This window comes from Salmo salar, chromosome ssa18 (genome assembly GCF_905237065.1).
Source record: "Salmo salar chromosome ssa18, Ssal_v3.1, whole genome shotgun sequence".
NCBI classification, from domain to species: Eukaryota; Metazoa; Chordata; class Actinopteri; order Salmoniformes; family Salmonidae; genus Salmo; species Salmo salar.
The window spans coordinates 15460063-15710591 of NC_059459.1; the positions used below are offsets into that span (position 1 = coordinate 15460063).

Here is a 250529-nt window from a genome sequence, read left to right on the forward strand (position 1 = left end):
GCGGAGAACGTCATTACAGAGGGCCTGGAACACAGCAGGGCGTTGGTAAGTCCAAATGGCATGACCAGGTATTCGTAGTGGCCGCTGAACGTGTTGAAGGCAGTCTTCCACTCGTCCCCTTCCCGTATCCGCACCAGATGGTAGGCGTTCCGCAGGTCCAACTTGGAGAAAATGATGGCCCCCTGGAGCGGCTCGAAGGCCGAGGCGATGAGTGGTAGCAGGTAGCGGTTCTTCACCATGATGTCAATGAGGCCCCGGTTGATGCACGGCGGGGGAGGCAGAAGGACAGATAACACCCTGTAGCTAGGGAGTCCTCGATGAAGGTCTCCATAGCCTTGGTCTCCGGACCCGACAGAGAGTACAGTCGTCCCCAGGGTGGTGTGGTGCCTGAGAGATGGTCAATCCCGCAGTCATAGGGTCGGTGCGGAGGAAGTGGAGTGGCCCGGGCCTTACTGAAAACCTCCCGGAGGTCCTGGTACTCCACGGGAATGGTGGAGAGGTCCCGGGGTAGACTGTGCTGACTTCAGACAATGGCCGTGGCAGAACAAGCTCCAGCCCATAATGGCACCAGCCGTCCAGTCTATGATGGGATTGTGTCGCTGGAGCCAAGAGAATCCCAATACCACAGGAACCTGAGGAGACTAAATCAGCATAAATTGTATTGCCTAGCTGTGGTTCCCTGACACCCGTAGGTTGATGGGAGTGGTATTGTGAATGACCTGGCATATAGAGCGCCCATCCAGCGCTATAACATCCATGGGAAAGGAGAGGGGCTTTTATTTATTTATTTATTTATTTATTTCACCTTTATTTAACCAAGTAGGCTAGTTGAGAACAAGTTCTCATTTGCAACTGCGACCTGGCCAAGATAAAGCATAGCAATTCGACACATACAACAACACAGAGTTACACATGGAATAAACAAAACATACAGTCAATAATACAGTTGAACAAAAGAAAACAAAATTAGGTAAGTTAAGGCAATAAATAGGCCATGGTGGCGAAGTAATTACAATATAGCAATTAAACACTGGAATGGTAGATGTGCAGAAGATGAATGTGCAAGTAGAGATACTGGGGTGCAAAGGAGCAAGATAAATAAAATAAATGTAGTATGGGGATGAGGTAGGTAGGTAGATGGGCTGTTTACAGATGGGCTATGTACAGGTGCATTGATCTGTGAGCTGCTCTGACAGCTGCTGCTTAAAGCTAGTGAGGGAGATATGAGTCTCCAGCTTCAGAGATTTTTGCAGTTCATTCCAGTCATTGGCAGCAGAAAACTGGAAGGAAAGACGACCAAAGGAGGAATTGGCTTTGGGGGTGACCAGTGAGATATACCTGCTGGAGCGCGTGCTACTATGGTGACCAGTGAGCTGAGATAAGGCGGGGCTTTACCTAGCAGAGACTTGTAGATAACCTGTAGCCAGTGGGTTTGGCGACGAGTATGAAGCGAGGGCCAACCAACGAGAGCGTACAGGTCGCAATGGTGGGTAGTGTATGGGGCTTTGGTGACAAAACGGATGGCACTGTGATAGACTGACTGCATCCAGTTTGTTGAGTAGAGTGTTGGAGGCTATTTTATAGATGACATCACCGAAGTCGAGGATCGGTAGGATGGTCAGTTTTACGAGGGTATGTTTGGCAGCATGAGTGAAGGATGCTTTGTTGCAATATAGGAAGCCGATTCTACATTTAATTTTGGATTGGAGATGCTTAATGTGAGTCTGGAAGGAGAGTTTACAGTCTAACCAGACACCCAGGTATTTGTAGTTGTCCACGTATTCTAAGTCAGATCCGTCCAGAGTAGTGATGCTGGACGGGCGAGCAGGTGCGGGCAGTGATCGATTGAATAGCATGCATTTAGTTTTACTTGCTTTTAAGAGCAGTTGGAGGCCACGGAAGGAGAGTTGTATGGCACTGAAGCTCGTCTGGAGGTTAGTTAACACAGTGTCCAAAGAGGGGCCAGAAGTATACAGAATGGTGTCGTCTGCGTAGAGGTGGATCAGAAAATCACCAGCAGCAAGAGCAACATCATTGATGTATACAGAGAAGAGAGTCGGCCCAAGAATTGAACCCTGTGGCACACCCATAGAGACTGCCAGAGGTCCGGACAACAGGCCCTCCGATTTGACACACTGAACTCTATCAGAGAAGAAGTTGGTAAACCAGGCGAGGCAATCATTTGAGAAACCAAGGCTCTCGAGTCTGCCAATAAGAATGTGGTGATTGACAGAGTCGAAAGCCTTGACCAGGTCAATGAAGACGGCTGCACAGTAATGTCTCTGAAACCAGATTGCATTGCGGAGAAGGTACGGTGGGATTCGAAATGGTCGGTAATCTGTTTGTTAACCTCTCTGGGCTAGGCGGGACGAATTCCTCCCACCTACGCAACAGCCAGTTGAATCCCGTGGCGCGATTTTCAAATACCTTAGAAATACTATTACTTCAATTTCTCAAACATATGACTATTTTACACCATTTTAAAGACAAGACTCTCTAACCACACTGTCCGATTTCAAAAAGGCTTTACAACGAAAGCAAAACATTAGATTATGTCAGCAGAGTACCCAGCCAGAAATAATCAGACATCCATTTTTCAAGCTAGCATATAATGTCACAAAAACCCAAACCACAGCTAAATGCAGCACTAACCTTTGATGATCTTCATCAGATGACAACCCTAGGACATTATGTTATACAATACATGCATGTTTTGTTCAATCAAGTTCATATTTATATCAAAAAACAGCTTTTTACATTAGCATGTGACGTTCAGAACTAGCATACCCCCCGCAAACTTCCGGGGAATTTACTAACAATTTACTAAATTACTCACGATAAACGTTCACAAAAAGCATAACAATTATTTTAAGAATTATAGATACAGAACTCCTCTATGCACTCGATATGTCCGATTTTAAAATAGCTTTTTGGTGAAAGCACATTTTGCAATATTCTAAGTACATAGCCCAGCCATCACGGGCTAGCTATTTAGACACCCAGCAAGTTTAGCCTTCACCAAAATCAGATTTACTATTACAAAAGTTTGATTACCTTTGTTGTCTTCGTCAGAATGCACTCCCAGGACTGCTACTTCAATAACAAATGTTGGTTTGGTCCAAAATAATCCATCGTTATATCCAAATAGCGGCGTTTTGTTCGTGCGTTCCAGACACTATCCGAAATGGTAAATCAGGGTCGCGAGCATGGCGCAATTCGTGACAAAAAAATCTAAATATTCCATTACCGTACTTCGAAGCATGAAGCGGTTTAAAATCCATTTTTATGCCATTTTTCTCGTAAAAAAGCGATAATATTCCGACCGGGAATCTCCTTTTAGGTAAACAGAGGAAAGAAAACAAAGCTTTCGGTCGACGCGGGCACGAGCCTGAGTCTCACAGTACTGTAACCAGCCACTACCCAAACGCGCTACTTTGTTTCAGCCAGAGCCTGCAAAGCCACGATTCAGCTTTTTGCCGCCTTCTGAGAGCCTATGGCAGCCGTAGGAAGTGTCACGTTACAGCTAAGATCCTCACTCTTCAATAAACAGAGACAAGAAGAACGACACCTTGTCAGACAGGCCACTTCCTGCATGAAATCTTCTCAGGTTTTTGCCTGCCATTTGAGTTCTGTTATACTCACAGACACCATTCAAACAGTTTTAGAAACTTTAGGGTGTTTTCTATCCAAAGCCAATAATTATATGCATATTCTAGTTACTGGGCAGGAGTAGTAACCAGATTAAATCGGGTACGTTTTTTATCCAGCCGTGTCAATACTGCCCCCTAGCCCTAACAGGTTAACTTGGCTTTCGAAGACCTTAGAAAGACAGGGTAGGATAGATATAGGTCTGTAGCAGTTTGGGCCTAGAGTGTCACCCCCTTTGAAGAGGGGGATGACCGCGGCAGCTTTCCAATCTTTGGGAATCTCAGACGATATGAAAGAGAGGTTGAACAGGCAAGTAATAGGGGTTGCAACAATTTCGGCAGATCATTTTAGAAAGAGAGGGTCCAGATTGTCTAGCCCGGCCGATTTGTATGGGTCCAGATTTTGCAGCTCTTTCAGAACATCAGCTATCTGGATATTGGTGAAGGAGAAATGGTGGGGGCATTGGCGGGTTGCTGTGGAGGGTGCCGGGCAGTTGACCAGGGTAGGGGTAGCCAGGTGGAAAGCATGGCCAGCCGTAGAGAAATGCTTATTGAAATTCTCAATTATAGTGGATTTATCGGTGGTAACAGTGTTTCCTAGCCTCAGAGCAGTGGGCAGCTGGGAGGAGGTGCTCTTATTCTCCATGGACTTTACAGTGTCCCAGAAGTTTTTTGAGTTAGTACTACAGGATGCAAATTTCTGTTTGAAAAATCTAGCCTTAGCTTTTCTAACTGCCTGTGTATATTTTTTACTAACTTCCCTGAAAAGTTGCATATCACGGGGGCTATTCGATGCTAATGCAGAACGCCACGGGATGTTTTTGTGCTGGTCAAGGGCAGACAGGTCTGGAGTGAACCAAGGACTATATCTATTCCTAGTTCTACATTTTTTGAGTGGGGCATGCTTATTTAAGATGGTGAGGAAAGCACTTTTAAAGAATAGCCAGGCATCATCTACTGACGGATGAGGTCAATGTCATTCCAGGATACCCCGGCCAGGTCAATTAGAAAGGCCTGCTCGCAGAAGTGTTTTAGGGAGCGTTTGACAGTGATGAGGGGTGGTCGTTTGGTCGCAGACCCATTACAGATTCAGGCAATGAGGCAGTGATCGCTGAGATCTGGATTGAAAACAGCAGAGGTGTATTTGGAGGGCGAGTTAGTTAGGATGAGATCTATGAGGGTGCCCGTGTTTACGGATTTGGGGTTATATCTGGTAGGTTAATTGATAAGTTGTGTGAGGTTGAGGGCATCAAGCTTAGATTGTAGGATGGCCGGGGTGTTAAGCATGTCCCAGTTTAGGTCACCTAGCAGCACGAGCTCAGAAGATAGATCGGGGGCAATCAAATCACATATGGTGTCGAGGGCACAGCTGGTTGTGAGAGGGTGGTCTATAGCAAGCGGCAACGTTGAGAGACTTGTTTCTGGAAAGGTTAATTTTTAGAAGTAGGAGCTCAATTTGTTTGGGTACAGACCTGGATAGTAAGACAGAACTCTGCAGGTTATCTTTGCAGTAGATTGCAACACCGCCCCCTTTGGCAGTTCTATCTTGTCGGAAAATGTTATAGTTAGCAATGGAGATTTCAGGGTTTTTGGTGGTTTTCCTAAAACAGGTTTCAGACACGGGTTGGCAGAGTGTGCTAAAGCAGTGAGTAAAACAAACTTAGGGAGTAGGCATCTAATGTTAACATGCATGAAACCAAGGCTTTTACGGTTACAGAAGTCAACAAATGAGAGCACCTGGGGAGTGGGAGTGGAGCTAGGCACTGCAGGACCTGGATTAATCTCCACATCACCAGAGGAACAGAGGAGAAGTAGGATAAGGGTACGGCTAAAGGCTATACGAACTGGCCGTCTAGCACGTTCAGAACAGAGTGTAAAAGGAGCAGGTTTCTGGGCACGATAGCATAGATTCAAGGCATAGTGTACAGACAAAGGTAAGGTAGGATGAGAGTACATTGGAGGTAAACCTAGGCATTGAGTAATGATGAGAGAGATATAGTCTCTAGAGACGTTTAAACCAGGTGATGTCATCGCATATGTATGAGGTGGAACAACATGGTTGGTTAAGGCATATTGAGCAGGGCTAGAGGCTCTACAGTGAAATAAGACAGTAATCACTAACCAGGACAGTAATGGACGAGGCATATTGATATTAGAGAGAGGCATGTGTAGCCAAGGGAACATATGGGTCCAGTGAGTGGTTGGGCTGCCTGGGGCCACGGCGATTCAGACAGTTAACAGGCCGATGCTAACAAGCTAACAGTTCGTAGGCCAGGGCTAAACAAGCTAGCAGTTAGCAGACTGGGGCTGGCAAGTTAGCAGTTATCAGACCGGGTAAGCAAGCAAGCAGTTGGCAGACCTGGGCTAGCAGTTAGCAGACCGGGGCAGGCAAGCTAGCAGTTAACAGACCGGTGCTAGCAAGTTAGCCTTTGGAGGACGTCGCGATCGGGGTAAGTCTGTTTTTGCCTCTTCGTGCGGTGACGTCAATAGACCAGTCGTAGAATTAGTCGGGTTCCAAGTAGCTCTAGGTAGCTAGTAGGCCGCGGTTAGCAGAATGGGCCTTCAGCGGACGTTGCGCCTGAGGGGCCTGTTGGAATCCTCGGGCAGATTATGTCGGTATTCCAGTCATAGAGGATCGGTGGGGTTCCGTGCCCCGTACTGGCAGTAGAAGGTATTGTAGCCCAGGAGTGGGCTTCGGTGGTAGCACAGGAGCCCTGGCCGGGCTAGCTTCAGGCTAATTGGTGCTTGCTCCGGGATGGAAACGCTAGCCAGGAGTAGTCACCCGGGATTGCGGTTAGCTAATTGCGAAGATCCAGATGAAAATGTTCAGAGTTTGTGGTATAATAATAGGTCCGTTATGCTTTGGTTTGAGTCACGTTGTTAGAACTGGCGAGAGCTTTCCGAGCTAAAGGTTAGCTGATGACCGCTAGCAATGGTTTGCTGACTGATAGCTGGTAGGTAGTCAGCTGGCTAGCTTCAGTTGAGGGATTCCAGATCCGAAGTAATTAGAAATACTTTAGAAAAAAAACAGATCCATGCCACATTGGGTGAGGCGGGTTGCAGGAGAGTGTTTAGAAGTTCAGGTTTAGGAAAATATTTTTAAAAGATATGCGAAGAAAAATATGTAAAAAGATATATACAAGGGACACGACAGGGCAAAGACAAAGACGTCTGACTGCTACTCCATCTTGGATTATTAGGGGCTGAGTGGGGATGCTCAGCTTGGACACCAGGGTAGCGTCCAAAAATCTCTCATCAGCCCCAGAGTCAATGAGTACCCGGAGAGATTTTGACTGGTTCCCCCACAGCAGGATGGCATGGAAAGGGCTGCGAGTAAGGGGAGCTGAAAAGCTATCTGTATGGCCCACCAGAGTGTTTTCCCCTTCTTGATGAGCCTGGATTTTTAATGGGCAGGTACAGTTGAAGTGGAAGTTTCCATACACATTAGCCAAATACATTTAAACTCAGTTTTTCACAATTCCAGACATTTACTCCTAGTAACAATTCCCTGTCAGTTAGGATCACCACTTTATTTTAAGAATGTGAAATGTCAGAATAATAGTAGAGAGAATTATTTATTTAAGCTTTTATTTCTTTCATCACATTCCCAGTGGGTCAGATGTTTACATACACTCAATTAGTATTTGGTAGCATTGCCTTTAACTTGGGTCAAACGTTTCAGGTAGCCTTCCGCAAGCTTCCCACAATAAGTTGGGTGAATTTTGGCCCATTCCTCCTGACAGAGCTGGTGTAACTCAGTCAGGTTTCTAGGCCTCCTTGCTCGCACACGCCTTTTCAGTTCTGCCCACAAATTTTCTATAGGATTGAGGTCAGGGCTTTGTGATGGCCACGGCAATACCTTGACTTTGTTGTCCTTAAGCCATTTTGCCACAACTTTGGAAGTATGCTTGGGGTCAGTGTCCATTTGGAAGACCCATTTGCGACCAAGCTTTAACTTCCTGACTGATGTCTTGAGATGTTGCTTCAATATATCCACATAATTTTCCTGTCTCATGATGCCATCTATTTTGTGAAGTGCACCGGTCCCTCCTGCAGCAAAGCACCCCCACAACATGATGCTGCCACCTCCGTGCTTCACGGTTGGGATGGTGTTTTTCGGCTTGCAAGCCTCCCTCTTTTTCATCCAAACATAACGATGATCATTATGGCCAAACAGTTATATTTTTGTTTCATCAGATCAAGGGACATTTCTCCAAAAAGTACGATCTTTGTCCCCATGTTCAGTTGCAAACCATAGTCTGGCTTTTTTATGGTGGTTTTGGAGCAGTGGCTTCTCCCTTGCTGAGCGGCCTTTCAGGTTATGTAAATATAGGACTCATTTTACTGTGGAATTAGATACTTTGTAACTGTTTCCTCCAGCATCTTCACAAGGTCCTTTGCTGTTGTTCTGGGATTGATTTGCACTTTCATAAGTGCTCAGTCGGAGTCAATCTAACCCTACCCAGGTGCATGGACTCCGAAGGAGGCGAGTCGACAGCCCTCAGTGATTCCCGAGAGAACTCGGGTGGTGTCGGGGTCACTCGGACATGTAGACTTCGGGATTCTTCGGAGGCGAGGTGGGAATCGAGGTCGAACGAGGGCGACAGGGCACAAATTCCCTCTCCCTCCTACGTTCTTGAAGCTGCCCATTGATCCAGATGGTCAAGGCTATGAGGGAGTCAAGGTACATGGGCAGCTCCCAGGGTGAGAGCTCATCTTTGATCACCTCCGATAATCCGTGAAGGAACATGTCGAACAATGCTTCTGGGTTCCAGGCAGTCTCAGCTGCCAATGTGCAAAAATCCACCGCGTAGTCTGCCACACTACGGGAGTCTTGGCGTAGCTGGAGCAGCTTACGAGCAGCCTCTCTTACAGACAACAGAGAATCAATCACCTTCCGAACTTCCACCACAAACTCCTCCAGACTGAGGCAGACGGAGGACTGTTGCTCCCACACAGCCGTGGCCCAGGCGAGTGCCCTCCCGGACATCAGTGTTATGATGTACGCTATCCTCGAGCGGCCCGTGGGGAACGAAGAAGGCTGCAGCTCGAAAATGAGGGAGCACTGGAAGATAAAAGCCAGGCAGGTTCCGGAATATCCAGCGTAGTGCTCCGGAGGAGGTAAGAGGGGTTCTCGGGACACTGGGGTAGGCTGCGAGATTATGGATGTGACCCGCTGCCCAGTGGGGAATCCGCAGAATTGCTCCAGCAATGTATCGAACGCCTGGTCATGGTGTTCTGCCAGGGTATGGAGTCCCTCCATAAGACATTGCAGTAACTCCTTGTGTCTTCCAATGGTTGCTCCTTGCAGGGAGACAACATTGTGGAGCTGGTCTGAGTCTGCTGGGTCAGTCATGGCCAGTTCGTACTATCAGAACTCAGGATAGGAGCATTGAGCATTATGTTGTAACAAGGTAGGGGTGGTATACAGAAGATAGCCCTATTTGGTAAAAGACCAAGTCCATATTATGGAAAAAACAGCTCAAATAAGCAAAGATAAATGACAGTCCATCATTACATCATTAAGTTTCTTCAAGTGCAGGGAAACAGAACTTGAGAAAGCAGGGAGACGGGAAAATACGCTGGTAAGACCTGACAAGACAAGACGAACTGGCAACAGACAAACAGAGAACACAGGTATAAATACACTGGGGATAATGAGGAAGATGGGTGACACCTGGAGAAGCACAAAGACAGGTGAAACAGATCAGGGTGTGACACAGCGCTATGATGAAACTGGCTCTCATGGGGACCACCACAGGAAAAGAAGACCCAGAGTTACCTCTGCTGCAGAGGATAAGTTCCATAGAGTTACCAGCCTCAGAAATTGCAGCCCAAATAAATGCTTCACAGAATTCAAGTAACAGACACATCTCAACATCAACTGTTCAGAGGAGACTGTGTGAATCTGGCCTTCATGGTCGAATTGCTGCAAAGAAACCACTACTAAAGGACACCAATAAGAAGAGACCTGCTTAAGCCAAGAAATACGAGCAATGGACATTAGACCGGTGGAAATCTGTCCTTGTTCTGATGAGTCCAAATTTTAGATTTTTGGTTCCAACAGCCGTTTCTTTGTGAGACGCAGAGTTGGTGAACGGATGATCTCCGCATGTGTGGTTCCCACCGTGAAGCATAGAGGAGGAGGTGTGATGGTGTGGGGGTGCTTTGCTGGTGACATTGTCAGTGATTTATTCAGAATTCAAGGCACACTTAACCAGCATGGCTACCATAGCATTCTGCAGCAATACGCCATCCTATCTGGTTTGCACTTAATGGGACTATCATTTGTTTTTCAACAGGACAATGACCTAACACACCTCCAGGCTGTGTAAGGGCTATTTGACCAAGAAGGAGAGTGATGGAGTGCTGCATCAGATGACATGGCCTCCACAATCACGTGCATTCCAGGTGACTACCTCACGAAGCTGGTTGAGAGAATGCCAAGAGTGTGCAAAGCTGTCATCAGGGCAAAGGCTGGCTACTTTGAAGAATCTCAAATATAAAATATATTCCAACACTTTTTTGGTTACTACATGATTCCTTATGTTATTTCATAGTTTTGATGTCTTTCACTATTATTCTACAATGTAGAAAATAGTAAAAATAAAGAAAAACCCTTGAATTAGTAGGTGTGTCCAAACTTTTGACTGGTACTGTATGTAAAGTTATTCATAGATTAATTGACCTATACCTTTTATGAAGGTTATCGGTTATGCAATTGTTCAATCCATGAACACAAATATTATTTTACATGCATCTTAAAATGACCACGTTTTCATGAATTTGATGATACAATGTAAGCTTGAAGCCCATTCAAAAATAGTACGGGACTTGCACCAGGAAGTAGGTGGGACTTTTATAGGGTATCGGCACAGAGAAGCTGCTATATTGCTTACACCAATCCTGTTCTCAAATCTGCTAACACCAAATTGTACGCCAGTAGGCCTCTTGAAAAAAAGCATATAGTACTCAGTAACTGAATTATAAGCTATCTTTAACCCTTGCTATGTAATACTTCTGAAGTAATACTACAGTAGATATTTGGCTTTGGCCTTACACAGGAGGTGTTGGATGTGAAATGACCATGTAGGTAGGGGAATAAACAGTGAAGAGCTGGTTTTACAGAAGTAGAACGGATTAGATGAGTTACATCTGCCCAAGGTCGCAAGGTGCAGGGTACAGTGAGGAAGGAAAGCCAACCCAGACAGGAAGACCACGTCAGTGACTCAACCCACTCAAGTGACGGACCCCTCCCATGGACGGCATGGAAGAACACCAGTAGGCCAGTGACTCAGCCCCTGTAAAAGGGTTAGACGCAGAGAATCCCAGTGGAAAGAGGGGAACCGGCAAGGCAGAGACAGCAAGGGCGGTTCGTTGCTCCAGCCTTTCCGTTCACCTTCACACTCCTGGGCCAGACTATACTTAATCATAGGACCTACTGAAGAGATAAGTCTTCAGTAAAGACTTAAAGGTTGAGACTGAGTCTGCGTCTCTCACATTGGTAGGCAGACCATTCCATAAAAATGGAGCTCTATAGGAGAAAGCCCTACCTCCAGCCGTTTGCTTAGAAATTCTAGGGACAATTAGGAGGCCTGCGTCTTGTGACCGTAGCGTACGTGTAGGTATGTACGGCAGGACCAAATCGGAAAGATAGGTAGGAGCAAGCCCATGTAATGCTTTGTAGGTTAGCAGTAAAACCTTGAAATCAGCCCTTGCCTTAACAGGAAGCCAGTGTAGGGAGGCTAGCACTGGAGTAATATGATCAAATTTTTTGGTTCTAGTCAGGATTCTAGCAGCCGTATTTAGCACTAACTGAAGTTTATTTAGTGCTTTATCCGGGTAGCCGGAAAGTAGAGCATTGCAGTAGTCCAGCCTAGAAGTAACAAAAGCATGGATTAATTTTTCTGCGTCATTTTTGGACAGAAAATTTCTGATTTTTGCAATGTTACGTAGATGGAAAAAAGCTGTCCTTGAAACATTCTTGATATGTTCTTCAAAAGAGAGATCAGGGTCCAGAGTAACGCTGAGGTCCTTCACAGTTTTATTTGAGACGACTGTACAACCATCCAGATTAATTGTCAGATTCAACAGAAGATCTCTTTGTTTCTTGGGACCTAGAACAAGCATCTCTGTTTTGTCCGAGTTTAAAAGTAGAAAGTTTGCAGCCATCCACTTCTTTATGTCTGAAACACAGGCTTCTAGCGAGGGCAATTTTGGGGCTTCACCATGTTTCATTGAAATGTACAGCTGTGTGTCGTCCGCATAGCAGTGAAATTTAACATTATGTTTTCGAATGACATCCCCAAGAGGTAAAATATATAGTGAAAACAATAGTGGTCCTAAAACGGAACCTTGAGGAACACCGAAATTTACAATTGATTTGTCAGAGGACAAACCATTCACAGAGACAAACTGATATCTTTCCAACAGATAAGATCTAAACCAGGCCAGAACTTGTCCATGTAGACCAATTTGGGTTTCCAATCTCTCCAAAAGAATGTGGTGATCGATGGTATCAAAAGCGGCACTAAGATCTAGGAGCACGAGGACAGATGCAGAGCCTCGGTCTGACGTCATTAAAAGGTCATTTACCACCTTCACAAGTGCAGTCTCAGTGCTATGATGGGGTCTAAAACCAGACTGAAGCGTTTCGTATACATTGTTTGTCTTCAGGAAGGCAGTGAGTTGCTGTGCAACAGCTTTTTCAAAAATTTTTGAGAGGAATGGAAGATTCGATATAGGCCGATAGTTTTTTATAATTTCTGGATCAAGATTCGGCTTTTTCAAGAGAGGCTTTATTACTGCCACTTTTAGTGAGCTTGGTACACATCCGGTAGATAGAGAGCCGTTTATTATGTTCAACATAGGAGGGCCAAGCACAGGAAGCAGCTCTTTCAGTAGTTTAGTTGGAATAGGGTCCAGTATGCAGCTTGAGGGTTTGGAGGCCATGATTATTTTCATCATTGCGTCAAGAGATATAGTACTAAAACACTTTAGTATCTCCCTTGATCCTAGGTCCTGGCAGAGTTGTGCAGACTCAGGACAATGGAGCTTTGGAGGAATACCCAGATTTAAAGAGGAGTCTGTAATTTGCTTTCTAATGATCATGATCTTTTCCTCAAAGAAGTTCATAAATTTATTACTGCTGAAGTGAAAGCCATCCTCCATTTGCGAAGGCTGCTTTTTAGTTAGCTTTGCGACAGTATCAAAAAGAAATTTCGGATTGTTCTTATTTTCCTCAATTAAGTTGGAAAAATAGGATGATCGAGCAGCAGTAAGGGCTCTTCGATACTGCACGGTACTGTCTTTCCAAGCTAGTCGGAAGACTTCCTGTTTGGTGTGGCGCCATTTCCGTTCCAATTTTCTGGAAGCTTGCTTCAGAGCTCGTGTATTTTCTGTATACCAGGGAGCTAGTTTCTTATGACAGATGTTTTTAGTTTTTAGGGGTGCAACTGCATCTAGGGTATTGCGCAAGGTTAAATTGAGTTCCTCTGTTAGGTGGTTAACTGATTTTTGTCCTCTGACGTCCTTGGGTAGGCAGAGGCAGTCTGGAAGGGCATCAAGGAATCTTTGGGTTGTCTGAGAATTTATAGCACGACTTTTAATGCTCCTTGGTTGGGGTCTGAGCAGATTATTTGTTGCAATTGCAAACGTAATAAAATGGTGGTCCGATAGTCCAGGATTATGAGGAAAAACATTTAGATCCACAACATTTATTCCATGGGACAAAACTAGGTCCAGAGTATGACTGTGGCAGTGAGTAGGTCCAGAGACATGTTGGACAAAACCCACTGAGTCGATGATGGCTCCGAAAGCCTTTTGGAGTGGGTCTGTGGACTTTTCCATGTGAATGTTAAAGTCACCAAAAATTAGAATATTATCTGCTATGACTACAAGATCCGATAGGAATTCAGGGAACTCATTGAGGAACACTGCATATGGCCCAGGAGGCCTATAAACAGTAGCTATAAAAAGTGAGTGAGTAGGCTGCATAGATTTCATGACTAGAAGCTCAAAAGACGAAAACGTCATTGTTGTTTTTTTTTTTGTAAATTGAAATTTGCTATCGTAAATGTTAGCAACACCTCCGCCTTTGCCGGATGCACGGGGGGTATGGTCACTAATGTAACCAGGGGGTGAGGCCTCATTTAACACAGTAAATTCATCAGGCTTAAGCCATGTTTCAGTCAGGCCAATCACATCAAGATTATTATCAGTGATTAGTTCATTGACTATAACTGCCTTGGAAGTGAGGGATCTCACAGCCCACATTTTTTCAGCCTCCTGAGGGTGAAGAGTTGCTGTCGTACCTTCTTCACCACTGTGTCTGTTTGGTTTGACCATTTCAGCTCCTCTGAGATGTGTACGCGGAGGAACATGAAGTTTTTGACGGTCTCCACGGCGGCCCTGTTGAGTACTGCCTGTTGAGGAACTGCCCAGCCTGGTTCCTCCTGAAGTTCATAATCAGCTCCTTTGTTTTGCTGATGTTGAGGGAGAGGTTGTTTACCTGGCACCACTCCATCAAAGTGTCTACCTCCTCTCTATAGGCTGTCTCGTCGTTGTTGGTAATCAGGCCTACGACTGTCGTGTCGTAAGCAAACTTGATAATGGAGTTGGAACTGTGTGAGGCCACGCAGTCATGGATATACAGGGAGCATAGGAGGGGACTGAGGACGCACCTTTGTGGGGCCCCGTGTTGAGGATCAGTGTGGAGGAGGTAATGTTGCCTACCTTCACCACCTGGGTGACGACCCGTCAGGAAGACAAAGGCATGCACTGCAAGGAAAATACCAGATGTTCTCATAATGAATGAAAATTGCACAGGGAGGTTGTGAATTTGTTCCGACATGTCTGCAACCAAGTCAAATGGTTTCGCCTGAAGGTAGGATTCTGGAATCAGAAGAGAAAAAAGAAAGGCTTCTTGATTCATGTTTCACTTACTGTCTCAGCTTCAGGTCTAAACATGTAGTACTCTCATAGCTAGACTTCTCTTTAATGAAAGTCTCTGAAATGTCAGGTGAGGAGTTCTCTAAAACAAAGAAACCCTCCCCCTCTGTTTGCACAGCCCTGAGCACCACACTGTGCACATAATTGAATCGTTTGTGCTTCAAATATAGTAAACTACAACACTAAGTCAGAAAAAGCAGCCATGTTGAAAATGTTACAAGTCTTTGTTTCATACCACTAACCTTCATCGACAACAACATTCTTCACATACTTTGTCTCCTTTAAGTTCAAAGAGATTCTTCATTTAACAATCCATGACAGCAAGGCCCTCCAGCAGGTGATGAAGAGGGCCCAGTACATCACTGGGACCGTGCTTCTACCCATCCAGGACATCTACTTGAAACGGTGCCCGAGGAAGGCACACAGCATCATCAAGGACCCCATTTTTAACTCGTTATTTTTCTTTGTTATTCACTGTTCCACTTTTTCTATTTTTATCTCATCCTTAACTCGGCATTGTTTGAAAAGGAACCGAAAGTAAGTATTTCACTGTTAGTCTACACTTGTTGTCTACGAAGCATGTGACAATACAATTTTATTTAATACACCCCAGCCATGAGCTGTTCTCTCCTTTACCGTCGGGCAGACTGAATCGGAACATGAGGTCTAATACCAACAGGCTCAGAGACAGTGTCTATCTACAAGCCATCAGACTGCTGAACTGGACTGACCACCTGCTCTGATTCTCTGCACCTAAGCACACACATACACTACCGCTCAAAAGTTTGGGGTCACTTAGAAATGTCCTTGTTTTTGAAAGAAAATAAACGTTTTGGTCCATTAAAATAACATCAAATTAATCAGAAATACAGTGTAGACATTGTTAATGTTGTAAATGACTATTGTAGCTGGAAATGGCAGATTTTTTATGGAATATCTACATAGGCGTACAGAGGCCCATTATCAGCAACCATCACTCCTGTGTTCCAACGGCCCGTTGTGTTAGCTAATCCAAGTTTATGATTTTAAATGGCTAATTGATCATTAGAAAACCCTTTTGCAATTATGTTAGCACAGCTGAAAACTGTTGTTCTAATTAAAGAAGCAATAAAACTGACCTTCTTTAGACTAGTTGAGTATCTGGAGCATCAGCATTTGTGGGTTCGATTACAGGCTCAAAATGACCAGAAACAAAGACCTTTCTTCTGAAACTCGTCAGTCTATTCTATTTCTATTCTTGTGCTATTCCATGCGAGAAATTGCCAAGAAACGGAATATCTTGTACAACGCTGTATACTACTCCCTTCACAGAACAGCGCAAAGTGGGAGGCCCCGGTGCACAACTGAGCAAGAGGTCAAGTACATTAGAGTGTCTAGTTTGAGAAACAGACACCTCACAAGTCCTCAACTGGCAGCTTCACTAAATAGTACCCGCAAAACACCAGTCTCAACGTCAACAGTCAAGAGGCGACTCCGGGATGCTGGCAGAGTTGCAAAGAAAAAGCCATATCTCAGACTGGCCAATAAAAAGAAAAGATTAAGATGGGCAAAAGAACACAGACACTGGACAGAGGAACTCTGCCTAGAAGGCCAGCATCTCAGAGTCGCCTCTTCACTGTTGAGACTGGTGTTTTGCGGGTACTATTTAATGATGCTGCCAGTTGAGGACATGTGAAAGAAAATTTCCTTTAAAAAAAAAAACAAGGACATTTCTAAGTGACCCCAAACTTTTGAACGGTAGTGTACATTCATGTTACACACATCACAACTGCTCCTACCAGACTCATATTGCTCAATTAATACACTGCCCCCATCCCCAATACACGTGTAAATATTAAGACTATAAATTGTGCCTTCCTGTATTATACTTGCTAAAATGTTTATTCTATCCTACTGAGCCATTTACTTTACGTTCGTATTGTTATCTTGTATTATTTATTATTGTTGTTACATTATCGAGAAGAAACCTGTAAGTAAGCACTTCATTGGACAATGTATACCATGCGTATCCAGTACATACGGCTAATACATCTTGAAAAATAATGCTGCTCGAGCCATGTCTTGCATTTGTAAGTCCTCCTATGCAGCTCTTCATTGTGGAATGTTGAGGGGAGGGGGTCTTTTTTTCTTCCCGATGTGACTGGCTCTGATAGGTGAATAGTTAGACGCTGTCAATCTGGATATTGGGACTATACGTTATCTTGTAAGTGGTACCTATTGTAAGGGAAAGAATTCTGAGAATGCGCCAGGCTGCTTTTTGTAGCCTACCTGCTCCATTTGTAATGACACTGATGTCCAATCCACACAACATTGTATCAAGGGTTACACACCTTCAATTTGGAATCAAGGACAATCATCTGTAATGAGTTTAGCATAATGGTCATATGCTGTTATGACAAGAGGTGGAAAAGTGACATGTTCTTTAAAATCTGGGTTATGCAGGCAGAGTGAAGTAGAGACCAAACACAAAGGGGAAGTTTCAAACAAATTTTATGGCATAGTTCTGTCCATAACTTTGCAATCAAGTCTCAACACATTCTATTAACATATTATGCTTGATTTAGCTCTTACTTAATATCAATAAGTTACTTTAAAAACCATGCAAAGATTAAAACAAAAACATACCCTAATGAATAAAATAAAAAAAGTAGAGGAAGCTGTGGAGCACAGGAAGCAGGCCTCCATTTTCTATAACCTTCAGTAGCCATGTGTTCTCACCTAATGCTTGCTACATAGATGGGTTGGTTGTCTAGCAACAAAACTGACGCGTGCCCAACTATGAAGCAAAACAGACGGGGTTGGCTTACATTGTTAACAACATGTAAACTACAGTATATTTAGTCTCCAATGTATATTGAAAACATAAATAAAGTTGTCTCAAAAACATTATAACAGTTAGCCATATTAACATAGACATAACATGTATTATTTCACCTTTATTTAACCAGGTAGGCTAGTTGAGAACAAGTTCTCATTTGCATCTGCAGTAAAAAAAACTCTAAACAAGACATGGTATCAAGAACAAAATAAAACTAACTGAAACAATCCACTTCCGATTCCCCACATGGCAGTTTGTCATTGTTATCTGGCCATCCATAAACACAACACACAGCGTTCTGCCCCATTGAAGCGGGTGCATCGTTTTCGTGGCGTTCTTAGCTAACCAGTCTATGCTTTCTGCCAACAGGGATCCACAATGCCTCCGGACTGCCTCACTTCTGTGGGTTGCCGCCTAAAACGTCTTCTTCTGTGATGAGGTTCAACAGCGCTTGGCATCCAATTAATGTTGCATTACCGCCACTGACTAGACTGGAGTATAACTCCCTCATACCTTGCTTGGAAAAAGGGAGAAAAAAAATCAACAAGTACCCTACCATCTAACCCTACACTCATTAACAATCCACCACCTTACTCCACTATTTAAATCTATCTAGTCCTACCTCAAGCCAACAGACTGAAAGGACAGGACACCCCCACTCAACATACCCTGTAACTCTTCTGACATCCAATCTCATACACCCAAATACTTCTCTGCAGCTGCCACCACAAACTCTATTTTCTGTGACTTACATGGCCAAAAGGATGTGGACACCCCTTCAAATTAGGGGATTTGGCTATTTCAGCCACACCCGTTGCTGACAAGTGTATAAAATTGAGCACACAGCCATGCAATCTCCATAGACAAACATTGGCAGTAGAATGGCCTTACTGAAGAGGTCAGTGGCTTTCAACGTGGCACCGTCTGTAAGGTTCTGGGTGTAGCTGGTGCAGAGGAGTCAGGCACAGGACAGCAGAGATGAGTAACACAATTAACTTTACTCAAAATGTCCAAATACATGAAGTAATACCACGCCCACAAACATCGGACTGAACTTACAATAAAACAATCACTCACAAACCCCATGGGGAAAACAGAGGGTTAAATAATGAACATGTAATTGGGGAATTGAAACCAGGTGTGTAAAACAAAGACAAAACAAATGGAAAATGAAAAGTGGACCGCCGAACGCCGCCTTGAACAAGAAGAGGGACCGACGTCGACGGAATTCGTGACAGTACCCCCCCCCTTGACGCGCGGCTCCAACAGTGCGTCGACACCGACCTCGGGGACGACCCGGAAAACGAGGCGCAGGGCGATCCGGATGGAGACGGTGGAACTCCCGCAACAACGAAGGGTCCAAAACGTCCTCCCCTGGCACCCAGCATCTCTCCTCCGGACCGTACAACTCCCACTCCACGAGGTACTGAAGGCCCCTCGCCCGAGTCCAGTATGGCTCAAACAGTATACGCCGGGGCCCCCTCGATGTACAGAGGGGGCGGAGGAACCTCCCGCACCTCAGACTCCTGGAGTGGACCAGCCACCACCGGCCTGAGGAGAGACACATTGAACGAGGGGTTAATACGGTAATCTGGGGGAAGCTGTAACCTATAGCAAACCTCAATCAGTCTCCTCAGGACTTTGAATGGCCCCACAAACCGCGGACCCAGCTTCCAGCAGGGCAGGCGGAGGGGCAGGTTTCGGGTCGAGAGCCAGACCCGGTCCCTCACTGCGGCGGTGATCGGCGCTCGCCTTCTGACGCCTCACGGCCCGTTGCAGGTGCACATGAGCGGCGTCCCAGGTCTCCTCCGAGCGCTTAAACCCTTCGTCCACCGCAGGAGCCTCAATCTGGCTCTGATGCCAAGGTGCCAGAACCGGCTGATACCCCAGTACACACTGGAAGGGGGAGAGGTTAGTGGAGGAGTGGCGGAGCGAGTTTTGGGCCATCTCTGCCCAGGGGATGAACGCCGCCCACTCCCCCGGCCGGTCCTGGCAATAAGACCGCAGAAACCTACCCACATCCTGGTTTACTCTCTCCACCTGCCCGTTACTCTCGGGGTGAAAGCCTGAGGTAAGGCTGACCGAAACCCCCAGACATTCCATGAGCGCCCTCCAGACCCTTGACGTGAACTGGGGAACTCGATCAGACACTATATCCTCAGGCACCCCATAGTGCCGGAACACGTGTGTAAACAGGGCCTGTAGGGCTGTAGGGAGACCGGGCAAAGGAAGGAGACGGCAGGACTTAGAGAACCGATCCACAACGACCAGGATCGTGGTGTTACACTGTGAGGGAGGAAGATCCGTGAGGAAATCCACCGATAGGTGCAACCACGGCCGTTGTGGAACGGGTAAGGGCTGTAACTTCCTTCTGGGAAGGTGCCTAGGGGCCTTGCAATGGGTGCACACCGAGCAGGAGGAAACATAAACCCTCACATCCTTGGCCAAGGTGGACCACCAGTACTTCCCACTAAGACAGCGCACCGTCAGACCGATGCCAGGATGACCAGAGGAGGGTGACATGTGGGCCCAATAGATCAAACGGTCGTGGACAGCAGACGGAACGTACAAACGCCCAGCTGGACACTGGGGGGGAGCGGGCTCTGTACGTAACGCCCGCTCGATGTCCGCGTCCAGCTCCCACACCACCGGTGCCACCAGGCAAGAGGCCGGAAGTATGGGAGTGTGATCCATGGACCGCTCCTCTGTGTCATACATCCGGGACAGTGCATCTGCCTTAGCGTTCTGGGAACCTGGTCTGTAGGACAGGGTGAAAACAAAATGGGTAAAGAACATGGCCCACCTTGCCTGGCGAGGGTTCAGTCTCCTTGCCGCCCAGATGTACTCCAGATTGCGGTGGTCAGTCCAGATGAGAAAAGGGTGTTTAGCCCCCTCAAGCCAATGTCTCCACACCTTCAGAGCCTTGACAACAGCCAACAGCTCCCGGTCCCGCACATCATAGTTTCGCTCCGCCGGGCTGAGCTTCTTCGAAAAGAATGCACAGGGGCGGAGCTTTGGTGGCGTACCCGAGCCCTGAGAGAGCACGGCGCCTATCCCAGCCTCGGACGCGTCCACCTCCACTATGAACGCCAAAGAGGGATCCGGATGAGCCAGCACGGGAGCCGAGGTAAACAGAGCCTTCAGGTGACCAAAAGCCCTGTCCGCCTCAGCCGACCACTGCAGTCGCACCGGTCCCCCCTTCAGCAGTGAGGTAATGGGAGCCGCTACCTGACCAAAGCCCCGGATAAACCTCCGGTAGTAGTTGGCAAACCCTAGAAACCGCTGCACTTCCTTTACCGTAGTGGGAGTCGACCAATTACGCACGGCTGAAATGCGGTCACTCTCCATCTCCACCCCTGAAGTGGAAATGCGGTACCCTAGGAAGGAGATGGGCTGTTGGAAGAACAAAAATTTCTCAGCCTTGACGTACAGGTCATGCTCCAACAGTCGACCAAGCACCCTGTGCACCAGGGACACATGCTCGGCGCGTGTAGCGGAGTATATCAGAATGTCATCGATATACACCCCTACACCCTGCCCGTGCAGGTCCCAGAAAATCTTGTCTACAAATGCCTGGAAGACTGATGGAGCATTCATCAACCCGTACGGCATGACGAGGTACTCATAGTGCCCTGAGGTGGTACTAAATGCCGTCTTCCACTCGTCCCCCTCCCAGATACACACCAGGTTGTAAGCGCTCCTGAGATCCAATTTTGTGAAGAAATTGTGCATTGACTCTATCGCACTGGCTATGAGAGGCAGCGGGTAGCTGAACCTCACAGTGATTTGGTTGATACCTCGATAGTCAATGCACGGGCGCAGACCTCCATCCTTCTTCTTCACAAAAAAGAAACTTGAGGAGGCAGGTGAAGTAGAAGGCCAAATGTACCCCTGCCCCAGGGATTCGGAGACATATGTTTCCATAGCCGCCGTCTCCTCCTTAGACAGGGGATACACATGACTCCTGGGAAGTGCTGCGTCTACCAGGAGATCTATCGCACAATCCCCCCGTCGATGAGGTGGTAATTGAGTCACCTTCTTCTTACAGAAGGCGAGAGCCAAATCGGCATATTCAGAGGGGACGCGCACAGTGGAGACCTGGTCTGGACTTTCCACCGTAGTAGCACCGATGGGAACCCCTAAACACCTCCCCGAGCACTTTTGTGACCACCCCTTGAGAGCCCTCTGTTGCCACGAAATAGTGGGGTCATGACAGGCCAACCAGGGTAGGCCCAGCACCACAGGAAACGCAGGAGAATCAATAAGGGAAAGACTAATTCTCTCCTTGTGACCCTCCTGTGTAACCATGCCCAGTGGAGCGGTGGCCTCCCTAATTAGCCCTGACCCTAATGGTCAACTATCTAGGGCGTGCACAGGGAAGGGCATATCCACAGGAACAATGGGGATCCCTAAACTATGGGCAAATGCTCTGTCAATAAAATTCCCAGCTGCGCCTGAATCTACAAGCGCCTTATGCTGGGATTGCGGGGAAAACTCAGGAAAATGTGTAAACAAAAACATGTGAGCAACAGGGGGCTCTGAGTGAGCCTGGTGCCGACTCACCTGGGGTGACACGAGAGTGCCCTGCCTGCTGTCTCGACTCCCAGAAGAACCTCCCCAGCACCGACCAGCAGTGTACCCTCTGCGGCCACAGATGGTACAGGGAACGGCCCTTCCTCCGGTCGCCCTAAGCGCAGCACCTCCCAGCTCCATGGGCGTCGGAGCGGTGGTGCTGGGGGATGGAACTGACAGGCCCCGATCCGGACGTCCGCGGGTAGCCGGCACGTTATCCAGCCGGATGGACAGGTCCACCAGCTGGTCAAACGTAAGAGTGGTGTCCCTGCAGGCCAACTCCCGACGGACGTCCTCGCGCAGACTGCACCGGTAGTGATCGATCAGGGCCCTGTTGTTCTATCCCACACTGGCGGCCAGCGCAGGATTTTCAAATCATTAGTCTCATCATGCAGCCTTACAATGTATTACACACCAAAACATTAAGAATATAGGAGTGCCTATTTCATTGTTAACCGCTCAACACAGAATAGCCACGTGCACACTCCCTCAAATCATTTGGAGAAAATATGTATATTTTATTCAGCTTCGTTCAATTGAATTCTTCATACTATAAAATAATGCCATGAAATTCTAAGCAAATCTTGTCTGCTAAATGAACTAGTGTAGCCCACAGCCATTTGGCATAACCACATCAGGACCTAACATAAGGACAACTCAGAGTATGCTATTATTTTCTTCTGAAATAGACATTTTCTTCATATCATGCTTCTTTAGACCTGTCTACAATAAATAATGGATTTATTGTGAAGGTTTTGGCTATGTTACATGGATTTATTAGACTTTTTAAAATGTAGATGTTCCAAGTGGCTTGTGTGGAAGCCAGGAGATGCTAAATGTGTTTATGTTAATTAACAGTCAATTACCGTCAGACCGACTGTTATTTGCTTGACAATCACCGGATCACGAAGTTTCATGACCTGTGGGCGACGTCGCGCGCCGGACAACAAGTCACATCTCTTTTCCCCATTTGTTTGGGGCGAAGCGCCTGCTCCCTCTGACCAGCAGAAACACAAACAATTATCACAAGACCATTTCAGCGGAGATCTTCTGTGTATTATTTACCGTTATTTAACTAGGCAAGTCAGTTAAGAACAAATTCTTATTTTCAATGACGGCCTAGGAACAGTGAGTTAACTGCCTTGTTCAGGGGCAGAACGACAGATTTGTACCTTGTCAGCTCGGGGATTCGAACTTGCAACCTTTCAGTTACTAGCCCAACGCTCTAACCACTCGGCTACCCTGCCACCCCATTATGTGATGCAGGAGGGCAAAAAAGCATCTAACGACGCACTTAGCTGTTCTACGAGTGGTCTGAGGAAGGCTTTTGCAAGTGCAACGTAGCCTAGGTAGCCTAGGCCAACAAAAAATAAATGTGTGTACTGTATGCAGTGGCGATTTTAGCATGTAAATCTTGCTGGGGAAAACTCAACAACAACAAAATGATGCATGCCAGCAAAGCCAGTACACAACATTAAACAATACATTAATTTGACTATAACAGTTACAAACAGTGCTCACAAACTGTTAGGGCCTACATAACGCTGTCCCAACACCTTACCACCGCTACACATGGCTATCAGCAGAGCCTTGTTTGGCAGCAAAACATTTAATTCAACCTCATTTACTGCCTTAAAAAAAAACATAGTTGATATGGCTGACGTGCTTAAACAAAAGTGGTTTCTACTTACAATTGAGATGTACAAACTATGGCATAAGGGGAAGACAAGAGGATAAGAGGCAATCATAATTTCGATTAAGACATTAATGAGTGAGCTAGGACAGAGGTAGATAATATAACTATTTGTTCAGAACTTTTGAAATGTACTACAACGGAATTCAGAACATGGGCCAATCTTACAGTATTCTCCCTGTACACCAAGTCAGCACTGTAGGATAAATAATGGGGGCATATAAGCAGACAATGAAACCTCTTACAATATTCAATGATGACATTTCTCAAAAAGGCTACATGTGCACAACCAAGTCAGAACTGTAGGTTAAATGAGGGGAAAAGGGACCAAATTATTATGGCGAGGCACATGGGCTAATAACACCTTACTACACAACATACACTTAGTAATACTTTCTTAGCTACAGTATACAAACAGTGCATTTGGAAAGTATTCAGACCCATTGACCTTTTCCACATTTTGTTACGTTACAGCCTTATTCTAAAATTGATTAAATTGGAGGAAACCTCATCAATCTACACACAATACCCCATAATGACAGAGCAAAAACAGATTATTTGAAATATTAGCACATTTATTTAAAAAATAAATAAACGGAAATATCACATTTACATAAGTATTCAGACCCTTTACTCTTTACTTTGTAGAAGCACTTTTGGCAGTGATTACAGCCTTGAGTCTTCTTAGGTATGACACTACAAGCTTGGCACACCTGTATTTGGGAAGTTTGTCCCATTCTTCTCTGCAGATCCTCTCAAGCTCTGTCAGGTTGGATGGGGAGCGACGCTGCACAGCTATTTTCAGGTCCCTCCAAAGATGTTCAATTGGGTTCAAGTCCGGGCTCTGGCTGGGCCACTCAAGGACATTCAGATACTTGTCCCGAAGCCACTCCTGCGTTGTCTTGGCTGTGTGCTTAGGGTTGTTGTGCTAATGGAAGATGAATCTTCGCCCCCAGTCTGGGGTCCTGAGTGCTCTGGAGCATGTTTTCATCAAGGAACTTTCTGTACTTTGCTCCGTTCATCTTTCCCTTGATCCTGACTAGTCGCCCAGTCTCTGGCCCTGAATAACATCTCCACAGCATGATGCTGCCACCACCATGCTTCACCGTAGGGATGGTGCCAGGTTTCCTCCAGACGTGATGCTTGGCATTCAGGCCAAAGTGTTCAATCTTGGTTTCATCAGACCAGGGAACCTTGTTTCTCATGGTGTGAGAGTCTTTAGGTGCCTTTTGGCAAACTACAAGCAGGCTGTCATGTGCCTTTTACTGAGGAGTAGCTTCCATCTGGCCCCTTTACCATAAAGGCCTGATTGGTGGAGTGCTGTAGAGATGGTTGTCCTTCTGGAAGGTTCTCCCATCTCCACAGAGGAACTCTGGAGCTCCGTCAGAGTGACCATCGGGTTCTTGGTCACCTCCCTGGCCAAGGCGCTTCTCCCCTGATTGCTCAGTTTGGCCTGGCGGCCAGTTCTAGGAAGAGTCTTGGTAGTTCCAAAATTCTTCCATTTAAGAATGACGGAGGCCACTGTGTTCTTGGGGACCTTCAATGCTGCAGACATTTTTTGGTATCCTTCTCCAGATCTGTGCCTTGACACAATCATGTCTCGGAGCTCTACAGACAATTCCTTCGATCTCATAGCTTGGTTTTTGCTCTGACATGCACTGTCAACTGTGGGACCTTATATAGACAGGTGTGTGCCTTTCCAAATCATGTCAAATCAATTGAATTGACCACAAGTGGACTCCAATCAAGTCATAGAAACATCTCAAGGATGATCAATGGAAACAGGATGCACCTGAGCTCAATTTCGAGTCCCATAGCAAAGGGTCTGAATACTTATGTAAATAAGATAATTTTTATTTTATTTATTTATACATGAGCAAAAAATATTTAAAAACCTGTTTTCGCTTTGTCCATTATGGGGTATTGTGTGTAGATTTCAGAGGGAAAAAAAGATTTTCAAAGTATGATTGACATGATCAGTCCAATCAAAGCTACTGTAGACATAACGTGATTTGACGTCATTTAATCTGTGGCCAATGACCTTGAGTCTTCTTGGATGGGCCCTTCTAATGTAACTCTATGGCAGCCCCCAAGGGGCATGAATTTTCGAGCTCTTCCCGTAGATTTTGCGGTGACGTAGTGTCCCCATGAGATACAGAATACTGGGCCAATCACAGTGCAACTAAAGAACATTACCAACCCCTACGCTACATATTGTCTGCTGGCTGCCCCACCACCACAGAAAGCACTGAGCTAGGCTGAAACACCTGCATTTTGGAGCTGCCTTACTCAAGAAAGCAAAAAAGAGAACATGTTTGTATGCGGCTTTATTAACTCAATTATTATTATTTGTTTACATTGTTTGCAAACTAATATGTGACACGTATTAATGCCAAAATAGGCAACAACAAAAAAAAGACATACAGTTGAAGTCGGAAGTTTACATACACCTTAGCCAAATACATTTAACTCAGTTTTTCACCATTTCTGACATTTAATCCTAGTGAAAATTCCCTGTCTTAGGTCAGTTAGGATCACCACTTTATTTTAAGAATGTGAAATGTCAGAATAATAGTAGAGAGAATGATTTATTTCAGATTTTATTTCTTTCATCACATTTCCAGTGGGTCAGAAGTTTACATACACTCAATTAGTATTTGGTAGCGTTGCCTTTAAATTGTTTAACTTGGGTCAAACGTTTTGGGTAGCCTTCCACAAGCTACCCACAATAAGTTGGGTGAATTTTGGCCCATTCCTCTTGACAGAGCTGGTGTAACTGAGTCAGGTTTCTAGGCCTCCTTGCACACACACCTTTTCAGTTCTGCCCACAAATTTTCTATAGGATTGAGGTCAGGGCTTTGTGATGGCCACTCCAATACCTTGACTTTGTTGTCCTTAAGCCATTTTGCCACAACTTTGTAAGTATGCTTGGGGTCATTGTCCATTTGGAAGACCCATTTGCGACCAAGCATTAACTTCCTGACTGATGTCTTGAGATGTTGCTTCAATATATCCACATAATTTTCCTTCCTCATAATTTCTGTTTCATCAGACTAGAGGACATTTCTCCAAAAAGTACGATCTTTGTCCCCATGTGCAGTTGCAAACCGTAGTCTGGCTTTTTTATGGCTGTTTTGGAGCAGTGGCTTCTTCCTTACTGAGCGGCCTTTCAGGTTATGTAGATATAGGACTCGTTTTACTGTGGATATAGATACTTTTGTACCCGTTTCCTCCAGCATCGTCACAAGGTCCTTTGCTGTTGTTCTGGGATTGATTTGCACTTTCGCACCAAAGTACGTTCATCTCTAGGAGACAGAACGCATCTCCTTCCTGAGCGGTATGACGGCTGCATGGTCCCATGGTGTTTATACTTACGTACTATTGTTTGTACAGATGAACGTGGTACCTTCAGGCATTTGGAAATTGCTCCCAAAGAAGAACCAATATTTTTTCTGAGGTCTTGGCTGATTTCTTTTGATTTTCCCATGATGTCAAGCAAAGAGGCACTGAGTTTGAAGGTAGGCCTTGAAATACATCCACAGGTACACCTCCAATGGCTACCCGGACTATTTGCACTGTGCGCCCCCCCAAACCCTCTTTTTACGCTGCAGCTACTCTCTGTTTATCATATATGCATAGTCACTTTAACTATACATTCATGTACATACTACCTCATTTGGGCTCCCGCACATTGGCTAACCGGGCTATCTGCATGGTGTCCCGCCACCCACCCCCCACTCTTTTACACTACTGCTACTCTCTGTTCATCATATTGCAGTCATGTACATACTAACCCAATCAGCCTGACTAACCGGTGTCTGTATGTAACCTCACTACTATATATAGCCTGTCTTTTTACTGTTGTTTTATTTCTTTACTTACCTATTGTTCACCTAACATCTTTTTTAGAGCCTGTAAGTAAGCATTTCACTGTAAGGTCTACACCTGTTGTATTCGGCGCACGTGACAAATAACCACTGGAATTGTAATACAGTAAATTATAAGTGAAATAATCTGTCTGTAAACAATTGTTGGAAAAATTACTTGTGTCATGCACAAAGTAGACGCCCTAACCGACTTGCCAAAACTATAGTTTGTTAACAAGAAATTTGTGGAGTGGTTGAAAAACGAGTTTTAATGACTCCAACCTAAGTCTATGTAATTTTCCAACTTCAACTGTACTAATGGTATATCTTATGGTAATATTATAGCAATCTTATAGTGATACAACAGCAATAACTATAGTAGACTTTCACATTTTTTGTTCAGTGTACATTAAGAAGTTGACCGATACGAGGACATCATATTTAAAAAATGATCAATTTTAATACTTTTTCACCGAGTTAACAAATCAAAAAGTTAGGCCTTAGCCTCCAAGTTACTCCCTTTGAGTAAAAAAAATAAGCCGTTTTAAACCTAAATCTTGGACTTCTTAAGCAATTTCGACTCATTGTTAAGCTTCGATATAATTCGTTTTAAGACATCCTTCTCCTCCATCTGGTTTCGCATAATTAAAAACGCTGTTGAGAAAAAGAAAAGAGGGGTTTACAGAATGAGTACAGAATGGCCTGCCTACCCCAAATTAATCAACAGTCTTGGCACAAACTAATAGACCTGAGATCAGGTTACACACACACACATTCACACTCTTGTAATAAATAAATAAATAATAAAATAAATTACAAAACCCCCTTTTGGCCATTTACAGTACTAGTAGTTCTGCTGTATTTTGAAGTAAAAGTCGTATCTTTCCTAATTCTACATGTTATTGTACAGTATTTATAGTAAAAAATGACTAAGCAACTTACTGCAAATGTGTCACGTTCTGACCAGTAAAGGGGTTATTTGTTATTATAGTTTGGTCAGGACGTGGCAGGGGGTATTTGTTTTATATGGTTCGGGGTGTGTGTGTATGTAGAGGGGTGTTTGATTTATGATTTCCGGGGTTTTGGTCTATGTTCTATGTTTGTATATTTCTATGTCTGTTCTAGGGTGTTTATTTCTATGTTTAGGTATTTGGGGTTGGGGCCTTCAATTGGAGGCAGCTGTTTATCGTTGCCTCTGATTGAAGGTCCTATAATTAGGAGTATGTTTGTTTTGGGAATTGTGGGAGGTTGTTCTTTGTACTGCTGTGTGAGCCTACAAGACTGTTTGTCGTCCGTTCATTGTTTTTTCGTGTTTTATTTTGTAAATAAACATGAGCATTCACGTACCCGCTGCGCCTTGGTCCATTCACTGCGACGACCATTACAAAATGGCAGACACTTTGGTTGGGCACAGCGGTTTCTTTGCCTCCTGGTCCCAGAATGCATTCAATTTTTTTCCCGTCAACAAAGAGCCGACGATCACCTCTCTGGGAAACAGAGCTGTCATGAGCTCAGAAATGCACTTTGGTGGTTCTTTGCTCAGTCGAGTGATAATGTTCGCATGGAGTTTAACACCTTCTGCCAGTTCCACCATGAAAACATCAGAAAATAACTAATACTAACCAGTTACACATGATTTTGGGCCTTTAGAAGCTGTGGTCAAAATGTGGTCTTTTTACAGTACTGTAGTAGTTATCAACAATGTATTCAAACCTTCCATTGTTATGGACAGAAACTTTGTTTTTTGCATGATATTAGAATATTTTTTTAAATTACATCCGAAATCAATACAGTATTTTAATATTAGGATTTGCTCTGACTTGCAGTTTGTGTGCACCTGTTCTAAAAAACCCTTGCCTTGTTAGCGCAATCATCCCCAGTATGTCTTTAATATGGGTGTGCCGAGTATTCGGACAAAACCATTATTGTTACCGATATTAGGACTTTGCAGAACACATATGAATAGATTATTAACATCATTATCCGTGATTCTAAAAAGTTGCTGAAAACAGAATTTCTCGAGTCGGCTAACAAAACATTGTTTTTGATATTGTCACGTCGTCGCCATTGATGATGGATGTAGTCCTATCCCCCAGCACTAGTGGTAACTATACAACTCTTATCTCTTTCTTTCTGTCTCTCGCTTTGTCACTCTCCCCTTCTATCTTTCTCCCCCCTTTCTAAGTACAGTTTTTAGGTTGGTTGGATCAGTATTTAGTTTAGCTCATCAGCGAATTCTACTTCTCCCTCTCCCAAAGAAACCCCATTTAATGTCAAAGTTTATCATAAATACCTTCAAAAGACACCACTTGTGCCTCCAATCACTGCAATAGTCCTTGTAGTTAAAATCTCGATAAGATTACTTTGCTAAAATATTGACCTAGCCTAATATTTCCGAATGATATCGGTCATTTTTTCATTAAAATCCAGGAAGTCATTTTCGATTAATCCGCGCCGAGGCGCGACTTGGGTCAGAGTCAGAACTTACTTACAAATCTTTGAACCAAGAGGAAGAGTATCAATCAGATGACAAACTGAAGAAAACATAAGCTCTGGTAGGTTGATTGTTGTAACATGTTTTAAAGCAAAACAGAACCCCCCCCTGTAAATAAATGAATTTTAATTATAAAACCATTCTCGTAGTCCTTTCTGCCATGACTCAAGTTGTTTGCTTGATGTACTTCGTTAGCTAGTTTTAGTTGTTAACGAGAAATTGTTTTGTGAATATGTTTAGCATAATCCTATATGGCGCTCTATAAGTTAAAACACTTATAAGACAAATGATCATTGTACTACAATATGCATTAAACATTTACGTTAAATTAAGCAAAACTGTACATGCATACAGTATTTTTCTGCTTGCTGTATTGTTACAATGTTAATACACCTGCTTTTGTATTCAAATTGTCACTAGTTTGCATCCCCGCTTTCCAGCTCCAAGGTTTGAAGTCACCCTATCATTCTGTCTGGGAGGGTTGTGACGGCTATGTCTTGGAGTGCTGCTTTTGGGGGTTGGAGGAAGGGTGTGGATCCACCAGCCATGATGTCTGGGAACACACAGTATGATAAACAGTTAAAAAGATTTAATACAGATTCATTCAACCACCTCCTTACAACTTCTAATCATCCCTCCAACTCTCAATCTACTCATATTCTGATCATCAACCAACAACAATCTATAACACACAGTAAGAACTGTTTTCCTATCTCACCATTGTGAGATTTGGGGATGGGTCTCAAACCACCAGCCATGTCTGGGAACACACAGTATGACAGACAGTTAGAGAAAGTGAATACAGATTCATTCAACTACCTCCTTCCAAGTTCTAATCATTTAACTTACTCTCAATCTCTACTCCTCATATTCTGGTCATCATGCTTAAACCAAACACACACACCGTTAGAAACTATGTTTCCTCTCCTACCATTGTGAGTTTTGGAGATTGGTGTGGATCCACTAGTCATGATGTTTGGGAACACATATAATGACACAGTTAGAGAAAGTGAATACAGATTCACTCAACCACCTCCTTCCAACTTCTAATCATCTTTCCTACTCTCAATCTCTACTCCTCATATTCTGGTCATCATGCTTAAACCAAACACACAGACACCCTTTAAAGTTGTGTGTCTCATTTGCTCCCTCTTTAGGTTTTTCACCTCCTGGAGCAAACCTGGCAACTCTGAAAATATAGAACATAATGTGCTATCATTACATTTGCATGCAATATTTATTCAACTAATAGATTGGTAGACACTATACAACTGCACCTACTCACAGATACACCTACAACTGAACCTAATCACAGTATATATGGGTATATACACAACTAAACCTGGACTTGCATGCAGGGTGAGAATATTCAGTGGGAACATCCACAAACAGGAACGCTTACCTTCAATCACAGAAAGAGATTGTCTGAGTGCTGCATTTTCTCTTTTGAGCTCCCTTATCTTAAAGTTTGCAGTGGTTGCTGCAGTTGCATTTCCTGTTTTGACACTAAGGTGAGGTCCTCCTCACTCTGTCACTTTGAGGTCTGGCCTGGAAGGACAAAGATTATTTGTACAATTTACAAATCTAGACATGAATAGGGACAAAATCTACCAATTGACACTATTTGTGGTTTTTTTTTTGTCTCAATGATTGGAGGTGTTTCAGACATAATTATTAAACACAGAACTATTTTTAAATGTATTTGGTGTGTTGAGGAGAAATCTGATTTCTATGACAAAGTTTTATGCTAATATTAGTGATTACTACATTAAGTAGGTGAGACAGGGTTTAATTCACCTTTAATGCATCAACTTAAATTGCACAACTAATGCTACAAAGTGTTAGAAACTTACTTGAGGTGATACACTGGTCATTATGTCTGCCTGATGTTTTTTTAAAGACTCGGCTCAATTCTTTTTCTGTGATACACTCTGGTAGAGTAACATAGCTACATTCAGGAAATTACAAGTTTTGTGCAAAGATATAATTAGCTAGTCAATTTCACAACTAAGCATACCTAGCCAGTGGCATGCTACCTACACATACTAGTGAACTTAAGTGATATAACTAGCTCCTTAGCTATATAACGTTAGCTACATTAGTTGTTATTGTTATAGCCAATGTCTTGGCTCTATTGATTGTGTATAACTAAGTTTAACGATTGATAACATTAACCACATCTTCTTATACTGTGTCATTAGCTGGGTAACGTTAGCTAGCTAACGTTAGTTAGCTTACCATCCAGAGCCATGACATAGGTGGGATATCTCTTCCCAGTGTGCTGCAAATTAACAATACATTATTTCACATTGTCGCACGTTTTCAACAATTAGCTATTTTGCTTACCCTTATAAAAATGCCTTCAGTCTTGAGTGATAAGGGGACCATATAAAAAATGGATGTGTGATGAAAACTTCCCTTTTCCTAGACAGACCAGGTCAAGCAGGAATATTAAGGTATTATTGTTATATTGCCGTAGCTAGGTGTGAGCTCTAGAAAAACAGATTTATTTTTTAATGGGGCTACAACCATATTACTGCTTGGGGTGTTCAATTTCTTATGCTATGCTGTTACTGGTATGAATACACTAGCTGTAACATTATATCTGCTAGCTAGATACAGTAGCTAGTTTACTTGCTAGCTAGGTGGTACAGTGTCAGTGTTTGTATTCAGTATCTAGTTTCTAGCTAGCTACTTACAAACCTCAATCAACATGCCTCTGATTATTTAGAGCTTAATGAGGATTTAGTCGTGTGTCAGGTACACACACACAGACAGCCAGACAGACAGACAGAGATTCAGTTTCTTAGCCTCAAATTGAAGTCAGTGTCATGTATTCTAGCTAATATTTTCATTAGATAATGTTCTGTGTTGGTTTTCTCTGTACATTTTTTGGGACCCTCTAACACACCCCAATCAACCTGGCTCTGATGATTTAGACCGTGATGATGCCCCTGAGATGGTTCGTGTCAGGTGCACAAACACACATACACAGACATTCAGTTTCTTAGCCTCACCCTTGTGAAGTCAGTGTTCTATCAAATATTTTAGTTAGATAATGTTCTGTCTTGGTTTTCTCCATGTATGGGTGGCAGGTAGCCTAGTGGTTAGAGTGTCGGACCAGTAACCGAAAGGTTACTAGATTGACTCCCCGAGCTGACGGTAAAAGGTAAAAATCTGTCGTTCTGCCCCTGAACAAGCCACTGTTCGTAGGCCGTCATTGTAAATAAGAATTTGTTCTTAACTGACTTGCCTAGTTAAATAAAGGTTAAATAAAAAAAAAATGTTTTCCTAATTTAGGACCCCCTGACACACCCCAATTAACCTGGCTCTGATGATTTAGACTGTGATGATGCCCCTGAGATGGTAAGTGTCAAGTGCACAAACACAAACAACTCTCAGGCCTTAGCAATCTGTTCTACCTTTGCAGATTTATTATACGTTTCCTTCTGGTTTAAACAAATGTCTAAATATACCTTGCATCTAACTCTTTTCAGAACGAATACATGATTTACCCTGGGGCATCAGTAACAAAGGGGCAATGCCTTATGGCAATAATGTCCTTTGTTCTGCATCATCACCTGACTGGAATTGCCCTGATAGACCTACTTGCCTTGCTGAATTTGTTTGTCCCCAACATCTAAATACCTCTTCAAAAAGTTTTGGGGTAATCCAGCCCTGACAGCTGTCTCTCATTTATTTTGTGATGAATGCCAAAATTACTTAGGAAAGCAACCCGAAGACACAAATTGCTCACATTGTGGAACGTCCATCAGAGAAACAAAACTTTTCTTTTTGTCAATACTTTTTGAGGGACCTTCTGCGAGATACACTGGAGAACCATGGAATAGATATTTTGAGGAAAATGGTGAAGGAAGAAGAATATGAAATCGAGGTTGTCATGGATGGAAAGATGTACCAGACATTACTGAAAGAAAATAGGCTATCTGCTGATGAGTTAACATTAACCTGGAACTGTGATGAGTACCCATTTTTAACTCCTCAAATTACTCCGTTTGGCCTCTTCAATTTACCGTAAATGAACTGCCTTACATACATCGGAAAGAAAATGTGATAGTTGCAGGACTTTGGTTTGGCCCAGAAAAACCAAGAATCGATACCCTTTTAAAACCTTTTATTGATGAATGTTGCGATTTAGCCCAAAACCGATTACTTTGGAGAGATAACAGTGGGATTCTGAAGAGGACAAAGGTCTTCTCCTTGATTTGTTCCTCAGATGCAATTGCCAGGCCAATCCTTTGTTACTGTAAGCAATTCAATGGTAAATATGGATGTGACTGGTGCTTGCACCCCGGTAAAGTTGTCCCCAAAGGCAGAGGATATGTAAGATTGATAAGGGATTTATATGTTTAAAGGTAATGATTAAAACCTCTTAGGGCTAGGGGGCAGTATTTTCACGGCCGGATGAAAAACGTACCCAATTTAAACAGGTTACTACTCTGTCGCAGAAACTAGAATATGCATATTATTAGTAGATTTGGATAGAAAACACTCTGAAGTTTCTAAAACTGCTAGAATGGTGTCTGTGAGTATAACAGAACTCATATGGCAGGCAAAAACCTGAGAAAAAGTCAAGCAGGAAGTGGGAAGTCTGGTGCTTGTAGTCCTTTCAAGTGATTGCCTTGACTGTATACAGTGACGTAGGGTTCATTTTGCACTTCCTAAAGCTTCCACTAGATGTCAGCAGTCTTTAGAACGGTGTTTGAAGATTCTATGGTGAATTTGAAGGGAATACCAGCTGTGGTAAACTGGTGTCCCATTATAAGGCATGGGCTCAAGTCACGTTCATATTCACTCCTAAAGAGAACGGATAGGTCCGGTTGGAATTTTATTCAAGGTATATGATAAAAACAACCTAAAGATTGATTCTATACATTGTTTGACATGTTTCTACAAACTGTAGTATAACTTTTTTGACTTTTCGTCTGGACTAAGTAAGCAAGCGCGTAGTGGATTTGGATAGTGAACCTAATGCGCGAACAAAATGGATTATTTGGAAATAAATATGAACTTTATCGAACATTTATTGTGGAGCTGGGATTCCTGGGAGTGCCTTCTGATGAAGATAATCAAAGGTAAGTGAATATTTATAATGTAATTTCTTAGTTTTATTGACTCCAAGATGGCGGGTTTCTGTTTGCTAGTTGTTAGTGTCATCTGGGCTGTACTCAGATTATTGCAAATTGTGCTTTCGCCGTGAACCTTTTTTGAAATCTGACAAAGCGGTTACATTTAGGAGAAGTGTATCTATAATTCTGTGCATAACACTTCTATATTGATCAATGTTTATGAGAATTTACGTACTGTGTGTGCTCATTGTGCTCATTCACCGTAAGGGTTGGAGGGAAAACATTTCTCAACATTACACGCCAATGTAAAATGCTGTTTTTGGATATAAATATGAACTTTATCGAGCAAAACATACATGTATTGTGTAACATAATGTCCTAGGAGTGTCATCTGATGAAGATCGTCAAAGAGTAGTGCCTCATTTAGCTGTGTTTTGGGTTTTTGTGATGCATCTAGTTGCATGGAAAATGGCTGTGTGGTGTTTCTTGTGAAGTTTATGTCCTAACATAATCTAATTTTATGCTTTCGCCGTAAAGCCTTTTTGAAATCGGACAATGTGGTTAGATTAACGAGAAGTTTATCTTTAAAATGGTGTAAAATAGTTGATTGTTTGAGAAAATGGAATTATGAGATTTTAGCTGTTTTAACCTGTCTGGGCTATGGGGCAGTATTTTCACAGCCGGATAAAAAACGTACCCGATTTAAACTGGTTACTACTCTTGCCCAGAAATGAGAATATGCATATAATTAGATTTGGATAGAAAACACTCTAAAGTTTCTAAAACTGTTTGAATGGTGTCTGTGAGTATAACAGAACTCATATGGCAGGCCAAAACCTGAGAAGATTCCATACAGGAAGTGCCCTGTCTGACAATTTGTTCTCCTTCTGTGGCATCTCTATCGAAAATACAGCATCTCTGCTGTAACGTGACATTTTCTAAGGCTTCCATTGGCTCTCAGAAGGCGCCAGAAAGTGGAATGACGTCTCTCCTGTCTCTGGGCGAAAAACAGCAGGAGATTTTGTGAAACGTAACTAATTAGTAGTTTATGTAGCATGTATAATGAATAATTAAAGTACTAAACGTAAGTCCCAGAAGGTTTAGTAGAGACCCATGAGGAAGAGAAATGTATGTGTGTATGTGTGTGCCTAAGAAAATACAGAGAACAATTACACTGTGTTTGACCCGACCTAGCTAGAACTTTGAGACACCTATGATAGGACCTCTCAAGGTTTCTCTAATCTCGGGGGAATGGAACAGACAGCACTGGGTAGTGATTAACAGTGGTGAGAACTCCGGGGAGGGATACAACTCACCTACTGTTCGTGTGTATGTGCGTAGGATACCTACTGTTTGTGTGTATGTATGTGTGTAAGGAAGAAGCGAGTTATAAAATGAATGTCTCTGCATTATGGACTTCAGAACGTTCTCGTGAATAAACTGTACGAACCTTTTGCATAAACTGAGTCTTTGCCTAATTATTATTAACCCAGTGTCTTACAAACCTTGGGGATTAGTCAAAGCTTATTGATTGTTAGTTATTATCATTGGGATTGAAAGTTCTCGTGACAAAGATCCTATCCTTACAGTCAACAACTGCAAATTCAAAGATCACACAATCAATTTAAGGATAATGCATTTCACGCTGCTCGCACTGACATTCCGCAAAATGCTATAAAGGAGTTGTCAACGCTGTTTTTGCTTCCATTGTTCAACATTGTGTTCGGTTTTGTGCCTGACTACATGCATTCTGTTCTCCTCGGCATAACTCGACAACTTCTGTCTCTTTGGTTGGAGACGTGCAACTGTTTGAATCCATGGTACATAGGTCGACAAATTACAGAATTAGACTCGACTGCTAAATCTCAAGCCACCAAAGGAAATCACAAGAATACCGCGATCACTGCATATAAGAACATTTTGGAAAGCATCGGTGTGTTGTGCTTTTCTTCTGTTTTATTCAATCATTGTTCTGTATACATATGAGATGAGTAATGTAGGATATGTAAACATTATTAAAGTGGCGTTATTTAAAGTGACTAGTGATACCTATATCAAGTCCATTTATTAAAGTGGCCAGAGATTTGAGTCTGTATGTTGGCAGCAGCCTCTCTATGTTAGTGATGGCTGTTTAACAGTCTGATGGCCTTGAGATAGAAGCTGTTTTTCAGTCTCTCGGTCCCAGCTTTGACGCACCTGTACTGACCTCGCCTTTTGGATGATAGTGGGGTGAACAGGCAGTCTCTCGGGTGGTTGATGTCCTTGATGATCTTTTTGGCCTTCCTGTGACATCGGGTGCTGTAGGTGTCCTGGAGGGCGGGTAGTTTTCCCCTGGTGATGCGTTGTGCAGACCACACTACCCTCTGGAGAGCCTTGCAGTTGAGGGTGGTGCAGTTGCCGTACAAGGCGGTGATACAGCCCGACAGGATGCTCTCGATTGTGCATCTGTAAAGGTTTGTGAGTGTTTTAGGTGACAAGCTAACTATAGGGTATAAACAAAACAGTACAGTTTCTTATAGGAATGCTAGTGCTTTTTCGTAAGGGATAGTCTGGTACTTAAAAAAAGTGATATTACATTACATGTGTTAACATAATGGGAAGATCCTCACTAGTTTTATTATATTGTTACTGTGTCAGATACTCACACCTGTTACATTAACTACATTGTCTCCTCTCTCCACTTAGCAAGGTTTGATACAGTCTCTGGTCATGACCAACATAGCAAGAAGGAATGCAGTCAGGCTGCATTCTTAAGCAGCCAAGAGAAAAATATGTAAGTAGGCTAGAGGTTTTACACTTTCAAAAAGTGAATATCTATACTACTGAAACCCTCTATAGTAGATAGATGTACAATGTCATGTGATAAAATAATAAAAGCTAGTCTTTATTTGAAACTATAAATGGTTTATTTGTCTTTTTAACGGCATGAAACAAAGCTTGGTGAGGTGTGAAGAAATTGTAGCAACACCATCACTACGAATAACAAACCTTGTCTCTTTGAAAAAGGTACCTTGCGCTACAGTGTGCTACACCTCAATCAAACCTGGTAACCAGAGTTCCAGGGTATGTCAAAGATATACACTCCCCTCTGTATTTATTTGGACAGTGAAGCTAAAACGTTTCATTTGGCTTTATACTCCAGCAATTTTGAGATCAAATGTCTGTTTTAATGTTTAGAAATAAAAGCACTTTATGTATCTAGTCCCACCCATTTGAAGGTGGCATAAGTATTTGGATAAATTCACTTATAGTGTATTCACTTCTACAATCATGTGGATGCTACCATGATTACGGATAATTGTGAATAATTATGAGTAAGAAAGAGGCATACATATCATACCCCTCAAATGTAACCTCTCACCATTACCAAAAACGGGCGCTTCTAATTTTGGGGGGAGGTATGATATTTATGCCTCTTTCTCACTACTCATTATTCACGATTCATTCATGATTTTCCGTAATCATGTTAGCATCCGCATTTGGTATTTTTATTAGGATCCCCATTAGCTGTTGCAAAAGCAGCACATACTCATCCTGGGATCCACACAATACATGAAACATAATACAGAATGACATAATACAGAACATCAATAGACAAGAACAGCTTAAGGACAGAACTACATTAAAAAAAAACATGTAAAAGGCACACGTAGCATTAATGTAGAAGTGTTCAGAAACACATTCTATTCAGACTCCAAAATGACACAATATATGATGTACCATTCATTTCTATACAGCGCAATCCAAAACACAACCAAAACAAATAGCAAATGTCATTGCGTGCAAGGAATATGGGACCAACTACCAACTCTTCACAAAAAATAAAAAAATAAATAGAAATTAAAAAACATTACCAACTCGACTACTTTAATACACTATAAGTGAATTTGCCCAAATACTTACAACACCTTCAACTGAAATATATACATAATATATTTAATTTCTAAACGGTAAAATATATATGCATGAAAATACCCTCAAATAAAATATGACATTCTGTACTGTAGCCTCATAGGAAACATTTGATCTCCAATCCAAAATGCTGGAGCGTAGAGCCAAATTAAAAGTTGTGCATTACTGTACAAATAAATACAGGGGGGAGTGTAGTTGTTCAGCTATGCAACGATGTCATATGGAAAACCTTGCAATGCAAAAGGGCTGTTGTTTTCGTCTTATCCCAGAAATCGGTTTTGATTTAATAGTGCCCTTAGTTGGACTGTGAAAATTAGTTGCTTAACGGGAAATAAATGTAACACTTACCCATCCTCCGTCTTCAGGAGGTGAGGTCACTGTCAGTTGTGCAATATGTGGGGTAAATTGAGACTCAAGCACGCCAGGCATCTGGGAGAGCTGAGGTATTTTGCTTTGTGGCCCAATGATGGAATGAGTGTAATAATTCATCTGATAGGCATCTGTTAACAGACAACAATACGCTAGTTTCACAATGTTAATATGCCAGTTTTATTTTCGACATGCATCTTTTGATTAGAAAGACATTTGGTCCTGTCTTCATGGTATTTAAATACTGCAGTCAACTGCGTCAACATAAAGCTACCAAAACCCTACTCAATATAATAAAATAACATTGTCACATGCGCCGAATACAACAGTAGACCTTACCGTGAAATGCTTTACTTACGAGCCCTTAAGCAACAATGCAGTTTTTAAAAAGTAATTAAAGTGTGCTAAATAAACTAAAAATAGCAACACAATAAAATAACTATGAGGCTATATACAAGGAATATAACACAGTAATCAAGTGAGAAAAGAAAAAATCATTATTTTTGATTAGCAAGAATCGTGAACAACATATCAGTTCAATCACGCTTTCCTTACAATGTTTAAATGTGATCATGAAAATTCAGATTTTGATTGAATAGGCCAGGCAGTCTGCAAAACACTACACCTGATAGCCACGGCCTTTAATGTTTTACTTTTATAACCTTAATAAATAAGCATTTATAAATGATTTATAAGTACCCCAACTATTTCTAAACATGTATAAGCATTCTAGACCTTACCCTTCATAGGTATTTAAAACAAAACATGTAGAAATATTATAGAAAAGGTTATTATAAAGTGTTACCAGGATATACATAAATATTACTGCACAAAAAGGGAATTGTTTTTCAAATACATTTTAATAAAATGAAAGTTACATAGGAATGAGTTCAGTTACAAAAAGCTACTGAATGATCAAGTGTACCACCCTCCAATAGTGTTTGCTTTCTGGGATGTTTTTCCATATGCCTCATTTAAAATTGATCAAATCCAGTTATTAACCATAAACTCAATATTTATTTATTTATTTAACAAGGCAAGTCAGTAAAGAACAAGTTCTTATTTACGATGACAGCCTACCCCGGCCAAACCCTAACAACACTGGGCAAATTGCGCACCGCCCTATGGGACTCCCAATCACGGCCGGTTGTGATACAGCCTGGAATCGAACCAGGGTCTGTAGTGACGCCTCTAGCACTGAGATGCAGTGCCTTAGACCACTGCATCACTCGGGAGCCCTCAAGTGACTATAAAGTAGGCCTACTGTAAACATAAGAAAAATTATCATTCTCAGGCACAGAGCCACCTGTGCTAACTCAACATTCCAGGGTTAGCATGGTGGTAGGCCATTTTAAGTAAACATGCATTGTTCATTCTTCAACCATCTTAAGGGTTCACTTCACACATACCTACTCTGTTGATATTTCTTATGAGAACCAAACATTCTATGACCATGAACTCAGATTGTGTAATCATTTATTTACTACATGGGCAAAAGTATGTGGACACCCTTTCAATTTAGTGGTCAGGTATTTCAGCCACACCTGTCACTGATAGATGTATAAAATCGAGCACACGGCCATGCAATCTCCATAGAGAAACATTGGCAGTAGAATGGCTTTACTGAAAAGCCTTTCCAACAAGTCAGTTCGTCAAATTTCTGCCCTGCTAGAGCTGCCCCCGTCAACTGTAACGGATGTTATTGTGAAGTGGAAACATTGAAGATCAACAACGGCTCAGCCGTGAAGTGGTAGGCCACAAAAGCTCAGAACGGGACCGCTGAGCGTTGAAGCTTGTAAAAATCATCTGTCCTCAGTTGCAACACTCACTACCGTGTTTTAAACTGCAACTAGAAGCAACGTCAGCACAATAACGGTTCGTCGGGAGCTTCATGAAATGGGTTTCCATGGCCAAGCAGCCGCACACACACTAAGATCACCATGCACAATGCCAAGCATCAGCAGGACTGGTGTAAAGCTCACCACCATTAGACTCCAGAAAAAGGTGGAAACGCATTCTCGGGCTCCAGAGTGGCGCAGTGGTCTAAGGCACTGCATCGCAGTGCTAGCTGTGTCACTAGAGATCCTGGTTTGAGTCCAGGCTCTGTCGCAGCTGGCCGCGACCCAGGTTAGGGGAGGGTTTGGTCGGCAGGGATGTTCCTGTACCACTGCGCACTAGCGACTCCTGTGGCGGGCCGGGCGCAATGCACGCTGACACGGTCGCCAGGTATAGTGTTTCCTCCGACACATTGGTGCATCTGGCTTCCGGGTTAAGCGGGCGTGGTGTCAAGAATTAGTGTGGGTTGCGTTTTGGAGGACGCACGGCTCTCGACCTTCACCTCTCAAGTCCGTACGGGAGTTGCAGCGATGGGACAAGACTAACTACCAATTGGATACCACAAAATTAGGGAGAAAAAGGGCTAAACATTTTTTTTCTTTTTTTACAAAATCGCGCTTCTCCATCTGGCAGTCCAACAGACGAATCTTGGTTTGGCAGATGCCAGGAGAACGCTACCTGCCCCAATAGATAGTGACAACTGTAAAGTTTGGTGGAGGAGGAATAATGGTCTGGGACTGTTTTTCATATTTCGGGTTAGGCCCCTTATTTCCAGTGAAGGAAAATCTTAACACTACAGCACACGACATTCTAGACTATTCTGTGCATCCAACTTTATGGCAACAGATAGGGGAAGGCCCTTTCCTGTTTCAGCATGACAATGCCCCCATGTACAAAGCGAAGTCCACACAGAAATGGTTTGTAGAGATTGGTGTGGAAGAACTTCACTGGCCTGAACAGAGCCCTGACATCAACCCCATCGAACACCTTGGGATGAATTGGAACACCGACTGCGAGCCAGGCCAAATCACCCAACATCAGTGCCCAACTTTACTAATGCTCTTGTGGCTGAATGGAAGCAAGTCCCCACAGCAATGTTACAACATCTAGTGGAAATCCTTCCCAGAGAGGGGAGGCTGTTGTAGCAGCAAAAAGGGGGCAATTCCACATTAATGCCCATGATTTAAGAATGAGATGTTCGCCGAGCAGGAGTTCACATACTTTCGGCCATGAAGTAAGACTACGGCTATGAAATAAGATTACTTCAACAACCTACAAATAATATATATATTTTTAATAACAGCCTAAACCTTTAAGAAAGTTGCATTTATTTAAACTGAAATCAATTACATCTAGTCCATAAAAATCCACCACGTATTAACATACACAGTATGTTGTAAAGCGAAGGCTTTCACAGGGTGTTCGGCCTGTGAAAATGTTTTATAAAACGCGGCATCAGAGGCATACGGTTTTCTGAACACTGGAGATTAAGTAAATATCCTTGTCCGTTTCAGGTGTGAGGGCTAGCACGTTGTCCTTCACTGGTGACATGGGCTCTCCTTTCTTACAGGGGTTGATCTTCGGATTTTCTCTGCAACACAGAAAAACACAATCAACGTAGTTCCGATGAAAAGTAGGTCACAAGAAAGAGATGGTTATCATATAATTGGTAAAGCTGTAATCTAGCTTGTAAAAGCTGTGATCAACACTGAAAAATATAAATGCAACAATTTCAAAGAGTTTACTGAGTTAGTTCATATGAGTTAGTTCAAGTAAATATGTCAATTGAAATAAATTCATTTGGCCCTAATCTATGGATTTCACAACTGGGAATACAGATATCCATCAGTTGTTCAAAGATAACTGAAAAAAAAACATTTTGTTTTTTAAAGTAGGGGCGTAGACCAGAAGATTTGACAGTATCTGGTGACCACCATTTGCCTCATGCATCGTGACATCTTCGCAGAGTTGATCAGGCTGTTGATTGTGGCCTGTGGAATGTAGTCCCACTCGTACACGTCGATCCAAAGAATCCCAAACATGCTCAATGGGTGACATGTCTGGTGAGAATGCAGGCCGTGGAAGAACCGAGACATTGTCAGCTTCCAGGACTTGTGTACAGATCCTTGTGACATGGGGCCGTGCATTATCATGCTGAAACATGAGATGGTGGCTGATGAATGGCACAACAACAGGCTTCAGGATCTCGTCACGGTATGTCTGTATATGCAAATTGCCATCGATAAAATGCAATTGTGTTCGCAGCTTATGCCTGCCCATACCCTCACGACCACAGGGCACTCGGTTGACATCAGCGAACCGCTCGCCCACACGACGCCATATACGTGGTCTGCGGTTGTGAGGCCGGTTGGACATACTGACAAATTCTCAAAAAACGACAGAGGTGGCTTATAGTAGAGAAATTAACATTAAATTCTCTGTCAACAGCTCTGGTGGACATTCCTGCAGTCAGCATGCCAATTACACACACCCCCCCGCCAAAACGTGAGACATCTGTGACAATTCTGCACATTTTAGAGTGGCTTTTTATTGTCCCCAGCACAAGGTGCACCTGTGCAAAGATCATGCTGTTTTTTTTTAGCTTCTTGATATGCCACACCTGAGGTGGATGGATTATTTTGGTAAAGGAGAAATGCTCACTAACAGGGATGTAAACAAATGTGTGCACAAAATTTGAGAGAAATAAGATTTTTGTGCATATAGACAATTTCTGGAATCTTTTTTTCAGCTCATGAAACCAACACGTTACACATTGCATTTATAATTGTTGTTCAGTGTAGCAATCATTCACTCAAGTGAAGACTAGTGGAATCCGAAACAAAACATATTCAGTACTCTATATAGCCAACAGAAATGAGCAGTTTTGCCACACAACACAATGCCAAAGATGTCTCAAGTTGAGGGAGCGTGCAATTGGCATGCTGACTGCAGGAATGTCCACCAGAACGGTTGCCAGAGAATTAAACGTGAATTTCTCTTCCATAAGACACCTCTGTCGTTTTAGAGAATTTGTCAGTATGTCCAACCGGCCTCACAACCGCAGACCACGTGTATCGCTTAATGTGGGTGAGCAGTTTGCTGATGTCAACATTGTGAACAGAGTGCCCCATGGTGGCAGTGGGGTTATGGTGTGGGCAGGCATAAGCTACGGACAACTAACACCATTGCATTTTATCGATGGCAATTTCAATGCACAGAAATACCGTGATGAGATCCTGAGGCCCATTTTTTTAAGGGTTGTCACATGCGCCGAATACAACAGGTGTAGACCTTACAGTGAAATGCTTACTTACAAGCCCTTAACAATGATTTTAAAAAAAGGAAAAAAAGTTTTTAAAAAACCCAGAAGAAACAAATAATTAAATAGCAGCAGTAAAATAACAACAGCGAGGCTATATACAGGGGGTAGTAGTACAGAATCAATGTGCTGGGCACTGGTTAATCAAGGTAATATGTACCCGTAGGTAGAGTTATTAAAGTGATTATGCATCGATAATAAACAGAGTAGCAGCAGTGTAAAATTGGGCTCTTTGATTAGCTGTTCAGGAGTCTTAAGGCTTGGGGGTAGAAATTGTTAAGAAGCCTTTTGGGCCTACACCTGGTGCTCCGGTACCGCTTGCCGTGTGGTAGCAGAGAGAACAGTCTATGACTAGGGTGGCTGGAGTCTGACCATTTTTCTGCTATAGAGGTCATGGATGGCAGGAAGCTTGATGCCAGTGATGTACTGGGAGCTGTAGAACCTTTTGAAGATCTGAGGACCCATGCCAAATCTTTTCAGTCTCCTGAGGGGGAATAGGCTTTGTCGTGCCCTCTTCACAACTGTCTCAGTAAAATCTTTGATATTGTTGCATGTTGAGTTTATATTTTTGTTCAGTATAGAAATTTGAGACAAGTTTGTGACAGGTCCTTTGAATATAAATTGGTTGTGTTCAAAAAAGGGGGAAATATGCAAGTATGGGAACTACTGTTGAAGGTTGGTATTAGGCATCACATATAATCTTATACAAAAGCAAAGACAATTGAAAGGTGTAATCCAGCTACAGGGTTGAGGACTACGCAGGTTATGATTACCCTCACTTACTTCTTAAAACCAAAGTTTTTCCAGAGGCCACTGATGGTGGCCTGGAGGCCAGGGTTGTTCTCATTGTTGGTGGTGAGTTTCTGTCCAGGACCTGCAGGCTTTTTACGGAGGCCGCTGGCCCTGGCAGGGGCAGAGGGTCGGATCTTTGTCCCTTTCCCTTGGTCACCGGGTTTCATCCGCGGGAGACCTGCAACCTGGTGAGAGAGATGGGAAGGAAAATTCTTCACTGTGGGGATATATAGCATGTTCATCCCAAAAGTGTTCTAGCTGCCAAATCTCTGTTGAACCAACATGATACAAAATGGTCCCACATAAAGTAAGCTACCTTCGGTCTCATTGTGCTGGATTTCTTTACATCTGCTGTTGGAGAGGAACTGGGGCTTTTGACAGAGTCTGAATCCTTACTGGAGTAAATTTTCTTAGAAAACAGAACAGGCAGTAAATTAATAAAGCCACTGCCTCCACTCATTCAAACCACAACATAAAAAAAGCCATGCATATGCACCCTCAACTAGCTTGCAATGATGCACATGCAAATGTTATGAAGCCTACGCATGACTAATTAGCAGAGGAAACGGTGACGTACAGGCCTGGTGGCATCCTCCAGCCGAGTGGGTGGGGACACTTCCACTACATTGCAGGAAGTGTGGTTATGCTGAGAGAAGTAGGCACTGTCCTGAGACGGTGGAGAGTTTGGTGGTGAATCCTTGTCTTCTTTGCCCAGAATTGGGGATGGGGCTCCGGGGGTCTTCCGAGTCCTCTGGCCTTCCTGGCTCCAGGAGAAGCTTTCCTTCTTGCGCTGGAACTGCTGCAGTGCCGAGAGGCCGGATGTGGGTGTCGGGGTCCTGGATCTCTCTGAGGAGCTGCCTGACCAGCGGAATACCCCTAACCCTTGACTGGCAGACAGAGGGGAGGGGGGTGGGCTATGAGGGTCAACAGAGTCATTTTCCTCTGTCTCAGCATATCCTCCGATACAATAGTCCTCCCTGGGGTCCTCTGTGACCTCATCCTGAGACACCTCCCCTTTGACAAAAGACTCCGGATTCTGGCTGGCCACCTCACTGGAGCTGCTGCCACTACAGAAGAACCTATAGGGGAATACATCAACCATTTAGTCAGTATCACAAAACATTCAAAATAAAACAAAAACTGGTCAAATGTGGGCCAAACAATGCGATCAAGAAAACAATTGGAAGAACCAGTGGTTTTAGGTAGGTCATTTTTAGTAATGTAAAAGACAAGACGAGTTTGAAAGATTTCTTATATAATTAAATAGCTGTTGCAATGACTTAAAGTGTGTATTATAAGACCATACCTGCTTTGCATTCCCTGCCCGTCTCCACCTCCTTCCTGGTTTCTCCTCTGTAGCAGGGTGGCGAAGCGGTTGTGTGGTCTGGGATGGGTAGCGGCAGCAGTGGCACTGGGCCGGGGGCATGTGGAGATGTGATGGCTCTCTGTGGGTCCAGGGTCCTCCTCCCCTCTGGACCGCTTCTGACCGGAGGGAGAGTACTGCTGCAGCACATCCTGGTCTGAAACACCAGAGTCTTTGGGAGATAAAGGAAATCAGAAGTTTGTGTCGGGTCTATAATAAAAATATTCATCAACACCACTTGGAAAGAATGTTGCGGTTTACATTAATCAAATACATTGATAAACTTTTGTATAATGACCAAGAAGATTTTTCCTGTTCTATTTGAACATTACATTTTGAAGGTCCACCCAATGTTATATAAGTATAAGCTTTACCATAGAATGACTGATAAAACTTCACAAGATGAACTGGGATGTTATGGCAATAAAATGTGTTTCCCCTGAATAATCCCAAATCCTCTCACACCTATTTAAACAGAACTGGATTAATCAAATAATCTTCCTTCCTACGGTGACAGAAAGAACACCTCTCAAACATGACAGTGCAACAACGAGATAGCAGACTAATCTCACCTTCTCTGGGTCTCTTAACCTGTGTGTTCTTGTGAGGAAGCCTCAGCCCCTGCACACTGATGACCCTCTCCTTCCCCCTAGTTGAGGGAGGCCTCTGTGGAGAGCCCACAGGCTGGGAGGCAGAGAGGGTGCCTGGTATGTAACCTCTGCTCCAGATGCTAGGGTGTGTGGAGGCCCGAGTCACCTGGCTGTCATTCCAGCCACGACTGCGTGGTTTCACTGGCTAAGAAACACAAAGGGAGGAAGGATTTAGATACGTTAGTGTAAATTACGTGCACTTTAGCCAACTCCTCTATGGTTGTCATGCCATACATGTACAGCATACAGATCTGGGGTAAGGCTAGATTAAGCACTCTAGCGACAAACACATTTGTAAGTTAAATATTAATACAATTGTACTGATTGACTACAAATAGCTAAGTACCCCATGTATACAACACTAAGGACACAAGCAAAACAACAACCTAGCAGTACAACTTGTGATGATGAATGAGTAGTGTTTGTATAGAAATGACTTATATTAATCATTCTACCTAGTGCCAGTACCTTGACATTTGTAGCATCTGGGTTGAAGTCATCAATCCTCTCCATGGTGTTTATATCCAGGTTACCCAGGGCCACCTGTAAACCTTTGCAATCTCCTAAATTACTGGATTAAACATTAAGGACAACATATTGTACTGGTAGTAAATGGGAAAGCACTAGTGTCTTATTTTCCATTTTGCTACTAATCAACATGTATAGAGCAGGAGTTAGGCCTGCCACTGAGTGAAAGGATACCGGCCAGCGTAGCTGAGGGTGGCAGGGTCCATGTGCTCTGGATAGGGGTTGAGAGGCACCACCTTCCTCTTGATGGGATCAAACACCAGCTGGTAGAGGAAGGTGTTATTGGCCTTAACAAAGCCGTCAACGTACTCGTCTGGCACAACCACATTCATCTTCAGGTACTGGCCCATCTTCCTTATCACCTGAAAGTACATAAACAAGTTAGAGGGGCCATTTTCATTATAGTTTAATTTCTACCTATGTGCTAGTTCTACTACCAATTCCCATTCAAACTTACCTTAATGATGTCAGGGTTGTTTGCCATCCTCAGCAGTTTACAGGCTTTGCCCAAGCCAATCCCATAGAGTGAGGACAGATAGTCACAGCCAGAGAGAATACACATGTGGCGGAACTTCTCTTCCGTGAAGACGTCACCCAGAGAGCGGCACCGCCCCAGGTGGTTCTGGTCAATCTCTAGACCGTTCCCCTGTTTGTCCATCTTTAGGATCACCTGAGAGAGATGACCAGCAGAACCCATTATGGTCATTACCATAATCTAAGTTTCCATTAAAGTAACTGTCCAGTTAAAATCTCACATTTAAAAGTTCATATTCTGTTAACCCATACCCAAATAATGTTGACTCACTCATCCTATACGCGCATGTTGCCAAATAATAAATTGAAAAGAGAAAAAAAACACCTCAAAATGATATCTCAAACAGACATTTTAAAAATGGTTGCCATCTCCTGCGGATGAGATGGCCAACCAGAGATCTACTCGCATGAATGTTATTAATGACCACACCATTCTAACACAGAAAAGCTGCTTTGTAACATACTTAATTACAATTTTTTTGGAAGGAAACTTATTTCACTCATTTTAATTAATTATTGGCCATATATTACATAGAAATCTGGAAAAACCAGACAGTTACTTTAAAGCCAGATGATGATTGTGACAAATGCATTACAGAAATTCCACAGAGAGCAGCATCTTAAAGGACCTAATTCTGTACTTTTTTGCAGCCAAACGCCAATAAGTCAGAGTCTTCAGTGATGATAGCCTGTGCAATGCCAGCCTTGTTAAGGAAGGCCAGCTGGGCATCAGCTTCATACGGGGCCACCACACAGTCCACTCCTCTGGTCCTTGCAGCCTAGAGAGAACATTATTTCAGCTGAATAAACAATTTTAAGCAACCAATTTACAATCAAACATTAAGCAGTGCATCACAAAACAGATGACGAGTTTAACCGGTTAAGACAGATTAAACCACTGCACAAAACCAGCAAATAGACGCACTTCATTCAAGATATGCATCATAGGTTTCAGTTAAAAATACTGATCACTAGAAAGCATTTTTTAATCTTAACAGTTTTAGCAGTATTGGAAACATTTACCTTGATGACATCATGGGCCATGGAAGGGGTGACGGTAACACAGCGAGTAAAGCAGTCTCTGGCCTCTGAAATCTTTCCCTCGCGTAGGAGCTGCTTACCTTTCTGCAGATTTGCCTGACGACGCCTGGAAGACAGACGTCAGGTCTTACTTTTTTGGGTAAAAATATTTACTCCGTTCTATTCAAGAAACTACCTAGTCAAGTACATGGAAAGATTTTCTTTCATTAAAAGGAGACACATTACAGCAAATACCATCTAGGCCTAACATTAACTCACTCATCACCATCTTAGCTTTAAAGAAAATTAAAAGGTCCACACACACACTTACTCTCTGCGAGCTTTGTCCACCTCCTGTTTTGAAGGCAGATTGCAGCCATCAAACACCAAGATGGGCTTCACACCAAAAGACAACAGCATGTCCACAAACTTCATGCAGTATGTCACATACCTATGTGAAAGAAAATGCATAGGGTTAAATAGTTATATTAATAGGGTTAGGTAGTTAATGCATACTGAGATAGCTATAAAACAGCTTACTGGTCAGTTGGCTCCCCTTTGGCAAGTTTCTCTGCACAAGAAAATGCCCCTTTATGAAGCCAGCAATATGTGTCTACGGCCACCGTCTGTCCCTTGTACTTCCTCACGCTGATGGGCTCCGAGGCATCTTTGAGGAACTGCAACAGCCCCTGGATCCCCATTTTTTAATCTGAAGATGCCACTAACATTCAGGACAGTTGCTTGCTATATTCATGGACAGGGAGACCATTTGACAAAACATTATAATTAAACTAGACTTATTAAAATAAAATAATACTTTACCTAGTTAACGTTAACTTGTTAGGGAGCATTCATGTAACTTTGCAAAGTGTTAACGACTAGACTAGCTAGTTAATCGTAATCTGCATATACCTGCTCATTTACCTGGACATAGCAGAGTAAATGATTATGAATTCTAGCTAGAAACCGATCGTAACTAACGTTAATTCATTCTAACGTTCGTGGATCTTCAAAACCCTTTCGCCACTCACCAGTGACTGTCAGTGATGACAAACACATGTAGCAAGTTGGCTAAAGTTAGCTAGCCACCTAGCACGGCCACTAACGTTAGTTAGCTAACCAACTACCTAACCAATATAGCTATAAATACATTGTTGGTGCTGTAAAAAACAAACGCAAGTTGTAGCTAGCTAACGTTAGTTAGCAGTTCGAACAATGGGAATGAAGTGGGCTAGCGAAATTTTCTAGGAAACTCTGGCTAGCGCATAGCTAAATTAATACATTTGAATATGTTATTTTGAAATAAATACAAGAATATAAGACACCATTAGCAAGCTACCAAGATATTTACCCGCGAATTGAAAGAGTTAACAATGACAAATAGTAAGAACTGAACGGTACCGGGACACCTTATTATCTCACAGGAGTTCGGTTTTAGCGGCAAAAGTAGGAGTTCACAACGAGCTGATACTATTGGTCAGTCTATTCTGACCAACCATATGTGGGGGAGGGTCTTTGGTCGACAAAAGGAGAAGGGAGTAACCGGATCTCTTTTTTTGGTGTCATGCTGCGTATTGATTTTGGGAGTCCAGCGTCACCTTTCCCCCCCACTAGATGGCGAGCTTGTCTGCTGCCGTGTTAGGATTTTTTGACGTGTCGTCTTTCCCAGCCTCCATTGCACTTCCTGCTTCGGTAGCTGCCTGTGTGTTTGAGCAAACGATACCTCAACAACAAGATGGAATAGTTGGGAAAATATTGTGAAATCCAGTCAATGACAACGTTGTATTTACTTGTGGCAATCTATTCAATTAAACCCTTTATTTAAATGTCAGTTATTAGGACTTGAAGGTTGTTGGCAAAACATCAACAATGCATCTCTCTCCCACCAACGGAGATTTTACTTTCGTCTCATCAACTGAAGCCGAGGGTAATGTTAGCAGGCCGTGAATACTGTCATGTGTTTCATTATTTTTAGTTACCTACCGTATTTGTCAACACGTCATTCTGCTAACTTGACATTCATTCATTGGGTAACTAGCTTGAGTAAAGTGTTGTCGTTTTTGTCAAGTTACCGTGGTTCGGAGAGATTTGACAACTTTCTGCTGCTACTGTACGGCTAGGCTAACGTTAGCAAGCTAGGTAACGTTAACTATATAACTGAAGGAAATCCACCTAACAAATATTATTCTATTGAAGATACGTTTAATACAAAACTCTATAATCTGTTTGGAATAGTTTAGTGTGTTTCCCATTGAGTAAATAGTTTTAAGTTCCAATGCAGCCGTTTATCTTAATATCAAATCATTTCTGGGTAACAAGTACCTTACTGTGATTGTTTTCAATTAAAATGGTCAAAAAGAGACGAATAACTTCCTAGTAAAGACAAATTGCTAGGGCTGTCTGCGAGTGGTCTGAGTAGGGAGGTGAAAACCAAGGGGGCCAGGCACAGTTTTGACTGCTCCTAGAGTTTTTCTTCGGTACTGCAGTTTAAATCTGCAATATGTAACTTTCTAGGGCACCGACCAAATTCACATAGAAATGTACATTATAGATCTGTTCTCATTGAAAGCAAGTCGAAGAAGCAGTGTCTGTTTTATGTGCGCTATGTCTATGCATCCTGTTCTTTAGTTTATTTTTTGCGTCTTTTACTTTAGATTTTGTACACCAGCTGAAAATACAATATTTTTGGTTATTGAAAATATATTTCACAGCAGTTTAGATAAAACATGCAGTGTAGAGAATCATTGTACTATCACATTAACTGAAATTAGGCAAACTATTAGAATTTTAGCAACCAGGAAATGGAGGTGTGGTTTTCACATATTGCCCAGGAAGAAAATTTCCATAGAGGTCTGTGGTGGATGAATCAGAATTAGTTGGGTAACATAGATAATTAAGATGTTTTATTAGTATAATATGCTTATGTGAGATACTTGTCATTAGAAAGTGTCCTTTGGTCTCTGGTGTCTTTCAGTTGCACGTTTCCCTTAGCTGGGGCTCAGTCACTTGGGGCCCAGATGGGAGAGGTCAGACTTGTTTTTTACATGTCTCTGTTGCTATGCAGAATATCAGCAAGAGAGGAGGACTGAATGAAACATTGTCTTCATATGTGAATGTCTTTACCTATTCTTAAACCATGTGAAGGGATGGTGTGATTAATGGGGAACCAATTATTTGTCTCCACAATGTCTGTGCGCAAGTCACTCCCCTCAGTGAGCTTGTCCAGGAGTGGGAACAAGAGGTGTCTTACTGAGGATGGGCCTCTGAGATAAAACTGACAGAGGAGATTTATGATGTATTTTGATAAGAATGTCTAAAAAGCATTCCAGAGGACATGAGCTAATGGTTTTGTTCTATACCGTACCAGGGAGGGATGGTTCTAGGGAGACCAGACACCGGTCTATATAATGAACACTGTTGAGATAGCAGTTGCTGTCTGCTGTGTTTTATATATCTTTTCATACAAAACTTAACCTTTGTGAACTGTTCGTAAGATTTGTGGTTCGTCAATGTACGTTGAAGGGGTGGATTCATGGGTATGAAAAGCTCTTTGTATTGTTGTATAGTGACCTTCCTGGTTCATTCGAGAGAGTGCACTATTGAAGGTCAAAGTACTTTTGCAAAAGTATCTTAATTATTAAATATGTAGTTTAACTCAGACTGGTGTGTTTGTAACTCTCCTCATTTGGTAATGCAGAAATTAGCCACCACAGGTCACATAGAGAAGTCATATATTAAAATTCCTAATAAGATACTTTAGTCATCACCATTGTGCATAAAACACACATTGACTTATTCAAATAATTGTTGCTGAGGCTGATTTAAAAAAATAAAATAAAATAAAACTCAGCATCTGAAGATAACATTTTTTATGTATATTCATCCAATGTCTGCCATGTTTTGGATAATGTGATGTCGCTGCTCGCACTGCTCCCTGTGTGAACGGAACCCAAACCGGCTATGCGAGTGCGCTATCGTGCATAAATGTATTTTGTCCCCCCACACCAAACGCGATCACGACACGCAGGTTAAAATATCAAAAACTCTGAACCAATGACAGTAATTTGGGGACAGGTCGAAAAGCATTAAACATGTATGGCAATTTCGCTAGTTAGCTTGCACTTGCTAGCTAATTTGTCCTATTTAGCTAGCTTGCTGTTGCAAGCTAATTTGTCCTGGCATATAAACATTGAGTTATTTTACCTGAAATGCACAAGGTCCTCTACTCCGACAATTAATTCACACATAAAACGGTCAACCGAATCGTTTCTAGTCATCTCTCCTCCTTCCAGGCTTTTTCATCTTTGAATTTATATGGTGATTGGCATCTACACTTTCATAGTGTTACCACGACAACCAGCAAAACAGTTCATCTTTCAATCACCCACATGGGTATAACCAATGAGGAGATGGCATGTGGGTACCTGCTTCTATAAACCAATGAGGAGATGGTAGAGGCAGGACTTGCAGCGCGATCTGCATCAGAAATAGGAATGACTTCTATTTTAGCCCTTGGCAACGCAGACGCTCGGTGGCGTGTGCGAGCAGTGTGGATGCTATAATTGAATAACATATATTCCTACATTTATTTTGCTCGAGCGGTGTGGTCAGCCTATAAGTGCAAGCGCATGTGATGTTGGCCCATATAAAACAGATCCAACCCAGATATAGATGTTCCATGAATCGGCATATACGAACACGAGTAGATTACCTTGAAAACAACGGGCGGATATCATGGACGCAGTCTCCAGTTCTTAGTATACCTCAGTGGGGAAAACTGAAAACGAACCCCCTAAGGTTGATGGCTGCGCCTGCGCTGAAATTTAATTAGCATAATAATAAAAAAATCCACATAATCTCTCCGTTTAAGCTACAGAAATGTTTTTTTTTGCATCAGATACGTCTCATCCTCTTATGTCGCCATAACGCATCTGCTGGTAAAAGGTGTCAGAGCTAGAGCGGTGTTTGTCATACCATGAGAAATCCCCCAAATTTGTCTTCTCACAAAATCGGCTGTAGCGTCCGAACGGTTTGGCCTACAAACTATAATGACCCCTCTATGGAAAGACGAGACGCTCACGAACACAATGTTCTCCGTTTTGCTCTATGACCTCCGCAAGACTCTTCTGAGCCGATCTGCCAATTTCTGTCTGTAGCGTCCAAACTGTTTGGGCTTCACACATATATTACCCCTCTGTACAAAGGTGAGACTCTCACGAACATGTACATGTCGGTTGTTTTGCAAGACTCGTTTGAAGATCCCCGGTACCAGTTGAAAAAACGAATAGAATTATATGTGGACTGTTTAATGCCAAAAATGTGGGGTGAAATACATGTAAAAAATATATTTCCTGATCATTCTTATATCTCTCAGTAATAGGACAGACACATCAGAGCAAACTTCCTTTACATTTTTTGGGGGATTCTCTGTTATTCAATGTATGGGCTAATAACAGTAAGACCAAAACACATTTTTTCATCAAATATTTTTTTTTACATATTTTTGGGATACTTCAAGGCATCTTAAAATTCAAAATCAAATAGCTAAATGATCCTTGGTATGACCTTAAAAAAAATAATCAAATAGCTTAGTAGAACACTCCCCACTCCCCGGCTTAGACGGGGTTTAGACTCTGATGGGTTTTAATGGCAGAGGTTTGGAACTCTTTTCTTATTGGTCTGTTAACTAATTTACTGCCTTGTGATGTCATCAGCCAAGCCTAAATTCTGTCCCACAAAAACAGGCTTATCCACTAAAAGGGCATTATCATCATTTTCACAATTTGTATTATTCCAACCTCATAGTGTGGAAATATATAAAAAAACAGGGATATCACATTTTTGACTGCACTGGGCCTTTAAGTAATTTAGACAGTGTGACAACCACTGGGGGACATGTCTTGCCCTTCTGCATTCCACATACCTTTTGATTAGCTGAGGTGATTTGGTCAAGTGTGAAACACTATCTAGATTAGGAACAATTGATCCTTGATTGTGATAGGTTTTGGAAACCTTGCAGGACCCGTCCTAGCCTTTTGGGGGCCCCCCACCTCGCGGAAAAACATTTAAGTGCCCCCCATCTTGAGGCGGAGAGAACATTTTTAAAGTGAATTTCTTGCAGTACTAGACATTTTGCCTTGGGGCAGAGAGAACATTTAGATATTGTATAACAACTTTCATGCAATTCTACTCATTTAGCTATGGGGCAGAGAGACAAAATGTGCAATAATCATATACATTAAATTCCCTACAGATCTAAGCGGTACTATTGATGCCCCAGATGTTAAATTGAACATGGGCAGTGACAATGCAAAAGACCCATATGCAACCACGTTCCTGAGGAAACGAGGCTATGGCTGGCTCCTGGAAGTAGAAGAGGATGACCCCGAAGACAACAAACCTCTTCTGTGAGTACCTTCTTCAAGAAACCCATTCTTTATCCATTTACATTGATATTAAAATGACACTTGATTTGGCCATCACTACAAATTAAATGTGCTGATATCGCACGATGCTCCTGTACAATCTCATACGCTTATATGATTAGGGAGGAGCTGGACATCGACCTGAAAGACATCTACTACAAGATCCGCTGTGTGCTCATGCCAATGCCCTCCTTGGGCTTCAACCGGCAGGTTGTGAGGGACAACCCTGACTTCTGGGGCCCGCTGGCTATAGTACTCCTTTTCTCCATGATCTCCATCTACGGACAGTTCAGGGTGAGGCGGCAGTTCAAGCTGTGAATTCTTTTGATCTCAGAACATACCTTACATCTGGCCCTTGGCCCCCCAGAGAGGGCTGTTGGTTCAACTAAGTTAGATTACTCTGAAAAAGTAAATGGTGAACTTCGATTGTAGGGTTGAGATTTGAAACAACATTAGATGCACATGCTGCTCACACAAACAGTGCTTGATTCACTGGTTCTCTTCACTTACTGAATTGAATGAAGTGGGAGGCAGCCTACATTGATATATTTAACGATGGAAGAATGTTCAGAAAATAACTTACCACACCAAAATATTTTGTCCTCTAGAGACTTTGATACAATGTCACAATTTTCAGGGTGTGTATTATTTTTGTTGTTGTTGTGTTTTAGTTATTTGTCGCTTTATTTTATTTTCCTAAGGTCGTGTCTTGGATAATTACCATTTGGATATTCGGCTCTTTAACTATCTTTTTGCTGGCTCGTGTTCTTGGTGGTGAGGTAAGATCCACCAAAGTTTACATTTAGCTGAAATAAGTCATATTCCTAGTCTCGATGAGGAATACATTTCTCTTACTTGATACTGTACATTCATCTTTGGATGTACATTTGCTTCCTATTACAACATGAATGATGTGGCGTGCTGTGAAACACTGACTTGCATTGTTCTGTTTCGGATAGGTGTCTTATGGACAAGTTCTTGGAGTGATTGGATATTCTCTACTCCCGCTCATCGTTATAGCCCCATTGCTTTTGGTCATTGGGGGTTTTGATGTTGTTTCTACACTAATAAAGGTGAGCAAAGATAATCAACCTTTATTCTATCAGATTTTTCTCACAAATGAATCTCTGTAATTCACCATTGCACGTGTGATTTAACATACACTAACCTGTTCAAAGCTATTTTTACATCTGTATTTGATTAGATTTTTTTTTAGATAATACAAATGGACTTTTCATTTTTCAGCTTTCTGGAGTATTCTGGGCTGCTTACAGTGCTGCTTCGCTGCTCGTTGGGGATGAATTCAAAACCAAGAAGCCTCTGCTCATATACCCTATTTTCCTTTTGTACATCTACTTCCTGTCACTATATACTGGTGTCTGATTGGACAAATGGCGGCAGTGGAACTTTGGTTGGAGAATGACACAAAGCACCGTGAAAAGACACAAGGATTAATTACACAATGAAAATAAGGAGCATGGATTTTTGAAAGGTCATTTTCTCCCTCTTTAACCCTGTTTACAATCCTAGACTGTGGGGATATAAGGGTGTATGTTACATCAGTGTATTTAAATGTACCCCTTACCTCTGTGCTCAGTAAAAAGTGGTAGCTTATGGTCTAAGCTCAGTGTTCAGATTGAATTGTAATTAGATCGCAGGTTCGCGTTGGAATCATATAAAAGGACTGTAATTATTTAATTAAGGCGTCAAATCTGGTTTTGGTAATCATGGGAGGGTCACAACATACCAGTCATTGATTTTGTTAATGCTTTTATTCCATAGAGGAAGGTGGTGCCAAATACAGTGCAAATTTGTTCAATTTGAACCAAGGGGTTAAGAAAGAAGTCTGCCCCACGGTTTATTGTGTAAGGGAGTGGGCTAAGCATACTGTCATGCATTGTTATGCATTATTTAGTGGTCATTTCAGCCTGGGTAGACAAGTAGATGGGCAGTTTGAGTGAAATAAAACAAAGTCTACTAAAGTTTGGTGCCTTTCATTAGTTGTTTTATACAGTTGTTTAAAAATATTTTATTGAACGGATGTATATTTTCAGACAACTTGCTTGTATCTATTGTATGTATTCAGAACATGTTATACAATTTTGAACAATTACTAGACCTGGAACAATTGAGAGTTATAAAACACTCATTAATTCACATTAAGGCGGCATAAAATATATCAACATAATTGTCTGTATAACTGTTGTACTGTACTAAATATTTTAAACAACATTCTCAAACAGTATGTAATGTGTTATATCATTAATCTGCATGCAAAAACTTAATTTCACACCCAAGCTTTATGTAGGAAATGTTGAATGTACTATAGCAATTAAAGACTATTGTCAGGGGGGTTAATTTAGTAATATGGAATTTACAGTGAAAAATTATGAATTATTAGCTGAAAAAACGCATTGAAACCATTTTTGAGATTCTGTTATGTGCTTACACATTGTATATAATTCGCTTTTAGAACAATATAGCAAATGCTCAGTTGTTGAAATTAGCCAATTTGAACTCAAATTTGACCTAAGTCTTTGTCTCAAAGTACATCTGAAATTGGATATCTGAAAAGTAAATTAAAGTATGCATATGGTTTCTAGGGGTAGAGGATGAACGGAAATTTGCATTGGTTTTACGCTAATGTAGTCTAAGCCAATTTCGGTGTTATTGGGGTGGCTGACTTCAAGGGCTTTATAAATGATAAAAGGTGTCTTGGTGGGGTGGGCCTAAACTCACCGGACCGACTGTTGGTCTGTACAGTGGGGGATGTTTGCTTGCTGTCGGTGCAGTGTGTAAAGCCTGTTGCATGCTTCCCAGTCTAAACAGTTTGCGCATATATACAATGACAGCATTTTGTGACTTTGTTGTTAGGCAGGTTTTTTCCGGCTGTTCACGCACAATTTTTTTTTCTCGAGACGAAGTTCAGTAACCTAAGTTTATGCCCCTTTGTCGGTGATTGACCAACAGTACTACTACTAGTAGGAGTGGGAACTATGGACGGGATTCTTCAATAAATTGTTTGTCATTCAACGAGAGACGAGTAGTTTTAATTTTTTTTAATTCACTTGAGAAATATCTTAGATGTAAAATTGCAGGACTAAACTTCGGCAAAAACGTCAATGTATTACAGATGTCTTGCTTTATCTTGGATTATTTTAAAGAAGTGTATACTGGCTGTGTTGTGGCTACTGCGTTTGAAGGGAGACAAATGGTAATATTGCCCTTTTTCAAGCGAAGGTCTTAAGGGAGTATGCGTTTTGTTTGTTTTGGTGTTAGTACACAACAACAAAAAACCTAGATGGACAAAAACAATAAACTTAACATTTACATACTTGGTCAGACCCACATGTTCCCCCCGTACCCACACCCAATGTTGTTTCCAATACTTGTAAGACTACCCTATATGACTTCAAATTGTGTTGTTTCAGTCTGTAGACAGTTTAAAAAATATATATTTAAATAAAGCATTTGATTCTTCCATTCTCTTAATGTTGGAGTATCATTTGACTAACAGTATTTAAGAAAATAGCTTCTTCAATATAAGTGACTTTTTTATTTTATTGAGGGAAGTCAAAGTTCGGTAACAGTAGGGGTGGGAACTATGGACAGTATTCTTCAATTAAGTGTTTGCTGTCATTTAACGAGAGGAGCAGCTAGGCCCTACTGTCTGCAGTGCACTACATTTTCATGCACATTTCTTCAGTTGAGAAGTACTGCACTTAGATTACTTTATTAGTCACATGCACAGGATCATAGATGTAGTTGCAGGGTACAATGAAATTCTTATGCTGTGAGATTCAACAGTGCAGGTAAAAAAATAGAAGTGAATGAGACAATACAAATAAGAATATATACACATTTACAACTGTAACAATGATAAATGTCCATGGGGGGAGGGGGGATCAGGTAGCTGCCTAGTGGCTACTCAGCAGCCTGATGGTCTGGGGGTAGAAGCTATTGATCAGTCTGACAGTTTTTGCCATGATACTCCTATACTGCCCGCGTCTGAGTGATGGAAGTGGGGACAACAGGCCGTGGTTCAGGTGGCTTTGGTCCTTGATGATCTTCTTGGCCTTCCTGCAACACCTGGTGTTGTCGGTGTCTTGGAGGACAGTCAGTAAGCACCCAATAATGCGTTCACCTGAGTGTACCATAATCCGTCAGTGGAGTTGCCGTACAAGGTTGTGATGCAGCCTGACAGTATGCTCTCGATGGTGCTCCTGTAGAACACTTGAGGGCCCTTGGGGACAGGCCGAATTTCTTCAGCCATCTGCGTCATCTGTGGATCTATCAGGGCGGTAGGCGAATTGGAAAGGGGCTAGTGTGTCAGGGGGGGAGGAGGTGCACTTCAAGTCATTCAGTTCCCTTTCCTGTTCTTGGGCATGATAGTGGACATCTTGAAGCAGGTGGGGAAACAGCCTGAGTTAAAGAGAGATAGAAAATGTCTGAAAACACAACAGCTAGCTGGTCTGCAAAGATCTCAGCAAAAACGTCTAAATTAATTACAGATTTCTTGATTTATCTTAGATTAATTCAGAATATTTTGAGAAAGTGCATGGCTCAAGAGGAACAAACAATAATATTGTCACTTTTTCTCTCATTTTTCAAGCGAAGGTCTTTAGGGGGTATGTGAGCACAGACGTTCGCCTTGCCGAGTTCTGCTTGGAGCAAACTGTACCTACTGTATGTATGGGACACCTTTATAGGGACCACCCGCTGGTGGGGTTTAGGGTTTTACTCATTTTTCAAGCTTAGGTCTTTAGGGAGTATGCAAGCACAGACGTTTGCTTCGCTTTGCCGAGTTCTGCTAGGAGCAAACCAAACCTATCTGTGGAACACCTTTATAGCGACCACCTGCTGGTGGGTTTTAGGGTTTATCTTGCATGGGGATCCATATCCCAACATCAGGCAAGGGCTGTATTAAAAAACAACAAAAGAGTCATCATATAATTAAGCAATAAGGCATGAGGAGGTGTGGTATGTGGTCAATATACCATGGCTAAAGGCTGTTCTTTGGCACCAGCCTTGCTGAGTGCCTGGATGCAGCCCTTAGCCATGGTATAGCAATATAACACAAAACCCAGAGGTGCCTTATTACTATTATAAAACTGGTTACCAACGTAGTTAGAGTAGTAAAAATAAATGTTCCGTCATACCCGTGGTATACGGTCTGATATACCATGTCTGTCAGCCAATCAGCATTCAGGGCTTGAACCACCCAGTTTATAATTACATATAAAACTCATATCACTTAATTTAATCCATGCTCAAAAGAATTCAAAGGGTGAAAGTGCAAGGTGCTATAAAAAATTAAGGCGCATACTGTTGATAGCACTGACGAAGGCATAACGCCCGATGTTCACCAGATGTAGGGCTGTGACGATTATGGAATTTTGGGTAACGATTGTCATGCATGGCTGTGCTGTGACTGGGTCAGACATGGTAGGAGATAGTGATGGAAAAGAAAGAGAAGCAAGTATGGAGTTTAGCGGTACAAATAAAGGGCGGAATAGTTTCCAACACCAGTGGCAGTTCGTAGGTAGAGTGTGCCCGAGGACGAAGGACAAGCTAATTTGCGAGGGGATCATGGAGGTGAGGAGGAGCATAAAGTGATTCTGAAGTTTAGGGAGAAAGGGGGAGTTGGGGCAATGAGTCTGATAAGGTTGAAAGCTGCGATAAAATAGTTGATTTGGGAAATTGTCAATGCTGAAGTGTTAAGAGATGGGAACTTGTTGGTGTTCTGTACGGCTCAGAGGGAAAAAGCTCTCATAGTGAAGCAAATAGGAAAGTGTAAGGTGGTGTCGAGCAGCTGGACTGATCAAGCAGGGAAGCTGTGGATTAAAGGGGTGACAACAGGAGTACCTGTGAGTGTCAGCACTAAAGAGACAAGCGACAACTTGAGAGAAGGTGTTCTAGTGAATGTTCAAAGATTGCAAGCAACAAGGGATGGAGTGAGGGTAGATAGCCTGTCAATTCTCTTTCACTTCAAGGGCAGGGTACTGCCAAGTAAAGTAACCATGGGATATGAGTTATTATGTGAGGGCTTATGTACCCGAAGCCTTTAAGATGTTATAACTGCCAGAGGTTTGGGCATCTGGCAGCAGCCTGTAAAGAGAAAAATAAGTGTGCCATGTGTGGAGGGGTGCATGAGTATGGGAAGTGTGGGGACGGTGTACAACCAAAGTGCTGCAGCTGTGGGGGTGCTCTTGGTGTGGCATATTTTGGGTGTCAGGCAATGAAACAGGTAGTGGAAGTGCAACAAGTGAGAATGGAGAGAAGGGTGTCATATGCTGAGGCATTAAGGGTGGGCTAGGTCCAGGGATATACAGGTTCAAGGGAGAGATGGGTAGAAGCATCTAGATCGGGGACTATGGGGCAGGTGGGTAGAGACATGGTATACATAGACAAGAGAAAGCTGGTTGACATTCATAGCAGGAACTATCAACAGCACTGCTAAAGTGGAGTCTAAAACAGAGAGGATTCAGCTAATAGTGAAAGTGGCTGGGAGACATCTGAGTATGACAGGGTTGACATTCGAAGAGGTTTGAGATTACCTCAATCAGCAAAGGCTGGAGTCATGTATTACTGTATCTTAGTTATGGTGGTAATGCTACAATGGATTGCTCAAAGCCTGTTGGCTAATGGGCAGGAGTTCAAGCAGTTCATTGTGGATATGCCAGCTAAGCCTGATGTGATTTGTGTACAGGAAACATGGCTCAAACCGAGGTTATCGTATATGTAGGTGTATGGGGAGAATGTGCAACCTTCATAAAGCAAGGACCTTCTTACAGGATGCTAGGCAAAGGTATTGAACAGGAATGTGTGGCTGAGAGGAGGGATGCTAGTGGTAGTGAACTACTTTAATCAGATATTGGACTTGGAAGTGCCGAGGGCCAGGATGGAAGTAACATTTACATTTTAGTCATTTAGCAGACACGCTTATCCAGAGCGACTTACAGTAGTGAATGCATACATTTCATACATTTTTTTTCTCCGTACTGGTCCCCAGTGGGAATCAAACCCACAACCTTGGCGTTGCAAACACCATGCTCTACCAACTGAGCCACACAGGACTTGCAAGGTAAGGTAATGTGGTGTGGGGATTTGAATACCCACAACACGCTCTGGGGGAGGGGCGACGGATGGATGGAAATGGCCAAGTTATGGAAAATCGAATAGAAATGAAAGATCTGGTGTGCCTGAATGATGGATTGATGTAGCCTCAGGGAATGAGTCTGCCTTGGACCTCACTCTGGTATCTAGTTTGATGGCAGGAATCTGTGAGTGGGCGGTATGGGAGGAGTCGACAGTAGGGAGTGATGATTACCCCATATTATTCACAGTAGGCCAGTGGGAGGAAGAGGTGTCAGTAGATGAAGTAGGCAGGTGGGACCTGTTTCAGGAGCTGAGTGAGCAGGTGATGGCTCAGGTGAATATGAGAGGGGATGTGGATTGTGTGAATAACTGGGAGAGAACCGCATTAGTGGGAGAAGCTACTGAGGCTATACCTAAGAGTTCAGGGAGGAGGAAAGCAGTCCCATGGTGGATGGAGGAGTGTGTAGCAGGAGTGAGGAGTATCAACAGGGCATTTAGAGTACTGAAAAGTACACATAACTTCCAGCATCAGATTCAGTATAATAGGCTCTGGTGAGGAGAATTATCTGTGAGGCAAAGAAGTCATGTTGACGTTGGTTCTGTGACACCATTGGAAGGGCGAGACCTGTGTGAGAAGTGTGGAGGATGATTAAGAGGATGAGTGGGGTCAGAAGGGAGTGGGATTATCCAGTGTTGACGAGTTGGGAGGATATGGCAGAAACAGATGAGAAGGCAGAGATGATGGCCAAACCATTTGTCCAAGTGCATAGCTCACCTAATCTGTCAGAGGAGGGGGAGAGAGAGAATGAGAGAAGAGCATCCTGGAGTGCTGGATAAGAGGGAGAATGTAAATGGTGTGTTGAATGCACAATTTACCATGGCAGAGATGAAGAGGGCAATAGGTAAGGCTGGGTTAACTTCACCTGGGGGCGTCTCGAGTGGCACAGTGGTCTAAGGCTCTGCTAGCTCTGCCACTAGAGATCCTGGTTCGAGTCTGTCGTAGCTGGCCTTGACCAGGAGACCCATGGGGCGGCGCACATTGTCCGGGCTCAGGAGGGTTTGGCCGGCAGAGATGTTCTTGTCCCATTGCGTTCTAGCGACTCCTGTAGCGGGCTGGGCGCAATGCATGCTGACACGGTCGCCAGGTATACGGTGTTTCCTCTGACACATTAGTGCGGCTGGCTTCCGGGTTAAGCGGGCATTGTGTCAAGAAGCAGTGCGGCTTGGCTGGGTTGTGTTTCGGAGGACGCACGGCTCTCGGCCTTTGCCTCTCCCGAGTCCGTACGGGAGTTGCAGCGATGAGACAAGACTGTAAATACCAATTGGATATCACGAAATTATGGAGTAAACATTTTTTTTTATATTAATAAACTTCACCTGGGAAAGATGAGGTGTGCTATGTCATGTTGGCTGGATAAGGTACTGGTGTTGTACAACCGATTGTGGGAGGAGGGGAAACTACCAGGCAGCTACTGTAGAAGGAGGCAGTAGTTGTACCAATCCGGAAGCCAGGGAAGGACCCAATGAGGCCAACAAGCTATCGGGCAATAGCTTTAACATCCCATGTATGTAAGGCTGGGCGTTCCTCATCGAGGGCCATGTATGTTGCATTGATCCGATCTGTAATAGACTATGGCAGTATAACGTATGGTTCGGCAGACCTGACCTCACTAGAAAGGCTAGATGTCATACAGGGGCGTTTCGGACCTCCCCAGTCTCTGCACTACAGGTGGAGATGGGGGATATGCCATTGCAGATTAGGAGACAGCAGTTGCCAATGAATTATTGGGTCAACCTACAGGGAAATTGGGTGTCTCATCCTGCGAAAGGGATTCTACAGGCATGCTGTGAACATGAGCGAGGACCGATCACAAGCTTTGGGTGAGTGGGTAATACCCAGGCGAGGGAGATGGGACTATATGTAAGGGAGTTTAGCCCCATGGTAGCTATTCCTGTGAATCCATCATGGCTACTCCCGCCTCCGGTAGTTGATCAAGAAGTGTTGGAGAGACTATGGAAAGATAGGGAGGGGGTTGATCCATCTGATTTGTTTAATAGACATCTGGGTATTGTATATCAGGATTTTATGGCCATTTATACACGTTTCAAAAGAGCCAAGGACAGGACGTACTGGGTCAGCATTTGTAGTGCAGGAATGTGGGGTGGCAGACAGGAAACGTATTACAGATCAGCTGGCTGTATATATATACGGTGGAGCTGATGGCTGTACTGTTGGCCTTGCAGTGAGTGGAGGAAGTCAAGCCAGACAGAGTAGTTATTTGCTCTGACTCATGTGCACCTTTAGTTCACGTAGCAGACAAGACCTGCTGTATGAAGTACTACAAGAGGAAGAGACCGAAGAGAGGAGGCTAAGGGTGGGACACTGCTCGTTGAATAAGACTTTAAATGTGATAGGAAAGCATCCAACAGGAAAGTGTGATTATCGGCAGGAAATAGAGACAGTGGAGCATGTACTGATACAGTATGGGTAGTATGAGAGGGAAAGAGAGAGGCTACAGTATGAGGGAGAAGTGGGTATCAGGAAATGAGTTTAAAGACTCCAGTTGTGAGGTTGATCATCCCACTGCTACTGTTCTAGATGACTGTTGGGAATATACAAGTAGATTAGGCAGTGGTTTTGGTTGGACAGTTTGCCAATGAGAGTAGTTTGAGGGAGTTGGAGGTTGGCCCTTGTGTGGTGGTGGTATTCCTCTGTGGTTACTCACAGATCCTGTTGTTGATCTAACCTTGGTAGATAAAAGAAAAGATTGGTCAGAAGTCAGTGATATAAGAAAACGGGTTGACAATTACTTGGTAGAAGTTTTTATGCTTTTTTAATGCTTTTCACAGATGGATCCAAGGACCCAGATAGTGGGCGCACAGGAGGAGACGTTTACGTTCCTGAATTTGATGTGCAGATATCAGTGGAGGCTGCAGAGGGGAGGACGGTTCATAATAATGGCTGGAATGGAGCAAATGGAATGATATTTGTATTTATTATAGTCTTCCTGGGGTCCAGCAAAATTAAGAAAGTTTATACAATTTTAAAATCATTACAATACATTCACAGATTTCACAACACACTGTGTGCCCTCAGGCCCCTACTCCACCACTACCACATATCTACAGTACTAAATCCATGTGTATGTATAGTGCGTATGTTATTGTGTGGGTGTATGCATGTGTCTGTGCCAGTGTTTGTGTTGCTTCACAGTCCCCGCTGTTCCATAAGGCGTTTTTTAATGTGTTTTTTAAAATCACATTTTACTGCTTGTGTCAGTTACTTGATGTGGAATAGAGTTCCATGTAGTCATGTAGTCCATGTGTGCCTCCCATAGCCTGTTCTGCACTTGGGGACTGTGAAGAGACCTCTTGTGGCATGTCTTGTGGGGTATGCATGGGTGTCCGAGCTGTGTGCCAGTAGTTTAGACAGACAGCTCAGTGCATTCAACATGTCAATACCTCTCACAAATACAAGTAGTTAATCTTTCTTCCACTTTGAGCCAGGAGAGATTGACATGCATATTATTAATGTTAGCTCTCTGTGTACATCCAAGGGCCAGCCGTGCTGCCCTGTTCTGAGCCAATTGCAATTTTTTGTGGCACCTGACCACACGACTGAACAGCAGTCAAGGTGCGACAAAACTAGGGCCTGCCTTGTTGATAGTGTTGTTAAGAAGGCAGAGCATCGCTTTATTATAGACAGACTTCTCCCCATTTTAGCTACTACTGCATCAATATGTTTTGACCATGACAGTTTACAATTTAGGGTTACTCCAAACAGTTTAGTAATCTCAACTTGCTCAATTTCCACATTATTTATTACAAGATTTAGTTGAGGTTTAGGGTTTAGTGAGTGTTTTGTTCCAAATACAATGTTTTAGAAATATTCAGGGCTAACTTATTCCTTGCCAACCACTCTGAAACTAACTGGAGCTCTTTGTTGAGTGTTGCAGTCATTTCAGTCGCTGTAGTAGCTGACGTGAATAATGTTGAGTCATCCGCATATATAGACACTCTGGCATTACTCAAAGTCAGTGGCATGTTGTTAGTAAAAATTGAAAACACATGGAAACCATAGCTGTGTTCGAATACCCATACTAACATACTGTATGCTACATACTTAATGAGTATATACTAAATACTATAAGTACATTTTAGTATAATGTAAATGAACGGTATCCTTTCAGTTGAGCGTACTCGAGCTTCGCCTGTCTACCGGAAGTTGATGCTGTTGCTATGCAACCTCTTGCTAGCTTGTTCAATAACAAATTACTAGCTAGATATTTTGCGACTTCGGGTGTGTTCTTAAATTCAATCTGGAGTGCCAGAGTGCGCTCTGGGCGTTTGTAAATTCAGAGCTATCTCAGATTGTCTGTTTGTAAATTCAGAGCGTTTCGCTCTCGGAGCGCACACTGGACCTTCTGGCAGAGGAGTAGGGTTGACCTGCGCATTCTGGCCTCACAACGGCAGTCAAGCACCCACGCTAACTGGCTATCGTTGACTAGCTTGCCAGCTACTTCCAGACACAAAGGAGAGAACACCTCACTGACTATTTTAATCGCCCTAGCAGAGCTGGTTAGGCAGTTTTCATGTTATCCTGAGCGTTGGTGACTGTAACTGTGATGCTGGCAATCATTTTTTTTGCTGATGTTTACTGACACCGGCCATATTCAACAGGTGTTGAGAGTTCGTAAGTGAATTAGTTATTACTCAGACAAGAGTGCTCTGAAATCGGAGTAGATAGCCAGAGCGAATTTACGAAAGCACCCAAATGTCCATTGAGAATGCACAATCACTATACCACTTAGCTAAGAATGACAAGAATAATCAAGTCAATAAACATTGGGTAGTTAGATAGCATATAGTTAATATACTGACAAGTTTGATGTATTATTAGCCAACTAAAGTTAGGTAGCTAGCTAACATACCGCTGTAATGATATGCAATGTGGTTCGTAAGGATAGTGTAGCTAACAAACTTCAGGCAACATAACGTGTAAGGTAAGCCAAAAGTGCTGTAGAATGAGATATAATTGATATTGATGTTCCACTGTGTAGAGGTGAGGCCAAATGTAAGATCAGAGCTGTTTTGATAGATGTGTGGCAGACGAGATTGGACTATGAGCCCTCGGGATGGGGGAGCATCTATTAGAAGTTAGTAGGGCTCTTTTTATTTTACATTTTACATTTTACATTTATTTTTATTTTACATTTTATTTTCTCAGAAGTACTGAGTTAGGAAGGAGGATTTAGAAATGTGGAAATGATGTAAACCGTGATTGACCACACACTCCACCATAGTAGGTGGCAGCATGCACCTTTCACGTTTGTTTGCGAACCGCCATTGTATAGAAGAAGAAGGCCCACAGTACAGTAGGTGGCGGTAATGCACCATAATGTTGGATGCCGATAAACCCCACCGAAGACGAAGAAGGCTGCCTCTATTCTAGTCTGAGCGCAAACATACTGTCTTTCTGTCTGTGGGAGTCACAACAAACACAATTTACAGTGGGGTAATAGTAACATTAATAAACAGATGTCATCCAAAGATATTATCTGTCTGGATTCTGGAGTCAACTCAAGAACATCGCAGTGCCCTTTCTGGTATCGCGTGATGGTCAAGCACTACGCTTGTTCCGTTTACCTGACGTCCATCTGACAGAGAGCGACGCTCGGCTCGTAGCTTTCTTAGTACTGATGGTGAATAGCTACTGCTGTGGTAACGGGCGGAGGAGCAGAAGCCGCAGAAGAGTCAGCAGTAGTAGAGGAGCGGTAGTTTGGAATTCAGCTTTTACACGTATTAATCTTACTCGTATCAACGGAGCTCCCTAAAAACACATAGAAGGGAAGGGGAAATTTAAGAAAGATGGCGGCCGCGGCCTCGCCGGGCTCCTGCTCGTCCACCTCTTCAGACTGGATTGTACTGAGAGACGGTTGCCGTCGTTGCGACGAGGAGGGCCTGCGAAGCCTTTCCTACCACCCGGCCCTTAACGCTATCCTGGCGGTTACTAGCCGGGGGAGTATCAAAGTCATCGACGGCACATCAGGGGCCATTCTCCAAGCCTCGGCCTTGCATGGTAAGTCACGGCCCAGGGGCTAAGTAACTGTTTTAACTAACATTAGGTAGTTAGCTAATGTTTAACGTTAATTATTTTGACAATCACATCAGTTAACCTGGGGTTGGTTAGCTAGCCGTAGTTAGCAAATTAAATAACGTTAGAACATGAATTCTGACGTTTAGCTAAAGTACGGATTCACAGAACAATTTGTTAGATCCGATTCCTAACAATAACTTGCATAACCAAGTAGCTAGCTAGCTAGCTACCTTACTTTCTACCTACATTAGACTAGAGTTACATCAAAGATACTGGCAGTGGCAAACTAGCTCCTAGCTGTGGTTAACTACAGTAGATAGCTACATGTCTTGACAATTGCTGGCAAGACAGTTAAATACATAGTTTGTTAATTAGTTATCTAACTGGCTAACTGAATTTACGCCAGTGTTAACGATGTATTAGGAAAACATCTCATCAGCTAGATGGCTAAGCTAGCGAACCCGCTAACAGTATCTAACATTCAATGTCAACATTCAATCAATCCTTATTAATAAACCTCATATTGTAGTGCGATTTAACTAATTGACGTTATTGCGTTAGCCAAGTAACTTCCGTACTGTATATCCATCACAACATTACGCCATGTTTGGGTAACATGTAGTTAGCTAACTAGCAAACTAGATAATCAGTGGTAGCTAGCGAACTAATTGTGATGACACGAGTAACTAGTAGCTAATAACGTTAGTCAAGTAGCTAAGCTGTCAAGTTCATCGATGATCACCCAGCCGTGAGCATGTGGTGTCGCAGTAAATGTTCTTAACAAGCGTGTTAGCAATAACTCGTTAGTTGCAGAACGTTTATCTAGCTAGCTCTAGTTGGTTATGACGTGTTGTTGCTATTCGTACTAGTACTAGGCAGAACGAGAAAGTATGCAATGGCTCTTGGCAATCTAGCTAGTTAATAGTGTTGTAGCTCACAGTAGCTGTACAATTTTGGAAGGAAATGGTAGAAGATAGTGAACCTAAATACACTCGGATTTAATTTTGACAGTTTATATTTGACGATGCCAAACAATGGAAATTATTGGTGTTTGTTCCACAACGTGACTCGCCATCTGTAGCTAAATTGAATCCAATGAGCAAAAACACCTGGGTGTATTTTGATACCTTTCGTCTATAGTGCCTACTGTAGTATCGTTAACTACAAACTGAATCAATTTGCTGAACTGAAGCTATTCTCCGTTTCATGACATTGTGTTCACTTCAGTGTGTAATGTGCTGTAAAATCACTTCACTCAATGACTTCCCTCTTAGCATATGCACATAGCTATTTATTTATGAATGTATTTTAACATTGCAGTTGGGACATCGCCCAGTTCTGAGTGGATGTGTTTATGTCCTCTTATGTGTTTGGGTATGCAGTGTGCTGTACTGACTGTTTACATTGTGTGGGATGTTAATTAATGTATATGGTGTTGCCAAAGAAAGTTTCCATCCTGGATGGACAGTTACATTTTATTCTATGACTCTTTTACTGGAGGTTAAAAAAGGACACATGCTAGCATGTGGGGCGGCAGGTAGCCTTGTGGTTAGAGCGTTGGGCCAGTAACCAGCAGGTAGCCTAGCGGTTAGTGTTGGGCCAGTAACCAGCAGGTAGCCTGGCAGTTAGAGCGTTGGGGCAGTATCCAGCAGGTAGCCTGGCGGTTAGAGCGTTGGGGCATTAACCAGCAGGTAGCCTGGCGGTTAGAGCGTTGGGCCAGTAACCAGCAGGTAGCCTGGCGGTTAGAGCGTTGGGCCAGTAACCAGCAGGTAGCCTGGCGGTTAGAGCGTTGGGCCAGTAACCAGCAGGTAGCCTGGCGGTTAGAGCGTTGGGCCAGTAACCAGCAGGTAGCCTGGCAGTTAGAGCGTTGGGCCAGCAGGTAGCCTGGCGGTTAGAGCGTTGGGCCAGTAACTGAAAGGTTGTTGGATTGATTCCCAGAGCTGACAAGTTAAAAATCTGTCATTCTGACCCTGAACAAAGCAGTTAACCCACTGTTCCTAGGCGGTCATTGTAAATAAGAATTTGTTATTAACTGACTTACCTAATTAAATATATATATATATATTTTCTTTTTACATTTAACCTTTATTTAACCGGCTGTCGAAGACATGTACCTGAGTCTACTTGTTAGTTGAGCCAAATAGCAGAACAAAGAATAACATATTTGTGACTATTAGGCTGTTGGTGGACTGGTATGTTTTTAATCTTATCGACCAAACAATCGACCAGTCGACTAAATGGGGTCAGCCCTAATTTGCACTGAGGGTAATTGGTATGTGATGATGAATTCCATTATGAAAGTTAATTTAATCTAACTTTAACAGCCAAATTTTCATCTAGGTGGCCTTAGAAGTCATATCGTCATCCAGTATAGTTATTACATTGCATTTAGCCTGTAGCCTATATTTTGGCCTGTTATGCACCACTGGCATGGACAAATCTTCAGACTTGTCCATTGCTATCAGAACTAAAGAGCGGTCTGTTTTTATTTCATCTGATGAATAGACTACACGCTATTGGTCCCAGAGATGACGGACACCAGTAGCATTTATTATCAAAGAAAATGACACAGCAGTGTAGGTGTGACAAATTTGTCTTCTCTAGAAATGAGGCATTATATTATTATTCCTTGCACTGCTATTTGGCTCAACTAACAAGTAGACTCGGGGGACAAGGGAGGCCCTTTTCCTGGTACAAGTCTTTGACAGCCGGTTCTCTTTAGATGCCAACTATGCAGCATCTGTTAACACACTGGGTTGTTGACAGTAAATAATGTGACTGACAACACAGAGCAGTTCAGAGATATGCTACAAGTGAATTTGAGTTGTAGGCAACATGCACTTTTCCAATTTGATAATGTTTGTCCTGTAGACTGCTCCTTGGCAGAGGACAGAATTGGATGACGACCAAAGATATAGCCTATCTAGCAAACTACAAGGCTCAAAGTGCGACCATTTTGCTCACATATGTGCCTAATATTTTTCTGTGCAACCTGGGAACAAGAAAGCACGTAGAAAAAAAATTGCCCACATTATAATTGATGCAACGATTACTTCACTGTACCACAGCCCCTGAGTGCCATGGAGAATACACTGAGCACAGATTCATAACCGCACCATAACTTGCACCATCGCTACAAAGAAAATGGCTTGTTAACTGAAATATTTTTCATTGTGCTCTTAAATTTCTTTGTGCGCTCCTACATTTTTCATCTTAGGCGCACGTGCTCCTTGTAAAATAAAAAAAAGTCAGCGTACAGCCCTGGCTGAAAATGGATGTCTTGACTTTGGGTCATATGGCTTGGGTGCAAGACAAGCTATCGGTTTTGACTAGCAGAAGTTAATTGGTAAACAGGTTAGGAGAACTTACACAGCAGGTTAGGTAAATTAACGGGGCAGGTTAGAATTAGGTGAAGGTTAGGAAAAGTTTTAGGGTTAGCAAATTTTCCCAGATGCGACTTTTTATTTATTTTATTTTTTATTTCACCTTTATTTAACCAGGTGGGCTAGTTGAGAACAAGTTCTCATTTGCAATTGCGACCTGGCCAAGATAAAGCATAACAATTCGACACATACAACAACACACAGTTACACATGGAATAAACAAAACATACAGTCAATAGTACAGTAGAACAAAAGAAAACAAAAAGTCTATATACAGTGAGTGCAAATGAGGTAAGTTAAGGCAATAAATAGGCCATGGTGGCGAAGTAATTACAATATAGCAATTAAACACTGGAATGGTAGATGTGCAGAAGATGCATGTGCAAGTAGAGATACTGGGGTGCAAAGGAGCAAGATAAATAAAATAAATACAGTATGGGGATGAGGTAGGTAGATAGATGGGCTGTTTACAGATGGGCTATGTACAGGTGCAGTGATCTGTGAGCTGCTCTGACAGCTGGTGCTTAAAGCTAGTGAGGGAGATATGAGTCTCCAGCATCAGAGATTTTTGCAGTTCGTTCCAGTCATTGGCAGCAGAGAACTGGAAGGAAAGACGACCAAAGGAGGAATTGGCTTTGGGGGTGACCAGTGAGATATACCTGCTGGAGTGTGTGCTACGAGTGGGTGCTGCTATGGTGACCAGTGAGCTGAGATAAGGCGGGGCTTTACCTAGCAAAGACTTGTAGATAACCTGTAGCCAGTGGGTTTGGCGACGAGTATGAAGCGAGGGCCAACCAACGAGAGCGTACAGGTCGCAATGGTGGGTAGTGTATGGGGCTTTGGTGACAAAACGGATGGCACTGTGATAGACTGACTGCATCCAGTTTGTTGAGTAGTGTTGGAGGCTATTTTATAGATGACATCACCGAAGTCAAGGATCGGTAGGATGGTCAGTTTTACGAGGGTATGTTTGGCAGCATGAGTGAAGGATGCTTTGTTGCGAAATAGGAAGCCGATTCTAGATTTAATTTTGGATTGGAGACGCTTAATGTGAGTCTGGAAGGAGAGTTTACAGTCTAACCAGACACCCAGGTATTTGTAGTTGTCCACGTATTCTAAGTCAGAGCCGTCCAGAGTAGTGATGCTGGACGGGCGAGCAGGTGCGGGCACTGATCGATTGAATAGCATGCATTTAGTTTTACTTGCGTTTAAGAGCAGTTGGAGGCCACGGAAGGAGAGTTGTATGGCATTGAAGCTCGTTTGGAGGTTAGTTAACACAGTGTCCAAAGAGGGGCCAGAAGTATACAGAATGGTGTCGTCTGCGTAGAGGTGGCTCTAACATCAATATTCAACCAAGCCTGCCCTGAGGACAGTCTTGTTTTCTTCTAATGCGATTCTGCGCAAGACAAGTGTGCTCATCTGCCATAATCGACAGATTAATTGTGATGTAGTTGAATTATCCTGCCTAACACGAGCGTTTTACATTACAGCACGGAATGAAGTGGTAATAAAACAGTTAAAGGCTATAGGTGTGTCTGAGGACAATATTTTCGTTGTAACTAACATTAGTTTTAATAATAAATTATCCAATAGGGCAATAAATTCATTTTTGAGGAGACTGTGTAATTGAAATATAAACACAGGTTATGTAAATTGTTTAGGCTTTACATGCATATACAATTTTTTATTACGAAGTGCAACAACACCTCGTAAGCCTCGATTGTTTCTTGATGCTGCATTATGCCAAACAATGACGCATATCCATTTGTTTTCAGTCAGGATGCCCATGAGATTATTGTGACTAACTAGCAACTTGCAGTTTAGCTCGTCAATATTTCAAAGACTAAATTCAAAGATTTAGGCTATTTTAGTATCTGATTTACATGATCGGACAGCAAAAGTCCAGCCAATGCTATGTCTTAGTGGCTAAACAACTCTAACACCCTGATGTTTGTGTTCCTAGCTAAAATTGGAGGCCGTGTTAGGTGTCAGTACTTCCCTGCGGTAGACAAGGTCCTCTTCGTGGACGACTATGCAGTGGGCTGCAGAAAGGACTTGAACGGCATCCTGCTGCTGGACACAGCCCTGCAGGCCCCCGTGGCCAAACCAGAGGACGTGGTCCAGCTAGAGCTACCTGTCACAGAGGTAAGAGAGCTAGCCAGTCAGCCACCGACACATGACACAAAACCCACTTCCACATGGAAGTGTGCTCATAGCACTCGCTAAAGTTGGCTTTTAAACCCATTGACATAGAATCGCTGACATGAATATGTTTACATACAATGGTATTACAGTACAACACACAATGAACAACAATTATTGATGCTCATAAACAGTTAGTGCTACTTTGGCTGATTGTGATCTTACCTTTGTTTTTAATGTATCTATTTTTTACTGTTGTGAGTGCAAGTTAGGACACAGGTATCGATCGTTTGAATATGTCCCACTACTGCTAGCATTGTCTACCTTGCTCTAAAATCACACAAACCTGACGACAGGCCTGCTTAGTAATGTAGAAAAACTGGTCCACTGTGAGAGCGCACATGCTAACTGTGGAGAATCCACCACTCCCGTTAATTTGTCTTAATGAGTGTGACAATTCTTGGCCTGTGCAAGTACCTCAGACTTTCATGTAAATCATGCATCTCGTTAGGAGATTTGCAGACAAATTGGAGTTACGAGTGCGACTCTAAAGTTAGGAATCGATCATTATGTCCCCAAAATAATTAATGAGGGTGTGCATCTTTTTTTCATTGTCTTTATCTCTGGCCTGTCGTATCTGTAGGACCTGGTTACATAACATTTCTAAATGGAACTGTCTGAACACAGCGTTTCCCCCTCTGTTTAGTTTATATAGCCTACAGACAGGTGCAATTGGACCCATTGTGGTAGTCCAACCGTTTCATGAAAAGGCATGCACAGACCACAATTTATACTTTAATTCAAAGCCTTGGTGTTTCTATTGCTGAGTTGCCAATGCATTGTAATTGTAGAATTTATTCATGTAGGCTACTATTAGGGAGGTGAACGGCAGGTGAAAATTTTGTCCCGAAGACAAACATTCATTAACGTTGTGAATTATGTGCATTTGCAACTCTCAACTCTCCCATGTTTCATGAGCTGAAAGAAAAGATTCTAGATATTTCCCATACGCACAAAAAGCTTATTTCTCTCAAATTTTGTGCACAAATTTGTTTACATCCGGTCTCACAAATGCAGACCACATGTAACCACGTCAGCCCGTAAATGGACTGGTGATTTTAAAGTAGGGATATATATATATATGTGTTTCAACCACGAGCTTTAGTGTTGGAATAATAGACATGTCTCGTTTATTTTGGGCTTTTTTGCCAGCTGCTATACTTTGCCATTTACAATAGGCTATTCATTATTCTAGGGGCCTACTTTGTATCATGTTTAACAAAAGCCTGCCCACCAAGTTTAATCTTACAAATCAAAACACAAGGCAAAAGAAAACGCGCGTCAAATGCGGCTAACTACTGGTTAAAAAGGGAATAATTGACTTTAATGCTGTTAACCATATGTCTAAACTCTCATTATACAGTTAATAACACCCTGTTGAAACGGGAGTAAACGGTGAAGTGTTATTGAGACACGTTTCAGTAGCTGTGGGGCTCAAATGGCACTAGCAGCCTTTCATTTAAGGGGGGAAAAATGAACAAGTAGTCCTACCTAACGTAACAATGCTGTAACATAAGTAAGAACCCATATGAATCGTTCTAATTATTTGCCACGGATATGAGTGCAGATTAAAGAAATGATTGCAGTTGATACGGAGCCATGGTTTACTTGAGTTGCGAGGTCATTTCTTAAAGATTCAATTTCGTTTAAACGCTCACACCCATGAATTTGACCAGGCACTGGAAACTGTTTCCCTTTGCCTGATAAACACTGACCGACATTCTTTAATTCTTTATTTATTTAAACAGTTTCTTGTCGTACCAGCCCATCAAAATTCACAGCGAGATGAGCCAGATCGTTGTAACCCTTGACTGTTGCGAACTCGTTGGTTTCAAAGCAAGGCTTACTTTACTTTATGACGTCTGTTTTATATATGCCCCATGTCTAAATCATTACAGGCTGCGCACAGACAGCAAGCCTATGTACTCAGACATATCCCCTCGTCATTCCTCTGAGAGACTGATGATGTTTTAATCATCACACCACAGGCGCTTAGTAGATCTGAGCACACACAGCCTGTTTCCCAGGATTAGTTGCACCTCACAGCCAAGACCATGTTTTGTTCCTCATTGAAATGCTCTGAAGGTGTCCCAATATTGATATTGGCTGCATGCCGGTGCATGTGCCCCGATGTTATAATATTTAGTAAAATCGTTTTATTCTTAGACGCCCTTTTTCCCACCCAGTTGCACAGCTAATTTGCATTTGTTGACCCACCTGCTGAGTGGAGTATTTTTTTCCCCCTCCTTCCCAGTCCTTGCATTCGTAGCTCAGTCTATGAATTTGACAGTGGATACATGGCATGGTCAGACTGGTTGAAATGATAACCTCTGTGGGAATGGCTGTGTGTACTTTGTGCTGCCAGTATTATTGATCTGCCCAGGCTGTTTCTCCTCTCCTGCAGCAGTCTGTTACTGTTGACTCCAACCTGCCTGCCTGCTTTGTCCTCTCTGATCTGCCCATCTCTCCAAGGCTCTATCTAATGAGTATTGACCACATCTCCATGTCAGCTAGCAGTGGATAATGCTGCATTAGAAGTTATTCAGGAAAATCAATCATATTACTAGCAAGCCTAGTGAGTTTTACAGGACAATGAGAACAATGTTTTTTAATGTAACATTTGTGAATGGTTTATGTCATTTGAGATCTGAATGGTGACTCATAGACTCTAATGAGTCAACAACTTCAACGACAATTGGCATACGACCTTGGGTAAAAAGGTCTTGGTTCCATCAGTGAACCCGTTATTGTGTCTCTACCCCTTGTACTATGGTGTGAGTGTGGATCTCTGTGTGTGTTCCCTGCAGGCTCAGCAGATGCTCTCTGCCTGCCTGGAGAAGGTAGATGTGTCCAACACAGAGGGCTACGACATCTTCATCGCTCAACTCAAAGAAGGACTGAAGAATACCTCACACGAGACTGCAGCCAATCACAAAGTGGCCAAGGTGAGTCACACTCAGCGCTCTGGGAGGAGGCGAACCATGTCACAACTTGCCTACTAACCCATATTCATGTTGTGCTATTATGGTGTTTTCTGCTGCTGTTATGTCTTTCCACTGCAGATTGTTCAAATTGTCACAGATAATAGTGTTAGACAAATGCACGAAGCAGGTGTAGCAGTTCGCTTCAGTTGTCTAACATAACACATCTCTGTTTGTACTGTGACACCGCAAGTCGTCAATCACCTGTTAGAGAGCATGCCAGAGGTTGAACAAGTTTGTTCATTGACTGTGCAGCAGTGCAAAATTAGACAAATTTGCTTTTGATTATTCAAAACTTGCCAGCTCTTATTAGTCGGGCTGACAGTCAGTTACTGTTATTCTGCTCGCAGCAGTCAGTGACTTACACGAAAATGCATTAAGTTTAATGTATAGTGTGTGTAGCTCGTTGACACATTCTAATCGATGCTAGGCTAGGGAACTGATAGAGCAGTGTCTGCTGCTGGGCCAGAGCTGTCATCTCCTGTGGCTGAGGTGTTGCTCAGATATAACAGCTCTAACGCCAGGGAATGCCAGTTCTTCAGCAGTGTGTAGCAAAGTCAAAGGAGACTAAAGAGGACGCGGTTTTAATTAAAATGTACTGAGGGATAAAAATGGGAATGCTAATTTGAGGTATTTAGTCTAGGCCTATATACTATTATATTATATTATATTATATAATATATATAATATATATAATATTATATTATATTATATTATATTACATTATATGGTGTCTAGGGCTGTGACGGTCATGACATTTTGGATGACGGTTATTGACCAAATGAGTCACAGCAATTTGGTTACCTTTTTTCCTTTTTCCTTTACTCATTTTGTCCTCGCATCTGCTCCTGACTGCATATGCTGCCATATAAATATAATGAATAGAACGGGCGTCGCCGTTCAAGTCAATGATAGTATAATGGGTGGACTGGCAGCCATTGCGAGTGTAGCTTTTGAAGCAAAGTAGGAAGTAAAATAAGGAAGTTTACCTAGGGCTCTAAATTGACATGTTTCGTTGGTAGCACTGGCGCTCCCAATTAAAAAAAGAATCATACAAAATAAGCGAGGAGCAGCACATGAAATGTAATTGATTGAGATACAGCCTATATTGGGGTCTATATGAATTCTAGCTACTTTTTGTTGTGCCCGAGAAACACATTTGTTACACTGTAACTGCATTCGTTTATTATAAAAGCTAAAATGTTGATACAATTACCTGTCATTGAAATTAGGCATTTGTGGAATATTAGGTTTGTACATTGAGTACAATCACTATTTTGGTGAATTACATTGAATTTAAAAATAAATAAATCATAATGATCAGGATTGTGATGACAACATGCATTCATTGCTATGATCATTGATCTCCTGAAGAAGATATCCCTGTTCCTTTCTTTCTGTGCCCCCAAATGTTTGGATATACTGGTAAAGTTACCAGGTTGTTAGCTAGTTAGCCAAGGAGGTAACGTGACTGAACAAAGTGTAAACAAACGGTTAATGATGCACGAGTAGTTTTAGAATGGCCAATGAGATGGTTTAGGGATGTAAAAAGCGGCAATCTGACATTGGATCAAAATGTTGCGCCGGTGATATCGGTCAGATCTTGAAAAGCAAGCCGTGCACGCTGTAACGGTTGTGCAGCCAGGACCCTAACAAATCTGCACTCGCTTGTTTCTCTAGGGCGCTTAGAAACGACTATCTGGGATATTTAGTTCATAGTCGCACAGTGCTCCCAAAATCAAACTAGTCGCAGAGACATATTTTCTTGCATATGTGACCAACTTGGTCGCACTTTAGTGCACTGAGAGTACCCATCAATATGTTTTGTGATTTGTTGATTCAACTGACATTACAAAAAATCAATCCCATTGCATGATAACATCAGTTATCATTTGAATGAAAATGATGCATTACCCTGAAAATGATTGAATCACAATACCAGGCAGCCATTGAGAGTGTACCCATGAGTTTACCAGTCAAATTGCCAGTGTCAGAGGTTCCTAGCCTTTTTTATTCATTCTATTTTTATGCGACTCAACTGCGCGGGTGCCCGGCCATCCTTCTGTTTGTTCCACACACAAAAAAAGCATTTAAACGTTCATGACGTTTTATTTTCATGATGGTCTTTATCCATAACTGTCAGTGACAAGTTATACGGTAATTGTGCCAGCCCTAATCGTGAGATTTGTAATTTGGTAGCCTTCTGCTTCCCTTGATATCGTGTTGCTCTGTGGATGGATAAAGTGCGGTTTTGGTTCTAGCAAAAACAGTGATTCATCAATCGGCTTATAATTCCCCCACACACTCCCAAACCAGTTCCCTTTATGTTCAGTGCAGGTCTAACAAAGAGGGAAAAACTGTGGTTGTGTGACATTGCATTTGTCTCTTTGATTATGCGTACATGCGCTCTCTTTCAGTGCCGGTGAGATCCTGAGACCTGACTGCAGTCTGCGACAAAGAGCAGAAACTGCAGACCTCATCGGCATATTAATAGCCAGAGCAGGGGGACGAGCACCGCTTCTGTCCCAATGCCCGCTCTCCACTCTGTGTAATTGAACCTGGGCAAAAACAAATCAGAATGTCTATCTTAACATCACCCCCACCTCCCTCGATGCATAGAGTTTGGCCAGAAAGCTATCGGTGTGTAATGTGAAAGCCAAGGCACTGGGAATTCCCCATTTACTCACCCCTTTACTTCCTCCTCCAGAATTTGATGTATCTCTCCTGGTATGTGCTGGGCTGCCAAGGGATGAGGAAGCTGCCTTACCACTGCCTCTGTGGGCCTCCCTGCCAGTGTGCTTCTGCAGCAAACCATCATCCATTACACTGACTCCAATTGGAGTCCAATCTGCTAGTCACTGGCGGATGGTGAGGCTGGTCCAAGTTCAACATTAGCCTTTAAGACTCACCACGTGTGACACACTGAATGTCTAATATATATGTGTCCTGCCGGCCATAAAACGCCCACAAGAAAAGGATATTTGTTCTTATACAATTTTTTATAAATATCTTAGTTTATAAATCCACTTCCTCCTCACCATTGTCCTCTGCCTTACCCTGGTATATTGTTGTGTTCCTGCCATGCAGCACAACACCCGCCCTTTGGCTATGCTCCAGAGATTTTTAAACACACCTCTATGTAGAGAGATTAAGCTCTCACTCATATAGGATCTGGGTGACCTACTAGTTCAGTCTTATTTAACAGGGATGTGTGTGTCTTTGTAAGATAATCTTGTTCTATAACCAGTGAGTTACCCCACACTAGGGTAAATGTTCCATTTCAAGAACAAATAACTTTTCTCCTGGGTAACCCAGTATTTCCCGCCAAAACAGGAAGTGTCGTTCTAAAGCATATAAAACCATCGGACAGAATCGTGCCATTCTAAGGTGTATTATACATAAAATCCAACTTTCTTTTCTTATTGCGTTTATCATTTTTTTTACAAAATATAATGGTAATTCTAAAGCAATAGTCATGGATAATCTTGCAAGGTTTTGTTTTATGATAGTTAAGCAAATCAACACCTGACAAAGTAGAATGTTGGTCAAATACACTTAAGCTAGCATACATCGTATCCAAATATAGCCACGGCATAAAATGCATTTAAATGGCAACATAAACTTTGTGTTGACGCTGAAGAAGACACCCAGTAGGCTACGAGCTGAGAGGGGATCTGCGCAGCCCAGTGGAGGAAGTGAGGAAGATTGCTCATAACTTTAGCGAGTCAGAGGTCAGTGATCACGTGCTACAGGGGTAGGCAACGTGAAGGAAGAGTGGGAAAGGGCTCAAGTTCAAATTGGACTGCAGCACACGTTTGGAACAGTCTGGCAGATATGGTAGATGTGTGTAGCGCAATACTGTTTGCAATAGCATGGTAGGAGAACCCGTTGCTCGCAGCAATTTCTGCTAGAATTTCATCTCGTGCTTGCGTCGTCTTGAGGTAAGACTGCATCGTTCTAGAACGTTTTGCTGCTAAACCCCCCTGTTCTCTTGCTGAAGCCCCCTCTCTACACTTGCATTGCAACACTTGCATGGATCTAGGTCCGGATGAAACTTGTTGTCGATCCCTCTGGTGTAGGCTCCATTTCATTTTGCCCTTGCAGATGTAGCTTTCTTCGTCGGTGGCATTAGTTTTACGCAGCTGAATTAATAAAATTAGGTAGGCCTACCCTACCGTGGGAAGCCAGATTTAGACATTGTATATAACAGTTCCTTTTCACATCATGTTGTTCATATAAATAATATATTATAATTTACCGGTTTATTTATCCCGGGAAACGAGAGTGGGTTTGGTAGGGAACTCTGAAATCTCGGTAACTCGGTTCCCACTATTAAACCCTACCCCAGACATGACTCTGTTTACTCAAGCACATTTTTTTTTAGCGCTGGTTCCATAACTTCCATTGCTGAGAACCATGGCAGAAGAATCCGCTCCACTGGCCATCAGCGCCAACCAGCACTCTGTTACATCAAGATCACTTTGCTGTTGCACTATTTCATTTAGCGCCCACTAATTTTTATTTGTACCAGCAGGGATGGGACGCGGTATTACAAAAATTCCACTAGGCTCGCTGGACACTGCTATCTCCTTTTTCCCCCTAACACTGTCTGTCACTCTCTCTCCAGTGGGCAACAGTGACGTTTCATCTTCCACACCATGTGCTAAAGTTGGTCGCCAGTGCCATCGTGACTGAGCTGAAGAAGATCAACCAGAACGTCGCTGCCTTGTCTGTGGCCTCGTCCATCATGGACAGGCTCTCCTACCTCTTACCAAGTGCACGGCCTGAGCTGGGGGTGGGCCCAGGGCGCTCTGTAGATAGGTGAGCAGGACCTTAAACCATGACATACCTCATAATGCACCAGAGGTGTTAAAATGACTCAAATAACCTCTTCTCGCCAATACCAATCAGATGTATTTCGTTCCTTTTGTTTTGACTGTATTTCTTAATTGAAAAGGTGTTGTTGACAAGTTGACCCTTGCTGTCTGTCTTTCAGGTCATTGATGTACAGTGAGGCAAATAGGAGAGAAACGTTCATGTCGTGGCCCCATGCCGGGTACAGGTGGGCACAGCCTGACCCCATGGCCCAAGCAGGGTTTTACCACCAGGTAGGCAGTGTAAGGACACCTCCTCTCCCATCATCTCTTCCTCTAATGCTTACATAGTGAAGAAAAATGTACATTTGATCCTCCAATTACATGTTTATCATGTTTGCATGCCGTTTGAGACCCAAGTTGCTGCAGGGCACATTATTGCTGATGCAGTATAAAGAGGCATAATATTTCTGTACATAAAGTGTAAAAGATTAGCTGTTTTTTTTTATTGTGTATGGTTGAGCCTCATGATGCTTGGCTTGGAGTTCCTTCCTGTTGTGAAATTACTTTTCTCTCTCTGCAGCCTGCCTCCACCGGTGATGACAGGGCAATGTGTTTCACATGCAGTGTCTGCCTAGTGTGTTGGGAGCCCACAGATGAACCGTGGTGAGTCACTCATTAGTGCTGAGCGATTAACCAACATTTCGTTACTTTTTGGGATTATAAAAGAACTTAGTGACCGGCGTCGGTTCAATTACTTGAATTCATTCATTTCGGGGTTGTTTTTGTTGTCCTAACGAGTCGTTTCTCTGGAGAGAAATCCAATAATTCACAAGAGAAATGAACTGTTGAGCTATGTGAGATGCTGGCGTTGTAGTTTTCATTAAACAAATATTCAGCCTAGTTCAGCGCAGAAAGGTGGTAATTAACTACAGTCATCATAATCCATTGCACCATTTTATTTCAGTCTCGGACACGGGTCAGAGAGGAAGAGGCGAAGCGAGAGGTTACACTCTCAACAAAATCTGTCCAAAATAATCCCAATGCATTTCTATTGGTTTATTTTGGACCTAACCTTGTTGCCTGCCTTTGGGACAACTACTCCCATTCTTAGGGCGGAGGCATGAGCATCTAGTCATTATATACAGATCTCTGGACCGATACTTTTAAAAAGCTCTAAAATCATTGTATTGTCATTGTTTCATACTGCCTTTTTAATGTATTAAAAAAAAATCTCAAACCGTGACTACTTTTAAATCATCTAACTGAAATGGAACCAACCACAAAAACTACTAATCGCTCAGCACTCTCTCTCACACACACACACACACACACACACACACCACAGAACATTCAGATCACACATTCATTTACCTCTAAACAACATAATGACCATGACCTCCGCCTTCTCGTCAGGTCCGAGCACGAGCGACATTCCCCCAACTGTCCGTTTGTGAAGGGTGAGCACACCCAGAACGTGCCCCTGTCCGTCACGCTGGCCACCAGCCCCGCCCAGTTCCCCACCCCCGACGGCTCAGATAAGATCGCCTGCTACGGCTTCGGCAGCTGCCCCCACTTCCTGGCAGCCGCCACGAAGCGAGGCAAAATCTGCATCTGGGACGTGTCCAAGCTCATGAAGGTAAGGCTGCACGGCAATGGTGGGAAACATGATACAGTGATGACAACGTGAAGGTTTGATCTGGCCCTATGTGAACTGGTGAAGCCAATATTTCAAAGTAATGTCATTGGGTAAAGAAGTGGAGTTTTGCTGATGTCTCCCTCCATGCTATGCTTTTGGTGTCTGTGTGGGTGGTTGTCTGGGTGGCATGAGCGTGAGTCCTGGATGTCAGACTTTATTGACATACATAAAACTTATGAAGGCATGAATAAATAATACATGTATCTCTATGTGCCTGTTGTTATTTCTAATGTTTGATTTGACGATTCCTGATTTTTTTTTTTTTGCTTTCCCCTCAGGTGCACTTGAAATTTGAAATCAACCCCTACGACCCGGTGATCCTGCGACAGCTGATTCTGTCTGGGAGCGAGCAGGCCCTGGGGACCCAGGAGTCCAGGAGGCCCACCTTAGCCTGGCTAGAGGACTCCTCAAGCTGCTCAGACATACCAAAACTAGAGGGGGACAGGTACTACTGGACACACTTACTCTATGCACACCTAGTCAATGAAAGTTTAAATGGAGTTGTGTGTTAAGTGTATGTGTAAAAAAAGGAAATCTGTTAGGACCTCTTTTTTTTTCCTTTTTTGTCTCTCTGCCAGTGATGACCAGTTAGAGGACTCTGACAGTGAAGAGCATTCCAGATCAGAGTCAGTGACGGGTATGAAGCCACTCTTCAAATCTTCTTACTCTTTCGGTCCGTAGACTACTTTCTAGGTATCCATAAGATGGCTTATCGCATTTATTTGTGTCTTTCCTGTTCCCAGGCCACCCGTCCCAGAGGGAGAGCATGGAGGTGAGCCTGGGCGTGACAGCGCTCAGCGTCCTGCAGCAGCCAGAGAAGCTCCAGTGGGAGGTGGTGGCCAGCGTGTTGGAGGACACAGTCAAGGACCTGGAGGAGCTGGGTGCCAACCCTTCCCTGGCCCAGGCCAAGGCCGACAAGACCAAGGAGAAGCCCCCGGAGCATCACAACATTCCTTTCCCCTGCCTGCTGGCTGGAGGCCTGCTCAGTTACCTTGCTGCCCCACTCCCCTCCTCCCGCCGCTCCATGGACGGCCCCCTCAGGACTCAGGGCCCCGAGCCTCCCCATGTCGTGCCTGACCAGGGCCCCATGGAGATAGAGACCTGTAACCTCCCTCCCTTGGAGCTGGGCTCGCCCAACTCGGCCGCGCCCTCCGTGCGCAGGACTATGCCCGTGCTCTTGCTCTACAGCTTCAAGGAGTCGGAGGAGAAGTCGTCGGGCAAGGTGTTTGCCCAGATGAACAATCTGATGAGCAAGGGGCTGCACGAGGAGGGCTTCTCCGTTCCGCAGATCATCGAGATGGAGTTCGACACCCACGAGCAGCTGCTGCTCCAGGACCCGCCCATCACCTACATCCAGCAGTTTGCAGACGCTGCCGCCAACTTAGCCACCCTGGACGGGGACAAGTGGAGCTCGCTTGCGCCGCGGCCGGGAGCCCTGGTGCAGTGTCTGCGGCTGCCCAAGCAGCTGGAGGAGGAGAACCTCTACGTGGACTCCATCACGCCCTGCTCAGACGGCGTGCACCTGCTGGTGGGGCTACAGCCCTGCTCTGTGGAGTCTCTCAGTGCCATCAACCAGGTGGAGGTCCTCAACAACCTCAACCGCCTCCACTCAGCCCTCTGCAGCCGCCGCAAGGGAGAGCTCCAGCCTCTGCCCACACTGGCCAATGGACACGAAGCCCCCCCTCCGACTCGCCCCCTCAGACCCCACTCATCCTGCCCCCCCCTGACCAGCAGCAGCAACAGCCATCCAGGGCCCTGGGAGGCTGTGGGGGTGGAGGCTACCTGGCCCTCTTCAAGCTCAACTACTCCACCCGCATTGTCACTCTGGAGGAGGAGCCTGTCAAGGTGCAGCACATCAGAGACCCCCGGGACGCCGTCACCTCCCTCATCCTGCTTCCGCCAGACGTGCTGGACGGGAGGGAGGACGACAGCGAGGAGGCCCCGGAGGAGAAACCTGAGCGTGGGCTAAAAAATGGCTCTGGCTGCGGCCATGGGTCTGGGTGTGGGCCAGGGACTGGTACCAGCAGCACCAAGGTGAAGCAGGTGGACGTGGCCGGACTGGGCCACCTGGTGGTCACCACTCAGGCAGGGTACATCATGATCCTAGACCTTTCCACTTTGGAGGTCCTGGCCAAAGTGGAGCCGCCCAAGACGGATGGGACGGTGGATGAGATTGACCCTTTCGTCTCTGTCACCTACTGCTCCGGCACTGACCGCCTGTGCGCTTGCACTAAAGGTGAGGACTGACTCAAAGTCTAGGGCAGAAATGGAATTACTTAGATTCCCCAGGTTTTAATGGTGCAGATGTTGTACTGTCATTGTAATAATCTGCCAACGCCTGGATAAGTGATTACGATATATGATACAACAATGAAAAAAGATGACCTGCAACGCTATGTATGTATGTGTGTGTGTGTGGCTGACATGTGAGCGAGGCCTGGAGGGGGTAATGTGTTCTAGGGAGTCAGGTTTGTCTTTGAACATTTGTGTGGCCTGTTCCACCAGCTGTTTTATCGAAAGTAGAAAAATAAACAAGTGGGGGTTTTAAATAATTTCACTATTGGAGTAGTATCATGAATTTTTTTAGAATATCCGTATATTCTTAATAAATATTATTTTTATGTTTTTACTTGCGTTTTTAACCTGAGCACTGCTGCGCGCGGGAGAGAGGCTGGTGCGCTATTGCTGCAGCGGAGCCGGTGTGTGTGTGAGATTGAAGTCTGCAGACGGAGGAAGGTAGAGAGAGATGCAGTAGCCAAGGCAACTTGTCTACAGCCAAGACTAGCTAACTTGTAACTAACTTTGCGTTATGGTTTGCAAGTACTAGGGTAGTGAATTGATGTTAGCTTCAGCTGTAAGGTAGCAAGGAAGTTAGCCTACAAAGCTGGAAGCTACTGTTATGTTTTGCGAACAGTAATTAATAGTTTTAACATTTCTACATGGCGTGTTGCATTATTCAAGTATCTTAGCTACTGTGCAGCATGAGTGCGGAGCAAGCATGAATTTGGCCTGCAGGGGATTTTTAAAAAAATCTAATAATTTGGACATAAGACTGTAAAAACCCCAGCAAATCAGCTCCAAATGATTTTAATTTTGAAAATCTGTTCCAAAGTATTCCCAAGCATAATAGAGATGCAGTTGAAGTCGGAAGTTTACATACACCTTAGCCAAATGCATTTAAACTCAGTTTTTCACAGTTCCTGACATTTAATCCTAGTAAAAATTCCCTGTCTTAGGTCAGTTAGGATCACCACTTTATTTTAAGAAGGTGAAATATCACAATAATAGAAGAGAGAATGATTTATTTCAGCTTTTATTACTTTCATCACATTCCCAGTGGGTCAGAAGTTTACATACACTCAATTAGTATTTGGTAGCATTGCCTTTAAATTGTTTAACTTGGGTCAAACGTTCAAGCTTCCCACAATAAGTTGGGTGAATTTTGGCCCATTCCTTCTGACAGAGCTGGTGTAACTGAGTCAGGTTTGTAGGCCTCTTTGCTCGCACACACCTTTTCAGTTCTGCTCACACATTTTCTATAGGATTGAGGTCGGGGCTTTGTGATGGCCACTCCAATACCTTGACTTTGTTGTCCTTAAAGTATGCTTGGGGTCATTGTCTATTTGGAAGACCCATTTTTGACCAAGCTTTAACTTCCTGACTGATGTCTTGCTTATATCTATCTATCCTATCTATCTATCTATCTATCTATCTATCTATCTATCTATCTATCTATCTATCTATCTATCTCCGCATAATTTTCAATATATCCGCATAATTTTCAATATATCCACATAATTTTCCTGCCTTATGACGCCATCTATTTTGTGAAGTGCACCAGTCCCTCCTGCAGCAAGCACCCCCACAACATGATGCTGCCACCCCCGTGCTTCACGGTTGGGATGGTGTTCTTTGGGCTTGCAAGCCTCCCTTTTTCCTCCAAACATAAAGATGGTCATTATGGCCAAACAGTTCTATTTTTGTTTCATCAGACCAGAGGACATTTCTCCAAAAAGTACGATCTTTGTCCCCATGTGCAGTTGCAAACCGTAGTCTGGCTTTTTTATGGTGGTTTTGGAGCAGTGGCTTCTTCCTTGCTGAGCGGCCTTTCAGGTTATGTCGATATAGGACTCGTTTTACTGTGGATATAGATACTTTTGTACCTGTTTCCTCCAGCATCTTCACAAGGTCCTTTGCTGTTGTTCTGGGATTGATTTGCACTTTTCGCACCAAAGTACGTTCATCTCTAGGAGACAGAATGTCATCTCCTTCCTGAGCGGTATGACAGCTGCGTGGTCCTGTGGTGTTTATACTGGCATACTATTGTTTGTACAGATGAACGTGGTTCCTTCAGGCGTTTGGAAATTGCTCCCAAGGATGAACCAATATTTTTTCTGAGGTCTTGGCTAATTTCTTTTGATTTTCCCATGATGTCAAGCAAAGAGGCACTGAGTTTGAAGGTAGGCCTTGAAATACATCCACAGGTACACCTCCAATTGACTCAAATTATGTCAATTAGCCTATCAGAAGCTTCTAAAGCAATGATATTTTCTGGAATTTTCCAAGCTGTTTAAAGGCACAGTCAGCTTAGTGTATGTAAACTTCTGACCCACTGGAATTGTGATACAGTGAAATAATCTGTCTGTAAACAATTGTTGGAAAAATTACTTGTCATGCACAAAGTAGATGTCCTAACAAACTATAGTTTTGGCAAGTCGGTTAACAAGAAATTTGTGGAGAGGTTGAAAAACGGGATTTAATGACTACAACCTAAGTGTATGTAAACTTCCGACTTCACCTGTATGTTATTGTATACAAAAGTAAGCAAGGTTTGAAATTATGTTTTGGTTAAAAATATATCTGTTTGGGCTTCTTGTTGTCAATTTGCAGTGTACAGATTATTTTAGTTATGACCATCTGCTCAAGAAAAAAATTGGCCAGTGGCTGAATCTAGTTGATGATCCCTGGGCTAGAGCTAGAAAAGAGTGGAGCAGCCACTGTGCACTTGAGCTAGGGGATTTCAGCTGCACTTTCCATCAGTAGACCACGTGAGGCTTGTTTGACAGAAGTACTGAATGTAACAAATTCTAGTACAGAGACGTTTTTTCATGTTCTGGTATGGATAAAGTATAGACGTTTCGGTATACTGTGCGACACTTTATAGCCTACTCCTCATTCAGCATTTTTTTTTTTACTGCATTGCATTATTGAACTCTCACTCCACTTGCTACACACATTGAGTCACTTTGCCACTTGGTTTGGCTAACATAAACTACAAGCTACATGAAGGCTACCGGTCGTCACTAGTTACCAAATCAAATGTATTAGTCACATGCGCTGAATACAACAGGTGTAGACTTTACAGTGAAATGCTTACTTACGAGCCCATTCTTAACAGTGCAGAGTTAAAAAGCAAGACCATTATTGGCTAAATAATAAAGGAAATAGTGACAATAAAAATGAGGCTATATTCAAGGAGTACCAGTACAGAGTGAACGTGCAGTGGTACGAGGTAATGAGTCATTTAGTGTCATGGAAAGTATTCAGACCCCTTGACTGACTTCACATTTTGTTGTTACAGCCTGAATTCAAAATGGATAAAATATTTTTTTCCTCACTTATCTTTGCAAATCTATAAACAAATAAAAAAGATATCTAATTTAGATAATTATTCAATGACTCAATACTTTTCAGAAGCACCTTTGGCAGCAATTACAGCTGTGAGTCTTTCTGTGTAAGTCTCTAAGAGCTTTCCACACCTGGATTGTGTGACATTTGGCCATTTTTATTTTTTTAATAATTATTAAATAAATTCATCTTCTTTTTTTTTCAGAATTCTTCAAGCTCTGTCCAATTGGTTGTTGATCATTGCTAGACAACCATGTTCAGGTCTTGCCATAGATTTTCAAGCAGATTTAAGTCAACTGTAACTAGGCCACTCAGGAAAATTCATGGTAGATTTGGCCCTGTGTTTTAGGTTATTCTCCTGCTGAAACATGAATTCCTCTCCCAGTGTCTGGTGGAAAGCTGAGTGAACCAGGTTTTTCTCTCTGATTTTGACTGTGCTTAGCTCCATTTCATTTCTTTTTTATCCTGAAAAACTCCCCAGTCCTTAACTATTACAAAGGGCTGGGGAGGGGCGCCAGGTAGCCTAGTGTTTAGAGCGTTGTGCTAGTAACTGAAAGGTTGCTAGATCGAATGCCCGAGCTGACAAGGTAAAAATCTGTCATTCTGCACCTGATCAAGGCAGTTAACCCACTGTTCCTAGGCCGTCATTATAAATAAGAATTTGTTCTTAACTGACTTGCCTAGTTAAAATAATAAAAAAATAAAAAAATACCTATAACATGATGCATCACTATGCTTGGAAATATGGTGGTAATCAGTAATATTCTGGGGGCAAATCTAAGAACACTTTGTATTCAGGACAATTGCTTGTTGCCTTGTTGCAAACAGGATGCATGTTTTAGAATATTTTCTTATTCAGTACAGGCTTCCTTTTGACTCTGTAAATTAGGTTACTGTTGTGGCGCTGCTACTATATTGTTGATCCATCCTCAGTTTTCTCCTCTCACAGCCATTAAACTCTGTAGCTGTCCCTTCCTCTCTGGCAACTGAGTTAGGAAGGATGCCTGTATCTTTGTAGTGACTGGGTGTATTGAGACATCATCCAAAGTGTAATTAATAACTTCACCATGTTCAAAGGGATATTCAATGTCTGCTTTTCATTTTTTTTGCCATCTACCAATAGGTGCCCTTTGTGAGGCATTGGAAAACCTCCTTGGTCTTTGTGGTTGAATCTGTGTTTAAAATGCACTGTTCAACTAAGGGACCTCACAGTTATCTGTATATGTCGGGGACATAGATGAGGTAGTCATTCAAAAATCATGTTTGAACACTTATTCCACACAGTGAGTCCATGCAACTTATTATGTGACTTGCTAAGCACGTTTTTTTTTACTCTTTAATTTATTTAGGCTTGCCATGACAAAGGGGTTGAATATTTAATGACTCGACAAAGGGGTTGAATATTTAATGACTTAAGACATTGCAGCCTTTCATTTTTTATTAATTTGTAAAGAAAAGGAGGAAAAAATACATAATTCCACTTTGACTTTATGGGGTATTGTGTAGGCCAGTGAGAAATCTAAATGTAATCAATTGTAAATTCAGGCTTTAACAACAATGTGGATAAAGTAAAGGGTTGTGAATCATTTCTGAAGGCACTGTGTACCCTTGTAACAATGTCACATGGATATTTTAATTTAGAAAAAGCTTTTTCAATGTTAAAATAGGCTTAATTTTCTCACAAATTATATCCAAAAGTATTCTAATACCAAAGTCCGTTCGAATATTTGAAGAACCGTGCACATCCTAGTTGTTGTCATATGATAAAATATAAATACTTTCAAGCAGGGATGAGTGAATTTAAGGGAAAATCCATTTATTTTGTAGAGCACTTATTGAGTTAAAATGACAACAATGCAGAAATGTATTTATGAAGCCTTGTGGATCCATTTCACTTTAAGAATGTTAAGTCTGACTGCAGTCATCTTACCCCCACCCCCTTCTAGGTGGAGAACTTCATTTCCTTCAAATTGGAGGTGTGTGTGACGATATAGATGACAGCGACATTTTTGTCGATGGCCCCCTTTCTAAAGGGGCTGAACAGCTGTTGGAGGGGACGAAGCCCTCCTCCAACCCCTCGAGCCCAGGGATCACAGGTAGGAGACACAGACCTATTTACACTACACATCTCTGCTGCTTCTCCGCTCATTCAATAACTGTGCAGCCCTGTTGCCTCATTTCACCTTTGCTGACTATGAACACCTATGAAATGTATTTCATGGATCTTGGATAACTGACTAGTCATTGCTTATTGGGAACCCTCTTTCAAGTGAAATAATATGCTGATTGACAACATTATACTGTACAGACTGTGAAATAGCAACAATACATTTTCCGGTTTCATAAGTTCTTTACATCCCTGTGGCCTTTTTTTTTTTTACACTCTGCCAACCTCTTCTCCTGGTAAGGAGTTGACCTCCTGGTGGACCAAGCGTTGGCTGTGGAGAGTCTAACATCGCTGGTGGAGCTGACGCGCTTCGAAACACTGACGCCACGCTTCTCAGCCACAGTGCCGCCCTGCTGGGTGGAGGTGCAGCAGGAGCAGCAGCAGCGTCGCCACCCCCAGCACTTGCACCAGCAGCACCATGGGGACGCCGCCCAGCACACACGCACCTGGAAGCTGCAGAGTGACAGGTACGGACGGTTGGGTATGACTGGGTGGGTATGGGTGCGAGTAGAATCCTTATGGGTGTGTGTGTAGTCAGTGAGTCATTTCTCGTAAGTCTATCCACAAACGTCACCCTATTAATAAACAATCACAATGGCTGTACATTTGGAATATACACACACATTCTAAATTCCTCATTGAGGACCACACCTACATGTTCCTTTTTAACTTGTATGTTAACAATCTCACATGCTCCTATAAAAAGAAGCCTAGGATGTCTTGATTTTAGGAAGTTTTTGAGTAGGTGAATAATGCGGCCATGCTTTCTTTGTTGTTTGTAGCTCCAGCTGGGACGAGCATGTGTTTGAACTGGTCCTTCCCAAGGCCTGCATGGTGGGCCACGTGGACTTCAAGTTCGTCATGAATGCCAACATCATTAACATTCCTCAGATCCAGATCACCCTGCTGAAGAACAAGGCCCCAGGTCTGGGCAAGGTCAACGGTGAGGTCACTCACCGCTATCTCTATGTTGCCTTGGCAAATTTTTTAAATATAGTATCTTGAGCATAGACTATACAGGACTCCAGAGGAAGATTTTCACCTGGTGGCGCTAGTGCCACAAACCTTTTCAGTTTGTGGCACCAGCCCATGATTTGGTCTTACCCGAAAAAATATTTTTCACAGCGTCACACAATAGAAAAAATAGGAGTAATAATCTTATAAAGTCAGTCAAAGTGATCTATTAAGAAGTGTGTTAGACTACTGAGATGGTATTCAATTAAGAAGTTAATCCAGCGATTGTCATGAATTTTGGGTTGACAATTAGGCTATTTTTGTTATATTCCAAAATAGGGCTCCGAGGGCCCTATAAAATCAGTTTTATTCTTTGCCGGGGTTCTGTTTTTTTTATCCCAAATTCTGTTCAGTTTTGTTTTTCCAGGTTTCTGTTTTCCCTTGTTTTTTTCAGGTTTTTGCTCTCAATCACACTTCTTTAATAGAAAAACAAAAAAATGGTTGCTTGAAGTCCACAACAACGCTTAAAAAACACCAGGAGAGGTCTGGGAAAAATGTGAAGTAATTCCAGTGTGCACCTAGCAAGAAGCTGTTTAGCAGTTTTTTGTGGCGCACATGGGATGCCAATTTTCAAAACAAATACCTACTGGATTGATACAAATAATCATGATATCGTTCTGTAAGGCAAACATAGGCTACTTTGTAGTTAACATTTAATTGAGAAGGTTTTTGGTAAAGCCTTTCCATCTACCAGAATACTTTTCATTAGCATCATCGCTAACGGCTACGCAAAGCGCACCGCACATACAGACGGGGGATTTTCATACTCTTCAGAAAGTTGCAGGAAATACGAATCACTGATGCATTCTGTTCATGTCTTATGAAACATTTGGGCAAAAGTATGAATTTTCAATACGTTTAGTTAATTCCCTACTAACTTCAATACATTATTGAATATTGTTGAATTCAGTATTAATGTCTGGATTCCATGATTACCTCTGCATGCCTATTTTATAGGTCCCTAGACTCCAGAGTTTGTAGATTTGTTTTTGTTCAGTAGAGATGAATTTGCCTTCATCTTTATTTTCACTAGTATTACATATAGGGTAAAACCATTTGAATTCAATCTCTTTTTGACAGCAACCCTTTTGATTTAAACAACTTTCCATACGTTTGCCCAAAGAAGAAGTGGGACGATTTTTTATTTTTTTCTATTATTTTGTCTGTTTACATTTTTCTTTTAAAATTTTTGTTGTTTAAAACATTCACGAGATAAAGGTGCTCAAAGTTGACCCATTTTAAATATCCCACCCTACAATGAGACATCCATGGCTTCATCACTGGAAAAGATAAACAGATGAGTTTGATGTCATTTAAAAGTTTACAAACAAGGTTATCTATTTTATAATTTATTGAAAAGTTTAATGGTCATTTGAATTAAACCAGATCAAAGTATGATGACCCAAGTATTAAAAATGAATGTTGCTTCTACATTGGCATAGTTTGATCATAAAGTTACTAGTCCCCTCCCCATGTCACACACTTGTGTTCTGGAGTTGGGATTAGAAAGCTCGGTAGCTAATCTACTGATGCAAAAATGGAACTGTAGGGTGTTAGCAAATAACATGTATGAATAGTGTAAACTTTACATTTTAAAGATACTTAGATGTTTCCCCTTTCATCTGTCTGGTGTAGCTAGTTACTGGCTAGCTAGGTCTTCAGCTGGCATGGAACAAAAGGGGGGGTCGTTCAAAACTGGCGCATTTGTCATGTCAACACATCCGTCAGGGCTGCTGTGAAACGCATCACAAGAGGCTTGCCAAACGGGAGATGTATAAAACGCTTTTTGACATCATTGATACAAAGCAACTCAAACAATCAAATTGTATCACCTAAAATGCTTGATTTTACTGCTCACTGCATCAAAGTTTCTTGACATAGGCCTTTCAAAGAGCTGTCAGTCAAGGTGAGCTCATGATTATAAGCTCCCTGCCCACTCAAACTTCCTGGTAGTTAGCCATGAGTCATTTTTCTATCCCCCAAAAATATTATGGGTGATATGTTAGTCACTGAAAATGATATTTTACATGGGAATCAAAATGACTGTTAGGGACCCTTTTTATTAACACTTTGGAAAAGGTATATTATCTTAACTTGTTAACTCAGATTTTCATATTTGTATATGTTGTAGCTTAGACCCTACTTTACACCATCTGAGGTTTTTGTGTTGTGCCCACCATGTTGTTGAATACAGGGTGGGTGTCATTTCAATCAGAAATAGAATGGACCTATCCCCTTAGACTTGGGGTGTTAAACTGGGATCCTTAACATTAAGAAGGGGGAAAAAATGCTATATGCAGAAAGTAAACTTTACAGTCAAATCAAATGTTATTGGTCACATACAATGGGGCAAAAAAGTATTTCATCCCCTGCTGATTTTGTACTTTTTCCCACTTACAAAGAAATGATCAGTCTATAATTTTAATGGTAGGTTTATTTGAACAGTGAGAGACAGAATAACAACACAAAAATCCAAGAAAACGCATGTCAAAAATGTTATAAAATGATTTGCATTTTAATGAGGGAAATAAGTATTTGACCCCTCTGCAAAACATGACTTAGTACTTGGTGGCAAAACCCTTGTTGGCAATCACAGAGGTCAGACGTTTCTTGTAGTTGGCCACCAGGTTTGCACACATCTCAGGAGGGATTTTTGTCCCACTCCTCTTTGCAGATCTTCTCCAAGTCATTAAGTTTTCGAGGCTGACGTTTGGCCACTCCAGGACCTTAATGTGCTTCTTCTTGAGCCACTCCTTTGTTGCCTTGGCCGTGTGTTTTGGGTCATTGTCATGCTGGAATACCCATCCACGACCCATTTTCAATGCCCTGGCTGAGGGAAGGATGTTCTCACCCAAGATTTGACGGTACATGGCCCAGTCCCTTTGATGCGGTGAAGTTGTCCTGTCCCCTTAGCAGAAAAACACCCCCAAAGCATAATTTTTCCACCTCCATGTTTGACGGTGGAGATGGTGTTCTTGGGGTCATAGGCAGCATTCCTCCTCCTCCAAACACGGCGAGTTGAGTTGATGCCAAAGAGCTCCATTTTTGTCTTATCTGACCACAACACTTTCACCAGTTGTCCTCTGAATCATTCAGATGTTCATTGGCAAACTTCAGATGGGCATGTATATGTATTCTTGAGCAGGGGGACCTTGCGGGCGCTGCAGGATTTCAGTCTTTCACGGCGTAGTGTGTTACCAATTGTTTTCTTGGTGACTATGGTCCCAGCTGCCTTGAGATCATTGACAAGATCCTCCCGAGTAGTTCTGGGCTGATTCCTCACCATTCTCATGATCATTGCAACTCCACGAGGTGAGATCTTGCATGGAGCCCCAGGCCGAGGGATATTGACAGTTCTTTTGTGTTTCTTCCATTTGCGAATAATCGCACCAAATGTTGTCACCTTCTCACCAAGCTGCTTGGCAATTGTCTTGTAGCCCATTCCAGCCTTGTGTAGGTCTACAATCTTGTCCCTGACATCCTTGGAGAGCTCTTTGGTCTTGGCCATGGTGGAGAGTTTGGAATCTGATTGATTGCTTCTGTGGACAGGTGTCTTTTATACAGGTAACAAACTGAGATTAGGAGCACTCCCTTTAAGAGTGTGCTCCTAATCTCAGCTCGTTACCTGTATAAAAGACCCCTGGGAGCCAGAAATCTTTCTGATTGAGAGGGGGTCAAATACTTATTTCCCTCATTAAAATGCAAATCAATTCATAACATTTTTGACATGTGTTTTTCTGGATATCTTTGTTATTCTGTCTCACTGTTCAAATAAACCTACCATTAAAATTATAGACTGATCCTTTCTTTACCAGTGGGCAAACGTACAAAATCAGCAGGGGATCAAATAAGTTTTTTCCCTCACTGTATTTAGCAGATGTTATTGCGGGTGTAGCGAAATGCTAGTGGGTCAATTTCTGCAACAAGTAAGAGTGTTGAAGCGCAAAGCTCGACTTCTCTGTGTTGTTGCCCTGTCTACCACACTGCTAACTCGTGCAGACACTGTGTATGACTGGGTGAGAGCCAAGTGTTTAATCTCGCTCATCTCAATACCCTTGCCTATTCATTGATGATAGGCCATGCTTTACTGAAGTTACGAGATATGGCAAGCAAAGAAATTGCCAGATACAGCATTTTATTGGGAGATACAGCTTTTGATTGCCGCTAGATAGGCCTATAGTACGGTTCTGACTTCGTCTGCCTGGTGGCTAACCTGCCTATACTGTGCCCCTCCCTCTTTGTCCCTCGCTATAAAGGGAAAGGGGGATACCTAGTCAGTTGTACAACTGAATACCTTCAATTGAAGTGTGTCTTCCGCATTTAACCCAACCCCACTGAATCAGAGAGGTACACGTCTTTGGCGCCCGCGGAACAGTGGGTTAACTGCCTTGCTCAGGGGCAAAACAACAGATTTCTACCTTGTCAGCTCTGGGAATTGATTCAGCAACCTTTCGGTTACTGGCCCAATGCTCTAACCACTGGGCTACCGGTATTAAAGAGAGGTGGGTGTCAGCTTTCTGCATGTACACTACCGTTTAAAAGTTTAGGGTCACTTAGAAATGTCCTTGTTTTTGAAAGAAAAGCAATTTTTTTTGGTCCATTTAAAATAACATCAAATTGATCAGAAATAGAATGTAGACATTGTTAATGCTGTAAATGACTATTGTAGCTGGAAACTGCAATTGTTTTATGGAATATCTACATCGGCGTACAGAAGCCCATTATCAGCAACCATCACTCCTGTGTTCCAATGGCACGTTGTGTTAGCTAATCCAAGTTTAGGATTTTAAAAGGCTAATTGATCATTAGAAACCCTTTTGCAATTATGTTAGCACAGCTGAAAACTGTAGTTCTGATTAAAGAAGCAATAAAACTGGCCTTCTTTAGACTAGTTGAGTATCTGGAGCATCATCATTTGTGGCTTCGATTACATTCTCAAAATGGCCAGAAACAAAACTTTCTTCTGAAACTCGTCAGTCTGTTCTTGTTCTGAGAAATGAAGGCTATTTCATGTGAGAAATTGCTAAGAAACCGAAGATCTCGTACAGCGCTGTGTACTACTCCCTTCACAGAACAGCACGAACTGGCTCTAACCAGAATAGAAAGAGGAGTGGGAGGCCCCGTTGCACAATTGAGCATGAGGACAAGTACATTCGTGTCTAGATTGAGAAACAGATGCCTCACAAGTCCTCAACTGGCAGCTTCATTAAATAGTACCCGCAAAACACCAGTCTCAACGTCAACAGTGAAGAGGCGACTCCGGGATGCTGGCCTTCTAGGCAGAGTTCCTTTGTCCAGTGTCTGTTCTTTTGCCCATCTTAATCTTTTATTTCTATTGGCCAGTCTGAGATATGGCTTTTTCTTTGCAACTCTGCCAGCATCCCGGAGTCGCCTCTTCACTGTTGACGTTGAGACTGGTGTTTTGCTGGTACTATTTAATGAAGCTGCCAGTTGAGGACATTAAAGAGATAAAGATGCTCAAAGTTGACCAATTTTGCATACTCCACCATACTATAAGACATCCATTTCTTCCTCACTGGAAAAGATGAACAGTTGCGATTGATATCAGTTTAAATTTGGTAGGAACCAAATTGTTGGTCAGTGTTTTCCAGGGGACCCTAATTACATAAGAATAGATGTCACAGGGTAGCCTAGTGGTTAGAGAGTTGGACTAGTAACTGAAAGGTTGCAAGTTCGAATCCCCGAGCTGACAAGGTACAAATCTGTCGTTCTGCCCCTGAACAAGGCAGTTAACCCATTGAAAATAAGCATTTGTTCTTAACTGACTTGCCTAGTTAAATAAAGGTACTTTTTTTTTTTTTTAATACATGTATACAAAGATTTTAGAATATACTATAGACTCTCTTGATTCAGCATACTGTTGCACAAACAACATGCTGTATCGCACCCTGCCGTGATTGCGAGTACCATAGGGCGGCGCACAATTGGCCCAGCATCGTCCGGGTTTGGCCGGGGTAGGCCTTCATTGCAAATAAGAATTTATTCTTAACTGACTTGCCAAGTTAAATAAAAAATATGCTGATCTAGCATCCTGTATTAGTTAACTTTTGCTTTGCCCTAGCTCAGTGCACTAGCTAAATGGCATTTAGCTAGCAGAGCTAGCTAGTTGGCGAATAGGAAGCATTAGGAATTAGTGTTATTTTAGGCATGTTCCAGCTTCTTAAGACCAACTAGCTAGCGTTTTGCAGAGAGCAAGACACACAAATTAATAGTACAATACCGTAAACGTGGATTCATATTAAAAAGCAACTTGGATGCAGCGTCGATCTTGTTTTGAGCAGTCGGCACAGCGGCAGGCCAGGCACTTTTTATTGCGGGAATCATGAGGATAATGCACTTTGCTGTTTGACAGATTCATGGTTTTATTCTCCCCAAAATACGACGTTTTGATTGTGACCAGGTAGAATGTGCAGATCGCACCAGTGCGACAATAACGTTTTTAACTCGTCAAGTCAAGGGGTCGCAGCCTGGAGACCTGCAATGAAGAGACTGGCTGCCATAGATAACTAGCCTTTGTGCAGGGAAATATTGATTGTTTCATTTATGATCATGCTTAACAAATCTTACTGTCTCAATTAGATTTTTTCTTTCCTTTTCTCTCCAGAGACGGCAGTTGACAGACAGATCTCCTTCCCCCTGTCCCATGTCCTCCATGCCAATGGGGAGAGGAATGGACAGCCACTTTTGCACGACTTTACAGACGGCATCCAGTTCATGGACATCGAAGAGACATCAGGTAGAAAGCTGCATGGAAAGGCAACCAGGGTTGATAGACGCAGTCAGTGTTTGACACTTGATTATTGTGTGTTGGGTTGCCACATTGTAGATGATTAGTGTTACTAGTCATTCTGAGGGTGAAGCCGCAATCCGAGGGGTTCCTCAGCTTAGCAGAGGTTCCATAACATTGCTCTTCCTCTTCCAGGCTCCAGGCTGTGCACCTTCCTAGAAGACCATAAGGAGGATATCCTATGTGGTCCCGTGTGGTTGGCCAGTGGACTTGACCTCTCAGGCCATGCTGGGATGCTGAGCCTCACCAGCCCCAAGCTGGTCAAAGGTAGCAATATCTGAAAACTTTTACACTGAGTCACATTGAAGAAATCTTACCTTGGCCATTTTTGTCCCTCCAGTATGTCTCTATCCAACTTTTTCTTGGAGAGTGAAAGATGATCTGCATGCCGCTGCTCTATCTGAATCCTCCCCCCCTGGCAATGTACGTTAGATGTTTTCAGTGTGTTTTCTGCTGGTTTGTCCCCCTCCCTGCAGGCATGGCTGGGGGCAAGTACCGCTCGTTCCTGGTGCACATCAAGGCGGTGAGCGACAAGGGCATGGAGGAGAGCCCCATGCCGGTGGTGAGGATGCCCGCTGCCAAGCCTCAGAGCAGCAAGGGCCATTCCCTCTCCACCCTGCTGCAGAGGGCACAAGCCACGAAGGTACAGAGGGCAAAGCATTGGAAAACAAATGCAATTTTACGTCAGTTTATTTCAGTGGTTATTCTCTGCTGCACACACGAGGCACTTTTGACTGATTGTACAGTTGTGTAAATTGAGTACATGGATGGCCTTGATTGTAGCTTTCTCCTTTGTCTCCATCTGGTGGGAGAATAATGCTATTGCCAGATTCTCAGTGAGAAGTTGAAGGTGTCAAATTTCTTGGATGTGGCTTCCTCATACCAGCAACATCCCATTCTTGAAGGAGGACATTTTCTCTGTTAGTTTACAGCTCTACAATTTTAAAATCGCCCTCTTTGGACCTCTCTGATCTAACACTGTACTGTTTTCCGTGTTTAAAATGCCTCTCTCTCCCATTTAGGAAAAGGCCTCCACTTCCAAAGCAGATTCTCCTGCTCAGTCGAAGAAACCTGACAACCTCCGTGGCTGCGACCTGCTCCAGGAGGTGTCCGTCACAATCCGAAGGTTTAAGAAGACCTCCATACCCAAAGAAAGGTGTGGCCCTTAGTACCGTTGTTTCACGAAAAACACTGAACTATTGTAAAATCCCAACACCCTAATAAAATGCGTCATTTCCTTATCTTGCACAGTTTATTGAGAACTGACATGCCTCTTGTTACTTCAATACTCGTTATATCATAGTAGTAAAACATAACTAACTGAATTGTATGTATGTTGCTCCTGTCTTTTTCAGAGTCCAGCGCTGTGCCATGCTGCAGTTTCCAGATTTCCATGAGAAGCTGTTGAACGGGCTGTGTAAGGGGGCGGACGAGGGCCCTGGCACAGAGCACTCCCAGAGCCTCATCCTGGACTGCCTCTGCTGGCTGGCTGGAGTGTACTCCAACGGACCCTGCAGGTGGGCCTAAGAGGATGAATGTGGGAAGCGAGAAGGAGATGAGATATTCATAGGGATACGGAGATGCTCTATACATGCGGTAAAGAGATCAATGGAATTAGAACAAAACAATGGAAATGCCACTCGGGGGATAATCAAGACAGTCATCACAATTAGTCTACATTTAGGCTGTTTATATGTGTATTTTACACTGTAAGGGTACAAGTCGGAGTATAATGCTTGAATGGATGTCAACCCCAATCGTTCATGTCGTCACCAATCAACTGCATTACACTTATCAACTGCTTCAACTTCCACCACCGATTTTCTATGTGGCTAACTTAGGTACCTGTTGTATTTGGCGCATGTGACAAATACAATTTGATTATACGAATGGGAGTTCTAAACCCGAAAAGGACAACTTCTAAATATTATGCAGCGGGAAACAGCTAAATATATCCAAATCGGATTTTAATAACATTGTAGGCCTGTTAGAACATACAAACCATGTCGGATTTGACAAATATCCACATTTTTTGAACGCCCGCCAATGACGTTATCCTTGCACTATCCCCCATGGTCTGTGTTCCATTGTTACTTTACCGCATGTATATGTTTCTGAGATGAGATATTATTACTGTGCTGTTTTTGGTCACATGATGTATCAACATTTTCACTAGGGATGTGACACAGCCATTTTTTTATTGGTCCCCCCTCTCCCCCCAAAAAAACATAAAATTCCATGTGAATTCACAATGTAGCTGTTGCCAGCAACGGTTTATGTCCCTTTCAGATGGTTGCGTATTGCCCCTGCACTACCATTACTGTACCTCAATTCCACCTCGCAAAGTTCGCATTTCACCACCTTCACATTTAACTTCTCAAAGTATTGCCATACTGGACTTCGCTGCTGTCGCTTGCCTTTCTCTTCCGGTTTTCCAACTGTTAACAACGATGCTGTAGTGGTGGAGATTCGTCTCCAAAATAATTGATTCTTCAACTAACTTACTAAAAGTTGGTATTTTTGGAATGGAGGAGACTGATTAGTTGCAACCTTCTGAGAACACAAACACTTGCGTCTTTCATAGCGAGCTAGCTAGCTCGGGACCGGGAGAGAGGGGCACAGTATAGGCAGATCAGAACCGTGCACTAGACCTATCTATCGGTAATCAAAAGCTGTATCTCACGACTTCTTGGTTTGCAATGTCTCGCAACTTCTGTAAATTAGGGCCTATCATCAATGGTCAGGCTAGGATATATTCCACTGAACACACGCACTCGCATCATTAGCGAAGAGAAAGGGCAGGCGAGCCAGTAGCCTGCTGTAATTTCATATGAGACAAAAACACCCCCAACCACTCAGCAACGACAAGTACCCTGTGCTCGCAAGACTGGCTCGAAGACACCTCCGTATCCAGGCGACATTGGTCTCATGAATAAACTAGGATATTCTACAGGCAACAGCCCGAAGACTGAATACCCACTCATCATTAGCAAAGAGCAGGGGGAGAGCGAGGAGGGGCAGGCAGAACTGTGCGCATATGTCTTGGTAATCTGTATCTTGCAATATCTTGTATTGCATGCCTCTCCGCAAATTCACCAGAGTAGCCTAAAGTTTGCCTCTTCCCCTCTGGTTTTAAATTGCACAACTTTCCCAGGCCTTTTTAGCCTATTCTCTAGTTAGGCTATAACGGCAAAGAATATGTGTTGTGATAACTGTGATTTTAAATTTTGTGGGGGGGGGGACAAGGGATTTTTTCTTAACGTTAATGATCACAATTTTGTTTAAATGTTCACCCATAATGTTTATTAATTAATGTGTTTATTAATATTTTATTTTTATTTAACCACGCAATTCAGTGTAGAATAAAGTCTTATTTACAATGACTGCCTACAAAAACGCAAAAGGCCTCCTGCGGGGTTGGATCCGGAATTAAAAATACAAAATAAAATAAAAATATAGGACAGAACACACATCACGAGAAGAGACAACACTACATAAAGAGAGACCTAAGACGACAACACAGCATGGTAGCAACACAACATGGTACCAGCACAAAACAAGATACAAACGTTATAGGGCATGTTTGTTCTTTTCCTTCCAGCCTGAGAGAAGGAAAGGAGGCTCTGCTGATGAAAACAAGGAAACGGCTGACAGACATTGTACGGGTGTGTTTTTTTGAGGCTGGACGGAGTATAGCCCACAAATGCGCCCGCTTTCTTGCACTTTGTATTAGGTGAGTTGGGCTTTTCATGGATGTTGTGACCCATACTCTGTCATACTCCTTGTTGATGCTTGTGTGATGTAGTAGGTGTGCACATTTGTAACTTGTTTTTGTCTCTTATGTCATCAGTAATGGGAAAGGGGAGCCCAGTCAGCAGGGCTTTGGCATGAATCTCCTGAATGCTCTGCTGGACAATATGCCTTACTTGCCTGCAGCAGCAACAGGTGGTAAGTAGAAATAATGTTTTTCATGATAACACAATCGTGGGTAGAAGGCTTCTGCGTTGTCAGCAGCATTGTTATGGAAGTGCATGGTTTTGCTAGGCAGTGGCATGTGTTCGACGTCTCTCTTTCTCTCTCAGGGTCGGTGTTCTGGTACTTTGTGCTGCTGAACTATGTGAAGGATGAGGACCTGTCGGGCTGCAGCACTGCCTGTGCCTCTCTGCTCACTGCTGTCTCCCGGCAACTGCAGGACCGCCTCACGCCCCTGGAGGCTTTGCTACAGACCAGGTGGGCCTTTTCACCCTCTAGTGTCCTTACACCCCATTCAGGACCTAAAGAAACCAAAAATAACAGACTCTAATGTTGCGAGAAGACTACCATAAAAACGAGTTTTGTTTTGAACCCAGCTTGACTCTGTGTATTGTAATGCTCTGTACCGTGTGTCTCCTCCCCAGATACGGCCTGTACAGCTCCCCATTTGACCCAGTGCTTTTTGACCTGGAGGTCAGCGGCTCCTCCTGTAAGAATGCCTTCAACAGTAGCATCGGCGTCCAGTCAGACGAGATTGACCTTTCCGAAATTCTCTCAGGTCTGCACCACATTCCACCATATTGCTTACACCTATCCAATTCCTTCATCAATGGATTCATTTTGGTCTGGGCTGTACTCTGGTGTGTGTGACTTAACCTGTGTGTGTGTCTATTGCAGGGAACGGCAAGGTAAGCAGCTGTGCGGCGGCTGAGGGCAGCTTCACGGCCCTCACTGGGCTCCTGGAGGTGGAGCCGCTGCACTTTACCTGTATCTCTACCAGCGACGGCACCAGAGTGGAGAGGGACGACGCAAGCATGTTCACAGGTACCTACCTCAGCTGCTTCTTGTTACTTGTGTAAAGGTTTATCCAGACCCTTTGTGAAACGGAACATTAAACATCTTCACTGTTCCTACTCAGGGATTTTGATTTATACTCGTGACCTTTGCCCTCTTCTCCCAGTGAGCACATTCGGTGTGACCCCGGCGGTGGGTGGCCTGTCGGCAGGCACGGTGGGCGAGGCGTCCACGGCGCTGAGCTCGGCAGCCCAGGTGGCTCTGCAGTCGCTGTCCCACGCCATGGTGTCTGCAGAGCAGCAGCTGCAGGTGCTCCAGGAGAAACAACAGCAGCTGTTCAAACTACAGCAACAGGTCAGGGACTCTAGCACCCATACAGGCAAACTTACATACAGACATGTCCCTGCACACATATTCACAGACATGCATGTCATGTACTCAGACAGGTGCACATACAAGCGTCTTCTTATCCAAGCCGTAACTATATGCACAAATATCATGTGTCAAACTTCATGTACAGTGCATTTGGAAAGTATTCAGACCCCTTGACTTTTTCCACATTTTGTTACGTTACAGCCTTATTCTAAAATGGATTACTTTGTCCCCCCCCCTCCTCAATCTATACACAATACCCCAAAATAACAAATCAAAAACAGGTTTGTAGAAATGTTGTAAAAAGCAAAAATGGGATTTTACAAAAGTATTTAGACCCTTTACTCAGTACTTTGTTTAAGCACCTTTGGCAGCAATTACAGCCTCGAGTCTTCTTGGGTATGACGCAACAAACTTGGCAAACCTGTATTTGGGGACTTTCTCCCATTCTTCTCTGCAGATCCTCTCAAGCTCTCAGGTTGGATGAGGAGCGTCGCTTCACAGCTATTTTCAGGTCTCTCCAGAGATGTTTGATAGGGTTCAAGTCCAGGCTCTGGCTGGGCCACACAAGGCATTGAGACTTGTCCCGAAGCCACTCTTTTGTTATCCTGGCTGTGTGCTTAGGGTCATTGTCCTGTTGGAAGGTGAACCTTTGCCCCAGTCGGAGGTCCTGAGTGCTCTGGAGCAGGTTTTCATCAAGGATCTCTCTGTACTTTGCTCCATTCATCTTTCCCTTGATCCTGACAAGTCTCCCAGTCCCTGCCACTGAAAAACATCCCCACATCATGATGCTGCCACCACCATGCTTCAACGTAGGGATGATGGCAGGTTTCCTCCAGACGTGACGCTTGGCATTCAGGCCAAAGTGTTCAATCTTGGTTTCATCAAACCAGAGAATCTTGTTTCACGTGGTCTGAGAGTCCGTAAGGTGCTTTTTGGCAAACTCCAAGCGGACTGTCGTGCCTTATACTGAGGAGTGGCTTCCGTCTGGCCACTCTACTATAAAGGCCTTATTGGTGGAGTGCTACAGAGATGGTTGTCCTTCTGGAAGGTTCTCCCATCTCCACAGAGGAGCTCTGTCAGTGACCATTGGATTCTCGGTCCCCACTCTGACCAAGGCCCTTCTCCCCAGATTGCTCAGTTTGGCCAGGCGGCCAGCTCTAGGAAGAGTCTTGGTGGTTCCAAACTTATTCCATTTAAGAATGATTGAGGCCACTGTATTCTTGGGGACCTTCAATGCTGCAGAAGTGCTTTGGTACCCTTCCCCAGATCTGTGACTCGACACAATCCTCATGGCTTGGTTTTTGCTCTGACATGCACTGTCAACTGTGGGACCTTATATAGACCGATGTGTGCCTTTCCAAATCATGTCCAATCATTTGAATTTACTGCAGGTGGACTCCAATCAAATTGGATGATCAATGGGAACAGGATCCACCTGAGCTCAGTTTCAAGTCTCATAGCAAAGGGTCTGAATAATTATGTATATAAGATATTTCTGTTTTTATTTTTGAGTTAGAAAACATACAAAATTAACTTTATTCACTTTGTCATTATGGGCTATTGTGTGTAGATTGAGGATTTTTATTTATTTTATCAACGTTAGAATAAGTCTGTAACATAAAATGTGGAAAAAGTGAAGCGGTCTGAATAGTTTCCGAATGCAATGTATCAGTGTGATATTTGCCAGTTTTAGCTGAGTAGTAATCCTGTCTGTGTTCGGAACAGAAGGCCAAGCTGGAGGCAAAGTTGCACCAGACCACTTCAGCAGCTGTGGCCTCCGGCGTGGGGCCCATTCACAACTCTGTGCCTTCCAGTGCCCCGGGCTTCTTCATCCATCCCTCTGAAGTCATCCCCCCCACGCCCAAGACCACCCCGCTGTTCATGACGCCACCACTCACTCCTCCCAACGAGGCGGTGTCGGCAGCCATCAGTGTGGAGCTGGCCCAGCTCTTCCCTGGCTCCATGATCGACCCACCGCCAGTCAACCTGGCCGCACACAACAAGAACAGCCAGAAAGCCAAGCCGGTCAGTCACAAACAACTCTTTCGACGGCAGATAGCCAAGCGGTTAAGAGTGTGGGCCAGTAACCGAAAGGTTGCGTCTGCTGAATTACTAAAATGCCAATAGCTCGAAGCACAGCAGTTAGGTTTGTGCTTTCACATGAACACCAAGGGACTTTTGTTGCATCTTGTCAATGAATAAAATATTTAAATTAAGAAGTTTTATATTGTATATGTTTTGACTGAAAAGCATCTGTTTGTTGCAGAACCCCATGGGCAGCGGTCTGGCGTTGGCCCTCTCTCAAGCCTCTCACTTCCTCCAGCCTCCTCCACAGCAGTCCATCATCATTGAGCGCATGCACTCTGGTAAGTACAGTTACCTTTTTGTGCCTTTTTACCTGGGTCAACAGTTGTAAATGAAACTCAAGAGCGTATACACTACTTGACCAAAAGTATGTGGACACCTGCTCGTTTGACATCTCTCGAAAATCTTGGTCATTACTATGGAGTTGGTCCCCCCCTTTGCCTCCACTCTTCTGGGAAGGCTTTCCACTAGATGTTGGAACATTGCTGCGGGAACTTGCTTCCATTCAGCCAAGCGCGTTATTGAGGTCAGGCACTGTTTTTGGACAATTAGGCCTGGCTCGCAGGAGGCGTTCCAATTCATTCCAAAGGTGTTCAATGGGGTTGAGGTGAGGGCTCTGTGCAGGCCAGTCAAGTTCTTCCACACGATCTCGACAAACCTTTTCTGTGTGGACCTCAATTTGTGCACAGGGGCATTGTCAAGTTGAAACAGGAAAGGGCCTTCCACAAACTGTTGCCATAAAGTTGGAAGCAGATAATCTTCTAGAATGTCATTGTATGCTTTAGCACTAAGATTACCCTTCACTGGAACTAAGGGGCCTAACCCAAACCTTTATTCCTCCTCCACCAAACTTTACAGTTGGCACTATGCATTGGTAGTGTTGTCTTGGCATCCGCCAAACCCAGATTCGTCTGTCGGACTGCCAGATGGTGAAGCATGATTCATCACGCCAGAGAACGAGTTTCCACTGCTCCAAAGTTCAATGGCGACTAGATTACACCACTCCAGCCGACGCTTGGCATTGCGCATGGTGATCTTAGGCTTCTGTGCGGCTGCTTGGCCATGGAAACCCATTTCATGAAGCTCCCGACGTACAGTTATTGTGCTGCCATTGCTTCCAGAGGCAGCTTGGAACTCAGTAGTGAGGACAGATTTTTACACACTACAAGCATCAGCACTCGCCGGTCCCATTCTGTGAGCTTGTGTGGTCTACCACTTTACGGTTGTGCCGTTGTTGCTCCTAGACGTTTCCACTTCACAATAACAGCATTTACAGTTGACCTGGGCAGCTCTAGCAGGGCTAGGAATTTGACGAACTGACTTGTTGTTATCCTACGATGGTGCCATGTTGAAAGTCACTGAGCTCTTCAGTGAGGCCATTCTACTCCCAATGTTTGTCTATGGAGATCGCATGGCTGTTTGCTCGATTTTTATAGACCTGTCAGCAACGGATGTGGCTGAAATAGCCGAATCCACTAATTTGAAGGGGTGTCCATATACTTTTGTGTATGTGTATATGCACGCGCACACACATATATACATACAGTTGAAGTCGAAAGTTTACATACACTTAGGTTGGAGTCATTAACTCGTTTTTCAACCACTCCACAAATTTCTGGTTAACAAACTGTAGTTTTGGCAAGTCGGTTAGGACTTCTACTTTGTGCATGACGCAAGTAATTTTCCCAACAATTGTTTACAGATTATTTCACTTGTAATTCACTATATTACAATTCCAGTGGGTTAGAAGTTTACATACACTAAGCTGACTGTGCCTTTAAACAGCTTGGAAAATTCCAGAAAATGATGTCATGGCTTTTGAAGCTTCTGACAGGATAATTGACATCATTTGAGTCAATTGGAGGTGTACCTGTGAATGTATTTCAAGGCCTACCTTCAAACTCGGTGCCTCTTTGTTTGCCATAATGGGAAAATCAAAAGATATCAGCCAAGACCCCAGAAAAACTATTGGTTCATCCTTGGGAGCAATTTCCAAACGCCTGAAGGTACCACGCTCATCTGTACCAACAATAGTATGCCAGTATAAACACCATGAGACCACGCAGCCGTCATGCCACTCAGGAAGGAGACGCTTTCTGTCTCCTAGAGATGAACGTACTTTGGTGCGAAAAGTGCAAATCAATCCCAGAACAACAGCAAAGGACCTTGTGAAGATGCTGGAGGAAACGGGTACAAAAGTATCTATATCCACAGTAAAACGAGTCCTATATTTCAACATAACCTGAAAGGCCACTCAGCAAGGAAGAAGCCACTGCTCCAAAATCGCCATTAAAAAAGCCAGACTACGGTTTGCAACTGCACATGGGGACAAAGATTGTACTTTTTGGAGAAATGTCCTGTGGTCTGATGAAACAAAAATAGAACTGTTTGGCCATAATGACCATCGTTATGCTTGGAGGAAAAAGGGGGAGGCTTGCAAGCTGAAGAACCACCATCCCAGCCGGGAAGTACGGGGTTGGCAGCATCATGTTGTGGGGGTGCTTAGCCGCAGGAGGGACTGGTGCACTTCACAAAATAGATGGCATCATGAGGGAGGAAAATTATGTGGATATATTGAAGCAACATCTCAAGACATCAGTCAGGAAGTTACAGCTTGGTCGCAAATGGGTATTCCAAATGGACAATGACCCCAAGCATACTTCCAAAGTTGTGGCAAAATGGCTTACGGACAACAAAGTCAAGGTATTGGAGTGGACATCACAAAGCCCTGACCTCAATCCTATAAAAAAATTGTGGGCAGAACTGAAAAAGTGTGTGCGAGCAAAGAGGCCTACAAACCTGACTCCGTTACACCAGCTCTGTCAGAAGGAATGGGCCAAATTTCACCCAACTTATTGTGGGAAGCTTGTGGAAGGCTACCCAAAACGTTTGACCCAAGTTAAAGGCAATGCTACACTCAATTAGTATTTGGTATGTAAACTTCTGACCCACTGGGAATGTGATGAAAAAAATAAAGCTGAAATAATTCTCTACTATTATTCTGGCATTTCACATTCTTAAAATAAAGTGGTGATCCTAACTGACCTAAGACAGGGAGTTTTTACAAGGATTAAATGTTGGGAATTGTGAAACTGAGTTAAATGTATTTAGCTAAGGTGTATGTAAACTTCCGACTTCACTGTACATAGAGTAGCAGTCAAAAGTTTGGAGTCATTCGAGGGTTTTTCTTTATTTTTGCTATTTTCCTCATGTTAGAATAATCGTGAATACGTCAAAATAATGAAATAACACACATGAATCAGGAAGTAACCAAAAAAAGTGTTAAACAAATCAAAATATATTTTATATTTGAGATTGTTAAAAGTAGTCACCCTTTTCCTTGATGACAGCTTTGCACCCTCATGACATTCTCTCAACCAGCTTCATGAGATAGTCACTTGCATTGCAAATTAACAGGTGTGCCTTGTTGAAAGTTAATTTGTGGAATTTCTTTCCTGAATGCGTTTGAGCCAATCAGTTGTGTTGTGAGAAAGTAGGGGTGGTATACAGCAGATTGCCCTATTTGGTAAAAGACCAAGTCCATATTATGGCAAGAATAGCCCAAAGAGAAACGACAGTCCATCATTACTTTAAGACATGAAGGTCAGTCAATCTGCAACATCTTAAGAAGTTTCTTCAAGTGCAGTCGCAAAAACCATCAAGCGCTATGATGAAACTGGCTCTCATGAGGACCGCCACAGGAAAGGAAGACCCAGAGTTACTTCTGCTGCAGAGGATAAGTTCATTAGAGTTAACTGCACCTCAATTTGCAGCCCAAATAAATGCTTCACAGAGTTCAAGTAACAGACACATCTCAACATCAACTGTTCAGAGGAGAATGTGTGAATCAGGCCTTCGTGGTCGAATTGCTGCTAAGAAACCACTTCTAAATGACACCTCCAGGCTGTGTAAGGGCCAATTGACCAAGGAGGAGGAGTGATGGAGTGCTGCATCAGATGACCTGGCCTCCACATTCACCTGACCTCAACCCAATTGGGATGAGTTGGACCACAGTGAAGGAAAAGCAGCCAACAAGTGGTCAGCATATGTGGGAATTCCTTCAAGACTGTTGGATAAGCATTCCAGGTGAAGCTGCTTGAGAGTGCCAAGAATGTACAAAACTGTCAAGGCAAAGGGTGGCTACTTTGAAAAATCTGAAATATAAAATAGATGTGGAACCAAACAACTGTTAAACAAATCAACAATGTAGAAAATTGTAAAAAAACAAAAAACCTTGAATGAGTAGGTGTGTCTTAACTTTTGACTGGTACTGTATGTCTCATGAGTTGTGCCCTATATGGCAAATAGGGATTCATTTGAGATGTTGTTTTGGTAAGCTCTTGTGTGACCTAAATACCTCCTCTCTTGTCCCAGGAGCGCGGAGATTTGTGACACTGGACTTCGGTCGTCCCGTGCTGCTGACAGACGCTCTGATCCCCACCTGTGGGGACCTGGCCTCTCTGTCCATCGACATCTGGACGCTGGGGGAGGAGGTGGACGGACGCAGGCTAGTGGTTGCCACGGACATCAGCACCCACTCCCTCATCCTGCACGACCTTCTGCCGCCCCCTGTCTGCCGCTTCATGAAAGTCAGTGGCATTGATGCATTTTCTCTCAAGATCTTTGTCCATTTGTCTTCTTTTCTAATTCACGGGTTTCGAATAAGTATCTGAACTCTGTGGGCACTGAAGAATTTGTGCCGTTATCCATTTTTTTCTTCAATGAGCATTCTGTGATACAAATTACTAAGTTCCACAGCAGCTATTTTCCTACAACCTAATCCCCTTCTCCATCCCTCCCACTTCACCCAACAGATCACTGTGATTGGTCGTTATGGCAGCACCAATGCCCGGGCCAAGATCCCATTGGGCTTCTACTACGGCCACACCTACATCCTGCCCTGGGAGAGCGAGCTGAAGCTGATGCACGACCCTCTGAGGGGAGAGAGTGACGCGGCCAGCCAACCTGACTTGGACCAGCACCTGGCCATGATGGTGGCCTTGCAGGAGGACATCCAGTGCAGGTCAGAAGGCATACCAAACTATTCTACTAGTTAGCTAACTCTGATTTAAGTTTTAGGAGATGTATGTTTATGCAGTATCTGCTAGACAGACAAGCTTTGTCATCAATGGAGATGGACTAAAGCTTTGTGAATATAGGATGCAAATTTGACTCCTACGTCTCTTTTGCGCTTGCCCTCTCCCTAAGGTACAACCTGGGGTGCCACCGGCTGGAGACCTTACTCCAGAACATCGACCTGCCTCCTCTGAACAGTGCCAACAACGCCCAGTACTTCCTGCGGAAGCCCGACAAGGCGGTGGAGGAGGACGCGCGCGTCTTCTCTGCCTATCAGGACTGTATCCAGCTGCAGCTACAACTCAACTTGGCCCACCATGCCGTCCAGAGGCTCCGCGTGTCCCTGGGAGCCGGGCGCAAGATCCTGCCTGAGCCCTACGACCCCCAGGAGCTCATCCAGAGCTCATCCACCGAGCAGCTGAGAACCATCATCCGCTACCTGCTGGACACACTCCTCAGCCTTCTGCACTCTAACAACGGTAAGATGTCTAGGGAGGGCCACAGGGTCTGTATCAGGGATGGGATCTACTTTTCTGACTGTGTCCCATATTTCGAACAGCCCCCGTGATATGCAACTTTTCAGGGAAGTTAGAAACCAATATACACAGGCAGTTAGAAAAGCCAAGGCTAGCTTTTTCAAGCAGAAATTTGCTTCCTGCAACACTAACTCAAAAAAGTTCTGGGACAATGTAAAGTCCATGGAGAATAAGAACACCTCCTCCCAGCTGCCCACTGCACTGAGGATAGGAAACTCTGTCACCACCGATAAATCCTCTATAATTGAGAATTTCAATAAGCATTTCACTACGGCTGGCCATGCTTTCCACCTGGCTACCCCTACCGCGGTCAACAGCACTGCACCCCCCACAGCTACTCTCCCAAGCCTTCCCCATTTCTCCTTCTCCCAAATCTAGTCAGCTGATGATCTGAAAGAGCTGCAAAATCTGGACCCCTACAAATCAGCCGGGCTTGACAATCTGGACCCTTCCTTTCTAAAATTATCTGCCGAAATTGTTGCAACCCCTATTACTAGCCTGTTCAACCTCTTTCGTGTCGTCTGAGATTCCCAAAGATTGGAAAGCAGCTGCGCTCATCCCCCTCTTCAAAGGGGGGGACACTCTAGACCCAAACTGCTACAGACCTATATCTATCCTACCCTGCCTTTCTAAGGTCTTCGAAAGCCAAGTCAACAAACATTACCGACCATTTCGAATCCCACCGCACCTTCTCCGCTATGCAATCTGGTTTCAGAGCTGGTCATGGGTGCACCTCAGCCACGCTCAAGGTCCTCAACGATATCGTAACCGCCATCGATAAGAAACAATACTGTGCTGCCGAATTCATTGACCTGGCCAAGGCTTTCGACACTGTCAATCACCACATCCTCATCTGCAGACTCAGTAGCCTTGGTTTCTCAAATGATTGCCTCGCCTGGTTCTCCAACTACTTCTCTGATAGAGTTCAGTGTGTCAAATCGGAGGGCCTGTTGTCCGGACCTCTGGCAGTCTCTATGGGGGTGCCACAGGGTTCAATTCTTGGGCCAACTCTTTTCTCTGTATACATCTATGATGTCGCTCTTGCTGCTGTTGAGTCTCTGATCCACCTCTACGCAGACGATACCATTCTGTATACTTCTGGCCCTTCTTTGGACACTGTGTTAACAACCCTCCAGACGAGCTTCAATGCCATACAACTCTCCTTCCGTGGCCTCCAACTGCTCTTAAACACAAGTAATACTAAATGCATGCTCTTCAACCGATCACTGCCCGCTCCTGCCCGCCCGTCCGGCATCACTACTCTGGACGGTTCTGACTTAGAATATGTGGACAACTACAAATACCTAGGTGTCTGGTTAGACTGTAAACTCTCCTTCCAGACTCACATCAAACATCTCCAATCCAAAGTTGAATCTAGAATTGGCTTCCTATTTCGCAACAAAGCATCCTTCACGCATGCTGCCAAACATACCCTCGTAAAACTGACCATCCTACCGATCCTCGACTTCGGCGATGTCATTTACAAAATAGCCTCCAATACCCTACTCGATAGACTGCATCCAGTCTATCAAAGTGCCATCCGTTTTGTCACCAAAGGCCCATATACTACCCACCACTGCGACCTATACGCTCTCGTTGGCTGGCCCTCGCTTCATACTCGTCGCCAAACCCACTGGCTCCAGGTCATCTACAAGACCCTGCTAGGTAAAGTCTCCCCTTATCTCAGCTCACTGGTCGCCATAGCAGCATCCACCTGTAGCACGCGCTCCAGCAGGTATATCTCTCTGGTCACCCCCAAAGCCAATTCCTCCTTCGGCCGTCTCTCCTTCCAGTTTTCTGCTGCCAATGACTGGAACGAACTACAAAAATCTCTAAAACTGGAAACAATTATCTCCCTCACTAGCTTTAAGCACCAGCTGTCAGAGCAGCTCACAGATCACTGCACCTGTACATAGCCCATCTATAATTTAGCCTAAACAACTACCTCTTCCCCTACTGTATTTATTTATTTTGCTCCTTTGCACCCCATTATTTATATTTCTACTTTGCACTTTCTTCCACTACAAATCTACCATGCCTGTGTTTTATTTGCTCTATTGTACACTGCTCAAAAAAATAAAGGGAACACTTAAACAACACATCCTAGATCTGAATGAATGAAATAATCTTATTAAATACTTTTTTCTTTACATAGTTGAATGTGCTGACAACAAAATCACACAAAAATAATAAATGGAAATCCAATTTATCAACCCATGGAGGTCTGGATTTGGAGTCACACTCAAAATTAAAGTGGAAAACCACACTACAGGCTGACCCAACTTTGATGTAATGTCCTTAAAACAAGTCAAAATGAGGCTCAGTAGGTGTGTGGCCTCCACGTGCTTGTATGACCTTCTTACAATGCCTGGGCATGCTCCTGATGAGGTGGCGGATGGTCTCCTGAGGGATCTCCTCCCAGACCTGGACTAAAGCATCCGCCAACTCCTGGACAGTCTGTGGTGCAACGTGGCGTTGGTGGATCGAGCGAGACATGATGTCCCAGATGTGCTCAATTGGATTCAGGTCTGGGGAACAGGCGGGCCAGTCCATAGCATCAATGCCTTCCTCTTGCAGGAACTGCTGACACACTCCAGCCACATGAGGTCTAGCATTGTCTTGCATTAGGAGGAACCCAGGGCCAACCGCACCAGCATATGGTCTCACAAGGGGTCTGAGGATCTCATCTCGGTACCTAATGGCAGTCAGGCTACCTCTGGTGAGCACATGGAGGGCTGTGCGGCCCCCCAAAGAAATGCCACCCTACACCATGACTGACCCACCGCCAAACCGGTCATGCTTGAGGATGTTGCAGGCAGCAGAACGTTCTCCACGGCGTCTCCAGACTGTCACGTCGGTCACATGTGCTCAGTGTGAACCTGCTTTCATCTGTGAAGAGCACAGGGCGCCAGTGGCTAATTTGCTAATCTTGGTGTTCTCTGGCAAATGCCAAACGTCCTGCACGGTATTGGGCTGTAAGCACAACCCCCACCTGTGGACGTCGGGCCCTCATACCACCCTCATGGAGTCTGTTTCTGACCGTTTGAGCAGACACATGCACATTTGTGGCCTGCTGGAGGTCATTTTGCAGGACTCTGGCAGTGCTTCTCCTGCTCCTCCTTGCACAAAGGCGGAGGTAGCGGTCCTGCTGCTGGGTTGTTGCCCTCCTACGGCCTCCTCCACGTCTCCTGATGTACTGGCCTGTCTCCTGGTAGCGCCTCCATGCTCTGGACACTATGCTGACAGACACAGCAAACCTTCTTGCCACAGCTCGCATTGATGTGCCATCCTGGATGAGCTGCACTACCTGAGCCACTTGTGTGGGTTGTAGACTCCGTCTCATGCTACCACTTGAGTGAAAGCACCGCCAGCATTCAAAAGTGACCAAAACATCAGCCAGGAAGCATAGGAACTGAGAAGTGGTCTGTGGTCACCACCTGCAGAACCACTCCTTTATTGGGGGTGTTTTGCTTATTGCCTATAATTTTCACCTGTTGTCTATTCCATTTGCACAACAGCATGTGAAATTTATTGTCAATCAGTGTTGCTTCCTAAGTGGACAGTTCGATTTCACAGAAGTGTGATTGACTTGGAGTTACATTGTGTTGTTTAAGCGTTCCCTTTATTTTTTTGAGCAGTATATTTACTTTGCCACCATGGCCTTTTTTTGCCTTTACCTCCCTTATCTCACCTCATTTGCTCACATTGTATATAGACTTATTTTTCTACTGTATTATTGACTGTATGTTTGTTTAACTCCATGTGTAACTCTGTTGTTGTATGTGTCGAACTGCTTTGCTTTATCTTGGCCAGGTCGCAATTGTAAATGAGAACTTGTTCTCAACTTGCCTACCTTGTTAAATAAAGGTGAAATAAAAAAAAATATTCATACATCTTTAAAGTTGGCCTAGCCTCAAACCAATATCCTTCTTTACCTGATAGTCTGTTCTCCTAACAACATCTCTAGGGGACATTGGTAGTGTATCTTTAGAATGATCTGAGTCACACCTCCTCAATACATGTATTTTCCCCTTCTTGAGGCATGAATTCTTTCAAGCCACGAGAAATGTAGGAATAAATTATTTGCAGTTTGTCTTCTCGCCCTCGTTTGCCTTTTTAAATGAAATAGCCTACATTTTTAAAAATGTTTTCTATGCGTATTCTCACAACCAATTCTGTATGATGTCTTTGAAAAAGTTTTGAGATGTACTCACTTTTCAAAGTTAACCGAAAGCCCATGGTTCTGTGAAGAGTGCTTAGCAATCTTCTCTCACCTGTCAAATCACTACTGACGCTCCCTAGCAGCTCATTATACAGTTTCACGAGTCCCATCTTATGAAAGAGAATAAAGTAGTACCCCCTTGCTGCTGGTGTTTCCTGGCTTTATGCCTGCGCTGTCTCTGTACCCTCTGTGAATTCCAAATGGCCCTGTTCAGAGCAGTGGAATGGAGCCTTTCATTTAAACTCCCTCATTATATCCAGCCCTCTGTAGTTCTCTCACTCACTGTCTGCAGAATAGTGGATTGAGATGTCTGGTTTTAAGGGCTTGATTGGAAGGAAAATGTCTCCAAAGTGAAGAGTTGCTTTTTCAAGGCCTGTGGTTTCTGTGTAGTGGCCAGTGTCTTCTCATGAAAGCCCTTTTCTAGGAACTGTGGACTTTTCTTCTGTTGAACGCTATTTGATTTACTTTGTTGTACCCCTCTTGCAGTTTCCCTCCTCGTTATGTCACGTACCCTCTCAGTTGATATCTCCACCCTTGTACAGTATTTATTTAGCTTGTTTCTTTCCCTTCCGTTTTGTCTTTCCTTCCCACTCATCTTTCCCTAGCTCTCATTTCACCGCCATCTTTCACTTGATATCATACTTTCTCCTTGTCCTCCCCCTCTAGGGCACGCAGTCCCGTCCGTGCTGCAGACCACGTTCCACGCGCAGGCCTGCGAGGAGCTCTTCAAGCACCTGTGCATCAGCGGCACGCCGAAGATCCGTCTGCACGCGGGCCTGCTGCTGGTGCAGCTGTGTGGAGGGGAGCACTGGTGGGGCCAGTTCCTCTCCAACGTCCTACAGGAGCTCTACAACTCCGAGCAGCTGCTCATCTTCCCCCAGGACAGGTGGGCTTTTATGCGCTGAGGAGCTGTGTCTATCCACTGCACTCCCTTTAGATTCATTGCACCACACTGACAAACTGTAGCTCCTTGGACAATCATTATGTCCTCACTTCCCCCTCATAACACAAACTGGTTACTGCCCATTGACCGGTGACATTGGGATGCCTCTAACTTCCATAAAGATAGGTATGTGTTTGAATGTAACAAACACCTACCTATCTTAATATCAGAAGCACCCACCCAGACTTATTGATATGTGTTTACATGTTGTGGAGATTGACCGGGTTTGTGTGTCGTCCCTCAGGGTCTTCATGCTCCTGTCCTGCATTGGCCAAAGATCCCTGAGCAACAGCGGCGTGCTGGAGGGGCTGCTTAACCTGCTGGACAGCCTGCTGTCCCCCCTACAGCAGCCTATGGCAGCTGCCCATCGCAGGACTGAAGGTGGGCTTGCCGGAGGTGGCGGGTCCCTGGGCTGGGGCTGGCAGCAGGGATGGGGGGCTGGGGTGGTCCCTGGCCCCAGCACCGGGCTCCCAGGGCTCTGGACTCAACCAGCAACCTATGAGTGTGTGTCTGTGTGTGCGGCAGGTGTGTTGGACGTCCCCATGATCAGCTGGGTGGTGATGCTTGTGTCGCGGCTGCTGGACTACGTGGCCAGCGTGGAGGACGAGGCGTCTGCAGGCAAGAAGCACCTGGGAGGGAAGGAGAGGGAGCGCACCTTCACAGGTAGCGTAGTGTAGGCTAGGGTGGTGTAGCTCTCCAATGAGATGTGCTGCTGAGGACTTATGAGGCCAAGCAATCACGACAGTGATCATATTTCTTGTTTTGTCTACCCTATTCCCTGCTTTTTGACTCTTTTAAAAAAATATTTTCTAACAGCCTACTACTTTTATCCTACTACTCTTTGTCTTTGAGGCTAGCTATAAAATCAACAAGGTTTTATTACAAGAAAAGTATTCAGTTTTGAGAACCATGAATCATATTAACAGGGTAATATTATTGCACGTTGATTTGGAACCAAAAACCCAACTCTAACGTGCCTTTTCTTTCCCACCTCTCGCCAATGAATCAAGGTAATCAGTGGAGCTTTATAAATAACAGCCTCCAGTCCTCCAGCTCCAACCGCTCAGCCAAAGGCAACAGCAGCCTGGACCGCCTGTACTCCCGCAAAATCCGCAAACAGCTGGTGCACCACAAACAGGTAAATGTGTCCAAATCCAAGGTCCGTTCCGTCTGAAAAACGTCAGGGAGTTGTGAATCTCTCCCGTAAATCTGTGTTAGTCACAGTTATTGTGTTCTCCCTCTTACTACTGGCATGGTATGAAGTCTTGTCATGTAATAGATGGTCTTTGCGGTGTGTATTTATCCTGTCCTTTTCATTGTAGCAGTTAAATCTATTGAAGGCAAAACAGAAGGCTTTGGTGGAGCAAATTGAGAAGGAGAAGATCCAGAGCAACAAAGGCTCCTCATACAAACTGCTGGTGGAGCAGGCCAAGCTGAAACAGGCCACATCCAAGGTGAGGATTTCAGAAGCTCTGAAAAGGAAAGCTGGAATAGCAATAGGGTTTTCCCATAGAAATCGAATGACTAAGAATAAAATAATTATTTTTCTCTCATCTTGGTAACACAAGAATATAAAATCAAATATGTTTTTGGGTCACCTTTCAACAAGTTATAACCGATCCCCACACATGTAGTTAGCATAGCGTGTGCACCAACACACTCACACACTCACACAGGTTACAAGTATGCTAGTTGTAATAGTGATAGATTAAACCATGTGTATTAATTGACTTCCGCTGCCTGACATCTGCCTCCATCTATTTCTCGCTCTCTCCATCTCCCCCCCCCCATCTCTCTCCATGGCAGCACTTTAAGGACCTGATCCGTCTGAGGCGTACAGCTGAGTGGCCCCGCTCCACCCTGGACACAGAGGCCACGGCCGCCAAAGAGGCCCCAGAGGTGGAGCCTCTGCCCTTCACACTGGCCCACGAGCGCTGCATCTCTGTGGTGCAGAAACTGTCCCTTTTCCTCCTCTCCATGGACTTCACCTGTCACGCAGACCTCCTGCTGTTCGTCTGCAAGGTATGCACTGCCAACGACTTTGATTTGTGTTCTTTGCGTTGAATTGGGATTGGGTTGGCGCTATGTAAATGCATACATTGTCAGAAAGTTGTGCTGATCACATGTCTGATTTGGCCTTTCAGGTCTTGGCCAGGATAGCCAATGCCACCAGGCCCACTATCCACCTGTGTGAGGTGGTGTCGGAGCACCAGCTGGAGCGTCTGCTGCTGCTGCTGGTCGGGACAGACTTCAACAGGGGGGACATCTCCTGGGGAGGGGCCTGGGCCCAGTACTCCCTCACCTGCATGCTGCAGGACATCCTGGCAGGTAGGGGGTGCTGTTACAATTCAAGTCACTGTTCAATTTTCATGTCATTGAAGAACTCTGTTTTCTAGCTAAACCTGGTATTCTATTATAGATATGGTGAATATTTGCAATGCTAGCCATCTCTAGTTTAATTTCTCACAGCACTAACCTTCTCCTGTCCCCTCTCCTCAGGGGAGCTGCTGTCCCCAGGGTCCCTGGATGGTATGGACGAGGGGGCGGTGGGCGAGGAAGCAGGGGCATCGTCCTCAGCAGGGATAGACTCTGCTCCCTAGCCCAGCCCACCCCCATCCCCCTTGTGGAAACCATTGACGAGGCCCTGGCTCCGGATATCATCGCAGGTACTCCTGGGACCTCCTCTGTTTTCCAAAGTGCGTTGGTAGGCCAGTCCTTGACCACATTTTACACATGGACCCCCTCACTTTATTATGATGAATGCATTTGTGTTAAATTGTTTTTCTTTTTTCCCCTTTTAGCTAGCTGCATTTTATTCTCAGTATTTTTTTCTGTATTTTGTATGGCTTCCTGTTCTGACAGTTTTATTTTAAAGGAGAGTATTGAGAGCTTCTATAACCAGTTTAATTCTGAATGGACTGTTTTGATATGTTTGCCTTTTTGGATATTGAGTTCAAACAGTGTAGATTTATTGCCTGTAGATATCAAAATGCTTTAAGGGGTGGTTGTTATTTTCCTCAGACTATTATTTAATTTGTGCAAAAGTTGCAATAATTCATGGTAGAAATCCTGACTTGAGATTGCGTAACTGAATTCAAACTATTACACGTCTTAATTCCCTTGACATCGTCAATGGGCTACACAAAAGCACATATTTTGTGCATTTATACCAAGTCAGATTTTTTGCCAAAGTTGTCAGAGCTTGATGGTCTAGAGTGGGCCAACCAATTTTATTTCCTAAAAGAAGGCCTCTGAGTTTGCTGGTTTAGTGTGCTTGCTTGGCAATATTAAAGCTCTTTTCGTTATTCAAAGGTGCTCCACCTCTGTCATCTTTGGAAAAAGATAAAGACATTGACTTTGACTTGCTACAAGACCTCATGGATGTTGATATTGATCCTTTAGATATTGATTTGGAAAAAGATCCCCTCGCCGCCAAAGTCTTTAAGGTACGTAACTTGCATGTTTCAACTGCGTGTTTTCTATTCCACTCCCATCTCTCTCTCTATTTAATGCTCTCTTGCATTTTATATTGAGTTATTGATAGCATCACCCCTGGGGCTCATATTGATTCAGCCTAAAACAAACATCAGTTGTACATTAACTTAAATAAACCCCACTGATCAATGATGTCGCTATACAAACGTCAAACCATAGTGTTAAATTTCTGCTCTAAATGTGTGTAATACAAAGTTAGTGTTATTGAATCGTTCCCCAACACCACCTCCCCCTTAGCCCTGCACCCTCACTTCTCCATAAAACTTCCCAATTGAACTCGGCTCAGGCTTTTTGAGTCTCAAAGCAATTTTCTGTATGTAGACCCAATCAATCAAACTAACAAACTTGGGAAAGTGTTATTCTCTTCACTCTTACTTTTCTTTCTGAACAAAAAAAAACCTCTGCCATTGCACGTGAAGGAATGTAGTGTTAGTGTGCGTGTCATGTTATACAGGTACCTAGCATCTGAGATGAATGACTGCATTTGCGTTTCTCTTGTCTCTCTCCCTACAGCCCATTAGCAGCACCTGGTATGACTACTGGGGTGCTGACTATGGCACTTACGGTTACAACCCCTACATAGGGGGAGTAGGGATTGCTGTGTCCAAGCCCCCGGCTGTTATCGAAAAGCCTGGGTCTCAGAGTCTCTCCATCTCTGTGTCACAAGGTGAAGGTGCATTTTGTATCCTGATATCATCTCCAAAGCTTAGTCTCGTCTAGGACTCCACAACGCTGCTTGTCTTTGCAATCTAGCATGTTTCATGTGTGTAAAGGAATATATTCCGCCTTATAACCCTGACCTTTGACCTCTCTCGCAGCTCTGGACGCCCGCCTGGAGGTAGGGCTGGAGCAGCAGGCTGAGCTTATGCTCAAGATGATGGCCACACTGGAGGCAGACTCCATCTTGCAGGCGCTCACATCAACCTCCCCCGCAGGTCTACACCTAAGAAACAAATGATTTATAGACACGTCAGTCTTGGAAAAATATTTCAAGCCTGGCGAAACATCAGATGGCTGACCCTTCTGTGTCCCTCTCTCCCGCCAGTGTCCAAGGCATCCAACGGGACAGATGATTCTCTGCTGCGGGGGCTCCATGGGGGCTCCCCCCCAGGAAGCAGCCTAATGGTACAGGCCTCCTCCATCCCCATGCTGAGTGCCTGCTTCAACAAGCTCTTCTCCATGCTCCAGGTGCACCACGTACAGGTCAGTCATCAACAGACTGTTTAGCTAAGGGTCTCTACTACTGCAGAAGACTTGATTGACTTGTTGCAAATCGCTCAGTTTTACACATCCCTCCACAGAGCTGGACAGAGCTTCTCAAGAATATGTTTGTTACCCTGGATTAGTGGATTTGTAGATTCAGTGCTCACATGTTTTTTTCTTTAGTTGGAGTCTCTGCTGCAGCTGTGGCTAACCCTCAGTCTCAACTCTTGCTCTGGGGGCACTGAGGAAAGTGGATCTGACATCTTCATGTTCAACGCCAGCAGAGTGCCCACCATCCCACTCAACCAAGGTCAGAGGTCACCCTATGTCTCTCAATCCACTCCCTTTTCTGCTTAACTCTCAAACCATTCACTTTTAGTTTTTTCATATGGGTACGTGTAGTATGTGTGTTTATATGTTAAACATCTTGTCTCCTGTGTTTCAATGCAGCCTCTATCAGCAGTTTCCTGTCGGTGCTAGCCTGGTACCCCAACACCTCCCTGAGGACCTGGTGTCTGGTGCTGCACTCCCTTACCCTCATGACCAACATGCCCTCCAGTGGTGAGTCCACTCTTAACTTCTTATGGATGGTGGCAGTATTGAGTAGCTTGGATGACTGACGTGCCCAGAGTAAACTGCCTGCTACTCACGGCCAGAAACTAAGATATGCATATTAGTAGATTTGGATAGAAAACACTCTGAAGTTTCTAACACTGTTTGGATGATGTCTGTGAGTATAACAGAACTCATATGGCAGGCAAAAACCTGAGAAAAAATCCAACCAGGAAGTGATTTGAAGTTTTTCAAGTGATTGCCTATCCAAACTACAGTGTCTGTGGGGTCATTTTGCACTTCCTAAGGCTTCCACTAGATGTCAACAGAACCTTGTTTGAGGCTTCTACTGTGAAGTAGGGACACGTAAGACCTCATTGAGTGAGAGGACTGCCAGCAGGGCATAAGCCTCAGCCATGCGCGCTCACGTGAGAGGTAACTCAGTTCCATTGCATTTCTGAAGACAAAGGATTTCTCCGGTTGAAACTTTATTGCAGATTTATGATAAAAACATCCTAAAGATTGATTCTATACATCATTTGACATGTTTCTACAAACTGTAATGGAATTTTTTGACTTTTCGTCTGACCTGCGCATCATGAATTTGGATTTGTGAACTGAAGGTGCGAACAAAAAGGAGGTATTTGGACATAAAGGATGGACTTTATCGAACAAAACAAACATTTATTGGGGAACTGGGATTCCTGGGAGTGCATTCTGATGAAGATCATCAAAGGTACGCATTATAAATATTCACTATTTCTGACTATTGTTGACTCCAACATGGCGGATATATTGTATGGCATGTTTTTGTGTCTGAGCGCCGTACTCAAATTATTGCATGGTGTACTTTTTTGAAATTTTACACAGCGGTTGCATTAAGGAGAAGTTTATCTAAAGTTCCATGCATAACACTTGTATTTTCATCAACATTTATGATGAGTATTTCTGTAAATTGATGTGGCTCTCTGCAAAATCACCGGATGTTTTGGAGGCAAATAGAGGTTGACCGATTATGATTTTTCAACGCCAATACCGATTATTGGAGGACCAAAAAAGGCTGATACCGATTAATCGGCCGTTTTTTTTTTTTTTTACATTTATTTATTTGTAATAATGACAATTACAACAATACTGAATGAACACTTATTTTAACTTAATATAATACATAAATACTATCAATTTAGCCTCAAATAAATAATGAAACATGTTCAATTTGGTTTAAATAATGCAAAAACAAAGTGTTGGAGAAAGTAAAAGTGCAATATGTGCCATGTAAAAAAGCTAACGTTTAAGTTCCTTGCTCAGAACATGAGAACATATGAAAGCTGGTGGTTCCTTTTAACATGAGTCTTCAATATTCCCAGGTAAGAAGTTTTAGGTTGTAGTTATTATAGGAATTATAGGACTATTTCTCTCTATACGATTTGTATTTCATATACCTTTGACTATTGGATGTTGTTATAGGCACTTTAGTATTGCCAGTGTAACAGTATAGCTTCCGCCCCTCTCCTCGCTCCTACCTGGGCTCGAACCAGGAACACATCGACAACAGCCACCCTCGAAGCAGCGTTACCCATGCAGAGCAAGGGGAACAACTACTCCAAGTCTCAGAGCGAGTGACGTTTGAAACGCTATTAGCGCGCACCCGGCTAACTAGCTAGCCATTTCACATGGATTACACCAGCCTAATCTTGGGAGTTGATAGGCTTGAAGTCATAAACAGCGCAATGCTTGAAGAATTGCGAAGGGCTGCTGGCAAAACACATGAAAGTGCTGTTTGTTTGAATGAATGCTTACGAGCCTGCTGCTGCCTACCACCGCTCAGTCAGACTGCTCTATCAAATATCAAATCATAGACTTAATTATAATATAATAAACACACAGAAATACAAGCCTTAGGTCATTAATATGGTCGAATCCGGAAACTATCATCTCGAAAACAAAACGTTTATTTTTTCAGTGAAATACGGAACCGTTCCTTATTTTATCTAACGGGTGGCATCCCTAAGTCTAAATACAGTGAGGGAAAAAAGTATTTGATCCCCTGCTGATTTTGTACGTTTGCCCACTGACAAAGAAATGATCAGTCTATAATGTTAATGGTAGGTTTATTTGAACAGTGAGAGACAGAATAACAACAAAAAAATCTCAGGAGGGATGTTGTCCCACTCCTCTTTGCACATCTTCTCCAAGTTATTAAGGTTTCGAGGCTGACGTTTGGCAACTCAAACCTTCAGCTCCCTCCACAGATTTTCTATGGGATTAAGGTCTGGAGACTGGCAAGGCCACTCCAGGACCTTAATGTGCTTCTTCTTGAGCCACTCCTTTGTTGCCTTGGCTGTGTGTTTTGGGTCATTGTCATGCTGGAATACCCATCCACGACCCATTTTCAATGCCCTGGCTGAGGGAAGGAGGTTCTCACACAAGATTTGACAGTACATGGCACCATCCGTCGTCCCTTTGATGCAGTGAAGTTGTCCTGTCCCCTTAGCAGAAAAACACCCCCAAAGCATAATGTTTCCACCTCCATGTTTGACGGTGGGGATGGTGTTCTTGGGGTCATAGGCAGCATTCCTCCTCCTCCAAACACGGCGAGTTGAGTTGATGCCAAAGAGCTCCATTTTGGTCTCATCTGACCACAACACTTTCACTCAGTTGTCCTCTGCCAATGAACATCTGAATGATTCAAACTTCAGAAGGCATGTATATGTGCTTTCTTGAGCAGGGGGACCTTGCGGGCGCTGCAGGATTTCAGTCCTTCACGGCGTAGTGTGTTACCAATTGTTTTCTTGGTGACTATGGTCCCAGCTGCCTTGAGATCATTGACAAGATCCTCCCGTGTAGTTCTGGGCTGATTCCTAACCGTTCTCATGATCATTGCAACTCCACGAGGTGAGATCTTGCATGGAGCCCCAGGCCGAGGGATATTGACAGTTATTTTGTGTTTCTTCCATTTACGAATAATCGCACCAACTGTTGTCACCTTCTCACCAAGCTGCTTGGCCATGGTCTTGTAGCCCATTCCAGCCTTCTGTAGGTCTACAATCTTGTCCCTGACATCCTTGGAGAGCTCTTTGGTCTTGGCCATGGTGGAGAGTTTGGAATCTGATTGATTGATTGCTTCTGTGGACAGGTGTCTTTTATACAGGTAACAAGCTGTGGTTAGGAGCACTCCCTTTAAGAGTGTGCTCCTAATCTCAGCTCGTTACTTGTATAAAAGACACCTGGGAGCCAGAAATCTTTCTGATTGAGAGGGGGTCAAATACTTATTTCCCTCATTAAAATGCAAATCAATTTATAACATTTTTGACGTGTTTTTCTGGATTCTTTTGTTGTTATTCTGTCTCTCACTGTTCAAATAAACCTACCATTAAAATTATAGACGGATCATTTCTTTGTCAGTGGGCAAACGTACAAAATCAGCAGGGGATCAAATACTTTTTTCCCCCTCACTGTATTCCTGTTACATTGCACAACCTTCAATGTTATGTCGTAGTTACGTAAAGTTCTGGCAAATTAGTTCAACGAGCCAGGCGGCCCAAACTGTTGCATATACCCTGACTCTGCGTGCAATGAATGCAAGATAACTGACACAATTTCACATGGTTAATATTGCCTGCTAACCTGGATTTCTTTTAGCTAAATATGCAGGTTTAAAAATATATATTTCTGTGTATTGATTTTAAGAAAGGCATTGATGTTTATGGTTAGGTACAGTCGTGCAACGATTGTGCTTTTTTCGCAAATGCGCTTTTGTTAAATCATCCCCCGTTTGGCGAAGTTGACTGTCTTTGTTAGGAAGAAATAGTATTCACACAGTTCGCAACGAGCCAGGCGGCCCAAACTGCTGCATATACCCTGACTCTGTTGCAGCGGTGACACATTTTCCCTAGTTAAAAGAAATTCATCTTAGCAGGCAATATTAACTAAGTATGCAGGTTTAAAAATATATACTTGTGTATTGATTTTAAGAAAGACATTGATGTTTATGGTTAGGTACACGTTGGAGCAACGACAGTCCTTTTTAGCGAATGCGCACCGCATCAATTATATGCAACGCAGGACAGGCTAGATAAACTAGTAATATCATCAACCATGTGTAGTTAACTAGTGATTATGATTGATTGTTTTTTATAAGATAAGTTTAATGCTAGCTAGCAACTTACCTTGGCTTCTTACTGCATTCGCGTAACAGGCAGGCTCCTCGTGGAGTGCAATGTAAAGCAGGTGGTTAGAGCGTTGGACTAGTTAACCGTAAGGTAGCAAGATTGAATCCCCAAGCTGACAAGGTAAAAATCTGTCGTTCTGCCCCTGAACAAGGCAGTTAACCCACCGTTCCTAGACCGTCATTGAAAATAAGAATGTGTTCTTAACTGACTTGCCTAGTTAAAAAATTATAAAATATAAATAAAAAAAAATCTGCGAATCGATGGCCAAAAATACCGATTACCGATTGTTATGAAAACGTGAAATCGGCCCTAATTAATCGTCCATTCCGATTAATTGGTCGACCTCTAGAGGCAAAACATTACTGAACATAACGCGCCAATGTAAACAGATTTTTGGATATAAATATAAACTTTATCGAACAAAACATACATGTATTGTGTAACATGAATTCCTATGAGTGTCATCTGATGAAGATCATCAAAGGTTAGTGATTCATTTTATCTCTATTTCTGCTTTTTGTGACTCCTCTCTTTGGCTGGAAAATGGCTGTTTTTTTGTGTATAGGCGCTGACCTAACATAATCATATGGTTTGCTTTTGCCGTAAAGCCTTTTTGCAATTAGACACTGGCTGGATTAACAAGAAGTAAAGCTTTAAAATGGTGTATAATACTTGTATGTTTGAGGAATTTTAATTATGAGGTTTTTGTTGTTTTGAATTTGGTGCCCTGCACTTTCACTGGCTGTTGGCTGTTGTCATATCGATCCCGCTAACGGGATTCAAGCCATAAGAAGTTATTAATAGGGTCTCGCTGTCAAGACACAGTGCCACACCTACTGATGTTTCACATTGAGGATTGTGAAATAGTAAAATGCATATCGAAGTTGCAGTGTAACCAAAGATAATTTAAACCAAAGGACCTTCAACAGTACTCCTTTTTAATCGAGTGTGTGTTTGTCCTGTGTCAGCAGCCTCCAGCAGTGGGATGGGAGCTCATGAGAGCACGGCCCAGCAGATGGTGTCAGACCCTACGCTGGTGCACGTGCTTGTCCGTTTCCTCTCTGGGGGCAACCCCCATGGCACCAGCCAGTACAGCTCCCAGGTTGGCCCCACCGCCACCCAAGCTATGCAAGAGTTCCTCACCAGGCTCCAGGTGCACCTCTCTTCCACCTGCCCACAGATGTTTAGCGAGTTCCTGCTCAAACTGATGCACATCCTGTCCACTGAGAGGTTGGTTGTCTGGAGACATCAAGAGCAGCTTTTTGTTCCACCCCAGCACTTAATAGACATGATTCAAATGATAACTAGTCATCTTCAATTTATCTGATGTGTTAAAGCTGGGCTGCAACAAAAGCCATCCTTTTGATTCCATCACAAGACAGTACAATGAATTGTTGTAAAGTGCCAGCGTCAATAAGCCCCATCTCTTCTCGTCTTCCTTCAGGGGTCCGTTCCAGTCAGGCCAGGGTCCTCTGGATGCTCAGGTCAAGCTGTTAGAGTTCACCCTGGAGCAGAACTTTGAGGTGGTGTCGGTGAGCACCATCTCCTCTGTCATCGAGTCCATCACCTTCCTGGTGCACCACTACATCACCTGCTCTGACAAGGTGGTGTCCCGCAGCGGCTCCGACAGCTCTGTGGGTGCCCGCGCCTGCTTCGGAGGCCTCTTTGCCAACATCATCCGGCCCGGCGACGCCAAGGCGGTGTGCGGTGAGACCACCCGCGACCAACTCATGTTTGACCTGCTTAAGCTAGTCAACGCCCTGGTTCAGCTGCCCCTGTCGGGCGACCGTGAGTTCAGCGGGCGTCTGCCCCCGGCGGGCAGCGGGGCGTCGGACAGCAGCGCGTCGGACGAGGAGAAGGTGTGCGGGAGCAAGAAGGGGGCAGCTGGAGGGGCCACCCCTAACCAGGGCCCTGCGGCCGGAGTGGCTGACCTGGTGCTGGCCAACCAGCAGATCATGAGCCAGATCCTCTCGGCTCTGGGCCAGTGCAACAGCAGCGCCATGGCTATGATCATAGGTAGGCATCTGCGCACTTACCTTTAGAAAGCTTTATTAATATGGAGCACCTATTAGCCGATTTTAATATATTGAAATGTTTGTTATTGATGATACTTTCCTGTCTGTAGGTGCTAGTGGTCTCCACCTGACCAAGCATGAGAACTTCCATGGCGGACTAGATGCCATTTCTGTAGGAGATGGCCTGTTCACCATCCTCACCTCACTGAGCAAGAGGGCCACCTCGGTGCAGGTCATGCTGCAGCCCATCCTCACCTACATGGCCTGTGGGTACATGGGCAGACAGGTAAGACTGAGCTCAGCCATGACCAAAAGGGCATCATTTGGATTTTTCTGTTTAGACATTTACTTGTGAAGAATAAGAGATTGAGGGCAAAACATTTTTTGCTTGTGTAGTACTTCTGTTTGTAATATTTCTGAATGTTTGACCCATGGATGCTGAAAGTTTTTAATCTCAAGCAGTCTTTGTATTTCTCCCAGGGCTCTCTGTCTACATGCCAGCTGTCTGAACCTCTGCTCTGGTTCATCCTCCGAGTGCTGGACACCAGTGAGGCACTTAAGGCATTCCACGACATGGGTGCGCACACCTACCTACCTACCTACCTACCTACCTACCTACCTACCTACCTACCTACCTACCTACCTACCCACCACGCACCCACCTGCACCACCTACCTACCTACCTACCACCTACCTACATACACACACACACACACACACACACACACACACACACACACATACATTTGGGGAAATGTCCTAGTGTATGGTCCATTAGACTAAACATGTTGTGTTTGTATTTGACCTACGTGCAGGTGGGGTCCAGTTGATCTGTAACAACATGGTGACCAGCACACGGGCCATAGTGAACACGGCACGAAGCATGGTGTCCACCATCATGAAGTTCCTGGACACTGGCCCAGGGAAGGCTGCTGACGGCAGCCTCAAGGCCCGGGTCCTAGCCTCCGAGCCCGACAACGCAGAGGGACTCCACAACTTTGCTCCGCTCGGTATTTGGAGCTTTCCCTTTCGTGTTTGAATGATTGCAGTTTGCCTTGTGTTTTTCCCTTTGTCCTCTATTTGATGTCAAAATGTGCATGTGTCTTATTGAATGCTGTTTGTCCCTCTGCAGGCACCATCACCTCCAGCAGCCCCACGGCCCAGCCGGCAGAGGTCCTCCTTCAGGCCACGCCCCCTCACAGACGGGCACGCTCAGCGGCCTGGTCCTACATCTTCCTGCCAGAGGAGGCGTGGTGTGACCTCACCATCCACCTCCCTGCTGCCGTGCTGCTGAAAGAGCTGCACATCCAGCCACACCTGGCCTCCCTCGCCAGTGAGTACAGCACCAGAGAACCCCCTGGGGGGGAAATAGTGCAGAGCAGTTGTCTTTTAATCAGAGACTGAATTAAATATAAACCGTTCTGAGAATTTTCTTGCCAATCAATGACACTAGTTGTCTAATTGATCGTTTAAGTGAAAACCAGCAGGACTTGCGGCTCTCTGGTTCCAGCAGGAGATCTGTTCCGGCACACCGTCTACTGCCCCTTAAGCACAGTTTTCCTAATGACCCGCTCAGTGTTGTCTAGTGCCATTCTAAATATGCAAAAACTTGCATGGATTTTTCATGCTTCTGTACCAGACGGTACCAGTTGGAGTAAATGAAGTTGAACATAATCCACCCTCATCTACTATTGCTAACTCTGCCGTCTCTTTGTCCTCTCTGAAGCCTGCCCCTCCTCGGTCTCGGTTGAGATCAGTGCGGACGGGGTCAACATGCTGCCTCTGTCCACACCCATCATCACCAGCGGCCTCACCTACATCAAGATCCAGCTGGTGAAGGCTGAGGTGGCGTCTGCGGTGTGTCTGAGGCTCCATCGACCCCGTGACGCCAGCACCCTGGGCCTGTCCCAGATCAAACTGCTTGGCCTCACCGCCTTCGGCAACACCTCCTCAGCCACCGTCAACAACCCCTTCCTGCCCTCCGAGGACCAGGTCTCTAAAACCAGGTAGAGGTTTGAGTGTCATATAAAAAAATAACATCACTCGTGCCACAGCAAATCTCTCTACCTAACCTGTGACCTTGCCATCTGTCTCTCCCATAGTATTGGCTGGCTACGTCTGCTTCACCACTGTCTGACCCACGTCAGTGACCTGGAGGCCATGATGGCCAGCGCCGCTGCCCCCACTGCCAATCTGCTCCAAACCTGCGCCGCCCTGCTTATGTCTCCCTACTGCGGCATGCACTCGCCTAACATCGAGGCCGTGCTGGTCAAGATCGGCCTGCAGTCCACCCGCATCGGCCTCAAGCTCATTGACATCCTGCTGAGGAACTGTGCGGCCTCCGGCACTGACCCTACGAGTACATAGCCGTCACATTAATTTACATTTACATTACATTTACATTTCTCATTTAGCAGACGCTCTTATCCAGAGCGACTTACAGTAGTGAATGCATACATTTCATTTCATGCATTTTTTGTATTTTTATAAAAAGCTTTCAAATGAAACAAGCAATTTTACACACGGTAAAAAGTAGTTATCTTGACAATACTGCGTTCCAAAAGAGTAGCAGATTTTAACATTAAACATGTTTGGCTTTACCTTAGGCATCCCTCTCAAGCCCTGTACACTGAGAAGGGACAATAGCAGATAAGGTCAGCTCTAGCAGAGATACAGTGAGCTCAAAGTATTGGGACAGTGTGTTTTGTCCTGGCTATGTACTCCAGCACTTTCGATGCAGACGGTCAGCTTTAATTTGAAGGTATTTTCATCCATATGAGCCGTTTAGAAATGACAGCACTTTTTGTACATGGACTCTTTCTCTCCCCCCCCCCCATTTTAGGGGCCCAAAAGTATTGTGACAAGTTCACTTGTGTGTATCAAAGTTATCAAAAGTTTATTTGGTCCCATATTCTTAGCACACAATGATTACATCAAGCATTGGATTCATTTGCTGTTTTGTTTGTGTTTCAGATTATTTTGTGCCCAATTTGTGTTAGGAATATCGGACCAAATACATTGGTGAATTTGTTCCAATACTTTTAGTTCCCCCATTTTAGGGGACCATGTACAAAAAGTCAGTCGTTTCAAATTCAAAGTGCTGGAGTACAGAGCCAAAACAAATGGACACTGTCCCAATACTTTTGGAGCTCACTGTATCTCTAAATATACGGCCCTGGACGACAGGTTTAAGAAATGTCTTTGATTGGACAACAGTAATGTCTAAAGTGTTCGCACAGATGCCAATGAGCAACGTGTGAAGTTATTACATTAAAGGCCTGGGGACAGATCCCAACATTAAATTGATGGACTCTGAAAAGCACTGTGCATAACTTCTCATAGTAACATAGTAACATTTGTGGTCATTCTGAAATTAAAATAGATTTATGGTTAGCCATGGAATATAAATAATTTTCAGTTCAAATAAATCTTTACTATTCCTATAACATTGTGCACATCTGGAATAGTTTTATTAAAAGGTAACTTATCTCGCCGCTAACTGGCTGAAAATAGCTGCTGACTTATTTTATAACAATGTTATGTACCTGAAAAAAAAATCAAAGACATTTCTTAAACCTGCAAATAGTTAAAATCAGCATCAGATATCATCCCTGTGTTCATTCATTGTCACTGACACACAGCAATGTTCATTGCACACAAAAGTTCATGCATATTTACAACGCAGCATGATCGATTAGGCAAAAATAAGAAAACTACACGGTAGAAAAAAATGTTGAGGATTCATCATTGAATCAATATAATAAGAATTCTATGCTATAGCAAAAAAAAAAAAAAAAATCATAATTAATAAAACGCTCATTGATCACATTGTACTCATTTGAATCTCACAAATAGGTCTTGGCCTTCTGTCATTGGACTTGAATCATTGTGATTTTTCTGTTTAGACCTCAACAGTCCCCTGCTCTTCGGAAGGCTCAACGGTCTCTCTTCAGACTCCACCATTGACATCCTCTACCAGCTGGGAACCACACAGGATCCTGCGACTAAGGATAGGTAAAGACCACTTAACATCTACTGATGCAGTGTTGAGCCTAGTACTGCTGGGTCTATGTAATCTGGATCTGTGAAAACAGCTCGTGATATGTTAATATTGACCACGTAATCCCTGTCTCCTTCCAGGATCCACGCCCTTCTCCAATGGGTCCATGACTCGTCGCTGGTGGCGGCACACAAGAGGAGTGGCCCCGTGGGCTACATCCGCCAGAGCAGCTCCTCGTCACGGGAGTATGGCCTCGTCATGCCCTCTCCCTCCCACCTCCACTGTGTGGCGGCCATCTTGTGGCACAGTTACGAGTTGCCTGTGAACTACGACCTCCCAGTGCTGCTCAACAGAGAGCTCTTTGAGTAAGTGCTGTATTGTCAGGAAAAAAAATAACTGTTCGGTCCTTTACTCAGTCTAGCGCATCCACTGTGATTCTGTACTCTTTGTTCAGTCATGAAAAGCTAAGCAGAGCTTTCGCATGCTTTGCGCAATCAGTTTGAAGGACATTCGTTTTTTGTACCCTGGTGAGAAAACAGCTCCTTGACGTTTTCAAGCTGTAGATTAAGTCTAAAGTTCCTCACATCCCCATCTTGGTATGTCTTACATTTTACACACATCCTCTGTAAACATGAATACTATATACTCTGTTAACACTTTACATCGAACAGGGAAAACAAAGTACAAACATACAGTGAGCTCCACTGTCAGCTTTAATATGAGGGTATTTTCACCCCATTTCTAAGTGGTTTACCCGGTATGGATGAAAATACCCTCATATTAAAGCTGACAGTGCACTTTAAAGCCATAGTCATTGTATAATTTCAAATCCAAAGTGCTGGAGTACAGAGCCAAAACAAATACAAATGTGTCACTGCCAATACTTGTGGAGTGAAAATATTCAGAAGGATTAAGGTTTCTGACCTGTTGAATTTAGAGGGAAAGATGTGTGTTGCTTTGTTTATACTGTTGTCCCTGTCTCTCCTGTAGACTGCTGTACAACTGGTCCATGTCCCTGCCGTGTAACATGGTGCTGAAGAAGGCAGTAGACAGCCTGCTCTGCTCCATGTGCCACATCCACCCCAGCTACTTCTCTCTGCTCATGTCCTGGATGGGCATCGTGGCCCCGCCTACCGCCGCCCAGCACCGCCTCTCCATGACGGACGATGGCAAGAAACAGCACGACCTCAGCAGCGCCAATGCTAACGCCACCACCAGCGCTGGCCTCACTGACGACTCCAAACACGCGCGGCCACCCATCGCCTTGTCCGAGTCACAACTGACCACTCTGGCTGCAGCTTCCCAGTCACCCGGGGCGATAGAGCAGCTGCTGGACTCAGGCCTGCCCTCTTTGCTGGTCCGCAGCCTGGCCGGACTCTGCTGTGGCCTCCTGGCTGCAGCTGGCCTACCTCTGCCCTCCACCGCCCAGGCCGAACGACGGCAGCACCACCACCCCCACTCCTCTTCGTCATCTTCCTCTCAGAGCAGGGCGCCCCTGTCTGCAGAGCTGGCAGCCCCAGTGCTGCGTTTCCTCACTGAGGTTGGGAACAGTCATGCCATGAAGGACTGGATAGGTGGGCCTGAGGTGAACCCGCTGTGGACCGCTTTGCTGTTCCTGCTTTGCCACAGCAGCGCCAGCGCAGGGGGAACCAGCGGTGTCCATGGGCACGCGGGAGCTCACTCTGCTGGCCCCGGTGGTGCGTGCTGCCCCCCTCCTCCGCCCCCACCCCAGCCTTCAGGGTCGCGCTACTCTCTGGCCTCGTCGACCCGGGGCAGCGGGCTCACCACCCAGCAGAGGACGGCAATCGAGAACGCCACAGTGGCCTTCTTCCTGCAGTGCATCTCCTGCCACCCCAACAACCAGCGGCTCATGGCACAGGTCTGGTGGAATGCATTGACTACACACATTTCCACCCTTACCAACCGTATCTGATAGATTACTAACGTGTGTCTTTGGTGGGCTCTTGTTCTCTGTAGGTGCTGTGTGAGCTCTTCCAGTCGGCCCCCCAGCGTGGAAGCGTGCCCGTCTCTGGCAACATCTCTGGCTTCATCCGCAGGCTCTTCCTGCAGCTCATGCTAGAGGATGAGAAGGTCACAGTCTTCCTGCAGTCGCCCTGTCCGGTGGGTACCAAGTTTCTGTAGGCTCTGATCTAGGATCAGCTCACCTTACTTGGAGCAATTTCATTCTCCTCCAAATTGGAAAGGAAAGAACCGTCAGAGTGATGTGATATCCCAAGGTGACCACAAGAGGCCAGCCCAGTAGTACAGAAAATCACTCCACACTCACTTGCAGGCTTTCCCCAGACTGATGCTTGTCGTAGAAACGGTACTGCACCTCAGTCAAATTAATGCTCCATATTTCACCCTCCTCAATGATTAGTTGTCATGCGAGCAGTTTAGAGAGCAGTCATGATAGGGAGGGAGAAAGTGGTTTCAATTGTCTAAAGCTAATTTCATTTGAACCTCCAGCCAGCCTCTCATTGTCCTCATTATTCTGCCCCATCCTGTTTTGATGATATTAAACATTATCGGGGAAGGGTAAGGGTCATTCCTTGGGCATGGTGAAGGATTACTTGTGCATGGCATGCCAAAAGGTTTCTGGTTATGCACGACGAGCCAAACATAGCTCTCTTTTAGACTCTAATTTAGGTCATTTGTGTGCTAAATTACACAAGGTGTCCTGGGTATCACATCAGTGAAGGTTAATTATGTATGATCAGTAGGTGATTAATAGCAGGATGGGTCTACATGATAATGTGTTTACACATTAGGTAGGGCGAGGGCTGTGGTGGTCATGATATTTTGTCTGCTGGTTATTCTCCAGCAAAAGACTCGGTCTCTCTGTAATTGACCGTTAATTAACATAAACACGTTTATAATCTCCGGGCCTCCATGCATACAAGCAGCTGATGCGTGCCTTTGGAACATCTACGTTTTAAAGAAGTCTAAATCTATTTAATATACACATTACAATAAATCCCTTTTATTTTAGTCGGGTTTTAAAGAAAGTGTATTTCAGAAGAACAGAATATGAGTTGTATGTTCTTTAGCTATGGTTCATTCTTTAGGCTTGTCCGTTTAGCAGACAAGACATGCTTAAGTCCCGTGCCATTATTGTATATGATTTTATAGTAAGAATAAAATCTTGTTACTTGGCTGAATAAAATAGAAAGAATATTTTAATTAGTTTACTTCAATTAGGGGAGGGGTGGTAAGATGAGGGGAAAATAATAAAGGAACATATATTTTATGTAAGAGATATATATTTAAAATATGTATGGGGGATTGTAAATGCCACAAAAAAAACAAGATTTTCCCATTCCGGTGAGTGCTGTTGAGCGTTAAAGTGATCATTTGAAACCCGTCCTATACGCCAGATTTAGTTATTTGGCAACTTTAGTTGTGAATGATGCAAACCTTAGAATGTCTTAGATATCAACACATATATATGGGCTGCATGGTGGGACTATAGGCTACTGAATTGAGAATGTAGCTAAAAAAAAGCTTGCGCTCTTTTGCATCAAGCTGCGCACGCTGTTCTCTTAAGGTATCATATTTTCACCCTTCAGACTATTCTCAATTTAATCTTGTCTTCGCTAATATGTAACATTTGTTTTGATTGAAATGGCCCATTTATCAAATGTGCAGGAACAGGGGCCAGGGAAAATGCCCTCTAATAGTGAATGGAGGCCACTTGCCCGCCTGTTCATTTTTTAATCATGCCGGGTAGGCAACTCTGGTTTTGTAGGGGAGCATGTGCTTAATATGAGCAGCTGAGAAATAAATATAGTAGCAACTGGGATCTCTTCTTTTTAGTGGCACCCATCTAAACTCTGCTTTCACACGCAATTGCATATAGGAATGTCTGGGCTTATAAGAACAGTTTCACGCCACGCATCGACCACTGTGATATTCCACCCAAACTTTGTATGCCATGGGCTCCCCAACCCTATTCCTGCAGCTACCCAGTGCTTAATTTGGGAAATCAAGTGAAATCTGTTCGGGAACATCGATAGTTACATATTTTCATAACGAATCATTTCATTAAACTGACAGCCCCTTTCTGTGTGCTTGAGAAAGGAATGAAGGAGAGAAAGGAGGAGATGAAAATGCACGGTAGTGAGATTCTGTAGCTAAAGGTAATGGCAGCATATAAATTATGGATATATTAAAAATGCCTAATTACTAGGCTATTCAAAATCGAATACAAATTCACGATAACTGTAGGCTAACTCTGTAAGCCGCCCTGTACAATCAACAAACCAATAGCATCACCTAGGCCTATATATTCTATTGTGGAAATTCTTACACAGGGACACTCGAAGTCCATCTTGAATAATCATTGTTTATTAATCGGTTAACTGGAGAGGTTCCAACCAACTTGATGCGCCATAGTGAACGTCTATCAGGAGCTCTCTCGGGGCAGTCCCGTGAGGTCTCTTATGTACAGACAAGTTATATTTGCATGATTTCACTTATTCATTCAAAATTAATGAATCAACGTTTGCTTCATTCACGTGACCGACCAATACTGGGTCATGCTTGTGACAGACCGATAGGCTTCTTCTCTCTATGCTGAGACCTTGAAATTGAGAGAGCTTTTGTTCTCAATACAAGGGTCTGGGCGTTCTGCCAAATTGCAGATACTGATAGTGAGGATTCGTGCAATCAGTTACTTTCATGAACACAGAAAACTGTTATTAGAAAAGCACGAACACAGACCACAGAAATGTATAAATAGAAAAGCACCAACATAACATTTTCCATCACAGTTCTTTCCCAGGCTCATGGCTAAAAGGTTTGGAGCGTAGCTTAAGGTAACCATTCTCCAGTATGCATAATAATACAGTCCACAATCAAAGGCGATTTACTAGAATTTGTTAATTTTGGAGTATAGGCTCGACCAATTATATATCAAAGACATCTTAAATCAGTTTTTTTATATTTTCTTGCAGTGCATATACGGTAAGCTATGTATTGTATCATGGTGTTGTATAACGGTGCAATCATTATTTTAATTCAGGTATGCATAAGCTCTAATATGCGTATCAACTACGGCGTTCATGACTGCCAATGTGGCATTAATACGGTCACTGCAATAGCCCTAGATAGGGCCCTATTTCAAAAAATAAAAAATAAATCCTGGTTCAGTTTAGTTTTTTCCATGTTTTTATCTGTTTTTTCGCTGTCAGAATTACCTTTTTTTTTGTTGAGAAAAACAATACAATTAGATGTTCTAAGTCCACAACAATGCTTAAAACACATCAGGGGACCAATATTTTTATAATTATGATTTTTACAAGTGTGCACCAGCAAGATAAATGTTTTTCTTTAGCGACGTTTCTGTAGCGCTCATGTGATTGCAGAGTTTGCTAAACAAATAGCCACTAGATTGATGCAAAAAATAATGACACATTCTTCCAGGTAACATACGAATCACTGATGCATTTTGTTCATGTCTTGGGCAAATTAATGCATTTTGTATTAAGTTCAATACATTTAGTTGATTTCCTTCTAAATTCAACAAATGTTTGAATACAGTTGAATTCCTGTTTAATGTCTGGATTGCGTGTGCGTTCTCCGCAGTGCAGAATTTATAGGACCCCGAAATAGCTCATGTCAGACTTTGTGGTGCCTTTTACCTTAAAAATATATATTTTGTTTTTACTCCATCAGGCCCTTTTAGATCTAAAAAAAAAAGCGGTAATGGTTTACTCTACACTGGCTCAACATTTTTATTTCATCAGCGTTGAAAAGACTCTTAATTTGATCTTTGATATTTAAGAAAGCCTCACTCAATTTCTCCCTAATCTGCTTCTCACTGGAGGGAACTTGACATTTTGATTTGCTGTCAATCTAAAAATAGTGTACTTTATTGTGCTAGCTACCATACCAAGATATGGAGTCTAGAACATTTTGCTTCCTATGAGAGGTCTATCAGACTTGCCTAAAAGCCACCAGTACCTTTTTTAAGGTGCATGTTTCAAACAGCCTTTTAGGTTACATAATCTAAATCTCCTGCCAGGCTAGTGTTTGTAGTGTAGTGATTTTGTCTGGAGTGTGTACTGTGGGGACTGTGGGAGGAGGCTGAGGTTGTGTTTGGAGCTACAGTGAGCTGTCCGTGCAACCTAAGCGGCTGAGCCGTACTCTGGCAACACCATGCCTGTCGCCTGCAGGTTGCAGAAAGCAATGGATGTCACCTTCAATGTTGTGCACATGTAACATTCATGCCTGAATGAGAAGCCTTGTTATTTCCAATGAAGGCAGGAGTGGAAGTCTACAGCCAAGGCCGGCTTCATTCACTCCAAAAGTGGCCCTGCATTGTGCTCCTGAATCTTTCATCTCTCACTTGAAGTCACCACCATTCATAACATTGGTGGCAGTGGTGTTGTGTACTTGTACTGTCCTAATACTTTCTCATCTCTCTTCAGCTGTACAAGGGACGCATTAACGCTACCAGCCATGTGATCCAGCACCCCATGTACGGAGCAGGGCACAAGTACCGCACCCTCCACCTTCCCATCTCCACCACCCTCGCTGAAGTCCTGGACCGGGTGTCAGGTACGTCTGCTGCCCCTACCCAACCTGTCACTATTGACAGGTTGGGCAATTAGTGTTACAGAACGGAAATTACTTTTAAACATACTTCCTTGTAGCCCCAGCATCAACCTCATCAATATTATGTGGTCCTCAGATAAAGTGGAGCTGGGTGTTTCCAGTGCCACTCAGATAAAGCCTCCTCCCACAACGACAGACACACAGGATCTAAATGGGGGAAACCCACTCTCCGTACGCTGCTCGTCATTCAAGCATTTTAGCTCTTCTCACTGGGTCCTTAAATTTGAAAAGGCAGACATATTTGAAGTTTATACCCCATGTCAGCACCTCATACAGTCTCTCTCTCACACACACACACACACACACACACACACACACACACACACACACACACACACACACACACACACACACACAATCTCCCTGGCCATTAACATTGACCTTTCCATGCGACTGCTGCGTCCACTCACATCGCCTCATTAACATCAATGCGTAAGAGCGTCCCGCCATATTAGCTTTCCAGCAGGTGAAGATGGCTCTCTGATCAATGGCTACAGAGTGGATCAGCTGGTGCTAACTGTGTTTAGAGAGAACGAAAGTGTAAACGTAGCTACACTTACTTAGTGGCAGGCCATTCTCCTTTTCACCTCATTTCAGGTGATTTATACTGAACAGAATTATAAATGCAACATACAACAGTTTCATAGATTTTACTGAGTTACAGTTCATATAAGGAAAGCAGTCAATTGAATTAAATTCATTAGACCCTAATCTATTGATTTCACATGACTGGGCAGGGGTGCAACCATGGATGGGCCTTGGAGGGCATAGGCCCACCCACTGGGGAGCCAGGCCCAGCCAATCAGAATGAGTTTTTCCCCACAAAAAGGCTTTATTAAAGACCTAAATACTCCGTAGTACCCCCCTCAGGTGATCCCGCAAGAGAAGAAGCCGAATATGGAGTTCCTAGGCTGGCGTGGTTACACGTGGTCTGCGGTTGTGAGGCCTGTTGGATGTACTGCCAAATTATTTAAAACGACGAGGCAGCTTATGGTCGAGAAATTAACATTCAGCTCTCTGGCAACAGCTGTGGTGGACATTCTGGCAGTCAGCATACCAATTGCGCTCTCCCTCAAAACGTGTGGCATTGTGTTGTGACAAAACTACACATTTTAGTGGCCTTTTATTGTCCCAAGCACAAAGTGCACCTGTGTAATGATCATGCTGTTTAATCAGCTTCTTGATATGCCACACCTGTCAGGTGGATGGATTATCTTGGCAAAGGAGAAATGCTCACTAACAGGGATGTAAACAAATTTGTGCCCAAAATTTGAGAGAAATGCACTTTTTGTGCGTATGAGGCGTTGAAACATGGGACCAACACTTTAAATGTTCCGTTTTATATTTTTTGTTCAGTATACTTAACAAAAGGCACATCTCAATAGGTGGTCCAGGTAAGTCATGACATAGCACAAGTGGGGGTGGGGGTTTTTCCTCTCTTGTTCGGTTTTCTATATTGTTCATCAAGCAAGGGAGAGGTGGATGACGTCATGGATTAGCCATCAGATCAACTTTTTGAATGCCCTACTCGAAATTTGCATGTGTCTAAAAAAACAAAACAAAAAAAAAACACTTTTGATCAACTTATTTTTTTTACCCTTTAGTGTATATACTTTATTGTATTTATACTTGGGATATCACTTTTCAACAGTAAACTGGCACTATGTTAGACCCACAAGCCTAACATAGTGCAAGTTAAATGCCACACCCTCATTCCCCTTTATTCTACCCTGCTGGTCAACCCTGTGATTGAAATAGCCCTGTGCAAGCTGCTGGACTGATAGGTTTTGGCCTTTACCAGAGTTATTTAAGAAGCACTGAAACCAATTTTTCCTTGTGCGCTATATAAATAACCCCTCCATTTCCTGAAATAGTCATTGGGCCCTGTCTATAAACTAACCCGGCCTGTCCCCTTCTCCGTAGTGGGATGGTGTCCACACCTATAATTTCTGGCGCTACCCAGGAAGGCAGGGGTAGGCTCGGTTAATAATAAACGTTTTTACATTTTATTAGTCGTATGTACAGGATACACATGGTATAGCCGTCCAATGAAATGCTTACTTGCAGGTTCCTTCTCAACTATAAGAAATAATACAAGATAAGAATACGAACATAAAGTAAATGGCTCAGTAGAAAAGCTAAAATGTTTATTCTAAAGTATAATACAGGAAGTCACAATCTATAGTCCAATATTTACATGTGCAAGGGAGCACAGCAGAGACAGCTAGTGCTAGCCAGGGGTATTTTTAAAGGAGCCTGCTGTTAGTTGCCCTTGGAATTGCTAATGCCAGATTATCTGCTATCAAGCCCATTTTATCTGAACTCTCAGGGAATGGAGGACTGAGATGGGCTAGCTACTTGTCAGCTGATTGTATCTCTAGTTGTTTGCATAGCCTTGTTTGTGCCTACATTAGGGTTGATGTCAGTATTAGAACTTGACCGATATGGGATTTGATTCAATACCGATTTCCAATTTTAGAGTGGAAATATTCACAATAACTGCTAAATCTGCCGATTTTTATTATTATAGCTCGAATGAAAAGAAGAATGGATTGTGATTTAAACAGCCCTATAAAGACTCAGAAAGCTGATTTCTTAAATTTGAGGCAAGAACATTAATGTAATCACCACATAAACTGTAGGAGCACCAGAAAGACCAAATATTTTTCATCTTGAGAAACAGTCTAGTGCAGTGGTTCCCAAACTTTTTATAGTCCCGTACCCCTTCAAACATTCAACCTCCAGCTGCATTGCACCTCTAGCACCAGGGTCAGCGCACTCTCAAATGTTGTTTTTTGCCATCATTGTAAGCCTGCCACACACTACGCAATACATTTATTAAACATAAGAACGAGTTCGTTTTTGTCACAACCCTGCTCGTGGGAGGTGACAAAGAGCTCTTATAGAACCAGGGCACAAATAATAATATAATAATAATCAAAAATTTGGCTATTTATTTAACCATCTTACACAACTTTTTGTTCATCGAAAATTGTGAGTAACTCACCACAGGTTAATGAGAAGGGTGGGCTTGAAAGGATGCACGTAACTCTGCAGTGTTGGGTTGTATTGTAGAGTCTGTCCTAAATCATTTTCCACACACAGTCTGTGCCTGTATTTAGTTTTCATGCTAGTGAGGGCTGAGAATCCACTCTCACATAGGTATTTGGTTGCAAAGGGCATCAGTGTCTTAGTAGCTCGATATGACAAGGCAGGATACTCTGAGAGCAGCCCTATCCAGAAATCTGGCAGTGGCTTCTGATTAAATTAAATTTTCACAGAACCGCTTGTTGCAATTTCGATGAGGCTCTCTTGTTCAGATATCATTAAGTGGTCTGGAGGGAGGCCAGGAAATGGATAACAAATCCAGTTGTTTGTGTCGTCCATTTCGGGAAAGTATCTGCGTAATTGCGCACCCAACTAACTCAGGTGCTTCACCATATCACATTTGACATTGTCTGTAAGCTTGATCATTTGCACACAGAAAATCATACAATGATGGAAAGACCTGTGTGTTGTCCTTGTTAATGCAGACAGAGAAGAGCTCCAACTTCTTAATCATAGCCACAATTTTGTCCCGCACATTGAATGTAATCCTAGATTCAGATCATTCAGGCGAGAAAAAACATCACCCAGATAAGCCAGTCGTGTGAGAAACTCGTCATCATGTAAGCGGTCAGACAAGTGAAAATTATGGTCAGTAAAAGTAACTTTAAGCTCATCTCTCAATTAAAAAAAAAAAAGTGTCAGCTTGATAACCTGCGCACTTCTGTATGCTGTAAAAGCGTTACATGGTCGCTGCCCATATCATTGCACAATGCAGAAAATACTCGAGAGTTCAGGGGCTTGCTTTAACAAAGTTAACCATTTTCACTGTGGTGTCCAAAATGTCTTTCAAGCTGTCAGGCATTCCCTTGGCAGCAAGAGCCTCTCAGTGGATGCTGCAGTGTACCCAAGTGGCGTCGGGAGCAACTGCTTGCACGCACGTTACCACTCCACTATGTCTCCCTGTCATGGCTTTTGCGCCATCAGTTCAGATACCAATCCATCTTGACCACCAAAGTCCATTTGATGTCACAAAGCTGTCCAGTACTTTAAAAATATCCTCTCCTGTTGTCCTGGTTTCCAGTGTTTTGCAGAAGAGGATGTCTTCCTTAATTGACCCCCCCATAAACGTAACAGACATATACCATGAGCTGTGCCAGGCCCGCCACGTCTGTTGACTCATCCAGCTGTAACGCATAGAATTCACTGGCTTGTATGCGAAGCAGTAATTGTTTCAAAACATCTCCTGCCATGTCACTGATACGTCGTGAAGCAGTGTTTGATGAAGGCGTAGTCTGTGTAGGTTTTTTGGCCTTTTCCCCCAGCATTGCGGCAGCAGGAAGAATTAAATCCTCCACAATAGTATGCGGCTTGCCTGTCCTAGCCACGCGGTAGCTCACCATATAAGATGCTTCTAGCCCCTTATTAATGGTTTCTGTTGGTTTTATACGTCTTACTACTCGAAAGTCGTCTTTATTCTCGCTCAAAAAACTCCCGTGGCTTATTGGTCAAATTGTCATGTTTAGTTTCCAAATGTCTGCTCAAGAGTGAAGGGTTCCCGCGAGAGTAACGTTTGATGTGATTGGATGTTATTTGACTAGGCTACCTGTGTTTGATAGTGTTATTTCGCTGAACACCAACGTTTGATGGTTTTATTTTTATTTTTGGCAGTGAAATAAGGCTACTCGTGCGAGGGTGAAAAAACCTCACCCAAATGTATAGCCGTGGTATATCAGACTGTATACCATGGCATGAAAATAATTACTGTTTACTGGTCTAATTACGTTGGTAACAAATTTATAACAGTAAAAAACTAATCGCTCAATTTAATATCGGTCAACCGATAAATCGGTCTTTAGTCAATACTTGTGTGCCCATGGCTAGTCAGCCACTGGGGCTGTGCATATGACAATTAGCATCTAGTCTTTCACACAAGTGGCTTTGATGGCTTGTTGCCGAAGGGTGGCTCTAACGTGCTCCCTCCCTCTTTCAGACACCCCCAGCATCACAGCCAAGCTGATCAATGAGCAGAAAGAGGACAAGGAGAAGAAGAATCACGACGAGAAGGAGAAGATGAAGACAGACAGCGGTTTCCAGGACAACTACAGTGTCGTCGTGGCCTCAGGTACACGTTTGGCCCCCTCCTCCTCAAACCCTCATCACATCCCTTCCTTCCCACGCCTGCCAATCATTGTGGCTTCGCAGGAATGGATTAATTGATTCTAAAGCACCAATTAGATGGCAGGTATTGTTTTGCTTAAAGCTGTGCTTCCAGCCCTATGTTGAGCTCCTGCACTGAATGTAAACGATTGGTCTATTTGTATATGGAAATACAATGTGTAAAATATCCCTAAATATAGACAGTGTTTGATAAGAAGCACTAGACAGAAGCGCTCACCTCTAGAATCACATTCACTAGCATATAAAAGTAAATTTTACATGGTAAATGACTGGAGTGTGTTTCCCTTTCAGGCTTGAAGTCCCAGTCGAAGAGAGCCCTGTCGACCCCTCCCCGTCCCCCTTCGCGGAGGGGCCGTGTGATGAGCGATAAGCTGACAGCCTCAGGTGTGGACCCTTCTGCCAAAACTCTCAGCGTGCCTGTCTTCCACCTCTACCACAAGCTGCTACCAGGTACTGTGTACACACAAACAGCTCCCTTCTCTCTCCAGCACCTTCCCTCCGCCAAGTGAAGCCTGTTCATCTAACGAAGCCAATTCATTGAGCCAGTGTGCCCGAGTGTCCTTTGGCTTTTTCTAGTCTGTAGTGTTGTGACCCTGGGTTGTCAAGGTAAACGTAAGTAGCCTTGCACGAGCCTTGGCTTGTGTGAGCTGTAACAGCTCATAGGAGCAGCAGCCTGTTTCTGTAGCGTGACGCAGCTTGATGTACAAGTACACCCCTTGGACAGGACGCTAGTCTATCAAAGGGCCTTACCCCCAGTCTATCTCCTTAAGGCCAGCAAGATCCAAGTTTTACCTAACTCAGGGAAGATGAGCGAAGATATGATCAGACCTTTGTTTACAAAGACAAACATTTACTATGGGCAAAAGCAGCACTCCGTCCGTTATGTCTTGTCTTCACATGTAGTCATTGTTAAATAGGTCACCGGCCTTCATGTCATGTAGCTGTCATGTGTTTTCTGTCCCTCTGGGCCTGGTAGTGTGACCAGAGAGTGACCACAAGGTTTTGGTTCCTCACTGTGAACGCTTTCTCATCCCTCCACCCCCCCTCAGGTCAGCCCCTGCCGGCAGAGATGACACTGGCCCAGCTGTTGACCCTACTTTACGACCGCAAGCTGCCCCAGGGCTACCACTCCATCGACTTGACTGTCAAGCTGGGCTCCAAGGTCATCTCCGACCCTGGGGTCTCGAAGACGGACTCCTTCAAACGGCTCCGCACAGAGAAAGGTATGGCAGAGCACACAAGACATACAAGCACACACTACATGACCAAAACTATGTGGACACCTGCTTGTCAAACATCTAATTTCAAAATCATGGACATAAATATGGTGTTGTTCCCCCCTTTGCTGCTATAACAGCTTCCACTCTTCTGTGAAGTTTTTCTACTAGGTGTTGGAACATTGCTGTGGGGACTTGATTCCATTCCGCCGCTAGAGCATTAGTGAAGTCAGGCACTGATGTTGTGCGATTAGGACTGGCTCGCAGTCGGCGTTACAATTCATCCCAAAGGTGTTCGATGGGGTTGAGGTCAGGGCTCTGTGCAGGCCAGTCAAGTTCTTCCAAATCGATCTTGACAAACCATTTCTTATATGGACCTTTCTTTGTGCACAGGAGAATTGTAATGCTGAAACAGGAAAAGGCCTTCTTCAAACTGTTGCCACAAAGTTGGAAGCACAGAATCGTCTAGTCATGATTCCTCCTCCACCAAACGTTAAAGTTGGCACTAGGTATTCGGGCAGGTAGTGTTCTCTTGGCATCCGCCAAACCCATATTCGTTTGTCGTACTGCTAGATGGTGAAGCGTGATTCATCACTCGAGAAAACAACATGTTTTCACTGCTCCAGAGTCCAATGGCGGTGAGCTTTACACCACTCCAGCTGACGCTTGGCATTGCGCATGGTGATCTTAGGCTTGTGTGTAGCTGATCTGCCATGGAAACCCATTTCATGATGCTCCCGATGAACAGTTCTTGTGCTGTCGTTGCTTCCAGAGGCAGTTTTGGAACTCTGTAGTGAGTGTTGCAACCGAGGACAGACCATTTGTTTTACACGCCACGTACTTCAGCACTCGGCAGTCCCGTTCTGTGAGCTTGTGTGGCCTACCACTTTGCGGCTGAGTCGTTGTTGCTTCTAGACATTTCCACTTTACAATAACAGCACTTACAGTTGACCGGGGCAGCTCTAGCAGGGCAGAAATTTGACAAACTGACTTGTTGGAATGTCCTATGATGGTGCCACGTTGAAAGTCACTGAGCTCTTCAGGGAGGCCGTTCTACTGCCAATGTTTGTCTATGGAGATTGCATGGTGGTGTGCTCAATTTTATACACCTGTCAGCAACGGGTGTGGCTGAAATAGCCGAATCCACTAATTTGAAGGGTGTCCACATACTTTTGTATATGTATTGTATAACTGCGTGCGCTCACACTCTCCTTCTACCTCCCTGTCTGCCATTTGTCCTCTTGCTATGTAGTTAGTGTGTAAAGTGAGCCCCAAACGGCTCTCTCCATGGGTCCCCTGACAGCCCATTCCACAGAGGGATTAATGGCTCTCCCCCTCCACAGCCATCCATTTCTCTGTCTGAGCGCTGGGCCTTAGTCTCCTGAGATGTTTTCAGGTGCCATTACCAGTCTGTGTAACAGGTGGCTCAGTGTGAGATGTGCATACTCAAAAGCCACCAGCACAGTCACTCCGCTCTTTTTCACTGTGTTAAGTAATGGGTTAAAGGGAGCAAGTGTGTATCCATTTCTACAATGATGCTGTTGGCCTTCTCTTGCTCTTGGGCCGGGGTTTACTTCGGATAGAAAGCTATTATGTTATCATCATAAATTGGCCTGGTTGACTTCAATGTAAGAGAAAGATTGAAATGTCGGCTGCATGTCAGAAATGAATCGGAGCTTGGATGAGGGAATGGAGCCTTGAAAATGGCGTGGGTGCCTGTTAATGACTTCAGCGGTAATAAATACAGGCCAGTGCCTTCAGTCTTTTTCCATCAAGTTTCGTTAGAAACTAATGGAGTTATTTTGGACCCTGCTTTTATCACCTATTATCTTGTGTTCATCCTTCGAAAGAAAAGCTCTGATGGTTGAAAGCTCCCAGAGCGACTTGACTCATGACCGCCCAATCAGATTCCACCCTCTACTTTTAAACTCCACTTGTTCCCAAAGCTGTTTTAGCCCCTTGACGTTGTAGAAACATTTACCCAAGACTCATGTCCTTTGTTAATGTCACTTTAACATCTGTATAAGATGAATGTCTCATATAGATTTAAAGTAACACACTATGCTCCATGTAATGGTTTTATGTGGTGTGGTTAGGGTTGCAAAGGGTCGGAAGTTAAGCCTGGGAATTTTGCTTAAATTCATCAAAAAAAGTTGTCTTATGACAGTGAACCTTTTTTGTGGGAAAAACATAAGGCAATTCTAGGTCTTGTGGCATATTTTGGTTAAATTATCCCCAATTCAATGGAATTGCAACCCTCTGCATGCACAGTGCATTCTTCCATCACATGTACAGCTGATTCTCAAGATCTTGCACACAAATGAGATGCTTTTGAGCCCACACTACTACACTGTCTGAGCCAAGGACTACATGCTTTCTGGTAAGTTTGGATTACAGTACTGGGTGGGGTGAATATATTTTATATGACATACATGATTGTTTTTTAACTAGTAAATAGTAGCCTACAGGAAAGTGTTTAAATCATTTCTAACTTAACAATTTCTGCTAGTTAGTTTTTGCTACCATGTGGGTTTTAGCTTGCTTGACCCTGCTAACTGAGTGTTAATTCACCTGTTTTCATTTTAAAACATTTATCTTACAAAGGAGTTGTTTAATCTAGCTGCTTAACTATTTATCTGTACATGGAATTGTATTTGGGTTTTTCTTTGCTAATTTTTTCCCTGATCTTTACAGGAAAGTGCCACAGGCACTATCTGATATGTGTAGACATTTCACTGCAGCTAATGTAGAAGGGAAGTCTGTGTACATGTGCAAATACTATGCCAAATCATATGTGAAGAATGCAACAAAGATGCAGAATCATCTGGCCAAGTGCATAAAGTTCCCCCAGCGCTCACAACAAGCAACCTCTGACAAAAGTCCCTCTACTTCTATTTGAGGTGAAAATGATGAATCAGACACCTTATCGATAGCAACAGCTCACGGTCCTCCTGGAATCAGAAGTTTTTTTGACTCAATGGAGGAACATGGAGAAATGCTGATGAATGTCTTGCTCGAGCTGTGTATGCAACTGGTTCACCTCTGATGCTCACAGGCAATGTGTTTTGTTGAGAATTCTGAATGTTCTTCGCCCTGCATACACCCCTCCAACCAGACATGCTTTATCTACTAATTTGCTGGATGCAGAGTTCAACAGAGTTCAAGTGAAGGTCAAGCAAATCATAGCGAAAGCAGACTGTATTGCAGACTGTACTACCGATGGGTGGTTGAATGTTCGTGGGCAAAGAATAATTAACTACATTTCCACCCCTCAACCAGTATTCTACAAGAGCACAGACACGAGGGACAACAGACACACCGGTCTCTACATTGCAGATTAGCTGTAGGCAGTCATCAATGACCTTGGACCACAGAAGGTAATTGCACTGGTGACAGACAATGCTGCGAACATGAAGGCTGCTTGGTCTAAAGTGGAGGAGTCCTACCCTCACATCACACCCATTGGCTGTGCTGCTCATGCATTGAATCTGCTCCTCAAGGACATCATGGCACTTAAAACAATGGATACACGCTACAAGAGAGCCAAGGAAATGGTTAGGTATGTGAAGGGTCATCAAGTTATAGCAGCAATCTACCTCACCAAGCAAAGTAAGAAGAATAAGAGCACCAGATTAAAGCTGCCCAGCAACATCCGTTGGGGTGGTGTTGTCATGTTTGACAGTCTCCTGGAGGGGAAGGAGTCTCCAGGAAATGGCCATATCACTGGACAGCCCCATCAAGAGGATCATCCTGGATTATGTATTTTGGGAGAGAGTGGTAGCAGCCTGAAACCTATAGCCATTGCACGAATTGAGGGAGACAATACCATCCTGTCTGATGTTCAGACTCGCAGATGTAAGAGAAGAAATCCGTACTGCCCTGCCCACTTCACTGTTGCTCCAAGCAGAGGAAACTGCATCAAAAAGCGTGAAGACTTCAGCCTGAAGTCCATACACGCTGCAGCGTACATGTTGGACCCCAAGTATGCTAGCAAGCGCATCCTGTCTGGTGCAGAGATCAAGTAAGGCCTATGGTGTCATCATTAATGTATCTTGCCACCTTAGCCTGGATGAGGGCAAGGTTCTTGGCAGTCTGGCGAAGTACACTTCCAAGCAAAGGCTTTGGGATGAAGATGCAATATGGCAGTCGTGCCAACATATCTCATCAGCCACCTGGTGGAAGGGACTTTATTGATATGAGGCTCTTTCCCCTCTTGCCTCCATCTTCCAAATCCCACCAACATCAGCCACCTCAGAGCGCAACTGGTCCTTGTTTGGGAACACACATACCAAAGCTCGCAACAGACTGACCAATACAAGGGTTGAAAAATTGGTTGCCATCCGGGCAAATTTCAGGCGTTTTGAGCCTGACAACGAGCCATCCTCAACAAGGTTGGAAAGTGACAGGGAAGAAGAGGCCTCAGAGTCTGATGTTCAAGAGGTGGACATTGAGGAGGTCCAGGGAGAAGACATGGTTGTCTTCCTTTCAGGCTTCCAAAGCTTTCGTTTCTAGACTATCATTTTACAAATGTTTTTGGGAGATGTGATGGATCATTGGGGATCATTCAATATTCCCTTTTGCTGTTCACTGAAGTCATCCCATGTGAAGAGCCAACTCATTTAATTAAAGTTCAATTCGTAACTAAATTCGATTTTTTTATTCTATTGGAAGGATTTAATAATTTGCAATTGTCTACTTACGCTAAGGTAAAAGGTTTATGTTTCTGTCTCCATATGATATGCTAAATATATCCAATGCCCCAAAAAATCTACATTTAAATGGTATTAATATTAATTTGCATACATGTCTGCTAATTCCCATATACTTCTACATGTTTTTCCCTTGCAAGTGGAAAAATGAATGACTAAAACTGAGAACATGGTCAATAATCCAGCGATTTCACTGGTAGCCTATGGCTACACACAATCTTGAGGTGCCGCCTCAACCATCTGTGGTACTGAATGCATGTTTATGGAGTGTGCTCAGAGAATTGATGATAGCATTAGCTGTGGGTGATGTGCTGCTCATGTAGAAAGTGTAGAACCACTGCCTCCCTGGGAGCTGCAAGGGGTGATGTAGTGAAGCTGAACTAATAGCTGACAAAAGCGACTCCAAGTCAAGGTGTTCGCTCTTACTAACGTGTGAAGACGAGTATTCCAAACTAATCTGATTTTTTTAAATCCACTATATCCTGTGATTCTATACCAGTCGCTCGAATCAGAGCTAAATCCTGTGTAGTTTCCACTGGCTCTGCAGTGGGACATTGTTTGCAGTAAGATATTGTTTGCTTTATACAGAAAGCCACTTTTAGTGCTTTTTTTTTTTCTCTCTTGCTGCAGGCTTGTTTAGCCTGCATTGTTAACAGAGCCCATGCTTGGTAGCACTGCTACAAAGCCCAGTGCCGGTCTCTGTCAGTGTGGATGTTGCTTCTCCCCAGTGGCAGTTCACAGCCTGTATGCTGCCCCTGGCACCCTGGGGCTAATTAACACTAGCAGACACCACCTACAGTCCAAGCAGTGGAGCGCGTCAACTCCTCCCTGCAATGCACCCTCTTCTTCAGCACCTCAGTCCTATCTGTCAGTCACACTGGATGACTTGTCCGTCCCCCTGTTGGGTGAGATATTTTAAAAGGCAATGAGTGTCAATCAGATCTGCCACCCCACTCCTAGAATAGGGGGCTGCTGTTAGTGGTTACACAAGATGGGAGGCCGGTGACCTGCGTGTTATCTGCTAATGAATGTCTGTCCAGCTCCAAACCCATTTCACCAATACTGTCTTCAGCCAGACACTAACCACCTGATTAGGTCAATCATTGTCTTCATCGAACCAATTTAGTTGAACCGCCGTGCGCTCGGAGTTCAGATAATTAGTTGAGGCATATAGATTAGAAACTGCCTGGAGCAGGCTGAAGCCTGCCAATGCTGTATATTCGGCACCACCGCTTTCATCTCTGGTCTGGGGTAAAGGGGCACTGCATGGTAAAGGGTAGTGTTCAGTGGACACACATTTTCAACATGAGGTTGGCGCACATCTTTTCTTGTTTCTGACAAACCTCGGCCCCATTGCTCTCTGCGCTTAACTATATACTTGACTGTGCAGTAAAATACCTCTCTGACAATACTTAATCCATAGCTCGCCTACAATTTCCCCAAATAGCTTCCAATACCGTCGCTTCCCAAAACAAATCATTCCGGAATCCTTTGTCTCCAGACCCATTGAGGCTGATAAATGGGGAGGATAGCAGTGACCCTCAGTAACAGTCCTGCCAGAGATGGGGGGGGGATCTCTTAAACCAGTGCGGCGGCTTTGACCAGGGGGAGATTACATAATCCATTTACCAGGCTCAGCCCCACTAACGGCCATCCACTGAACTGAAGACGGGTACATGGAGAGATCCAGCCCCCTTAAAAGCCTTCAACTTCCACAAATAGGCCGTGCCTTTTAGAGCTAAATGGGTTTTGTCCCTCTAACCATTTTTAGGTTTCTAGGTCTACTCCGTAGAGAGAGAGGACTTCAGTGCCCAAAAGCCCCTTTTAGCATGGGCAGCACCATTGAGGACTTTCACCATTTTGAAGTAGTCAACTGGGTGGGACAACCTATGGCAGGGATCATCTAGATTCAGCCACAGGCTGTTTTTTTCTTGAGCGGGTGGTCGGGCCGTAACATAATTAGACATTTGTAGACTGCAAATTGACCGCAAGAAGCCCAAACACAGTGCTTTCGGAGTATTCAGACCCATTGAATTTTTCCACATTTTGTTAGTTTACAGCCTTATACTAAAACATATTAAATTGTTTTATTAATCTACACACAATACTCCATAATGAGATGGCAAAAACAGCTTTCTAGAAATGTGTGCTAATTTATATTAAAAATAGTTAAAAACATATCACATTTACATAAGTATTCAGACCCTTTACTCAGTACTTTGTGGAAGCACCTTTGGCAGTGATGATTACTGCCTCGAGTCTTGGGTATGACACTACAAGCTTGGCACACCTGTATTTGGGGAGGTTCTCCCATTCTTCTCTGCAGATCCTATCAAGCTCTGTCAGGTTGGATGGGGAGCGTTGCTGCACAGTCTCAAAAGTATCCAAAGTAAAGGTATTCATATTTTCACCTTTTCATATATTAAGCAAACCAGGCGGCTTGATTTTTTTTAATGTATTTTTATTTACGGTGAGCTGGGGGAACACTCCAACACGCAGACATCATTTACCAACAAAGCATTTGTGTTCAGAGGCATTAGGGATGACCAGGGATGTTCTCTTGATAAATTTGTGAATTGGACAATTTTTCTGTCCTGCTAAGCACTCAAAATGTAATGAGTACTTTTGTGAGTCAGGGAAAATGTATGGAGTAAATTATTTTCTAAAGATATGTGGGGGAATAAAAGATGTCAAATCTAACTACAGATGCCCAAAAAACAACTTAAGTAGTATTTTGAAGTAGTTTTACTTAAGTACTGTACACCATTGTACATTGTATATGATTACATGGGGAATAAACGTCCAAAATTAAGCTCATTTCCTGCACATGTTTAATTTTCGCTCGGGTGGCCAAATTCGGCCCGCAGACCGCCCGGGGAACGATGTCCTTTGAGTTAAGCAAGGATCACATAACTCCATCCAGGTCACCAGTAGGGACCAGCTAATGAATTATACTCCTGAGGAAACATTCCATAACTGCAGGTGGCGGTAAATCACCAACCTTGGCTTTATACCTGTTCAAACACACTCTAGGTGGCATTGTGCACCCTTTCAGTTTGTTTGCCAACTCATAGAAGTATTAGAAGAAGAAAATGGACTACTTCAAATGGAGATGGCCTCAATGGTGCTGTCCATGCTCTGACACAATGATGTGATGTTTATCTAAGTCTATGGCCTACCCTTGATTTATCACTTGAACTCTCAGGCTAATAGGATCCACTTGGTGTAGTAAAGGTACTGGAACATTCTGTAAAATAGGAGAATGTTTGTTCTTGAGCAGAATGATAGAATTCCTTGTCGTTCACGATTTGCCCTCTTTCTCACAGATCTTATCTGATATGCTCCTCTGAAGTCTAATGATGACCCTTTTTCCTGTGCCTTTTTGGTTGCACTTGAAATGTAACCGTAACTCACTGGGTTGATGCTGTTAAAAATATTCTCTGGGTGGCCCAGTCTCTTCTTGCGGCCTGCTGAAAGATGAGCGCTTCCTTCTCCATCACGTTTAATCCTGATTTGGAATTCTAGACAGGACGGGCCTGTTACAACCCCTATTAGTCACTACCCTCGTGACTTTTTAATTCACTACGAGGAGGGGGAAAATCCCTTTAGAGACGGGAGCAATGAATCATTTATTTTATTTTCTTCTCCAGAAGGGTGATGTGCAGCTTTTTGTAGATGACCTATCAATTGACTGGGGCTTTATATCATCATAAAACAGGCCGGCCGTGCCGCAGAATGAAAACAATAATGGGGAGCTATTTTTTACCATTCATCCTCCGTTCCATTTGGTTTTGACTTTGTGTACAGAGCCACACCTCTGACGTGCAAACAAGGACAAGTAGTCTGAGCCCATGATTCTGTTTTAATCAGTGTGCACTTCATCTGGAGTGGCGTATCCTTTTTCCAAGGACAACCATTAGCACATATTTATGCATTCACATATGGAAATGGTAATGGTACTCCATCCCCTTATTTCTGGGAAAACTGGTGTCAGCTTCTCTTGCTTGAACTTGATAAATGAGTAGTGATGGCTCTGTTTTTTTTCACTCTGTCTTCTAACGAGGGACGAGTTATGAGAGATTTTTTTCATTCTGTGTTTGAGATGTAAACAATGGCCCTCTTTGCTGGGCATCCCATTATTTACTTGTCATGATTGGTTGAGCGCGGCACAAAGCACACCGAAGAACACAAGCCACATAGAAAATACCTAGTGTCAGTGAAAACACTCTGCTTTACCCTCCTCCAGTGGAACACTGTGACATGCTGAGTAGCTGTCCAGAGGACGAGCCCATGACCCCGGGAGACGAGTGTCTGGACGCAGCCATCGATGAGTCCCTGCTCGAGACCAAACCCATCCAGTCGCCCCTGCAGGTGTTTGCAGGCATGGGTGGTCTGGCCCTGATCGCTGAGAGGCTGCCAATGCTCTACCCAGACGTCATCCAACAGGTTTGGCCTCTTCCTATTCTAATAACTACATAAGTAACTAATACCAGCACCAGTAAAATACCACTTTCACAACTTGCGTAATTGGGGAGGTATTTCATTGTAGTCCTACAATGTTAAGCCCATTTTCTAGATATGTTTAGATAAAGCATATCATCTAGAGCTCAATACTTAAGAAATTCAAGCTGCCTTGGCTACATAGAAAGTCCAATGCAGATCTGAAGTTGCCAAAGTAATGCCTTGTCTCTACACTGGTTTCAGCCTATAGAGAGTTATTGCAAGTCACTGTTTTCCGTTCAGTCTAAATCCCTATTTGTCTCTTCTGGGCTCCCCCTGTGCTACATCATTCCTCCTAAATGAAAGTAAATTGATACTTTATACGGTAATTGAGAGCGCACAGGACAAGGTGACTAGCTGGAATGGCTTCTGACAGCTGCCAGGTACTAAATCTGTTTTGTTATTTTCTCCCCCTTCCAAATTGTTGCAGCGAATTGAATTATTCAGGCAGTCTCCCAGAGCTACTGGTGGTTTGAAGCAGACGCCCCACGAGGGCTACCAAGTGAGATGATTTGTTTTGTACTTAGCATTGTGGTGAAAATGAAGCATATACATGATTGGTCATTGATTGGTTGACCATATACCTCTCTCAACAGGATATTACATCAATCTGCATAAGTTTAACCCTTTGTGTGTCTCTGGATAGTGATTTCAGAGCACGCTCTTAAGGCTGTGAATAATTGAGGTGTTCTGCTCTCATCCTGAGTGAGACTGTTAGCAAAGTAAACTTAAGGCTTTGATGCAGGTGAGGCTTTTCTGTTTACCCAGTAGTGACTCTGTGTAGTGTTTTCTGATGGGTTAGCCAAACAGCCCAGGTCTGTGTCTTTTGTCCCACTGGTGTTTAGCTGTTTACTTACAGCACATCCTGTTCCTGGAGATCCACTCTGGCTTTTAGTGCAGCAAAGCTTGAATTGATTATATTGATCACAACTAAGCACAAAATAACGTTGTTTTTCTGAAGTGCTGCAGCTCCGATACTTGCCTTAATCTTAAGGACACTGGGCACAACCTGAGTAAACACTCCCTGTAACAGGAGCCCAACAGTTGAGGGCTGGTACAGTGCCTTCAAAAAGTATTCACTCCCCTTGACTTTATCCTCATAATGTTTTGTTACAGCCTGAATTTAACATTGATAACATTTAGACTGTTTGTCAATGCCTACACACAATACCCCATAATGTCAAAGTGTAATTGTTTATATTTTTACAAATTGAATAAAGAAGGAAAAGCTGAAATGTCTTGAGTCAATAAGTATTCAACCACTTTGTTATTGCAAGACTAAATAAGTTTGAGATTAAAAATGTGCTTAACAAGTCACATAAATTGCATGGACTATCTATGTGCAATAAGTGTGTACCATGATTTTTGTATGACTACCTCATCTCTAACCCACACATACAATTATCTGTGAGGTCGCTCAGTCGAGCAGTGAATTACAAACACAGATTCAACCACAAAGACCAGGGAGGTTTTCCAATGCCTCACAAAGGGCATGGTAGATGGGTAAAAATAAAAGCAGAAATGTAATATCCCTTTGAGTTATTAATTACACTTAGGATGGTGTATCAATAATCCCTGTCACTACGGAGATGCAAACGTCCTTCCTTACTGAGTTGCCGGAGAGGAAGGAAACCGCTCAGGGATTTCACCATGAGACCAATGGTGACTTTCAAACAGCAACAGAGTTTTAATGGCTGTGATAGGAGAACTGAGGATAGATCAACAACGTTGTAGCTACTCCACAATACTAACCTAATTGACAGAGTGAAAAGAAGGAAGCCTGTACAGAAAGAAAATATTCCAAAACACGCATCCTGTTTGCAAACAGGCACTAAAGTAATACTCAAAAAATGGTGACAAAAGAATTCGCTTTACTCCTGAATACAAAGTGTTATGTTAGGGGCAAATCCAATACAACACATTACTGAATACCACTCTCCATATTTTCAAGCATAGTGGTGACTGCATCATGTTATGGGTATGCTTGTGATTAAGGACTGGAGAGTGTTTTATTTTGAAAAAATCAACGGAATGGAGCTAAGCACAGGCAAATCCTAGAGGAAAACCTGGTCAAGTCTGCATTCCACCAGACACAGGGAGATGAATTCAGCTTTCAGCAGGAATATAACCTAAATCAAGTCTGTATGTACACTGGAGTTGCTTATCAAGAAGGCAGTGAATGTTTCCGAGTGGCAGAGTTAGTTTGGACTTAAATCTACTTGAAAATCTATAGCAACACTTGAAATGGGTTGTCTAGCAATGATCAACAACTAGTTTGACAGAGCTTGAAGAATTTTGAAAAGAATAATGGGCAGATGTTGCATAATCCAGGTGTAGAAAGCTCTTGGAGATTTACTCAAAGTTTCACAGCTGTAATCACTGCCAACGGTGCTTCTACAAAGTATTGATGTGTGAATACTTATGTAAATGAGATTCCTGTATTTAATTTTCCATCAATTTGCAAACATTTCAAAAAACATGTTTTCGCTTTGTCATTATGGGGTATTGTGTTGAAAAAAAATCAAATCCTTTTTGAAATCAGGCTGATACACAACATTTGGAATAAGTAAAGGGGTGTGAGTACTTTCTGAAGGCACTGTTTGGTTGAATTTATATTAAACTTGTAAATCAGTTGACCCTCTGCTTTATCCCATCAAGTAAGTGTTGAGTTAGGAGCTTTGTCCCCAGGGCACTATGCCCAGTCCCACAGCAGCTCTATCGATCTGAATAACAGTTCTCTAGTTCCATATACTCCTTACTACCCTCAGTGCCCAAAGACAACACATGACATTGAGATCCCACCCGAGTCAGCTCCTCTGTCAGTGTTTTCCATGTGTTGTCCTCTAACCCCATTCTATCCCTGGCTCGCCCTGTGCAGGTGAGTGCTCCGGTGGTGCCCTCCACCACGCAGGAGAAGCCCAAGGACAGCGACCAGTTTGAGTGGGTCACCATCGAGCAGTCTGGCGAACTCGTGTACGAGGCGCCTGAGACCATGGCCGCCGAGCCGCCACCCATCAACAAGTCGTCAGTGCAGACCATGTCGCCCATCCCTGCCCACTCGCTGGCGGCCTTCGGTCTGTTCCTGCGCCTGCCGGGCTACGCTGAGGTGCTGCTGAAGGAGAGGAAGCACGCCCAGTGTCTGCTCCGCTTGGTGTTGGGCGTCACAGACGATGGCGAGGGCAGTGAGTGACAAAACCTCTCACGCAGCTTCAGGCGTGGTCGGGGAAAAACACCTGTCCCTATTTATGAAGGATTTAGAAGCATGTTCATATTTGGAAACACCTGGTCCCTATGGTGTTAATATAGAAGGCTGCTGCATGGACAAACATTCTCAGCCCCACTAATAGCGGTTCACTTTTCCACCAATGCTCAGATTGACTTTGTCAGGCAGTTGATCTTGCCAAGTTGTGGACCAAGCAGATCGATAATGCCCATTATCAGAGTCCCTGAATACATAGCTGTCAGTGTCATAATATGGGCAATGCATGTAAATCGACTCTTCTAAAAGCACCTGTCCACGAGCAGGTAGAGAAATGGAGGGAGAGAGATTTTAATCCCTCCATTTACAATTGAGGCACGTTTGTTCCCACTGGTGCAGATCTTCCCCTGCAGTCCTTGAGACCATATCTGTCTGCTGGCCCTGTGGATCATTTAGCCAAAATACTCACACTGCCTTGTTTAATATTGACAAGTCCTACCCCCTCTCATACATTACAACTCCTATCCAGCCAACCTTTGCTCTCATTTGCCTTCATTATTGATGGCTATTTAGCTTCCCTCTCCTCTAGGGCCTGAAGTAAACCATGTTGTCCCGCAACACTTTTTTTTTTCTTTAGTCCTTGAGATAACGGCCCTTAATGATTGAAGCAGAGCAGGCTGCCAGCTTGTTTAGTGACACTGGTCACACAGCACACTGTGAGCCTGCCATTTAGTCGGCTGTTGTTTTCTCTGGCCTCATTCTCATGAGTGCTAAATCAATGTGTCAATCCTTTCTGGACAGTATTCCTCTACCCATCTGTGGTCATCCCTCCTATGGTGGTCATCTCTCTCACCATCCCTCACACTCATACAATGCTTCATTCATTTCTGTTATTTATCCAATTCTTGTCATTATGAGAAGATAATCGATATTATCAATCATCTTCTCTGATTGGCTGTATCTCTCCCCTTCCTTCCAGGTCACATCCTGCAGTCTCCGTCGGCAAATGTGCTGCCCACGCTGCCCTTCCACGTGCTGCGGGCCCTATTCAGCACCACACCTCTCACCACGGATGACGGCGTGCTGCTGCGCCGCATGGCCCTGGAAATAGGAGCCATCCACCTCATCCTGGCCTGCCTGTCAGCCCTCAGCCACCACGCACCCCGTGTCCCCAACAGCAGCGGGAACTCTTCAGAGGTGAAGCCCAGACACTGACCGTGTCCAAAAGGCGCTTACATGCACATACACGCTTCTGGGGACATGCTTGTGTGTTTAATACTTCAAGTGCAGACGACGTCTTTTCAACGTCATGTGAATTTAAAATTGTAGTATCTCCGGCATTTTTTAAGTAAAGTCTAGGGCTGTTGCGGTGACCATATTATCACTACACCGGCGGTCACGGGTCAGGAAGGCAGTCAAATTCCTCGTGACCATTTAGTTATGGTAATTAGGCTTCTCCAAGCTCTGATGCTGCTGATGGTTATTAGTAGCCTACCGAACTTGCTAACTGCCTGGTACTCAGCACTCTATTGTGCCTCTAATCGCTCTGACATCAATGCAAATGTAATCGAAAATCTAACCAAACACTTAATGAGAGCTCATGTTGCGCAACATTTCTATAGGCTATGCAGGTGCGCGAGGAAACCGAGTGATGGCCTCTACTAAAAAGAGGAGCATCCCATCAGCTTTCTATAGGCTAGGCCTAGTATATTTATTTCTCAACTTTCCTTATATTAAGCACATTGCTTCTCTTTACAACAGATGTATAGCCTACCTGGTTGGCATGAAAATTAACCACAGGGAAAAGCGTCCTCCATTCGCTATTTAAGTGCATAGATGACATGTATTTCTTTTGCTGCCCCTGTTTCGAGACAGGTGCATGATAATGGTCCATCCTAAATCAAATCAAATTTCACACATATATTATTTAGTATGTGTAAAGGCAAGATAAAATCAAGAATAGTCTAATGGGTGAGAGACAACACTACATAAAGAGAGCCCTAAGACGACAACATAGCAACACATGACAACACATCATGGTGGCAACATAACAACAACATGGTAGCAGCACGAAACATGGTAGAAACATTATTGGGCACAGACAACAGTACAAAGGGCATGAAGTTAGAGACAACAGGAGGTTTAGAGCCTAACTGGCATACATAAGCAGCTCGTGAGTTTCAAGTTTGGATAAGATAATTTTCACCATTAAAAATGCAGCTTTTAAAATAGAAGCATTACATGCATAATCGCATTTGCAGTCACTTTTGATAATAGCTTATAGCCTACTGCCATGTGCACATTGCTGCGCGTATGTGACGAAATAGCCTTTATAGTTTATCAACATTTTAAGCTAAATGTTCTGATCTGTTGCATCAGCCACATTGCGTAAAAAGTTATTTTTTACGCCAGTGATTCTATTAATTTGGGATCTATTGCATCCCACAACTGTCTGACTGTTTGGAATATTTTGTACTATGGGGGATAGTAGATTGACAGACTACTGCTTTTGCTGTTATTCGACTTAATAAAATGTAATGTTCCAAAGTTCAGCATCAGTGGCTTGTAGGCCATGAGATGTGTGGAAGCCAGGAGATGCTAAATGTGTTTGTTAATTAACGGTCAATTACTGTGAGACCGACTTTTATTTGCTTGACAATCACCGGCAATGAAATTTCGTGACCACCACAGCCCTAGTCAAGTCTTTTACTAAACTAATTTCACACACAGGCTTATAATAATAGATGTAGCCTAAACACAAGATTAAATTGACAGTAGTCTAAATGGGTGACTATATTAGGAATTGTCTTGTGAATGAAGAGACGCAGCATGTGTAATTGTCAAAGAAGGGAACGCAGCTTACCAAAAACATTTTACTTTTTAGTCATTTAGCAGACGCTCTTATCCAGAGCGACTTACAGTAGTGAATACATACATTTCATTTTCATTTCATGCATTCTTTTTTATTTTTTTGTACTTGTTTATTTATTTTTTATTTTTTTTGTACTGGCCCCCTGTGGGAATCGAACCCACAACCCTGGCGTTGCACACACCATGCTCTACCAACTGAGCCACAGGGAAGCGACTTGAAAACCATCCTGCAGAGGTTCATGCATGTCAGATGTTTTGATTTATAATACGGAAAGAGAGGACACTCGAAGGTTTCTAAAACACCTACAGTCCCATTCAAAAGTTTGGACACACCTACTCATTCCAGGGTTTTTCTTTATTTTTTACATTTTTCTACATTGTAGAATAATAGTGAAGACATCAAAACTAAGAAATAACACATGGAATCATGTAGTAACCAAATAAGTGTTAAACAATGTTTATTTTTATTTTTTTTAAGTAGCCACACTTTGCCTAGATGACAGATTTGCACACTCTTGGCATTGTTGTGGTGGTATTATTTTTGCAATAGACTAATAAATGCATTTCATATACTCTGATATAAACTGGGTAGTTCAAGCCCTGAATGCTGATTGGCTGAAAGCCATGGTATACCACGGGTATGACAACATTTATTTTTACTGTTCTAATTATGTTGGTAACCAGTTTATAGTAGCAATAAGGTACCTCTGGGGTTTGTGATATATTGCCAATATACCATGGCTAAGGGCTGTGTCCAGGCACTCCGCGTTGTGGACGTGCGTTAGAACAGCCCTAACTGTGGTATATTGGCCATATACCCACACCCCCTCGGGCCTAATTGCTTAATTAGAATGTTGATGCCCCAAAGGCGTGGCATTGGCATCGAACTGGGATGCCTCGAACAAGAATGTAAACACAGTTCAAACACACTCATACTGGTATTATTTCACCAGATGTCGGTCAAAGTGTGTTCTGCCCATTGCTTTCTCTTGTGTGTTCATGATGGACCAAGACGAAGATAAACCTCTATTTGGGTTGGTTTGACAAAGCATTGTGTGACAAATGGTGTCAGCCTTGTCTAATGCTTTTGGCTTGACACGATAGGAGGTTCTCACTCTCCTTTTGTCTTTCGCTCAGAGAGAGATGGGCGGTGAGGATCAGTCATGTTATTAATTACTCAACCTGGCAGGGCTTTACTCAGGGCTCTTATGCATATCTCTACTGAGCCCTTGACAAATTGGGTAATTGTTTAGTGTGAATGATAAGAGGCAGGTCTGGCTTTGAAGAGAGACGTGTCCTTTGTATTTTTGCCAACTCCAGGCAGAAGGGAACATCATGAATAGGAATTGAATCATGCACTGTCTGACTGCCATGCCCATTAAATGGAGTGATTCTACTTCTATTGAGCTTTCTGCTTTGCTTCAACACTCGCCTCATGCTCATAGCCTTTCAAAGTACTCTGTACCCGTCTCGGACCACTGCGACGCAAAGGAGATGACGATCAACTTGTATCAATCGCAATAGGGATTTTGATCACTGGAAGCTCAATGCCACCAGCATCCAGCAATACCACCACAAGGGTCCAAGCGCTATATATCATAGGCCTAAATCCAGCTAGACCGCTATAGATATTACTTTAGATAGCAGGCTAGGCTATTACAGTACTACAGCTCAGTGTTACTGTGGACCGTTTCAGCACGTGCTCTCGTCCACAGACCCGTGTGGATTTAAGGAGTTGTCAGAGTTGAGGACAGATCTCCGGGGGCCGATGGCTTGAGCGCGGGCCAAAGTCCTGTCACAGCGGTAATGGCCGTCCTTGAGGCGGCGGCCCAGGGGTGCTGCTTTTATGTGGCCGGAGACACGGGGCCTGAGCGAGCGGGCGGGCGGTCAGTCCACTCACACACACACACACACACACACACACACACACACACATCCCTCTTTATCTGGGAAAGTGAGCCTCCTCCCTGATTTGATGTTCCAGGGCTCAGTGATTAGTCTCCAACCTCTTATGATGAGAGCATAACTCCTCCTCCTTGTACCACTGGGAGAGAGTCAGGACTGGGCCCTGCTCCGGCCCAAACAGGACTGTCCTATACAAAACACACACTATGGCCATCTATTAAAATCCAGTGAACAATGAAGAAACTCACCAAAGGAATAAAAGACAAACCGGTCAAAATCCCAGCAGTCTCATCCCACCGACTGTAAAGTCAATGTAAATGCTGAATCATCTCCATTGCGCCCCAGTTGACTGATAGAGTTGACAGTGATCTCTGGTGGCAGAGGTGCATGTACATATACGCCACCTCCATTAGCCGGTAACATTCCCATAACGCTTGTGTGCAGGTCGGGAGCGTTCCTGCGATGTTAAAGATGCGCTGGGGGAGCGCAGAGTTGGCCGCTTGTCAGTCAGCCACTGCCTCTCGCGTGGATCTTTATAGCGCGCCCACGTCGAGCCTGATGATTGTCAAAGCAGAAAAGGTGCAGTCTCAAACGTTATCCTCTTGTCTAACTCAGACATCCTTTTCATATCCATCTCTCTGTTCTCTTTATTCAATAATGCCCTCTGCTCTCTCCTTGTACCACAGGGAACTCTCGTTGCTCAAATATCATACGCACAGCACCAGGTCGACCTTTGTTTAGTTCGAGCATATGCTCTTTCCCTCCGAGACTCCTCTGCCTTTTATTTGACATAATCTCCCTTTCAAACTGCTGGGCATGTGCTCTGAGCTGAACTAGAAGTGCCTCAAGTGTATAATGGCTGCGACAAGCAGGGCTGCATAGGAGTTGGGACTGTGGGTAGGCAGGCTAGTTATGTTTGTGATTTTTCTACCTGGAAAATCAGCATTTCGCTCTCATTCAACTTTTGATGTGAAGACTGACATTTTGAAAAGGGGAACAGTAATCTTATTCAATCCAAACGTGTAGCCCATGCTGCATTGAGAATAACATTTTTAGTCTTTTGATTTCGTAAGCTTATGGAACGCTATTATCTTTAGGCTAGGCCTATGTTGTCATCACAATGGACCAGTAGACTACACTTTACCCCCTGCCGATTTCCTGTGTGGCGCTGATCACCTCCACTCGTCTGTCTGTCCCCAGCCCACAGTGTCCAGTGGTCATGGAGGGGGCACCAGTGAGGAGCAGCAGCTGTACTGGGCGAAGGGCACTGGTTTCGGTACAGGCTCCACTGCCTCAGGCTGGGACGTGGAGCAGGCCCTCACCAAGCAGAGGCTGGAGGAGGAGCATGTCACCTGTCTGCTGCAGGTAAGAGTCCTCTCGGCCTAGCTAGGTGTAGTACATCCTGATGGTTTCCCCAAATGGCACAAAGTGTCACTTGGCTAACAATGGGAAGACCTATGCACTTACTTTTTACATAAGTCATTACTGTGTAGTTACCCCAGAGAAAATTCCTATATGTTTTGCTAAAATTGTGTGTGCTCCACTTATTCTCCCCCTGTCCGCCAGGTGCTGGCCAGCTACATCAACCCAGCAAACTGTGTGAGCCACGGAGAGGCCCCTACAGGGGAGAGCAGGGGCCACAACAGCAACGCCCTTCCCACTGTGCTGCAGGAGCTGCTCAGCCAGTCCTGCCTCATTCCAGCCATGTCCTCCTACCTACGCAACGACTCCGGTGAGTGAACCCTCTTCTTCTTTAGTCTTTATCTTGTAACTTTCCATGTAGGTTATGGTAACTCCTGTTAAGGATGGCTGTGCCTTTAACTGAAGGGGAAACTCGATGGCAAATCCCACAACAATCTATTTGACTGGTTGAACATATCAACGGTGCTTATGAAGAAAGATCCGCTCTATTTCAGTACTGCATTTCTCAATGGCTTCTCCTGGTCTCAGACAATGTAATGAACCTTTTATTGGAAAATAAGGATCGACCAGCTTTTGTTGTAGAGTAGAAATAAAAGACAGTGTCAGGGTCAGATGTTACGGGAAACGTAGTAGGCTATAGGATGAGCTGGTCAGCTTATGCGCATTACTATGTCCTTTCTGCTTCTAGGCTACCTGGTAAATTGCAGTGAGAGCTAGATGTGTGTGTGTGTGAGCTGATCGTTGCTTGATGACACAGCAGATGGAGCTGCAGTATCTTCCTCTGACATGGTGATAAGAAGACCAATATCTCAATATACAATACATATATTTATCGTTCAAAAGAGCCCCGAAATTACAAGGGATGTTTCAAGTGTTTGCTCAGTGAAGATTTACCAGCTGAATACATACGACACGGTGCGGTGTCCACTTACACCCTTGGCTCTCACCCCCTCCCTTCCACAAAGATGTACTTCAGTACTCGTGACCAATGATCTCTCTGCATATCACAGGACTTCATATCAGTCAGGAGAGGTCTTGAGTTTTTGGGAGTACACATTCCTTTAGTCCACTGCAGTCCACTCAATAATGGCACTGCTTGAACCCACAGCTTTAACCTAACACTACTTTCAATATCGAAGGGAATATAAAAACAATCTATTCATGCTAAGAGGATATAATTATATAAAACCGTAAAGATATCTACAAAATTAATATTAAGTCATTTTCAATCTATCAATAGCTATTGCTTCTGTGGTGGTCGACGCTCTCCAAGCGATTTCAATTATATGAATCCATGCTTTCAAGATACCCATCCACTTATAACTGTCTTTTCATGCGACAGAACAAATACTGTCTAATTTGATTAGGTTACTTGTGACTTAGTTAGGTGGTAATTATTGTGGCAAATGGATTCGTTCTTTTGAAGATATGACTCGTCCATTGCACGATAAGAACACATTAATCTATATTGATCCATTTTATTTAATATTTTTAATCCGCGAAGGTAATCCCTAGTCCCCGGGGGGGCGAGGGCTGACCCAGAGTTAACTGAACATCTGAGCTAGATGTTGGCTCGGTCCATTGCTCTGACTAGGTTTTCTGTCTCTTCAGCTCTGACCCTGGGGTTTCCAGGGGGGAATGCAGGCTTGTGTTCTTTCAGTTGGCTGATAACCTCAGTGAGGATTCATCTCCAACCCCTCTTTTAGTCTTTCCACACATTTGGTCTTTCCATTGTCTATGAGATAATATAATTCATTTTCTCTCTTTTGGGGATAGTGGAATCTGTGGTTCTGTCCACATGTTGTGGGCATTTTAATGGATGCTTGTTTTTGTCCAGTCATTAATGAATAGAAACTGTTGCTCACGGACCTTCTGCTATTGCCAGGAATAAAATGGAAAGTTGGCACACTGCCAAGGAAATAAAAACCTTGAACAAACCTTTTCATTGTGTTGTTTCTACAAATACACTGCTTTTAACGACCCAATCGCAGGATACATTAGTGTTCTATGGACAGATTATTGGCGTGTTTGATTTCAGCAAGGTGCGTAGACTCACCCCCCAAAATTCTTAAGCTTCTCAAGCTGTTTGTTCTGAACTAAAATTGGCAGGTAGGCCTATATCAACGTAGCCTCCATTCACAAGGACTTGCTTTGTGTTGCATATCAGGTGGTGGCAGCTCATAGCTCTGTGTATATAGCAGCAACTGTCTCTGTGTCCGACGCTGTTAGTGTGTGTGTATTCACAGGAGCGTGTGTGTGTGCTGGTGTGAATTTAAAGCGCCCCTGGTCTCATAATTAAATAACAGATAAAGAGATGAGTATTGTAATTGGTCCTCATTATCTGGTAAATGTCTCAGACACGGTCACGCGTGGTGTGCAAACATGCAGCCGTGGCTGCCTGCTATTAAGTAAAAGTTTACTGCCTCCTTCTCATTGTCCCACTCCTTTCTCCTGTGTTGTAGTAGTGACAGGAGTTTTTCTGCCATTGAAGTCCTCGGGCGAGAGATTTAGATTATTCCTCCGGATGGGAAAATCCTTTCAGTGTAAATTTTAACTACCAGATATAAAGTATGTAGGAAAGATAATGGACCTATATATATTTTTTTAAATAATCTAGTCTGTGAGAACTAAAATCACCAAAATAAAAGCTAGACAGTGCGGGAGAATAGAAAAGTCAAAAAAACTATGTATTTAACAGTATAGATTTCATTTTTGAGCAAAATGACACAGCATTAGCCATGGCAAAATACGTATAATTGTAGTAAATTAGCTTTAAAACTGCAACATTCTCTTAGCTCCATGGCAGAATAAAAGCAAATTCCCTGTGATTCTACATAAACTAACATTCTCTCAGCTGAAAAACTACAAAATTCTCTGATGCAAAAATGTCAAAAATAAAATGTATTGTCACACACTGGATAGGTGCTGTGAAATGTACAACCAAGATGGGGCCTCTAAAATGTTCTCTCATATTCAGCTGCGTCCAGGCCCCCTGCCAAACCCACGAACCTAAACCCCTTTATGATGAAAAAAAAAACTTGAGTGATGAAACATTTGCCTTTATTTAAAATGGACAAATCAATTGACACGTTTTAACACCCAATTTAATTACAAATTGTGTTTTTAGTGATTAATCTACTGTGCAATATGGACAGTTAAGTCGGTGAGCGCTGATGGAAGCCAAGGGCTCATCTCACTCTGTTGTGTCGGCGCCAGCCCTCAGAGCCATGAGCTGTCAATAAATGTCAAGGGGCCCGCTGGTAATGAAAAAGTGGGAAGAGACCTAAGAGCACTCCTGCCGTGTCTCTTTTTTAATAACGCGCTGTGGGGAGTGGGGAGGGGGGGGGGGTTCCTATCAAAAAGCATTAATAGTAAGGTAGGGGGCAAGCAGCCCTGGGAGTTAGGGGTGTGTGTGTGTGTGTGTGTGTGTGAGACAGAGGCAGACTTGGTATTCAGTAGGAGTGTTGCCCTGGTGACACTTGGATGATGTTCTACTCTGCCTCATAGGCCAGGATCAACTGTTATAAACCTCCATCTCATTCCTACATAATGCACTGCTTTCACTTTGTATACCATTTACCTTCAATGCCTTTGCATTTTTTTCCCTCCAGGATGCTCGTATAAACAGTCAGGAAATTCCTTGGAATGTAGGCCTAGACCCTTGCCGCTTGGATTGTGTGGTGTTTTCGGAAAAGTGCAGATAACTTTGCATCATGAATGACACCAAACCCACACACGTCAGTCTTTCTATTACATATTTTAAGATAAGGATACAGTCCGAACCCGTTCTCATACCATGCAACATTCATCCAGTGTCTGTTCATTAAAAGCCTTGCAACTAGCTTTATTAAAGGGATACCATACTCGATATTCGCAGAGTACGACCCTGCCTCACACAGGAAGCGGCGCAGGTCCTAATCCAGGCACTTGTCATCTCCCGTCTGGATTACTGCAACTCGCTGTTGGCTGGGCTCCCTGCCTGTGCCATTAAACCCCTACAACTCATCCAGAACGCCGCAGCCCGTCTGGTGTTCAACCTTACCAAGTTCTCTCACGTCACCCTGCTCCTCCGCTCTCTCCACTGGCTTCCAGTTGAAGCTCGCATCCGCTACAAGACCATGGTGATTGCCTATGGAGCTGTGAAGGGTACGGCACCTCCATACCTTCAGGCTCTGATCAGGCCCTACACCCAAACAAGGGCACTGCGTTCATCCACCTCTGGCCTGCTGGCCCCCCTACCTCTGAGGAAGCACAGTTCCCGCTCAGCCCAGTCAAAACTGTTCGCTGCTCTGGCACCCCAATGGTGGAACAAGCTCCCTCACGACGCCAGGACAGCGGAGTCAATCACCACCTTCCGGAGACACCTGAAACCCCACCTCTTTAAGGAATACCTAGGATAGGATAAAGTAATCCTTCTAACCTCCCCCCCCCCTTAAAAGATTTAGATGCACTATTGTAAAGTGGTTGTTCCACTGGATATCATATGCACCAATTTGTAAGTCGCTCTGGATAAGAGCGTCTGCTAAATGACTGTAAATGTAATGTAAATGTAGTTTACATTAAAAGCCTTGCAACTAGCTTCATTAAAGGGATACCATAGTAGTTTACATTAAAAGCCTTGCAACTAGCTTTTTTAAAGGGATACCATACTAGTTTACATTAAAAGCCTTGCAACTAGCTTCATTAAAGGGATACCATACTAGTTTACATTAAAAGCCTTGCAACTAGCTTCATTAAAGGGATACCATACTAGTTTACATTAAAAGCCTTGCAACTAGCTTCATTAAAGGATACCATACTAGTTTACAGTAAAAGTCTTGCAACTAGCTTTATTAAAGGGATACCATACTAGTTTACTTTAAAAGCATCATTAAGGCTACTACACCACACTGCTGTCTGTCTTCATTCGTCCTCTTCATCCTCAGTGTGATGCCTAATAGCCGCCGTGATGTATATCTTAGCCCAGCCTGCCCCTGCACTCCTAAGAGGCACCGGGGGAAACCCTGTTGTGTCCCATTGTTTAGCGTGGCCCCTGTTCCCTCCCTCCCTCGAACCCTCAGTCCGACTACCCGCCTCAGGCCGCACTCATTCCTCCTGCTAATCTCCCAGCTCGCCGCGCCGCTTGCGTATTGTTCCACATTAGTCATCGGTGTCTTGGCAATCCTTTTGGGACGCATTACGCCGCCGCCACGCACTCCATCACAGGAAGTTAAGCCATTAGTGAGAGGTAATACCTTTTAATGTCACTGCGAAACTCATTTATTTTAATTGAAAATGTCCTTTCTCCCCTGGCTCGCTCCCCTCCTACCCTCAAACATAACCCTTCTCCCCTGCTTTTCACCGTCCATCCTTGAGTATGTGCGTTGTGTGTTAGGAACAGCTTGTTTAACAGTATGCATGTAGTCAATGCTTTGAACAGCTTGTTAAATGGTATGCATTCATTTTATATAACCTTTATTTAACTAGGCAAGGCAGTCAAGAACAAATTCTTATTTACAATGATGGCCAAACCCGGACGACACTGGGCCAATTGTGCGCCGCCCTATGGGACTCCCAATCATGGCCTGCATTCGAACCAGGTACTGCAGTGACGCCTCTTGCACTGGGATGCAGTGCCTTAGACCACTGCGTGACTCGGGAGTCAATTATTTTAACAGATTATTAAACAGTACATATATTATCAAAAGTATGTGGACGCCTGCTCGTCGAACATCTCATTCCAAAATCATGGGCATTAATATGGGTTTGGTCCCCCCTTTGCTGTTATCAGCCTCCACTCTTCTGGGAAGCTTTTCACTAGATGTTGGTACATTGCTGCAGGGACTTGCTTCGGTTCAGCCACGAGCATTTGTGTGGTCGGGCACTGATGTTGGGCAATTAGGTCTGGCTCAGTCGGGGTTCCAATTCATTCCGAACATGTTCGATAAGGTTGAGGTCAGGGCTCTGTGCAAGCCAGTCAAGTTCTTCCACACCGATCTTGACAAACCATTTCTGTATGGACCTCACTTTGTGCACCGGGGCATTGTCATGCTGAAACAGGAAAGGGCCTTCCCCAAACTATTGCCACCAAGTTGGAAGCACAGAATCATCTAGAATGTCATTGTATGCTGTACCATTAAGATTTCCCTTCACTGGAAACTAAGGGGCCTGGCCCGAACCATGAAAAACAGTCCCAGACCGTTATTCCTTCTCCACCAAACTTTACATTTGGCACTATGCATTCGGGCAGGTAGTGTTGTCTTGGCATCTGCCAAACCCAGATTCGTCTGTCGGACTGACAGATGGTGAAGCGTGATTCGTCACTCCAGAGAAGGCGTTTTTCCACTGCTCCAGAGTCCATTGTCGGCGAGCTTTACACCATTCCAGCCAACGTTTGGCATTGCGCATGGTGATCTTAGGCTTGTGTGCAGCTGCTCAGACATGGTAACCCAATTCATGAAGCTCTCGGAGAACAGTTCTTGTGCTGACGTTGCTTCCAGAGGCAGTTTGGTACTCTGTAGTGAGTGTTGCAACCAAGGACAGAAGATTTTTACGCGCTTCAGCTCTCGGCGGTCCTGTTCTGTGAGCATGTGTGGCCAACCACTTCGCGGCTGAGCCGTTGTTGCTCCTAGACATTTCCACTTCACAATAACAGCACTTACAGTTGACCGGGGCAGCTCTAGCAGGGAAGAAATTTGACGAACTGACTTGTTGGAAAGGTGGTATCCTATGACGGTGCCACGTTGAAAGTTACTGCGCTCTTCAGTAAGGCCTTTCTACTGCACACAGTTTGGTTTTGTAGCATGTTGTGTTTTCCAACAATGTGATTTGTTCACTTCTTGTGTAGTTACTTAGGCTGTATTACTAGCTGCTTTATTCATCTTGTATGTCCTTGTCCATATTGATTCAGACACGATGTGCACATTGACGCGCGTACACACACACACACACACACACACACACACACACACACACACACACACACACACACACACACACACACACACACACACACACACACACACACACACCACATTCAGGTAGGTGCAACTGACAATTCAAATGTTGTGATGTGCGTTCCAGGTGGCAGTCGACTCATTTGAAACCGAGCAGATCTGACCCACGCTCAACCTCTCTCGTTAGAATGCAGGATACACATGCTAGTGGAGGTTAAATTCTGTCCCCTATGTTGCATGTGACTGGGAACATGCCACCCTGACCTTTTTGTGATATTTGAAGAAGCTCCGAATCCTAATAAAGCAAACTCATGGAACATGCTCTAAGCATGAAGACATGACGTACTTCCTCAGTTCCTTGCATCTGTGCATTGTATCTCACATAAGCGCATGCTTTTGCTTATGCCTACATTCTCCCACAGAACCCATCATAGATGAGGCTTGAGTCTAATTCATATATTCTCATTTTATTGTAAAAATGTTCCCTATTGCACAGTACATCTAGAGTTTAGTTTATTCATGTGTTTATAAAAGCTTAGATCTTTATACAGAAACTGGATCGCTGACACTACCCTGAAATCAACATGAACAAATAGCCTACATCAAAATAACCGAACAGAACGTGGAAAGAGATGCAGAAAGAGAGAGAAGATTAAGTCTGGCCTTATGTATTAGTAAATGCAGAATGGAGCTTTTTGCCAGTGCCCACAAGTTACTTTCCACCCCTGCGGATGATTTAATCACCACAGCAGACTCTCCTTTTTATAAAAAAAATACCTCTCTCTCCACTTGCCTTTTTATTGCAGATCTCCAGGTGGTCGATTTGAATTTAAATGTGAAATTGTCATTTCCACTCCTTCTGCTCTCTTTGCAGATCAGTTCTTGTGGAGACGAAATAGACAGAGATGGTGTATCTCTCTGTTGTGATGTCTCCATATCATGAGAAGCGGTGACTAACACTTTGGTGTGTGTGTATAGCCTATCTGACGGCAAGCAGCACAGTACATTACAGCGCCACGCCATGGCCCTGAAACCATCCGGACCAGTGACGTCAATATCCCTTTGTCTGTTTTTTTTATCCACTTGACAAAGGAGATTGGTCGGTAACACTGTCCGTTTCCCTCATTCTAATGAGTCCAAGGTGAAGTTAGTTCCCCCCAGGCTGTGCTGGCCTGCAGCCCAACCCTGTCTATCGCCCCCTCCTGGATCCAGCACAGCCATGGTCCTGATGTCTCCACCAGCTCACTATTATCTCTCTGGTTCATGGCTGTGAGACGCCACCTCCCACGGAACTGTCCACCCTCAATCTCTGTGTGAGGAAACTGCTCCCCCCTCCTGTTTTAATATCTTGTCGTTTGCACCTTTTTTATAACTAATACCTAGTTAGAGGGAGGAGGAGCTTGGCATGTACAATCCAGTATACGTTTGTTGGGGTTAGATGGAAGCTTGGTTTGTGCCTTGTCGTTTGGGGGATCACTCCCACTCTGGCTTGGCTCACACAACGGTGTAGATGTAAACAAAGACAATGACGAAGAGGTTAAGGAAGGTGCCAACGATTCCCAGCAGGGCCAAGATGGACTCCTCCTGCTCCTCCTTGCTCTCTAGCGCCCGCACCTCCTCAATAGTAATGACCGTTGGGCCCATGGCCATGACGCTCGCCCAACCTGGCAAGGGTGCTGCTGGCACTTATCTGCAGAGGGGGAGAGAGAGACAGAGGCAGCCCACCAGACATGGAGGCACATACAGAGAAATGAACATTAGATAAGAGAAACAGAACACAAGCCCACAGTCCGGAGTGAACACAGACAATGGGAATGAATTTAGATGTTGCAGTTTAATGCTGCACTGCTATGATGCATCCAACTCCCCTCCCCACTAGTCCTCTCCTACATGTGCTTTATACGACACCCTGGGGAAAACTGAACCAAAAAGCCCTCGGCTAGCCTAGCCAACAGAATCCTCAAGAAGAAATCAATTGTGATCGAACAAAACAATAGACATGCACAGCACAATGGAGATTTAACTGCAAATGCCACTGTTTATTACCTGCTGTTGCTGTGCCCACCGCAATAGATTCCTAATATTCGGCATCCCTTACGGTCTATCCGCATTGAAAATGTTTAACCTCCGCAAATGTTCAGTAACATTGGAGCATGATTTTTAATGAGCCCCTTACATCCACCCTCTTTTTCCCCCGAAGGCAGTTCATGATTCTCTCCCCACTCCTCCGTCTAAGTAGATTTCCTGAGCATGATGTCCCTACTGAGCAGTCTGAAGGGAGAGGACAGGGGCTCTGGCTAGTGCCAGCTCTCCAGGGAAACCTACAAGCAGGTAAACCATGCCACAGCCAGCCAGGGCTGAGAGGTAGGCAGCGCAGAGCATACAGCCAAAACATCACCAGCGTCAACAATAATCAGCCCCCTCTGAAACAGGCAGATCCTACCATATTTCAGAAAAGAGACAGAATAGAAAGAGAGGGCAGAGGAGAGATGAGAGAGGGGTGAAAAAGGTACCTTACCCTAAGGCGTGTGAGGAGCTGGGTGACATCCAGCATGCTTTTGGGTCCTCAGCGGAGAAGCATGGCCACACACAGGAGCCTGCATTTGGGGGGGACGGGGGGGAGGCTGGCTGTGTAGCCACGCTCCCAGCGTCACAGAAAGAGGAAAAGAAAAGGAGATCCGGGCTCCAAACTGCGTCTTGGTGCACGGCACTGTATGCAGACACTGCTCTCTGTGAAAACCACCCCCTTCTTGCCCGGATGAATTCTCCAGTCCTCTGCGCCACCCCCTTGGTTAAATACTGCCTTGGTTTTGGTTGCGTTATTGTCTCCTTTTTGCTTTTGTTATTTTATTCGTCAGGTCTCCACCACCAAAGCTGAAGCACTAGGGGGCTTCTTACGCTCCCCCTCCCCACTACTCTCCCCATCCTACCGTCCCACTCTCTCCAATTCCACCACAGCCCCCCTCTTCCTCCTCGGCTCTTGTTGGCTCTTTGACCCTCTTAGCAGCTCAAAGAGAGAGCCCCAGTCTCTGTGACAAATGTACACGCCCCCACCCCCTCTTCTCTCCTTGCGTCCTTCCTTGCTTCTCTTTCTGGAGCAGAGCAATTAGTGCCTTTCAGAGGCGCCTCTCTCTCGCCTGCCTCTGAAACCCGGAGCTACAGCCGCGCATGGTTTCTCTGGAGCCGCTAGTGCTTGCGGCAACTACTACCGCGCCTCCAGTCCGCTGTAGAACAATCGACTGATACTACAGACAGCCCACGCCACAGCAAGTGTTATTCCAAAGAGCCAGTAAAATCCCAGAGAGCTGTTTGTGAACAACCGGAGAGCTGGAAAGCCGGAGTGCTGCTGCGTAGCTGTTGCTGTGTGGGTCTGCAGCTGGTGGCAGCTGTGTTGTGGCGGGTCCCCTGTGCAAGACGTGCCGTGGGAGAGCCGTGCATTGCATAACCAAGCAGAGGGAAAGAGGCCAGGTCCTGGTGGCTGTGGCGGCAGGAGGGAGGGAGGGAGAGAGAGAAGGGAGGAGGGACGCTTTCTGCCATCTCCTCCTCTTCCGCTGTGGGGGCTAGTTGAGCACCAAACAGAAAAAAAGAGGGGAGCGAGAGAGTAAAGTGGGGACGGGGGGGTGAAGTGACCCCTTCCTCAACGCTGCACGGTGGCAGAATGTCTATCCCTTTGTCAAGCATAGCTAGACTGTCATACCTGTGAAAGGAGAGGTGTGGAAGAGGAGGGGGAGGAAAGGAATAGGTGGCTAAGAGATGAGGCTGTAGAAAGATGTCGGGCCTCATAACATTTGCGTCAATTTCACTCGATTTCTACGTGCGCCATTTCAGAAAAGTCTGTGCACGTAAAAAAATATCGAGTCTTATAAACTTGGTGCGAGCCATACATACACCTTTCCTGTTATAAATCAGACCTGTCGCAAAATTGTGTGAGCGCTAACAAGCATTAAAACGCTGCCTGAAAAATGCCTTCCATTAACCATGGTGACAATAACGCTCTTTGTTTGCTGTATAATTTGGAACTATGGTCATTAGGCCGTGGCAGTTTCTGATAGAGCGATGGCAATTTTCATCACATTTCTGTGGAGGTGTGGGCAGAATGGTTTTTATATTTTGCATTGACTTTTTCGAACTCAACATGCATGCTGCCTTTTGAGTGCCTGTCAACACATTCTGCAAAATTGATTGTATATGTATTTACTCAGTGGGTTGAATACTTATCTAATCAAGATATATTTGTAAAAAAACCAAAAAACAAGTCTTCCACTTTGACATTACATTAGAGTATTTTGTGTAGATCGTTGACAAAAAATACTTTTCAATCCATTTTAATCCCACTTTGTAAAAAAAACTAAATGTGGAAAAAGTCAAGGGGTGTGAATACTTTCTGTAGGCACTGTGTGACCGCTAGGGCCGGGCAATTAAGTTATAACTACCACAGTCATATTGGCTACCCTTGAAAGTACCTCGGCTAGGGCATGTTTGTCTGTAAAGGTACACTACGTCTTTTTAACGCTAGAACCGCCTGGTCTTTCAGCCTAGCATATTTGAAGCTTGTTATGTTACTAGTCTTTGCTTAGTATGCAGAGCAATGCTGCCCTGCGAGTGGTCATGTGCTGAACACATTGACAGCGGGGATGTTCTTGGAAGAAGTGATATTTCGAAATCGAGCTTCACCTCTTGAATTGAGTTATTTGACAAAGGTAAGTGTCATGGAATCAAATGTAGAATATGCTCTTTCTGATACTATATACACTGAACAATCATATAAACGCAAAATGTAAGGTGTTGGTTTCATGAGCTGAAATAAAAGCTCACAGAATTACTCCATACGCACAAAAAGCTTATTTCTCAAAATATGTTGCGCACAAATGTGTGTTCATCCCTGTTAGTGAGCATTTCCCCTTTGTCATCCAACTGACAGGTGTGGCATATCAAGAAGCTGATTAAACAGCATGATCAGACACAGGTGCACCTTGTGCTGGGGACAATAACAGCCACTCTAAAATTTGCAGTTTTGTCACCCAACACAATGTCACAGATATCTTAAGTTTGAGGGAGTGTGCAATTGGCATGGTGACTGCAGTAATGTAAACCAGAGCTGTTGCACGAGAATTGAATGTTCATTTCTCTACCATAAGCCGCCTCCAAAATCGTTTTAGAGAATTTGTTAGTACGTCCAACCGGCCTCACAATTGCGGACCACGTGTAACCACGCCAGCCCAGGACCTCCACATCCGGTTTCTTCACCTGCAGGATCAACTGAGACCAGCCACCCGGACAGCTGATGAAATCGTGGGTTTGCACAACCAAAGAATTTCTGCACAAACTTTCATAAACCCTCTCAGGGAAGCTCATCTGCACGCTTGTTGTCTTCATCAGGGTCTTGACCTGACTGCAGTTTGGCATCGTATCCGACTTCAGTGGAAAAATGCTCACCTTCGAGGCCACTGACACGCTGAAGAAGTGTGCTCTCCTCGGGTGAATCCTGGTTTCAACTATACCGGGCAGATGTCAGATGGCGTTGTGTGGGCGAGTGGTTTACTGATGTCAATGTTGTGAACAAAGTGCCCCGTGGTGGTATGGTATGGGCAGGTATAAGCTACCGACAACGAACACAATTGCCTTTTGTCGATGGCAATTTGAAAGCACAGATATTGTGATGTGATCCTGAGGCCCATTGACGTGCCATTCATCCGCCACCATCACCTCATGTTTCAGCATGCTAATGCACAGCCCCATGTCACAAGGATCTGTACACAATTCCTGGAAGCTGAAAATGTCCCAGTTTATACTCACCAGACATGTCACCCATTGAGCCTGTTTGGAATGCTCTGGATCGACGCATACGACAGCGTGTTCCAGTTCCCGCCAATATCCAGCAACTTCGCACAGCCATTGAAGAGGAGTGGGACAACATTCCACAGTCCGCAATCAACAGCCTGATCAACTCTATGCGAAGGAGATGTCAAGCTGCATGAGGCAAATGGTGGTCATGCCAGATAGTTGTTATTTTTTAACAACCGATGCGTATCTGTATTCCCGTTAATGTGAAATCCATAGATTAGGGCCTAATGAATTTATTTCAATTGACTGATTTCCTTATGAACTGTAACTCAGTCAAATCTTTGAAATTGTTGCATGTTGTGTTTATTTTTGTTAAGTATTACATGTCGTGGCTGGCGGGAAAAATGAACTGTTAGCAACCCATATAGAGACCACCAGTGTTTTTGGGTACTTCAAATCACATACAGAATGATTTGATTTAATCAGTCGGTGAAGTCATATAAAACCACATTAAACAGGATATCTATGGCCGTGCGTCTACACCTGCATTGCTTGCTGTTTAGGGTTTTGGGCTGGGTTTCTGTTCAGCACTTTGAGATATCAGCTGATGTAAGAAGGGCTTTATGAATAAATTTGATTTGATCGATGCTCCACCGTTTGTTGCTGTTAAAGTTGATGAGTCGACAGCTGTTACCAACGACTCTCATCCCTTGCCATCATATCCACCGAGGCTGAGACTGTTTTTAAACTCAACTTCTTGGCTTGACCCTGGCCCCAGGTCAGCGATGCGGTTACAAGCCTGTTTGGAATGTGGTCTTAGCAAGCCATGACCATGACGGTCCACTACTTCCCTAAAGGATTTCTCTGCTTTGCAAACAGATCATACCACTAGTGTAACGTACATGTACGCTTGCACAGTTTTAGCAGCACAGCACTCTGCTCTGCTTTACATAGGGCACATTCCAGTGCTCCACAGAGAGCTCAGTAATGGGATTGTGATGGGGGTTGGCAAGGACACCACTGTAGATACAGCTGCTCCATAACTTCCTTTTGCCCCCTAGGAAGAAGGGAGACCTGGTTAGGTTGCCACTGGTGACTCGGAGCCCCAACTGTTATCCTTCCAGCTGCCCTCTCATAGGGCACTGAGACAGGGACGGGAGGAAGGGGGTGATAGATCCCACCCACGCTCCCTCGCCACAATCCACTCCCAGGGACGACTCGATACTAACCTGGTTAACGTCACTTCACTTGATTTTATGCCCATTAACGGTAAACGAAGTGCATGGCAGGTTTTATGAAGACCTATGAATGTCATATCCTGTTCTCTCAGCAGTTTTGTTGTGGCAGCAGGGAATTTCTAACTGTCATTACCTAGACATTACTGAGCTTGCACCAGAGCGCAGTATTGATTGGTCGTGCTGTTTCCAGCACTTGATCTGAATAGATCAACTGAGGCTTACTTTTGAGTGGATTAATGCATGCTACATTGGCTTACATCTTGTTGTATGAACCAGTTTATTTATTGTTTGCCTTTATTGGCACCAGATCACTGAACACTGATAGCCCCAATCCTAAATTTTTATTAACCTGAACCCTTATCGTCCAGTGTCCACTTTTGAGCCAATTGTGGAACTCTCCTCAGCCCTGGCTTCCTGGCTTTGCGTCGAATGTTTGACCAGCTTCAGTGGATGATCAGCACTCAAACATTCCATGAGAGGAATGCCTCAAACAGTGATGAATGGATGAACACCTCACTGATCATTAGGATCCACATATACCAATCACTCTAATGCTGGGAAATTACAAGACAATTAATGGCAATTATCAGCAGGGCAAATTCTACAGCATCAGCCTCTACGGTTCCCAGGCAACCCATTTGAAATAACTCCAATCCCATGAGTCAAATTACAACTGTGGTAAAATGATTAGGTTCCCTGGTGTTTTGTTGCACCCAGAGGAACGACTTGTTCTCAAGGGGACAGGGGAGGCTTTTTTACGGTTCCGAATTTTGGCTTGATTAGAAACAAACAACTGAACTTGATTGTGGCTTTTTGTCTCCATTTGAATTTGTCCCTAAAATGTATCCACCATCCCAAATTGTTAAATTCCCTGGTATAGGTATGCCTACTTGACAAACAAGAAACCAATATTCTCACGCTAACCACTTCTATTGATGTTGCTGAAGCTTCCATTTTTTTTCAGAAACTTGCTTAGTTCAAAAACGTTCTCAAGATTAAAGAATCAATTCAAAGCAGCAGATCAGCTAGCCGTTAGACCCCTCTCCCTGACAGATCTCATGGTTGGTATTCCTCTTCACTTCCCTTTGTTTGACATTTGCTCATCCTCTCATCTCTCCTGTGTTGTGCCCTGCCTGTCAGTCTCAGTCCACTCTGGCACTCTCTCCCCTGCCGTCTCCCTAAGTGTCCAGAGCTGAGGGATCTCCTGGGCTCTGACGCAGCCCGCCTCAACCAGCCCAGCCAAAACACACTTTCTTTTCTCATCAGGTCTGCCACCATGCGCATCGCTGCTCCCTCCCCATGGACGGAAGACAGATTGGGAAAATAAGAGGGAGAGCGTCAAACAGAGTGGGGGAAAAAATTGGGCTAAATATCCAAAATGAATTTTTTTTAAACGTCGAAACATGCGCTGAAAGCACAGGTTTTGGCTTACTTGACCTCTGGCGGACACAATGCTACTACACCGGAGTTATTCACCAACAACAATCTGTTTACTTTGGTTTTCACTTTTTCCCAGCATAACAAGGTTTTTATCCGGCTCATGTTTTTCTGACGTGCCATAGCGAGGGTACCCCATTTTCACCCCTGTACACTAATTTACATCACAGGTGCCCTTTTTAAATCCCTCTTTTCCCTGTGTGGTGGCGTGGATCCCGCCGACTCCCCTCACTATGAAATACCAAGCGTCAGTCCTGGACTTGTCAGCTCTAATTACAGGGAGAAGTCCTGCTCCTCTACAGGGATAGCAGGGCTCTAAATTGGAAGGAGAGTAATGTAGTAGGCAATGTGATTTTTGGGTTAATTAAAATGGAGGGGCTGAGAAATATGACAGGGGTCTGAATTTTAATGTTTTAAAAAATATATTTTAGACCATTTCTTCAACCACCCAAATGCCACTGTGGTCGTGTTGAAGTTCACACAGTTTACGCAGCACAAGGATAGCTGGCTTATTGTAGAGTACTGTATAGTCTTGGAAACTAAAGGGACATATGACCTCACTGATTACAGTTAGCCAACAGTCTTATTGTTGATGGTTGGATTTGAAGTTTATTACCAGCTCACGAGGCTTTACCAATTTTGGGGATTAATATCTGTGGAAGCTAAAAAGAAATGAAGTACCACTAAATATGACTATATATTGTAGAGATTACCATACTAATGATGATGATGATGATGAATGATAATAGTGGTGAAAAATGGCATGAGAATAATGTGACTTTTGGGACCCAGGGTGAATAAGTTTTCCATACCCTCGCACCATTTGAAGCTTTTATTGCTTCTCCGAACATATGAAAATGATGCCCCTCTGGGTCGAGACATTACCACAATCAAATGGTTGCATAAGCAGGTTCTCTGGGCTATCTGTACACTGATGTTTGGGAAAGGTCTATTTTTCCTCTACTATATGAGAAATGTAAGCCATTACCAATTGATTTTGCTACGTCAGCAGCATTTCTGCACGCAGAAGGACCCACTTATTTGGGACTGGTAATTGCTTTGAATAATTTCTCACTAGTTCCTGGTCCAACTTATTTCAAACAGAATGGCATCAATGAATATGGGCCTTATATTATGCTGTAGTTTGCCTGCTAGACAGCTTTTGGACGATAAAAATAAATGGAACAGCTGATAAAGACCTACTGTCTAGGAGGAGAAGAAAAAAATCCCATTGCAAAATAACGCTTTTTAACCAATTCATTGATGGAAATAACAGTCGAGGTAAGTGCATTTGACTGGTCATGCTTATCGTTCTATAGGTTAATTTGCGTAATTTAGTAGAATTAAATTGGCTCGTGTACAGTATATTCGTTATGCATCTTATTTAACACATGCGTAGGCCTACAGCATACGGAGCGGAGCCTATGAGAGGAAATGGAAAATCTGTCAGATAGCAAGAGCGGCTGCTGCAGCATCTCAAACAGCAAATGCATAGGCAACGGAAGGCAGGCATTGTCACTGCGTCGCACGTCACTTTGCATTGAGCTGGAGGCAGTATGCGTTTTCAAAACTCATACTTCGTTGTTTGAAACCTGAACGTTTTACTTCGTATTATGAGGCATGTCTTACCTTGCTTCAAAGTAGCCTAGCCAAAATCAGATTTCAAATGAACTTTCTTTCATTGTCCAGTAGCCAAAGGCACAATCCTAGTCATATTATCAACCCATGTTAGTTGTTGCATATTAGATCTCCCCTCTTTCTATATTTAGAACTGATATTTTCATCTCACTCATGTGCGGTGCGCTTTGACAACTGTTTTTCTAATTGTATTATGGAACGAACATTCGCACTTAACCTACTGCCTTGTGCGCATTACTACGCTTATAATGTGAAGAAATAATAGTATCTACATGTTAAGCTAAATGTTCTGATTTGTCGCATCAGACTGGTTGCTTTTTAAGGTTTTATATTTAAAATATTCAATTATGTAGCTTGGCCTACTGGTTGTATGAATCTGGGATCTATCGTCCCACAACTGTCCCAGTCTGTTTTTCTGTTCTTTCTTGACAAGCTGACCAATCGAATAGGTCAACTCTTCTACTATGGAGATAGTAGATTGACACATGCTAGTGATTTTGTTGTCCGTTACTCATCTTATTGACTGAGGAAAAGTAACCGTGGACAGTAATATCATCTGCAAAGTGCGCAGCAACATTTGATAAGGACTGCACATTGTTGTATCCCTGATGTAGGTTTCGCTGTCCTGTGCCCCTTTGTAACATGGGTGCCAATGGTGGAACATGCTTCCCCCTTTGTTTTGTAATTGAATAGATGGCAGGTTATTGTCTGGTTAATGACTTCAGTGATCAGAACATCCCGTTAAAGGGACATCTGGTTTAAATAATGCATTTAATTTTCCTATGGAACGTTGAGATGTGTTGTGATAACTATTGCATGTATTTCATAGGTTTAAGGCAAGGGAGACTCCTCTCTTCAATGTATAGAAGGGTGTGTATGCTACGTGTATACTACTCTTCCTCAACGGTCATTCATAAAACCTTGAATTTGATTGAACTATTTTCCTTCAAGACTCCGAACCCTACATTGGTTTTTGGATTTGTTGTGCCATATGCTAGCGATCTACCATGCTGCTTTGTGTTTGTGGTGGGACCTTACGGTGAGTTCTGTTATTGCTTTATTGACCTCTAAGTTTTGTTTGGTCACCTGCTGTTTTCTCCCATGATGAGCTGAAATGGAATGGAAACATGTCCCCTGGCTTAGTAACATGTCACTGGCCCCAGCAGTGACACACAATGACAGGGGCAGCCTATTTACTTCTGTTTAGACGACTCAATGTAATCTCAGAGACAGACCAAGGATTCCCTGCAAAGTGGTGTGTAGCATAAACATCGCTGATTACATTTTTGCTGACTCAAGAAAATTATACACTGCTCAAAAAAATAAAGGGAACACTTAAACAACACAATGTAACTCCAAGTCAATCACACTTCTGTGAAATCAAACTGTCCACTTAGGAAGCAACACTGATTGACAATAAATTTCACATGCTGTTGTGCAAATGGAATAGACAACAGGTGGAAATTATAGGCAATTAGCAAGACACCCCCAATAAAGGAGTGGTTCTGCAGGTGGTGACCACAGACCACTTCTCAGTTCCTATGCTTCCTGGCTGATGTTTTGGTCACTTTTGAATGCTGGCGGTGCTTTCACTCTAGTGGTAGCATGAGACGGAGTCTACAACCCACACAAGTGGCTCAGGTAGTGCAGCTCATCCAGGATGGCACATCAATGCGAGCTGTGGCAAGAAGGTTTGCTGTGTCTGTCAGCGTAGTGTCCAGAGCATGGAGGCGCTACCAGGAGACAGGCGAGTACATCAGGAGACGTGGAGGAGGCAGCAGAACCGCTACCTCTGCCTTTGTGCAAGGAGGAGCAGGAGGAGCACTGCCAGAGCCCTGCAAAATGACCTCCAGCAGGCCACAAATGTGCATGTGTCTGCTCAAACGGTCAGAAACAGACTCCATGAGGGTGGTATGAGGGCCCGACGTCCACAGGTGGGGGTTGTGCTTACAGTCCAACACAGTGCAGGATCTTTGGCATTTGCCAGAGAACACCAAGATTGGCAAATTCGCCACTGGCGCCCTGTGCTCTTCACAGATGAAAGCAGGTTCACACTGAGCACGGTGACAGACGTGACAGAGTCTGGAGACGCCGTGGAGAACGTTCTGCTGCCTGCAACATCCTCCAGCATGACCGGTTTGGCGGTGGGTCAGTCATGGTGTGGGGTGGCATTTCTTTGGGGGGCCGCACATTCCTCCATGTGCTCGCCAGAGGTAGCCTGACTGCCATTAGGTACCGAGATGAGATCCTCAGACCCCTTGTGAGACCATATGCTGGTGCGGTTGGCCCTGGGTTCCTCCTAATGCAAGACAATGCTAGACCTCATGTGGCTGGAGTGTGTCAGCAGTTCCTGCAAGAGGAAGGCATTGATGTCTTGCTCCATCCACCAACGCCACGTTGCACCACAGACTGTCCAGGAGTTGGCGGATGCTTTAGTCCAGGTCTGGGAGGAGATCCCTCAGGAGACCATCCGCCACCTCATCAGGAGCATGCCCAGGCGTTGTAGGGAGGTCATACAGGCACGTGGAGGCCACACACACTACTGAGCCTCATTTTGACTTGTTTTAAGGACATTACATCAAAGTTGGATCAGCCTGTAGTGTGGTTTTCCACTAGAATTTTGAGTGTGACTCCAAATCCAGACCTCCATGGGTTGATAAATTGGATTTCCATTGATTATTTTTGTGTGATTTTGTTGTCAGCACATTCAACTATGTAAAGAAAAAAGTATTTAATAAGATTATTTCATTCATTCAGATCTAGGATGTGTTATTTTAGTGTTCCCTTTATTTTTTTGAGCAGTATATTTAGAATAAGCAAAATTCCCACTAGGCATTGACGTCTTCCCCCATCCCCCTTTGCCACTATCTTATTTGTTTCATTAAATAATACCCGCAAAACACCAGTCTCAACGTCAACAGTGAAGAGGCAACTCCGGGATGCTGCTATTCTAGGCAGAGTTCCTCTGTCCAGTGTCTGTTCTTTCTCCCATCTTAATCTTTTATTTTTATTGGCCAATCTGAGATATGGCTTTTTCTTTGCAACTCTGCCTAGAAGGCCAGCATCTCGGAGTCGCCTCTTCACTGTTGACGTTGAGACTGGTGTTTTTGCGGGTACTATTTATTGAAGCTGCCAGTTGAGGACTTGTGAGGTGTCTGTTTCTCAAACTAGACACTAATGTACTTGTCCTCTTGCTCAGTTGTGCACCAGGGCCTACCACTCCTCTTTCTATTCTGGTTAGGGCCAGTTTGCGCTGTTCTGTGAAGTGAGTAGTACACAGCGTTGTACGAGATCTTCAGTTTCTTGGCAATTTCTCGCATGGAATAGCCTTCATTTCTCAGAACAAGAATAGACTGATCAGTGTCAGAAGAAAGTTCTTTGTTTCTGACCATTTTGAGCCTGTAATCGAACCCACAAATTATGATGCGCCATTTACTCAACAAGTCTAAAGAAGGCCAGTTTTATTGCTTCTTTAATCAGAACTACAGTTTTCAGCTGTGCTAATATAATTGAGAAAGGGTTTTCTAATGATAAAGTAGCCATTTTAAAATCCTAAACTTGGATGAGCTAACACAACATGCCATTGGAACATAGGAGTGATGGTTGCTGATAATGGGCCTCTGTACTCCTATGTAGATGTTCCATAAAAAATGTGCCGTTTCCAGCTACAATAGTCATTTACAACATGAACAATGTCTACACTGTATTTTTGATCAATTTGATATTATTTTAATGGACAAAAAAATAGCTTTTCTTTCAAAACAAGGACATTTCTAAGTGACCCCAAACTTTTGAGCGGTAGTGTAGGTGCCGTTACAAACATATTGCTCACTACATGTCTGCTGCAGAGAAACGTAAGAGAGGATGAGAATGAGTTTTGATCAGTTAAGAAAATGAAAGTGGTGAAAACGTGTTGGCTCACTATTTAAAGAAGATGAAGAACAAGCTGAAGGATGGAAAAATACCGGCGTTTTGGTGCAGGTACAGATGTCTAACGCTACCAAGCAAAAATATTTTAAAAAAATACTTGGAGTCAAAGTATCGATAAGTCGTCCAGAATAATATTGAGATATGTAACTATCAATTCTCCCCCCCCAACACTGTTTACTACAGTTTCACTACCTCCCACTCAATCGGAGCCAAACCCCCAGTTGTCCAGCCAGCCCTGTTTGTCCACATGGTCCCCGGTGCCAGGCTGCTGTCACTCACTGCCACCTCTGGGGGACCGCAGCCAGGCTACTGTGACCTACATAGGGGACCCTCTGCCTGTATGCTTGGCATTTTAGCCTCTCTCGCGCTTCTCTTATTCCCACTTACCTCTCCGTGCTTGACTAACCTCTTTCTAGCGCCCTGTTTTTTGCACAATTATGACATGCCTGAATTGTAACCTTTATTTTAACCTCTAAAGCTTTTTCATCAAACTGTCACCTTTTTGTCATATGGTCCAGCACCACCATCAAATCAAATGTTATTTGTCACATGCCCCGAATACAACAGGTGTAGACCTTACAGTGAAATGCTTACTTACAAGCCCTTAACCAACAATTCAGTTTTGAGAAAAATACCCCCCCCACCCCCCCACCCCCACACAAGAAATAAGAAATAAAAGTAACACGTAATTAAAGAGCAGTGGGAAAATAACAGTAGTGAGGCTATATACAGGGGCTACGGGTGCGGGGCAACGGTTATATTCAAGGTAAAATGTACATGTAGGTAGAGTTATTAAAGTGACAATGCGTAGATAAACCGACAATAGCTTTTTTTTTTTTTTTTTTTTTTTTTTTTGCAATCCTCATTTCTGGATATGGCTTAAAATACAGGATCAAATATTGCTATGTCATATGCGCAGAACCCAGCATCCTATCTATGACACATTTCACTTTGTGCTGGTATGCAGTAGGAGGAGCAGGAGACAGGGAACAGGAGAAAAAGGGGCAGGGTGGACTTGGCTTGTTCCTCTTGTATCGAAGCTGCCAACAGCGTCGGTGGTAGAAGAGGAGTGGTCGCCAACAGCACTCTTATCTGGCAGTGTTGTGCGAACACTAATTTGTCAAGTACACAAAGGCGGGCGGTGGCAGCATCGCTCCCTCTCTCCATCTCCTCCTTCCCAGAAGTGCAGGCCTCTTGTGTTTGCGCACTCATTCTCTTTTCCTTGGTTTCTTATCTCATTCCAAACCCGGAGCCACGGGGGGGATGTGGCTGCTTTAGCTGAGACATATCACTGCGTTGGGTTTGGTTCGACAAACGGATGATGCAGCCCACTGCTGAATCCTGAGCTGACCCCTGCCACTAGATGGAGTGACACTCCTTGTGACGTGTTCAATAATGATTAATAATGGAACATTTATTCTACATATGTGTAATTCATGCGTAAAACATGAAACAAGAAAATGAGCACAGTATTCATATTGCCATATTCACTAAGCAATCTTATTATAAATATAAAATGAATTTTAGAAATATTTCCATGTATTTAGTTTTTTTATGTTGTGTTTGTTGACGTACAATCCCACACACCCGACCATGAACGTCATCCTTTTCTCTTTAATATCCTAAAAAGCTCCATTCCAAGAATAGCTTGCAACCTAATGGCCCATTTAAATAGAAAATGTTGAGCTGTGCTGGATCCCTTCGTTTTCCATGTCATTTAACTTCCTCAGCACGTCTAAATTGGATAAAGTGACAGTACCGCTAAACTTTGTCACATATGGAAAGGGGAGATGTTGAATTATAACTTTCAAAAGGTAGACATACGTCAACTCTGGGGTCTCGTTTTCTGTGTTTCCCGTCAATGTTAATCACCCACAACGTCTCAAAATGACAGCGATAAAAATACAAATGGCTGGTGTGTTGTTACATTGACAATAACAGTGTAAGCCGAGATAACATGGCTGGGGTACTCAGAGGGTGCTGGGGTAACTCAGAGGGTGCTGTTTTCGTAATGCTTGTACTTCTGCTTTGTGGACCAGCAAAGGCTTTCTACTTTCAATTGTAGTCGCAAATGCATTATGTATGCAGCTAACCCTTGACTGAGTTTCTCAACTGTGTCTGGAGTGTCGTATTTCAACATCACACGTAGCTTGGTGTAATATTTCAACCTGCTCTTTGTGATTTCTGAGTAAAGTTTGTAATAGAGTATATTAGATGCCTTCCCCTTGCCTTGTGGCTTTTTGGATGACGTCTCTGAATTGTTTATTGGTTGTTCCAGCCAGGAGACATTTCAGGTCATCATGTCTTGGCTCCACTGCCACATTCTACTGTTTTGATCTCATTCTCCTTAATTAATTGCATTTGGTTTGCTCACCTCCCTCTCGCCTGTTTCTTCCTCTCACCCGTCAGTCTCTTCCTGTCATGATAGTTAGCCCTATTTCCTGCAAGGGCTCGACATCGGGGTGACAGGCTGTTGATGATATGCGGATTATTTTAATGACGGATGCCCAAATAGACTGGAATTCTTGTGATGCATACGAATGTGGATTAGTAGCACCAGTTAGGCACCAGTTTTTGAAGGCCCAATCTGTCTCAGTGGTGTTGACCCTGCCATGCCCACGGCTAGAAGACTACCAGCCAATTCCATGCTCTCCCAGCTCCGACGAGAAGTTGCGTGAATAAATCCAAGGCGTTCCCCGTCTTCTCGTGTGTCAGAAGCAGTTGTGAGCACTGTTGAGAAAAGCCGATTAAACTTTAACCAACCCACATGGCAAAAATAGAAATCTGTGTTGGTCTCTGACCTTCCCAACTCTAAAAAGTACCTGGGATTAACCAGCCCAGCCCTTGGTTAAACTGTTTGCATAGCCATGGTCTTCCAAGTTTCTTTTTCAAAGTAAACCATAATATATTGTTCACCCCAAAACCATTCAAACCATTGTAAGCCGATTTTAAGATAAAGGCTTAGTCTATAGGCCTTGTTTTTAATATACAGTATGCAAAGACTGTCTCTGTTTTGTCTCTGGGTGGTTGAGATTCTGTTGTTTTAGAGAATGCATCAGTGCTCCAGTCCATCTCCCCCTGCTGCTCTCTCTCTCTATCAACTTATCTCTCCTTGTCTCCACCTCCCCCCTTCCTGCTGAGAGCGATTGGATGGTAACGGTATTCCGTGCAGCTGCAGAATTTATGGTGTTTTGGTGACGTAGTCACTGGCACCAGCGGGAGATTGATGCCCTCTGTGTCCATGTCGCCTCTCATGAGATGCTCACACATCATCCGCCTACAACCCGCACAAACACACACTGCAAATCCCACTGCTTGTGTATTCCTGTGTGGATTCTGCCCCATTCCAGCCTCACTTAGAAAGCGGGGCAGTGACTTGTGGAGCTCTGTTTTGGGTATGGGTATTCCCATTTAAATTCAATCACTTTTTGACAGAACCCCTTTTGATTTGAATGAAATCTAACATATATATTTGCTAACTGTAGAAGTGCTCAGAAAGTGACTTTTGACCTGAATAGTCAAGACAATAGAAAGTCTATATTAAGTGTGTGCAATTGTAGTAAGATTAGGGAGGTAAGGCAATAAATAGGCCATAGTGGTGAAATAATTACAATTTAGCGTTAACACTGGAGTGATAGATGTGCAGAAGATGAATGTGCAAGTAGAGATACTGGGTTGCAAAGGAGAAAAAAAATAACATGGGGATTAGGTAGTTGGGTGGGCTATTTACAAATGGGCTGTGTACAGGTGCAATGATCGGTAAGCTGCTCTGACAGCTGATGCTTAAAGTTAGTGAGGGAGATATGGGTCTCCAGCTTCAGTTATTTTCGCAATTTGTTCAGTCACTGGCAGCAAAGAACTGGAAGGAAAGGCGGCCAAAGGAGGAGTTGGCTTTGGGGATGACAGTGAAATATACCTGCTGGAGCGCGTGGGTGCTGCTATGGTGACCAGTGAGCTGAAATAAGGCAGGGCTTTACCTAGCTACGACTTAAAAATGACCTAGAGCCAGTGGGTTTGGTGACGAATATGAAGCGTGGGCCAGCCAACGAGAGCATACAGGTCGCAGTGGTGGGTAGTATATGGGGCTTTGGTGACAAAACGGATGGCACTGTGATAGACTACTTCCAATTTGCTGAGTAGAGTGTTGGAGGCTATTTTGTAAATGACATCGCCGAAGTCGAGGATCGGTAGGATAGTCAGTCAGTTTTACGAGGGTATGTTTGGCAGCATGAGTGAAGGAGGCTTTGTTGCGAAATAGGAAGCCGTTTCTAGATTTAGTTTTGGATTGGAGACGCTTAATGTGAGTCTGGAAGGAGAGTTTACAGTCTAGCCAGACACCCAGGTATTTGTAGTTGTCCACATATTCAAATTCAGAACCGTCCAGAGTAGTGATGCTGGACGGGCGGGCAGGTGTGGGCAGCGATCGGTTGAAGAGCATGCATTTAGTTTTACTTGCATTTAAGAGCAGTTGGAGGCCACGGAAGGAGAGTTGTATGTTATTGAAGCTTGTCTGGAGGTTAGTTAACACTGTCCAATGAAGTGCCAGAAGTATACAGAATGGTGTCGTCTGCGTAGAGGTGGATCAGAGACTTAGACTATCAGAGACTCACCAGCAGCAAGAGCGACATCATTGATGTATACGGAGAAAATAGTGAGGAACTGCGGTTTTATCCCGTTTTCTGTTTGTTCCTTTTTAGGTGAGTGATCCTTTTAGAAGTTTATCCCATATTAAGCTACAACATATTCACACGTTGTAGCTTAGACCCTGTTTCACGTTGACGTTTTTTTGTTGTGCCCCCTATTGGTTGAGAGACATGCTCAACATGCTCTTCAATACAGGGTGGGTGTCATGTTTCGGCTGATAAATGAACTAAAGTGGGAATAAATTGAAATTTCAACTTTCAAATGGTACCACGTAGATGGAAGTCCACACATCAGAGAATGTTGACTTGAAAGGGAATATCTGTTTTAAATAATGCTCTCAATCCTCCATAGGAAACCTATTGAAATCATAGAAATAGATAATAGAATATACATGACCATTTAAGTTGACGTTCAACAGTGGGGGAACTGGCGGTCATCTTGTTACTAATGACAGTAGAAATTTAAATTAAATTGAATTTCAATGGCGTACCAGCTTTATTGCAGTGATCTGAAGGGATAGGTCCATTCTATGAATTATATTTCTATGATCGAAAGTACACCCACCCTGTATTTAATTAAGAGCATGTCTCAACCGATGCCAGGCACAACACAAAAACCTCAGATGTGAAATGGGCTCTAAGCTACCACATATATGAATATAGAATTTACGTGTTTTTAGAGCATTGGCATTTAAAAATGACATTTTTATTAAACTTTTTGTTAAGAAATAATAAAATAGTTTGACAACACTGTTTGTACATTTTTAAATGATGTCAAACTATATATTTTCAGGGATGAAGACATGGATTTCTCATGGTACGGTGGGTTATGCAAAATGGATCAACTTTGAGCACTTACCTCCTGGATGTTTTGGCAGTCGGGTTCAAAAAGTCAGTTCGTTTTTGACCACTTCCATGGGCAAACATTTATGGAAAGTTTTGTTTAAATCAAAAGGGATGCTGTAAATAAGTGATTGAATTCAAATGGCTTTATACATCTATGTATTAAGTGACAGTGGACGGGGAGGCATTAAGCCTAGTTGAAGTGCCTTTATTTTAAGGAGCCAATGCAGGGGGTGAGTCATCAATGGAGCTGCTCAGGTGGGGCATTAACTTTTAATCACCCAACGCGTCTGGAGGACCTTAAATCACACCTACTCAAGGCTATCTGCTCCAACAGTCTCCAAAAGCAAGCCGTGGTCAAGATTGATGTCCAGTTTACTGTAGTTCCATTTCTGTGGGTCTCTCAAAGTATTGCTATTAACCTTAGTCTGTTATTTATCCTGTTAGTGCATTCATCTATTGGCCCTGTCAGAATCCGAGATTGTGGGAATGTGAATGAAATTACTGCCAGGGCAGTCAAATTTGTAAACAAGTGCACATTTGATTGCCAATTTAAAGTCAGGGAAGGTGGCCCTCCTATTGGGATATTTTGTGTCAACCTTTGTCATCTGACATAATGATGTGTTTCCTTAAGAGAATGAAGGTAACATCAGACCCATGTTTGTCTCTGCAGCATCACTGCTGTGGTTCGATTTCCAAACCTGATTTGTCAATCAAAAAAAATTTCTCAGTCTGTCTTTCGTTGCGCAGAGAAGTCTATTTTGTTGGTTGTAACTCAGTTAGTATAAATGGAATGATGGTGAACGGGGGATGGACTTGACCATGAGAGTACCAGGAGAATGGGGGGAAAAGAGTGGCATTGAGGAAGAGAAGTTGTTTAGGGGCAACACACACACACACATCACTGGGCAACATCAGACGGATAGTGGCATCTCCCACATCAATCATATCAGTTAGCTGAGCCTAGTGGTAATTGCGCAGATTAAAGCGGAGAGAGGTCAATGTTCAAATACTGGGACAGGGACGTTGGGGCCGGGAATTCCAAAATGAATGTAAAGCCGCCTGGGAGCCAAAGTTAGGGCTGTCCTGCTCCATTTGAGGCTGGCACAAGCACACGGGTGCGCTCACGTAAACAGTGCCCCACACATAAATTCACATCCTCAAATGGTCATTCCTGTATGGTCACTGGCAATCTCTTTACACACAGACTGGATATGCCTTTGACAATGATGGACATGATCTTGGTTCAGCTGTGCTTCTGATTGGAGAAGCAATAAAACTGGCCTTTGGACTAGTTGAGTATCTGGAGCATCATCGTTTGTGGCTTCGATTATAGGCTCAAAATGGCCAGAAACAAAGAACTTCTGAAACTCGTCAGTCTATTGTTCTGAGAAATGAATGCTATTCCATGCGAGAAATTGCCAAGAAACTGAAGATCTCGTACATCGCTGTGTACTACTCCCTTCACAGAATAGAAAGAGGAGTGGGAGGCCCTGGTGCACAACTGAGCAAGAGGACAAGTACATTAGTGTCTAGTTTGAGAAACAGACACCTCACGTCCTCAACTGGCAGCTTCATTAAATAGTACCCACAAAACACCAGTCTCAACATCAATAGTGAAGAAGCCACTCCGAGATGCTGGCCTTCTAGGTTTTATTGCTTCTTTAATCAGCACAACCATTTTCAGCTGTGCTAGCAATTGCAAAAGGGTTTTCTAATGATCAATTAGCCTTTTAAAATCCTAAACTTGGATGAGCTAACACAATGTGCCGTTGGAACACAGGAGTGATGATTGCTGATAATGGGCCTCTGTACGCCTATGTAGATATTCCATAAAAAGAATGTGCCGTTTCCAACTACAATAGTCATTTTCAACATTAACAATGTCTACGCTGTATTTCTGATCAATTTGATGTTATTTTAATGGCAAAGAATTGGCTTTTCTTTCAAAAACAAGGACATGTCTAAGTGACCCCACATTTTTGAACGGTAGTGTATGTCTGGTTATTATTTTGTTTTATTCCCCAACTGGTAACCCAATGAACCACACCCAAAACCCAGCACATTCTTTTTAACCTGGTTTCTCACTGGTCCAGGCTGGGGATGTTGTGGAGGCCTTTCTCAAAGCACAACTTAGTGGAACCAGTCTAGATTTTAATGGGGTTTGTAGGTTGACCGTGTGCACCTTCCCTCTGTCACGCCCCAGCCCACTTCCTCACAAGGAAATGTAGAAGGTAGGCTCAGCAGGTTCGCCACCACGCCCCAATGTTATTTAAACTTCCATAATGGGTGTGAAGTGGGAACTGTCATTCCTCGTCATGGGGATGAGGGGGACCTGTGCTGTATGAAATCCTCCCATCACAATAAGTGATAGAAAAGTCTATCACGCTGCCTGACTCATTATACAAAATGGCATGCTGAGATTCATTAATTATTTCTTATTTGATGCAATCCTGTATCTGGACAAATTGAGGGGTTGCTTGGCCCCAGGCTTTCCTTTTTAGATTTGCTTCCATTGTTGCCTGCCCTCCTGACTAGCTGGCTCGGCTTAATTTCAGGGCCTGGAACACAAGGCTGTTTGAGTTGCGTTCAGGGACACGAGGTGGTATTGGGGGAAGTCAGGCGCACATTTGTTTGTGAAGAGTCTAAATTGAGTTCTGGACTTGGTTTTGGCCGCCTCAGGGCTGTTCCTTGTGTGTGCATGTCGTTTGTCATTTGTACATTCCTGGAAATGTAATAATCTTTCAAATCCCCTTTCACCAGCTTGCTACTCACTACGATCCATTTCTAGTCATGCTGCTCCTCTCTACTCTCCAAGTGCAAACTGGAGTTCTCTAACCTGCACCCATCTATTCTGTAAACACACACACACACACACACACACACACACACACACAGAGGTTCACTCAAGGCCATGAGACTGATGCTTTCGTTATGTTGTCTTCGTATGTAATCATATATTGAATGAATTTTTCATCTTGGAAATCAAATTTTGATTTCTAAACCTCAAGTGTGTCTTCAGATGCGTCAATCTTTCTTTTTACAGCGGTGCGTAGTTTGATAGCAGGAGAGGTGTCTAAATTATGTTGTTTTTTTTTATTCCGTTTTTGATTGATTCTAAAACACTATTACCAGTTCTCTGTAGGCTCTTTCTTATGCGTTCGTAAACCTGAGTTACCTTCCTAACCCCTCGTTTCTGTGTTCTCTTCTCCCTCAGTACTGGACATGGCACGTCATGTGCCCCTGTACCGGGCTCTGCTGGAGCTGCTGAGGGCCATCTCCACCTCAACGGCCCTGGTTCCCCTGCTGCTGCCCCTGTCAGGAGACCCCAGCCAGGAGGAAGAGGAGGAGGAGCGCTCCGAGGGACAGACTTCTGTGGGCATGCTGCTGGCCAAGATGAAGACCTGCGTGGACACCTACACCAACCGCCTCAGGTGGGGACTTAGACGGACAGAGTAAGAATATACAGAACAAGCAAATAATTAAGTCTCATTTCCCATTTAATCAATTTGAATTGATGGTTTCAGCTGAGCATGAGTTTCAACTGAACAAGGGGAGAGGGTTTGAGTCCCTGTCCCGTCTGTCTCCGTAGACGATGAGTGATCAGTGCAATGTAGACCTGACCTGTGGGTCTGTGACCATCCATTATTAATCACAGCCCCACAGTGTGCAGAAAGCCCATGTTATCCCGCCTCCCTCCCATACATCGCCCCAACCAGCTAATGATGGGAAGTTCAGCTTTTTTTACTCACTTCTGATCTTTTCAACTCATTCAGTCAAAAGGACAAATATTTTTCTACTTATTTTGTTCATTTGATTTGTTATGCCCAGAGCACACAGGAGGCAGGACCCCTTACCGGCGAACAATGAACTGAAAACTCAAGTCATGATTCTCATTTACCATAGGTGGCTTATTGGAGCTGTTATTCATGAGACTTATGAAAGTGTGCTTCAAACAATGTACGTTTTGTGATTGCTAGGCATACAGTATAATGATTTATGTATACCTTTGAAATGAGTTCTAGTTGTGCCCGCAACGGGGTTAGATTGTGAACAAGTCTTGGTGGAATGACTTGACTGCCATGAGGGAAATAAGCACCTATTGTTTACGAAAGGCAGCAACCCCCCCCCAAACGATTCATTCTCAGTTTCGAGTGTTGTTGAGCAGAGGCAGGGCTGTCTGCTATGTTTTGGTTCTACAAAACTCTGTCCACCGATAACATTCAATAATCAATGAATTGCATTCATTCTTACACCATGCGATCAATTATTACTGTCTTTTTCTTCTCTATGCTGCCTGCGTGCACATGATAGACAGTTGATGGTCGTAGCACGTCTCCAGAGCCTGTGAGTCGGAGGAGAGATTATTAATCCTGCTGTAGATTTCATTGAGGCCAGCAGGTCAAACGAAAATGATTCATGACTCATGTCGGTAAATGGAGTAGTTTGCAAACTGCACGTCACTACAACCAGCCCAGTGCTGACTGTGGGCTTGACTCAACGACAGTAGCAGGGACACCTCAAGAGAAGCAAAGGCACTCTTTACCTCTCTCTACTGCTCAGAACGCTGCGTACATCCGCCCAGCCCACGGGATCATCAATATTCCATGGGAACCCAACTCCGTCAATATTTAAAGTGTGCCTGGTTAGACATTGACAGGTATCAAACGGTTCCATCTCATGTACGATTCCGACAGACTTGCATAGCTTCAGCCAGGTGAGTTATTTTTAGAAGGCACAACCCATCCCTCTTAGATGCTCCACCAACAAACATGCTAGGGCCCATGGCAGTGCTTTTGAAATGTACAGCGGAATAGCCCATCGGCCCTGGGAGACTCTGACAGACCTACCTGGTGGTCTGTACCCCTTCTGCTTATCAGCAACACTGTTAGGATTACAATCTGAGGATGGTCCAGCATGAAGTTGTAGTTTCTCTACCAGTGAAGGGTCCCATTGTCTGCTATCGACTCAGTCAGGCCTTAGCGATAACTGGTTCATAAGCATCATATCTGCAGCCATCACATCAGGTTGGACTCTGAGGCCTGGTGTCCAGACACACAGAGAGAGTCTAATGAAAGCAGGGCCTCGGGGTGGTCGGGGCGGCTGGGCAGCCACGGCAGAATGTTATCGGCATCCTCTTATTCAACTGTCTCTCCCAATCTGTGCCCAGCCTGTCCAAGGCCTGTGTAGCTGCCTGGCCGATGAGGACGAGTAGTGGCAGGGGTGGAGAGAGGAGTGGGGGGGGGTTGGTGACAGAAGACCTTCGCTAACTGTCCTCGGTGGAGCGGAGGATTCTGGGGCGAGCGAGCAGAGGGAACTTGGCCGCCGTTCAACTTCACAAAAGGTCATGCGGAAAGTGGCTTTATCAGCGACCCCCCCCCCCATAGAATCCATTCTTCTCTCAGATCCCACAGCGTTTAAGCACAAGGTTAAAGGACTGTCTACATCCCTTGTGTATTTCAGCCTCCTCTGGGTTTTCCACTTAACACAGGAGTTTTGAAGCAGATACCCATTTTACCTGGGACGAAAGCAGGGAGGTTTTTTCAATGTGCAGTTTAGTTCCGATACAAACCTCCATAGAAATTGGTCTCTCTGCTTATCTAGTTGTGAGGACCAAGTTATTTATGCTGCAAGGCTTCACAAAGCTGGTTTAAATTATTCATAGTAGGTGGACGGAGGAGAACAGTAACCTTGCCCCTTTTGTTCTGTCTGTCTGAACATTGGGTCTGATTTTTCTTCATCGTTGTTTTGAGGCTTCACCCTCGTACACACACCCCTTTAACAGAGCATGAAAAATGCCGTTTAGGGGGCAGGGAATGGCAGAGCTCGGGAGCACAATGGGAATTGCTGGTGATGTGGAAGCCTGGACGGTGCTGGGAATGGGATTATCAATTTTGCTCCAGGATTGTGTCTCACTGGGCAAAATGCTCATTTTCAGATGGATACAGGTCTCATCTAGAGAAACTATCCAACCAGAAAATGCCCGATATGTGTAATTGTTGCATAGTAGAGCGATGAATATTTCTATTCCCATCAGTAATATAATCGCCCCAGATTTCCTTCCCCAAGAAAACTAGCAATATATGTCACTGCAGGATTTTTGAGAGGAATATGATTACTTAACTCTCTCCCTTTGTTCTGTTCTCCAGGTCAAAGAAAGACAAGGCAAAAGGTGTGGTGAAGCCTGATAGCTCAGACCCAGAACCTGAGGGGCTGACCCTGCTGGTGCCGGACATCCAGAGGACGGCTGAGATTGTCTATGCTGCCACTACCAGCCTACGGCAGGCCAACCAGGGTAAGCCACACACACCCCTCTCTGTCTCTCTGGGCAAGGGCCAAACCTGCAGAGCAGAGGGGATATTAGTCTGGACACTCCTTGGATTTTTACGCACATTTATTGTAATGCGTGACACAGTAAAATGTTAACCAGTGTCTTTTTTTAAAGGTTGTCTGTTTCACTGAATTATTTCTGATTTCAGCAGGTCTAAACTGTCTTCCTACTCTCTATTTTTCTCTCGCTACCGCTCTCTTTTGTCCTGTGTGTTCTTGGAACAAGGATGAGAAAATGGGTCTCTAATTTTAGCTACCACAAGTACACATTTCCTGGGCTGTGTTTGACTAGAGCCCTATAAGTTTGCCCTTTAGAGCCCATTAATTAATGAAAACATTTCCTGTTTTAGGCCTGAACATCCTGTATCCATCTCCCCATCGCCACCCCAATTCCGTAAGACGGTGGTTCCCAACCTTTTTTCAAGTAGCAGGGATACAATTCTTCGGCACACCTAAAAAAAAGTTTGTTTCTATGGCAGAGGCTGTGGTATAGCAAAGCCCAAAGACATAATAAATCAATGATTTTGGCTAAGCTCTGACTTACCGGTGCTAATGTTTTTCACAGACAAAGTCAAATTATACAATGACTTTGCTCGTGATGCGCAACCCTCAGATGATAAATAATCTAACAGCCTGGGCGCACTGGACCTGAAACTACGATACAGATCGTAGCCACGCTCCATTTCATGTGTTATCTGACCGACACTGGTGCTCCCAAGTCAAAATGTGCATTCCACAGGTCACGTTTCTAAGTGAGTGTTAAAGAAATGAATTAAGAATAGGAATAGTTTCACGGAACACTTAAGAGTTCCTTAAGGAACACGGCACACAGGTTGGGAACCAATGCCCTAAGTGACAAGTTACTCCATGTCGCTCACATCTTTCTCTAAAAGGGTTTCTATTTAGTATCAAAGCCCTATGTATGTTCTATTGTGGGTACCTGTTGTCCTACAGTCCCCATGCAGCGTATCTGTCAGCGTCCCTACAGTGCAGGGAGACACCGAATCCTCACCAGTGCCCCATAGTGCAGAAGGACAGGTGGGATGGGTAGTGGAGAACTGAGGCCTCGGCTTCTAAAACCTGTTGTCAGGGGACCCCTGCCAGCCTTTACTCATCGTTGCTAAAGAAAGCAACACGTCGATGCAGCTATGATGGATTGACCGTAACCACCCCCGCAACTGCACGGCGCATATTATTAATTAGATTGCCTGTCTCCCAGTGGCTCTCCTGTAATCAGCTAATCAATGGCGCTCTAAGTGAGCGTTGTGGGGGTGAGATGCCCAGTTGACGATCAATGCTGCCGTCACTTTACCTAAATAATCCATATGATAACGGCCACTGGATTCATGTACCAGAAGGGAATGGGCGGTATAGGGGAGGGCTGGACTGATGTGTAAATGCTTAATGAGTACTTAGTCTTTTAAAAAATGCCCATAGACGGGTTAACGAGGAGGCGGACATTGGTCAGCGCTCTGTTCCTACAGCCTAGTATTGACTGGTGAGACTGGGAACGGTCTATCGGAAGTATCGATATCCAACACTAACGTGCCAATAGAACTGAAAGTAAATGAAGGTATCGACAGCCCTCTTTTAATTTTTTTAATTTTTTTGTCCCTCTGGCATCCTAAGTTTGGTTGTAATAGGCCAGTTAAATGCACCAGTAATTTAATGGGCGTCACATCTGTCCAGGTAGCGGTATCTAAAGCAGAAAGTGAGAGCGTGGCTGGGGTGCTATAAATATGCAATATGCAGACAGTTAATTATGTTGATGAGTTAACTGCTCTCTAGCCCATCGCTCCACTATGTTTTATCGGTGGGGAAATTGGTGGGTGTTTCCATTATCATTTGTCTTGGACATGGTTAAGCTGTTGATAAGACTCTAGACTTTGAAGAAACTGGTGGGGAAATTCCATGTTAGCGTTTCCAAATGAAGGCAGATTCATTCATCAATATGAAGGTGGAAGTGGGTGGGGGGGATAAATAAGGGGGTGTGACAAACCCTGCTGTTACCTGCGATATTCGGAGATGATCTTGTTGACACGAAGAAGAATATGGCTTGAATTTGTGTTTTTGATATGAATCTATTATTTGTCGGAGTGGGTGAGGTGGTAATATCAAGGAAGTGGTGACCTCAGCAGTACCGTATCACAGTGTGGTTTGTTTGTTCGTCAGTAGATTCATGTAAAGATGGTAGTTCTGGGCCAATGATGTGTATATAAACCCTGGATTGCTGATGCTATGTATTGTCCAGTGGGAGGCTTTGAAGCCACTGGTCGGCCATATTGGCACTCCCGGCCATATTGGCACTCCCCTCCATAGGAATTAATAGAAGTCTACATTATTTCAATTAAATGTTTCATTGACAAAATTACATATATTTAAGTATTTTTGTTGTATAGAGAACAGTGATATAGGAATTTAAGAAAATATCTTTATACATTTTGTATTTGTTTAGTTCAAATCAAATTGTATTAGTCACATGCACCGAATACAACAGGTGTAGACCTTACATCATTCACATAATATAATTTACAAGTATGCATTAATTAAGGAGTCTGTAATAGATTGAACATGGCAAAACAAATGTAGACATAAATATCTTCTAAAAGTGGTGGATATTAAACCTTCTCAGTCATCTAGTGTGTATATATAAATCATCGGTCTGGGCCAGCAGCCTGCTGAGATGAGGGTGGTTGTGCCAAATAGCGGTAAGCCTGGCTGTCAAACAGGGATAACTTTGAACCTGCCATGGTAACACTTTTATTTTTTATTTCTCCATCAGAGAGGAAGTTGGCTGAGTCCTCGAAGAAGGCAACAACCAGACCCAAACCCATGTCAATCCTACGCTCACTCGAGGAGAAGTACGTGGCCATCATGAAGAAACTCCAGTTTGGTGAGTGCTTTAAGTTTGTGTGTTTTTCTGTGTTCGTATTGAACGTGTGGTGCCGGGTGTGCTTTGGTAGATATGGTGGAAACGTGGTTGTTTCTCTTAAGACAGGAGAATGCTTAGACATACTATAGGCAGGGCCTGTCTCTTCTCTCCTTGCCTTTCTGTTGATTGGTTCCTCCTCAATGCACATAGTGCCCAGAGCACAGCAGCAGCACAGCCCCCCCCAAACCCCCTCCTACCCCTCTCTGAAACGATACATAACGTAATCCTGCCGCCTGTCTGCTGGGAGGAAGGGCTTTTCTGTCTGTCGCTTCTCATCCTGCCATGCCATGATTGATTACGGGACTTTTGTTGTGCCACAATTGATTTTTGCGAGTGGCAGACGTCGAAAGTAAACGCAAGTGACATGAATGTAAACAGGTTTGCTCTGGTCCAAGTACAAAAGAGAGACAGAGACGCCAAGGTAACAAGGCAGGAACCCCAGTGTGCAATATGATTAACATGCAAACATCACTGGCCACGTTGCGTCCGTGAGCATTGCAAAATAAATGTACACATGTTATTCGATCGTTTCTCCCACACCACTCGTGTGAACGAGCGTCTGCGGGAGCTAAGCCCTCGAATAGAACTTGGTTCTATTTGAGGCGCTGCATGTCCCCTCCTTATTGAAGATCAGGAAGATGCAAACCCACGTGGATACTTGGAAGACAAACGAGGAGAGATTAATTAAAGATAACTAACTAAAAACGTTACTAGGTTTCTCTTTTTATCTGTGGATTAATTGTTGGAGTAGAGAAACATATCCGATTTTGTAGGACTCCAGGTCAAAATACTGCGAAGAACCAGCTAAAAGAAGGACCATATGCATGTCAGGTAAAATAACAACCCAATGTTCATGTCCCAGGACAGCTAGCGAGCTAAATGTCCGTGAATGTTTCTTGTATGTTTCGACCTTAACCAACCGTGAACCCACTATATTTTGTTATTTTAACCTGTGTGTCATGATTTGCGTCAGGTGTGGATGGACAAAATGAACATGCACGTGTGTGGCCGGTGTAGTCAGCATGGAAGGACAAGAGATGGGGCCATGTCATAACTGAATAGAGACTTACTGCCAGATTTACTGGGAAGATGTTTGTGTCATGCCTTGTTCTTTGGTGTGGAATGAACCATTTGAATGTGTTTAAACCATTCCCGGGAGGTATTGACATTAATAACCGTGCGATATCTTTCCCTGGCAGACACCTTTGAGATGGTCACGGAGGACGATGACGGGAAGCTGGTGTTCAAGGTGAACTACCACTACATGTCTCAGGTGAAGAACGCCAGCGATGCCAACAGCGCTGCCCGCGCCCGCCGCCTGGCACAGGAGGCCGTCACGCTCTCCACCTCGCTGCCCCTCTCCTCCTCCTCCAGCGTCTTTGTCCGCTGCGACGAAGAGCGGCTGGACATCATGAAGGTACAGATATTAATCTATGGATCCACGATGACTTTTTAATGCTCAGTCCACCCATCTAATTCTCTCATGACAATGTTATACATGCAGTAGCCAACCCACATTTTATGAATCACTTTTTAGGTATTCATCTATGTAAGTGATATCATTTCAATGGTATTCAATGTATATTGTGCAATGAAAAAGTATTGGCTCCCTTTCAGAATCTCCATTTTAGCATATTTTTTACACTGAATGTGATCAGATTTTCAACCTAAACCTAACATTAGATAAAGGGAATATGAGTGTACAAATACCACAGAAATGTGATACTTATTTCATTTATTGAATAAACAAAGTTTTGCAACACCCAATTCCCCTGTTTGAAAAAGTAATTGCCCCCTTTTACTCAATAACTGGTTGTGCCACCTTTAGCTGCAATGACTGCTACCAAACACTTCCTGTAGGTGTTGAGCAGTCTCACATCGCGGAGGAAGAATTTTGGCCCACTCTTGCATGTAGAACTGCTTTAACTCAGCAGCATGTGGGTTTTCAAGCATGAATTGCTCATTTCAGGTCCTGCCACATGTCAATCGGTTTTAGGACTGGACTTTGACTTGGCCAGTTCAGAACTTTACATTTGTTGCTTTTCAGCCACTCTGATGTAGACTTGCTTGTGTGTTTTGGATCATTGTCTTGCTGCATGATCCACCTGCAAGCACCTGGATGGCCGTCAAGACTCCTGGAAGAATGTTCTATGGACAGATGAGTCAGAACTATAACTTTTTGGACGACATGCGTCCTGTTATGTCTGGTGAAACCCAAACACTGTATTCCACAGTAAGAACCTTCTACCAATGGTCAAGCATGGTGGTGGTAGTGTGATGGTTTGGGGATGCTTTGCTGCCTCAGTACCTGGACAACTTGCCATTATAGAAGGAACCATGAATTGTGCTCTGTATCAGAGAATTCTACAGGAGAATGTCAGGCCATCTGTCTGTGAGCTGAAGCTGAAGCGCAGCTGGGTCATTCAGTAAGACAATGATCCAAAACACACAAGCAAGTCTACATCAGAATGGCTGAAAAGCAACAAATTTGAAGTTTTGGAATGGCCTAGTCAAAGTCCAGATGTAAACCTGATTTGAGGTGTTGTGGCAGGACCTGAAATGAGCAGTTCATGTTCGAAAACCCAAGAATGTTGCTGAGTTAAAGCAGTTCTGCATGGAAGAGTTGGACAAAATTCCTCCACAGCGATGTGAGACTGATCAACACCTACAGGAAGTGTTTGGTTGCAGTCATTGCAGCTAAAGGTGGCACAACCAGTTATTGCGTGTAAGAGGTCAATTACTTTTCACACTGGGGTATTGGGTGTTGCATGACTTTGCCTATTAAATAAATTAAAGAATGATTACTTTTTTGTTATTTGTTCGCTCAGGTTGCCTTTATCTAATAATAGAATAGGTTTTGGTTGAAGATCTGATAACATTCATTGTCAAAAATCGAGAATCCAAAAGTGGGCAAATACTTTTTCACAGCACTGTATGTGAAAGGGCTTTACTAGAGACCCAATCTGTCTGATACAGAGATGGCCTCAGGGAATGGCCAGATGACGATTTGAATGCTTTCCAATTGAGATGCTTGTTAAAGTGAGCAGGGTGTTAGAGTACTGTTCCAGTCAAATGGATGCTGCTTGGGGCATTAAACCCGCATGACTTGGGGAAATGGGCTTGGTATCTTGGGACTCTGCATATGGTGTTGATAGCCTATGCTTTTCATTCCAGTGGTCATTCAGCAACGGCTGTCATAGAAAGTCTTACTCATTTTCCAATGACATTTAATAAATGGCCTGGACCCATTTTCTGATTTAATGGCAGTCTCATTCGTAAATGTCAAAACCCTCATCTGTTAAGGTACTGTTTCTGCAAAGAACACTACAAACTATTTCCTTAGTAGCACAATGAGAAAAGGCCACAAGTTGACAGAGACTGGTGGATGTCTAGGGACCCAACTGGCATATTGCCCCCTCATTTCACGTTCCCCCTGTCCTATCGCTATAGACTGTGCATTATCCTTCTTTCACCAGGTGCGATAGCGTCATGCTATCTTAATAGACATTAATAGCTACTCCCTCCAGATTTCCCCTTCTCTGAGAAGTGCACTAAAAGTGTTGGGTCTGAATGTTCGTATGAAAATATACGCACCGCCGGAGTGACGCTCGGTGCCCTCGAGCGATCTTGTGAGTGCTCTGCTGAGCTGGATCGGCATGACAACCCTTGATATTGCTACTCATGGCTGACGCTGCTAAGACAGGCGTCAGGCACTCTCAAACACACACGCTCTCTCATACGTACGTACGTACATACACACACTACCTACCTACAGCTCGTCCACATCCTCTTAACCGCTACATGTCTTCTCGCACCTTGTTAAAAACACGTCTTGCTTCTACCTCACTCCCCTGCACCAGGGATTTTTTTGTTGTTGTTCTTGTTGCTTTTCTAAATGCAAGCTGCCTGCTTCTCTCGGCCTCTACCCCTCTCCTCCTCCATCAGCTTGCCGCTCTCTGCAGCACTCAGCCTGGCAGCATCGCCAGCTCTACCCCCTCCTCCCCTCCCCATTCACCTCTTCATCTCAAAACAGCCGCTGGGAAAGCTAGCCTGCCTGACATTTCACTCAAAGACACCTTGTTTGTTGTTGCAAAAACACAGGCCTCTCTCCAGGATCCCTACTTCCTTCCTGGTCTAGATACCATGTCTCTCTGAGCCTGGCCCCCACAGAAACTCTGAATCCTGGGGGTTTTGTTTTTAAAAGGCAGAGCCAAATGCACTTGAAACAAGGTCTCGGTGCAGTGCGTTTCAGATCAGATTAGCCCTCCGCTGTCAGGGCCTCCTGCGAGCAGCAAATGTGGAAAATCACAGCCCCCCATTCGGACACGCCATCCTTGAGCCTGAATACCTGTGACTCTGTAATAACCCGCTGCTCTGGCGAAGGTCCCCTCTCATCAGCGTGTTTGAGCAGAGAACAGAGCAAGGGGAGGGGGAGCGGGCTTCCTCCTCACATAAGAGGTTTTCCCCTGCATCGATCAGACGGAGCCTCTGATACAGACGAAGGCTCTTTATTTCCCGTTCACTGAAAGCACAAGGGTATTCCTGCAGAATTACCAAGATCCCTTTACCATTTCTTATTTGATCATATTGATGATCTTCCCAAGGCTGTGTATAAGGGTAAAGAATTACGAGGGTCCTCACGATACAATATCATGACTCTTGAGTACCGATACGATATGTATTGCAATTCGATATTGTGATTTGATGTTCCAAACATATTGCTCACTATGTCTGCTGCAGAGAGATGAGAGAGCATGAGAAAAAGGAGTTTAGTCAGTCAGGGAAATAAGTGCTTAAAACATGTTGGCTCACTATTTAAAAGATGGAGAACAAGCTGGTTTTGGTGTAGATAAGTCCGACTAGGGCTAGCTAACGCTTCCCTACAGTAACAAAAAAAATATGTATAGATCTTTAATTTTTACAAATTGATACTTTGAGTAAAATATCAATATAATTTTGCCCCAAAATAATATTGCCATATGGAACTATTGATTTGTTTTCCCCCATCACAACCATCTGTCTGTACGTCTTAGTCATTTCTTACATTGTTCACTTCCTGTGGGCACCTTGATTAATTAGCTAATCTCATTTTAGTGTGAAAATTAATTAATTGGATTTCTATAATAGCCATGAGATATTCGTCAGGAAAAATACTATCCTTTTGTTACCTCTAGTGGTAATGGGTGTGTGGTTGAAGAAAAACATTATAGTAGTGAATTGTCATTAATAGTGCTGTGGCGGTCACGAAATTGTCAGCCGGTGATTGTCAAGCAAATACACTACCGTTCAAAAGTTTGGGGTCACATAGAAATGTCTTTGTTTTTGAAAGAAAAGCAAAAAAAAAAAGCCCATTTAAAATAACATCAAATTGATCAGAAATACAGTGTAGACATTGTTAATGTTGTAAATGACTATTGAAGCTGGATTATGTTGGATTTGTTGGATTATCTACATAGGCGTACAGAGGCCCATTATCAGCAACCATCACTCCTGTGTTCCAATGGCACGTTGTGTTAGCTAATCCAAGTTTATGACTTTAAAAGGCTAATTGATCATTAGAAAACCCTTTTGCAATTATGTTAGCACAGCTGAAAATTGTTGTTCTGATTAAAGAAGCAATAAAACTGGCCTTCTTTAGACTAGTTGAGTATCTGGAGCATCAGCATCTGTGGGTTCGATTACAGGCTCAAAATGGCCAGAAACAAAGAACTTTATTCTGAAACTCGTCAGTCTATTCTTGTTCCGAGACATGAAGGCTATAGAGCCCTTGGTTCTCTATGGTGTAGGTCAGGGCGTGACTAGGGGGTGATCTAGTATGTCTATTTCTATGTTGGTGCTAATATGGTTCCCAATTAGAGGCAGCTGTTTATCGTTGCCTCTGATTGGGGATCATATTTGGGTACCTATTTCCCCACCTGTATTTTGTGGGATATTGATTGTTAGTGTGTTTGGGCACTACGTCCTCACGGTCTTTAAGTTTTTTGTTGTTTTGTTAGTTTCACTTAAATAAATATGTGGAACTAAACTCACGCTGCGCCTTGGTCCGCTCATTTTCAAGAACGTGACAATGACACAAGTAATTTTTCCAACAATTGTATACAGACAGATTATTTCACTATCACAATTCCAGTGGGTCAGAAGTTTACATACACTAAGTTGACTGTGGCTTTTAAACAGCTTGGAAAATTCCAGAAAATGGTGTCATGGCTTTAGAAGCTTCTGACAGGCTAATTGACATCATTTGAGTCAATTGGAGGTGTACCTGTGGATGTATTTCAAGGCCTCCCTTCAAACTCGGTGCCTCTTTGCTTGACATAATGGGAAAATCAAAAGAAATCAGGCAAGACCTCAGGGAAAAAAATTGTAGACGTCCACAAGTCTAGTTTATCCTTGGGAGCAATTTCCAAACGCCTGAAGGTACCACGTTCATCTGTACAAACAATAGTACGTAAGTATAAACAACATAGGACCACGCAGCCGTCATACCACTCAGAAAGGAGACTCGTTCTGTCTCCTAGAGATGAACGGACTTTTGGTGCGAAAAGTGCAAATCAATCCCAGAACAACAGCAAAGGACCTTGTGAAGATGCTGGAGGAAACAGGTACATAAGTATCTATATCCACAGTAAAACGAGTCCTATATCGACATAACCTGAAAGGTCTCTCAGCAAGGAAGAAGCCACTGCTCCAAAACTGCTATTAAAAAAAGCCAGACTACGGTTTGCAACTGCATATGGGGACAAAGATCGTACTATTTGGAGAAATGTCCTCTGGTCTGATGAAACAAAAATGGAACTGTTTGGCCATGATGACCATTGTTATGTTTGGAGGAAGAAAGGGGGAGGCTTGCATGCCGAAGAACACCATCCCAACCGTGATGCACGGGGGTGGCATCATGTTGTGGGGATGCTTGCTGCAGGAGGGACTGGTGCACTTCACAAAATAGATGGCATCATGAGGGAGGGAAATTATGTGGATATATTGAAGCAACATCTCAAGACATCAGTCAGGACGATAAAGCTTGGTCGCAAATGGGTCTTCCAAATGGACAATGACCCCAAGCATACTTCCAAAGATGTGGCAAAATGGCTTAAGGACAACAAAGTCAAGGTATTGGAGTGGCCATCACAATCCTGTAGAAAATGTGTGGGCAGAACTGAAAAAGCGTGTGCGAGCAAGGAGGCCTACAAACCTGACTCAGTTACACCAGCTCTGTCAGCAGGAATGAGCCAAAATTCACCCAACTTGTTGTGGGAACCTTGTGGAAGGCTACCCAAAACGTTTGACCCAAGTTAAACAATTTAAAGGCAATGGTACCAAATACTAATTGAGTGTATGTAAACTTCTGAGCCACTGGGAATGTGATGAAAGAAATAAACCTGAAATAAATCATTCGCTCTACTATTATTCTGATATTTCACATTCTTAAAATAAAGTGGTGATCCTAACTGACCTAAGACAGGGAATGTTTACTAGGATTAAATCTCAGGAATTGTGAAAAACTGAGTTTAAATGTATTTGGCTAAGGTGTATGTAAACTTCCGACTTAAACTGTAAATAGCGAATGGCGGACTCTTTTCCTCGTGGTTTATTTTCCTACCAGCCAGGTAGGCTATACTCCTGTTGTAAAGAGAAGCAATGTGCTTAATATAAGGAAAATTGATAAATGAATATAGTTGGCCGAGCCTATAGAAAGCTGATGGGATCCTCCTCTTTTTAATAGAGGCTATCACTCTGTTTTCTCACGCAATTGCATAGCCTATAGAAATGTTGCGCAACATGAGCTCATGGGCTCCCATTAAGTGTTTGGTTAGATTTTCGATTACATTTGGAGTGATTTAGAGGGACAGTACAGTGCTGAGTACCAGGCCGTTAGCAAATTTGGTAGGCTACTAATGACCTGCAGCAGCATCAGAGCTTGGAGAAGCCTAATTACCGTGACTAAATGGTCACGTGGGATTGATTGCCTTCATGACTTGTGACTGCCGGTGTGGCGTTAATACGGTCACAACAGCCCCGGTCATTAACCCCTTGTGGTCTGTGTGCTGCAGGTTCTCATCACAGGCCCGGCGGACACACCGTACGCCAACGGCTGCTTTGAGTTTGACGTGTACTTCCCCCAGGACTACCCCAATTCCCCGCCCCTGGTCAACCTGGAGACCACTGGTGGACACAGCGTGCGCTTTAACCCAAACCTCTACAACGACGGAAAGGTGAGTTCCATATACTTACACGGGGTTAAGGGCTTGGTGAGGAGTCAACTGCCTCACCAACTGCCTAGCTTTTAATCAACAGGGTAAATATTGTGTCTGTGGTACATTTTAGTGTAACATTTTCCAATCCCTTCATGTTTTGGCTTTCCACAAAAACAATATGTTGAATTTGAGTCTATATCAGCACCAGTCTGCCCAGAGTGATCCCTCTGTGGTACCGTCAACCTGTTAACTCTCATAGTTTGGGAGTGGAGGAGAGAGAGGAGGGAGTGGAGGAGAGAGAGGAGGCTTGACTTGAGTAGCCTTTCCTTAAGACTAGTTTATTTCTGGTGTCTCTCTCTTCCCCTGGTGAAAAGCAGTAAAGGTGCTGGATCCTGCCACATCTGCTCCTCCTCATTAGGAAGGCTTTGACGGGGAACATCTATTTTCATAATGGAAGGAGACAGCTGCTATAAGAATTACTGTGGGCTTTCTACAGCAGAGATACCACTGGTGGGGAGGCCAGGGAAAATGGCCTCAGCTCTCCCTCCGCTCAACAATGGATGGAGAGAGGGATGGATGGATGGATGGATGGCTGGGTAGAAGGAGGGCCTGTGGATGTTTACCTGACACTGGTCATTCTGTTAACGTTAGTTGTTGATCTGTTCTGTCTTCTCCAGGTGTGTTTAAGCATCCTCAACACCTGGCACGGGAGACCGGAGGAGAAATGGAACCCTCAGACCTCTAGCTTTTTACAGGTGAGACAGAAATCCACTGGACTATACGGCCACCACCCTTTCATAGGTCAGTTATTTATTTATTTTTGCTGTCAAAACCAGCGCCAATCTCATACGTCATTGGGGATGGTTGATCATCAGCCTGTCTCTATTTGACCACAGGGGGTGTCAATAGGTAGCTGTTTTGACAGATGCGATGAAGGATCCTCAGTACTATAAACCCGTTAATATGGTGTATGTGGGGGGGTTGAAAGATTTGGACACTGATAATCGCCTAACTTGGAATGCAGTGGCTGTACAGTAGCATGCTATACATGACGTCAAAGCTCAAGGTCTCTGCTTCACAGCGCAGTATTGGTTTAGACCCCTTGAACTCAACTCTGGACCTCAAAGCCAGTTCCACTGCGTTTTTTCATTTCCCCCCTCTAATCAGGGACTGATTTGGACCTGGGACACCAGGTGGGTGCAATTAATTATCAGGTAGAACAGACCCATCAGGCTCTGGATCCCATCCCTCCCACAAATTGGGCAACTTTTGCAAATGTTTTGTTGTCTGAGTGAGGGAAACGCTGTTAATGAAGAGAATTCAAGGTAATTTGAAAGATGAGACACTGAGGATTATAATAAATACTGCTTTGATGTCATACAAGCAAGCCAAACACTTCAGTCCAAATGTGCACTTCAAATTTCCATATCATAAAGCTCATGTAATATAGTGTCAGTGTTTATGACCACAGTGCTTGATGAACATTTACAAGATAACATGCTGTCATAGGCTCATTCTGTTCAGAAAAACCCAGGCTGTGTTTGTCGTATGGTGAAGAAATTTGTCGTAGAACACGCATTTGAATGCACTCGTGACTGTTCTATGCGTACCAAAATTGTAACACTGTAAGATTGTATTTTGTAACTTATACTGAACAAAAATATAAATGCAACATGTAAAAAGTGTTGGTCCCATGTTTTTATGAACTGAAATCATCCATACGCACAAAGATTGTTGCTCAAGTTTTGCGCACAAATTTGTTTACATCCCTGTAGGTGAGCATTTCTCCTTTGCCAAGATAATCCATCCACCTGGTGTGGCAGGTGTGTCATATCAAGAAGCTGATTAAACAGCACGCTCGTCACACATTTGCGCCCTGTGCTGGGGATAATAGAAGGCCACCCTAAAATGTGCAGTTTTGTCACAACACAATGCCACAGATGTCTCAAGTTTTGAGGGAATATGCAATTGGCATGCTGACTGCAGGAATGTCCTTCAGAGCTGTTGCCAGAGAATTTAATGTTAATTTCACTACCATAACATCGTTTTGGAAAATGTGTCAGTATGTCCAACCGTGGACCGTGTGTAACCACGCCAGCCAAGGACCTCCACATCCGGCTTCTTCACCTACGGAATCGTCTGAGACCAACCACACAGACAGCTGTGGGTTTGCACAACCAAAGAATTTCTGTACAAACTGTCAAAAAACTCTCTCAGGGAAAATCATCTGCGTGCTCGCCGTCCTCACCAGGGTCTTGACCTGACTGCAGTTCGGCATCGTAACCTACTTCAGTGGGCAAATGCTCACCTTCGATGGCCACTGGCACGCTGGAGAAGTGTGCTTTTCCTGTTTTCAACTGTACCGTGCAGATGGCAGACAGCGTGTATGGCGACATGTGGGGCAAGAGGTTTGCTGATGTCAAAGTTGTGCCATTCATCCGCTGCCATCACCTTATGTTTCAGCATAATGCACAGCCCCATGTCGCAAGGATCTGTACACAATTCCTGGAAGCTGAAAATATCCCAGTTCTTCCATGGTCTGCATACTCACCAGACATATCACGCATTGATCATGTTTTGGATGCTCCGAATCGAAGTGTTCGACAGCGTGTTCCAGTTCTCGCCAGTATTGTTTACGCATTTTTGAAATGCGTAAACAACAGGAATTGTGATGGCGGGGATGCAGGGTTGTGTTACAAACAAAACAACTACAACTCTGCTTGCTGTAGTTCCTCAACAGCACAGCTAGGAGAGATCAAATAGTACCTTATAGTTGAAGACTTCTTTGAGTCATAAAAGTGCATTGAAATTACGTAGGAACTGTGCACACTTTTGGGAGGTATGTGTTCACTTGGAGACACCCGTTATACCTCTCACCCAAACCCCCTTGTCATTTTTTGCACCTACCCCAAATTTCCCATGAATATTCTGTTACTGAATGTGTGCGGCAAAAAGTACAGTAAATGAATAATGCACATAAAATCAACAGTGTAATGTTTGGATTTAGTCTTGTCAGATTATCTTTAGTTTCACCTTTTATTATAATAATATTCCCAGAATTTTCAAAAGGTTCCCTTTTCATTTCTACCATGGTTCTGCATATGCTTTTCATTTTTCTATTTAGCCATATCCAGATAGGCCAATCCCACAAGTCTAAAGGGTTATAAGTACAAGGCAATCCCCTCTCGACACCCACCACTTTGAGATGGGCTGTTTAGGGGTATTAACACCAGCTTTGTCATTGACAGCCAGTCTCAACTCTGTTTTGTGTTGTACTGGTAGAGGCCTTGATGCAAATCTCAAGTAGCACCTTATTCCCTATTTAGTGCACTACTTTTGACCTTAGTTGTGCACTAATTATGAAGTGGGATCACATGCTAGTCTTAAGTAGTGCACTATACTGTATGTTGAATATGGTATCGGTCGAGCCATATCCCAAGTGTCTGTAGGCATTGTGGACAGAGGTTTGTCCTTGCGAGTCCATCCATCAAACATGTCATCCACTGTGCATACGGGGGGAGTCATTTTTCTGTATATATTGATTCAGGAATAAGTCAGAGAGTCCATGGAAATGGCTCCCTTTTTTTTAATTCTCTCATTTGCAGGATTGGAGAGTTTGAAATCGAGATAGAGACGTCTCCATTGATTATCATTGTAGTTAGTGTCTGCCAGATCAATAATGGAATTAGGAGGCTGAATGGGGGAGTGGTGGAATCGAGTCAAAATCAGCCGACCCTGATATCTAGATCCGGTGAGCAGGTTGGGGAGGGCACAGGTGAGGGAGTTCAGAGAGTCCAACGGAAAAGGTCGCCAGGGTCAGAGTTGGTAGACGTTGGCCCTTGGCACTCATCCAGTATCTATGTCTTCATCCTCACTAATGGTTGAGGTAAGGATTGAGGTAATCATCATCTATTGTTAGGCTGACATCTACTTGACCGTCAAGACCAAATGGTTGGAGCACCTTTTGTGTTGTCCAGCTTGGGCTGGCAGACGGGAAGGCAGCCGCCCAGACTGAGGCTGGCTCTGTGGGTAATATATACTGGGCAGAGTGATGGAGAGAGCCGTTTACCCAGTCTCCTTGAGACGACCCGGGGCATTAATTGAATCGTTACAAAGGTATATTGAAGGATTTCTTTTTTTTTACAGAGTGAAAAATTATGCTTTTGTCTTGACGCCCTCTTAAATACCTTTCAAACATTTTTTCGTCAACTTTAGTATCCCGCCAAGTCTTTTCCGCCTTTTCTTTTATATCTGAATTTCATTGTCCCGCCACCCACCACCTGCCAACCCCTCTTTTACGCTGCTGCTACTCTGTTCATCATATATGCATAGTCACTTTAACCATATCTACATGTACATACTACCTCAATCAGCCCGACTAACCGGTGCCTGTATATAGCCTCGCTACTGTTATTTTTCACTGTCTTTTTACTGTTGTTTTTATTTCTTTACTTACCTATTGTTCACCTAATACCTATTTTGCACTGTTGGTTAGAGCCTGTAAGTAAGCATTTCACTGTAAGGTCTACTACACCTGTTGTATTCGGCGCACGTGACAAATAAACTTTGATTTGAAAGGTGTTTCCGGGATATCAAAGCTTAAGCTTTTATTTCCCGCAAACCGACGTAGTCTTGATTGTGGTGAAGTTCTGCCTATGGCTTTGTATGAAATGTAGCCTTAATGCGGAGGCGGCATTGGCACGCACTACGCTCTATATCTTTTGATGGTTGCTAAGCAGCGCCCGTACTACTATCCCCCTGGCAGTTCTTAACTTTACAAGGCATGTCTCTTCACCTAGGTCTTCGCATAGCCCACCACATGCATTGTTTTCTTTTGTTTTCTTAACCACAAGTGGATAGATCCATAAAGAATTACTGTGGGAATAAATCAAATAAAATGCTATTTGTCACATGCTTCGCAGACAACAAGTGGAGACTAAGAGTGAAATGCTTACTTACGGGTCATTTTCCAACAATGCAGAGTTAAAAATGAGCTGAATGGTAATAGTGACACAATAAATAAATACACAGTGAATAATGAGTAAAAAATAACATGGCTGTCTTCAGTGCCTTCAGGAAGTATTTACATTTAACATTTAAGTCATTTAGCAGACGCTCTTATCCAGAGCGACTTACAAATTGGTGCATTCACCTTATAATATCCAGTGGAACAACCACTTTACAAAAGTGCATCTAAATCTTTTAAAGGGGGGGGTTAGAAGGATTACTTTATCCTATTCATACTATTCATACTAGTATTCATACTAGAGGTCTACCGATTAATCGGCATGGCCGATTAATTAGGGCCGATTTCAAGTTTTCATAACAATCGGTAATCTGCATTTTTGGATGCTGATTACATTGCAATCCACGAGGGAACTGCGTGACAGGCTGACCACCTTTTATGCGAGTGCAGCGTCAAAGGGACCTAGTAGGTTGCAAGGAGCCAAAGTAAGTTGCTAGCTAGCATTACATTTATCTTATAAAAAACAATCAATCTTCACATAATCAGTACACATGGTTGACGATATTACTAGGTTAACTAGCTTGTCCTGCGTTGCATATAATCAATGGGGTGTCTGTTAATTTATCATCGAATCACAGCCTACTTCAACTTCGCCAAACAGGTGATGATTTAACAAAAGTGAATTGCCGAAAAAAGCACAATCTTTACACAAATGTACCTAACCATAAACATCAATGCCTTTCTTAAAATCAATACACAGAAGTATATTTTTTTAAACCTGCATATTTAGGTAAAAGAGATTCATGTTAGCAGGCAATATTAACTAGGGAAATTGTCACTTCTCTTGCGTTCAGTGCAAGCAGAGTCAGGGTATATGCAACAGTTTGGGCCGCCTGGCTTGTTGTGAACTAATTTTCCAGAATTCTACATAGTTATGACATAACATTGAAGGTTGTGCAATGTAACAAAAATATTTAGATAGATCGGTCTGACTGCGCCGTGGTAGGCAGCAGCAGGCTCGTAAGCATTCATTCAAACAGCACTTTACTGCGTTTGCCAGCAGCTCTTAGCAATGCTTGAAGCACAGCGCTGTTTGACTTCAAGCCTATCAACTCCCGAGATTAGGCTGGCAATACTAAAGTGCCTATAAGAACATCCAATAGTCAAAGGTATTTGAAATACAAATGGTATAGAGGGAAATAGTCAACGCGTCATACTTCCTATAATAACTACAACCTAAAACTTTTTAACTGGGAATATTGAACCACCAGCTTTCATATGTTCTCATGTTCTGAGCAAGGAACTTAAACGTTAGCTTTTTTACATGGTATATATTGCACTTTTACTTACTTCTCCAACACTGTTTTTGTATTTTTTAAACCAAATTTAACATGTTTCATTATTTATTTGAAACTAAATAGATTTTATTAATGAATTATAATCGGCATCGGTGTACCAATAATCGGTATCGGTGTTGAAAAATCATAATCGGTTGACCTCTAATTCATACCCCTTGACTTTTTCAACATTTTGTTGTTACAGCCTGAATTCAAAATGGGGATAGAAGCTGTTCAGGGTCCTGTTGGTTCCAGACTTGGTGCATCAGTACCGCTTGCCGAATGAGGCATCAAGTTGTTGCTAACTAAAACTCCCAGTCATCCAATTGTTATAATACATTTGAAGCAATATCCTACCAGCACTGTGGTCAATTTCAGACAAACGTGGGGACTCGTCTTGATAAATCAATGAATGTCTGATTATTTTTTTTAAACTGAGTCTCTATTTGGATATTGGTTTGAATACAATTAGGCTGTGGAAATGTCAGCTGAGGTGAGTGCTGCTCATGATCATCTTGTCTAGTTGGTTCATTGTTTAATGCTGATCAGAACATTGTGCCAGCATGTTATTTAGCTTAATAAATGGATGAATTTGTTCTTCAGTCGCTTAGTAGCGTAAGCCTACTGTCTTAATTAACCAATGTGATTTCCTTCTGTATATTTGGTTTTCTGGCTGGGCAAATAAGTAGAGGTGGTATAGCTCATCTATACATTTTTCTATCAGGTGTAGTTCTATTATTTTAGCTTGATCGTGTATAGGCAACTCCAAATGCCCGCAGAGGTTGTGAAATATGAACACGAGACTCGCATGCTTTTGAAAATATACATTGCTATTATTTTATCGGTATCATGATGAAGATACTCTCAATGTAAGACCCTACGCCTGCTCCCTAACAAAGCAGAGTGGGGATAGGAAAGCGATGAAACATGAATCAAAAAAATAATGGTCTTGCCTTGGGCTCAGTTTCAAAATATTGCTTTTATGACAACGGTTCCACGTGTCGCAAGTTGTGTGGGGAAAATATTATTTGTATTTGTTCTATTTCTTAGCCTACTATAAAATGTGTTGTCTGTTTATTTCACAAAATAACTAGGCCTATTGATTTCATATGCGTGGCGCAGACATGTCGCCTATAGGCTGCACAGACCAGTAACATAATTCAATATGCCATTCGATTCATTTGAAAATGCATTTTATTATTGTATCTTATGTTTCTTAGGACCTCCTATTACAAATTAATAATGGATGTCTTTGTGATGCTCTACAGTCAATGGATTGAATAAAATAGACGTCCAGACACATCAGCCCACATCTAGTCCCACTCCAAAACGTGCTGTTGTGCACGGGAGATAAAGAATGCTCATCCCAGCAAGGATGTGGTAAAGGGACTGAATGAATTGGGTTCTAAAAAAAACATTTCCTGATTTCTTTAACAGGCAACATACCGTGAAGGCTGTCTGTAAAGTGTCCCCCATGCTTTTTGCTGTGATGCTCATTGTAGGCTCTGCAATGTTCTCACCTCACCCACTGCTTCTGTCTCCTCTTTATCTTGTATCTCTTGCTCCCTCTTGGGCTCTCTCCACACCCTCTTCAGTAACCTCCCAACAAGTTCTGGCTGTATGTGTATTTCCTAATGATCAAATGCATTCCATTAATCTCTCTCTTTCTCGCTCTCTTTGTCGCTCTCTTTTTCTCTCAATTTCAATTCTTTCTCTCGCTCTGTCCCTCTCTCTCTCTCTCCTCCAGGTGCTGGTATCAGTGCAGTCTCTGATCCTGGTGTCGGAGCCCTACTTCAACGAGCCGGGCTACGAGCGTTCACGCGGAACCCCCAGCGGCACACAGAGCTCCCGCGAGTACGACGGAAACATCCGGCAGGCCTCCGTCAAGTGGGCCATGCTGGAGCAGATGCGCAACGCCTCGCCTTGCTTCAAAGAGGTGAGGCCCCCCCCGCCCTGCTATCAGGCTATCCTGCAGTACCTCACCCTTTCAGACCTACTGTGAGGTTACCAAGCATGCTCTTTGAAAGAGGTAAGAGTATTGCATAACCCGGAGCCTTCCTCCTGTTACTGTTAACCCTCACCTTTCCTGACACCTCAACCAGACCCACATCAGTGTTTAATAATGCCTCTCAATTCTATTGTAGTAGAATTCTCTGTCATGGATTACCATAACACTCACCATGCTCCTTTATTACAGTAGCTACCAGCCTCTGCTTAATAAAAACGGTCTGATACAGGCCCAAAGTCCTTCACTGTCCTTTATTACAACAGTGGCAGATAATAAATTCAATGTTGATTAATTCCAAGGTAGATAATATCGGCCCCGTATTTGATTTCCTCCTGTCCTTGACACCGGCTGCGCAGGCTGATAGCGCAGTAGATGCAGTCAGTCACCAAGTCGGCCTAGAGAGGTGGAGCGAGGGAGAGGATGGGGGAGGGGAAGATGAAGAGAGGGTGGGGGTAGAGGGAAAGAAAGTGAAGCAGAGTGAGATTGGGAGGTGGTAGAAGAGGTGTTTCTAATGATTTCCTCCAGGCAGGGGAGGCGTGTGTCAGCACCACATATGCGGCCCCTGTGTGGGTGCTGCTGTCTGATGGAGGGAACTTAAGGCACCACAGCCAGATAAACACTGCTCTAGTTAGGCTCCTAACATGTGCTGTGTCTAATCACTCACACTGCGAGCAGATAGAAATCAGCACCCGACATTCCACTCACTCTCTTGTTCCTCTTCTCCTCTCTGTCACATTGTATCTCATTGGAGCTTCATGACACAGCAAGAAATAACTTCTTATTAATGGCATTGTCATTGGCTTTGCTCTGTCGTTCGCCCCTGTGTGCATGTGCACACACACAGCCAACATCGATTTAAAATATTGGATTCTGGGAATGTAGACCTGGATGAGAACACAAAATGAAATTAAGATCCCAGGTGCTTGCTGCTCTGCCAAGCACCTTGGCTTTGCCAAAACAATAATGTATTTTCCGGTCGCTCTCTACCTGCAATCAGAAGAGAGGACAGGACGTCTGTCTGTGGGCCTCAACCTGAGCCTCTGGACCAATGTTTTCCTTCAGCCAGACATTATTTAGCAGGCCGTCAGACATGGTGATTAGCCCTGCGAGCAGACCAGACTGGGGAGACAGAGTAGGGATGTGGACCTTTGGAGAGCACTGTCCTCTAGCTCTCATTTGTATAGCGAGACAGGGAGGAAAGCCAGTTGACACTAAAACCGCTGGGCTTTGAGGGACCCCCCCCCCTCAAGCTAATGAGCAGTCATTTTGCCTGCAACATTCTAACAGTGTAATTAATACATTTCATATATGCTATTGCAAAAATGATCATTTGGTTGTGTTAATGACGATCTAAGGTAACATTAGAATACTCGCCTCCCGAGTGGTGCAGACGTGCTAGCTGTGCCACTAGAGATCCTGGTTCGAGTCCAGGCACTGTCGCAGCCGGCCGCGACCGGGAGACCCATGGGGCGGCGCACAATTGTCCCAGCGTTGTCCCGTTTAGTGGAGGGTTTGGCCGGCAGTGATGTTCTTGTCCCATCGTGCACCAGCGACTTCTGTGGCGGGCTTGGCATAATGCACACGGTCGCCAGGTGCACAGTGTTTCCGCCAACATATTGGTGTGGCTGGCTTCCGGGTTAAGCAGGCATTGTGTCGAGAAGCAGTGCGGCTTGGCTGGGTTGTGTTTCGGAGGACGCACGGCTCTCGACCTTTGGCCTCTCCCGAGTCCGTACGGGAGGTGCAGCGATGGGACAAGACTGTAACTACCAATTGCATGCCACAAAATTGGTGAGAAAAAGGGGTAACGTTTTTTTGTAGAATACGGCTGTAACGTATCAAAATGTGGAATAAGTGAAGGTCTGAATACTTTCTGAATGCACTGGAAACAACAAAAGCTGGTGAGTGCATTGCTGATGTTTGCTTGAGAAGTAGGGGCTGCTCTCTGTTGACATTTTGTGTTGATAGTCAGCATGTAGCATTGTCATCGGCTTGTTCGATCTAAACGGTGCCAATCCCATCCTCTCTCCTGTCTCACGTTTTATTTGGTGGTGGCGTGGGCACCTGCACAGTGTGCACCGTTCTGGCTTTTTTGCACTTAGGCCTAGGAGGTGTAGATTATTCAGGCTGAGGCTCAGAATCAGAAGAATAATCATCAGAGATGTCATGAATCATTTCTTCCCCGCCATCTGTCGTTTTCATTCAGATCTTGTAGTAACGCTAACGCAGCATGTGCTTCCATTCATCTTGGTCTTCTTGCCATTGTAAGTTACACACACTCTCACTGTCTACTCTAAGTAGGCCAGAGTAGACTTATAAAACTGCTTGGATTTGGTGGACTGATATAGAGTACATAACATTTTGAGATTTCAATTTGAATATACCAATTCAATAGAATGGCCCGTCCTGTTCTTCATTCACAATTGGTGATTAAATAATTATGCATCGTTCGCTTCCCCTCGTTCATCAACGCACCCTTTCTCCTCCTTTCTCCCCCTTCATATTTTACTTCATTTATATCATCTGTTCTATGTGTGAAATTAGTTTAGGTTCAGTTTCGAGGCAATTATCAGGGTGATTTAACAACTGAGCACGGCACATTCCACTGTCAGGAGAAGGTGCGGAGCAGGCCCTACTATCTGGAAAAGGAGGGGCAACGGGGGCAATCATTCAAAGAAATTACACACAACTGGTTTTAACTCCAGTTCGGTTTGTCGTATTGAGATTCTAACAACGGCAGTGTGTTATATAGACTTATTTAGGAAAAATCAAGGACAGAGGGGGCATGACTTTAAAAATGGCAGAGTAATATTGGCCGTTCACTCTGTCAGTTAGGTTGCCAGAGATGCGACCCAGTCGTGAAGTATTTTTGCTCCATATCTATGGATGCAACTCAGTCGTTCGTTCTAAATGTATCCCTTGCTTGCAAGCTAGGCAAGTACAGTTAAGTTAGTCACGTCAAACAGTGCTGGCAGAATAAGAGCAAAATAGCTGCATTTGGGTTTCTTTAAGCTGTTTTCTAATGTGCTCTTTCGTCAGGACACACTGTTCATTCAGAGGAGCTAGCCAACTACACAGCTAACAATCACTTCAAACTGAAGCTGGAAAGACAACAAACTAGCTGCATTTCATTTCGCTTGACCTGTTTTTCGTTTGACATGAATTTGTATTTATCCATAAAAATTGTGCTGATTCCTGATTTGGTCTGGCTGAGAAGAAATGTCTGTCTTATCCTGACAAGTTCATCCTCAATGGGACAGTGGAGAGAGAATTTCAGTATTGAAACGATGTAAATGTCGGAGAGACAGACAGCAAGGTTTATACAAATCTCTGCTGTTGAAAACCATATGTGACCCGTTTCAGGAAACTAGGCGTATGTCGCGCGTCACTACTTCACAGGAGAGCCATTTGAATGTAAACTTTGTTTTTTTAATCAAAATTGATTGGTTGTTTTGGTCAGAAATGCCTTCTGCAATGTGAACTTTCATGTGCCTTAATAACAAACTTGTATGCCATCTGTAAATATGAATAAAATTGTTAAATTACCAGCCTAGTTGGTTTAGCCACAGAAAAATGCAGCAACCTTCCCGCTAGCCATGTCTGTCGGCACATATGCCACTGACAGGCATGGCAGCTCTGCTTCTAGCTCCTTAGCAACTTTGCAGGATTTTGCCCTGCCCTAAATACATGGACCTGAAATCACTAATGGAACACTAGTCGCTTTCATAATGTTTACATACTGCTTTACTCATTTCATATGTATATACTGTGTTTTATTCTACTATATTTTAGTCAATGCCACTCCTAATATTTATATATTTCTTAATTCCATTATTTTACTTTTAGATTTGTGTGTATTGTTGTGATATGTTAGATTTTGCTGAACTGTTGGAGCTAGGAACACAAGCATTTCGCTACACCCGCAATAACATCTGCTAAATATGTGTATGTGACCAATCACATTTAATTAAATTATTTGATTTGATTGGCTGAGATAATGAGTGGGCTGGACATGCCGAGAGATCATTTTGGATTGGTCTGCCATGTAGCGGCCTTCTGTCTATAACATGAGCTGGTCAGTATGTGTAGGTAATCCTTTCTAATGTGGCTTTTTTGAAAGACATCACGTAGTACAACTGTATGAGTGTTGCTCTCCACTTTCTGGAGGACAGAGTTTTGAAATCAGTGGAATTAGAGTATGATAGCTAAGGAGATGGAGAAAATTCTGGTATTTGATTGCAAATATGCAGACGGAGTCTAAAAGAGAACACACAGAAGGTAGCTAGCTACATGTCTACAAAGACTCCACTATACAAGTAACCATTTCAATAGAATGTTCATGATGTCACTGCGACAACTGTCGATAGACGTGGCTGGTAAATTCACTCTGGCTATCTACTCTGATATCAGCACTCTCGTCTGAGTGTGCATGAACGCTAACCACCCGTTGAATATGGCCAGTGTCAGTAAACGTTGGCAAAAAGCATAATTAGATTTGTTCCCAGCAACACAGTCACCAACGCTCTGAATAACATAAAAACAGCCTAACCAGTCCTGCTAGGGCAAGTAAGATGGTCAGAGTGAGCTGTTCTCTCATTTGTGTCTGGAAGTAGCTAGCAAGCTAGCTAACGTTAGCCAGTGAGCTTGGGTGCTTGACTGCCGTGGTCAGAACGCTCGGATCAACCCTACTCCTCGGCCAGAGCGTCCACTGTGTGTGCTCTGAACACTCCGAATTTACGAATGGACAATCTGAAAACGCTCTTGAGTTTACGAGCGCACTCTGAGCACGCTCTGGCACTCCAGATAAGATTTATCAACACACCCGTAGTATAAACCAGATTTTAGTCTTGAAATCTTTTTTTTTTTTTTTTACATGGCCTCGCGTGTGAATCCTTAAAGCGATGCTGAATGGGTGTAGACAAAGAGTAGGTACCAAAACACGGGCCATTTTATCAAAAGTGAGGTTACAAGTTTATCAACATTCAAAGCAGAATTACTTTCCCATTGTTCCTCAGCTGTAGTGTATGATATACCATTTTCTAGCTCTGAGTCTCTACTTTTATCCAATGTAAAAATCACCATTTCAAATTTTGCTACATAAGACCGAATTGACCCAGTCGGTCACAAATGCTAGTCTAAAAGAAAGGGGAGATAATGTCTCGATGCTTTCTTACAGTGATGAGTAAGTTCATAAATTGCCTGGCTGGGCTGATGAGACCGTGGATTGCGCAGTGAGATGGATCAGTAAATGGGCATTTCACTGTCATAGCCTTGGTAACTTGTGGAATAGACACCGACTGGAACGAGGTTTTAACCAATCAGCATCCAGGATTAGACCCACTCGTTGTATAAACTGAAATATTATGGAGGCTTATTATGGAGGCTCGTCCGGGATCTATTTGGCCCCATGTGACCCCATCTCATAGATATAGAACCGTACCTGAAAAAGATGTAGATTCTCAACAGGATTACCTAGAGAAATGCATCAAACTAGGGGAAGACATTGGCATAGATTGCCTATTGCACAAACAGAAGAATCAGACATACTGTAAAGTTCATCAATGGCAAATGGTCTCCAATCTGTTGAGGTAGAGGTACTGTAGAAGTACATTGTATGTGTGAGTGAGTTCAAGACACACACCCAAACTGTCACGTCAGATGCTCCCAGTAATATTCCATGCTATGTGGTAGAAGCGTGGCAGTGTCATTTTCGGGTCCCAGGGTGAAAATCATTAGCTTATGCACGGCAGCAGTCTCTGTAATAAAACCACAGGGATCTGACGTCAGAGCGGCTCAATGTGAAATGGGCCATTGGTGCTGGGGAAAATGGCAGGTCTCTGCAATTCTGCCTTCGTGCCCTCCTGAAATTCAATTAAGCTCGTGAGACACTCCTACACGATCCTGCGCTGCCCTTTTCCCATCTGAGCCCATGGCAAAGACACAGAACAAAATACTAGCTGCAAACAGAATAGCTGCGGCCCGCGCACACACATACGGTAGTAATTGTCTCCGTTTTGATGATGCTGCGAGCTCAGCGCTGTCTCTTTCCGCTCATGTAAACAGTGAAAGCTGTGACACTATAGACATATTTATTTTTGGTGCCAGGGTATTGTGTGTGAGAATCCAACATTTCTATGCCCTATTTATAGTCGGAGATGGAGAATAAAAAGCAACCTTGAATAATGCAGCAGGAGATTGTCAGGTGGAATTAGGAACAACAGGTTGGCCGTCGAAAAATAGAGCCGATTCTGTATGTGAGAGAGCGAGCCAGGGGAGGCTTTGCTGTGGCTGACATCTGAAACCCACTACTCCAAAGTGCTTTCCCTCAGGAGCTTAGCGAGACCGACACCCCTATCCTCTCTTCATAGGTCGGTCCACACAAGAATGGAGCTCATTATCAAAGGGCTTTCCCATAGAAATCTAATTCATCATTCTATATCTATGGGGTATTCACTGTTCTGACAATCGGGGAAGTTATGGAGTCCTTTATGAGACAAGCATGTTGTCTTGACCTCTGCCAGCCGTGGCCGGGTCTGCTATATACAGTGTGGTAGAATCACAATCCAAGGACCTCCCCAGAGCAGATGGAACTAAAGCTACCTTACGTGTTCATTTATCATGTAAACAAGAGGAGGATGCATCAGTGGAGGGACCACACACAGTCCTGCTTGCACACCCTGTCAAGGAAATAAGTCATTGTGTTCAGCACACTCCATTACAGTGCATTATTTCTGGGTTTTAGTGAGACACCTCTGCCCAGTGGGAGCTATCGAGGCTGGGGCGTTGACTCCTCTCTGTGTGACCCGCTAACCCAGGACAGCTTGGTTCAGAATACTGCAGGCTGCTGTATAGACTGGCTGGAGGTTAGATAGGGCTCCTGTGCTGGGTTTCGTGACAGAGAGAGGGAGAGGAAGCCAAGAGTGGAGGAGTGATGTGCCCCAGCCGCCAGGATTTCCATGGCTATGCTGGCAAGGAAATTGATCATTCCCCTAACCTCACATCTCCTCGTCCAGAGGCCGACCGTCCAGAGGCCAACCGTCCAGAGGCCGACCGTCCAGAGGCCAATGCCATCTGCCCGATTGGGGAAGGAGGTCCTCGTTTCTGTCTCCTCCTGGCCCCTTTGCCCACCCCACTCCCCCACCCCGGCCTCAATCCCAGCTGTAGTCACACACTCCCTCCCCCACTGATGCCAAGGCACGTGACTGCAGCTCCAAACTGATTTCCCCCTCCAGGGATTCCTGTTGTCCATCTCTACTCCGTTTAAACAGTGGCAGTATTTACGGTGCTGTAGCGTAGTAGACCTGAGCTGCCAGAGTCAGCAGAGAAGCAGACCAGGGGCTTAGCATGCAGCAGGCAGGCACGCTGTGTCAGAGAAGCAGACCAGGGGCTTAGCATGCAGCAGGCAGGACGCTGTGTCAGAGGAGCAGACCAGGGGCTTAGCATGCAGCAGGCACGCATGCTGTGTCAGAGGTGCCTCAGGATGAAAAAAATAATTCATTCTCATCCTTGACCCCTTCGTGTGTGGAGCAAGCAGAAAAACATGGACACACACATCTGCCCTCTGGCGTAGTGAGTGGACGGCAGCATTACCTAAAAGGTCACTTAGTTCATCTGTAAATAGTGTACACAATCAGCAGACCATGCCAGTGTGTGCATGTATGCGCATTTGTGTGTATCTCACATGGATTGGTTGGTGTTTTTGTGTGTTCAGTATGTGTCCAGCGTACCGTTTACAGGTCATTTGTCAAGACACCCTACTCTGATGGGTACATGTGTTCCATGTTCAGTGACTTTTGGATATGGACATAACGCTCCCGTCCATCTGACCAATGTGTGTACTGAAATGCCAAAAGTCACATGTGCAGTGCCCTTACAATACAAAACGCAGAGACTTAGTCCTTTTGAATTGGTAAGCATTTCTAAATGACTATGTTAAATGGAGGTCAACCACATAATGTCAGGCCTAGATCTGCCTCTGGGCTTTTGCTTGTAGTATGAGCCTTGTGCACACGTCACCACTGCTGCTCGATATCAGGAAATCTGGGGGAAGTTGCGTAACGCCGGGAGAAAGGTTATAGTTTTTATTTGTTTTTATTTTAAGTTACATTTTGTTTCAGTTTTAAGACCTGATTTGCTAGTTATATTTAGTTTTATTTGCTTCAAAATATTTCTATTTAGTGTTGAACAGAAAGCATGCGTGTGAGGCTTTCTGTTCAACATTTGTGTTGAAAAGGTGATGGTTCAGGTCATAGGTTAGGTTTAAATTATAAAGTCAATATCAATGTGACTTTTTAATTTGAATGGAATATCGCCGAGACTGGTGCAAAAAATATGGTGGATGGAAACTCTCTTGCCCATGTTTACAACAATCCAATGCTTTTTATCTTTAGTAATACATGTACGAAGAATCACATTATCTAGCAAGACAATCTTTTCCCTGTTAGTTAGTGGTGTCAGAAGCCCCCAACCCAATCAAAAAATGTATACAGTGCCTGTCAAAGTTTGGACACCTACTCATTCAAGGGTTTTTCTTAATTTTTACTATTTTCTAGATTGTAGAATAATAGTGAAGACATCAAACTATGAAATAACATGTCGTACTAACCAAAAAAGTGTTTAACAAATCAAAATATATTTTAGATTCTTCAAAGTAGCCACTCTTTGCTGGATGACAGCTTTGCACACTCTTGGCATTCTCTCAACCAGCTTCATGGGGAATGCTTTTCAACAATCTTAAAGGAGTTCCCACACTTGTTGGCAGCTTTTCCTTCACTCTGCGGTCCAACTCATTCCAAACCATTTCAATTGGGTTGAGGTCAGGAGATTGTGGAGGCCAGGTCATCTGATGCAGCACTCCATCACTCTCCTTCTTGGTCAAATAGCCCTTACACAGCCTGGAAGTGTGTTGGATCATTGTCCTGTTGAAAAACAAATGATAGTCCCACTCAGCACAAACTAGATGGGATGGCGTATAGGTGCAGAATGCTGTTGTAGCCATGCTGGTTGTGTGCCTTGAATTCTAAATAAATCACTGACAGTGTCACCAACAAAGCATCCCCACACTATCACACCTCCTCCATGCTTCACGGTGGGAACCACACATGCGGAGATAATCCGTTCACCTACTCTGCTTCTCACAAAGACACAGCATTTGTAACCAAAAAATCTCAAATTTGGACTCATCAGACCAAAGGACAGATTTCCACCGGTCAAATGTCCGTTGCTCGTGTTTCTTGGCCCAAGCAAGTCTCTTCTTATTGATGTCCTTTAGTAGTGGTTTCTTTGCAGCACTTTGACCACGAAGGCCTGATTTCACGCAGTCTCCTCTGAACAGTTGATGTTGAGATGTCTGTTACCTGAACTCTGTGAAGCATTTATTTGGGCTGCAATCTGATGTGAAGTTAACTCTGATGAACTTATCTTTTGCAGCAGAGATAACTCTGGGTTTTCCATTCCTGTGGTGGTCCTCATGAAAGCCAATTTCATCATGTTCCTTGATGGGTTTTGCGACTGCACTTGAAGAAACTTTCAAAGTTCTTGACATTTTCAGAATTGACTGACCTTCATGTCTTAAAGTATTGATGGACTGTCATTTCTCTTTGCTTATTTGAGCTGTTCTTGCCATAATATGGACTTGGTTTTTTACCAAATAGGGCTAACTTCTGTATACCACCCCTACCTTGTCACAACACAACTGATTGGCTCAAACGCATTAAGAAGGAAAGAAATTCCCCAAATTAACAAGACACATCTGTTAATTGAAAAGCATTCCAGGTGACTACCTTATGAAGCTGGTTGAGAGAATGCCAAGAGTGTATAAAGCTGTCATCAAGGCAAAGAGTGGCTACTTTGAATAATCTCAAATATAAAATATATTTTGATTTAACACTTTTGGTTACTACATGATTCCATGTGTTATTTTATAGTTTGTCTTCACTGTTATTCTACAATGTAGAACACTGTCAAAGTAAAGAAAAACCCTGGAATGAGTAGGTGTGTCCAAACCTTTGACCGGTACTGTGTGTGTGTGTGTGTGTGTGTGTGGGTTTTTCTTTACTTTGACAGTGTTCTACATTGTAGAATAATAGTGAAGACAAACTATAAAATAATATATATTTATTTATTTTTGGTTGGAGACTGCTGGGGGTGCGTCCTTCGCCGCTGTTAGGCCTAGCTTGTGCATCCCTATCTATTTGAAACATCTCGCTGCATTTACCCACCAGATTCAGTAGCTTGAAAAACCCTTATTTCATGATGGTTTTTATTTTAGTTTGTTTTGATGACAAAGATAGTCTTAGTGACGGGTTTATTAATTTTATTTCAGTTTACTAAATAGTTTTTTCATGATTTAGCTTTCATTTTAGTTTACGATAATAACCTTGGCCTGGAGTAGGAGCACTTTGTTTGTAAACGGCTGTGAGGGAGGTGACCGTACCGATCACTCTCCCACGTTTACCCACCATTGTGACCTTGAAGGATTCACGGCAATCAGCTGGAGAGCATCGGAGAAATCTGTCGAAGTAAATCAAGCAGGAGAGGAGAGAGGGAAGGAGAGCCCAGCCCCATTCTCCAGATTGATCCTGGTAAATAACAAACCAGCGGCCATGACAACTAATCCCCCAACAATAGTTGTGAAACGGAAAGTGAAGAGCGATAGCATCCCGATTTGTCTGCCACAGAGACTCATGCTGGGAGGACGGGATGAGGGATGGAGGGGTCGGGGGGGGGGGGTTGGTACTGAGGAGTGGTGGGTGTAGATTGACATCACTGACACATCACTCATCGCAGCATGTGTTGGGTAAGGGGGGGGGCTGAAGTGGCTGACTGAGCACAGAGCAAGGCTTGCTGTGACATCGGAGAGACCTGGTGATAAACACTCCCAGACCCACAGTGTGGAGTGTGAGAGACTTGACTGAGAAAGCAGGTTGCCAGCCAACCCTGCTCCATTCAAATAGAGAGCTGCCTCCCAATAATTAAGACTATCTAGATCGCCACACAGTTCAATACTAGGCTACATCTCATCTAATCCATCTAATCTTGGTCTCAGAGGAGAGCCAATTCTGCCCCTTGTTTATTTATTTTTTTGTCTTTGTGATTTGGTGGCTCATTTCTTTAGCGGGTGTAACAAATAGTCATGTCAGTCATGCTTTGTTTTGACAGGATTGATTTACCCATGTTTCTGGATCTGCTCGATCCTATAGTCATTTTATTGTGTTCCGTGCCTACCAGCAATCATCCTGCTATTTGATTATACTCATTTAATCAGATTCATCTCTGGTAAGCTCTAGCAATCAGAATAAGCTGAAGACAGAGGTTGGTTCTTGGTTGTTAGGCATCTCAAACACACACACACACGGAGTGTATTGTTATTGGAGATCTGATAGCCCCTGGGTTTTTCCATTGCTAATGCTTTTTGCTTATGAATAATTTGAAGTTCCTACTTGTACCCAGCATCTCAGGCTCTGTGCAGACCTGGAGAACTCAGTCAAGGGTAACGTTGCATAGCACTCCTACAAACTTTTCAGTGGAGAGATGGTGCTTATATTTATTAAGTTAACGCTGCACTTCAAATCAGCCTGCCTGCCCAGATCCAACTCCCTCCCCAGTCCTGGTGAAATAAGACCAGTCCTCATGCTGCTCCCTGTTGCAGAGGAAAACTTTCAGAAGTTTCGGTGCGTTGCCTGTTCAGAAATATGCCCGACAAAGAAATTGCATTAGTTTCAGTGTCATTGCACTCACCCTTTGTCATTTACAGTGTGAACCATGGGGTATTTCAAGGGATTTTATTTCCAAAGCTGGCTGGCTCTCACTTCACCATTCCATAATCTGGGCCATTGGACAGCGGTTTAGTAATGTTACATTAGGATTATATTGAAGGCAGAACAAAGGGCAAATTTGATTGAATTATCCGTGCATTATACTCATTGTCCTCCAATGTGTCATGGAAGCAACATTTACATTTCCCAGCATATTTTATGCATTCCATAGCCTATAACTAGGGCCCGTACATGCGTACAGGAAAAACTCCTGGCCCTACTAAATGGCTGTAAACCAGAAATGAGTTTCAATAATGTTACTGCTAGTAAACGTGCTACATGTTTTTTCTGAGACTCATGGCTGTTCTAATCCACAGGTGATCCACAAACACTTCTACCTGAAGCGGGTAGAGGTCATGGCGCAGTGTGAGGAGTGGATCGCAGACATCCAGCAGTACAGCAGTGACAAGAGAGTGGGCCGCACCATGTCCCATCACGCTGCTGCATTGAAGGTAAACAAACGCACTCTTCAGCTACAGGAGAACCTTGCACCATATCAGAATGTTGTCCTTCACCACAGAAGGTAACACCTCATCCCCCTTTCACTTACGTTTACACACACAAGCACACACAGTTCTGGTTTGTGTTAATTAGGTCTGAATTGGTCGCTCAGGGCGACATCCCTGATGTTTATGCATGGTGGACAGGCTTGATTCATGCCACAACTGGCTTCCCCCTCTGACTGTCTTGAGGCGGCCCGAGCAGATAAGGGGCCGCGTCCTACTTCACTCAGCGCTCACTGGCAGCAAGGCTCCCTTCCTCCGGCTGTTAATAGCCACAATTAATACCCAGTGTAAATAATCTCCCAGACACCCTGATAAAGACTAAAGGACCACAGCAAGCTGCTCACATTGCTGTGGCAGCACCCAGTGCTGTTTTTAAAGCAGGGCCACAGAGTTCTTTGTTGTCCCATTATCTTCAGGGCTTTTTTTTTCTCTTGCTCCAGCAAATAGGTTCAGATTCTGAAATGATGGGTTGATCTTTAGTGCACGTTCTTGATTCCTTTCTCCTGGTATTTTTTTTTTAAGGTGACGTGTGATAAGTGGTCCCTTTTTTCATTACTTCAGTGGTATCCAAGATACTCTGCTTTGGCAGTGAAAGGGCAACTGGAATGGATTAATGTGAGCTCCCAAGTGTATTTTAGACAACTTAAATGGTGGGTTTGAAGTTTGTATTGGTTTGGAAGAGCATTTAGTTCACAGGCTTTGTCATTATTGTTGGGAAGAGTATATCTGTTTCCTCATCAGAGCCCATGTTTGTACTTGCCTCCTCACAGCATATAGTAGCTCTGAACTGAGCCCTATGTGATAACTCTGTCCTCTCTCCCTCTTTCCCCATCCAGAGGCACACGGCCCAGCTACGAGAGGAACTGCTCAAGCTGCCCTGCCCTGAGGGCCTGGAGCCTGACGGGGAGGAGTTCTCAGACAAGAGTGCCGCCCTCGTGGTCAAGGAGCTGCCCAATCAGGACGCGGAGAAGCCGAGTGGCAGCGAAGACGGCACCTGCAGTGAGGGCCCGCTATGAGTCCCGCCCCTCCTTGCTCCCCTCCACCCTAAGCCGCGGCCACTCCTCCTCACAACTATTACTATTGTTATTAAATAGACTTTGACGGCTTCGAAGTACAAGCCACCATTTTGTCAATATTTGTATGTAAGAATCTAATTATGTAATGGCTGAATAAAGAGGACAAAAAAACTAGATGAGAATGAAACAGCTTACAAACCAACAAAAATAAGACAAAACTCCGAACTATGCTATGCCCTTAAGGAAACAGTCGACAAACAAATGACCTTTTTATTTTTACCTGTAAAACAGTGTAAACTGTTTGTGCTTTTTTTTCAATTGTGAAATAACCACTGATTGGTATGTTATTAAATTTGTTTATGTATACATAATGACAGAGGAAATCACTGAATATATAAGGGAACTAGCCTACCATTAGAGAATAATGTTTACTGAATGTTCATTTCAATTGTTTGGACTGTTAGTGCAAGGACAGTTGTAACCAGGAATATATTGGTCGTTCTTTAAGTATACTATTTAAAAGAAAACATACACTTTCCTGAATTTGAGAAATCTTCTGGTTGCCCATTGACATCGCTTTTTTGATTTCTACAGGATCCTGTAAACTTCAATAAAGGCTGAAATATACATTCTTAATTGCAATGATTACTTGTTACCCTTTTTACAGGCTGTTCAAAATGCTATGAGCACGTTTTTTTTGCCTCTAATTCTCAATGCAAGTTTAATAAATGCAACCTGTTTTACTTTTCCCGGATATATACATTGATCTGATTGTGTAGATAAGAGTCTGAGTATGTAAGATGTTTGGGATATGTACCGGTATGTGAAGGCTTTTGAATGTGTGATTTTGTGCGTGTTCAACAATCCCACTAAGATACAAAGCTGCTATGTGCCTTTTATCATTGACATCATACCAAATACTTTGAAAAAGTTAATTCACTGATTATTTGACATTTCTACACATTGATCGTTTCGCTCTGTCTGAAAAAGGTTGATTCCGGTGAAAGAAAAAGCACTTACTATTTTACTCACTCCCGGTTCAGTCACATACTCCTTTTGGTAGGACATTAAATGGAGCTTGAAAATGTGGATTGATTGTGCAAATGCTTCTTTCTGTGTTGTTGAACACAACTTGGACTTGAACCTCTTAAGGAAAACATGGTACCAATCCACATGGGAGCATAAGCTGCTACTGTAAAGTAACTTGGAAGGCCCAGTGCTTATTACCAGTGCAGGGAAATGGTCCATCTATATGGGTAAAATATTAAACTGAAGTATTTAGATATTTAAAAAAATCTTTGCTGGTGCAGTTTGTAGCCGTCCTCAGCTAACTGTCGGTCCTCTGTGTTCTATCCTCCTTACCATAAGATAAGCTTATATCGGCTTGTGCGTTTCACTGTCGTGGAACGAAATTACCTAAATCAACATCCAGCTTGATTCAGTGTGAATTGGCTGGTTGTATGTTGCCTTAGGTGTCTCCTAAGCAAATATATACAGAGTGGACATAATATTAAGAACAATGTCCTAGTTTGTAGTTGCTCTTCCCCCTTTGCCCTCAACAGCCTCAATTCGTTGGGGCATGGACTCTACAATGTCTCGAAAGCGTTCCACATGGATGCTGGCCCATGACTCCAATGCTTCCCACAGTTGTGTGAAGTTGGCTGGTTGTCCTGAGGGTAGTGGACCATTCTTCATACTCACAGGAAATGTGAAAAGCTCAGTTCTTGAGACACATCGCTGCGCCTGGCACCTGCTTCTGTACTCAAAGGCCCTTAAATATTTTGTCTTGCCCATTCACCCTCTGAATGGAACACATACACAATGTCTTAATTGTCTACAGGCTTAAAAATCCTCCTTTTTAAATGGTCTCATCCACTTCATCTACAATGATTGTAGTGGATTTAACAATTGAATCAAAAAGGGATCACCTGGTAAGTCTGTCATGGAAGAACAGGTGTCCTTAATGTTTTAGAAACTTGGTGTGTATATCAGTATCTTCACAGTTCTATATGAAGACTAAGCAACATTGAGCCTCTGGAACCTTTTCCTGTTATCCCTTTCCCAAAAAGCTCTACCTTTGGGAATGCCTGTTGTGGCTCTTGTACAGCAAGCTTGGATAAACAGGGATTATGGTGTAGAATAAAGGAGAACAGCACAGTGGATGCACTTCTGTGATTTAGCCCTACCACTACATTATTCATCCTATGCTTTAAAACTCAGTGAAATAGGAGAAATAGCTACTGGAAAATGCATAGAGTGTAAAGCTCTGCATGGAGAATTAGCAATGGAATGCAATAAGCCTACGGGCTACACAGAGTACACACAGCAGGGTTTGAATCAATTGTTGGGAATCTGAACCCAAATCACACCAATACTAGACAGGTGAACAGAGTTTGATGCCGTTTGTTTTTCTATCAAATTTCTTATCACATGAACCCTGTATTGCAATATATTACACTTTCACCAATGTTTTGATAATTTAATGTATACTGAACAAAAATATAAATGCAACAATTACAACGATTTTACTGAGTTACAGTTCATGTAAGGAAATCTGTAAATTGAGGCCTTAATACATCCTAATTAGTGCATTGGGAAAGTATTCAGACCTCTTGACTTTTTCCACATTTTGTTACATTACAGCCTTATTCTAAAATTGATTACATAGTTTTTTCCCCTCATCAATCTACACACAATACCCCACAATGACAAAGCAAATCAGGTTGAAATACACATTTACATAAGTATTCAGACCCTTTACTCGGTACTTTGTGGAAGCACCTTTGGCAGCAATTACAGCCTTGAGTCTTCTCGGGTATGACGCTACAAGCTTGGGACACCTGTATTTGGGGAGTTAGGTCAGGTTGGATGGGGAGTGTCGCTGCACAGCTATATTCAGGTCTCTCCAGAGATGTTAGATTGGGTTCAAGTCCAGGTTCTCGCTGGGCCACTCAAAGAGACTTGTCCCGAAGCCACTCCTGTGTTGTCTTAGCTGTATGCTTAGGGTCGTTGTCCTGTTGGAAGGTGAAGATTCACCCCCGTCTGAGGTCCTGAGTGCTCTGGAGCAGGTTTTCATCAAGGATCTCTCTGTACTTTGCTCCGTTCATCTTTGCCTCAATCCTGACTAGTCTCCCAGTCCCTTCTGCTGAAAAACATCCCCACAGCATGATGCTGCCACCATGTTTCACCGTAGAGATGGTGCCAGGTTTCCTGCGGATGTGACTCTTGGCATTCATGCCAGAGTTCAATCTTGGTTTCATCAGACCAGAGAATATTGGCAAACTCCAAGCTGTCTGTCATGTGCCTTTAACTGAGGAATGGCTTCCGTCTGGCCACCATAAAGGCCTGATTGGTGGAGTGCTGCATAAATGGTTGTCCTTCTGGAAGGTACTCCCAACTCCACAGAGGAACTCTGGAGCTCTGTCAGAGTGACCATCGGGTTCTTGGTCACCTTCCTGACCAAGGCCCTTCTCCCCCGATTGCTCTGTTTGGCAGGGTGGTTCCAAACTTCTTCCATTTAAGAATGATGGAGGCCACTGTGTTCTTGGGGACTTTCTATGCTGCAGTATTTTTTGGTACCCTTCCACCATCTTTGCCTCGACACAATACTGTCTCGGAGCTCTATGGACAATACCTTCGACCTCATGACTTGGTTTTTGCTCTGACATGCACTGTCAACTGTAGGACCTTATCTAGACTGGTGTGTGCCTTTCCAAATCATGTCCAATCAATTGAATTTACCAAAGGTGGACTCCAATCAAGTTGTAGAAACATCTCAAGGATGATCAATGGAAACAGGATGCACCTGAGCTCAATTTCGAGTCTCATTGCAAAGGGTCTGAATACTTATGTAAATAAGGTATTTCTGTTTTGAATTTTTTATATGCTAAAATGTCTAAAAACCTGTTTTCGCTTTGTCATCAAGGGGTATTGTGTGTAGATTGATGAAAAATGTTTAATTTAATCAATTTTAGAATAAGTATGTAAAGGAACAAAATGTGGAAAAGTCAAGAGGGCTGAATACTTTCCTAATGCACTATATATTCAGAGCCATATCCCTGTAATGCTTAGAGAAGATTGAATGTCAAGCGTTATTGAAGTGTTGTGGTTGCAGGTTCACCTGCCTCATCTAAAGCCTATTATTTTGGGGTGTTGCTGTATGCCACCAAGTGCTAACAGTCAGTATCTAAATAATATGTGTGAAATGCTTGATGGTGTATGTGATGTAAACAGACGTCTACTTTCTTGGGGACCTGAATATTGACTGGTTTTAATCAAGTTATCTGCTCAAGAGGAAGCTCCTCACTGTAACCAGTGCCTGTAATCTGGTTCAGGTTATTAATCAACTTTCCAGGGTGTTTATAAACACTACAGGAACAAGATCATCCACATGTATTAATCACATTTTTACTAATACTGTAGAACTTTGTTCTTAAGCTGTATCCGTACCCATTGGATGGAGTGATCACAATATAGTGGCTATATCCAGGAAAGATAAAGTTACAAGAGCTGGGCCTAAAATAGTGTATAAGAGATCATACAAAAGATTTTGCTGTGATTCTTATGTGGATATTTGTTGGTCTGATGTGATTAATAAGGAGCATCCAGACGCAGCACATGATGAATTTAGGAAATTGCTTCTTCCAATTATTGACAAACATTCACCTGTTAAGAAACTGACTGTTAGAACTGTTAAGGCTCCATGGATTGATAAGGAATGTAAAAACTGGATGTTTGAAAGAGAGTGAGTGGCTAATAAGTCTGGCTGCACATCTGACTTATGTGACTAAACACAACAAAATGAAAACTGTATTATGAAGCAACGATATAAAGAATGGAGTACTTTAAATTAAATAATGAGCAGAAATACAAATTCAACTCCATCTTTCAAAGAATCAGATGGCTTATTCATGACTAAACCATTTGATGTTGCCAATTATTTTAATGATTGCCCACTTTGCCAATGATGTAAACTTAGGCAGGAAATGTCAACAACGAACAGTGAGCCATCGTATTCATGCATTAAAAAACAAATCATTAAAGAAAAGCATAAGTTTGAATTTTGTAAAGTTAGTGTGGGAGAGGTAGAAACATTGTTATCGATCAATAATGACAAACCTGGCATTGCAACTTAGATGGAAAGCTACCGAAGATGGTAGCTGACTCTCTGGTCTCTCCTATCTGTCATATATTTAATCTGAGTCTAGAGGAAGGTGTTTGTCCTCAGACCTGGAGGGAAGCCAAAGTCATTCCGCTACCCAAGAGTGGTATCAGCTTGTTGCCAACTCTTAGCAACCTGTTGTAAAAAATAGTTTGACAAAATACAATGCTATTTCTCTGTAAACAAATTGACAACAGACTTTCAGCATGCTTATAGAGACATATACTGCACTGACACAAATGACTGATGGTTGGTTGAAAGAAATTGATAAAACGCTACATCACCAAAAGTATGTGGACACCTGCTCGTCAAACATCTCAAAATCATGGGCATTAATATGGTGTTGGCCACCCATTTGCTGCTATAACAGCCTCCACTCTTCTATGACGGCTTTCCACTAGATGTTGGAACATTGTTGCAGGGACTTGCTTCCAATTAGCCACAAGAGCCTTAGTGAAGTCGGGCACTGATGTTGGCCGATTAGGCCTGGCTCGCAGTCGCCAGTCAAGGTCTTCCACACCGATTTCGATTAACCATTTCTGTATGGACCTCGCTTTGTGCATGGGGGCATTGTCATGCTAAAAAAGGAAAGGGCTTTCCCCAAACTGTTGCCACAAAATTGGAAGTACAGAATCATCTAGAATGTCATTGTATGAAGTATCGTTAAGATTTCCATTCACTGGAAGTAAGGGGCCTCGCCCAAACCATGAAAAACAGCCCCATACCATTATTTCTCCTCCACCAAACATTACAGTTGCATTCGGGCAGGTAGCGTTCTCCTGGCATCCGTCAAACCCAGATTAGTCCATCGGACTGCCAGATGGTTAAGTGTAATTCATCACTCCAGAGAACGGTTTTGCACTGCACTAGAATCCAATGGCTGCGAGCTTAACAACACTCCAGCCCACACATGGCATTGAACATTGGTGATCTTAGGCTTATGTGCGGCTGCTCGGCCATGGAAACCCTTTTCATGAAGCTCCTGATGACGTTGCTTCCAGAGGCAGTTTGGAACTCGGTAGTGAGTGTTGCAACCGAGGACAGACAGATTTTTACGAGCCACGCGTATCGTACTCGGAGGTCCCGTTCTGTGAGCTTGTGTGGCCTACCACTTTGCGTCTGAGCCGTTGTTGCTCCTAGACGTTTCTACTTCACAATAACAGCACTGACAGTTGACCGGGGCAGCTCAAGCAGGGCATCCTATGACGGTGCCACGTTGAAAGTCACTGAGCTCTTCTGTAAGGCCATTCTACTGTCAATGTTTGTCTATGGAGATTGCATGGCTGTGTGCTCGATGTTATACACCTCTTAGCAACGGGTGTGGCTGAAATAGCCGAATCCACTAATTTGAAGGGTGTCCACATACTTTTGTATATATTGTGTAAGAAGATTGTAGGAGCTGTACTGTTAGATTTCAGTGCAGCCTTTGATTACCTGTTATTGAGAGAACTTATGTTTTATGGATTTTCAACCTTATTGTGGATTCATAGCTATCTATCTAATATAACTCAGAGGGTTTTCTTTCATATAAGCCTCTGTAATGTCAAACATGTAGGGTGTGGTATACCGCAGGCCCTCTTCCCTTGTCTATGTTTAATTTTTTTGGTCCTCTTCGGAGGACACACATTTAGCTTTTCTGCTACATATACATTTTACATATATTTTCTATTTTTACCAATGACCTGCAACTGGCATTAAACAAAGCCTGTGTGTCCTTGTATGCTGACGATTCAAATCAAATCAAATGTATTTGTCACATACACATGATTCAACCATATACGTGTCAGCAACCACAGCCAATGAAGTCACTGAAACCCTTAACAAGGAGTTTCAGTCAGTTTTGGAATGGGTGGCCAGTAATAAACTGGTTCTGAACCTCTCTAAAACTAAGAGCATTGTATTTGGTACAAATCATTCCCTAAGCTCTAGACCTCAGCTGAATCAGGTAATGAATGGTGTGGCTGTTGAACAAGTTGAGGAGACTAAATGACTTGGCGTTACCTTAGATTGTAAACTGTCATGGTCAAAACATATAGATTCAATGGTTGTAAAGATGGGTAGAGGTCTGTGCATAATAAAGAGATCCTATGCTTTTTTGACACCACACACCAGAAAGCAAGTCCTGCAGGCTCTAGTTTGTCTTATTTTCATTATTGTTTAGTCATGTAGTCAAGTGCAGCAGCTGGCCCAGAACAGAGCGGCACATCTTGCTCTTCATTGTAATCAGAGTGCTAATATAAATACTATACATTTGCCTTTGATTAATTGAAAAGGAAACTCTCTCTTTTTCAAACAAGCATTGCAGAGCTGGTTACAATGATAGAACAAATATAACAACAGATATTATGGTTGAACTGAAATGTGCTGGTTGATAAAAGACCTGTATTTATGGAAAATATGTTTGAAAATGGTATTTTGTTTTTAAATTATATTGTAAATAGGAATGGTACAGTTATGTCTTTCATGATGCTATAGGAATTGTATGGGAAGGTCTGCTCAATCCAAGATTACAACCAACTGATTACAGCATTACCCCCAAAAATGGAGGAGGCAGGTGGCAGCGGGAGGAGGTAGGGAACTGGTCTGTCTGCCCAATATAAAGGATCAAAACTGTCAGAGGAACAAGAAAATATCATAAATGAAACTGTTATACTTTCCTATTTAAGGACCAAGATGTTGACAGCTGTGCAATACAATTTGCAAAATTGCTGGGAAGAGATTTTTTATCTACCGATTCCATAGCACAGGGTTTATGAGTTGATATATAAAATTATGCAAGATTCAAGACTTTGTGCTTTTCAGCTAAATTTATTGTACAGAATTTTTGCCACCCAATAAATGTAGAATATTTGCAGATTTTGTTGTAAGGATACAGAATCAATAGACCATTTGTTCTGGTATTGCCCTCAGGTACGCCTGTTTCTGGTCTCAAGTTCAGGAATGTCTGAAAAAGCATAATATTAATCTAAAATTTAACCTTAGAAATAACATTGTTGAGAGACCTGGTTAGTCGATTGCTAATATACTTATACTCTTACTGAAAGTATTTATTTTCAACTCGCAATATGTGGATTCTATTCGATTAGATAGATTGAAATTGTATGTTAAACATCACAGCATAGTTGAAAGATATAGAGTATGACGTGTAGAAATCCGAAGAGGGTGGCCAGCATTGATAGGTGGGATGGGCTGAGGGAACTGAGGGTTGGGATGTGGAACTGGAGACGAGTGGGAGTGGGGTTGTTGGGCGGGGGACAGAATGACAGTCAAATATAAAAATACAAAATAAATTCTAAACAAAAGAAAATGTCTGTTTGATTGACACTGAGGGGCAACGCTGTTACATCCAATGCCTGTTTGCCTGAGGCTGATGCTGCGCAGGTGCTTGTACGCGCGTACACATGCATACACACACAATCGCATTCAAACATACACGTGTGCACACACACATACACACATGTAAATAGTGCAACACATACACTTAAACACATTCAGTCGGACTTGCTGTTTAGATATTTATTGTCATTGATGTCTTTTTTTTTGCATTGTTTTCTGTTGTTTTCACCTTTTTTCTCTTTTGTTCATATTGGTTGAGGGGCAGCTCTCTGGGAACTATGGGGGGTGATCTTGGATGGTTGGTGGCCTGGCAGTTGGGAGCTTGGGCCGGTGGCCGTTAGGTCGCTGGTTCGGGTCCCCGATTTGACTTGATGAGAAAATGAAAATGCTTGAAAATGACCAGTGGGCGGGCGAATGGTGCCTTTTAAGGACGGGTGGGGCTCGCCTCATTTGCCACTTGACCTGTCTGTCTCCAACAAATGTTTTGTGATTGGTTCTTCGAGCCGTCAGTGATCCGCTAAGCGAATCTCGATGTGAGACACTCATATTATCATAGAATCAGGGTTACGCAAGTAAGGAGAGAGCAGCCTCACAGCTTTTTTAGGTGGGGGTGGTGTGGGTTGGTATCAGTTAGCTGGCAAGGTTGATGGCCAATGTTATCTGCCAGTGTGCACAGACTTGCTTTCAACAAAAGGTATTCTATTCTGAAAGAGCCCAGCTCAGTCCTTTCCTGCAGGGCTGACTGAAGTAATGTTTCATGGACTCGCCAAGAGCAGAAGGCCAATCTGCAATAGGCTTCCAAACAGACATAATTCAGACTGCAACAATGAAAGTCAACATCTCCCAATAATCATCTCCCCAAGCACGAACACACCCTCCTTTGTATACTTTTATAGAGCAGTAAAAAACAAACATAGTGGTGTCTGGGGATTTTTTTAAATGATTTCTCCTCACACACTCCTTTGGTAATCAATGTGAGAACGGTGTGTGTGTGTGTGTGTGTGTTGGAGCATTGGTTTGGCAGCCCGAACTTCAAACAGCATCTGTGCACTGCAGGTGTCACTGCTTGTCTTTAACAGAACATATTTTGTTTTTTCCCCGTTGAAACATAGACTTGAAAAATAGCTTTCATCAGTTGAATAGTAGCGTGTCCTTGACAGGTCTGTAAATTGGAAGCAGGCCTCTGGAAAGGTAAATCAGACTGTAAAAGCATCTATTCACCGTGGTCTCTCTTCCGTACTTCAAACCCACTCCAACGAGCCCTTTCAATGGCCTTCACTTTGCCTGTGAACAATTCCATAATGTGCCCAAACACTCGTCTCTTAAATGTCATGCACGAAGAGGAGGAAGGGGAGGATGGGGAGGAGGTGGGGGGGTGGGGTGGGGTGGGCAAGTGCTGGAGAAAACAAACCTTAGACTAGATCCTCCCGTGCGCTGAGAAAAACAGCCGAGAGCTCTATCAATGCGCCATGCTGCTGCTGGGGCTCTGAATCATTTAGATGTTGTTTTTGGCTCATGTCAAACAGTGGGCTTACTCACTGGCTCTATCTCCAGGAGCAGTGTACGGTACAAGATGCTCACTGGAGTAAACCACTGACAGTGGAGAAAAGGTCAGCCAGGATCCTTTTCATTAGGATTCAATGTGCTCAACACGACTTAAAGGCTTTGCATGGTCAATCTGACTATCTGCATCAGCCGTACAGCATTTACTGCAATACAGCCTCTGTGGAAGTCAGGGCATTCATACTTCTTGCACTTCGAGGAGCAGAGCAGAGCTGTTGTGAAGGAAGTTAGTTATCAAGGAAGTGAGTTTGTGTTTACACAGGACCTCCTGCCCCCACCTACCGTCAACCAATCATGTCAATGCGGAACTATACGGAGCCCTCCATATTGTTACAGAAATTGGTAGGCACACGGCATCGCCGTACAGAGCTCGATTTGGCCTCTGCAACCCCCCAGAGGCTCCGCAATTGCGTCACACCCTTCATATGGAGCTTCCGGACATCATTCCCGGATCAAGCATAAATCCGCTATTACTGTCGCAACTCAAGGAAATATTTTGTGCGAGGAGCTCTGCACACATAAAGGCTGTGACTGTAGTAGTGTTTTCATGATCATTTATCATTAGTGATGTTGTGTTGCAGGGTCATGTTCTTCACTACATCACTACTGTTCTCATCCCATGAAAGATCAAACGACAATGTAGGGTAATTAACCTATGTCAAGTAAAATCCCTGCTCTTACTCCCATTCGAGGCACAGTATTCCATGTTTTGGTGGGGATAGGCAGTGCCTCACCTGCATGCTTCCAGTCAATTCCTGTAACTCATATGCCCTTGACCTGAACCTTTCCTACTGCACGCGCACACATAGACACAGACACTAACTCCCTCTGGGAGTCACTTAGCATGATCAAGATAAATCACCCATCTGATTTTAATAAGGATGAGATGCTTCTATTTCCCCCTAGGACCCTACAGAAAGATGACAGATTGCCCAAAAGGTATTAAGTCAAAGGCTCAACACGTCATCACACAACACAACCCATATGGTCACCTGAGTAGTTGTCATGTATATATATATGTATGTATTTTATTACCTTTTGTCATCCAACCATTCAACCTTGAAACAAAACAGATACAGAGATGCCAGTTTCAGCCAAGTATGGGTAGCTGCAGCCAAGTATGGCGACTGGAGTATGGGCGAGTGTGTGTGTTGAAAGGAGTGGGTGTATGGAAAGCAAATCTGGTAATTGGGCAGATTTGTCGTCACTCAAGACCGTTTTGCGTGGCTGATTGGGCATGCTGACCTGAGGTGCTTCCTATCACAGTCGAGTCACCGGCGGTAGATAATGTTGCCATATTTTTCCCTCCCATGATTTTATTTCAAGTAGGATAGCAGCCTATACCAGAAGTAACTAATATTGATAACCATCTAGATGTCACCTTGATACATACATACAGTCTACTACTCAATGGGGAGAGCATGGATGGCAACAACACCGGGACACAGCGCCCTTCGGTCCACTTCCACTTGCCAAGCACTGTCCGGTAACAGCATGGGAAGTAGCTACCTAATAGCCAATATCAGGGTGACAGTCACTGTAAGCACATGCATACAACGCATGAAGAAACAGTACACCCATCATTAATACAATCTAAACTAGATGCCCTCAATCTCACACAAATGATCAATGAACCTACCAGGTACAACCCCAAATCCGTAAACACGGGCACCCTCATAGATATCATCCTGACCAACCTGCCCTCTAAATACACCTCTGCTGTTTTCAACCAAGATCTCAGCGATCACTGCCTCATTGCCTGCGTCCGTAATGGGTCTGCGGTCCACCCCTCATCACTGTCAAACGCTCCATAAAACACATCAGCGTGCAGGCCTTACTAATCGACCTGGCCCGGGTATCCTGGAAGGATATTGACCTCATTCCGTCAGTAGAGGATGCCTGGTTATTCTTTAAAAGTGCTAAATAAGCATGCCCCATTCAAAAAATGTAGAACCAGAAGTATACAGAACTCATATCTCCCTCACTAACTTTAAGCATCAGCTATCAGAGCAGCTCAGAGATCACTGCACCTGTACACACCCCATCTGTAAATAGCGCATCCAACTACCTCATCCCCATATTGTTCGTTTTATTTTTTTTGCTCCTTTGCACCCCAGTATCTCTACCTGCACATTCATCTTCTGCACATCTATCACTCCAGTGTTTAATTGTAATTACTTCGCCACTATGGCCTATTTATTGCCTTACCTCCCTAATCTTACCTCATTTGCACACACTGTATATAGATTTTTTCCTATTGTGTTATTGACTGTATGTTTGTTTATTCCATGTGTAACTCTGTGCTGTTGAGTGTGTCGCACTGCTTTGCTTTATCTTGGCCAGGTTGCAGTTGTAAATGAGAACTTGTTCTCAACTGGCCTACCTGGTTAAATAAAGGTGAAATAAAAAATGAAAAAATAATAAAATGGTCAGATTTGGGTCTCAAAACTGAACTTGGATCCGCGTTAATTAGCAAATAGCAATGATATCCTTCGCCACCGTTGTCTTATGACACGACAGATACTGTAGCTCGAACCACTCATAGGCTATTCAACAAAACAATACATAATTTTCAAGTTTATTTTAGGCAAATTTCTTGGTTACAGGATTGTATAACTAGCAAAGGAGTTTTGAAGTTGAGGGAGCAGTATTTATGAAGTTTGGCAATGACAACAAAATCTAGCATAATTCAGCTCGCCAGTTAGTTTAGCTAGGGAAAACCGGGGAAAACAAACTCGGGACAGGATATAGCTGGACGAATATGCACACTAGGCTAATTCCTGATATCAGGAGCTGGCGGTGAAAAGTTTGATTAAACAATTCAGAGACAAACAAATTCATCAGATGAAAAATATTTAAGGAGAACTAATAAATATACAGTCCTGAAATTGACAGTAACTGTCAATAATAAAACAAAACTTAAAATTATGTTTACGTGAACCTGAATCCAGAAAATGAATGGTGAAGTCACTTCCAGACACGGTAGACTCCTCCTCCTTACCACTCTATAGCAGACAGTTTTCACTGCTTCTCAGTGCTAGAGGCGTCACCACAGACCCTGGTTCGATTTCAGGCTGTATCACAACCGGACGTGATTGGGAGTCCCTTGGGTGGCGCACAATTGTCCCAGCGTCATCCGGGTTAGGGTTTGACCGGGGTAGGCCGTCATTGTAAATAAGAATTTGTTCTTAACTGACTTGCCTAGTTAAATAAAGGTTAAATAAAATAAAAATGTCCACATGCACACTACTTATCTTTTGACACACCCACTCGCCCATACTCTGGTTGCCATATTGGGCCGCAGCTACCCCCTTCTCATTTCATTAGGGACTGTTCCTTCCATACATTTTATAATTTTTGGTTTGACCTGTGATTATCTGGTCTCTGCACTACTAAATAAAATAAAAATAAAAAAGATTACATTTCACAAACACAGTCAGCTCACATAGTCATTGATGTACAAATTGATTGCGCAATGTGTTTCAGAAATGTTGAATTTGTAAAATGTCATATGTTCTTCCATCATTTCAGACGTGAAAAAAAACATAGTCCTTGACCAAAACATCATACTATGGAAGCCAAAACGTTTTTTTTTTTACAGGTCAAGGTACTATCTAAAAATGTTGAGACACTAAATCCAATTTTTTTTCGATAAGTTATTCAACATTTCGAGATACTAACTCCAAATGTTGAGATATTGGACCATACTTATAGTATACTGTATGTTTTTTCATTTGTAACATTGTGTGATGATTTCAATGGTGGCACCACAAGTCCCAGAGAGTGGTGGTGGTGGAGGGGACCCGTGAAGACCTCTACTACACTATATAATCACTATTGTGTTGATTGATTAAAGGGAAACTTCACAACGTTTAAACTTCATATTCATCATCTCCAGCACCACCCCAACATCAACATATGTGAAAATGGAGCGTTTCTATATTTTGTAGTAAAAAATATAGAGGAAGATAAGTGTTTCCAAGGACATCATTGATGTGCATCTTGTGATTTTGATGAATTGTGAGTAGGCATTGCCTAAAAATTGCCCACTAATTGGTTGATAATGTCATTGAAAACAGTTATCTTAATTGTTATACGTTGAAAAATGTTGAAGTTTCTCTTTAATTTCAGTCAATCATTTTGGATTGTTATGGTCTAGATAGCCTAGCCACCTGAAGCTGAATATAAACCAATTTTAGGGTCTAAATATACTGAACAAAAATATAAACGCAACATGTAAAGTGTTGGTCCCATGTTTCATGAGCTGAAATAAAAGATCCCAGAAATGTTCCATATGCACAATTTTGTTTACATCCCTGTTAGTGAACATTTCTCCTTTGCCAAGATAATACATCAACCTAACAGATGTGGCATATGAAGAAGCTGATTAAACTGTATGATCATTACGCAGGTGCACCTTGTGCTGGGGTCTATAAAAGGCCACTCTAAAATGTGCAGTTTTGTCACACAACACAATGCCACAGATGCCTAATTAATTTATTTCAATTGACTGATTTCCTTATATGAACTGTAACTTGTTGGAATTGTTGTATGTTGCCTTAATATTTTTGTTCAGCTTATGCTATAAATACATTATGTTACTGCTTTGTTTCCCCTGGATAGAAGGGATCTGAGTGCATTGGCTTCTATAGGCTTCCTGCAGCTGTGGGATATTATCAGTAAGCTACAGTTGATCTGACTGAAGATTAATTGTGCACGACTTGACAAATCATTAGGCAAATCAGTCTAAAACAACAGTAATTTGTACCTCTTTTCAACACTTGTGTCAATGGTTTTTAATAAACCAACCAAAAGTGTTGGGGCAAAAGCCAGCTCGACACACGTTTGCTGGTGGCCCTATGCCTTATTTATAAATGATGTGTATGCAGAAAATATACCCCAAAACATATGTGTGCCAGTTTTCACTCAAAAGTTGGCATTTATAAAAACTGAACTTGAGATGAGAATCTGCTCATCCTCCCGCAAACTTCAGACCATGCGTATGCACAGTTTCTAGTGTTTGAAGTATTGCACTGCAAGAAGGCAAAAGTAGCCTAGTAGCCTTGTGCAAATGGGGAATATACAATGACTTATTCAAAAAAAAAAGCTAAATATAACAAGATGCAATCATTTACTGTTTGTGAGAAGAACAAAAATATTTTTATTTTATCTTTGCATTCTAAAATAATTATATTTCCCATTATTTATTTCATTTCCATGATAATTGCAGAATAAATTCCTCACCTTTTTGCATTTTTTTTTAATTTGCCATTTTTTATGATTATATAGATAATACAGACAGAAGAGGTAGAGGACAAAACACATGGATCCTCTAACAGATCAAAGACACGCAAACCTCCCATGCTCCCAACAGAGCCCCACCCCAAAACCAGACTAAAAGCAGGCATGATATAGAATTTGAGTAATATAATCAAATAGCAAAAAAAACTAAAAAATAGTGATAAAAATTCTAATTAGGGTTGGTTTACGGAGTTGTGAAATGAACTGGGTCCATGTCTTCTACAAAGGATAGGAAAGCTTGCCAGATATTATCAAATGTAATTGCAGATGCCCTAATGGAGTAGTGTATTTTCTCTAGCTTGAAATGTTGCATGACTTCCTTTATCCAATGGTTAAAAGTAGGAGGAAACCAATCCTTCCACTTAAATAGTATAAGACGTCTAGCTAGAAGAGTAGTACATGCCAGTATGTTGCCCATAGAACTGTTTATAGGGGCCTCCTGTGGTGCCACTCTGAATAATGAAATAAAGGCAGAAGGTTTTATAGGTCTTTCCGGTATCTTAGAAAACGTCTCAAAAATTGACATCCAGAAATCTGTCAATTTCGGCATGTCCAAAACATGTGCAATAAAGTAGCAGCAGTCTGCTTACATGGGTCACAAGTGGAATCTATTTCTGTTCTAATCATGGATCATTTTGCCTTTGACCAATGCAGCCAGTTAACTATTTTAAATTGAATTACAGTATGTCTTAGACATTTAGATTAAGAATGTATTCTCTGAAGCATACTCTGCCAAATGTAATCTGAAAGTTGTTCACTTAAATCCCCTTCCCATTGGTTCTTAAGAGAGTTCAGGGATTCCAGATTGTGCGAATTTAATAACCTATAGACCAACCTTATGCCCCCGTTGATATAAGGGTTTACTTTAAAAACAGAATCTAGAAGGGGGGTAGGTGGGCGTGATGGGGGAATTGGCTAGAGTATGAAGATACAAAAATTTTCACGATCCTCGTCTTCTGACGATATGTTGAAGTCACTGTCAGAGAAAGTGGACCAATACGCAGCGGGTTACGTGCTCATCATCTTAATTTATTAAATAAATGTGAACACGTGAAAACAAGAAAACAAAGAACGACAAGTGACAGTTTCACAGGCTATACATTCCCTAGCAGTGCGAAATACAACTACCCACGAAACACAAAGACAAACACACCCTACTATATAGGACTCCCAATCAAAGGCAACTCAACACACCTGCCTTCAATTGAGAGTCCAACCCCAATCAACTAGACATAGAAACACAGACATAGACCAGTGACAAACCCCATAAACATACATCAACTACCCTCTGCCACGTCCTGACCAAACTACAATAACCAAATATACTCTATACTTGTCAGGACGTGACAGTACCCCCCCCCAAAGGTGCAGACCCCGGAATGCACCTACACAAAACACAGAAAATGACCCAAAATAACCAGAAAAATCCCCTAAACAAAAAAGGGAGGGAAGGGAGGGTGGCTGCCGTCAACGACGGCACAGTGCTACACCCCCCCTCCCCAACCCACCTATATGGGAGGCGGCTCAGGTGCGGGACGTGGACTCCACTCCATCCCTGACGTAGTCCACTTAAGTGGCGCCCCTGACCTCGCCCGACTGGCGGGCGATTCTTGCCGCGACCGGCTGGCGGGTGTCTCTGGCTGCGCCAGGCTGGCGGGCGACCCTTGCTGCGCCCGGCTGGCGGGCGACCCTTGCTGAGCCCGGCTGGCGGGCCACTCTGGCAGATCCGGCACGGCGGCCCACTCTGGCAGATCCCAACTTATTGTGGGAAGCTTGTGGAAGGCTACCCAAAACGTTGACCCAAGTTCAATAATTTAAAGGCAATGCTACCAAATACTAATTGTGTGTATAAACTTCTGACCCACTGGGAATGTGATGAAAGAAATAAAATCTGAAATAAATCATTCTCTCTACTATTAATCTGACATTTCACATTCTTAAAATAAAGTGGTGATCCTAACTGACCTAAGACAGGGAATTTTTACTAGGATTAAATGTCAGGAATTGTGAAAAACTGAGTTTAAATGTATTTGGCTAAGGTGTATCTAAACCTCCGACTTCAACTGTACCTAATGAAATGGGATCTAGGAATATTTAACTTTTGTACTAACTGTTCAAAAGATACAAAATCCATATCAATGTCATTCAGTGAGGAGAACCCTTTTCCAGACCAAATATGAAAAGCACTGTCTCATGATGATGAAGAGAATGTATGGTTCGTTAATAACGGGGCAGAAGTTGAAAATTCACTGAGAGCAAATGATTTTGGAGTTTTGGGTTTATAGTGTATTTAGAAACAGGCAGAGTAAGGCAGCTAAGAAGGTGGGGCCACAGGATTACATCTCCAATGTCAACCATTTCGGACCTGCAACATCAGGGATTTCTGTCATCAAATATAGAATTATTGTTATATTAGCTGCCCAGTAATAATATTGAAAGTTCTCTGCAATATGCTTTTACGTATCTGAGTTTTTTTCTTGTTCCAGATAAAAGCAGATATCAGTTTATCTATGGAGATAAAAAAAAATGTTTTTTCAGAAAGATAGGAATACATTGAAACAAGTATAAAAACGTAGGTAATACATTCCTTTTAACAGTGTTAATTATTTCGGTTAAAGAAAGAGAAAGTCAATCCCAGCGTTCAAGATCCTGTTTCAGGCAGAGTGTCAAGGGAGGGAAATTGGCTTTATAGAGATCTTTGAAATTGTGTGTAACTCAAATTAGTATTTCAATTTCTGTGTACTCACTCTGAAGTGTACATGACTAAAATACCTTTGCACGGCAGAATGATTAATAGGCATCAATTACATTTTAATGTAGATTAACCTTATACTCGGATATTTGACCAAATATCTTTAGTAGAACCAGGATTTCTGGAAGACCAGTTAAATTGTCAGACATATATAATAGCATGTCATCCGCATAGAGTGAGACTTCATGCCCTAAGCCCCCTCTTCGCATATCTTTGATAGTGGTGTTATTATGTATTGCTATGTCTAAAGACTTGATTGCGATGGCAAACAGCTGGGGACAGAGGAGAACCCTGTCTTGTCCCACGTTGAAGTTGGAGATGGGATGAAAGGTTATTATTTGTGCGCATTGCAGCCATAGGCGAGGAGTAAAGGACTTTGATCCAGGATATAAATTGGGATAAAATCCAAATTGTTTGAGAGAATAAAAAAGATAATGCCACTTCACCTGATCAAAAGCCTTTTCAGCATCAAGTGATAACAATATCTCTGGAGTATCAGATGAAGTATATTAAATATATATAAAGTATGTTATAAAGACATCTGATGTTGAAAAAATTAATTAGATTTTTTATAAAACCAGTTTGATCTGTAGATATAATGGAGGGAAGCACTGACTCAAAACGGTGGGCAAGAATCTTAGATAGTATCCTTACATCGCAATTTTATAAAGAAATTGGTAAAGTTTGAGGAGAATGATTCCTCAAATATGTAAATCAAGAGAGGAGAAAGTTGATCTGAATTGTTTTTGAAGAATTTCCTCAAAAATTTGTTGGGCCCACACTGCATAGATTTAATTATCAACACAATCTATTCTACAGAGAACTGTTCTTGTCACGACTTCTGCCGAAGTCGATGCCCCTCCTTGTTCGGGCGGTGCTCGGCGGTCGACGTCACTGGTCTTCTAGCCATCAGTGATCCATTTTTCATTTTCCATTGGTTTGGCTTGTCTCCCTACACACCTGGTTCCAATCCCATTCATTACATGTTGTGTATTTAACCCTCTGTTTCCCCTCATGTCCTTGTCAGAGATTGTTTGTGTCATGTGCTCGTGTTTTTGTAGTGGTGCGCAACGGGTTATTTTACCCATGTTTATTTATTTATGTACGTTGTTTTTTTTGTTTTATATTTATTAAACTACTCCATTTACTCCAAGTTGATTTCTCCTGCACCTGACTTCCCTGCCACCTACACACACGAATATGACAGAATCTCTGACCAAAATTATGAAGTCAGCAGGAGAGGATACCCTGGACATGGAGGTGGAGGAGCGCATCCAGGAGCATTCGAAGAAGCTTCACAATCTGTGCGCTGCCATGGATCGCGTTGTCCAAAATATGAACCGCTGGGAGAGACAGGGAGTTCTTCCAGCGCCTCCACCAGCCCAACCGGGGTCGATACTGAGCACCCCGTTTCAACCTGAACCCGGTGGAATCCGTCTAGCCATGCCTCAGGGATACGACGGAAGTGCTGCCAACTGCCAGGGTTTCCTCCTCCAATTAGACCTTTATCTGGCCACGGTCCACCCAGTTCCATCAGACCATGAGAAGAGTTTCGCCCTCGTCTCGTGCCTCACCGGGAGAGCCCTGGAATGGGCCAGCGCCGTGTTTGGAGGAGGAGATGCGGTGTTGTACCATTATGAGGAGTTCACCCGCCATTTTCGGGCAGTCTTCGACCACCCACCCGAGGGCAGAGCGGCGGGTGAGCGCCTCTACCATCTGAGGCAGGAGACGAGGAGCGTCCAGGATTTTGCCTGGAGTTCAGGACCCTGGCAGCCGGTTCGGGATGGAATCGCAGGGCCCTGATCGACCATTACAGCTGCAGTCTGCGTGAGGACGTCCGTCGGGAGCTGGCCTGCAGAGACACCACCCTCTCCTTCGACCAGCTGGTGGATCTGTCCATCCGGCTGGACAACTTGCTGGCTACTCGCGGACGTCCAGATCGGGGTCTGGTGGTTCCATCCTCCCGCACCCCCTCTCCTATACCCATG

At 43.6% G+C, this 250529-nt stretch overlaps 3 protein-coding genes and 2 long non-coding RNA genes across 9 annotated transcripts; 2 read left to right on the plus strand and 3 right to left on the minus strand.

Moving 5' to 3' along the window:
• Window positions 1-27981: 27981 nt before the first annotated feature.
• On the minus strand, window positions 27982-31787 carry LOC106577083 (uncharacterized). 2 transcript variants are annotated; one of them, XR_006760328.1, is made up of 5 exons: window positions 31443-31631; window positions 30759-30800; window positions 29840-30593; window positions 28894-29033; window positions 27982-28200 (listed from the first exon to the last, which is right to left on the minus strand). It is a non-coding gene; the product is annotated as an uncharacterized lncRNA (long non-coding RNA). The 2 variants fall into 2 exon arrangements; XR_006760327.1 differs by having other exon boundaries at window positions 28894-30593; window positions 31443-31787.
• Window positions 31788-42558: 10771 nt separating this feature from the next.
• exo1 (exonuclease 1) lies at window positions 42559-50951 on the minus strand. 4 transcript variants are annotated; one of them, XM_014154489.2, is made up of 14 exons: window positions 50863-50951; window positions 49994-50197; window positions 49785-49904; window positions 49457-49580; window positions 49075-49212; window positions 48357-48569; window positions 48074-48261; window positions 47840-47942; window positions 47294-47516; window positions 46665-46893; window positions 45936-46437; window positions 45675-45767; window positions 45350-45543; window positions 42559-42838 (listed from the first exon to the last, which is right to left on the minus strand). In XM_014154489.2, the coding sequence occupies exons 2-14, from the start codon at window positions 50152-50154 to the stop codon at window positions 42703-42705; spliced, it is 2424 nt and encodes an 807-aa protein (XP_014009964.1). In that variant the 5' UTR covers window positions 50155-50197; window positions 50863-50951; the 3' UTR covers window positions 42559-42702. The 4 variants fall into 4 exon arrangements, with proteins under 4 accessions (XP_014009964.1, XP_014009963.1, XP_014009962.1 ...); XM_014154488.2 differs by having other exon boundaries at window positions 49994-50162; window positions 50805-50917; XM_014154487.2 differs by having other exon boundaries at window positions 50805-50914.
• Window positions 50952-51092: 141 nt separating this feature from the next.
• Window positions 51093-58916, plus strand: yipf4 (Yip1 domain family, member 4). Its single transcript, XM_014154493.2, has 6 exons — window positions 51093-51380; window positions 55707-55860; window positions 56001-56172; window positions 56580-56657; window positions 56838-56951; window positions 57124-58916. The coding sequence occupies exons 1-6, from the start codon at window positions 51323-51325 to the stop codon at window positions 57259-57261; spliced, it is 714 nt and encodes a 237-aa protein (XP_014009968.1). The 5' UTR covers window positions 51093-51322; the 3' UTR covers window positions 57262-58916.
• A 9486-nt stretch (window positions 58917-68402) lies between these two features.
• birc6 (baculoviral IAP repeat containing 6) lies at window positions 68403-231182 on the plus strand. The gene is given in 75 exon segments (XM_014154510.2): window positions 68403-69055; window positions 74420-74601; window positions 77466-77603; window positions 82267-82460; window positions 82636-82747; window positions 83037-83119; window positions 83870-84092; window positions 84431-84597; window positions 84731-84789; window positions 84896-85833; window positions 85836-86388; window positions 91727-91876; window positions 92189-92414; window positions 92730-92890; window positions 99587-99718; window positions 99905-100036; window positions 100246-100412; window positions 100792-100925; window positions 101125-101286; window positions 103371-103502; window positions 103620-103717; window positions 103852-103999; window positions 104167-104300; window positions 104420-104566; window positions 104703-104890; window positions 106637-106936; window positions 107178-107277; window positions 111371-111585; window positions 111811-112019; window positions 112205-112551; window positions 117497-117716; window positions 118018-118154; window positions 118299-118436; window positions 118784-118911; window positions 119096-119227; window positions 119580-119795; window positions 119918-120101; window positions 120273-120364; window positions 120367-120439; window positions 121086-121219; window positions 121782-121935; window positions 122087-122203; window positions 122314-122471; window positions 122655-122781; window positions 122922-123032; window positions 128164-128425; window positions 128640-129211; window positions 129321-129496; window positions 129691-129787; window positions 130026-130220; window positions 130343-130543; window positions 130937-131216; window positions 131313-131569; window positions 133116-133224; window positions 133351-133575; window positions 134201-135089; window positions 135188-135331; window positions 139642-139771; window positions 144867-144998; window positions 145346-145504; window positions 146104-146277; window positions 155227-155426; window positions 158359-158662; window positions 159659-159876; window positions 164656-164820; window positions 165022-165187; window positions 194543-194759; window positions 197475-197620; window positions 200438-200548; window positions 201787-202004; window positions 208639-208800; window positions 209460-209537; window positions 216833-217021; window positions 229224-229358; window positions 230249-231182. Coding segments are annotated over 75 exon segments (14754 nt in total). The 5' UTR covers window positions 68403-68844; the 3' UTR covers window positions 230429-231182.
• Window positions 172264-175247, minus strand: LOC106576948 (uncharacterized). Its single transcript, XR_001322040.2, has 2 exons — window positions 174331-175247; window positions 172264-173502 (listed from the first exon to the last, which is right to left on the minus strand). It is a non-coding gene; the product is annotated as an uncharacterized lncRNA (long non-coding RNA).
• Window positions 231183-250529: the final 19347 nt, after the last annotated feature.

What these genes read in the sequence shown, in the direction of transcription:
- exo1 (XM_014154489.2), bottom strand. Translation starts at nt 50,154, where the DNA reads ATGGGGATCCAGGGGCTGTTGCAGTTCCTCAAAGATGCCTCGGAGCCC. An exon ending in AAAGGGGAGCCAACTGACCA is followed by an intron (nt 49,905 to 49,993) that starts GTAAGCTGTTTT and finishes TCTTTCACATAG; the next exon opens with GTATGTGACATACTGCATGA. An exon ending in TGGCGTTTGGCTGCAAAAAA is followed by an intron (nt 48,570 to 49,074) that starts GTACAGAATTAG and finishes CATCTCTCTCAG; the next exon opens with GTGATCCTAAAGATGGACAA.
- yipf4 (XM_014154493.2), top strand. Translation starts at nt 51,323, where the DNA reads ATGCATCTCTCTCCCACCAACGGAGATTTTACTTTCGTCTCATCAACT. An exon ending in GAAGACAACAAACCTCTTCT is followed by an intron (nt 55,861 to 56,000) that starts GTGAGTACCTTC and finishes TTATATGATTAG; the next exon opens with GGAGGAGCTGGACATCGACC. An exon ending in TTGTTTCTACACTAATAAAG is followed by an intron (nt 56,952 to 57,123) that starts GTGAGCAAAGAT and finishes TTCATTTTTCAG; the next exon opens with CTTTCTGGAGTATTCTGGGC.